This window comes from Podarcis muralis, chromosome 1 (assembly GCF_964188315.1).
Source record: "Podarcis muralis chromosome 1, rPodMur119.hap1.1, whole genome shotgun sequence".
Taxonomy (NCBI): Eukaryota; Metazoa; Chordata; class Lepidosauria; order Squamata; family Lacertidae; genus Podarcis; species Podarcis muralis.
This window is the reverse complement of record NC_135655.1, coordinates 51,172,178-51,442,964: the sequence shown is the minus strand read 5'-3', so window position 1 is coordinate 51,442,964 and position 270,787 is coordinate 51,172,178. Positions and strand designations below refer to the sequence as shown.

At 45.1% G+C, this 270,787-nt stretch overlaps 6 protein-coding genes and 1 long non-coding RNA gene across 23 annotated transcripts; 5 read left to right on the top strand and 2 right to left on the bottom strand.

Annotated features, from left to right (window-relative positions):
* Positions 1 to 74,451: 74,451 nt before the first annotated feature.
* On the top strand, positions 74,452 to 87,380 carry LOC144327811 (uncharacterized). The gene is made up of 3 exons (XR_013392950.1): positions 74,452 to 74,771; positions 75,053 to 75,232; positions 86,841 to 87,380. It is a non-coding gene; the product is annotated as an uncharacterized LOC144327811 (long non-coding RNA).
* A 4,314-nt stretch (positions 87,381 to 91,694) lies between these two features.
* On the top strand, positions 91,695 to 97,763 carry SLC35C1 (solute carrier family 35 member C1). Of its 3 annotated transcripts, none has more exons than XM_077928865.1 (3): positions 91,695 to 91,748; positions 93,149 to 93,702; positions 96,034 to 97,763. In XM_077928865.1, exons 2-3 carry the CDS (start codon positions 93,180 to 93,182, stop codon positions 96,591 to 96,593), a joined length of 1,083 nt encoding a protein of 360 aa, XP_077784991.1. In that variant the 5' UTR covers positions 91,695 to 91,748; positions 93,149 to 93,179; the 3' UTR covers positions 96,594 to 97,763. The 3 variants fall into 3 exon arrangements, with proteins under 3 accessions (XP_077784991.1, XP_028583169.2, XP_028583197.2); XM_028727364.2 differs by lacking the exon at positions 91,695 to 91,748 and adding an exon at positions 92,738 to 92,924; XM_028727336.2 differs by lacking the exon at positions 91,695 to 91,748 and having other exon boundaries at positions 92,736 to 93,702.
* A 4,636-nt stretch (positions 97,764 to 102,399) lies between these two features.
* CRY2 (cryptochrome circadian regulator 2) lies at positions 102,400 to 128,683 on the top strand. 3 transcript variants are annotated; one of them, XM_028727309.2, is made up of 12 exons: positions 102,400 to 102,717; positions 109,851 to 109,959; positions 113,434 to 113,576; positions 119,538 to 119,722; positions 120,566 to 120,654; positions 121,410 to 121,550; positions 122,481 to 122,792; positions 124,457 to 124,608; positions 125,067 to 125,269; positions 125,826 to 125,909; positions 126,391 to 126,530; positions 127,671 to 128,683. In XM_028727309.2, the coding sequence occupies exons 1-12, from the start codon at positions 102,497 to 102,499 to the stop codon at positions 127,686 to 127,688; spliced, it is 1,797 nt and encodes a 598-aa protein (XP_028583142.1). In that variant the 5' UTR covers positions 102,400 to 102,496; the 3' UTR covers positions 127,689 to 128,683. The 3 variants fall into 3 exon arrangements, with proteins under 3 accessions (XP_028583142.1, XP_028583151.1, XP_077784980.1); XM_028727318.2 differs by having other exon boundaries at positions 102,401 to 102,717; positions 125,826 to 125,897; XM_077928854.1 differs by lacking the exon at positions 102,400 to 102,717 and adding an exon at positions 102,891 to 102,909.
* A 5,640-nt stretch (positions 128,684 to 134,323) lies between these two features.
* On the top strand, positions 134,324 to 196,190 carry MAPK8IP1 (mitogen-activated protein kinase 8 interacting protein 1). 4 transcript variants are annotated; one of them, XM_028727296.2, is made up of 12 exons: positions 134,324 to 134,343; positions 159,307 to 159,412; positions 170,514 to 170,747; positions 180,938 to 181,019; positions 183,058 to 183,933; positions 185,272 to 185,347; positions 186,854 to 187,026; positions 187,377 to 187,486; positions 190,297 to 190,416; positions 193,184 to 193,254; positions 193,885 to 193,983; positions 194,992 to 196,190. In XM_028727296.2, exons 3-12 carry the CDS (start codon positions 170,586 to 170,588, stop codon positions 195,062 to 195,064), a joined length of 1,842 nt encoding a protein of 613 aa, XP_028583129.1. In that variant the 5' UTR covers positions 134,324 to 134,343; positions 159,307 to 159,412; positions 170,514 to 170,585; the 3' UTR covers positions 195,065 to 196,190. The 4 variants fall into 4 exon arrangements, with proteins under 4 accessions (XP_028583129.1, XP_028583110.1, XP_028583119.2 ...); XM_028727277.2 differs by lacking the exon at positions 134,324 to 134,343 and adding an exon at positions 134,762 to 135,098; XM_028727286.2 differs by lacking the exon at positions 134,324 to 134,343 and adding an exon at positions 152,228 to 152,339.
* A 1,052-nt stretch (positions 196,191 to 197,242) lies between these two features.
* Positions 197,243 to 203,395, bottom strand: FREY1 (Frey regulator of sperm-oocyte fusion 1). The gene is made up of 3 exons (XM_077919782.1): positions 203,367 to 203,395; positions 199,895 to 199,968; positions 197,243 to 197,929 (listed from the first exon to the last, which is right to left on the bottom strand). Exons 1-3 carry the CDS (start codon positions 203,393 to 203,395, stop codon positions 197,793 to 197,795), a joined length of 240 nt encoding a protein of 79 aa, XP_077775908.1. The 3' UTR covers positions 197,243 to 197,792.
* An 830-nt stretch (positions 203,396 to 204,225) lies between these two features.
* On the bottom strand, positions 204,226 to 215,320 carry PEX16 (peroxisomal biogenesis factor 16). The gene is made up of 11 exons (XM_028727264.2): positions 215,068 to 215,320; positions 212,879 to 212,914; positions 211,119 to 211,195; positions 209,354 to 209,487; positions 208,487 to 208,587; positions 207,815 to 207,895; positions 207,133 to 207,285; positions 206,770 to 206,842; positions 206,018 to 206,137; positions 205,722 to 205,786; positions 204,226 to 204,685 (listed from the first exon to the last, which is right to left on the bottom strand). Exons 1-11 carry the CDS (start codon positions 215,201 to 215,203, stop codon positions 204,627 to 204,629), a joined length of 1,035 nt encoding a protein of 344 aa, XP_028583097.2. The 5' UTR covers positions 215,204 to 215,320; the 3' UTR covers positions 204,226 to 204,626.
* Positions 215,321 to 215,536: 216 nt separating this feature from the next.
* Positions 215,537 to 269,924, top strand: LARGE2 (LARGE xylosyl- and glucuronyltransferase 2). Of its 10 annotated transcripts, none has more exons than XM_028727115.2 (17): positions 215,537 to 215,805; positions 233,989 to 234,142; positions 237,940 to 238,113; positions 255,973 to 256,130; positions 257,527 to 257,786; positions 258,454 to 258,536; positions 258,884 to 259,007; positions 260,884 to 261,055; positions 261,480 to 261,584; positions 263,091 to 263,203; positions 263,405 to 263,530; positions 263,708 to 263,863; positions 264,768 to 264,931; positions 265,678 to 265,956; positions 266,148 to 266,294; positions 267,002 to 267,197; positions 267,321 to 269,924. In XM_028727115.2, exons 4-17 carry the CDS (start codon positions 256,013 to 256,015, stop codon positions 267,516 to 267,518), a joined length of 2,241 nt encoding a protein of 746 aa, XP_028582948.2. In that variant the 5' UTR covers positions 215,537 to 215,805; positions 233,989 to 234,142; positions 237,940 to 238,113; positions 255,973 to 256,012; the 3' UTR covers positions 267,519 to 269,924. The 10 variants fall into 10 exon arrangements, with proteins under 10 accessions (XP_028582948.2, XP_028582940.2, XP_028582957.2 ...); XM_028727107.2 differs by having other exon boundaries at positions 233,989 to 234,157; XM_028727124.2 differs by lacking the exon at positions 237,940 to 238,113.
* The last annotated feature ends 863 nt before the right edge of the window (positions 269,925 to 270,787 follow it).

The following is a 270,787-nucleotide window of genomic DNA, read 5'->3' as shown; positions in this document are numbered from 1 at the left end:
TCCAAGCTGCTTTAAGGCAGACTGGATTTTCCTGCTATAACAGTTAAACAAACCGTCTTGTAAAAAGTAAAGATAGCATTTACTTGTTGAATTGTGACACATACAGCAGCTTTGTTCAGGCAGGCTTAAAATGGTAATTCAGTTATTAATTCATTAATATATATGCTGATTAAAAATTACTAACTTACACATACTGAGGTAGATTTTCCTTTTAAAAATCAAAAACATGGAAGGCAAACAACATGACTTGCCAGGCGGCAACACTAGAAGCTGCTGGCAATTTGCATCCGGAGATTCATATGATTCGTTACTGTTGTATTTGTATCAAAATATTCTCATTTGTAAAACTGTCTTCGGGTGTCAAAAAATATCTTACACTTTGACAAATAATGAGCTTTATCTCACTCACCTCCTTCTTTCTATTTCTCTAGCTTTTCCAAACTCGTCTGAGAAACCATAAACAAAAAGGTATTAAAATAATGAAAGTTAGGTTGGAAGTTCTCAGGAGTCACATACACCAGCCAACTGAACTCTCAACTGGGAGGTTTGTCATTAGGCCTAATTATATTTCCCAGCTCCATTTGGTTTTCCTGGTTTCCTGGCGACCTCCCTGGTTGTTGAGTTGTTCACCCCTGGTTCCCCCCCACCCCCGATCGCAGTGGTGGGGGAGGCGGTGTTGACGGCATGGGGATCAGCCAGGCAGTGCTGGTGGTGCTGGTGGTCCTCAGGAGCTCTGTGCAGCCATGGTGATCGCCATCTTGCCTCACTGGAAGTCCCTCTTCTGGATAATCTTCTGAGGGGTTTTGTTTTGTTTTATCCCCCAGGACCTGGACCATACCAGAAGTGGTGAGACTTGTCTTCCCTGAATGTAAGTACTGCACAGGAAGACACCTCTGAAAATAGGATGCTGGATAAACAAGAGCAAGGATGTGAGAGATTAGGTTTACTGAACAAATATTTGGGGGCAAGGTTGTTTCAGACAGTCTCATGGGCTTCTTCATTAAATAGACTCCACAGTGACGATCAAGGGGTCAGGGAGCTTGTAGCTGCAACAGAAATTGGATTGTGTGGAGCCAAATTGACTGAAGATAATCTTCTGCCTAGAGGCTGTCACCCTGGGCCAGGTCAATGTGCTTGTTAAAATCCAGCTGCCATCAGAGGACATCCCTCACTACAATCCTGGTAGCTAGGATGTTCTTGCCTACAGACAGAAAGGGGAATGTGCAAGAGATGGAGGATGAATGAAGCTGAAATGATGGTGTTGAAATCAATAAGGTGCAGTGATTATCCCTTATAGTGCCATGCCAGGAAGATCTCAGTTGTCCTAATAGGTATTCACTCTGACACTGCCCAGCCCTTTCCCCAGACCAACAAATTGGCCACAATCTTCTCCTCTTGAGATGGTGAATAAAATGCGTCCCTCCCTAACATAACCATTCACCCACGTGTCTGCTTGCTGCTAGGCACCTAGAGGCAGAGAGAAATGGGTTGGATGCTGCCACCTCTTCAGAGAGCTGTAAAATAAAATGCTCTTCTGGACATTTGCTGGTGACAAGTTTTAAAGGAGTTCTGTGAGCTCATGTTTTAAATCTGCAGTCTTAGGTCACCTCCAGACTATGAGTATTTTGTAGGAGAGACTCAAGCACATGCTGGGCATTTAGGTGTGCAAAACTAAAATGGATTAAGGTAACCTGCTGCCTTGGCACAACAAAAACACTTCTCTCTCTCTCTCTCTCTTTTTGAAGCTGGACTTTTTGCTGTTAGGAAAGTGGCAGGAAAATGCTATGAAAAAAGTGTGGGTAGAACAAATGATTAACAGGAATGCAAATAACCATTACACAACCAAATCTAGACGAATTCAGGCTGTGCCATCAGAATTCATGCTCAATAACGACTGGGCATAGCCTAACCTCTACATGGGTTTTGTGCAAGGAAATAAGAATGAATGCTCAATGAAAAGGTCACCTGGAGGAGCCCTTATTTTATCTTGTTATATTTTAATTGTTTTGATGCTTTTATTGTACAAATGGTTTTTTAAAATGAAGGGCTGGATAGAAATGCATTTAATAAATTAATAAAATGTGGTTTCTCCCAGACACTTCATTGACTTCTTCTCCCCATAGGCCTACTTCATTCACCACAGACTTCTGAGTGCAGGGGAAGAGAGAGAAAACCTGCTCAGCGAATTTAGGAAGATTATCCCATCAATATTTTCATCATAATTGTTGAGGGGAGGGGGACAAAGAGCAAAAGGAGCCAGGAGACATTCTAAATGGGGCAGAGTCTTAATCCCAAATGGGACTGCCGTCACCTTTCTCTTGGCACCATTAGAGTGATGAGCTCCCCAGTGTGACTTATCAATCCTTCCGTGTTAATAGACTCCTCGTCAGTTCAGCACCTCTGTGAACTTCCTCCTGCTCATTGCCTTCCCTGCCGTGCCAACAAGTGCAATAAACCCAATGTAATAGCATCTCGGGCCATACACTTTATATCACACCTAATCAAATCATTCGCTTGGTTTCCCCACTCTGTCTTTCATTCCCGTTTGCTGACAGAAAATGTGTGAAACTGTTTCACACAGTAGCTTCTGTGACCCCCAGCTTAGCACTGTGTAGCCTTGGGATCCAGCTGGATTCTAACCTAAGATTCTCCTTCTCGAAACGACACCCTAGAACAAGACACAACTTGGTGTGAGACATCATAAATCTTATTTTCTCAGCGCACGCACCCCGAGGCCCGTCTGTGTCACAAGGATGCAGGCAAAGGCGATGAATGTGTGTTTCATTTTGAAAGAACAGATTTGGCAAAACTCTGGACTGGAAGCAATGGGAGCTCCCCCCAACCCCCCGCTAAGCCTAACTGCATCAAAAAGAGAGGAGCAGTTTTCATGAGGAAGGTGGGGTGGGGGCAGAGTAGACTTCCCAGTGAAAATTGTACCCAGAAGTAAATGTTTAAAACATCCCTTGCTGCTAGCTACCCCATTCATGTTACATGAATAGTTTGACCACAAATATGTGCATTGATAACTATTACTATTTTTAACATGGTTTATCATTTGCCTTTCCACCAGGAAAAAAAAAATTCAATGTAACGTATAAAAATATGCAACTAAATACAATAAGGACAGGGTAGCTCCATTGTTACATCAAGGGAAGTAAATAGAATGCATTGAAGAAGCTCTGTGGGATATTTCCTAAGGGGGGCTTGATTAGATTGGCAGGATGTGGTGTAAATATTGGTACCAGAACTGGAGATTCAGCCTTACCTTTCAGTTGGAATGGCACTGGACTGATGATAAAGAGGTGATGAAAGCCATGTGAGACCAGAGTGTACACACACACCCTCCTGATACCATAATCAGATCTTTATTACAATGAATTCCTATTGAATTCACGAGAGCTCAACACTTCAGCAAAGAGCTGTCATCTGCCAAGTGTCCAATTTGTTCTCGTGGCTGTAGAATCTCTCATCCTAATGAAATGATTAGTATTTGCCACTTCATCCTGTAACAGGTAAAGCCTTTCATTCACTTTGGGGCTCAGCCACACTTCCGCTTGTCGCACAGGTCTGAGTGGTCTTTCCCCTGGAAAATCTACTCTTTGGCGCTAAATCGGAATGAATAGCAGTCCACAGAAAACCCTATTGCCATTAGTTCTGATTCAGTGCTAAACTGCAGGTTTTCCTAGGCAGAATTGGCAGGGCAAACAAAAGTGTGGATGAGCCCTTGGATTGGTTTATTGGTACAGACCATTGACCCCGTGGCTATCCATTCACTGGAGAGGTAGAGTCCATACAGCTGCTGGATCTCAGTAGCCAACCATGTATTGAAGGTCTGTTGCAAAAATGGATAAGAATATTCCTTCATGGCTTCAAAGGTTCTCAAAGAGTATTACTACCACAATGAAAACAGATCAGGCTGATGAGAAAATAACAGAATAAGGGTGCTTCACTAGTTTCTTCACTTAGTGGGATGAGATCTCAAATCATGCAGAATAAGTTTTTGAAACTATTCTGCTTAATGGTACTGTTGTTTCCCACATCTACCCTGGCATTTTGCTGTGGTGTAGAGCTATTAGTGATGCACAATAAAGGAGAAAGAGGTCACGATTGGGCTTCCTCCCCTTCCCTCTCCTCTGCTGAGGACTGCCCCCTCTCGGTTTACTTGCCTTGTAGCTCATCCTTTGTGGAGGAGCATTGTAGCCTCACAGTACTCTTGCATTGGCATCCATCTGTCTCAGGAGCTTTTGAAGGAGTGTGGCTTTGTGGGTGAAGTCAGATTGTTGGAAGGCACCTGCTATGGCTGTAGAGACCAATACAAGAGACATGTTTTGTTGCAGCTGAGGCAGATGAAGGAGTCCAGTTCTGTGGCTGCACATGCACCATGGCGTTTCTTCTCTCCTACTCTTGTGCAGGGATGAATGAATCTGTCAGTTCCAATTTCTCTTATTTTTCCAGTCTTAAATTCAGATCTCCACATTTCTGCATCAGTTTGCAATATTGTGAAAGTTTAACAGTCTTCTAATTGTGTTTCAGTTCGTGTGTTGTTTCAGAAAGTGCAGATTAGGAGGTTTCGTATTAAAATGTTGACCAAAATAATTTTCTCCCTCGTCCTTGCTCTTTTGAAAGAGATGAAGCTGGAAGCCCAGAGCAAAACTTTACAGCTGGGCTTTACAGCTCAGAAGGCATTTGGACCTGGGTTTCCCATGCATTGTACATTCTAAGTACAAAAGCACACTGGCCCTCAGTTTTGCTGCAATGGATTTTGAGCAATCACTCTGATGCAATTTTCAAAAGACAGCTATACAGAATAAAAGCAAGTGAAGGCACATGCAGGAGTGAGAGTAGGGATGGGGTAGGGGGTGGGTAGCATAATTGTTTCACACTTGATATAGCTTTATTCCTGCTTCAAATATTTATAAGAACCCTTCATCTAGTATTTATAACACCCTGATTATTCTGATCATAAATTACTGACAAACCTAACAGGGTGGCCTTCCCACTGAGTTGAAGTGATGATGTTTGTGGGCTGCTGGAATCTTCCTTCAGATCTAAATAAGGAGGAGATGTTGCATGCAGTTCTTGACCCATTAATAGACCTGGAATGAATGGGCCACAAAGGGAAGAACTCATCTCACTTATTTCTTCTTCGTGTATTAGCAGCAGCAGCAGAAGCAGCAGTGTTAATTTGATTTCCTACCCACCCTTCGCCATAATATTTCAGGGCTGCTTAAAATAAATTACAGTCACAAGAACAGGGTGGGTCCTAACAATATATACATCTCAGGGGTCAAAGGCCAGGATAAAGAGGTTGACCTATAGAGCGTCTCAGCCTTGATTCCCTCTTCTACTGTATTTGTAACTTAGCTACCAGGATGCCTTTCAATGTCTTCTAGGGCCACTTCTTCACATGTACTCGTAGAGATGGAGATGATGGAGGAGGAGGAAGAGGAGGAGGAGGAGGAAGAGGAGGAGGAAGAGGAAAAGGAAAAGGAGTTTGGATTTGATATCCCGCCTTTCACTCCCTTTAAGGAGTCTCAAAGCAGCTAACAATCTCCTTTCCCTTCCTCCGCCACAACAAACACTCTGTGAGGTGAGTGGGGCTGAGAGACTTCAGAGAAGTGTGTCTAGCCCAAGGTCACCCAGCAGCTGCATGTGGAGGAGCAGGGACTCGAACCCAGTTCACCAGATTACGAGTCTACCGCTCTCAACCACTACGCCACACTGGCTCTCACCATTCACCAAATGAATCTCTACAAAATATTTGTAGAAGCCACAGAAAGCTGGTGCAGCATACACCCAACCTGCACATTATGTGCTGCTTCACACATGATGAAAAAGCCAATCTGGGTTTGCCAAGTGCGCACTCAAGAGGGGGTTTCAGCCCTTCACAACTTCTTGGTGAGCGTACCCATATAATACTTTGAGTAAAGGTGAGTAAGAAGTGACAAGAAGTGCTTGAAGTTTATAAAAGTATGCCTGGTACAGAGAAAGTGAACAGAGAAAAGCTTTTCTCCCTTTCTCATAATACTAGAACTCCTAGACCTCCCCCCCCCCCAATGAAACAGAAAGTTGGAAGATTCAGGACAGTTTAAAAATTACTTCTTTACACAATGCATAATTAAACTATGGAACTCCCTCCCACAGAAGGCAATGATAGCCACCAACTTGGGTGCCTTTGAAAGAGGATTAGACAATGTCACGGTCCGGTCTACTGGCGATCAAAGTCCTGGCTGCGGACATCGGGACCAGGGGCAAGATGGCAGGGTGGGAGCAGGAACGAGAGTCCTGAAGCCAGGGGTCCGAGGATCAGGAAGCAGGGAGTCAAGAAGCCGATGTCTGAGGATCAGGAAGCAAGAAGCCAAACGCAGCAAGGCAGGAAACGTGTTGCTGTGGCAAAGAGCCAAAGGGAAATGCTGACCTTATATCCCTTCCCGGCTCCTGCCACCAGGTGCTGTGAATTACCAATTGGCCTTACCTGTGGGGCCACGCCTTGACTCTTCAGAACAAACTTAGGAAGGCCCCAGTCCTGCGAAGCCCTACTGGTCACAGGGCCTGGCTCCTGCACGCATTCCTGACAGACAAATTCGCGGAGGAGAGGGCCACAATGGCTATGCTCTGCCTCCACAGTTGGAAGCAACAATGCTTCTGAATGCCAGTTGCTGGAAACCACAGGAGGGGAGAGTGTCCTTGTGCTCAAATCCTGCTTGCTGGTTTACCACAGGCATCTGACTAGCCACTGTGAGAGCAGGATGCTGGACTAGAGGAGCCACTGGCCTCTTCCTCCAGCGATGCTTCTTACGTTCTTACCCATGTTTGCAAACTCATGTGTGACACACACACATCACACCTTGAGTCGTACATCTAGGTGAATCCCTATAATACAATGCGTGGTGTTTTCACATGTACTCATAGAGTGCCCCTGTATCACTGGTTTTTCTTTTCCGATATTGCTATCCTCCTATGCACTTACTTATCTCCCCCTCATTCTTTCCCACTTCGTGGCCCAATGAAGTAGGGTTTCGTCAACAAAGGCTCACAGAAATGCGTAATCTGAGGTGCTACAGGTGTCATTGCCTCTTTCCCCCTTCATCCGACAGCTTGTACATCGTTCCAGGTGGAGCCACAGCACCACCTGCTGGAGTGGGAGACTGAACTATGCAACTGGAAGCTCTCTCTTCCAGAGCCCTCTGTTCTCCAAACAAAGCTTTTTGATGGGCTAGAAGTTGTCAATGAACGGATTACTTCCACCAAACGAATCTTCTCACTAATGACTTTTCCCCTCAAGACCACCAATCCTCTTTCCATCAGCTTTCCATCTATGAACATAAGAAGAACCCTACTGGATTGGATCAAAGGCCCATCCAGTCTGATATCCTGTTTTCACAGTAGCCAACCAGGTACCTATGGGAAGCCTGCAGCACTCTCTGCACTCTCTGCACTTGAGGTTCCCAGTATCCGGTATTCAGAGGCATACTACATCCAACCATGGACACAGAACATAGTCATTGTGGCTAGTCACCGTTGACCACGTTATGCTCCATGACTTTGTCCAATCCACTTCAAAAGCCAAAGCTGGTGGCCATCACTACAAAGCTGTGGGAAAAAATTCCATAGTGCATCCACACTGTCAGAAGTACAGTGGTACCTCAGGTTACAAACGCTTCAGGTTACAGACGCTTCAGGTTACAGACTCCACTAACCCAGAAATAGTACCTCAGGTTAAGAACTTTGCTTCAAGATGAGAACAGAAATTGCACGATGGCAGCAGGTGGCCCCATTAGCTAAAGTGTTACCTCAGGTTAAGTACGGACCGCCAGAATGAATTAAGTTCTTAACCCGAGGTACCACTGAACTTCCTTTTGCCTGTCCTGAATCTCCCAACATTCAGCACCACTGGAAAGCCCAAGGGTCTAGTATTAAGAGAGAGACTTCTTCCTATCCGCTTTTCTCCACACCGCGAATAATTTTATATGCTTCTGTCATGGTCCCCCATTATTCACATTTCCCCCCCAACTTAAAACATCTATTTGGCTCCCTGCACAGAAATGTTGTAAACTGGTTCTGATTCTGGAATGCTAGTTGAAAACATTCTTTCAAGCAAACCATGTTCTAGATTGGGGTGAGGAACCAGTTCCCATCCAGATGTTGCTACTGCAACTCCCACCATGCCTTGCCATTGGCCATGATGGCTGGGACTAACAAAGTCAAACAACCCTGTGGAGGGCTACAGGTTCCCCACCCCAGTTCTGGAGGCCTTTTTGAGAGATGAAACAGCTGTGAGTGGGTTCTTTGAAGAACAGGAACCGGCTAGAGTCACACAACCATAGAATTTAACCTTTTTTACCTAGAAAGTTTAGTTAATTTTAACCTGTTTTGGTATCTTAACTTTTGTATGGTTGTGTATTCCACCCCCACCCCCACCCCCAGTTTTATTGCTTTATCGTTTTGTAAATCACTCTAAGGTGTTGTGGGTTTTTGTGGTTGTTTTTTTTACAATCAAGCAACGTTTACATTTTTATGAAATAAATAAATAATAGACACCACCATGAAATCATAAAAGAGTTACCACAAGGGTCATTCAGTCGCTCTCCCCTACAATGGAAGGATTCCATATATTTAAGCCCGCAGATAAGGCTTATAAAAACATTGCCTCCTCTAGAGATAAGCTGAGGAAGAGAGGAGGCTGCTTACTAAAACAGGGTCAATTGCAAAATGGCCTAAATACGGTTTGGAAACTCAAATGATCGATGGCAATGATTCTTCTAATGGTTTCTTTCATAATAAGGGCAAAGAGCTCAACCTGTGAACTTGAAAAAAAAGGACACTGCCTCTTTATTTAAAAGAAGAAGGAACACCAGAGAACAGCAGGAGAGGAAAATACAATTAGCAAAGTTGTCAGAAGGCAACCTTTCCCCTTACTTGCTGAATATGGAAGCAAGGAAGGAGAAACTGCTGCCACCACTTCCCTGCTGTCTTTTTGTCACCAAGTGGGACCCAGGTTTAAAGTGCCATCAAATTTTATTCATAATATGATTTTACATATATTTATATATGCTCTCTGAATATTGTCCCTGGGCAGTGATGTAATGAAGAGGGAACGTAAGAGACAGCAACTCTAGGACTTTTTCCAGCGTAGGAATGAGGATGTCATCTGCCAGAACACCCAAGTAATTGACTACTTCCCCTTGCTCTTGCAAGTGAAGGAGGTGATAACAAGGCTTTCAAGTTTTGTTATGGTTTGTGGACATATTAGCATAAAGGAAGTCAGAGAAAGTGGCCAGTTTACCATTCTGTGACAGCCTTCTGGGTTTATATAATAGACACCCTTATATAATAGAACAACACTGCTACCTGCATTTAAAAAAAATCTTTAGTGTGTGGATATTGCGGGGAGTCATTATGATGTACTGCACAACTGGCCTTGGGGAAGACTTCTTCCCCAAAATGCTTTGGACATTTTGTATTACAGTATATGAATATATCAACTTGGCGGGGGGGGGGAGCTACCAGTCTCGGGGTAGTCTTATTTCTTATTTCTCAGGACTACAGCTATGCCACATGGTGGAGGGGAGAGTGGTGATAAGACCCTGGAGGGGAAGAAGAAAATGGACAGGCAAAGGCACGCAAATTCCAATTCAGTCACAGATTTAAAAGAGGGTGGGGAGAGACACAATTTCCAGGTTGCCATCTGGCACTCCTAACAGATAAAAGCAGAAGAAATATGTTCGTATAGGAAAGGAGATCCCAGCTGGGAGCGAAATCTCCAAAAAGAAAAACTGAGTGTGCTTTTTAAGTCTCATACAAACATTTTTTTTTCCTGGATGTACCGAGGCAAAGAATAGCTCAGGTTTACCTTACTAAATTATCATGCATGCTGCAGCTGCTTTTGGATCTCTGATATAATTATTGCATATCCTTGTTCCAGTCATTGTTAGCTGAAGTGTGAAAACAGAGGGCAATCGCACTTAATCCTCAGTATGGGTATAAGGCTGTATACATATTATCGTTTACTCTGGCTTCCACGCACTGCCACAATTGACGTTTGAAGCTGTGCACGCACGTTAGTCACAATCTATATCTACACTGTCTGAGGCATTTCCCCCCAAACCAGCTTCCATCCAATTGAAAACTTAAGCCACATTCGCTTCACAGGTAAGCTGAGGTGTGTACATTTGAGACAGCCACTGCACATGTGCAGATGACAGCCCATGCGGGGTTGACAGCTTCATGGATAGGAATTCAAAAAGGGGTGCAGGCATCGGGAATTCAAACATGTAATGCATATTGGGTGAAGACATCCCCTTCCTAGCAATAGATTTAGGGCAGTGCAGGCAGTTCCCTCACTCAGGGTGCTGAGCCAAGGGGGTGCAAAATATTAACAATTATGTGGGATGTAATCCACTGGGAGCAGTCAAGTACAACATTACCTGTTTTGCTAGAGTGGTCATGCAGGGGATGTTGGTCCAGTCAGTTGAACTTCCTGTTACACCTGGCTGGAGCATCCCTCCTTGCATGTGACTAGTAGGTGGGTGTGACCTTTCCAGACCTGGTAAAAGGCCAAGTCACACCGCCACCTCCCTCTCTTCTATTGTCTTTTTTCGTCCTGCAAACTTCTTGATTCACTTGGACTGGACTGCTGGCTGGCAACCAGCAGTCCCCCAGGTTATCTCTCATATGGGGTAAACTTGTTTGTACATGGTTGTAACTTTAAGCCTAAAGCCTACCTTCAGGGATCACACTGTGCTCTACCTGATCGTGAGTAAAACTACTTTTTGTTACTTATGCATAAGACTGTGGTGTCTTTGTTCTTTTAGGAGGGATCAAAAGGGTCTTGCCAGGAATAATAGAACATATCTCAATCTGGGCAAGCCAGGTTGAATTGTTTATTGCCTTAAGGGGCTCACATGAGTCTGCAACCAGTTTTTTGCTGCGTAAAGGGGGAATGCACTCTAAGTGAAGAAACTTGCTAGCGCAAGTTAGGAAGGATATAAATAATCAATATATCCTCTCCAGCCACCCTCAACATTCCCACAAATAATAATACCCAGAGAAATGCAGTCAATATGCAAGAGTCAATTGTACATGAAGACCCTTGAGAATGATCCTCTATTTATTTTTATTTTATTTTTATTTTTATAAAATTTTGTACACAAAGGAGTAGAATGGATAGGCATAACAGAACTTAAGGAACTTGATCCTTGATGCATGGAATGCGTTGTCAACAAACAGAGAGCACAACTGTACAATTTGCGCTTCCCTTGGTTTAATCCCCCAGCTCATTAAAATAGCTCCAGTTCTGCCGCTGCTGACAGCAGGAGCCGAGTAGGATCATTGGCAGGATGTTTTGTAAATGGACTACAAACACTGGTTACAGAACTCTTTCCCATTTTGTTCTCCCCAGGCCTTTCGGTACCTGGACTGGATGCTGGTCCAAGCATTGAGAAAACAGGTTTAAAAAATAAATCTGAGGCACCCTGTGGCTTCTCTTTACTCTGCCTAAGAAATCAGTGATAAGAACAAGAGTAACTAATAGAGCAGGGCTTGGAAACCTTAGGCCTGCAGGTGGGTGGGGGTGGGGGGGTATAGAGCTATGCAGCCCCCCAAGCCACTGTATCTGGCTGTTGAAACACTCCCTGGGTCACACTGCGTCTGCTTTTCCCTTTTCGTTTTTTCAGCAGGCTGGAATGTATCCCTGATGTCTGATCATGCCTCTTGTTTGCCTGGAAGGAGGATATAGAGTGAGAGGTTTAAAGACTGTCTCAAAGCAAATCTACAAAAATGTAGTATAAACACTGACAACTGGGAAACACTGGCCTGCGAGCGCTCCAGTTGGAGAACAGCCTTTACCAAAGGTATTATGGGCTTTGAAGACACTCAAACTCAGGGTGCAAGGGAGAAACGTGCTAGGAGGAAGGCACGCCTGGCAAATCCACACCGTGATCAACTCCCACCTGGAAACCAATGTCCCCACTGTGGAAGGATGTGTGGATCCAGAACTGGCCTCCACAGTCACTTATGGACTCATTGTTAAAACCATGTTTATGGAAGACAATCTTACTCGACTACGAGTGATTGCCAAAGAAGAAGAAGGAAATTAGCCTACAAACGGCAAAATTTACATGTGTTGCTCCACCCACTTTTGCTTCTGGCTCTACCATCACTGGCCTAGAATGTGCCTAGAACCAATTGCAGCTCTAGAGCTGAAAAAGGTTGCCCAGTTCTGTGTTACCTGAACTGAGTCCTTTGACATTATTGGGAGAGGGGGGGAGCGCTGTCATAATTCCAGCAGGGAACCAGTGGTGTATCGTAATGGCCTTTTGGAAGGTGGGGGAGGTACATGGACTGAAAGCAGCTCTGCTAAAGAACAGGCTGCATGAGTCCCAGTCCTTTTCTTCCACACCTGAAATGCATCCTCTTCATTTCTCCCTCCCATTAGATGCATAAGCCCCATGTCTGGAGGCACTTGAATAGTTCCATCTCTGTGAATTCTCATACAAAAATGAACTGATCTGCACCTCCCGGACTAATGTGTTAAACAGAACATCCATGTTGCACTTTTCCTAATGTGGCACAGTTCTCAGCTAAAACAAAACTGTATCAAATGCATTTTTATAATGAGTATTTGAGATAATGTTTAAATGCAACTTTTTGTATGGATTAAAAAACTCAGATTAATGCAGAATCAGGACAGAACAGAGTTATGAATGGACACAGGTGAAAGTGACATGGACCCCAAGTAGACTGACCCCTCCACCACTACCACAACAGGATTTTGCATTCTGAGCCTGTTTCTTGACAACAAAAACACTTATGAACCACCTCTGACTCGGTCTGGCCAAGCTCTACAACAGATTTTTCGTACTAGCCTGAAGAATGTCATGATTGCAGCACTGGTCATCTGCTGGGGCAGGAGCCTCAGACCCTACCATTCTCCTTCTGACTCAGGGAAAATTCACACAAATTGCTGAGAGACAAAGTCACCAAAAGCTGATGTCAAAACCTTGCCATAGTTTCCTTAACTCACTAACATTTCAAACGCCTTCTGGCATCTTGACCAGAGAGAGCAGTCCACTGTCTCGGACAGAAGAGAGACTAATTAACTCAGAAATGCTGAATACAACTCTTTTTTTTGTCTTAGCAAAGCCAATTTTAGGCCCAGAGGTTTCCAGAGAAGGAAGTCCATCAGGTGAGCTGAGAGCTGGAGGCTATCTAGCAACCTTCGAAAATGTGGACACTGCTGGTGGATTTGAGCCAGACACTAATTAATAGAGTCTTCCTCTACGATCAAGCCTGGAGGCAGAACTCAGAATAGCTTTCCAAGCCTCTCCTTTTACTGCCTTGCTTTCAGCACCAGACAGTAACAAAATCCTGTTGGCAGAATCCCTCCACCTCACCCCTGCAAATCTTGAACTTCACATTTTCTTTCGAAACCCAGCTGGCCTCAAGCCTAAAAGGACATCAGGAGGAATGGAGCAAGCACAGGTCATTACTTCCTCATCCTTTCTTTTTCTAAAATAAAATGCTGGACATTGGAAGATGATCTGGATAGACGATGTTGGTCAGAGGCAGAAATAATGAGAGAGAGGAAGAGGGTGTTGCATTAGATCGCACGACTGGATTAGGTAAAGGTAAAGGGACCCCTGACCATTAGGTCCAGTCGTGACCAACTCTGGGGTTGCGGTGCTCATCTCGCTTTTTTGGCCGAGGGAGCTGGCATACAGCTTCCGGGTCATGTGGCCAGCATGACTAAGCCGCTTCTGGCGAACCAGAGCAGTGCACGGAAACGCCGTTTACCTTCCCGCTGGAGCGGTACCTATTTATCTACTTGCACTTTGACGTGCTTTCGAACTGCTAGGTTGGCAGGAGCAGAGACCGAGCAACGGGAGCTCACCCCGTCGCGGGGATTCGAACCGTCGACCTTCTGATCGGCAAGTCCTAGGCTCTGTGGTTTAACCCACAGCACCACCCACATCCCTACCACTGGATTAGTTTCCTTCTAATCTTCATTCTGCTCTGCTGGTAGGAAGCCAACATTTTTGCTCCTGTTGTTTTCATGATGCCAGGCTTGCTGGGTCCTTTGCCACATGATCAGGCTCTCCTGGTAGCCTGTAGATCAGGGGAAGATAATATTTTTCAGCCTGTGGGCCACATTCTCTCATGAACAACATTCCGGGGGCCACATGCCACAGGTGTGCAGGACCAGAGAGAGGAGGTGGGTGGGGCAAGATGCAAAAATGAGTGGAGCCATTGACGTGGCTTTTGCCTTTGTACAATAGGCTACCTACCAGCCGCACAAAAGACAGAAGGTTCTGCACCACCACCCCAAAGCTTAATCTGAGCCAGATCACACTTGGGTGCAAATATAGACTTATTTTGAGTGCCAAGGTATTAACTGCATCCCCTCCCACTGAGCCACCATCATAGCCAATGCTAACACAACTGGGATTAGGAAGGAGGAGTCCCATTCAAGCAGAGTTGGGATCCTTATATTAGTTCAGCAAAAGGGCAGGTTCAGAAAGTCCTGTGAATAGTCACCTTGTTGAAGCTAAGCAGGTCTTGACCTGGTCAGTACTTGGATGGGAGGCTTCCTGGAAACTCCTTGTTAAGGTATCTTGAATTCTGTGATGGAAGAGAGACAAGATATAAATTTGCTAAATAAATACATTTAGCAAACCAAATTTTGAACCACAAGTTTTTCTTTTTATCTCTTTAATGAGAGATATTTGATGGGACATGCTGCTAAATATTTATAGAAGTGGCTTTCTCACTTGGCTTCTTCACAATGTGAATTCCCTGGTTACTTAATGTTTCAAAAATGGACCTGTTTTCCAGCCTCATACATTGGGAGGTATGAAAGGTGCTGGTAGCTGGAGAGCAGTTTGCCTGCCATGCGCCAGCTAGACCTGCTCGCAGCAGGGCTCAACAACCTTTCCCTGAGGCTTTTCTGGTTAATTTGTTCTCTCCTTTAAGCCCCTTCCCAGGCCCAAGGAGGCAGCGAAGTAACAAATGGACCAGCCAAAAGCAATTTCAGCTTTTTAAAAGGAACAACTGGCTCGTAACAGCAGCAGGAAATTGTGCAATTAGCACAACAGGGCAATGTCAACAAGCTCTTAACGCCTGTTGTTATGGCAACGCTGGGGGTGTCAGAATGGGGGAAATCAAGAGACAGTAAATTTGTATGTGTGAAAGGAAACAATATCAGCAAAATAGACCATTTTGGATTCCAGTTTTTTATAAAAAGAAGATCCTGCCCAAAGATGCACCACTTTATAGTGCTGTGCGCAGACTCAGCGTGACCTTAGGCAGACTTGCCTAAAACAGAAAGTTACTGAAATGAGCAAATATTAAAAGACAGCTTTGTCACCCAGAGCTATGCCATCTGCAGCCAATATGGGACCACGGAGGCCAAAGCAGCAGTGATCCAGGGTACCATCATATGGAGCTCATCATATGTTGGCCATTCCCTTGAGTAGAGCGGGCAGCTCTGGGTTTGCACCTCAAGAGGTGTTACCATCCTGGAACTATCACCCCCGCTCCTTGTTCAGCCCGGACACTGAGGTCCTCCTCCGAGGGCTACAGGGAACCAGGCAGAGGGCCTTCTTGGTAGTGGTGCCTGCCCTGTGGAACACGCTCCCATCAGATGTCAAGGAAATAAACAACTACCAGGCTTTTAGAAAACATCTGAAGGCAGCCCTGTTTAGAAAAGTTTTTAATGTTTAATATTTTATCGCTTTTTTATGAAAAATAATATTATTTTGGGAGCCACGCAGAGTGGCTGGGGAAACCCAACCAGACGGGCGGGGTATAAATAAATTGTTCTTCTTCTTGTTGTTGTTAAACTGCGCGGAGGGAACCTTTGCAAGCAGGGTCAACTGCTGGTGACATATGGGGCCCTTCATGAATTTTACAATAGTAGGGTGGACCCTCTTTGAGGGGCACTGCAACTTGCATGCTTTCCTTCTTTTAGCTTCCTTGCCTCTAGATCCATGTTGTTCCTATTTTGGGGGAGCGGTGGTCTGTTCCTCACCCTTGAACTATGTTTCATTGGACTGAATATTTTACCAGTACTGTACTGTGGGGTTGGGCAGCAGCTGCCGTTGCATAGAAACTGCTCTGCCACCTTTAAATTCCTGTCAGATGTACTTTTTTACCCCACCTTTTATTTCCCAGTCTGCACACATAAGAGGGATAGCTGAGATCCTGGGGGTATATTTCAGCTCCATGAGAAAGAGAAGAACTTAGGGAGCTCAAGGCCAGGGCCGTGAATTACTGTTTGCGGCTCAGTGGCTCCACAATTTGTTTGCCTCTCTCATATGAGTACTTAACAATAATGAGAATGTGTTCCTATCTGAAAAGGAGAAAATGGTTATCGAGTAAAGTAGCTAGGTGTCATGGACTGGCTAGGGGTAGGGGGAGGCACCAGCTAGGGAACCCCCAGAGGAAGAAGGCTCAGAACCAGGGGATTAGCAGTGGGATGGCGATGAGTGGTCAAAGGGAGAAGGAGCACACTGGGAGGAGCAGAAGAGGCAACAGAGTTTAGTGAGCAGGAAGAGGCTGTGGCAGAGAGCAGTGCAGACTCAGAGGCTGGAGAGGAGGGAGGGTCAAGAGGCTGCATATAGGCAGGCTCTTCCACGACCTGCTGTTCTCCCCCTTGTTCTCCCAGAACACAAAGAGAAATGAAGAGGGGGTGGGCAATGAGCAGCAAGAAGGTGAAGCCTTAGGCTACTGGGGAGGGAACTAAGATAGGAGCCTTAGGGAGCTGAGGGAAGGTGGGGACCTTCAGTCCTTGCAGCTGCTTCCTTGGAGTAAGCCCTCATGAAAAGAGATGCTGAAACCACTAGGCATAAGCTGTGGCTTGTTTCCTTATATAAAGGGTTAACTTCATTGGCCTAAGTGATTGACACTGAGTGGCAACCAAGAAAGAGGACATAGATGTGCATAACAGATCATAAGACAGGGCTGTGGAAACTTCGGCCCTCTTGATATTGCTAAATTACAACTCCCATTAACCCAAACAATGGCCATGCTGGATGTGGCTGCTGGGATTTGAAGTCCAACAACAACTGGAAGGCCAAAGCTTCATCAATTCTGCCATAACAAACGCAATCATTGACTGAGACCAGTGAAGAGGTAAAGGCCAGTGATGTGTTATTCCTGAATGGAACTGAGGTTTCATTGGTGGTTGTGGGGACTATTATTCTGACTTGATGCATCCCACCACAACCTACCTCACAAAGTTCAAAAACAACAACATGACACTTGATCATCACCAGGGCTGTTATTTGAAATGCCAGTGACCTCATCTAGCCCAGGCTCAAGGATGAGGAAATTATTGCTGCCTATTTTCTGGCACAGCCATCTAATTTTTTATTTATTGGGGGTGGGAAAGATGACCAGATGTTTGGGCTCAAGGCTAGTAATCCCAGGAACAGCTTGAGAAGGCGGCATTTCTTTCCTCCAGGCTCCTCAGTAATTGGCATCCACACATCAGCAGGTAACAAGGAGCTTTGATCAGCTGAGTTCACAATACAACAAACCTGCAAGAAACATCTGGAGGCCTGTGATATGGCCTTCTCCCAGCCCAGCTGCCTGACTCATTATGGGAGAACAGTGTGAACTTGCATGCATGGCAGACAGAGCCCCAAGCTAACATCCTGCCTGAGACCATGAATATTCTCTAGGGAAGGAATACTTTCAGTCCTTGAAAGGGTTGTTGGAGATTAAATGAATGTGGTTTAAGGCTGCAAACCTAAAACTTGGAAATAAGCACAGTGAAACTTACTTCCAAGTAACTGTGTCTATAATTAAGACGCCAGTCTTTCTCCACTTTTCTTCATGTATTTGTCCAACTACTCCAAGCTATTCCTTTCCTTTCCTTTCCTTTCCTTTCCTTTCCTTTTCTCTTATTCATATTATTTACTTTTAAATTAATATTCCCACCATGTGAAAACTGAATATTTGAAATCTCACATTGTACTATCAGAGGACATTCACAATGGGTTAGAGTCTCAGTCAGGGGCTGCCAAACATTTGGGGCCAATGAGCACATTTTGAGAAAATGCTATGAGCCAGAGTCACAACATAGCTGCCACGGGATAAGTGGCATAACACAAAATGGCTGCCACATGTAAAAGAAAAGAAAAGAAAAGAAAAGAAAAGAGAAAAGGAGATAGGACCACAAAATGTCTCAGGCATGCCCCCCCCCCATCACTCACACCATCACACTCAGAGCTCTTTGCACCTCTCACCTGTTCAGAATGGAACAGAGGGTGGATGTCCATCCTGACATCCAATGAAATGAGGGCATGTTCAGTGCAGCAGAAGTTGAGCCAGTGCAAGCAGGAAGCCTGCTGGGCACTGTGGATTTTTAAGTGGGCACTTCCTGAAACCTGAATAAAATATGGGGAGGCGAGGCAAGCCCCATCCCACATAATCAATCACATAATGCGGTGCCCACCAACCCTTCATGCAGCCCCAGGCACTAGCAAGCCATGCTATGCCACTGAGATAAATGAATCAATAGCACAAACCAGTATTCCATACTAAAACAAGCACAATATTTGCACTTGCTGTGGCAAGAATAGCCATTTCCCAGAAACTGCATTTACCCGTAGCCATTTGAGAGCAGGAATCAGGGACTGGACTGCAACAGAAATGCTCACTGAGGTGTCATAATCTGGGTGGGTTAGTGACAGCCATGTAATCCTCCAGGGAAAACCGCTGTGCTTGGGAAAGACTCTGGTTGCTCTGCAGCGATGCAGCTTCCTTAACACCTTCTTTGATTTCTGCAGGGCAAACCTTAGCTGACAGCGGTGTTCATGAGTCTCCCATGCATTTTGGACTGTAGATATCCCTGAGGATAACTCAGCTTTCAAACAGCCAAAAGAGATGAAAATCACCCTTCTGAGATGGATAAGCAGAGCCACCTTTCTTTCTTTTGTATGAGGCTATCAAAATATAAGTGCAAATCTGCAAAGATGAAACCTCTCTCTTCATTTCTGGAGCTCCTGGGTAAACGGGATGAACTTTTGCCTGGCTCTCAAATTCATAAAGGGGGGGAGAGAAGGGGAGAAGAGAAAGATAAATATCAGGGGGAAATAGATAAGGGAATAAACTAGCTTCCATCTCTTCCAAGCGGTTAGCCCACTCAGAGCTGGAGGAGGTGATCAAAAGATGCCTGTCTGCCAAAGAGACTAGCACTGGCTCTCAAAAGCACAGCTAGCAGATACAAACAGTAGCACAAAGGACAAGGCTGTGGAGATGCTGGTGGAGATGGAAGATAAAGCAACCCACTAGGTGCCTTTTCAGATGCACTCACTCTGAAGTAGGAAGTATGGGACTCTGTCAGTAGAAACAGGAAGGGGCATGTTAACAGTTATAGCCAGATGGGACTAACAGGCCACTTTGGCTTTGTCTAGCTATCAACAGGAGCAGGGAAGATGTGTGACCTTCTGGCCAAGCTAAAAATGGTTGTGACGTGAACATATGTCGGTTCTCCCAGTTCATGGTCAATTTAAAAGGACCGAATGCAGGCAGATCCATTGGAGGTAAACACAGCTCTGCCAGCCAGCCTATCTCAGCATCCTGTGACCCATCGCCAGGCAGCAGCCTTCACAATGCTGTTAATTTGCCGCAGTCCTTTTGCTGCTGTGATCCTGGAGGCTTGGGAAACCTTTGCAAGTCTCCTTCTAACAACCCACCTTCCCAATGCTGCCTGCCAGGTGGGCATCCAGATATGGAGAAGCGGTGAAGTACATGGACCAATACTGATGTAGATAAAACTTATTTACACCCATGTAACCATACACAGGTGACACTGTGGTCTAAACCACTGAGCCTAGGGCTTCCCAATCAGAAGGTCGGCGGTTCGAATCCCCGCGACGGGGTGAGCTCCCGTTGCTCGGTCCCAGCTCCTGCCAACCTAGCAGTTCGAAAGCATGCCAAAAAGTGCAAGTAGATAAATAGGTACCACTCTGGCAGGAAGGTAAACGGCGTTTCCATGCGCTGCTCTGGTTTCGGTGTTCCGTTGCACCAGAAGCGGCTTAGTCATGCTGGCCACATGACCCGGAAAAACTATCTGCGGACAAACACTGGCTCCCTCAGCCTGTAAAGCAAGATGAGCGCCACAACACCAGAGTTGTCTGCGACTGGACTTAAATGTCAGGGGTCCTTTACCTTTTTTTTTTTTAACCATACGATAGTTCAAACACTTGAAGTAAACTACCCAGCAATGAATTCTTAAAATACTAGAAGCTTGCATATAGGAAATGTGGTTTGCGTGGAGAAATATATACTATCAGACATATGCGTGCATGAGCACACACTGCTTTTTCCACTAAATGAGCATTCCAAGCAGTTTGGAGAAGATAATTGCAGTACATTCTCTATCTAGGTAAGGTTGCCAGACACTCAAAAACCCTCATCTCCTTGCTCTGTTCTAATATGAGATTCCACTTAATAGCAGGCAAAGGCAGGGCTGTGAGTGGCAGGTGGGTCCTTAAAGTCTTCTTGAACAATGAGCTAATGAGAAGAACCGTGTACAAGCTTCTCCTCTCACTTGCCATCATTGGGTGCATATTCATCCCACTGCCCATGGATGCCAGCAGCTCCTGTAATGGCAAAATGTGCTATCACCTGCCTCATTAAAGGGCTGCTGTTCTCCAGAGTGCCTGAGCATTTTGCTTAGCTCACTTTCACTCTTTCAGAGTTATTTCTTCCCTGCAGAGTAATTCACTTTTGTCCAGGCACCTGGAGCCCGCTGTGAGAAGCTACGTTGTCATGGAGCTTCTATCAGCACGTAGATGGCTCACCATGATGAGAAGTACCTTCATAATTATAAGGTAAGATGAGCTCTGCTGGATCCGTCCCATGGCTTATCTAGCCCAGCATCCTGTTCTTACAGTGGCCAACAAGATGTCTATGGGAAGTCCATAACAGGACCTGAGTGCAACAGTACGGTCCTCACTTGTCATTCTCTGCAACTGGTACTCAAGGGCTTATTACCTCTAAAATTCTGTGGCACTTCATTTTGTCAGTCCTGAATCTCTTAACTTTCTGCTTCATTGGATGACCCCTGGCTAGAATATGATGAGAAAAGAAGAAAAACATCAATCCTCGTTCTCCATAACATGCATAATTTTGTATACCTCTATCATGTCCCTCCTTGCTCACTTGTTTAATGCTTTGCTATGTTTTTATATATGCTGAAAGCAGCCTGGAGTGGCTGGGGAAACCTGGGCAATAATAAATGATATTATATAATTTATTTATAAAACAAATAAAAAAAATATTTATAAATCAAATGAAATAATAATAATTGCATCTTTGGTGAGAAGACATCAACTTCACATTTCAGTTCTTTAAGAAGAACAAAAACTTCAGATAAGCAGTGTGTCCTCACAAGGTTTATTTAGCAGATCAGATGCCTTTAGTTGGTATATCTGGCCCAAAAAAATGTCATGTGCTGGGGGCTTCACCAAAGACCAGTCCAGTCCCCCAGCCAGCAGATGGCTAGGAGAATAGCACTGTAGGGGGGAATGCAGGTATTCTGTTGTGCCTAAAATTGCTTGTGCTCTTGGCATGAGAGCTCTTCCCCTCAAAACCTGTGATATTAGCTGCTACCTCAGATTGGTTTTCTTTATAGGTTACCTCAGTGATTACTTGGCCAGGCTAGACAAATCTGTGCCTCACCATGAGTGTTACCTTTCTCATCAGTGACTTATTCAATGACTGCCAGTGAAAGCTAACATCCCCGACCACTTGACAGGGCTTCTTGCACCATGGAGAGTGCTGCAGTCTAAAGCAAGCCAGCACAACAACAGCACATCCCCAGCACGTGGGTGCATTGCTGTGCCAGCTGCTTGGCGCATCAGTGTTGCTAAATGAGAAGACATTTAAACATGTTGATTAATGCCCTGACTCTGGATAAGTAATTAGAATTAATGTGGGATATCAAATCAGGAAATCAGGCATTATTAGGGGGAATTAGCAATTTATTTTCATTTTACGCCTGATTCATCCCAGCTCCAAATAGCGACAAGAATTTGGCAAGATACAAAGATTTTCTATGGGAGATAAGAGGGAGAGAGATAAAAACAGAAAACTTGAGGGAAAGCAACATAATAAGACGAAGACCCCATCTTGAAACTCACGGGATGCAACAGTGAAATCCTATGCATGTTTCTTCAAAAGAAACTCCTGCTGAGTTCAATCGGACTGAGCCTCTGTTAAGCGCGTAAATGATTGCAACCTAAGTCTGTTGCAAATGCCTTACCTGGGGGAAATTACAGGATATGGATGTGGAGATGCTTCAGAACATAGCAAAGGTGTTTGGGTCCCGTTGTGGTTGGGAGCTGTGAGCTGTGAGTCCCTCACTTCAAATCTTATCTCAGGCTTAAACATATTACGTGGTTTTTCGGAGGCCATAATATGGGGCAGGACAATGGAGGCCTGTGGAAAAGGCACAAGGAAAATGCTTTGCATCATTATTTGTAAAATTGGCACTCACACAGTTTTCATACAGAGAGTCATAGAACTGCAGAGTTAGAAGGGACCCCGAGGATCATCTTGTCCAACCCCCCTGCAATGCAAGAATCACAACTAAAGAATCCCTGACAGATGACCATCCAACCTGTTTAAAAACATCCAGTGCAGGAGAGCACCACCTTCAGAGGGAGTCCGTTCCACTGTCAAACAGCAATGTGCTCTACACAGGGCTACCTTTGAAGGTGACCCAGAAACTACAACTAATCCAGAATGCGGCAGCTAGATTGGTGACTGGGAGTGGCCGCCGAGACCATATAACGCCAGTCCTGAAAGACCTACATTGGCTCCCAGTTCATTTCCGAGCACAATTCAAAGTGTTGGTGCTGACCTTTAAAGCCCTAAACAGCCTTGGCCCAGTATACCTGAAGGAGCGTCTCCACGCCCATCATTCAGCCCAGACACTGAGGTCCAGCGCCAAAGGCCTTCTGGCGGTTCTCTCATTGCAAGAAGTGAGGTTACAGGGAACCAGGCAAAGGGTCTTCTCGACAGTGTCACCCGCTCTGTGGAACGGCCTACTATCAGATGTCAAGGAAATAAACAATTATCTGACTTTCAGAAGACATCTGAAGGCAGCCCTGTTTAGGGAAGTTTTTTATGTTTGGTGTATTTATCGTGTTTTTAATATTCTATTGGGAGCAGCCCAGAGTGACTGTGGAAACCCAATCAGATGGGCGGGGTATAAAAAAGTTGTTGTTGTCGTCGTCATTGTCGTCAGAAAGTTCTTCCCAATATTTACTTGAAATCTCCTTTCATGTTATGTGAATCCATTCGTTTTGGTCTTACCCTCTGGAGCAGCAGAAAACAAGCTTGCTTCATCTTCAGATATTTGAAGATGGCTGTCCTATCACTGCTCAGTCTTCTCTTCTCCAGGCTAAACATATCCAGCCCCCTCAACTGTTCCTCTTAAGGCTTGGTTTCCAGACCCTTGATCATACATGATGTCCTACATCTTTTCCTACATGTTGTGATGTTCTTCAGATCTGAGGGATCAAAGCCAGCAACTCAAATACCCATTAATTGCAGCAAAGGATCTGAAACAACACTCCTATAGGCAACTCTACCTGGGAGGAGGCTCTGCTGATTCTAATGGGACTGACTTCTGAGTTGGCTAGACATGCACAGCATTGAGATGTGAGCCCCTCTTCAAAATAAAAAGATAATCAATCATCAGAATGCCTCCCAGAAGCACAGACTATGCCAAACGAGGTAATATCTGCTTGTTTGTAAGCAATTTCTTGGGAGAACAGATAATTTGTAGAGGTCTCCCATCCCTCACATCCTTCGGCTGATTGGCAGCAGTGCCTCTAAAACTCTAAAGAGGAGAAACTTAAGGGACATGTTGGTCCTGAGAAAAGAATTATGGGTAAGGAGAAACCATAGCCCAGCTGCCTCACTTGTAGGTGCACCCTGTAGGAATAGCATCAGATAGGAGGGCACAGCCTTCCTGGTTAAGGAAAGAGAGTGCATAACTGGCCCCTTCAGAGGAACAAGTGTGGTATGAGCCCTCCCTGATGGAAGTGGCTCTTCAATCACGCACACACACAAAGTGGTCATTCGCTGCAGCTCATTGATCATGTCTGAGAATGAATCTTAATTGTTCAGCTCCAGCTCAATAAATCATAGGTGCAATTAAAAGTTTCGTTTACACTGACTAATTGCTCCTAAGCCTGGAAATGTGTTACGGGTTTAATCTGTTCTGTGCTGGCATGAAGTGTACGTGCTGGATCTCTAAAATGGGATATGCTCACACACAAAAAAGGAAACAGGACTACAGTGGTGTTCTTACCTTATATTTATCATGTTGTCTAGTAGTATATTTTGTGCATTCTGTTGAACAAATTTATGCAGGTGAAAGTTTAAGATGTGGAAAGGCAAGGACAGAAATCATTTGCAGGGTGGAGATGGGACAGAAAAACTTGTTATGAAAGCTAGAAGAGGGCTTTGAAATATTATTATTTATTATTATAAAATTATAATTCCAGTATTTATATACTACTTTTCAATAGGAGAGTTTGCAACAGCAACAACAACCTAGATAATACTTTTTTTGTAATAATGCATGTTGTAAATCAACATACCAGAACAGCCAAGAGCTTAATTAATTCTATACAATTAATGAGTTTTATACAGAAAGAAAGAAAGAAAGAAAGAAAGAAAGAAAGAAAGAAAGAAAGAAAGAAAGAAAGAAAGAAAGAAAGAAAGAAAGAAAGAAGTGGGAGCTGCCAGAAAACATTGCACGTGGAGGGCTCCTGTTCAGCCACACCTTCTTCTAGGATATTTCCCTGTTGGCTCTCAGGCACCCAAGTTCACGCATACCGGTACATGTGCACACACACACACACACACACACACACACACTGCACATGGGCAGGGGAAGAGAGTGATAGTAAGTGGCTTCTCTTCTCTTATCCCTGGTTCCAATTCTTATTTGTATTCACTGCTACTTAAAATTTTTAAAAAATAAATCAGTCGAAGAGGGTAAAGTCACAGTTGACTGAATGAGTAATGTCCAGCCCGACATTGCTCGGAAACTTTGGAGATGATGGAATGGTTGGTCTGAAATAATTAGGCCAAGGAGCTTCATTAGCCCATCTCTTTGCTGAGTGTATTCCGTGCCCCAGCTCCTTACTTCCCTCTTCTGAGCCCAGCTGGCTTCTGGTTACAGACATTGCGTCTCATTAACATGCAGTGTTCCTCTGTATACTTTGGAGGAAAGTGCTGCCGTACCATTCTGATCACCTCACGAACACAGACTTTGGGCCAGTCTCTACAGTCACAACAGTCAATGGCAGAGCTTTTCCTGAACTGTGTCACTTTAGAGTGTGTGTTACATCACATGCCCAAAAACTTGCCATAAGGGAAAGGGCCATCCTTGCACAAAAGAAAGTTCAGGTTAGGCTTCTCCATGACATGCCTCTTTTCTGTGCACAGGGTAAGCTTCCCCCGCCCCCATAGGGATTTCAACTATGCAACCTTGCACCTTACAATCCAAAGTAGTGCTATCTGGGGAGAACTTTGCTGCATGTGTCTGCTCTTTGTGTAAACCAGCCCCATGAGTCTGGTCTGGAAGTTTTCCTGGGGAGGCCTCTCCCCTTTCGCAGACTAACCTTATGGTTGGGCTCCATCCTGGCTGCTCCTTGGGAGTGCATGGTGTTGTTCCTCGTTCTCCTGAGGCCTATCACCAAGTTCCTGTGGGAAAGAGAAGCTTGGGAAAAGGCGTTCACATTTTTTTATTCTTGTGGGTGAACTTTGCTCAAAGAGTGCTGAGAATGCCCGGTGTTTGTGCAGGCAGGGGTGTCGCAAGGGGGGTGCCGTTCACCCCGGATGTCATGCCTAGGGGGTGACAAAATCCCTCTGGGTGGATCGGTGTGGCGGTGCTCACACCCCCTGCGGGCGGATTTTCATGATTGGCGCAATCGTCGTTGTGAAAATCCACCCGCTGGTCGCGCAAATATGCCCGGCAATCAGCCTGGCACCCCCCTGGCGGATGGCGTTCGCACCCCCAGCGGGCATCCTGGTGGGTGGTTTTACGTGATTTGCAGTCAGATTTTTGCGATTGGCGGGCAGTGCTGGCCTGCCGGGGGTGCGAGCGCCGCCTGCCAATTGCGAAAATCTGCCCACCGGTCTGATTTGCGTGATCTGTGGGCATATCTGTTTCATGGCCAACCCTTCCTAATAATAGGTCAACAACTTTGGGATACCTTCCCTTAAAAAAAGATCAACAACTCTGGGCAACGTTCCCAAAAATTGCAATGTGAGGGGGGTGACAAAAAAAAATTTGCACCGGATACCGCCTGACCTTGCTACACCTCTGTGTGCAGGATGCTCCCCACAGTTCAAAGTGGCATTCACCATGCTGCCCTGAGCTTTCTCTCCTGAATGCATGAGTTGCTCATGTGGTAGCATGCTACATTGCAAGAGGAAGCATGTAAAGCGAGGTTGGTAGATGCATAGTTTCTAGCGCTCTGACTAGTTGGTGTTTACGCTGCATCCGGAGAATGGCATTGGGCTGCTGTGGGTGTGGCTGGAAGGCAAGTTTCTGGCATGGGGCCCATTCCATTGACATCTATGGAGCTTTGTAAGTTGCATCACCCCTTTTGGCTGGTGTAACGACTGCCCACTTATTGGGGTGGGGTTTTGAATTGAGTGGGACTTGGATGTGGCATAGCCCAACCCTCCCCATGTCTCACCCCTTTCTTGCCCCCAGCACACTCCTCTTTGCTGGGTTGATGCTGGTCAAATCTCTGAGCTGCATGCCGGCTGACGTGGAGGTTTAGACCAGAAGGATGGGACTGCTGGCATAGAGAATTTAAGGTGGCATTGTCCCAGCTCAGCAGAGGGAGTGGGTCCAGATGCACCCATCTTAACTTTTCCCACCCCAATCCAAGGTAGTGCTGTCTGGGGAGAACTTTCCTGCTTGTGTCTGGCCCCTTGTAAGTGATTCACAAATTTGGTTGCCCAATGTGCTTCTGGTGGAGAGCAAGGCCTCTACCGTAAGGGTTGTATCCAAGTAAATCATAAGCAAGCACACCCATAGAACTTAAGTTAAGTCCATTGGTTTCAATGGGTCTACTCTTGAGTATGACTCACAAAGTTATCCAAACTATAGGAAAGGGGTGTAAATTACACCCGGTGGAGAAATGTATATCAGGGTTTTGTATTACACCATGAGTTGGTTACAACCCATTGTACTTTCCCCACTCCATCTGGGCAGAAGATGGAGAGGCCAGCAAGGACCCTGGTTGCATTCCTCTCCTGAATGCTTGTTTGTAGATGAAGCTGGAAGAATCCAACGCTGCCAATGATTCAGACATATCAAAGGATACAGAGCCACTGCTGATTAGCAGCATTAGGCACCAATGAGAGTAACAAAAGAGCAGAAGGGATATGCCTCAAGGATAATTGTCAAGCCCCACCAGTATTTTTGGACTCCAAACCCAGCGAAAATAGATTCATTTCCTAACCCAGCCCCTGCAACCCAAGCTCTGCTGGACAGCTCTCTGCTGGTCCAGGCCACCTGTCCAAGTCTGCTGCTCTTGTTGTCAAGATACTTAGCTGAACATCTTTCCAACTTGTCTAGGCCTCCTGCCAGCATTTGCTCCTGTACTCCCACGCTGCTCAGATTTGCCCAAAATGATCAGATTTATAACAGATCTCATCCTCCTCTTCAACACCTCCAGCACGAAAGGAGACTCTAACCTCCCTATCTGCCCACACACACAGTAAGGAAGATATTAAGATCTCTGGCCTGTTACTATAAAGATCACCCATAACTTGTCATCCAAGGTAATCCTCCTCCACTTGCCCCTTCAGTTTGGAAGATATTTGACTAAGGCAATCTCTTAGATAGTTGAAAGCTTCTCTGTAATGTGTTTCCCTTTCTACCTTATTTTCTCTAGCCTCTCCATCTGTTTTGGCCATGTGTTCCAGTAATAGCAGTTTGACTGGGCGGTATTCAATACTAATCCCACTCAAAGGAGACCCACTGATGTTAATGGAGATGGCTAAGTTACATTCTTTAATTTCAGTGAGTCTGTTCTGAGTAGGACTTAGCTGGATGCAACCTATAATAATTATTATTTTTAAAAATAACACATAAGCCCCAGGGAATATAGACAACATTTACATAGGCCTGAACTCATAATATTAATCCACACTTAACTTCAGAATTTTACACTACAAATTAACTGCAGAACTATTTTGATATCTACACACAAACAAAAATGACTATCCCTATATCTCTTATATTGACACGGGATCCTAACACTACTCACAATTAAAAAGTCCTTTTAGGTTGTTTTTCATCTTCTGTAACATCACTGCCCCTTCCAGTAAACACTTAACATAGTTAAGTGTTTGGTTACTAAACCAAACCATAGTTTGGTTACTAAAAACATGAAAAAACACATTTTATTTTATTTTTAAAAAAGGAAGCCCACCTGTAACCAATTAATTTGTGCTGTAAGACTGAAGTAATAGATTTTTTTACTGCCTCCTCTTATGAAGATCCGATAGGAATTGAACACAAGAGTTGAGTGTATAATTTGACTGCGTCCCCTCCCCGCCCCCCGCCCCAACATTTGTTGTATTATTATTTCTAAATGAGAGAGGTGGGAAGCAGCAGCACCAAATACAAAAGAGAGAAAAAAAACCCACACACACAAAAGAGATAAGCCTCAAATGTAGGGGAAATCGGAAATGTAGAGAACTTTAGTACAATGGTCAGTCGCATAAAGCATTCCCATAATTCAAACCACCAGACAGAGAGACGTGGTCCAAGCCGTTAGTGCAATTTCACCAATTTTTCCAAATTACACCAACAGGAGGCTCATCTAGTCCAACCCCCTGCAATGCAGGAATCTAAGCTAAAAGCATCCATGACAACCTCTGCTTAAAAACCTCCAATGAAGGCGAGTCCATCACCTTCCAAATTTGATTAATGTATTGCTTATTGCTTATTTTTTAAAAACCATCATCGTACAGTTTTATCAATACTTCAGACGTGTATTTGAAACAGAGTATCCAAGTCAAATTATGAATTCACGAGCCACTTTTTAGATTCCTCTTGCATTCTTGTACCCTTTTTAAAAGTCAGAGCTGCCGAATGCCCCTGACTTTAAGCGAATATTCTCTAATTCAGATCATAGCCATCCCATTTCAAAACCGTCCACAGAAGAGGGACTGCAACTATCAGCCTACCTTTTATTTTCAAACTTTTGATTTAACGACTGCAGCAGCAGCTCATCCAGGCTTTCACACTGTCTAAAGCACCTGCAAAAAGCCTTTCCAGAGCAAAATTACAGTGATAAATTGCACATTATTAGCCATTAATATGATTTATTTCACTAGGGATAATACTCCGTGTCTCTTGTTCTAAAAGGCAGAGTCTTTCCTTTTAAAAATGAAGCTCTCCAGGTAACTGATGAAAACTGAAGGCTTCCGGAATGCTCAGGGGATCTTCTGATGGAGAAAGCGGGTGACCCTGTTGAGGCCCTGGTTTCACGATGGAATAGCGAGATGAAACGAGCGGTTGACACAAGCACTCCCAAGAGTCCTCTCTGGTATCTTTTGGGAGAGGAGGATGGGGAGAAGACCAGAATAAGTGGATTCTGATTCCAGTGACCCTCTCTTTGGCTCCACCTCCTAGCAGCTGCCCTGCCCACCACCCAGGTCCAGCTCTCACCAGCCACCACTGACAGTCAGTAGTAGTAGACTGGTGGCAGGTCCCCTGGCCCATATACATGCATACTACAGGCAAGGCAGAGAGGCACTGTGGGTGGGGCTCTGTTGCTCTCCCAGCTTCCCAACTCCGTTATTTCCCAACACTTTGCTGCTGCTTCTGGGATGTGTTCTGTTCGCCATGAATCTGGGTCCATAGAATCTTCATCTTCCTCCTGCCCAGACGCCTCTCCAGGTGGAGGTCTCCACCACTCCTCCTCATCTGCCCAGACAGTGACAGGGAGGGACAAGGCGTGAGGAGCCCAGTTTGCCTCAGCATGTGGGGACAACATACCCTCCAACATTCCTCAGGTAAAAATAGGGACATTTCTGACTCTCCCCCCCACCCCACCCGCTGCAACTGACCCATTCAAGGCCCCATTCCCCCGCCCCTTGCAGAGAATTTCATTTCATTCTTTGGTACATCTATAAAAAAGAAAAGCACACACCAATAAATAAATTAGAGAAAGGGACAAGATTAGAGGCAGAGGCACAAAACATTTTATAATTTAAAAAATCAAGAGTAATTGAGCTCCACGCCACTTCGCCTTTCTTCCCGCCCAGGGCAGCCCGCCCTCTGCCTGCACCTCAGAGCCAGAGCCTTACACTTGGCTGGGCCTTGGTAGCAGCAGCCTCTCCTCCTCCTCACCCGCTCGCCACTGGCCACCACAAGCTGCCCAAGGGAGGCGGCCAGCAGTGGAGGCCATGGAGAGGCAGCTGGATGCTCCCTAGCAGCCACCACTGCTGCCGCCGCCACCGCTTGGGACATACGCCAGCTCATCCTCCACCCTGAGCTCAGTGCTAGAGATGCTGGCAAGAGAAATGGGGGCCTTCAGGGATCAAATCAGAAGCCAGGGTGGCTTCCGTAATTCTGGAACTGTCCGTGGAAAATTCGTACACTTGGAGGGTATGCGACAGGGACATCACATTGGCTCTGCCACCTTGCACTGCATTACGCTGAGCTCCCGGTGCCTCACCCTCCTCCCTCTCGGTAAGCAACCTGCCTGACTGGCTGCCACTGCTTCAGGGAATTCTTCCCACCGTGATGAAAAGGCTTAGGCTAGCTAGATAGAAAAGGACTTGCCCTTCCTTCCTTCCTCTGGGCTGTGGCCTATGTGCCAGTGTTATGTCTGCCAAGGGGTGCTGTGTTTCCATGTACAGAGGTACCTCGGGTACCAAACGCTTCGGGTTACAGACTCCGCTAACCCAGAAGTAGTACCTCGGGTTAAGAACTTTACCTCAGGATGAGAACAGAAATCACACGCAGTGACAGCGGGAGGCCCCATTAGCTAAAGTGGTACCTCATGTTAAGAACAGTTTCAGGTTAAGAACGGACCTCCAGAACGAATTAAGTTCGTAACCCGAGGTACCAATGTAATACTTTTTGAATCTCTTGAACCCAAACATGATGGTCAGGTTTTCACTCAGGGTGCTGCCGTTTTCCTCACTGCCAGGTTCCCAGCTGAATGGCGGGGATAAATTCAGCAGCCGAAGCGTTTACCTGCATGGAAAGGCAGTGATGGGAGGAAGCGGCTGTTTATCGTTCAGCTGCTTATCATGGACTCACAGTCGTGAGCAGTGTGGCCAGATGCCAGGGTTTCAGGACAGAAGGCCGGGGTGCCAACAGCAGGGGAAGCCAGAGCCAACGAGAGGCAGAGCCCAGGGAATTCTCCTTTTGCCCCACCCACAACTTGGACTGCTGGTTGTAAATAAAAGGCGCTGGCAAAGGCAAAATAGAAGAAGGCTCCTTTACCTTTGAAGGTTGTGTAGAAGAAGAATGGCAACTTAAGCTGACAGAATATGTGCAGCTTGCAGGCTTAACATACAGAATAAGAGAACCAGAAGAACATACGTTTAGAGAAGATTGGAAAGCGTTTATTGAATATATGGGGGAAAATTGTGTACACTTGGAAACGTTGGCAGCATTAAGATAAATTCAACAGTGTAAATAAGTTTTGATCGATGTAATAATGGAATACTGAACAGTTTAGTTTTTGTAAAATATGCAGGGATTTATGATATGCAGAATGAACCATGGAAAGAGAAGAAGGGAAGTCACTGATATTTTAAGGATGTTTAAATGAGTATTTTAAATTGTAAAACAGAAAATTTAATAATAATTATATATATAAAAAATAAAGGTTGTGTAGAAGAGTGACTTTAATTCCCTCTTCTACATACTGAGAAGGATGTATTGAAGAGATGCCTGCTCTATTTTGCATGTAGCCACCTGTTGGGGTCCGCTAATCGGGCCCAAGCTGCTTTCATCACTGAAAAGCCAATAAATGCCATAGACAGAGGAGATTCCCATAATCACTCATCTATTCAGCTGAGTAAAACAGAGCAGGTTAGCCACACTCACCAGTGTGATGGTGCAGCCATGCCAAAGAGCCTTTGTTCATACATTATATAGGCATCCCCCACTTCCCCCTTTCGAGGTTCCTTGCCCTGATCAAAACAGGACATCCTGCCTGGAGACCTCGAAGGGGAGAGCTGCCTAGCAGAGGGAGGTTTTCCTGAAAATCACCTAGCCACGTTATCTGGTCTGCACATATTTGTGGCTCACCCTCCTAAATTCTAAAGCAGGCAGGTTTTTACAGAAGCAAAAAGGCATCAGTTAGGCTAACCAAAAAACAGGACAAGAACAGGCCTCTGTGGCTTTTCCTGAGACCCCACACACCCTAGTTATTGATTGATTGATTGATTGATTGATTGATTGATTGACTGATTGAATCTGCTGATGGGACTCCTTAGTTGAATCCCACCCTAGAACTTTACAAAATCAGGGTGTTTCCAATTTCAACCACATACCTGCAAATTCAGGCTGGGGGGTGGCTACTAATAAGCATGATTAGGGTGGCAGCACCCCAAGCCTTCTCTAGAATCCTGACTCGCCCAAGAGGAAGGAGGGGGGGTGATGGCACTGTGGGCAACGCAATGTAGCAAATGATAGCATGGTGTCAGGTCTATGGCAGGCTTACTTAAGCATGAAATCCAAATAGAATATTTATGAGCTGATTTAAATACTAAGGAGCCCCTAGCTAGAGCAAGAGCCGAGAAGTTGCTATTTCACTCCCAGTGAAACACCATGGAAACCTCGGAAAAAAAGAAAACAACACAAGCTTTGTTGATGGCAAATATCATCTCCGTCCGTGTGGATGCAAAACAGCCTATTCTGGGGTCTCTTGGGTGTTTGTTGTTCCTTCCATGGATGGCCTGATGCAAAAGAGGACAAGCCTCTTATTATGCTAACAGCTGAATGCAAGTAGGATAGTGTTTGTATCTGTAGATATAGCTTTTTGTGCAAGAGGCAGAAAAGAGGCACCTACTGAAATTGCCTCCTCTACACAACTCTCTCAAATCTGGGAGCCCTGCCGTCCTCTCTGTCTGATACTCCTTTTACTAGGAGCAATCCTGAAAGACTTCAGCGTTCGAAACAGTCAAAGGGTCATCTGACCAGTGAAGGCTGCAATTCCTACATACCCTTCCCTGGGAGCAAGCTTCATTGAGCTCAGTGGTACTTATGGCCCCTCAGGACATCCCATTTATTTATTTAATGGAATTTGCATGCAGCTTAACTGTAAATAAAAGCTCTAAGTGGTTTTTAAAGAATATAACATATATGTTAAAGTTGCCCGTCAAAGTTAAAGTTTAGGAGTTTTTAAAAAATGAGAATATAAATAAAATGAACAGTTAAAACTGCACTGCAAGCTAAAATTCCCAATTAAACTTTACATGTCTCAGTAGGGTTGTCTGAACAAGAATGTTTTTAGCAGGTGCCAGAAGGAGTACAACAAAAGTGGTCCTTTTTCTTGTGTGTTCATGATGTTACTGGAGCAATTATGTACACACACACACCCTGCCATTCTGTACTGTTCGTGCCTGCAAAAGTTTCAGGCTTTCATTTCCAATCAATAAATGAAATCTTGTCACTGTTTGTACCCCAAAGTCCCAATTTATTTTCTGACCCACTTTCACTGCACCATCGTGCAAGAGGCAAGTGCCTCTCCAGGTAGCAGTAATGTGATAACATTGGATAAGTTTTGCAGAATCACTAGTAAAACAGAATGATGTGTGGATGGTCCAGACTAAGTCAATTACTAATGCACTCTTATTGTGTCCGTCACATTTTGCAGAACATACCCAAATAACAACAACAGTTTGGAGGGGCCCATACTTGTTATTATAGAATCCTGCTGCACGTCAGTTTATTTATATCCCAATTTAGCAGAAATGAAAGTAATGCTGATATTTCCTTTAAACAATTGTTATACTTCAGAGTCAGCAAGCAACTTGATAGATTCACTGCTGTTGCAAATGCATGGCTTGGCAACATTCCTCTTACACCCAGACCTCAGTCAAACCTTATGTTGTAAGCAACTTTGTATATTTTCACCCCTCTTCTATGAATGACAAATTCCTTATTTTTGGACCAGAGGTTTGAATTTGAATTCATATATATATATATATATATATATATGCAGGTTTTGGTGTCCTCGGGTGTCTTCCCGTGTAAAAGTTGGGGTGTCTAGGCGACGTTTCGACGAGGTCTCACTCGTCATCTTCAGGCTGGTGCTTTCGGCTTCTTGTTACTGGAACAGAGCAGGATCTCAGTGTTTGAGTTCCTATAAATACTGTTGAGGGGTGTGGTGTATAGCCTCCAATGTTCTGGGCCGAGAGGAAGTTCCCAGGCTAGTGTGCCTTTTCTTCTTTTGTTCCTTAGTTGCTTGAGGGATATCTTGAGTGATTTCTTGAGTGATATCCTGAGTACCACTTAGGTGGGTCATTAGGTGTGGATTAGTTGCTAAAGCCTTTGTGTCTTGACCTCTTGAACTTTGTGAAGAGCAAAATCCTCCATAAACACAATATCAAAACAGCCTTTTGCGCCAACCAAAAGATAGCCAATATCCTCAGAAACCCCAATGATAAAATCCAGTTGGAAAACCAAGGGGTCTATGAAATACCCTGCAAAGTCTGCCCAGCCACGTACATTGGACAAACAAACAGACGAATAAATGCACGTATCGCAGAACACAAGAATGCCGTCAAAAAAGAAGAAAAAACTTCCTCTCTTTTCCAACACATGAAAGAAACAGGACACGAAATTAATTTTGCAGATTCCAAATTGCTCTCTAACATGGAACATCACCACAAGAGAATAATCATGGAAGCCATCGAGATAGAGAAACACCCTCACAACATGAACAAGCGTGACGACACATCCCGCTTGCCAGACATCTGGAAATTAGCCCTCCCCACAAAAACTGACACCAGATCCAGAGGCACACAGAACGCCATCACCAATCAACCACACCAGACCCAAACCCAGACCCTCTCCACAGATAAATTACAGACACCATCCAGTAGCCAAACCATGATGGCACCTCCGGATGCTGCACCCCCCTGCAATCCCTACACAGATCTGGCTGGCACAGGCCACAAAACCACAGCTCGCCCCTATACACGAAGCCAAGCCAGAGCACAACTACAGCCATCTTCTCAGAAAAACTCTTCACAAAGTTCAAGAGGTCAAGACACAAAGGCTTTAGCAACTAATCCACACCTAATGACCCACCTAAGTGGTACTCAGGATATCACTCAAGAAATCACTCAAGATATCCCTCAAGCAACTAAGGAACAAAAGAAGAAAAGGCACACTAGCCTGGGAACTTCCTCTCGGCCCAGAACATTGGAGGCTATACACCACACCCCTCAACAGTATTTATAGGAACTCAAACACTGAGATCCTGCTCTGTTCCAGTAACAAGAAGCCGAAAGCACCAGCCTGAAGATGACGAGTGAGACCTCGTCGAAACGTCGCCTAGACACCCCAACTTTTACACGGGAAGACACCCGAGGACACCAAAACCTGCATACCTATATCCGTGAAAATCTACGAAAGCAAATATATATATATATATATATATATATATATATATATATATATATATGATTACAATACAGCACAGCATAACTTTAAATCCATTTTGTATATTGCAGTGTTTAGAGTTGCAGTACCTTTGGTGCCCAGGAGCATTCTACAGAATCTTAGCAGGCATTTTAATTATATTATTGATTGTGGTTTCATATTGCACATTCCAGTATTTCCGTGATTCCCACCCCCACCCTGCATCGTATGTTGCAAAGATTTACAGGGATGATGCTTTTGAGAAAGAAAGAAAGAAAGAAAGAAAGAAAGAAAGAAAGAAAGAAAGAAAGATAGATCTAGGAAGAAGCATTGACGCGATGCTGGGGTTAATGGCTGCCACCTGTGCATATTATCCCATTGGTGGCTTGAAGTAGTATGAAATGAGGTGCCATCTTAAAGATCTTATTTGCAGATCCGTATTGTTGTTTGCATCATGGCCTTGGCTTGTAATGCTTGTAGTTCTCTGTATTCTTCTACTACTTTATCCATGGTTATAGCAGTATTACTTTCATTTTTGCTAAATTGTGTTCCTGTGATTTTGTCTTTTTGTTACCTACAGGGCAGGGGGCTCGTTTGCTGCAATTTATTTATATCTCACAATTTTCCCAGCCTGGAACTCAAGGCATCGGAATCGGGCTTTCTCTTATCCAGGTCAGAGATGGATCATGCCTTGTCAGACGAAGGCCCTGGGGTAGTGAGTTCCTGTGATCACTCTCCTGCTTTTTATTAATCTAATGTAAACTCAATATAGCAAATTCAATCTTAGAGTCAGAGAATGCAGAGAAGAAAAGTGCATTAAAGTGCCATCTTCTGCATGTTTCGTCAGAAGTCAGTCATTCCCACTGTATTCAAATGCAAATACTCCCAAGTGAGAGCATTTAGGACTGCAACCTTCCTCTCAATTTGTTCATCCTGTTCACTTGAAGAACCCAACCCAGGATGTGCCTTTCTTCATTTTTAAGCATTGCTTGATCTAGGACACCCACCTTGCAGGATAATTCCACAACTTCTGTCCTAGGGAGTTCCCTTCCCCCACTCCCCTGCAGCTTCTTACTCTTAAAACAATCACATTCCTCTTAGTTAGCATTCCTGGAGCTTTCTTAATAACCCCTTCAGTCCCTTATTGAGTTTATTCAGATATTCATCCTCACATTTACTGTCCTTAAACAATTGCTTAGGTAAACATGTTCTCACAATTAAATGACCTCGGGGCACTCTCCTTATTGTTAATTTCCCCCAGGCAATCTACCTAGATGCACAATGTTCAGAATGCATTTTGTTATTTGGGCCAATGTATCCCTGGAGTGCTGGATCATAACATGCGCACCATGTAAACATCTGAGCCAGTCGCCCACATCCACACAGAGAGCAACAGCAGCAGCCGCTAGATGATAGATTTGTCACACAGTTTGCCCTGGTGGGCAAGGTTTTTATTGAAGGAAAAAACTGGTACACATATGAGCCAGGCTGGAATAAGGGGGTGGGGTTGAGTCCTCTGTCCCTGTCATGATTCCCAATCTGGTAAACCCCCTCCCCCATGTATGCTATTAGAAATCAGAGGACTGGTGTCTATGGACTGCAGACAAAGCCCCCACCCCATGCCACAATCTGGATATGATGTGGAGCTGCCATATGCCATGTCTAAGTTTGATCCAGGCATTGAAATTAAGTTCCAGGCTCAGGTTCAAATTCTGATGATGACTATGATGGTGAGGGGTTGTTGTTTTTTTTGGGGGGGGGTGTTTCCAGTCTGATTGATGCTCTGCATCCCTTCCCATTCTTGGAGTCCTGTGCCCATTGAGGATTAGAATCTAATAGAGGAGGTTGATGAACTGGTTCATCAAGTGTTTTTGTGAGACAGTGACCTTAGCTGGCCACTTAAGTGTCCTCATTAGCATCCCAAAAGAATGAACCAGGCTGCAAGAGCTACAACTAAGTGATGGTGCCCTCCAAGCTAGCGGGTGAGCCTTTCCTTCAGCCCGCTCACCTAGCTGAGCTGGAAGCAGACTGGAAGCTGGGCACACAGAAACATGCCTGATCTTCTCTAGATCCAAAGCTGTGACAAATTGATAAGCAAGATCTGTTGGAGTGTTAATGCTGCGAGCCCCTCCATCTTATGCTCAGGTTGTATATATGTGTAAACAAAACCATATATCCTAAAGGCACCCTGGACTTTGCTGACTTTCATTCCAAGGAAGCCAAACCTTGGTAAGCGCCCGGAACCCCTGGATTCTCTCATCACTTGGAGATTGGGGTGTTGTGTAACATTACTGTAGTTGTTGTTGTGCTATTGACACCTGCATATTACCATTCCTCCACTCTGCTTAGATGATAGCTCAGAGGTAGAGCACATGCCTTGCAAAAGGTCTCCAGTTCAACCCACAGCATCTCCAGGTAAGAGATGCTCTCTGAGAAGCTACTGTGAGTCAGCAGAGACAATTCTGTGCTAAATAGACCACAGTGTGACTCAGCAGAAGACAGCTCCCTGCATTCCTGTATAGGTTCCATTCCTTTTGTGAGCTTCTAGATTTTATTACAGTATTCATTAACAGATGCTTTACCAATTACACACTATTACCAGCTTGGCTGCAGTTTTAAAAAAAGTAATGGCTATTTGTTTGTTGTGTTTACTTGGTATAGTGTCTTTAAATAATCCTGAAAATAATGAGCAATGGATTTTCCAGGGCTTCTATTAAGAAGAGCTGCCCAATTCCATAGAGAGCCGTCTAAAGCGAAAGTTACCTTTTCTTCGCACGGCATCAAAGATAGATCGTAATAGGGCAATGTCTGCTGTCTGATTAAAATCTCCGGTTTTCCCTCTGAAAAGGCTATGAAACAAACCATTATGCAGGTTTTCATTGACAGGGGCTGTAAGGATAACAACAGGAAATGTGAGCAGCAAAAGGCTATTGGGACAACAAAAGTTATCAGTGGCAGAAGTAAAGTGAAGGGTAGGTTGCGGCAAGCAGGAACAATGGTTAGTGAATGGGTTGTAAGGGGTGCGACGCACAATTGCTGAAAAAGTAGGTCCCTGAATTGCTACTGTAGCTCAATTCTTCTTTTTAATATTCTTTGAAGAGAGTGTGTCTGAAAACATTAGGCAGAGTTATGCCAGAGATATGTCATTGGCCGAGGCTTCTCCTGGGCGCATATTTTCAAGCACATAAACGCCCTTTAGATGTTCCAGAGAAGAAGTGATGAAGCAACACAGGGTGCCAGCTTTTGCTGTAACACGCAAAGGAACAACCTGTCAGGGAGTGAAGTGGGAAGAGCACTGCCTTTATTTTGTCACACACAGTGCTCCTGAGAGAGTTTCTTTACACTTGCTGCTGTAATCCTCTTGGTTGTGGCTACACCAGGGCTTGTGAACATTCAGAGGATATCAGGGGTGCCAACTTGAATAAAATATTGGGGGGGTGGCAAGGTAAGCCCTGCCCCACATAACTGATCACATGAAACGGTGTACACACACCATTTGAATGGCAATTCCCATCAACCTTTGGGGGGGACCCCTCAAATATTTTAGGGGGGGCAAAGACCCTTTAGCCCCTAGGAGTTGGCTCCTATAGAGGACATGCATTGGAGAGCTTCCTGCAGCCAGGGGGACTCCCAGGATAATGTTACTTGACTAGCTTTTCAAAGTCTTCAGAGGCAAGGCACATATTGCAGAAACCTAGCCTACACATTGCCAGAGCATGAATAATTGTGGCAAGGCTATATCTGCTGGGTGGGGGAAGGTTTTGTGGTTGGTTCACCAACCTAAATTTGTGAAAGCTGTTTTGTGCCACAGATGCTATCTGAGCACCCAAAGTAAGGGTTGGTTATCTAACAGCACCCCAAAACTGTGTACTTGATCCTTAACAGGAAGGAGGGTCCCATCCAGAACACATTGAATGCCACCTCCCTAGTCACACGAACAACCCTCCCCAAACAGCACCTCCATCTTATCTGAATGAAGCTCTGCTCATTAGCCCTCAGCCAGCACACTCCAGTATGTACACTCCAGTACCATGCAAGGAGGCAAAAGGGAGCTCAGAATGGGAAGAAGAAGGACCAAAAACACCAGGAGAGGGTTAAGTCCTGGAAGACAGAGGCTGGAGATCTCCGTCACCATTAAGTTTATTGACTCAGGTTGCCGATATTTACCCACAAGGCGCAATAAATTGTGCAACTGACTGGAAACACGCATCCTGCTGTGGCTCATCACATAAATCCCATTGCAGATATTAATTAGAATGGAGATTTATTTGTTTAATTACAAGTAATGGTGGGACGGATTGGGATAAAATTGCATTGGGGAGTTTGGGGCTCGTGGAAGTGGCGGCGGCGGCAGCATCTGGTTTGCTGGGTGCAGCAACTGAATTGCGCTCAGACTCCTCAGCCAAGCAGTGCTCCAGTGCAAAGGAAAGCAGCGACAGCCTCGTGCCCCCCTTTATAGCTCCTGCAAAGGCAAAGTCAATGGGTTTCAGATTTGCTTTCCTTGCAAAGACATCAGCTCTTTGCCACTTCAAGAGCCAGCAAGCTAAACAAGACTGGAACACGTCAGAATGAAAGGTGGAGGTCCTTTCCACACTAGGGCTCTTAAGCACTGCTGAGGCCTTGCTCTTCTGCCATCAGCTAGAAGCAGAATTAAAACCATGGCTCCTTGTGGCACTATATAACTGCTATATTCCTCACCGCTAGCCACAATGTATGTTCCCACAGCAAATGCAAAAGAAGATGGTGTGTGGATGGTCCAGGATTGCAGCCTTCCAGCAGGATCCTATGTATGTTGGCTCAGATGTAAGTCTAGGGGCACCTTCCAGACAGCCAGTATTTTGTGGGAGGGATTTAAGGGCATCCTGGGAAATGCGGGTTTATGCAATTCAATCAGATTAAAGCGCTCTCCAGAAAAGGAAACAAGATTTGTTGCTGTTAGGAAAGTGATGGGGAAATGCATTAAAAAGTGTGGAATGAAGGAAAAGTGGGAAGACATACAAATGCTCCACAAGCAAATCGGGATGAATGCAGGATAAAATGCTCATTGTTGTATAACCTCCACACAAACGAAGTGGAATGAGCACTCAGTCAAGACCAGATATAATCTAACATTCACGTAAGCTTTGTGCAAGCAAATTGGAATGAATGGCCAATAAATATGTCATCTGAAGGAGCCCTGAGCTCTTACTGCACTGATGGAGCCAGGAATAGCATGACAAGATGAAACCTGAGCCAAAGCAGTTTATTTTAAATTATGGTTTAAAATCCTGTGCAAACCAAGCCACTCAGAGTGCATGTCTTCTCAGATGTCAGTCCTATTGAATTCAACAGGTCTTACTCCCGGTTAATTGTATATGATTTCAGTCTCACAATCCAATACAAATTACACAAAAATGCATAGAGCCTAATGCGTACACATTTGCTACAGTTTTAAACAATGTGAGAACCATCACTATATACAAGCTCACGGGATCAACTCTGCAGAATATTTCACATTCTGGAGACATGCTCTGGCCCAGCGCCTAGGATTTCCCTGTGAAATTCAAAGAGGGAATTAAACACACAAACATGCCACAGAATGTGCATCTCAATTCAGCTACACAGACTCGAAAGCTGGCACATCAGTTCACGCTTAAGTTCACCTGCTGATTAAAAACCATCACTTTTGCCAACCTGAGGTCTTCCCACAACCACCACCCCATCAGGCCCATCCACCTTCAGCTGCTCTGTGAAGCCAAGCATCTATTCCAAAAGAGAAGCGAACAGAAGGCATTAAGCAATGGCCAGTGGTCAGGAATGGTGGGAGCTGTAGCCCATCAGCATTTAGAAGGCCACAGGTTCCTTACCCCTCATTTAAGGAGGCCTCTTATCACAGGTTTCATGTGTCAGGCACAATAATTCAGTGAGTGCATCTGGCACCAGCAAGGAGCACTGGGATTCATAGTATCCTTGAATTGTAGAGTTGGAAGGGACCCCAAGGGTCAATTCGTCCAACCCCCTGCAATGCAGGAATTCAGCCCACACCACAGCTGTCCCTGTGTGGGCTTGAACCACCAACCTTCTGGTTAACAGCCAGACACATTGGCCCATTGCACTACAGGAGACACACAGTTTGTGATCCAAACAGACCAGCCACAAGTAGTATACCCACCAACATCTTCAGCCCCCAAACCAGGACACAAAGTCTTCCCGCCTGTTAAGTTGTGGGTGAACATATCAGACGACACAGCGATTCTTCAAACAGCTCCTGTTTATTCACAGGACAGGAGAGAACTGAACTGAAGGGCTCAGTCAGCCTGCTTATATAGAGCTCCAGTACCACGTTACTGTAACAACTTTCTAAAACTATCCAATCACTGAACGTCACTTTCGATCCTTCATTTGCATAACTATCTACAGTATCCCCCTGCTGGCCCAGGGTGAGAACTTCAGTACATAACACCGCCCATGCTCCCACGTGAGTCTCATGACCGGTGCGAGATCACAGAGCCCCAAAGGCACACTGGTGGGGAGGCTGCCATGCCTTGCACGAGAAAATGGGATGTCCTGTTTTTACCCAGCATACTTGCAGGGTATGAAGTAGGATCAAAACAGCCCAAAAGAATGACTGCTGTGGGGTTGGGAGGAAGCATATGGATTTGTACATCTTCCTTGAAGTACCTTTTCTCCAACTGTAATGAGCTTTGTGTGGGGCTGCCCTTGAAACTGGTTTGGAAGCTGCAACTTGTGCAACTGCAGCACCCATTCTGAAAAGATTGCAGTGGTTTCCAAGCCCAATTCTGAATTTTCTGATTCACAAATGCAGACTCATAAAGCCCTATACAACTCTGGACCTGGTTACTTGAAGGACCACCTGTTGCCATACAAACCTCCCTGCACCTTAAAATATGTTGGGAAGGCCCTTCTGGTGGTGCAGCGGCCATCTGAAATATACTACGAGATACGTGCGAACGGTTTCTCAGCCATGGCACCTCAAGTATTGAATTCCCTGTCTTCTAACATATGGCTGGCACTCATTCTTATGTGGTGAAGATCCACTTACTTGCTCAATCATTAGTTGGATAAGGATTCCTGTCTGGTGTCATTATTTAATTTTTTTGTGGTTTGGGAGTGATGTGATATATCTATTCCTCTTCTCTTCTTAATATATTTGTTGTCTTTTAATTTTTTATGTAACCCACTCTGGGATTGCTATTCACAATGAAGTTAAATAACTGCTTTAAATAAAGAGGTAAACTCCCAGCTCAGTGACCTTTCATGCCAAATTTCTGTTCAAGATGGAGGGAGACTGCCAGGGAAGCATTTATTTTTTAAAAGCAGATTGATAGGAAACTAATCAGAAGAATCTGGGACTGGTAAGGCAAAAGGTAAAGGACCCCTGGACGGTTAAGTCCAGTCAAAGGGCACCGAAAGCCTGAGGTGGCTGCCTCAGTCTGTTCAATGGCAGGGCCGGCAACCCAAGGTAGGATACTCTGGGCCGCAAATCCTAACTGATAGAACTGCATCCAAGATAAGGTAGTGGGAGTCTTCTGCAGAAGTAGGTTCTAGGCCAGCCTGCTTCTCAGCAGGCAGAAAGACAGCACCAAGCTCTACTTCAGAAGAGTGATGAGCGTCTGGCGGAAAATGTCCTGCTGATAGCCCAAGAACAAAACACAAACAGGAAGAAATGACAGCTGCTCCTGTAGCTTTTCCATCATCTCTGTCAATAGCAGCCAACAGAGCCTGCAGTCCCAGGATTGATGTTTCTCCAGGGACTCTCCACTGCTTGGAAGGCACAATCAGGAAGGATAAAAGAATTGCTTGTGAAACCCAAAGGAGGCTTCAGATCCTTATCAAGAACAAGAAGGATATCAATCTGGTGCCAGCGCCAGTTTGTCAGACACAACCTGCCTACTCAGCAGTCTGCCCAAGGAGCAGGCCAAGGGACATTCCCAAGCTTGTAAGGATCTCTACTTTTCATAGCACTGCTGCCATAGCTGGTAGCTCTTTCAAGTGAAACAGTAGGATTACCCCCCCCCCTCCCGCTTAGTGTTCTCCCACTCATCCATTGACTTAGACCAGGGGTGGAGAATTCTGACCCCCATTGCCCAGCCGTCAATCACCTGACGATACTATTACATCAGGTGACATGTTTTCTTTTACTCACCAGCCTGAAATCAAATACTTTTTGTTACAACAGGCTATTGGGAACTGACTGTTTTTAATGAAAGGGCTGGTGCCATGCTGTTTTTATTGTGATTATTTGATAAGATTTCATAGATTTTATACAGTGGTACCTCAGGTTATATACGCTTCAGGTTACATACGCTTCAGGTTACACACTCTGCTAACCCAGAAATAGTGCTTCAGGTTAAGAACTTTGCTTCAGGATAAGAACAGAAATTGGGCTTTGGCGTGCGGCGGCAGCAGAAGGCCCCATTAGCTAAAGTGGTGCTTCAGGTTAAGAACAGTTTCAGGTTAAGAACAGACCTCCGGAACGTATTAAGTACTTAACCCGAGGTACCACTGTATATGTATAGCGTTTTAATTCTATCGATGGTAATTTTTTCCCCCTAGTCATTTTCTCTGTTTTTAGCAGTTCTTATTTTTATCAGTAAGCCGCCTTGAGTCCTGTCAGGGAAAAAGACAGATTATGAATAAATAAATTATAATAAGTATAATAAACTGAAATTGCATCCCTGTGTTTAGCATCAGGGCAGCAGTAGTAAATTCAGTTTTACTTCCGTAGTGTAGATGGTTCTGCAGTGGAACATGAGGGGGTGGACTGGTCTTACCTTGCAGAAGCCATGATTGTTCTTCTTCAGCGAGACTTGTCCTTCTATATGCTTGGTAATTATATCTTTAATAATGCTGCCCACCAGTTTTCTGGTACACATCCTTGGGTTATAAGATGACAACAGGATTCAATCTCCAACCATCTCCGGATAAAAAGTTCAACGGTTTGGTATCAAGAGCAACCATGATGCCAATGGTGGGACAGGACTGGTGACTGCTTGAAGGACACTGTGCTAGACTGATGGGACCAATAGCTTGATATTTCCAGTGAAATTCCTGTCGAGCCTGAAATTCCTTCCCTCTTTCCAATTTATCACACTATATTTCTTGTAAAAATCATCTGCTTCTAGAATGATTTGCCTCCCTGTCCTTTTTAGCATGGGCATGGAATTACGGCTCTTACAAGTATCAGGAGATCTTTCTAGGTTCCAAAAATCATCAGGAAGTTTGAGTAATAGAAACAGCTGGCTGAGCCAATGGAAAAACCACCTCCTTCTGAACCCCTGAACCCCCTTGCTTTGCCGCACCACCTGGAATTCTTTCAACATCTTTCATTCGTGAAAGAAATCCCTAAACTAGCACAGTTGGTGAGTCAGGCGCAAAGGCATCTGGTGGGCTGACAAAAATCGGCCCAGATGCTTCTGATCGTTGCTCTTCCTTCTGCAACTCTGCCATCGCAGAGACAGGCAAACAAGGTGTCTCTTGTTTTGCCATGTGCTCACCAGTTTCATAGACACAAAATTCTGCCAGGATTGCCCTGCAGACTGCGAGGTGAGGCTCCTTCCCTGAGGAGATGACAGATGCAGCCGTCTAAAGTGATGTTATACACCACAAGGCTTTGTCGCCGCTGGAAATGTAAGCAGCATGCTTCGGAATGGAACGAAAGAGTGCTTATTTCTCCATAAAGTATGCAACTGGAGAGGCTACTTGATCCAGAGCTGTTGCTAGAGGTGCAGGCAGCAGCTTCACCTTCCTCTGTCCCTGCTCCAGAAAAATATCCTGCAAATGCCCCTGATACCAGTCCCATTATCTTTGTATTTATTTGGAGAGGAAAAAAGCAGCTGTGGAAGAGAAGGTCTTGACATATGCATGGGGAATAAAGGGTTAAACAGCCCCCCATCCTCCCCTCACTAGTGCTTTGAACGGGAACTGCAGCTGCTTTCCCTGATGAAAGAGACCCCTTAAGGAAAAGAATCATGGGACTTTTCGGGGGGGGGGAGTATATCATAGCATATAGTTCCACCTTTACATGCAACCAGCACTGGTTAGCAGGGCATAAATTTAGCCCTACCCCTAAGGGAGTATGTTCTAAGGGATTATATTCTTGTTCTGTGTTAATGCTTGGAAATGCCTAGGACTTTCACTAGAGGGCATGTAGGTCATTCAGAACCAATATTGTTGGCCTGCCAAGTGATTATTTTCCCTTCTGGGGTGTGATTTTTCCAGTGCAGCAAGGAGAACTTATCATCTGTTGTTTAATTACGCTAATATTTGATTAGTGCTATCATCTGCCTATGACCTATTCAATGCACAAACCAGGCACTTACATCAATATTGTTCTCACCCTTTGCAGATGCCGCACGTGTCGCTGGAAAATTGATATGACTGCAGAACAAATGTGTTTTAGCACATTTTCTATATAGAGCCCCCTGCCTCATTTCTGGGTCTAGGCCTCCTGCTTCCAGACACAGCCAATTTTTGTGGGGGTCAGACACAGTACGGCCACAGGGGACAACTTCACGTGGCAGTGCTTTTTTTCTTAAAAAAATGTTTAGGGCTACTCTCATTTTGACTCAAGAAAATCACCATTTTATAGTTCAAATCAGGGAAAATAAATGCAACAAATGGACAAAAGTACAAAGATTCACAAAATGTTGAGAGGTATGCGTCCCCCTGCATCCCCCCAGGAAAAAAGCACTGCACGAGGCTGTCTGTTATATGCTGTTTGTGCCTGGCTCTTCATTTACAAAATGCAGCCATGGAGACTACAATCTAAAGCACAAGATCTGGGTGGAATGAAGTGTTGATGACTTGTGGAAGCGGTTGGTAGTTCACCGCACCTAAACCAGAGTGATGTATCGACAGAGTAAGCGGAGCCCCAGCAGAGTCTTCAGAGATTTCCTGCTCCCAGCAAAACAGCTTCTTCCAGAGTTCCCAGTTAAGGGGGGAAATTCCTCTCCCACATAGTTCAAAGTAACAAAGAGCTTATTGTCTCCAGACACAAGACAGTGCTAAACACTACTATCTACAACAGCAGTTCCTAATTACAGTAGCTAAGTACTGTGGACCACCTGTTTTCCAAAAGCCAAGCCACGGACCCTCTACTTTTGAATACACACACACACACACACACACACACACACATAGTAGTTTTTGTTATGCAAATGGTACCATTTGCAGACCCCACAGGAGCACCAGTTGGGAACCACTGATTTACTATATGCAGTTCTTCTGGTCTTTGAAGTAAAGATACATATGTACAGAAAGACCAACTATCACAATGCTAGCTAATGTTGATGTTTAAAACCCGCAGCCTCTTCCCCTAACTTACACAGATTCAAAGTCAGAGCCTGACAGCAAACAGTACATGCAACAGGAGAGGACCTAATGAAAGGAAATGCCCCAGAGAACTGTCAGGGACTGGCTGAACGAAGAGGAGAGGTGGCTGAGGAACCCCCAAGGGAAACCCCAGAGGAGGGAGGCTCAGGGCCAGGGTTTTGGTGGTGGGAGAAGACTGCAAGGAGGGGCTGGCTGCTGAAGGAGGACACCAGGACTGACAAGACTATTATACCTATCTCCACATGTAGGCCTATTTCCTGAACCAATGAGAGGCTGAATGACTCAGCAAGTCATACACTCAACCTCGCTGGTGTTGCTATGGTAACCCAAGCACCTGGCACCCTTATCTCAGAACATCCATATGTGAGGGATATGCTCCTCAAGACATGAGACCAAGCACCGTGCAATTTAACTCATTGTTCACATTACGCTAACATGGAAGAGGAACGTCTTAACCCTTTCCTCTTTCAGTGGGGCACAGTTTCCACTAAAAACTTCTCACACCCCCATGCTGTCTCTCCCCACTTTTGTCTTTCTCCACCTTCATATGTGAGAAATGATACCAGGCCCTATGTGGGAAAAGGGCTTCTTAGTGAGAAAACATCTGGAGAAGATATTGTTAAGAAGCCACTCTATCGTCTTGGATCTTCTCATTTAGACTGTGACCTCTTTACAAGGCAAGGGCAGACTTGTGGGATCTACTTTGTTTCTTAGTAGAATCCAGAGAGCCAGGAACCACAGTTAGGTGCAGGAGACAGAAACTTAGAATTACCGGTAAACAATTCTGAAAGTGCCCAAACTGAATGGAGCTCACAGAAATCCATTCCTGGTGACACCGCTTGAAAAGACACAAACAACACCTTCTCCATGCAAGAAGTGTAATGGGAGGGGGGGCATTTAATTGTTGTCATCCTTCAATATTTAGGACTCTGAAATTTTTGCCGCTCTACTTCAAATCACCCAGAGATCTATGGTAAATCCCAATCCAACTTTTGGTCACCTCAAAGTCTACAGCGGTATTTTTTTTTTTAAAGAACAGAGCACATTCTGCATTCAACTAAGCGCCATTTATAGTATGCCCCTTTTACTCAGTCCGGATCATACAGCCCCAGTTTTGACATGTTAAAGGAAACTTGTTTAAATCCAAAGCAGCCTCAGGCAGGCTTGTCTGAACAGAAAAACGCATGAGGGAATGCTACATGGCTTCTTTTTTCTTTTTTTCTTTTTTGCCCCCTCTTGTCATTTCCCTGCTCAAAATCACCCTCCTAAACTTATTTTTCACTTCCAGAGACAAAGAAATGGGGACCCCATATCCTTTTCCCTTGCATGTGAAAAAAACAGCTTGGGGAGGGTGATTTTTGACCTGGAAAAGGACTGAAGGGGAATGGGTTAAGCAATCTCTGTGCTAAGAAATCAGAGTGAACATGTCCTATATTTGCTTCTTCTGGTCAGAGGCAGCCTGTTTCAGCCTATTTGTGTTTATTTTTTATTTTTTTTAAAAAAAAAACCCATACAGAAAAGAATTGGAGTACTTTAGTTTATGTGTCATTTGAGCCTCTGCAGAAATCCTCGGCCATATCAAAGCAGCTTTCAGTATATGCAGGAGAATATCTGCTTCTCTAAAAGGCAAAAACGTGGAGCATGTTGCTGTAATTTTGCGGGGCTGCATGTACTGTGTGGTTACCTCAGGCATGTGCAGTCTGGAAAAGAGCTTTCTCCAGATCAACACGGTGCCACAGACAGTTGCCTCAGAGGATTGGTTGTTAGTCAAACTCCTCAGCCTGCCTGTTTAAAACTCTGCCAGCTGATCTCCATCTGGATGCGGGCTGTGAGCCATCGGCAGGTAATTGCTAAAGCAAGCAGGGCTGTGTTAATTGGAACTGCTGCAGCCAAGGATGCGATCTCAGTTAGTCTTGGCTCCATGGCAGCTAGTATGGGAGAAACGAATCCATAGGGATTCAGATTCAATTTTCCACTGTCTTGCTGCTCCAGAAATAAAGCCAAGCAGGACCAGTAGGATTCTAGGAAGAGACAAAGCTCTACAGAGATACTGCAGCTGGGGGGATGCTGGGGTTTTCTGTGTGCTACTATCGCCTGCAGATGACAGTGGCGGTAAGGAACAAACTAACACACCAGCCACCCTTCAATTGTCTCTTTCCAACCATCCAGCAGCAGTCATGCTGTAAACGGATCGACTTATTTTGCATTTTGCGAGTAAGCAGCACTGGACAGGGGCTGAGACATTCAATGCTCTGGCTAAGGAGATCTCAAAGGGCATCTCAACTTTCTCTTATCACTGTGCATTTTGGCAACCATCTATTCTGAAGCAAAGCCAAAAGCGGCTGGAGGAGTGATTTGGCCAGGTTTCCAAATATCTCCCTGGAGAAGAACAATCTGATAACCTTCAAAGATTACTCGAGTTGTCTCATCCTGTAGACACCCTGCCCACCTGAAATTGTAGCTGAGATCATAATCACCACCATGATCCCTGTACTGCACACACACACACAAAGTAAGGGAGCCCCAGCTGCAGATCATAGTAGTGGCTGAGCAGACCATCGCAGCATTGCAGTGGGATGGAGAAGAGGCACTTGCAGAAGCGGACAGAACAAAAATAATCTTTCTTCTCACTGATGCTCTTAAAGGTGCAAGAGCTCCACCTGGTGAAGAAAAGAAATCTGTAAACCTTTGCTTTGGTTTTTTTCCTCCTCCTCCTGCTGCTGCTGTTCCCAGGTTTACTGCCCCAGTCGGTACACCCCATGCTGGAGAATTCAAAGCACAAGCAGAGCTGCTCCAGCTGCTGGGGAGGAACCCAGAGCTATGACTGCAGCAGCATGTTGGCCGAAAACCAAATCGGTAGAAATGAACTGGGTTTGCTGCTCCATTTCTAAATGCATGCAAATACTCACACATGTACAATAATCAAACGTCTCCATGCAAAGTGCAAAACTTTTTAGACCAGGGATGGTGAACTTGTGGCCCTCTAGGCATCATGGAATTCTGACTCCCATTAGTCCCTATTTCTGTTTTACAAGGGACATGGGGGGTGCTGTGGTCTAAACCATAGAGCCTAGGGCTTGCCGGTCAGAAAGCTGACAGTTTGAATCGACAGGGTGAGCTCCCGTTGCTCGGTCCCTGCTCCTGCCAACCTAGCAGTTCAAAAGCACATCAAAGTGCAAGTAGATAAATAGGTACTGCTCCGGTGGAAAGGTAAACGGCGTTTCCGTGCGCTGCTCTGGTTCGCCAGAAGTGGCTTAGTCATGCTGGCCACATGACTCGGAAGCTGTCTGCGGACAAACGCCAGCTCCTTCGGCCAATAAAGCGAGATGAGTGCCGCAACCCCAGAGTCGTCCGTGACTGGACTTAACAGTCAGGGGTCCCTTTACCATTTATGCAAATACACAAGAATTCTGGGTTGTTCAGTGCAGCACTAACTTGGGTAGCACAGGAGAAAGTACCAGAGTTGCCATCAGTGGGAGAAGATGCAGAAAGGCTGGAGAGATTACATGGCCCTTTCAGTTTACTGCTGTTTTTACATCAGTCCGGACAGCAGGGGTTTGCTGAGCAAAGAAGAGTTCAAGTACCCCATCACCACCCACCACAACTGCTGGCCATGTGTCCTATTTTACAGGGAGCAGTCCTCTATTTGAAGGGTTGTCTGGTCCAGGCTTGGTTTAAATAAAAAGAGCCAGAGGAAGGGAAGGTGAAACTGCTTATCAGCCAATAGCCCCTGGACCACAAACTGAGCAGGCATCCAGGTCAACTGGTCACAGGTCTTCCACACTATGGCCAAGAGTTCCATTTAAATTAAATGTTTATTTGTTTGAAAGCATTTCTAAACTGCTTGATATTTGAAAAAATCTCTGAAGGGTTGTTAAAAAAGACACCAGCAATAAAAGAGTATCGTTAAAATACAACATAAAAACCAGCAAAGCGCTATTCGATTAAAAACAGGAATACAGTCATAACAGGGTCCAGTCTTCTGGGTCAGGGAAAGCCTGGGCAAAAAAGAAACTTCCTTTACAAGACATCTGAATCAACTGATGGATGATGCTTCATGTATGGCAAAAGGAAGGGCATTCCATGATGCAGGGGCAATGGCAGAATATGCCCATTCTTGGGTCATTGTTGTAATATGAGAGATATATAAATGTTACATCACAGGGCAGTGGGATCTCAAATTTTCACCTCTACATATAACTTAGCACATCCAAATGCTATGCAGATCTGTGACCCACATTTTCCAAAACAAAGAAATGCAGGAGGTCAGTCTATAAGTGCCCAAACCTTTACCGCAGCAGCAGCAGCAGCAGCAGCTCCTCATTCTGGGGGCAAGGGGCTTCCTTCCCATTTTCCTCCTCAGTTTGTCCAATGGGATTATGGGCTTCTTCCATCCACTGGCAACTGCTGGTGGTGGAAGCAAGGAGGGCAGATGACCATAAAGATTACTGTGGGGAGTGGTGGGGAAGTAAAGAGCAGAAGAAGCAGGAATCCTTCATCCCTTAAAATAGATTAAGGGGTTAAACCAGGTTACAATATTTATACCGCTGGCACCGACCCATATGTGTTTTAGGCATCAGCTGAAGGGGCACCGGTTCCTTCCTGAATTTGCTGGATATTAATGCCCGACTGCGGTTGTTGCTTTCATTTTTATGGAGAATGATGTGATATATAATAAAACAGAAGGGAGAAATATATGCTGCATTTTAACTTTTGATATAACCCTCTCTGGGTCTGTTCTTAGGGAAAAAGAGCGGGCAATAAATATTTTAAATAAATGAAGTGCTGCTCCCAGGCACTTTCCTGAGGTGAAGTGTATTGTGGGGCTTCTCTCAGAGAAAAACGGCAGCTCTGTATCAGGTAGTTTTTAATGTCTAATATGTTATTATGTTTTTATATGCCCTGGAAGCCACCTAGAGTGGGTGGGGTATAAATAATAAAATTATTATTATTATTATTATTATTATTATTATTATTATTATTGGGTGGGAGGGAGGTTTTTGCAGTTGAAACCTAAGGATTCACATACAAGTTAACCACAAGCTGTATTAAAGGTAAAGGGACCCCTGGCAGTTAAGTCCAGTCACAGATGACTCTGGGGTTGTGGCGCTCATCTCGCTTTACAGGCCGAGGGAGCCAACATTTGTCTGCTTCCGCAGATGATCAAATAAAACCATTAAAAGTAGTTTTTAAAAAATACAATTACCTCCAAAAATGCAATCACAAAATATAGATTGGGTTCAGACATAACGCTAAGACATGATTTCATAAAGCACGTTTTAGAAGTATTTATCAACAAGGCCAAAGACTGCAAAGTGACAATCTGGCAATGCTGACAATATTAGTGGGGCTTTTATGAGACCAAAAGGCACATGTCCCCAGCTTGCAGTCAACCAGAAAGCATCAAACAGCTTTCTGTCCTAAGGAGATAGTATTTGTGCCTGTTTTCCCTGCCTGAGACACTCCAAGCTCAGGACTTCTTTTGAAAGGACACAGGGCTTTGGCCATCTGTGGCGCCTTGTGAAAGGCTGATCACAGCTGGCTGGAGGAGACCAAAGAGACGAAGGAGACGTTGCATACAGAAACTCCTTTGAGCTCTTCCCAGAAGCTGTTCAATGAACTGTAGAGAAATTGCTTAATTGAGGCATTTACAATAAGTGTTGCAGAAAAATGCCTACTGTTACTATTATGGGGCATGGGGACAAAGAGGTGAGCTTGGGCATAAGCTGCAAGGGGGCATGAAATCTCTGGGCTCTCAGTGAAAGCACACAGTTTCATATATAATACTTATCACCAGCTCTTACATGGATTTCTCAGTGATGGGTGAACTCCCCTCAGCTTGCCTCCAATAATCCCTTCTTTTCTCTCTTCGCTTTCCTGGAAAAGGCTTTAAAACTTCGTTTTTTTCATGGCAGGTTTTTTTTTTAAAAGAAAGCTTTTGGAAGGGAGGAAATTGGTAAAACCCAAATGGGGAAAGGAGGTGCCCATCCTCTGCCACTGTACCTGAGGACTTTCTAACCATGCTGTGAGCATGTGTTAATGGAGAAGTATGGTAAATATAAACAAACCTTTTTTTAATGTAATAAGGCCCAATTTAGAGAGCACAAGAAGGTTCTGTCTTTGCTACCACCTTTTGTTTTAGTTGCCATCCAATTATAGGCGCACTAAAATCCCAGATTTATCCATTGATTTCTATGAACACCTCTCACCTGCCAATGGAGGAGGGGGAGGGGGGAATACTGACACCAGAAATAATCGTACATCATGCGTAAAGGGGAATAGTAGTTAATTTACTGATATTGATCATACTTATATACACCTGAATAGGAAATGCTCTCAGACTTTTCAGGGGGTTTTAAATGTGAAACTGGTATTTTCGTCATCTTTTCTTTTAACATATTTGTCCGCTGGTGCTTTTAATAATTGGAGTGATATACAAATATTTCACACTCTGAGTAAACCTATCAAAATAAATTTAAGTTACTAAGACTATTGATGCAATAGGTCTACTCTGAATTCAACTAATGTTGGATATAGCACTTGGGTTTTTATGACAGGAGTGGGAAACCCACAGCCCACAAGTCAAGTGGGACCCACCAGACTCACCAGCTGTACTCCGAAAATGGGTAATTATAGCTTTTATACATTTGTATTACACACATGTTCTAATTATGAAATCCATATTTCTTATTTAAGGTAAAGGTACCCCTGCCCGTACGGGCCAGTCTTGACAGACTCTAGGGTTGTGCGCCCATCTCACTCAAGAGGCCAAGGGCCAGCGCTGTCCAGAGACACTTCCAGGTCACGTGGCCAGCGTGACATCGCTACTCTAGCGAGCCAGAGCCGCACACGGAAACGTCGTTTACCTTCCCGCTAGTAAGCGGTCCCTATTTATCTACTTGCACCCGGGGGTGCTTTCGAACTGCTAGGTTGGCAGGCACTGGGACCGAACAACGGGAGCGCACCCCGCCGCGGGGATTCGAACCGCCGACTTTTCGATCGGCAAGCCCTAGGCGCTGAGGCTTTTACCCACAGCGCCACCCGCGTCTCTATTTCTTATTTAGGTGGTCTATAAATATTTCTAATAATAAACAAGGACCCAAAGGTATATGGCGGTATATAAATTCAATAAATAAATAACTCACTCACTTACTCACTGCTGAGGGGCAACCACAACTGTGAGGTCTGACAAGCTTGTGATGCTTCTTCAGCTATTGCTATTGCCATTGCCTACAGTCTACCTGTGCCATCACAAAAGTGCATGGCAGCTGGGTGGATATAAAGGGGTGCCTTTTCATCTTCCCCAACAAAGCACAGTGGGCAACACCTGTGACATTCTGCATTGCCCTGTCTACTTCTACTTGGAGGCGGTGAATTGGCAGACAGACAGAGCCCATCATCTGGCTGTGGGTTGCTTTGGAGCAATAATAAGGCAACTTTACTTGCTGACAGGGATCACAGCTTGGTTGGAAATTGGCTAATGTCTAGTCATGGACCTGGCAAAAGGTGGCAGGTGTTGGTAGGTGGAAACCGGTGGAATTCGCTTCCAGAAGCCAGTGGATACGGGAAGGCTAAAAGCAGGCTGATATTTGTGGATGTAAGCTGGTTGGGATTCACCTTCAGAAGCTGCTCAACAGAAACCGGTGGATATTTGTGGGTTGGAGCCAGGGTATGAATGCAAACGAATGGCAAGTGAAAGATAAGTCCATTGGCATCCTTCACAGAGGTCAGCTGGAATATGCTTTTGCGTGTGAATGAGAGGTTGTGATGTGCTCACGCTGAATGATGTGTGCATGTGCCTGAATGTGAGGTGTGAAAGACAACTAGTGGATACTCATGAACAGATGAAACCCGTGGAAGCTGGAAAGCTGAAGTTAGTGAGTGAAGTTGCCAGGCAGAAGACAGTGAAGCTGCCTGGATGATGCTATTGGATGGTAGCCATCTCCTTCATTGTCTCTGTGCTTTTTTCCGTCCAGGGATGTCTGAAGTCGGTGGAGTTTTTGAAAGATCACACATTCAAGCAGTGAAGAGGACTGTAAGGCTGTCTGAAGTGGGTGAGGCTTTTTCAAGACCCTTCACCCCCTGTGAAAGCAATGAAGAGAACTGTAGAATTTAAGTTCAAGTCAGCTTGTATTTCTAAATGTATGTTTTTCTGAATACACCTATCTTTAGTATCCGGTCTATCTTCTTCTTCAATGGCAGGTAAAATACCTGAGTTTATGGTGTGACCCTCATATCAATACACAGGAAAACATTTTTAATAACAAAAAAAATGTTACTGATGTGCCCCATAATTGTCAGAACAAGGTTGTGCTGATGCCTCCTCAGCTGTTGCCATTAGCTACAGACTGTTATAGATAGTGGTTTAATTTCCTGAAATGGGAACGTTTGCTTATGTTGAATTGCTGTGTATTTTTAACAAGGGGTCTTTCCTTTGGCAGTGGCCAATCTCATGTGATTGGCTGACTGTGAGTTACATGAGACAGGCATTCCATTCTGTTGTGACTGTTATACAAGTAACTGTTGTTTTTAACTGTTTTCTGTTATTTTGTGTGTGTGTGTGTGAGTGAGAGAGAGAGAGAGAGAGAGAGAGAGAGTGAATGGCTGCTGAGAGAGGTTTCTCTGAATGCTGCTGAGGACGGTGCGTGCTGATGTGGCCTGTCTGGGGTGAAGCAGACAGCAGAAGATCCCTAAATGTTAACAGGGAGGAAACAGGTGCTCTCTATAACGAACAAAGTGAATAAGCATGAGACTGCAGATATGGTCTTCTCGGTTATATGCTTATGAAAGCTGCCAATGCTATGCTCAGGCGGAAAAACTAGCTCAGTATTGCCACAGTGGCAGAGCAAGCCGATCAGGTGCCTGGGCCGGCATGCATGCCCTGCGCACAGGGGCAGGGCCAGCCATCTGAGGAGCGAGGCCAGCCATGGCAGGATGCTCCACAGGGCCTCCGAGGTGTCTGCCTACCTCCTCCCACTCAGGTGAGGGAGAGGCAGTGGGCGGACCATTTGGGGCAGCGCGAAGCCTGCAGGCACCCAAGCCACTGCGTCACTCCCAGGAGACACACATGGCTCAGGAACGCCACAGGCCCCGTGGTGAGTGCTGCCCGGCATTTTGTCACCACCACCCCCCAGTGGTGACACCCGGGGCGACGCGTCCCCACCGCACCCCCTTCCTCTGCCCCTGTATTGCCAACACGTGCTTTTGCCAACATGGCACCTGCAGCTGAGCCATCTCCTTCCAGCCGTCCCACTTCATAGACCCATCGGCCTCTGCTCCGACGAAAATCAGTGACCGGGGCTTCAAAGCCAGGGCACACTATCAGCAGAGAGAACTGCACACACAGAATAGGCATGAGGCTTATGGAAGCATACTACAACTACAGATTTATTAATCATAAATCAGGACAAAGAAACATGTCTCTCTCTCTTCGTCTTCTCAGAGAGAACAGAAAAGAAAAAGCTATACAGTGGTGCCCCGCAAGACGAATGCCTCGCAAGACGAAAAACCCGCTAGACGAAAGCGTTTTCCATTTTTGAGTTGCTTCGCAAGACGATTTTCCCTATGGGCTTGCTTCGCAAGACGAAAACGTCTTGCGAGTCTTGCGGTTTTTTTCGCTCCTCCCCCCTTTTTCTAAGCCGCTAAGCCTTTAATAGCCTTTTAGCCGCTAAGCCGCTAAGCCTTTAATAGCCGCTAAACCGCTAATCCGCTAAGCCGCTAATAGGGTTGCTTCGCAAGACAAAAAAAACGCTAGACGAAGAGAATCGCGGAACGGATTATTTTCGTCTTGCGAGGCACCACTGTACACACAACGGAAGTTCCCAGCAAACTGTGCTAGAATGTAAACAGACATGTGACATGCAACAGTTCCACACGTCTGCTCCTTAAGGTGGAATGGAAATCTCAACAAGGCCCCCCTCCCCCCAGTTGAAGTCTAAGCTTGAAGAAACTGCCTCATTTATTAGGTTGTATGTGTACAGTACTGAAAAATACTTAGTTTGTTGAAGTGTAATATTATATAGAATGAGAGGTGGGGAGAGATAGGAATGAAGGCGGTAGTTTGCTTTTGGTTAAAAATGTTTACATAGATGACCCTCAGGTTCCCTTCCAACTCTACAGTTCTATGAATCTAACATTAAAATATTTTATCAACCATAATGGCCTTTGAAGAACACCCTAGAGAATAGCCTGTGGGTTGTTCCCATTAGCATAGGTGCTCTACCTACATCTCAGCACCACTTTACTCCTGCTGGAACCAAGCGGTGTATAAAAGCTTGTGTATAAATATTCTTTGACATTTGCTAAATTACAGTGACTGACGTAGTTTCATACAGTGCTCAGGATAATAGCATGCTAACCCCATGAGAAAATCTGAATATACAGGAATAGGTATCTATGGGTGCCTCCAGACTGCTACAGGACAGCTTCAAGTGCGTACCAGAAATTTAGGTATGCACAATTAAAGTGGGTTAAATTACTCTGTCATCCCAGGACAACAAATCCACTTTAAAGAAAAGAAACAGGCTTTTTGCAGTTAGGAAAGTGACGGGAGATGCACTGAAAAGTGTGGAATGAACAAATGATTAATGGGCACATGTGTTGACACCGTACAAGCAAATCAGGATGAATGTTCATTGTCACACAACCTCTCCACAAACAAATCAGATTGAATGTTCAATAAAGAGCAGATATAAACTAATCTCCACATAAGCTTTGTGCAAGCAGATCGGGATGAATGCTCAATAAACAGGTCACCTAGAGGAGCCCTGAACTAGATGATAGTCCTGTCAGATTAAATCCTAATGTTATTAGAGCAAGAAATGTTCTTTTCAGGAGACAGCGGCCTTAAGGTTCATGGGGGAAGAGGCTGTGGAGCTATCTGTTTTTTGAGATGCCACCACCACTACTCAGATCTCTGATGCTCTTCTCAGAAAGTCACAGGGCCCTTGATTTGGGGGCTGCAGCCCAACACAGAACCCAAGCCAAGGTTTGAGAGGGGCCTGGTTGTTATGGTAACAAGAACTCTCAACATCAAGCAAGGAAAGAAGTGCCTCTTTAAAGAAGCAGGTTGCCATGGCAACTAGCATCTTCAAAGACCAGTTTATTTTTTTGGAGAAAAAATATTCCCAAAGGTTTCTCTGATAAAGGAAAACCCAATACATGAAAGAGTGCTGAGCCACTATGAGATTTGAGAAAACCACTGTCCAGGCCAGCAGGTTAGATCTGGAAGCTGAAAGTGACATACCAAAGGAAGGAAAGAAGACCAAAGGTTCGTTAAGAATAAAACAGGAAGGCTGTTGCACAATATGCTCTTAAATAAATGATGAAGAGGCAGTGCAGTCTGCATTGCTTTCCATGAACTTTTGATCACAAGGGGGGCTGTCACCACCACCACATGACCGCTCTTTAGCACTGCTACAGCTTGGCTACTTGCACCTGAAATATGGTAAGAAGATGTAATGTAGCTGTGCAATTTTGGGTTGATGGCCTGATTCCCCCCTTATACCCAAAGTGCTTGGCTGCCAAACATACCATCTGTCTCTGCTACATTCTGCTGCAAGTGAATTCAGAGGCAGGACACAGAGAAGTTAATTCTGGCATAACAGAATTAACACCTTAACATTTAGAAAAGAGAGCTGCACCAATTTCTTTTGTGATCCAGAAGGAAGAGGAGAAAGAAGGAAGGAGCTACATAAATTGCTGCCACTGTGGCGGGCCTGTCAAGAGCTTGTCTGAGGCCCAGGGTGGGAGTCTGGTTAGAATAAAGTTTCAAACTTAAACAAAAAAGCAGCCGGTCCCTGGCAGGGAACCCCAGCCAGCTTAGCTCTCTGGGGCCCAGGACAACTGTACCCGGTTCCCCCCTCTCTGCACAGGCCTGCACTGTGGCATTGCTAAGTTGCTTGAAACCGAATTATGTGGCATTCTCTGTGTGTTGTGAGAGTGCGTACAGTCCCAAGGGCAATGCTAAAGAGTAGTCAGTCCAAGTGATCAAATAGTGGTCCAGGTCCAACACAATGAGCAAGGTCCAAGGTCAATCCATAAGATCAGGTTCCCACCTCTGCAGAAGATCCAGGACTGGATACCTGGAGCCAATCCTAAAGTCACCACCCAGTAGACTTCCCAAAGCAGTCAAGCCGTGGTCCATCAATGGAGAAAGCTGAGCAGACTTGCTTCCCTTTTATCCTTCCCAATCCTGATTGGTGCACCCGAGTTTGCTCCAGCTGAGCAGCTGTGCCTCTCCACTTGACGAAACATGTGATCCTCAGCTGGCCTGAGCCTAATCCAACTGAGTAACCACATCCTCCTCGCCAGTGTTATTTTTCTAGAAAAGGAGGTGCCAGAACTCACCATGAACGACTCCCTTGTTCTCTTATAATGGCAATTGCGCCCACCTGAGACGTGCCAGAACTGAGTTTGGCTGAAAAAAAGGCCTGCTTGTCCTGGTATATACCAATTGCAGCTGCACCCCTCGCTGGGATCTTCCTCCCCTTCCTCTGTGTCATGCCAGTTCATGACATTGCAGGAAGCAGTTTCTCATTGGTTTGACCACCATCTTGCTGTTGGCATCCATGCATCTTGGGAGACAATGGAGGGGTGTGCCTCTGGGGGTGAAGTCAACCTGTTTGAAGGTTACAGCGCCTACTGTGGCTGTAGGGACTGATATGGGAGAGACATGTTTTGTTGCAGCTGGGGCAGATGAAAGGTGTCCTGAAATTTTCTGTTTGTGGGAAGCAGCTTCTCATTGGTTTGGATACCATCTACACACAAAAACCCCCAACTTTGCAAGGATATACAGGCAGCTCTCAACTTATGCAGGAGTTATGTTCCAAAGATAACGCATAGAGGCAAAACCACATACTGTATAGTTAAAACACATTGGATTCATCGGTGGGTAGGATTGCTGGAATATTTTTCCCCAGATGCCTGCCCACTTTCTGCCTATATATATATATGCCAAGCGTGTAAAGCTGAGTGTGCACAAGTTAAATGTGTGTAAGTTGCGAGTTACCTGTAATTAAAACTGTCCAAACTGTGTGGGGAGCTACTTTGTGCTAGCAGCTTTTCTCTATGTAGCTGTTTCAAGTGGCTTCATCCACTGCAGAAATCATGTGAATCTGCTTTAGAATGGAGATGCTCCCCACCCACTGCCTCACCTGTTACTTTGTTCCAGAAATAAAACAAGATGAGTTGTTCTGGTGATTGGTATCAGATGTGTATATAACACATTCATCTTCCCCCTCTTCATTTATTTAGTCATTGCAAAGGAGGTGTTTTGAGTATTCGCGGAGTAATTCAGCATTGACATTGGGATGTACTTTGACAAGAAATTCAGTCCGTTCCTGGAACTGACAGAGGCCAAAACAAGGATGGCGTCCAAGTAGCAAATGGAACATCTGTGCCCACATCTGGGGTATAGTGGCATCTCCTCTTCTCCTTCAGAGAGATCAGCCTGATGCAATCTGGGCCAAGAAGATTTGGCCTAAGCTAATAAATCTCCAGCTGTCAGGAAATTCCAATCAAGTTCCCAGTGGCTTATTCCAGTTGGTAGGTATTACATTTATTCTAGGCATGGCACAAGCCAGATTGGTGGGAATGGAACAAAGGAGGACTTGGCTGCATGCTTTCATGGGCCTCAATGGGGAAAACTCTGGTATAATATTTACTACTGCAGCCTTGATGCCAAACTGAAGTGGGAAACAAGCAAATGTTAATGTCATGCAACTCTTATTACAATAGCACTCAGAATGGCTGCTGTGCTATGTGTTAATTTTCTGCTGGTGTTTCTCTGTCCATTTACTCACTCACAGAGCATTTTAGTTTCTACTATCATTATATATCCCCTTTATAGAAAACATTAGTTTCTATAACTAATAGGTTTTCTTCACATCGCCTCTTGATGTAATCACAGATATCTGTGGCCAACTTCAAAACACCCTCTGAAGTTTCATTGACATTTTCTACTGCAACAGCTTCATTTGTTCTGTTTTGACACCCCAGGCTGTTGTAAATACATCTGCATTCTCTGTTGTTTCATCCACTATTGGCTCACAACTCGGTTCTCTTTTGTTCTTCCCAGCTGCATCATCTGACTAAAGCATATCGGAATTTGCAGTCTCATATGTGCCTCAGTCATTTTTGCACTTTTACAGACTCGGGTTTTATGCAAATCATAGATTGCAGGGTTGTGGGGGACCCCAAGGGTCATCTAATCCAAAGTCCTGCAATGTGGGAATCACAGCTAAAAATCTTTGAGCCTTTGTCATAATTATTCTTCTGTGCCTGTATATGTTCTTTTACAAACTGAGGCTGTAGTAATAGTGCTGGGACAGAGAGTACAGTTCTCCAACATCTATCCTTTGAGTGCTGTGCAAGTTAATCCTGAATCTCCTATAAGTGCAGTTTGCAATCCATTAACTTGTGGATCAAGTAGTTGTGGATCCTTTAAGTTGCAGGTCCTATTCTTCTATACCCCAGGGAGCAGTGGGAGGTACACCATCACTTCAGGTGTGGCGTTGATACTATGGTGCCCTGAGCCAGGCCAAAATTTGGCGCCCTCTCACCCAGCCCTTGCGCTGTGCTAGGCTTTAGGAATGAGGCAAGGGGCTCTGGCAGGGTCCTAGAGCCCTCTCACCTCCTTCCCAAAGCTGGGCAAGTGCTAACTAGGCTTTAGGAAAGAGGAAGGACTCTAGGACCCTGTCAGAGCCCTCACACCCCGTTCCTGTAGCTGGGCAAATACTTATCTGGCACCTTCTCCACTCGGCGTCCAGTTGGGGGTAACAGTCACTCTGCCCTAAAACCACCTCTGATCACTTCCATGCTCAGCCTGAAAGGAGAGGGAGAAACATACCACTCAGAAAATCCCTGAATGGCTCTAAAATGACAGCTGCATTCCCCGTATCCCTGCTACCACTCCTGGGATGTGCTGCCAAAGACGCTCACATATGGTGGGAGCTGGTGAATTCAGGTTAATGGGATACTAGGGTAGTTGTGTGCCATAGGACAGTCCTCTGTTTCGAAGGTGTCCTCTGTTTGAAGGGCTATCTGGCCCAAGTCTAGTTTAAGAATAAAGAAATAGAAGAGGCCTTGGAACTGTCCAACAATCAGCACCTGGACAGCACACTGAGCAGGAACATCAATCACCTGATCATAGACTTCCTCACTACGGTGAGATGCATTGTACTTCTTTTTAAATTATAGCAGCTATTTCTAGATTAGCACCTATACTTACAAATTAGCCTATGCAAATCAGCATCCTCTTTTCAGGTGAAGGGTGTTCTCTTTTGGGGGACACGTTCCAAGTGCACCTCCCTGCATCACACCAGGCATAGGCAGCAACTACTATCAGTTCCCAGGCACTCCTCCAGGCAGGAGTTCAAGTCCTCTTATGCACATGCAGGCACCATTTTGGAGCATACCACATAAAGGGAAAGAGTGGATCTGGACCACAAGACCATGTTTCTTCCTACTTTGGAAGCACCCTTTGTCTGCCTTGTTCCTGGACTTTTTCTCCTTTCCCCAGAAGGTGGGTTGGCTATGACAGAATCTTGATTTGCTGGCTCTACTTCAACTGCCTGGATGAGAATGAGAATAGTTGTTGTTGCTCGCTCTTTGAGAAGATCCTATGCCCTGGCTTTAGCCTAGTGATATTCTCTTGGGGTTTGCATTTGAATGCTGAACAAAGTAAGGATGACTTAGGAGAGAAAGATCTCATTTATGAAAAGGCTTAAATTAAACTACACAAGCATAGATGTCTGCCTGAAGAAGTTGCCTCAGACGCCGAGATGCAGGCTAAAAGCACTGTGTCATCCAAACAACTTGCATGGCTAAGCTCCATGTTGGGCACTCCATCCCCCTCTGTGAGGACAAGTCGCCTGCTTCATTCCAGGGTTCTTACAAGAGATCAGTTCTCATGCAAACGTTCAATGAGTCACAGAGAAGCTCTGAAGTACAAAGAAGCGCTCTTGTCATAATCCAGAAGCAGACCTTATCTCTCTCTCTCTCTCTCTCTCTCTCTCTCTGAGGTTAGCGCAACAAAGGAAGAGAGAGAGAGATGGCCTGCAGTGAGGCAAAGCCTGCCTCCAACTCCCAAGGAGCCTCTGCAATGCTACTGCAAGGGCAGGAGGAATTACAGCAGCACTTTCCGCTCCCATTAACTCCCTTAAATGGCCTCATGTAATAACACCAGGGCAATCCATAAGATTCAATTATGTTTATCAGGCAATTAGACTCACAAAGGCCCTGTTAGTGCGGAATTAACACTTGGCGCCTTCGCACCAGGGGACACATAGGTTGGGACAAGAGAAGAGGCTGGGCAAGAGAAGGATGCCTCCGGTGGAATGAGGGGCCTCTCTGCTGCAGTTGGAGACAAACACCAAAGGATAACTTAACTAAAAATAAGTTTTAGACCATGGACATAGCCAGGATTTTTGTTGTGGGGGGAGGCCTTTTGTTAGGGGGGACAGAACCTCAGTTATGTATTTTTATTGATTTGGGGAACAGCTGCCCCTCCTTGCCCCTCCCTTGGCTATGCCCATGTTTCAGACAGAGACCTCCCATACTTGGGATTCTGAATGCTTCCCATTTCCCTCAACAACACATACAGGTTGTTTGCTTGCTTGCTTGTTGCAGCATTTGTATGCTGTCTTTCAGGGCTAACTTTCCTAAGGTAGTTTGCATCATAGTAAAATACAAACAACCCTCTATAATTATTAATAATATCACATAAGTCATAGTCCATATCAGTACTTTTTTCTAAAAAAAAATGTTTAGGGGTACTCTCATTTTCCTACTCATATTGAAATAAAAAGGTAAAGGTAAAGGTACCCCTGCCCGTACGGGCCAGTCTTGACAGACTCTGGGGTTGTGCGCCCATCTCACTTAAGAGGCCAGGGGCCAGCGCTGTCCACAGACACTTCCGGGTCACGTGGCCAGCGTGACAAAGCTGCATCTGGCGAGCCAGTGCAGCACACGGAACGCCATTTACCTTCCCGCTGGTAAGCGGTCCCTATTTATCTACTTGCACCCGGGGGTGCTTTCGAACTGCTAGGTTGGCAGGCGCTGGGACCGAGCAGCGGGAGCGCACCCCGCCGCGGGGATTCGAACCACCGACCTTTCAATCGGCAAGCCCTAGGCGCTGAGGCTTTTACCCACAGCGCCACCCGCGTCCCTTCATATTGAAATACTGCCCCTCAATGAGGCCAAATTTAGATTCACAAAATGTTTAGGGGTATGTGTACCCCTGCATTTCCCCACCCAGTAAAAAAGCACAGGTCCATACTGAAGTTAGTGCTGTGCCACAATTTGTCCTCCAGTTTCTTGAAAGTTTTCTTCCCCTGAAAACGTGGCTTCTGCTTTTCAGCCTTTCTCTCAAAGCACTTCAGAGTTTGTGGGTGGCTGAAGGGTCTTGGGGTTACCTTATCATTGCAAGGTGGCCACCACTGTGTGTCCAAGAGAGGGTTTTTCATAAGAACATAGGAAGCGCCTGCTGGATCAGGCTGATGGCCCATCTAGTCCAGCATCCTGTTCTCACAGTGGCCAGCCAGATGCCTGTGGGAAGCCTGCATGCAGAACCTTTCCTAGAAATGTCCTGCAGCCTCCCAGGCTGCCCACACTTTCTGGTCTGAAAGAAGCTTCATGGAAGGAGTTTGCCTGGGCTTTAGGTGAAGCATGTGCACCCAGGAAGGCCACCGAGTGCAAGTCCTGGTGAAAGGACTTGTAGATGGACTGATTAGATGATTTATTGAATGAAAGGAAGGGCTCTTACAAATACCCCTCGAAAGTAAAGTAAGCATGACAAAAACTCTGCACACCACCCATGAGAATTCCACCAGTTTTTTCCTGTCCACTTGGATAATTTGCAAATGCAATTTATTTTCTGGCACAGCACTAACCAAAACATTAAAACATTGACACAGCAGCAGTTTATAACAATACAGGTCATTGTGTATGTTCATTAAAAGCAGATTAAAATAGAGCATTAGAACAGCAGTAGTTGAAAAACAATGCAGAACACTCCAAAGGTAAGCTAAAAGCATCTGCAATAAACCAACATGGGGTAGAAAGAAGAGAGGTTGTGCATCCCTACACCCCACTAACTACTTCATGGGCTGCTATATGTCACTGGCTGAGCTCTTCTGATCTTGCAGACCTGAGTGAGCAAAAAACCTTAAGGGAAAGAGGACTGGCTATGCAGCGTCCTGAGAAACTAGCCAGTCAAGGGCAGCAGGGGGACCTAGGAAAAGAAGAATGGCTATAGAAAGTGGCCCATAAGAACAAAGGGATGAGGGGAAGTTCAGAAGGACAGATGGCCCCAAGATGCTACTAACCTACGACTAGCTACATAGAGTGTTTTTCTTCAGTCCAAAAACTAATCTCCCCCAGCTTGCGATCCACTCTGCCCATCAAGGAAGGAGGACTTGATCTCTTATCCATTTCCTTACCTACAGACACTTTACAATGTCTGCCTCCACCCTGACTACTTCTTTGTGGTCTTGCCATCTACCTTGCTTTGTCTCTTTCTCAGGATGCCTGGGCTTTTTAATTCCCCCATATAATGATGCGGTTAATATTCTGGGCGCAAGGCTGCTCAGCGTCACTCCAACGACAGCCAGAGATTAAAAAGTACAAATATAATTAGGGTGATAATGCCCCTGTGCAGTCGGCTGGAATGGTAGGAGAAGGGAGGTGAGCTCATTGGCATGCTCTCAGCAGCTTCACCCCCCCCCCCCCCGGGCTCAGCCCCCACAGTGCCTGCCTCCTTTAGACAGCATCACTGCTCTTGCAGCCGTTGGCATAACACACCAGGGAACAGATCTTTATTCCCCCAGGGGAGATATTTTCTCAATCTTATCGGAAGAATCTTGGGGGGTGCAATGCCTTATGGTATATGCATAGACACCCACACACACCCATGCTACTGGGGTACAACAGTTTGGGCATTCTTCCTCAAGCACCTGAGCTTCTGCCTCTAACGTGAAAGCATTTGATAGTAGTTAAGACCATGTGAACTCTGTGCAAATCATGGGCTATATCCTGAAACAAGACCCTTGTATTCTTCAGTGTTCAGCTCAATGAAAGTAAAGTACAGAGCAGCTCTGGCTAAAATGAAAATAAAAGAACAAATGGATTGATGGTGCCAATTATATATTTAATTCATTTGCCCAATTTTGATTCCCTCCCTCCCCCCCGCCCCCAGTCGGCTGCAAGATTTTATATTCAGAGAGCACCAGACTGTCAAGGGACATGACTGCTAAGAAATCTTGAAAAGGCTTGCTCACTTGGAGAAGAGAAAGCTGTTGTTGCTTGTGTGTTTAAAATGGTTAGCAGCAAGGCACCTTGCAAGGCTAGGTACCTATCAAGGCTCTCTCATTAGGTTTCAGAGTTAACACCTAACTGTGATGGTGAAGTGTTTATCCAAATAGCCCTGCTTTCCTCTGTTGCTACTTCTCTCCATTCACGTAATTACTTAATGTGTGAATGGCATCTCATCAAGTCTGAGTCAGCCATGTGCTCTGTCCAGTCTGAAGCTCTATCCAGTGACTCGGCTTACAAACAGTCTCATTTTGAAAGATCTGGGAGACAGCCACAACCATACTTTAAGTAGGCCATCAGAGAGAACCAAATTGTGGCACAACACCAATTCCCAAGATTTTCTAAATTTACTACTAGACAGGCACAGCACCTTGCTTTCCCTACAATATTTACTCTGAATATACAGTAGTGGGACTAACCAACCAGCTATGTCTATGTGGCTTGAATAAATCCTCAGCTTGCATAGGAACTGGTTATCCCACCTTTGCTAGCATGTACCAAGGGAAGATAATGGCATCAAGCAAAGTCTTTTTTATTAACTCAGACATTTCTAGTACTGCTTCTCATCCGTCACCTACTATTTTTATTTGTGGTTGGTTTTAGTATGTTGCATTGAAAATACTGGGTTTTTATCCCTTGCACTGTAGCAGACTACCCTAGAATCAGCTTGATGAAGGACAGTATAGAGCTGTTTAAAATAAATTTAATCAATAATGCTGTACTTTGAAATTTTACAAAACAACAACAAAACACTTCATTTGTATTTCAAGAGGAAAACACTAAGTGCAATGTTTAATCTGAGATATGGCAAGCGATGGGGATAGAGAAATTTGATCCAACTCACATTTAAAGGTGAACCTACAGTAACTAATTCACAGTTTCTGAAACAATACAGAAACCAAAACACAACCACCCTTCAAAATTTTATGAACCTTTTCCAACTCTAGGGTAAAGTGTGCATAAAAATACACGTATCAGAGAAGGTAACATACAAAAATGCAATAAATCAGGGGAAATAGCCTTGCAAAAATGTGTATATTAGACAAAATTGCATATAAGTATTTGCATATTAGGAAAGGTTCACACTAAATTGCTGGTGAATTTTCATGAGTACGTTACAAAAAATTCCAGGCTGATGTGGAAATGTGGAGGACTAAACCTAAGATCAGAAAAATGAGAAATTGACAGATTTGCCCATCTCTAACTATCCATCACCTCAATATAGCCCCAGAAGGTGAGCATGTGCAGTAATAGGGGGAAGAATTCAACATTGCGCTAAAACAAATGCTTGCAGGGCTTTCTGGCAGACAGGCCGGCTGGAACTCAAAACCCTACCCCACAAAGCCCTGGCCATTCCGCCACATTCTCAATGTGCATCTTTCTGTCAGGCAAACACCTTCCCAAATCCCCACCTCTTTGAGAATGTGGGGCGATAGGGAGGGAGAGTTGGAAAAGAAGGAACAAACCATCCCTTTTCTCACCCTCTCCCACATTTCTCACCACCACTGTTCAGCTGGGAGCTGCAATCACACACTGTTGGCTCTGGAAACACAAAGCCATCAATCCCTGTTAGGCAGCGTTGAGCCTTGTCACACAGTTCAAAACACAGGCTGAATGCTAAACCTGGAGAAGTTTGGAGTGAATCCCCTATGAATCAGACCTTTTCTAGACCTGATTCTTAAACCACATAGTGGTACACGTAGGAACTCTCTCGTTCTGTGGGGCTCATTTGTGCCATAAATTATATAATGAACATCTGATGCAGACTCTGGATCACCTGCAGACTTCACCTCTGGGTCTGGTGGTGCTGTTGCCAAATACCACATCAGTCCAGAATAAGACCATGCTCATTCACGACTTGATAGCGGATGAATGGGCTATCTTGGCATTACTTGAATGGGTGAGTTGGGTTGACCTGACGTAAGTCAGCTGTGCCCATCTAGGTACTAGGCTAATCAGGGGTGGGGGTACAATGTGGGTTACTATTGCCCATAGAAAACCATCTCCTTTACAGAAAAACTCATAATCCTGGGATAGGATTTGTACCTGATTTTGGGCCACAGAGACAGATTGGGAAAGCTGCTGGTGTATGAACAGCCCTGTTGCCCAGTAGCATCCGTGATCGAACTGACTGAGGTGGTCTCTAGTAAGGTGTTGGAGGACTCTGGTTGCTACTTCAGTGTGACTTCAACATCCATGTGGAGACTGGACCAGCACAGGACTTCATGATAACCATAGCAGGTGTCTCAGATGCTCACTGGTCCAACACACTAAGCAGGCATATGCTTGATGTCGTCTTTACCCCCAAGTGATATGAGGGATGAACTAAAGGTAGGGGTGTGCAAAACACTCCCTTGTCATAATTGGACCATTACCTGAAGTTTATACTAGTACCAGCAATTCCCTCTTGCAAGGTCTGTTCAGATAGCCCGCCCTCAGAGACTGTGGAACCTGATGGTTCAAAGTGCATACAAAAATGTATTAATTAGGAGAATTTCACACTAAAACGATGATGAATTTTTAGGTTGTTGTTTTTTTTAAAGCAGATTGCTATAGAAATGTGGGCAACTGAATTTAAGACTGGAAAAATGATAAACTGAGAGAACCAAAACTGACTGATCCATCCCTCCTGAGGGGTAAACTACAGTTCCCAGGATACTTTGCAGGAAGCAATGTGCTTTAAATGTTCAGTGTGTACACAGCCTATATCTCTAATAGTTGAGTTGTGACTACTCAGAGTTCATGATTGCTTTGTTGTCCATTTCCAAAGAGGAGAGTCCTGCAGTCATGAAAGCAGGCGCTAAGGAGTAGGTCAAAACTTATCCTGGAGATCATAGGCATATAAACTTTAGTTCCTTATAAAGTTGATAGATTGAGCTCCGTGCTTTGAACTTTCATGCAAATAAGGAACTGGGAACTTCCAACATCATAATTGTATTCAAGTTGAGTGGAATCAATTCCAATCTGTTACCTCCGAGGATGTGGACAGGCTGCTTGGACGAGTGAAACCAACCACCTGTCTCCTGGATCCTTGCCCATCCTGGCTTATAAAAGCTAGCCAGGAAGGACTGGGCGATGGGCTTCGTGGGGTGGTGAATGCTTCCCTCCGTGAGGGAGCCTTCCCAGACCCGCTGAAAGAGGCGGTTATTAAACCGCTTCTTAAAAAACCATCTTTAGATGCGGCCACGATGGCCAATTATCGCCCAGTCTCAAATCTTCCATTCCTGGGCAAGGTGATTGAGCGAGCGGTTGCCGAACAACTCCAGGCACGCCTGGAAGAAGCGGACCATTTGGATCCCTTCCAGTCGGGATTCAGGCCTCATCATGGGACTGAAACTGCCTTGGTCGCACTGGTTGATGATCTCCGGCGGGCTAGGGACAAAGGTGAGAGCTGTTTCCTAGTTCTGCTAGATCTCTCAGCGGCGTTTGATACCATCGACCATAACATCCTTCTGGACCGTCTTGAGGGGCTGGGAGCTGGGGGCACTGTCATACAGTGGTTCCGCTCCTTCCTCCTGGGCCGTGTTCAGAAAGTGGTGGTGGGGGATGAGTGTTCAGACCCCTGGGCTCTCACTTGTGGGGTGCCTCAGGGTTCTGTCCTCTCCCCCATGCTTTTCAACATTTACATGCAGCCGCTGGGAGAGATCATCAGGAGGTTTGGGCTGGGTGTTCATCAGTATGCCGATGATACCCAGCTCTACCTCTCTTTTAAATCAGAACCAGTGAAGGCGGTGAAGGTCCTGCGTGAGTGTCTGGAGGCGGTTGGAGGATGGATGGCGGCTAACAGATTGAGATTGAATCCTGACAAGACAGAAGTACTGTTTTTGGGGGACAGGAGGCGGGCAGGTGTGGAGGATTCCCTGGTCCTGAATGGGGTAACTGTGCCCCTGAAGGACCAGGTGCGCAGCCTGGGAGTCATTTTGGACTCACAGCTGTCCATGGAGGCACAGGTCAAATCTGTGTCCAGGGCAGCTGTTTACCAGCTCCATCTGGTACGTAGGCTGAGACCCTATCTGCCTGCGGACTGTCTCGCCAGAGTGGTGCATGCTCTGGTTATCTCCCGCTTGGACTACTGCAATGCACTCTACGTGGGGCTACCTTTGAAGGTGACTCGGAAACTACAATTAATCCAGAATGCGGCAGCTAGACTGGTGACTGGGGGCGGCCGCCGAGACCATATAACACCGGTCTTGAAAGACCTGCATTGGCTCCCAGTACGTTTCCGAGCACAATTCAAAGTGTTGGTGCTGACCTTTAAAGCCCTAAACGGCCTCGGTTCAGTATACCTGAAGGAGCGTCTCCACCCCCATCATTCTGCCCGGACGCTGAGGTCCAGCGCCGAGGGCCTTCTGGCGGTTCCCTCATTGCGAGAAGCAAAGCTACAGGGAACCAGGCAGAGGGCCTTCTCAGTAGTGGCGCCCGCCCTGTGGAACGCCCTTCCAGCAGATGTCAAAGCGATAAACAACTACCTAACATTCAGAAGACATCTTAAGGCAGCCCTGTTCAGGGAAGTTTTTAACATGTGATTTTACTGTATTTTTGGTTTTTATGTAAGCCGCCCAGAGTGGCTGGGGAGACCCAGCCAGATGGGCGGGGTATAAATAATAAATTATTATTATTATTATTATTATTATTCCTGTTTTTCAGAGAAAATATTTGGAAAAGTATTCTGTATGTATTCTGTATGTTAATTACCCAGGCTATTAGGAGTCAACAAGTTCTGTTGCCTGAAGTGGAATGTCATCTTGAATGCTTCCCATAACAGCATAGGCTCAGTCTGTACCTGTTTAATAAATGTGGTACGTATTTCCTAGTGTGTGAACTAGGTGCTGCTAAGTGCTTAATTTGTTCTTAATACTAGTTCATACCTTCAGATACAGACATTTGGGAGGTAAAACACCAGCTTTCAAAAGATCTTACAGTCTTCCTAAAAGCATGAGGAGTAAAAATGTCATTATTGAGGCAGCCAAGTTTAAATCTCCCGAACCATCATGATCCTGTTAGAAAACCTGTCCTTGCCCAGCCAAAATGAGAATTGCTCCATCTGCATCACAAGCTCTTGTCTGAGCATTATAACCCTTATCAGCGCCCAGAAAAGCCCACATCATCATACTAGAGATATGGTAAAAGTCATAGTGGTGAGGTTGGGGAAACCCTTCGAGCACTGTTGGTGCCACCTAGAGGAGAGAAAAAATAGTGACCTAAATCAATTTTAATGGCCCAACCAGACACTATATATCAGGGGTCAGCAATCTTTTTCAGCAGGGGGCCAGTCCACTGTCCCTCAGACCTTGTGGGGGCCGGACTATATTTTGAAGAAAAAAATGAACGCATTCCTATGCCCTGCAAATAACCCAGAGATGCATTTTAAATAAAAGAACACATTCTACCCATGTAAAAACACGCTGATTCCCAGACCATCTGTGGGCCAGATTTAGAAGGCGATTGGGCCGGATCTGGCCCCCAGGCCTTAGTTTGCCTACCTATGCTATGTACTTTTGGATTATTCACGCCTTTTGAATGCCCTAAGTGGGGAAGCGAAGCGTTAGCAATTCTGGTCCATGTATTTTATAAATACCCAGTATCTGCAAAGGTAAATATCTCTGCAAACAGATGCTGTTGGGAAGATCTGCAGGAAGGGAAGGGTTGCTAAAGACTCTTCCTACCCACCAGAAATGCAGCCTATACAGCAGGAAACTGAAGCAGCTTTATTAAATAGGAACCCCAAAATTTGGACTCCCCTCCAAACCGATGGGGATCCCAAATTTTGGGGTTCCTATTTAATAAAGCTAACTGCAGCAGCAAGGCAAGGAGAAGACCTCATAACCTCCAAACCCTGCTCAGCTATTAAGCACACTGTGGAGCCAAAAGTTCAACCTTTCAGATTATGATGGCCACTTGCACCCTACTCATGGTGCCCCACAGCCTGTGACAAACAGGGCATCTGACCATTCACCACAAGCCATTTTATACGCCTCAGCTCCACTTCAGGCGATTTTTGGTGTTCAGCAGCAGGTGTAGCCACCCAACAACTGCAAAGCAGCCTGGGAAGGAAGTGATGTGTCGGGTGCTTAAGAGGCTAGAGCAGCTGGTGGAGTGTGGACACATAAACAGCATCCTGACAGAAGCCCCACTGCCGCTGGCCAGAGTGGGGCACAACAGCAGCAAAGTCAGGGTGCTGCAGGTGTACCAGTGGGAATGCCACCCTGACCTCGTCCTGGCCTTCTGAGCTCAGCAGCATCCCAATAAGCAGCAGCTCTGCCAACGGCTCCTAAGACCAAAAAAGCTTCCCATACGTTACCACAGTAAATCACTACAGCTGCCATGTTACAGTAGGCCTATGTTATCATCACTAAGTTACATATCACTGGGAGGGACAGTAAACAGGGCTTACCCAAGATACTTTGCTCCCCGAAGCAAAGGACAAAATGGTACCCATTTCCACTCCAGGTACAGAAGCTGACTGGGCTGGCAGTTGAAAATTATTTTAACACTGGTGCCAGGATGGCATCCGCTACCACACCTGAGGTTAGCAGGCTGGCCACTCCCCAGCCCTCAGCATCTGCTTCTTGAGGCAGCCTGACTTCTTTATTTTATTTCACAGTATTTTATATACCACTTGACTGCAAAAAACCAACAACCACCCACCTCGAAACAGTTTACTAATAGTAGGGCCAGCGCTGATGCTGGCACCCAGAGATGGTGACTTCCTTAAGCCCATGGTCAGATAAAGTTTGAACAAAGAACTTCTCCTCTTAACCACTGTGTTAACACCCAATTCTGAATGCTTCAAAGCAAGAGAAGTTGCCCCTTCCACACACACAGTTTCTCCAGATGACCAAGTCTTAAAAACTCATTTTGAAGGCTGCATTAAGGAAGAGGGATATCATATATCAGGAGTGACAGATCCAATCTATAAATTAACATGCTCAGCCTGAGGAGAGTGGAGGCAAAGATCTATCAATTTCCATCTAGGAGGCTGGCTTTTGTGCACAAATGTGGCCAATTCCACAGGGAGAGTCTAGAAGGTCTGAAGTGGAAGTGTTCTGAGGTCATAACAAGTGCCAGAAAAATTAAAGAAACGAGTCCCAAAAAGTATCTCACTTTTCACAGGTTGCTATCATAGGCAAGAAGAAGTCCATTGAAGCCTCACTCCAGGTTAGGCTGTTTTCTCAGGCTCTCCCATTACAGGCAAGTTAACCCTTACCATGCCGTGGACTGCAAAAACAACTTACGGTATTTTCTTCCTCCCGCCACCATCTGACAAAACTGATGTTGCTGGTTTTTGAAGCGCCATGAAAACATGCAAACCCTGCTTTTCACCAAAACCAGTTATGGTGCAGATCCAAACCACACATTTAAAGCGCATCCAACACACATTTAAAGCATATGACTTCCCTCAAAGAAGGGAACTGAAATTTTCCCCTCACAGAGCTGTAATTCCCAGCACCCTTAACAAACTACAGTTTCTGAAGACTTTTGAGCTGAGAACTTTCCCAGTCTCCATCTGTACTGGAATGTTTAAGACGCTTTATTACTTGTTGTCTGCCTCCCAGGGCTCATTTGGAAGGAGGGGTGGGATATAGATTTAATAAATATCTAAGTAAGTAAATAATAAAATAGAACAAGTGGGACCTGCAGTCCAGGCAAGGGATTTTTCCTTGTCTTCTCAAATCCCCCTCCCTTCCAGGATATTTTCTATAGACTGCTAGGGGTTTGGAGCAGGCAAATTCTAGTTTTTTTCCCTCGCCCCCATCTCCTATCCTGAAGTGACACCAACATTTTCTGTGCAAAATTGGCAGGCCCTTGTGAGGAGGCCATTTGGTGCTTTGTTTTAAAATCCTTTTAATTTACAAATATGCATACTTAGGACACACCCCCACTGCCAAAGTTTTTAAAGAACCACTACCTTTGGGGGGGTGTCCTCCATTTTGCTTCCAAACTGATGGGCAATCACCCTCCCAAGTTTGCTATTTAGAAGGAACGACAGGGGAAAGAGCAGGCGCTCCTGAGCCTCCCTAATCTAATCTAGGCAGGAGGCAAAACATTTATTCCCATTGCCGCTGATAGTAAAGGATTGCCAGGTAACCACAAGTCTCCGTTCTAAACACACTCCAAGTGTGTTTGTGGCACTCTAAGTGACTCTGTGCCGGCGCTTGCAGCAAATCACTTTGCTCAGCCTCTTGCCGGCTCCGCATACCCTTTATGCTACCCTGCCTCCGAAAACTCTCAGAGCCGCAGAGGCTGTGGGGAATCATTTCATCTGAGGGAAACTGAAATGAAATCATCAGGGGACACTGATAGTGGAGCCAGGAAGCCTGTTATAGGCCTCATAAATAAAAGCCGGTAGAGGCTGCAGGCACTGTAAGGCTTTATAGGCCCATAAAGCACCCCAGGCTGCCACTGAGGCTGGAGGGGAGGGGTGGGAAATCTAATTTCACAGGATTTAAAGCAGGTGAGAGAGATATAAATGTGTGTTTTTAATAGTAATTAATGCCACTATTCAGGAACACTTAGGCCCCGGGTTTTCGAGAGCTTCCAAGGGCTCGGGTGATAAATCATGAGGCAGCAACCTGCCCACAGAACTCGAACTCGGGGTTTTTTTGCTTGCTGTCTTGCTTGGCATAGAACTGCACTTCCTTTGGGATGGTTCTCAGCATGATTCTGGGTTTAATGGGAGGCAGGACCAGTCACCTCTCATATTGGCTGTCTCTCCTCTTTTTTTTATCATCGTAGGAATACCTGCTGGTCACTTTTGCTGCAGCCTCTTGTACAGCAAAGGAAATTAAGTGGCAAAGAAAATGTCTCCCGGGTGAAAGATTGCAAGGTTCCCTAAACAAAGCCTATTATTACCTTCTCTTCCATCTCAGCTTTCCTGGGACTACTCCTGTCTGTGCCAGCAAAGGGGTGGACAAGGTAAGAAGAGACTTGCAGACAGAAACAACACAGCAGCAGCTTATACAAATATGTTTTCCATTTATCTTGTTTTGTGTTTGGGTCATCATATCTGATGATTTGTGCAACTAAGAAACTGGCCATTCCCAAATAGCCATTGATCAATCTGATTTTACCAAAACTAATTCACATGGCCCTTTGAGTCTGTAGTGGTAACTTTAGTTTTTGCCATCCTATTAGTGACTCTGTGCTCCCTGCCTCTGGCAGAGCTGGGGGTGGTGAATCTTCTAGCCCTTTTATCCTAAACTTCCCTGTTCTATTCCTATCATGATCTACCCCAGGGCCGGCCCACCCATGAGGCAAAGAGAAGGGACTGCCTGGGGCGACAGGGTTCTGGTGTCAATCTTCCTTTCCCCACCTTGCTCCTGATGCTCTCCTCTCAGACGTTCTTCCCTGGCAGGGAGGGGGGCACCATCTTGAGGTCCACCTTAGGGGTCAAACTTTCTTGGATCGGCCCTGATCTACCCCCATCTCATCTTCCTTCTAATTACTCTGTTCCCTTCTCTGTTCTCCAAACCTGGTTTCACTCATTTCCATCCCTATCCTGGCTATGGATTACTGATTATTCTGAAGAGTAAAAAGCAGCATCTCTGCCAGTGATATTGAAAGCAGAATAGGTGGGTGGTAATGGAAAGTAGTTCAAATTAAACAGTGACACGGAACAAAACATGGCAGTGTGGAGTGCTCCTGTTCAGGGGCCCAGACAGCTTCTAACATGCTGTTTTCCCAAGATATTCCATTCCAATCACCTCCCAGTCTCTTAGGGATGGGCAATTTCAGTTTCTCATTTTCCCAGTCTTAAATTCAGTCTGCAATAAATAAATAAAAAGTCCTTGTGAAAACTCATCAGCATTTTAATGCGACATTCTGCCAATGTGCCACGTTTTTGTATGCAGTTGTGCCTAATACACCCATTTTTGCAAAACAATGTTACCTAATATAACACTTTTGTATGCTGTCTTCGCTAATATGGACATTTATAGGCAAACTTTAGTACAGTGGTACCTCGGGTTAAGTACTTAATTCGTTCCTGAGGTCTGTTCTTAACCTGAAACTGTTCTTAACCTGAAGCACCACTTTAGCTAATGGGGCCTCCTGCTGCTGCTGCGCCGCCGGAGCACGATTTCTGTTCTCATCCTGAAGCAAAGTTCTTAACCTGAGGTACTATTTCTGGGTTAGCTGAAGTGTATATAACCCAACGTACCACTGCATATGCATTTTTGTACACAAAATTGGGAGAAGTGCAAATTTTACAGGATGGTGCTTCAGTTCATGTATTTTTTTCATAAAGTGTAGATTAGGAAAATTCACTTTTTAAATCTGAAGTGAACAAGAATTCTACCTCATCCCTGCTATTGTCCTCTTTGACAACCTGATCCATGCCTGTCTCTGTACAGTATCTCTCAGGGGTGTTGTTTTTCATCACTAAAGCATGGCTCCCCCTCTAGAATTTGTTTCCTGAAGCCAGACCTCCTTCAAATTTGTGCAACTTGTATGCAGACTTGTATCAGTTTTCAGATGTGCCACATAAACTACCAGGTACATTTGCTTAAAATCAGCAATGAATCCCTGTAAGCTCCTGACATAATCTGGCCCGTGTCCTACCAGATTGAAAATGAGTTCGTTTCCCATGCATAGAATGCTGCAAAAGGGGGCTTTGATAGCTCAGGTTCAACCTCAATAATCGCCATGATTAGAAATATGAAAATACAATAGGAGCAGATGCAATCACAGTTTTCAGGGCATGATTGTATTTTCCCCCTTTTATCATTATTTAAATTTCACATAATAGTGTTTATTCAGCCACAATGCTCTTCATGATGAGAAATAAAATACTCAAAAGCTGGAAGAATGCATAATTGGACAACTGTGACTGAGTGAGTGAGTAACTGTTTGTGTTTTAAACAAGGAAAGCAGACATGGAGGAGGATGGTGGAAACTAGGAGCCATAGCCATGCACAAGAGTAGCCCAACCATCTTGCAGAGGCAAGGGAATGATTTGAATACTGGAACATTATTAGGGAGCTAGTGTCTTGATATGTTATATGGTGCTAAATAAAGTGGCATAGGTTGGCTCCATAGCAAATTAAAGTGAGCATGTGCTGTGTGGACATGCCTTCTGGTTCAAATTCCTACACAGCTGGGGACTTTGACATCTCACTGTCCCACCCTAAATTCCTCAGCAATAATAACCTATATTTTAAGGTTATTATGAGGCCATGAGATTATTATGAACAAAAAGGAGATCAAATTAATGAAGTGCACCCAATGATAGCTTCCACCTCTGATATTAATCTGGAGGGCTGAATCCCGTACCTCCTACTGCATAGTTCTTGCAGTGCTCATATACTGATTTTTGTAGTTGTTATATTCTTATTCTTATTCTTCGTTCCATGAGTATTATACAGACAGCCCATATTGATATTTGCGGGTCACCTGTTTTGATGATAAAATAATGAACCTCAGTAAGTAAATAAATAATAATGTCAGTGGTACACAGTGCTCTCAAATAGGAGAAACACCACAAGGGATGGAACACACTGAATCCAGATCTCTGACAAATCTATATCACCAGCTACACATTGTGCCCAAGAGGATGTAGACTGAAACTATAGAGGCCCACATCTGTCACAGGATCTGTTGCGACTGGGTCAGTGACATCTGTGACACAGGATGTAGATCTCCTTCAGAAATTATACATCTACTGAACTGTGTAATGGCCGTTTGTTAGCAATGGCTCGTTGGTGGTTATGCCCCCTGCCCACAAGTGCATATGTTGATGGCAACAACACAGTGCCATAAGAATGGGGTTTGGCTGGATGTCCTCTTGGCATCCCTTTGAGCCCTATGATTTTATAGCAGGATCTGTTACAGTACTAATGCTGTGACCTCTCCATCTTATGCTCAGCCTGTCTATATGTGTGAATAAACCTTATATCACAGACAATGCCTCCATTTCCAAGCATTGCCATTTCAAGAAAACTATACCCAAGGTATGTGCTGACATCCCTGAAATCTCTCACTGCTCAATGACTGAGGTGCATGTAGGTAACAGTATATTTATCCCCAGCAGCACTTCCTATTAGTAATATTTAGAAACCCTCCGCTGTACAGGCTGCTTCCTCCTACAGTTGTGGTCTTAGCAGCTTCACCAAGATCCTTGAGAAATTAGAACTGTATAAGAAAACTTTTAATTCTTTATATTCTTCATTCTTCATTACACTTCTGAAATGTTTGAGCTGATTCCCTGCCTCTAACAGTACCTTTTTATGGGGGGGGGGGTTATATCCGTATGATGATCTAGGTGTATACCTTAAAAATGTAAAACCATTCATCAAGGAGACAGAACTGGCTATGGTTCCCTTTTGAGAGTTCTTTTGGTTACAAACTGAGGTTTGTTGCTGCATAAATGTATGAAATGGTCATTGGATCAATGAGAAGCTTCGGCTTGTACACCTGCTATGTAGTTTTCCGATAGCAGGCACTTTGGTGCCCTCCAGTGTCACTATCTGACTATAGCAGCATGTTTTGTTTTCCAAAAATCACAACACAGGACTGAATGTTTATTTATCAGCTGTATATAGTACTTTTATTGCAAGAAGTGCATAATGAATATCATCATGTCAGTCAGTATTCTACATGTTGTTGGTCCTAGCTGGCAGAACCTAAAAGTGAAACCTAAAAGGCTTATTTCAGTGGTCACCAAGGTGACACCTATGGGTGCCATTGTTCCCACCAGTACCTCTTATGGCGCCCATGAAAGGTCTCACTCGCCACCATGGGCTCCTTCTGGAGGAAGGGTGGTATACAAATTCAATAAATAAATATATCCTGAAAAATCTATGGTGCACATGAGACAGTTTGCGCTTCCCTGCTGAGTTCCTTCTTGCACTGGCTTGGCCTCTTATGTTGAAAATGGCCTGTCAGACATGCCCAAGTTTTGCTGGATGCCAGGACTGAAGCTCACCCTCATTTCCATTCAGAAAAAAGCATCTCTTTGTGAATGAGCATAGTGGTGGCTAAAATAGGTGCCTTTTCCCCCACTGATGGGAGACTGAGGAGCAGAAGGCCCACACCTTTCAGTGGTACTACCTGTGTTTCTGCTCTGTTACATGTGGCACCCATTTTGTGCTATGCTACACCAGCCATAGGGGATGCGGGTGGCGCTGTGGGTTAAAGCCTCAGCGCCTAGGACTTGCCGATCGAAAGGTCGGCGGTTCGAATCCCCGCGGCGGGGTGCGCTCCCGTTGCTCGGTCCCAGCGCCTGCCAACCTAGCAGTTCGAAAGCACCCCCGGGTGCAAGTAGATAAATAGGGACCGCTTACTAGTGGGAAGGTAAACGGCGTTCCGTGTGCTGCACTGGCTCGCCAGATGCAGCTTGTCACGCTGGCCACGTGACCCGGAAGTGTCTTCGGACAGCGCTGGCCCCCGGCCTATAGAGTGAGATGGGCGCACAACCCTAGAGTCTGTCAAGACTGGCCCGTACGGGCAGGGGTACCTTTACCTTTACCTTTACACCAGCCATGGCAGCCATACTGTGACCCTTGCCTGTGGCCCTTTCTCAAAACTCCAAATGTGTCCACTGACCCCAAAAGGTTGGCAAATCCTAATTTATACACTCTATACTAGATGGGAGTGGAGGGAGATGCTGGAGATTGTCAAATGGGTGCTGAGAAAGGCATAGGGAAGAGACAGCAATGGAGGTACAGCCACGCGGCTCCAGAAATGCTTTCATGAAGAGCTGGGTTTGAAGACAAAAATGGAGTTAGCTTGGTGAATGGAGAAGAGAAGGCTGCTGTCATTGTATATGTGGCAAACTGATTCTGAAAGGCAGCAGTCAAGGCCTTCTATCCAATGTATGGTTGGATGGCCATGGGTCAGGGTACTTTAGTTGAGATTTAGTTGACTCCCTCGGGGTCCCTTCCAACTCTACAATTCTATGATTCTACTTTTGTTACCTTGTGGTTATGTGTTTTTTTCATGCTCCTGTTCTTACTAGAGGAGCAGTTCCTCCCTAGAGCTCTTGTAAAAATTTGACAACAGCTGCCTTCCTGGGACTAATGTCAGATCACCTTGGCCACAACATTACCGGGCTAGTGTGATTTCTTCAGCTTGATGGCTCACAGCTTGTGTAGGTCTGCACCAGAGCCTTCTCGAGAGTGGCACCCTCCCTGTGGAAGGCCCTCCCTTCAGATGTCAAGGGGACAAAGAATTACACAACTTTTAGAAGACATCTTAAGGCTGCCCTTTATTGGGAGGTTTTTAACACTTGATGTTTTATTAATTTTTTTAGATATGCTGTAAGCTGCCCAGAGTGGCAGGGGAAACCCAGCCAGATGGGCAGGGTGTAAATAAAATAATAATAATAATTATTATTATTATTATTATTATTATTATTATTATTATTATTATTTATTACACAAATCCCAGCTGTTCCAACAACAAGGTCCTGCAGGAAGGCGACACCCTCACTAACAAGCTTAGCCACAATATCTAACTTAGCATCTACACACATCTAGTTCTTTTATTGATATAGAATGTAGAGGTAATGGGAAAATACACTATTCAATAGGGAAACATTTTAGATATGTAGATAAAGATAGGCATTCTCAGCAGGCTTCAACAATGTTTTCATTGTTCTGCCTTGAATTTCAGCCTGCATTAGGCAATCGGTTGTTCATATCAGGGCTGTTTATCGCAATTGCTCTTAAATATCGGACAAAATGTACTATGAAATGAATGTCCTCCAACACTTTTGATAAATTGATCATGGATGCACAAGTATTGCAAACCGGGGATTGGCTGGCACCCTAAACTTCTTTTAAAAGTTTCTCGCTAGCTGCTGTAACAAATTAAAATAAAGCAAACAATACTATACAAGAAAGAGGTTTGAGTTCCATTCCACATTTTTAGGGGCAATTGACACAGGCCATTTTCCTGATGCACAGCTCAGTCCTGCTCGTTTCTACACCAAAGTAAATGTGCAGAGACACTGGGCCAAGAATGCAAGTTGCATGGATCCATGCAAAATTCAGCGTACGGTAGCCAGTGTGTGCCCAGCAAAGTTCACCTATATTAGGAGTTCCCAAACTGGTCCACAAACTTCAGTCAGGTGGTTTGTGGCATGTCTGTGGATTTGCAGTTGAAAACGGGAAGCTGTACATCCACTGTATTAAATAGTCATCTTTATTTTTAATTGTGTGTCAGTTGGTTCTTTTATTTCTTATACTGTATTTTATTGTATTATGATTTGAATAAGAAATAAAAGAAATCAATACGAAATACAATTAAAAACCATACTGCATCTACCTCAGTGCATTACAATTGCTATAACCAGCATTAAAATCAATTAAGTGGTCTGCCAAGACCCACAACGATTTTCAAGTGGTCAGTGCGGGAAAGTGTTTGGGATCAACTGACCTATACTACACTGCTGCAGTATAGATACAGTCTTAGTGCGCAGTGTATCTTTAAAGCACATTCAAAGCACATTCTTTCCCTCAGAGAATACTGGGCACTGCAGCTTGTTAAGGTCTTCTTGGAATTCCAACTCTGCAAGGGGTAAATTACAGTGCCTACAATCCTTTGAAGGAAAGAATGAGCTTTGAATGGGCTATAAAGTTATAATGTGTACGCAACCCTGTCTTTTTGGCAGTATAAATGCACAGATATAGTAAAAGTGGGCTAACGTTCAAGCTAGAGAATGGTGAAATAACCCACTACTAGGTGCTGCGTCATAGATTCCCCACTCCCCCCCCCAAAAAAAAATCCACATTTGTGACAAAACAGTTTACTTATAGTACGTGACCTTAAGCTTGCTGAAGAAAAGGAAATAAATGTTATAAGATGGACAGAGTATAGTATGCCAGGCAGAGTTGTGGTACCCAATGGGACAGGGACATGTGTCATCATCACCTAGTTTGAAACATAAAACCAGAGGTTCTTGCATGTTTTAAATTCCCATGCTTGTGTACCTTCTCATGTTTTCTTTGATTTATGGATAGCTCGCTTCTGCCAAAGTGCAAGGCACTTTATATACCTGGTTAAGGCACCATAAGCATACAAAACTGAACGTGGTAAACATCCCTCCCACTTACCTGGCCACTTCTCTGAAAGAAATCTTGGCAAGACTGTAGCAGAGAATTGTGCAGGAAACAAGCTGTCGGGGTGGGGTGCGGGGAACAGAGAAGATTAAAATACAATGGGACTTTGCATTCTCTAACCGCTGCACTTACATTATGCTAATGAAGGAAAAGGACAATGAAGGGAATTAAATGAAAGATGTGAAAGCTATATCCAACTAGAATGCTATTGTAAGGAGCATAGTATTTCTATGAAAGAGAGAAGGCTAGAATGCACTGTTAAAATGCAAACAGATTCACGCCTCCCACCCACCCACCCGTCCTAAGCATTTGTTCCAGAGGATCTGTTTGTGAAATTAACGTAACATGTTTCTACCAGCATACTGTTGGAATGAGAGACTACAGTGGTTAAGAGGGTGAGGTATAAGCAGGTCCCAAACATTAAGGGGGGGGGGGTGGAGAAACGTTTCATGGACCTGTAGGTCCAATAAGAAGTAGACCAGACCAGCAAGCCCCAAAATGCATTTTTATGTAAGTTAATTTCCCTGTCTAGGTCTTAGAATCATAGAATTGTAGAGTGGGAAAAGAACCTAAGGGTCATCTAGTTCAGCCTCCTGTAATGCAGGTATCTCAACCAAAGCATCAGCGGCAGATGGCCATCCAACCTCTGCTTAAAACCCTTCAATGAAGGAGAGTCCACCACCTTCCAAGGGAGTCAGTTCCACTGTCAAACAGGAAGTTCTTTGGGGCCTCCCCTCCGGAGCAGGAGGAAACAAGCTTGCTCCACCTTCCACGTGACACTGCTCTTTAGATATTGGAAGATGGCTATCCTATCTCCCCTCAGTCTCCTCTTATTCAGGCTAAACATACCCAACGCCCTCAAGCATTCCCCATAAGGCTTGGTTTCCAGATCCTTGATCATCTTGGTTGCCCTTCTCTGCACATGTTCCAGCTTGTTAGGTGGGCAAGTGACACAGCACAGCATGGCCCCATGAACCCTCTGTGCCTGTCTGCCTGGCACTCCCAGCGGCGTGGGTTGGGCTGGCGCAGTGGGTTTTGTTTACTCTCCATGCCCAGCCCCTGGTCCCACCTGGTGCATGTGAGCCCACACACACAGTGGGTGCCAGTGAAGGACACAATGCTACTGAGCATTGAGAAGAGTCAATAATGCAGCAGTATAGGAGAGCATTTCTGAAGCAAGAGGAGAAGATGTCCCAGAACAAAACCGCTAATAATACTGTACACATGGAATGTGTATACGCTTGTTGCTGAATACAGCCACTGTAAAAGACCAGTCTGGAGGGTGGTCTCATTCTAGATAGGTACACAGAAGGAGTAAAGTGGAGCGACACTACTGGCATTTAAACAACAACAACATACGGTTCAGAAACTAGGATGTGTATGAGGCAGGGATGTGGTCCTTCAGAGCTACGAAAGAGTTTCCATCTCAATAGCAAGAACAGATCTGAGCCAAAGAGGGAGCTGTTTGGCATTATGGAATGCATATTGTTTTATAACATATATTTGCAAGCTGTGCTGCTTTGTTATTACAGATGGTGACACCAGTCTGGAGCAGCATAACACATTACATATGCATTGTTTTCTTTTGTGCTGCTAAAAGTCTCTGCTCCTGTTATGCTTGCCTGCCCTGCTGATTTCATGTAAATGGATGATCTTTGGTTAAGAGACTAGATGGCTCTGCCTGGATTAATCCATAATACTCTGCCTACTGTGGTGTATGGAATTGTTCTGTTATAATAAAAGGGTTGGTGCAAGATGATTGCAAAATCCTGGATATGTGTACTGAAGCAAGTCAAAATCTCCAGGCCTGATTCCCTATAAGCATTCTTCAGTCTGTTTGGGGGTTTTGGCTTTTGCAATTCTATTTGCTTTTGTGTCTAAATAAGGTTACTATTAGTAGACCATTTCCCAGCCTGGTATGCTAAATATGATTTAGACTCCAACTCCCATCAGCCATGCTGGTTGGGACTGGTGGGAGTTGTAGTCCAAAGCATCTGCAGGGCTTCAGGTTAGGAAAGGCTGCATTAGTGCAAGACATATGACGTCTGCTGTATGAGCCTTACACGTTCCTCTTCCCTAGTCAAGCACTTTCATGCCCCTAGTCGAGATACAGCAGCACCAACCACACAGAGTTAAAGCCCTTTTACTTACACTGTTTAACCAGGTATGTGCCTGAACGGAGTGCAGCTCAGGTGAAAAACTCTGCCCTCTTGGTGAACTTGTGACCTGGTTATATGTATAAGCAGCAGACTTGTAGGTCCTGTATATTTTTGAGCAGGCTATTTGGTGTTGCTGGGAATGATCTCTACAGCTAATACCTGCAGCACCACTGAATAGACAAGGCCCTTATTGATTTGCAATGCCACATGCAGAACACGAAGTTGCTGGAACGGCACCATGTGGTGCCAGAAGTTATGTCTCCTCCAGCATCAATTACCATCTTGTGACCTCTGTAATTGAGAAGGAAACTGTTCCATGTCAGGATGACCTCTCGTGCTATATTCACTAACCACCGTGCTCCATAGTAAATTATGCTGTTAATTTACTCTCAAGTCCATCCAACTGTTGTGTGCATGTCAAACACTGTGACTTCCTCACAAGAGATATCAATATGTGGCATAATCGAAACTTCCGTTTAAAAATGATATTTTTGTAGTTATCATAGGGAACAGAAAACTGTCCGTGTGTGTGTGTGTGTATGTGTGTGTTGCCTGATTCTGGAAGAAAAAGAAAAGGAGACTAAAAAAGATAAGAAGCAAAAGGGAGAATCATCACCTCCTCCTTAGAAGAAAAGGTGATATATGTATAATATATAAAATAAAACAAAATGAATGCACTGTGCAAGAGATCACGCCCAATCTGTCCCACCACCTTTGCTGCCATTAGCTCTGCTGCCAATCATCAAGGTCCCGGAGGCAAGGGATTTGAACTGCAAGCTAAATTGGATATAAAGAACATGAAGCCCTCCAGATGTCTCTGCTCCATCATCCCTGACCATTGGCCATGCTGCCTGGGGCTGATGCGAGTCTCACCACATCTGGAGGGCTACAGGTTTTGCCATCCATGCTATAAATTACAACAGAGGTCCTTGCTATCCCCGCTTATTATATATCTTGGGAGGGGGATGCTATTTGTAAGCAAACAGAGGTATATTTTGAATAGAAAGGGATCTAGATAAGTAGAAGGGACATGTGTTCATAATAATAAATAATAATAAATGGAATTCATTACAGAGGTACCTCAGGTTACATACGCTTCAGGTTACAGACTCCACTAACCCAGAAATAGTGCTTCAGGTTAAGAACTTTGCTCCAAGATGAGAACAGAAATCGTGCTCCGGCAGTGCAGCAGCAGCAGGAGGCCCCATTAGCTAAAGTGGTGCTTCAGGTTAAGAACAGTTTCAGGTCAAGAACGGACCTCCGGAACGAATTAAGTACTTAACCCGAGGTACCACTGTACTACCAGATGTGGTGATACTGTTGATTTGTTGCTGCTGTTTTTCTTTTTTAAAAAGTTTAGACAAATATATGAAGAAGTGCTTCAAGAGCCATCAGGAACTATAGATAAGTGGAACCTCCAAACTCAGAGATTTGATGTGGAGGAAAAAATAAACAAATAGGAAGTGGCCTCCTATCTTTACATCCTACCCTACTTGCAAGCTTCCCAGAGGAATCCGGCTTTCCACGGCTGGAAGCAGAATGCTGGGCTAGGCAAGGTGGGGAACCCCAGGTCCCAGAGCCTCTGTCCAGCCTTTGGGACTCTTCCCAGGCCACGCCCCTCTCTGGTCCAGATCCACATCCTTGCTTAGTTGGTTTTTTGCTAATGTGTCACTGCACTGTGATCATGCCCCTTGTTTGTCTGAGTAGAGAAATGTGTGTGGGAAGGTGGCACGTCTGGAATGCAGCCTGCTGCAGGAGTCACATCTATTGCTCCATCCACTTTTTGCCTCTGGCCCTGGCCTCTGGATTGTGGCCCATGAGGGAATGTCGCCCTGGGGCCAAAAAAGATTCCTCATCCCACCCCGAGTGAGGTGGACCCGTGGCATAATGCAGAAGGGCTAAAATCCGTAAGACAATGGTATATCAGAAATTCCAGCCCTGCAAATAAGAGCTCAGTTTACACTCTGTTGCACTCGTGATCCTACTTTCCTTGACTCAAGCTGCAATCCTGTGCTCATTTTTCTTGGAATAAGGAATGCAGTGGTGTTACCTCCAAGTGAGTGCATGCAGAACCAGGCTGCCATTCTTCTGAAACTTTCCCCCACCTCCTCTCCCTCCCATCCTCAAATCTGGCACCTACATCCTTTTCTGCGTAGGACACTGAAGATATAGAAGGAGAAGGGGAAATATTTCAGTTGGCTGAACTGTGTCAATGCGTGTCCCTTGCTGGGGAAGGTCATTAGGAATTTGGAGTTTGGTGCCATCCACAGGCAGATGATACCCAGCTCCTTTCCATCTTTTTCTAAGGTAGCTGTGGAGGTCCTGAACTGATGCCTAGAGATGGCAATCGACTGGATGTGGGCAAACAAAATGAAGTACAATCCAGACAAGACAAAGATGCTCAATGTCAGTAGAGCGTCAGCCTAATTCTCCATGAACTGATCTTTTAAAGCCATCCAAGTTGGCAGCCATCGCTGCCTTCTGTGAGGATTAACCAGTGCATACTTGGGAGTTCATCTGGATTCGACCTTGACACTAAATGCCCAGGAGTTGACTGCGACCAAGAGTGCCTTTGCTCAATGGAGACCAGTGTGCCAACCGTACCATTCCTGGAGAACGCATACCTGGCCATGGTGACATGTACCAAGCCAGAGTCACATCATGTCTGGAGTATTGCAATGCATTCTACACAGGCATGCCTTTGACAAGTACCCAGAGATTACAGTTGGCCCAGAATGTGTTGGCCAGATTTTTAAGGGGTTGCATATGGGGAGCATATGGTTCTCTTACTGAAATAGCTGCACTGCCTTCCCATTTATTTCTTGGCACACTTCAAAGTGCTGGCGATGACCTATAAAAGCCCTAAATGATTAGGACTGCCTTCGCCCTGTTGAGACTGCCTGGCTATTGAGATCATATTTTTAAGTTTTTGCATTACTACTGTGTTTCTGGATTTTGATCATGTAAGCCGCCTTGAGAGCTGCACTCAGAAAGACAGTCAATAAATATTTTAACTAAATAAAATTTTCCGAGGCCCTTCTATGTGTCTCCATCTTCCCTGCGATATGCTTGGTTGGAACCAGGGAGGCCCGGTCCTCTTCAACCAGGCCTTTGGCTGATTAATATTCTATGGCCATTTAAAGGTGCTTGTGGGAGGTGAGGTTATTGTTTTGGTTCTAACTATTTATTTGTGCTTTTATCTTGTATTTTTATCTTGTGAACCACCCTGATATCGTCAGATGAAGGGCGGGATATAATTTTTTTAAAAAAAGAAAATACTGAGAAGCAACTCCCAGTGAATTTAGCGAGATTTATATCCAAACAGGTGTCCTTAGAATTGTAGCCTTAGGCTAACTTTCGACAGGAGAAAAGAAAACATAATAAATAAATGTGTGTGTGCTTTCCACCAGCAGGGGGCAGCATGTGGCAAGCAGCACAACTGCAGGCAGCTCTAAAATACCTTTGTCAATGGCAGATATTTATTTGAATTCTGAAGTTAATAGCCCATCTGAAACCCATGAACCCATGGTGGTAGTGCAGTATATCTTAAGGTTATAGATAACCAAAGGTTCAACTAGTCCATGAAAGACATGATCAGAATATATTGTAAAAGTCGATACAGTGGTGCCTCGCAAGACGAAATTAATTCGTTCCGCGAGTTTTTTCGTCTTGCGATTTTTTCGTCTTGCGAAGCACGGTTTCGGAAAAGTTTTGGAAAAGCTTCAAAAATCACCAAAGTCTTCAAAAACCTCAAAAAAAGGCTACCACACCGCGTGCTATGAGTTGCTCCTCGAAGTCAAGTCGCAACTGTATTAACGCTTTTAAGAAAAAGGAAACAAACTTGCAAGACGTTTCCGTCTTGCGAAGCAAGCCCATAGGGAAAATCGTCTTGCAAAGCAACTCAAAAAACCAAAAACCCTTTCGTCTTGCGAGTTTTCTGTCTTGCGAGGCATTTGTCTTGCGAGGTACCACTGTAATGTATTTAAAAGCATGCAAGGGATTAGATGGATAAATAAATGAATGGCTAGGAAGATGCAGCCATGGTGTGCATGTATCCAACTAGTAATCTGAATGGACTTGCCAAGTAATAAGGAAGTAAGTAGTAAGCTTCCGGTTTGCCACTGCTTACTCACTTGCCAGTTTGCTCACTTACTGTCACGTGCAATCTATCCTGTTTAAGGGTTGCAAATGGGGACTATGACTGTGAACACAGAATTGTGGCAACATTGCTATACAGTGGTACCTCTGGTTATGAACTTAATTCATTCCGGAGGTTTGTTCTTAACCCGAAACCGTTCTTAACCTGAGGTACCACTTTAGCTAATGGGGCCTCCCACTGCTGCTGTGCCACTGCCACGCGATTTCTGTTCTCATCCTGGGGCAAAGTTATTACCATAATAAGGGACAAAAGTAGTAAGGACCTAACAGAAGCAGAAGACATCAAGAAGAGGTGGCAAGAATACACAGAGGAATTATACCAGAAAGATATGGATGTCTCGTACACCCCAGGTAGTGTGGTTGCTGACCTTGAGCCAAATATCCTGGAGAGTGAAGTCAAATGGGCCTTAGAAAGCACTGCAAATATGCTTTGTTATCATGTTTGGATTGTAAGTTTGACTTGGCAAAATCTCCCCTGGAAAGACTGATTTATGGTGCAACTGGTCTGTGAAAATTAATGAGCAGACACTTAGATTTTATTTCATCGGAACTGACAAAAATGGTGCCTGCCACCCGAGCAGGACTTTTGGATCAGTGTGTGATGATTTACTGCAAACAAAAGACTTACCAGCTTTTAAAAAAGGGGGGAGAGCCTTACACAGAAACATAATAATGCTTGCCTTAACTCACTTGTGGAAACAACTCAGAGGTTATTAAGAAGAAAAACGATAACAACAAGATCGAAAGATGGGACTTGTGAATCTAAAAGCAGCAGAAATATGAGATGATCGGACCCTTACTGAACTCGAAGCATGGGAACCCCCAACAAAAATTTAAAATTTGGCAAAATATTTGGACTTTTTGATATGTATTGGTATAATTTGGAATAACTAATGTGATATGATTGGATTGTTAAATGGAAAACTTAATAAAAAATATTTTAAAAAAGAAGAAAGCACTGCAAATAACAAGGCCAGTGGAAGTGATGATATTCCAGCTGAACTATTTTAAATTTTAAAAGATGATGCTGTTATGGTGCTACACTCAATATGCCAGCAAGTTTGGAAAACTCAACAGTGGCCAGAGGATTGGAGAAGATCAGTCTACATCCCAATCCCAAAGAAGGGCAGTGCCAAACAATGCTCCAACTACTGCACAATTGCACTCATTTCACACGCTAGCAAGGTTATGTTTCAAATTCTACAAGGCAGGCTTAAGCAGTATGTGGACCGAGAACTCCCAGAAGTGCAAGCTGGATTTCGAAGGGGCAGAGGAACCAGAGACCAAATTGCAAACATGCTCTGGATTATGGAGAAAGCTAGAGAGTTCCAGAAAGACATCTACTTCTGCTTCATTGACTATGCAAAAGCCTTTGACTGTGTCAACCACAGCAAACTATGGCAAGTTCTTAAAGCAATGGGAGTGCCTGATCACCTCATCTGTCTCCTGAGAAATCTCTATGTGCTACAGTTAGAACTGGATATGGAACAACTGATTGGTTCAAAATTGGGAAAGGAGTACGGCAAGGCTGTATATTGTCTCCCTGCTTATTTAACTTATATGCAGAATTCATCATGCGAAAGGCTGGGCTGGATGAATCCCAAGCCAGAATTAAGATTGCCGGAAGAAATATCAACAACCTCAGATATGCAGATGACACAACCTTGATGGCAGAAAGTGAGGAGGAATTAAAGAACCTTTTAATGAGGGTGAAAGAGGAGAGCACAAAATATGGTCTGAAGCTCAACATCAAAAAAACGAAGATCATGTCCACTGGTCCCATCACCTCCTAGCAAACAGAAGGGGAAGAAATGGAGGCAGTGAGAGATTTTACTTTCCTCGGCTCCATGATCACTGCAGATGGTGACAGCAGTCACGAAATTAAGAGACGCCTGCTTCTTGGGAGAAAAGCAATGACAAACCTAGACAGCATCTTAAAAAGCAGATACATCACCTTGCCAACAAAGGCCTGTATAGTTAAAGCTATGGTTTTTCCAGTAGTGATGTATGGAAGTGAGAGCTGGACCATAAAGAAGGCTGATCGCCGAAGAATTGATGCTTTTGAATTATGGTGCTGGAGGAGACTCTTGAGAGTCCCCTGGACTGCAAGAAGATTAAATGTATACATTCTTAAGGAAATCAGCCCTGAATGCTCACTGGAAGGACAGATCCTGAAGCTAAGGCTCCAATACTTTGACTACCTCATGAGAAGAGAAGACTCCCTGGAAAAGACCCCGATGTTGGGAAATATTGAGGGCACAAGGAGAAGGGGACGACAGAGGACAAGATGGTTGGACAGTGTTCTCGAAGCTACCAGCATGAGTTTGACCAAACTGTGGGAGGCACTGGAAGACAGAAGTGCCTGGCGTGCTCTAGTCCATGGAGTCACGAAGAGTCGGACACGAAGAGTCCATGGAGTCACGAAGAGTCGGACAACAACAACAACAACACTACTTCCGGGTTAGCGGAGTTTATAACCCAAAGTGTTTGTAACCTAAGGTACCATTGTGGTATGCTGGAGGCTGAGATGTTGGTTGACTGTTACACTGGTCTACAGGGGTGCCAACTTGAATAAAATATTGGGGGGGGGGGCAGGTAAGCCCCACCCTGCATAATTGATCACGTCACAGAGCATGCACACCATTTGAATGGCAATGTCCATTAACTTTGGTATTTTATTGGGAGGGGGTAAAGGGATGAAAGGTGGGCTATAACTGTACTAAATGAAAATTAATTGAATTAAACAAGAGCAGCTGAAAGGGAGAGGGGAGAAGCAAGGTTACAAAACATAATTTCTAGCAGAGTTCATGCTGTCTTTGAAGGCTGCTAGAGAAATTCAGCATGTGGACCCTTTCCAGGTGGGGTTGCAGTGATGGAAAAAGCTGTAGCTGCTGGTTTTCCTGCCTGTATAGCCAAAAAATTGTAGGTGCCACATGAGCATTTTTCATTGATGGGTGGTACTAAAAAGTAGATAAGGAAACAAGCAAACATCCGATCCAGGAAGTACAGGTTGTTGTTGCAAGAAGGCAGAAGAGCTGCTTGCTGCTTAAGTGAGAGGTGAGTGAAGGGCTGTCTGGGGAGTGGGTGTTTAATAGCTGCTGTGCCCTCCCTCCCTCCCCTCCATACACACAGTCTCCCCTCCTTGTCAGAGGGAGGTGGCAGAGGTGCCACTTACCCACCTAACAAAGCAGGGAAGCAAGTGCTAGTTGCAAGGAGCAGCAATCAGCTGTGATTCCTACATCGCAAGCGGGCTAGACGACCGTCAGGGTCACTTCCAATTCTACAATTGTATGATGTTGGACACAGGCCATTGGATGCAATTCTCACGGCTGCATCACTCGAGACAGCACAAGTGGAACGTCCTAGCTGCAGCACCGCCCAGGAAGACAGAGAGAAGAGGGAAATGAGAGGGTCAAGAGGAGCAAATAGGCATGGAGGCTGTGGTAGCCGCGCACATAGGAAGATACCCAGACCATTACTCTGTATGGTCCACACCAGGGTGGGGAACCTGTGGCCTTCACGACGTTGCATGATCCCTGAACACTGGCCATAGTGGCTGGGGCTAATGGGAATTATAGTTCAGCAACACCGGGTGGGCCACCGGTTCTCCACCGGGAGATGCAACTGAGTGCCCTTCTGCACTCGGGGCAACTGGTCCAAGAGCTGCGGCTCTTCTCAAACTCCCTCCTCTGTCCGTTTGCCATGCGGAAGCCTCGGCCGTAGCACCGTCCGAAGGGGATCCTAACCGCTGTCGACCGGGAGGCAGCGAGTCGAGGCGGCCTTGGGCAGGCGAGCAGCGGCGAAGTTGCAAGGAGCTGCTTGCCCGCTGGCCCGAGCTCTCGCTCCCTGGGTGACCCCGTGCTTGGGATCGGGGAAGGCGTATCAAAGGCACGTTGGCCCGCGCAGAAGGCGCCACCGACTTCGCTCGGGTGTTTCCTGATCTTGCGACAGGCGCCATCGCGACACGTCAGCTGCCTCGGCAAATCCGGAGCGCTCGGCTCCTTTAAGCCGGGGCCGGCCCCTCGCAGGCGGAGCCGAGCTCGGGGACTGGTGGGCTCCCGCAGAGAGGAAGTGAGCGAACGGGCGTCCCCTTCCCTGCTCCGGGGTTGAGCGCAACCTTTACCTAGCAAGGCCGGAGCTCTGCGCGGACCTGGCTCCCGTTCCCCGAGCCAAACACGTTTCTTGGAGGCGCGACCCACTGATCGATTGCAATGGGTCCTCCTTGCAAGTAAAGTACGCTGCGTGCCTTGCCTTTTCTCGCCGGCGCCGCCAGATCCTTTCAGCGATCCCCGAGATTGCCCCGCGGCTTGCTGCTCTCGGCGCGGGGATCCCGTCCATGAACCTGCCGGCGCTGCCCTTTGCTGGCTGCGGGGCCGTCGGGGCGCGAGTGGCCGCGGGCACCTCCTCCTCGTTCCTCCCTTGAGCTTCTTCCTCTGCTTCTTTTCCGCCATGAACAGGGTGCAGCTGAAGCGCTCGGCGATCCTCAAGATGGCCCTCAGCGGATCCTCGGACCCGCTGCTCCAGCAGCAGCACCTGGAAGGGGAGGACGGCGGCGGCGGCAAGCAGCCTCCGTTCGTAATCCGGGCGCTGCGCATCGCCACGGTGGTCTCCCTCTACTGGTTCATCTCCATCACCATGGTGTTCCTCAACAAGTACCTGTTGGGCAGCCCTTCGCTGCGCTTCGAAGCGCCGCTCTTCGTCACCTTCTACCAGTGCCTTGTCACCGTCCTCATCTGCAAGGTCCTGAGCCTCGTGGCCTCCTGCTGCCCGGCCGGCGTCGTGGACTTCCCCTCCATCCGCATGGACCTCAAGGTGTCCCGCAGCGTCCTGCCCCTCTCCGTGGTCTTCATCGGCATGATCACCTTCAACAACCTGTGCCTCAAGTTCGTCGACGTGGCCTTCTACAACGTGGGGCGCTCCCTCACCACCGTCTTCAATGTGCTGCTCTCCTACCTGCTCCTGAAGCAGACCACTTCTCTGTACGCCCTGCTGGCCTGCGGGGTCATCATAGGTGAGTAGGGTCTAGTGGTATGGCAGAGAAGCACCTTGGGGTGGTATGTTCTAGTATGGTAGAATTTGCAAATGGAGAAGTGGGGGAAATGGAACAATTTTGGAGTGGGGGGAACTGGTTTCTTCCCCACCCACAAAGTGGAAGAAACCCCAGGGTTCCCCCGTTTTTCCCAAACCACCAGGGAAAAAATGGGTTCGTGTTCCTAACGTCTCCCATTCCTGCCCCGCCCCCCCGAGCCTTTACTTCTCTACAAATAATTGTGTCCAGTGCCTTTTGAGCCTATGCACTCTCACTTAGAAGCCCCCTTGAATCCCACTGGGATTTAATCCAGGAAAACATGCCTAGAATTGCAGCCTTAGGGCAAGGATGGACAGAAGAGTCTATGGATGATTTGCAGTATGGTTTCTAACTTTCAGTTGTTTGTCAATAGTCTTGGAAGCCTTGGAAGTTTCGCTGCCTGAAAGACAACATGCCCCCCCCCCATTCCCTTCTCGGTCAGACCACATGCAGAAGTTTAATGGACTGGTAGTTGAATCTCATTTCAATACTGGGATAGCATTCTCCACCACTCCTCTCGGCAGCAGTCTAGTGTAGGGCTGCAGAGCAGGTGGTGTGGCGTGCACAGCTGCCCTCAAGCAGAGGGGAATGGCTCAGGAGAAATAACTGGAATTGCTGCCATTACTTTCCCCCAAGCAACTGTTGCCTGAGGCAGCTGCTTCACTCTACCTAATGATAGAGCCAGCTCTATTGGTAACAACTGAAAGGCCGTTCCCCTGCTGAATTAGACTGTTAGCCTCACGGATCTGTAGCTTGTATAAAATGTGAAAGTTGTATTCTTGTCCTCTATAACACACACGCAGAGAGAAATTTTTAAAATATCTTTAGGACTAACTTTTTTGGAGCTTTTTTTTTTAAAAAAATAAAGCTTTCATAAGTGACAATCTAATTTGTCAGGTGCTGTCTTAGAACTGGGGAAGGTAAGGCAGAAAAGTCTGCTGAAAGTTGACCAGAAGGAAATATTCTGTAGTTCTTAAAGGAACAGTAATGAAGATCAATTCTTCATGGCGTGCAAAGGAACCATAGCCTTTGTTAAGACTGTGAAGTTTCCGAATGAACTCCTGTTCGTCCCTGTTGCATTCCATGATCACTCATGGGTCCCTTAGTGCTTTGTTCTTTATCTGATTTGTTACTGTGCCTAAAAAGGATAGGCCCTTTTGTCCAATGCAAACTGCTGTTGGACAATGTGACATTAAGTACATCACAGGTGTAAGTGCCATGGGTATGATGGATGGTACCATTGGTTTCACTCACAGTATTACTTGTAAGGATTAGAGGGAACACTTGATGTTTAGGTCTGTTACAAGCTGAGAGATGCTTGCCTATTCTAAACTGGTAGATAGTTATAGCATGTAAATTTCTAATCTCCATTAGTCATGGGGGTGATCATACAGTACTTATGATAGCACATGGAAGATACATGCTTACGTTTCACATGGGAGAAAAATCCAGTGGCTTGCACATAAACTTTTATTTTTCCACATAAAAGTTTTAAGCTCTTATATTTATACAGAAAAACTTAGCAACATATGGTCACCATCTGTGGAAAGAATTGGTAAGAAGTTGACTTGAGCTGGGTGAGGGAATACTGAGCAAAGATGTTGGTGTCAAAGCTAGAAGCTTGAGCAGCTTTCAGAGCTTAGTATTTCTCTACAATTACCATTTCTTGCCCCACAAGTCCATCTCCTCTTCCTTCCACAAAGGTATTTATTTGTTCAAAAATATTATATGTCTTAATATAATAAAAATATCTAAGTGGCTTACATAAAAACACAACAACACTCAATAACATTTCCTAGAAACAAAATAAAAACAAAACACAATTGCCTCTCCCAAATAAAACTGAAGAGTTTAGAAAACAGAGAATTAAAAATCAAGAGGCAGAGCCCAATAAGAATCAGAATTTCAGTAAGGGAGGGCAGCTGATTGAGCCAGCCCTAAAGATATTTAGCAGCAAAACGCTTACTCAAATGCAATATTGTGTTGAAATTTTGGACTCTACATTAAAGTTTTAGAAACAAAAACACATTTCCTTGTAATCAGTGCTCTGCGGGAGTTCCCAGTTCTCCTTTTCAATGATCCCCAGAAGAATCAGGACAGTCTTGATGAGCGTCCACAAATCTCCAAAGATAAACAACACTAAGGGAGTAGAAACTGCTCTCCCCTCCTGAGTTGTCAAAGTCTCGCATTTTAAGGATTAAGTTGCTAATTCTGAGGCTCCTCTTGTGCTTTTCTTGCCTGGCCAGTAGGTCACCAGTCTTCTTTGCTTTGCAGGCGGCTTCTGGCTCGGTATAGACCAGGAGGGAGCTGAAGGCACGTTGTCCTGGGCTGGCATAGTTTTCGGAATCCTGGCCAGCCTCTGCGTCTCACTCAATGCCATCTACACTAAAAAAGTGCTGCCTGCTGTGGATAGCAGCATCTGGCGCCTGACGTTCTATAACAACATCAATGCCTGTATCTTGTTCCTGCCGCTCATGTTGTTCTCTGGTGAGTTCCATACACTCTACTACTTTGATAAACTGGGGAGCCTCAACTTCTGGGGCATGATGACTCTGAGCGGGGTGTTCGGCTTCGCTATCGGCTATGTGACAGGACTTCAGATCAAATTTACCAGCCCGCTCACTCACAATGTCTCCGGGACCGCGAAAGCATGTGCTCAGACCGTGCTAGCTGTCGGCTATTACGAAGAAACCAAGAGCTTCCTATGGTGGACTAGTAACATGATGGTTCTCGGGGGCTCCTTTGCTTACACCTGGGTGAAAGGGCTGGAGATGAAGAAGGTGCAGGAGGAACCTATTCCCAAAGCAAATGAGAAAAATGAGACTGGTGTCTAAACTTGCCCCAGGCTGGACCTTCACTGTCTGCACTTGCAGCCTGCGTGCATAGATGCAGTGGAGCTTGGCTGAGGAGAGAGCCAGGGCTTGGAGTCCGCAAAGCCGGGAAATCCTGTGGCTGCAAATATGCGAGCCAGATTCCTCCACAGATACAGTTTGCTGTGGTAATCGTGGTCAAGGGGGTATTTTCACAATTGGTTTTCTGTCACGGAGGTGACGAGGGTTGGTGGTGGGGCTGGGGAGCTCAGATAAGGGACTTGTGGTCAGTCAAGTCGCTCCTGAAAAAATGGCTGCTATCACTACCAGCTACTTGCCTTTGTGCGCCTTGCTTTTCCCTTGGTAAAAGGAAGGTGTGTGTGTTCTGTTAAAGGACCAATGGAAGGAGACTTGAAAGAAATAAGAGTAGAGGGATTCTGCCTATGTTTGTCCCAAGGGGAGTGGGCTTTCTGTGAAGGTGCATCTCTACATTGTCTTCCCACACACTGCAATCTGGTGTGCTTGCTGAAGGACTAACCTCTTGGACATTAACCCCTTTTGCCCCCGTGGGGCAAATCTGTACCAAGAAATATGAGGGCACCGCCTTCCAACGGTGAGTGGAAATACCCCCAGGGACACCAAAGAATATGCATTTGGGTTTAGTGAGGGTTGTGGAGGATTTCGAACAGCGCCATTTGTTCATCAAGTTCATTTCTAAGTGGAGTGTCATTGGGCCTCAGGGCTGACTCACGGGAAAAGGAGTTGGGCCTGAGGAGTTTTGAAAAGTGGTGGTCTGGCCTTCCCACAATTCCTTGAGAAATTCCAGCTCTTAACTGAGTAGCGGTCATGCTAGGCCCGACTCTTCTCCCCAGGATCACTGATAAAAGAAAGTATGTCAGTGGCCGGCCTGACCTGCATTTAATGGGCCCTGAAGAAACAAAAATGGCAGCATGCCCACTGCTCTTCAGAGAGATAGGATTTAATGATACATATGCACTCCTTTACTGAGTGACCCTCCCATGGGCTCCAAGAGCCCACGTCTCATTGGAATGTTTCACACATTTGCCTTGTTGCCTTTTTCTCATGTCTGTGCCCCCCCCCCCAAATCTTCTATGATTTTGTATTGGGAAACGAATCTTCCACTGTGGAACTTTGATTGTTACATTTATTTACTAAAAGTATGGTTCACCATTATTACTATTTTGAGTGGCTTGACTGCTTGCTGGACAATGGTAAGGTGAATGGGATAAAAAGTGAAAGGAGGCCACGGATGGCTCCAAGCAGAGGATTTCATGTAAACTAAACCCTAGGCTTTTTTCTTTTTAAAGCCTTAACTCGCTTCTAGCCTACTGGTGTTAGCATATGTTATCTCAAGGATCGTGAAAGTGACCCCTTGCTGCTGGCACCAGTTTCTCCTGTGTAAATATCTTGCCAAAAATCTGCAATGCAGAAGAGACTGTTTGCTCTTCCTGTTCAGCTCCTGTTTGAACCAGCACTGCCTCTGCTATACTGAACACACATCCTTTAAACATGCCCATATTTCATTGGATGCCAGTGAATCAACACAAAGAGCTTCTCTCAGTGCCCAAGTGTGGTGGTGGCTGAATTAATTGGAGGAGGGGAAATGGCTGCACTTGTTTTTGGTCGGGGGTTGGCCCTGTCTTTTTTCCTGCTCTTTTGAATGTAGCAGTCATTTTGTGCCATATCGTGCACTTCCTCAAAATTCCAAATGCTGGTGATCCCCGTTTAACATGTGTACCTACTAGGGCATTGAGTCCTGCCAGTGGAAGCCATGCACGAGAACTTCTGAGCCGCATGTTGATAGACCAGTACCACACCTGAGTCAGAACAAGGCCACTGACACTTCTGGAAGAGTCACATGAGTCCAACTCCCTAAAATCATAGCTCAAAAAAGCTCACGACATTTTGAACTTCTAATCAAATGACAGTAGGGATTCTTGAAGTAGACATCCAGGGAAGTGAGATGTTGGAAGATGTTGAGATGTTGGTTACCTACAGGCGTCTGGGAGAACAGGATGCTGCACCAGATGTGCCATTTGGCCTGATCCAACAGGCTCTTCTTATGTTCCTAAATCTTTCTTGTAGGTCTTAGAAACAACGTTCAAGAGACCTGTCATAAATTGGCAAACACTGTTCACTGGCCAGCATCACTTGAGACAGCATTTTTCCACAGAAGGAATTAATGCAGATCAAATCTTTACACAGGCTGTGCCTTTATACTATCCCACCCCACTTTCAAGCCCATCATTAAATAAGCATATAGCCATTATTTATTAGTTATTTACTTAAATCAACTTGCTTACATTTGCATATTGCCAAAACTCAATGTAAGTTCCTTTTTGAGTGTAGGGAGAATTTACAATATCATGGCAGACATTCATACAAGGAAAAAGCATCTTTAATATTTTTAACAGTAACACCAAAATCACCTTAAAAGCGGATGAAGTAATGAATGCAAATTTTATCTTGGAACAGTAGACACACACCTCTAGCCTCTAGCCAGGCAAGCAAGAGGCATGTTCAGACTTTAAGGAAACATCCCAGATGGGTAAAAACACTCAAGGTGTGAAGCAGGGTGTGATCTGGGTAGCGTTTTGAGTGCCAAGAGGGGCACTTTCATTCCCCATGCCTAAGGAAGGAGCCACTGAGTAACCTCTGTAGCAGAACACATACTTCTCTCTGTGCTCCTTTGCTGCCCTGACTTATTGGATGTTCCCTTTGCACAGGGTTGAATCCAGCACATATAATGCATGGGGAGGGGGTCTCATTAGTATTTTTAACCTGAAGGTTGGGATTGTCACTGTCTTGGACTCCTTGCAGGCAATGGATATGTGCCCTTTTGTTGCTGGCAAAGCTCAAGTCGAAGCTGTTAAAAGAAGATGATTGCAGGAAGAGGACACACTATTGCTCTTGGCCTTGCCAGAAGACAGCATTTATAGGAGGCCTCAGCTGAGCAAACACTCATTTATGGTGAACAATAAAGTTTCTACTGTATGTAAACCCACAGCGCCACTGAGAGCACAAAGAAATGTGGAGCCAAGAAAGGAAGGCAGCAAGAAGGGTACAGTTGAAAGTGCAAGCAGTGTTGATCCAAGACTTAATCCTGATCAAACCCACCATGTGGCAGCAGATGAGGTGGCCGCCTTCCGGCCATTCTCTGGAATTCCCTTACAGCCCCCCATTAATCATTCCCATCCTCCTGAGTCTGGTCATGGCAATGCTCGCTTGTGTTGCTTGCCTGGGCTGCCTTCTCTAAATATGATGGTGTCGTTGAACAAGGCCCTTGACCAAGTGAGCAGGCAGAGGGGCAACCAGCCCAGCTCACATACTCTGCCAGGCACCGTGAACGTTACGTTTGCTGTTCTGCGCATGGGATGGGTGCAGGTGCCACTGCTGCTGTGTTGCACCATTTGTCAGAGAGGGAACTAGGAGCCGCCCAGCAGACTGATGAGCAAGTGGCAGCAAGGTATTAAACGACAGAGCCCTGTGCCCCGTAAGCTAGTCTGTGTGTCAGTGTTCAGGTGAGGCTCAGTTGCTGGTGGGCTTCTGTGAATGGAGAGTGGGTGACAGCCTGTCCTTTGCCTCTGGCAGCAAAATGGTTTTTGGCTGGCTCTGGGTGCAACTATGTATATCACCTGGGTGTATCTCATGTATGATGTGTTCCTTGACATCAGGAATAAGGCTGGCAATTTTTGGAGTGGAGGCTGGAAGAGATCCTGCACCTTTAAGAAGGATGGGTCAATCTGGCAGGTGATTACCTCACTACAGCTTGTTGTGCAGCAGTTAAAGGTCCCACCCTACATTAGGAAGGGAATCCCTTTAGTTCCCACAGCTCAGACACTGCCTTGAATAGAACTCCTTTGCAATGACTCCTTGTTTTGCTGGAAGGAGAAGGTGCTACTCCCTGTTTTAAATGAGCCTGTATCACCATAGGAACAGATTACAGGTTACCAAACCAAAGGCTTAGGTAACCTATAACTCTGCTGGCAAATCACTGAAAGCCACTGGGTCCAGCCTCCAATCCTGAGGCAGGATCTTCCTTGGATTAGTTCCTGCATGGACTAGCACATATAACTCACACATGTGCCAAATCATCCAGGTGTTCACTAAACTAGTTTTCCTAACTTTTCAGACTGTCACTGCTTTTACTGTTTTTAAAAGCAGCTGGATGGACAGATATCAATAGGCAATAATGTTCCTCTCCATGCTGTGAAAAACTTCACCAGCTGATTCTGCACACAGAGTTCCTGTTGAAGTCACAAGAGCAAGCCAGGCAATTTGTTTTTGCTTTTTTCCCCTCTGGTCAGTCAGCAACCCAACATAAAGTAAAGTAAACAGTTGCCTTAATTAAGCACATTAAGCTACTGGAGAAGACGAAAACCAGACTCTGTTGAAAGACACTACAAAGTTTAAAGGCTTAAAATTGCAACCTAACAGTGTCAACCTACACTTGTATATTCAGAAATAAGATGTGTTGATTTAAATGAGACTTATTCCCAGTGAAGTAGATATAGGATGGCGATCACAACAAACACACGTCAGACCAAAAGGAGGGTATTTTTATATTTTCGTATTCACCATTAATATTTAGTTTGAAGTAAATTTCACTGGGATCAACTCCCCAAAAAGTGTATACGACAGGAAGACAGCCTTGCTGTTAATGTGAAAAATGCCCTTAATATTCCAATCTAATTATAAGCAAGTTTATCTGGAAGTAAAAAAAATTGTTTCATTAACTTTCAAAGAATTATGCATAGATCTCAGATATAACTATTTTCTTATGCCTTTCCTAGATACTGTTCTCTCTCCCCCCCCCCCCCCTGCACCCTTCCCTGTCCACATAAGGTACTGCACTGATCACAGGAGTGCTACAGGATGTTGTGATGACCTTATAACCAGCGTTTAAAGATTGCATAAATGCACGGACAGACCTGCTGCAGGCAACGAGCCAATGCTAATAGCTGGGAACATAACCTCCATGTGTCAACAGTGTGCCTTTGAAGACCAGATGCCGGAGACAAACAGCAGTTAGACTGCTTTGCTTGTGTGCCGTTCCCCAGTTTTAGACTGTACACATGCAGACAGGGTTAGGCGCGCCCGCTTTAAGCACACCTCAAAACAGAAAGGAACTGAAGGGAGAAATGAATCAGCGAGGCACTTTTGTGGGTTGCCTCATTTGCGAAAAACACGCCGGTCTGTTGTTGAATCATAGAACTTTAGAGTTGGAAGGTACCCCAGGGGTCATCTAGTCCAACCCCCTGCAATGGCTAACACGGGGCTCGAATCCACGACCCTGAGATTAAGCGTCTTATGCTCTACCGACTGAACTATCCCGTAGGATGGATATTAGTCCGGGGCACGTTTTCACACACAAAACCGGCCAGATTTTCAGCCCATAGCTGTCAACCTTCCCTTTTTTTGCGGGAAATTCCCTTATTCCAGCCCCGTTTCCCGCTGCTATCCCGGATTCTTAGATATCCCGTAGACTGTCCCCGGGACAGGTGAGGCTACTGATCCCTTATTTTCAAATCTGAAAGTTGACAGCTATGTTTCAACCAGCGCTTCAGCTCGAAATGCATGTACGGTTCGGGATCTCGGAGGGGCTGCCCCGCCTGCCTGCCCCGCCTGCTCTTTGGTGAGGTTCTCCCTTGTGCGGCGCGGCCTCCGCCCCCGGCAGCTACACGCCGCAGAAACGTGCGGCGCCGCATCCCTGGAACGTGTAGGGGGGGCCTGGCCGTGTTATGTTGCACGGGCAGCCAATGGGCTTCGCGGGGCGGAGCTTCTGCGCGCGAGCTAGGATCGGGAGGGGCCACGCCAAGTGTGGCGGTTGGGAACCGGGCAGGGCACAGCGCGCCTGACAGACACGGGCGGCGGTTGTGCTTCTGGCGGCTGCGTTGCTTGACGGAATGGCGACTGCTTTCCCAATGGGCCCAGGCTCTCGGTCCTCGGGCGGCCGCGACGCCCGCACCACCGGCGGCTGCTCCGTGCACTGGTTCCGCCGCGGCTTGCGGCTCCACGACAACCCCGCGCTGCAGGCGGCCATCCGAGAGGGCGGCCCCGTGCGCTGCATCTACATCTTGGACCCCTGGTTCGCGGCATCCTCGGCTGTGGGCATCAACCGCTGGCGGTGAGCGAGCGAGGGGAGGGGGAGGCATCGCGAGTGGGCGCGCGGGGTTCGCGGGGCGGGGGAGTTGGGGGTGGAGAATTGGCGCGAGCTGGGGCGCGAGGAGGAGAGGCTGCCTCTCACCCCCGTGCCCCGACGTGCCCAAGGGGGTGTAAAGTTTTGAGAAACAGGAGAGCGGGCTCAAGAAAAGAAAAGGTGAAGCTCCGCCCGTCAGTGGCCTAAAATACAGTGGTACCTCAGGTTAAGTACTTAATTCGTTCCGGAGGTTCGTACTTAACCTGAAACTGTTCTTAACCTGAAGCACCACTTTAGCTAATGGGGCTTCCTGATGCCGCCGCGCCGCTGCTGCTGCTGCTGCACGATTTCTGTTCTCATCCTGAAGCAAAGTTCTTAACCCGAGGTAATATTTCTGCGTTAGCGGAGTCTGTAACCTGAAGCGTATGTAACCTGAGGTACCACTGTAAAACGCCCCAGACTTAGCTGGACTATAAGGCCCCCCTGCAGGTTAACTCGGTCGCCTTGCTGACGTGGAGCCCGTGGGAGTAATTGATAACTTAAGCGGCGCGAGAACTGCGCGGCAGGGCGCAGAGAATCGATGGGGGGCGCCTTGTGTGGGGGGGGGGGGGTTAAGCCCAGTGGGGACGAGGCTTGAGCTTGGGACTTCCAGACGCAGCTCTCTTCGGCTGCGGGTTCGGCTCCGGCCTGCTGGTGTTAGGAGCCGCGTAGGAGGCTCGCAGCGATGCCTGGGCGAAGCCTTTCACCCGGTTAAATAACAGGCGCGCGGAGTGTGTCGCTGCAGGCGGGCGCGGGAAAGACGTCTGAAATACCGGAGGAAGGGAAGAAGGAGCAGAAAATGAGGGGAAACCAAAAGGAGTGTCAGCGCTGCATATATTTTTATGCGTCTGTTACGTGTGTCTACGGACGGGGGGGGGGGAGAGACGCGGGTGGCTCAGTGGTTTAGATTGGGCCTGCCAGTAGGAAGGTCGGCGGTTCGTATCCCCGCGACAGGATGAGCTCGCGTTGCTCTGTCCCAGCTCCTGCCAGCCTAGCAGTTCGAAAGCACGCCAGTGCTAGTAGATGTTGCGCCAGAAGCGGGTTAGTCATGCTGGCCACATGACCCGGAGAGCTGTCTGTGTACAAACTTCGGCTCCCTCAGCCTGAAAGCAAGACGAGTGCTGCAACCCCCTAGTTGCCTTTGGCTGAACTTATCCGTCAGGGGCGGGGCGGGGGGGGAGTGGTGTTGTTGTAAAGATGACATCACAAGTACAGTATCCAATAGGATTTTCTGGTGTTTACACTTCAGATTTCTTGCATCATGTTCTTTTCTGGATTTCAACAAGTAAATTGGAGCATCCAAGGATTCTGTTCTTTTGCCATAGAGTACGGTGGTACCTCAGGTTACATACACTTCAGGTTACATACGCTTCAGGTTACAGACTCCGCTAACCCAGAAATAGTACCTTGGGTTAAGAACTTTGCTTCAGGATGAGGACAGAAATCGTGCTCCGGCAGCAGCGGAAGGCCCCATTAGCTAAAGTGGTGTTTCAGGTTAAGAACAGTTTCAGGTTAAGAACGGACCTCTGGAACGAATTAAGTACTTAACCCGAAGTACCACTGTATACTGTTTATTTCCAAAGTTAATATGCCTTGTGTCTGTTAAGGAAGGCCATGTATGGCCTCACTGCCCAAAGACTGTAGTCAGGTTAATGGAGCATGCTTGAAAATAAGCTCACGAAAGTTACTTGCAGGTTTAAAAAAATTACTGGCCATTTTGTGGGATTGGCAGCAGGGAAAGATGGAGCTGCATTGCTGTGTTGGGCCTGGGGAAGAGGACTTTCCTTGTCCAGCAGCCTGCTTTGTTTTTGTCCAGGACATGGATGAAGGATAAAGTGCTCTTGTCCTCTGCCAGCCCACTCACCTGCATGGAATTTGAAGCACTCATCTGCATGGAATTTCTAGTTGCCTGTAGCTACTAGGCTAGTGCCTAAATATAAGGCTGTTATTGAACAAATACTATTTCACTGATGCTGCCTAAAGAGAAGCCCGCCCCATCCCGCCCCCCACAATTATGGAAACCAACTAAGGGAAGCACCTTACTTGCCCCTTCGATTGCCACTACCCTAAGGACAATGATGTCTCTCCTCCCCACAACTGAATCATCTCTGGCATCCTTTCTGACTGCCTAAATACATCAAAAAACATTTGAAGCAATATTTAAGCAACCATGGAGGCTATTAATCTTTTTATAACATATGACAGCAACAAAACAAGTTGAAACTAGGCGTGGGATTCACCTAATGATCCCCTTTAACAGAAACCCTGTCTTGTGCAAGGACTTCCCCTTGAGCTCCAGGGCACCCCCCTTCTCCCCCCCTCCCCAGCATCCTCCAAAATTGGATCAGAGTAAGGAGAACACCCGGGACGCGGGTGGCGCTGTGGTTAAAAGCCTCAGCGCCTAGGGCTTGCCGATCGCAAGGTCGGCGGTTCGAATCCCCGTGGCGGGGTGCGCTCCCGTCGTTCGGTCCCAGCGCCTGCCAACCTAGCAGTTCGAAAGCACCCCTAAGTGCAAGTAGATAAATAGGGACCGCTTACAAGCGGGAAGGTAAACGGCGTTTCCGTGTGCGGCTCTGGCTCGCCAGAGCAGCGATGTCACGCTGGCCACGTGACCCGGAAGTGTCTCCGGACAGCGCTGGCCCCCGGCCTCTTGAGTGAGATGGGCGCACAACCCTAGAGTCTGTTAAGACTGGCCCGTACGGGCAGGGGTACCTTTACCTTTTTAAGGAGAACACCCAGAACAGCACATGAGGGGAAGGGGGGTTGTTCCATTTGGCAAGCTGAAATGCTTGCAGGGGTGGGAAGTTTGTAATAGTACAACAATGAATCCCACCCTTGATACTTTTATTTTGCTTGTGCTTTTAAGGGAAAGCAAATATTATCATCTAAAAATGCCTTTTCACTGTACTAGCTGCTATGTTGCGTGGCTTTGTTTAAATTTCTTTTAATCTTTAAAACAGGGAGCTTGTTAGGGTCACAATACACAAAACACTGCTCTGGAATAAATGGAATAAATGGAACATAAACTAATTCTCTCCATACGTGCTGTAAGTTCAGTAGGCCATACCCATGTAAGATAATTTAGGCTGTTTGTAATTTGAGAGTAGTTTTGTGAGTAATTCCTGTGTTACGTTTGTGTCCCCCTCTGTACTTCTAACAGAATAATACACTTTGAAAACCACCACTTAGCTGTGAATATGTTCACCCTCTAAAAAAATATGGAAAAAATGAGATGTGCTGGAGCAGCTGTAAAAGGGAGTAAATCTGTTGGTGGTAGCTGGCATAGCTGCTGGAATGATGCTGTCATTTGAGGATAGGCTGCACCTTGTCTAATAGGACATTCTTGTTCTACTAGTTTGGAAATACCTGCAGTGTATACTTAATGTGGTTTCAACATACAGAATCCTAGGTGAAGAAGCTGGGAAAGCCCTGTTATGGCATGCTTAGTTTGGCTCAGGATTATTCTATGTTTAAGCCAGAGAAATACCTTATGAGACTTGAGATGTAATTTGGCTACTACTTTAAGAGAGTTCATTTGGAGCAGAAGAATATCACTTGCAACAGATACATAGCTAACATTTTGGACATACTCTTTTACATGTACATCATTAATACAGAAAGAGGCTTAACTGTCTTCCAGAGTTTTTTGCATAGTTTTTGAAGGCACAGTTTTTCCTTCAGATTTATTTTTTAACTAACAAGATTTATATACTGTGCTGCAAAATAAATTTTAAAACTCTCTAAGAAGATTAAATAATATAAAATAGTCATAGGAAAATACCCATAAAATCAAACTGAAAAACAAGTATACATAATAAAATATAGCTAAAGTCAAGTCACAACAAATGTACAGTGGTATCTCTAGATATGAACAGGATCCATTCCGGAGCCCTGTTCACATCTAGAAGCAAACGTAACTAGCGACGGCATGTCTGTGCATGCACGCGTCGCTTTTCGACGCTTCTGCGCGTGACATAATTTTGAGCAACTGCGTATGCGCAAGTGGCGAAACCCGGAAGTAATGCGCTCCGTTACTTCCAGGTTGCTGCGGAGCGCAACTCGAACACGCTCAACCCAAAGCGCTTTCAACCTGAGGTATGACTGTATATAATAAAAATACATGTTTTCATTTGATTGTGTGAGCAGAACTTTAGCAGCCATTAAGAAAGGTGCAATGAATGGGCCTTCCTAATATTAAAAGTTCCAGAGAGCACGTTCTTCACACTAAAGGATATATTCCTCAAAAGGCAAAATGAGTATTATGTGGTACTTATAAAAGCACTAGTTCCGTAGATTAAAATGGTCAAGTGATTGGGCAAGGTGATCCTTCAAGTAAACCGATCCCAAGTTTTTGACGACTTTATAACCTAACACCTTGAATTTGGCCCAGTAACAAATGGGAAGCTAGTGCAGGTCTCACTCCTGTTAGCTATTTGGTTCAGCATTCTGTGCTAACTGCAGGTTTTGGACCAACCAGAGGGGAAGCCAGTGCCTGGACTATTGTAGTCAAACTGTCTTTGTCCAGGAAGGACCGTGGCTTATGTATGAGTCGAAGCTGATAAAAGGTGCTCCTAGTTACTGGGGCCACCTCCAATGACAAAGCTGGATTCAGAAGCCATCCCAAAATGCATACCTGCTCCTTCAGGTGGATGTAAACTGACCGATTTCTTGGACACAGGAACCATTTACTCACCGTGTCTTTGTCTTGTCATGATTCAAGCTCAGTTAATTTCCTTCATTCCTCTCACCACTGTATCCAGGCACTGTGTTATCCAGAGCCTTCATGGCCTATTCTGATTCACATGTTACAATGAAATAGAGTGTAATCAGCATACTAATGCCCCAAATCTCCTGGTGTCTGCTCCCAACATTGGGGATAAAATAATGCCCTGTAGCACCTCTATAGCATAACTGCCAGAGGGTCAGAAAGCACTCTCTCAATGCTACTCTTTGAATTGTGCCACTGCGACACAGTTCCCCCAATTCTTATCCCATTAAGCCAGGCCAAGGGGATACCATGGTTGATGATAGTGAAAACGATAGAAAGATCAAGAAGCAGGAGCAAGGTTGTAATCCCCTTGTCGCCCGCTGTCAACACTGGCCATCCTTCAATGCAACCAAGGGCAGATTTGTCCCATGGCCAGGTCTGAGCCCAGATTGGAATGGGTGTAGATTTCATCCAAGAATGCCTGCAGTTGCCTTGCCATAACCATCTCTACTTTCCAGAATGGGGAATATTTGTAGTTGATCCAAAACATCAGCTTCAAGGAGTGGCCATACCACCACCTTTTTCAAGGTGTATGCAACAACTGGTTACACAGTGAATTCTTACTCGTGATTCAGATGCAGTCATGCTAGCTTGGGACAGGGAACAAGAAGACATATGGTCTGGTGTAGCCCTGCAAACAGCTTGTCAACATCATTATTAATATTTTTTATTTATTGAATGTGTATACTGCCTTTCATCCAAAGATCACAGGGCAGTTCACAAAACGAGAACATAAAATACATAATAAAACAAAATCAAACCAATAACCCCCCTACAAACATGATGCCCTGTTAGGAGACACTCTGTCCTAACTAGCACTGTCATTTTTAGAGGCAGCCCCACAAAATCTAGCTCTTGCCAAGATAATCTGCAGTTTATTTTTATCCTCAAAGTGCACACCCAGTTGATCACAACAAGGTCCTTAAGATTGGTATTGGTTTGGGGACATTTTACTACTCTAATAGCCATTGGAATATAGGTTGGTAGAAAATAATATTTTGGTTAAGATTTTTTTAGGCCTGGGTTAGTGTTAATGGCTTTATCAGTGCTTCAAGCAGCAATCATGTGGATCTGACTGACCTTGCTTCTGCAAGTCTGTGAGGCAGAAAATCAGTTAAGCATAATATCCAGTTAAAACACCTTCCCAAGATCTTGCTTTTGGCATAATGTTATATATTCTAGCATTTGCAAGACCAGTTACCACCTGGGCTGCTGCCTTCTACTTTATTTAAATGTTTTACAATTTTATTTTAAGCTAAGAGGTGCATCTTTCAACCTTTTAATTGCATGTGTTTATCTAGGATTAAAGTCTGCTGAATTTCTTCTATGTCTTTTAGCCCTATGTGCATGTACACACCATTGTTTTCTTCTATGATCTGATTGTTTTACGGAGAAAAGCCTAAATTAATAACGGTAGTTTGACTTTTCCACTTGAATGCAACAAGGAAGATATGTGATGTGATTCTGAAATTCAGTGCTTTTGTATAGAGTTAGAACATGCACGCTAGCAACAAGTCTTGCATTTCTACATTTTGTAATGTAAAATGTCAAAAATTAAACTGTTTATATTCTCTGTTTTGTTTTTAAGTGGAAAAATTCACCTTTACAGTGATAGATGTATGCAAAAGTGGCAGTTCGTGTGTGTGTGTGTGTGTGTGTGTGTGTGTGTGTGTGTACACACTTCATTCCTGATTTGGGTATGCAAGGATTGATAGTAAATTGTCACATGAATCATTTTTTAGATGTAGCAATGGGAAAGAAGAATTTATTTGGAAGACAAATCGACTAAGAAAATTAAATGCATGGAAATGAAAAGTATGATTTGTATGAAAAGTATGATTTGTGCACATATTTGTGCGGAATCTAGTGTTATGTGAGAGGATTTACTCTAGTGCAATTAAATGTCTCTTTTCTCTTCACACACCTCCAAACATTCCTCCCACAATCCTTATATATCCTTCAGAGGGTGCCCAAAGGTAGCTTTGCCTAGCTTGATTCCAACCTGGTATCCTGGCTCAAAGACAAAAATGTAGAGGAAGAGTTCATCAAGGATGATGGAAGAGCTCATGCAATTGAATTATTCTCTAGCATAAACATAAACTTTTGATTCCACAACCTGGTATTTTTTCTGATTTGTATTTCTGCCATATGGTTTTTTTCTTCTTAAGGAGAAGAAAATATAAAATATAAGTGTTGGCAAAGGACTGCCAAGCACTGATAGATAAGAAACTGAATTCTTTGCTTTGGAGTTTGAGGACCCTTAACTACTTGACCCAACAGCTGCTGATGCCATCTCATTTCTTCTTCTCCATAGGTTTTTACTCCAGTCCCTGGAAGATTTGGATAACAGTTTACGAAAACTCAACTCTCGCTTGTTTGTAGTAAGAGGGCAGCCTACTGATGTTTTCCCAAGACTCTTTAAGGTAAGAAAATGTCTCTGTGTGAAAAGCTTTTAAAGCAGGCTTCCTCAAACTCGGCCCTCCAGATGTTTTTTTGGCCTACAACTCCCATGATCCCTAGCTAGCAGGACCAGTGGTCAGGGATGATGGGAATTGTAGTCTCAAAACATCTGGCGGGCCGAGTTTGAGGAAGCCTGTTTTAAAGGAAAGTGAATTTTTCTGTAAATTAGGTTTGTATTCAGTGTAGCACTAAGGTGAGTGTTATGTTGACACATGGATTTCTCCTTGTGTGACAGAATGTTCTCCTACACACTCCCTAAATCTGTTCTGGGGGTACCACCAACTCTCCAGAGCAAAGCTGGGGGGGAGGGAGGGAATCTGCTTGCACTACTGTTAATCCAGGAGCTACCTCAAAAAGTTGAATACCACCCTAAAATCCCATGCCTCATTCAGCTGCTTCTGACTAACATTGATATTTACATTGATTGTAGCCAGACAAAAACATTTAAGGAGGGTTGAAATCAGGGCTTATGAGGGGTGTGCCCTAGGGAGAGCCTTGGGGGCCAGATAGAAGGGCCTGGAGGGCCACTTTGGCCCCTGGATGATGTATAAATGTTTGGAGGTGATGGGAGAGCATGCAGCTGCTGTGCCTTCCATTCCTCCACTGATCACATCTCTGCTGCCTATTTTAGCAAGCAGGGTTCTAGTTTTGCCACATAAGAAACTAGACAGGGTGGGGGAACGGCACAACATCTGCATCTTTTGCTTTCTCAGTACTTTTCAAATTGTCAGTTGGAAATCTGCATCAAAACTACAACTATTTCTACCCTGATTGTGGCTGCTTAAACTAGTTCATTGATATCTTAACATCTTATCCCTAAGGGCTTATTCAAGGAACTGAAGTAACTTTTTTGAGGGCTTATGCCATTTCTGTGGTTGGAAATTTTATGTGGAGCAGAAAGTATCCATCTTTTGTCTACTGGTCATGCTGAAATTCAGTGTAGTGTACCATTCTGTGCTTAAGTTGTATATGTATATAGCAGCATAGCATGATGAATGGGAAAGATCATGCAGAATTTTGCGTGAAGAATAGAGAAACCTTGCTTTTTTCAAGTTGAGGATTTACATGATAACTTTTATCTCAAATGGTTGTGTAAAGCAAATACGTGTTGGACTCAATTCCAAATAGTCTGTGCACCTGTTTGCCAAAGTTTCCACCTTATGCTTTTATCTTGATTGTACCTAGATCTTGATTTGTGTGAAGCAGAGTTTTCTGCATCATACACACTTCCCTTTGTCATATTTTTAGGATGCTTGCTGTGGCAACCAATTACATCTAACACATTTTGACAGAGAAAATAGGCCATGTTTTTGAAGAGCAAGATGCTGCAAAAAGCTGTAGCTAAGGTTCTAAAGATGCTTGAATTCTTTATATTGTCCTTTCCAGTGCATTGACCATTCAGCTTACGATTTATTCATGATCTATCTAGTAACATTCAACTTTCATGTTTAAAAAACTGGTCTTATGAATAGACTGAAGGGGCTGCACCACACTGGGTAGAAATTCTTGTACTTCTGTCTGTTCTGGGATGTTTGCTGGGTGCTTCTTCCAGTAATTTTCTAGGTTGTCTGTATATTTGCAGGGCCATGGGTCATATCCAGTGCTGCAGCTCCTTTTGCACAACAGCTTCCTCTTCCTTTTCCTCCCCACTCCAGCTCACACTTTCCCTTAAAAGGAGGGAAGAAAGGGAACAGAAGTCTTGTTACACTAGCTGAACTACACATGCAGAGCATTAGATGCAACACAAGCTTCTCAAGAACTTAATCTGTCCGGCTGGGGACCTACAATATCAGAATGGGGGCTCTTGTAGCCTCTTGATCCTTCTTTTATCTCTAAATTGTAGTGTGGCCACTGTAATTAGATGTAAAACTTTACATAACTTGTAGGCATTTCCCCCCCCCCCCAAATGATGGTGACTTTAATTTGGCTGAATAGAATGGGGGTTGCCAACCCAGCACATGCGAACACTTTCATTGGTGCCCCTGGCAGGTTCCTCAGGCTCTGAGTTTTCATTTTAAAAATAAGTCAGTCTCTGGCTCTCCTAGAAAGAAAGGCATGGGGCATGTGAAATGAAAGTGAGTGTGATGTGACTACCTTGCATATTTTTCCTGGTACTGAGGGGTACTCCCTTTTGTTGTTGTTAGACAGCAACACCATCAGCGTGTATCTGTGTGTATATATAATCAGTATTGTGTGATTTCCACAATCAGTACATAGCTGACTTCCTATGGTAAGCATAAGGTTGTCAGGGGTGGTTATCTCTCAAATTTTGTGTTATGCCACACTTTCCATGGAAGCCATTTTGTGACTGGCACCCCAGCACTCTCCCAAAAATTGGTATATGAAAATTTTAAAACGTGAGATCCTCAATTTCTTGTTAGATTCTGTGAAGCTGTCATTATATCCTCTGACTAGTTTTTGTTGGCCTGAAACCTGTTCTCCTTTTCACTGGTGGAATCTTTTGCATGCGAAGCATAGGCTTTCCCTTGTGGTGTTTTCTATGGTTGATGTAAGGTCCTATATTGTGTTACTAGATTGGTCATAGATGGCGTTCAATATGCAAGTACAGTTGTACCTTGGTTATCGAACGGAATTCGTTCCAGAAGTTCCAGAACTTCCGAAAACATTTGACAACCAAGGCGCGGCTTCTGATTGGCTGCAGGAGCTTCCTGCACAAAAGCTGAAGCCGCAGAAGCCACGTCGGACGTTCAGCTTCCAAAGAACACTCACTTCCGGGTTTGCGGTATTCGGGAGCCAAAACGTTTGAGTCTCAAGGTGTTCGGGAGCCAAGGTACGACTGTACTGTGGTTTCACAATTTAATACATAATACATATTGTTAACATGAACATGCAACTGGGAGCTGCAACCATGTTGCAGTGTTTCATTATCCCATAAAGGGAGTGTTCTGGTTCAGGTGTCTAGTTATCCTAGAACAGGTGGCTTATAGTGCTGTTTGGGATACACAGAGGCAGACTGGAATTATTTAAATAACTATTTGAACTGGCAAGAAAAAAGGTCAATTTAATCAAGTTTCTCGTTACTATGATTGTAATTAAACAATGTTGTGTGTCCTGACGTTTATATATACATATACAGAGAAGCGCACAAACACACACTCGCACACCAAAAAGTCAGCAGCAAACCAAAGAGTTCCTATTTTTGATATTCAGTGAGGATAGGAAGGGAAGTGACCTGAGACACTAAGAAACTACTCTTAAAAAGCAAAGTTTTTTTAATGCATTGTGAGAACAGCTGTTGTTAGTGGATTATCTTTTGTTTGTATGTGTTAATGCTTATTGTTTAAAATGGGATCCTTTCCCTAATTCTGTCTTTGGATTTCAGCCTACCTTTAAAGTGTTAGTTCTCAGACTTCTATGGTGAGCTAAGAGTGGCATTTCATATTTGTAGTGGGGTAATATTGTGTGGTTTCTTGCAGGAATGGGGAGTGACACGTCTTACCTTTGAATATGACTCTGAGCCCTTTGGAAAAGAGAGAGATGCAGCTATAGTGAAGCTGGCTAAAGAAGCTGGAGTATCAGTGATAATGGAGAACTCGCATACCCTTTATGATCTGGACAGGTAAGATATAGATCTGCTTAAGGAGATGCTAAGGTATTATGATATCTGAGGAAAAATAAAACACATGAGGTGGGAGAGAATATTTAGGGTTTCTTAACTGATCAGAGTTTCAATTCATCCTATTGTGGTACTACTATAGGATTAAAAGATCTCAAGTTTCATACTGAATTCCATCTTTCGGTGTGGGAATTGGGAAAAGAAGCAGCTGATCCAGAGTTTATAAATTATGAGCTAATTATATTGCTACTACTGCAAAGTGCTATGGAATAAGATCATTATTGCTGCAGGTTTGCAATCTACTGAAGACAAAACATTAGGGAACAGATTCAGCTAACAAGTCCCACTAGCAGAAGCGAGGGCTTATGCTAGCACAACAGGGTTTTTCTCCCCTTGCCTCCCCACAATTGGTGGTGGTGGGGTTTCCAGAAGAACCCATAGAACAGTACATGGAGGGGATTGTTCCACCTGGCAAGCTGAAATGCTTTCAGTGATGGAATGATTGCCATAGCACAACTTTGAATTCTTCCCTAAGGAAGGAGCTGAAGGAGACTGGGAGAAGATGTATGCATTCTGTCGCAGGGACAATAGGACAAAGAGACTGTGAAACTGGTTGTATGAGACTGTTCAGTCCTTCATTCACTATTGCTCTCTGTTTGTTCTTAAACGAAACATGATTCATTCTCTCACACACCTGTATTCTCGTGGCAAGGCAGCAGCACTTAACATAAATATTGTGGTCACAGTTGTACAGGTTTGTATATAGGTGTTAAGCTGCATTGTATTGTTTAAGTGTGCAAATATGTTAAGTTAGTAATTGCAAATTTAAATTAAAACAGAAGTATCTTTGGTGTGGCACATCCTGTCTTATTATGATGGCAACTTAAATCCTGACATGCCCTTTACCCAGTCAGGTTCTGTTTTGTCAGTGTCTTTCAGAGTCTGTCCAGCTTTGTAATTCTTGAGAGGGGAAGCTATTCATTCTGCAGATGGAATTTTATGCAGTGCTTGCCCATTAATCATTATGCACAATCTACATGTGGAATTCCATACCCTGTTCTTCCAACTGTTCCAGCCGTGCAAACATTGCAGCTTACCAGAAGGGACACTCCCTTTCTCTCATGTGCTATTGTGGAGGTTGTTCTAGCTCCCCAATTGGGGATAGGGAGAGGAATGAGGAAAGCCCTGTTGCATGAGTGGAAGTCCATGTACAAGACCTCTGATAGGGCTGGTTTTATTTAAAGGTTTTGTACATGTTGCAGAAAATGCTTTTTTCTGGCCCTGCCTGTACACTGCTACCATTTCTGAGCATTTTAATTTTAAAAATTATTTAGAAATTTTATATTCTCCTTTGTGTCATGCCTGTACTTATCTACTTACTGTATTTTTAAGTGCAAAACAGCAGCAGAGCTCTACCATATTGGTGCTTTGACATTAGGTGTCTTTTAGAGGCTATGTTGGAGGCCCATCTCTAGCCACTGCATTTTAAAAGGAAGCCGCATGTGTTTCTCAGGAAGCCGCATTTGCTCTCTCCTCCTTCACAACCCCTCCCCCAGCTTAGAAGCATGCTAGGCATACTGCTACTTGGGATCTATATAGTCAGAGCACTCCCCTCCCCACAATCTTGTGGCTGATGGACTGCCTGGTATTAGAAAAATCTGAAAAGCTGGGGCAGTAGCTAATTACCATATTAGCAAATGTGCTAGTTTTCCTGGTTTTATGTTATTTCATTCAGAGTGGCTGGGTTTGGATATAATGATAAGCTGGCTTTTATTATAAAGGAAATGGGACTAGGCAAGCCTTGGGCTTGCATTTCCTTGCAACCACACCAGAGTGGTAGTGTTGGAAGGGACATGTTAAGACCAAAGCTCACCAAGATTCTTTCCAATGCTGAAAAATTATGGTTATTGTTATGCCCCTCCCCCAACACTTGGTATTTCCCCCTCCCATCCAGCATTAGTTCAGTGTTATGTTTCAGGCAGTAAACATTTTACATCAACTCAGTGTTAGGTAATTTCAGTTCAGTTTTTTAGGAATTAAATTTTAGTGTGGATATGTGTGTATTTGCAGTATTGTTATTAGACTTTAAATATAAGTATGCTATATGCCTATGATGTGTATGAATTGGACAGTGGCTTGAACTGTTTTGTAGCTTGAATTGTTTGTGGAGAAAGTAGCCAAAATAATTCCGCAATCACAGGATGTTTACATTTTTAAAGTATTTAAACTGCTTCCTAGTTTACTGCTGTTAGGAAGAGCCTCTTTCCTTTAGAATCTAGACATTTTATTCTTGGTAGACTGAAGGGTCTGAAGTATAGGGCTGACTGAGATGCCCTCAGCAAATTCTGCAACCTGGTGTATTACTCAGAATTGTAACGTCTAGTCATTACTAAACATTCAGATACAATCAGGGAACTTCCTGTAATTAATGAGGATGAGTGATCTTATTTCATCTGTTGCTGAAAAGCTGCTTAAAATGCTTATAAAAGGGAGTAAAAAATAATTTCCCCCACTATTTAAATGCAGAATTTCTATTGATGGGGAAATAATTGCTTATAAGGGCAAAAAGCTAATGGTGGAGGAAGAAGAACATTTATATGAACTACAGAGTTTGACCGTTTTGGAAAGGGGGAAATCGTATGTTGTTGTATGGCCCTCACTTTCTGTCTTTTAATGCTAAAAAGGTCAAATTTCCCTAACTATTTCTTCTCTAAAGAGCATATTTAATTTTAGAGCTCTATTTCAATTTGAAACTTATTTGCTGTTCTTGACTCATTCATCCTCACACAACATGTGAAAATAAGACATTCACATCTCTATAGTTAAGCTGGGGGAACTTGAGCTGGAGAGTTATGCCCAAGTTCTGCTATTGAGCATGGCTGAGCCAGGGGGGTTGACCTTCTGTGTTCCTCCTGACAGCTGGACTATGCTCACTCAGTATTCGATTCTGTTGCACTGACCCAGTCAATTTTTGGAACCCTCACACTTACTCATCACTCTTGGCTTTCTAGTTCACACAGTTTCATTTGCACAGTTCCTTTTGCTTCAATACATAAGAGGGGATTAGTTTGTTGCTTGGATTCAATAGGTAGAGATATCATAAGGCAAGGAGCTGCCTTCCGTTTTGCGGCTGTTGTGCATTGTTGGGAAGCTAGGTCACGGAGCCATGCATGTGAGTGTAGCTCTGTAAAAGCCTGGATGGCGTGGAGCTCCTCCCCTTTCCACGTGCAGATGCCAGGGGAAAGGCAGGCACATGGCTTATGCTGAAACATTAGACTGAAAGCCCAACCCTTTTGCGTAAGTTGTTGACTGGGAGGACGTGGCTGCTGCTCTTGTAACTCCTAGTACACAAGCTGAGCAGGAAGCTGATTTGGCTTTATATATAAGCTAGCAACTTGGCTCTCTCACTGCATCTTTAACTCTTCCCATTCTGGCTTTTGAGAGTCTTTAGTTATTTCTGTTCTGGAGGCTTTGTTTCACCAGAGAAAAGATCTGTTGCTTCAGGATCTTCTTAGCTAGGTGTTAACTTCTTTAATACAGAGGGTTCCCTTTTAGAATTGTACAGTATAAAGCAACTAAATGAATGCAGATCACTTCTGTGTTCAAGCATAGCCTGAATCACTGGTGGGTGCCTGCATCTGAGTCTGTCTGAACAGCATGCTCTCTGTGTTGTATGACTTTCAGGAAACCATTCTGTTTTTCTGGGAAACTTAAAGCATCTTCATCTGCATTTCACACCCTGCAGAGGCATTTTGGGTTCATCTTTAAGTTACATTGGTGGCATGACTGACACTGAGAGCATAAACAATGTGGACTCCTAACCCACATATGAAATCATTATTTTAGTGGTGGTGATCTCTGCACAGTGTTTAGGCATTCTTAACCACACCAGTAAACTTCTTTTTAAGGCAGTTTTGCAGCTGTGATTGAAACTACCTAAGCATGAAACTTTCACAAAAAATAAGTTCTTGACAACAACCAAACCACAAGTTTGTGTTTCTCAGCCTCAGTTGGAACTAGAAAAGTGTCACCAGTATGCTGATGACACTTGACTCTGTCTCTCTTAAACAGCTGAATCAGGAATGGCTGTGCAAGGCCTGGATTCGTGTCAGGACATGCAAGTGGACTGAATGGGGCCAGTAAGCTGAATCCTAACAAGACATACATACCGTATGCAAGTGATTTCAGTGTCTGGGAGATAGGTCAATTACCTGGCAGGATTGTGCTCACTTTGAAGAAGCAGGTTCATAGTCTGGGGATATTCCTGGATCCATCATCATCACTTGAAACCCAGGTGTCCTCAGCGACCAACTTTGCCTTGTTAAACAGATGCAACTGTTCTAGGGGCAGAATAACTTGACCAAAGTCAGTCTTGTGTTGGTAACCTCAAGCCTTGATTACTGTCTGGGTCTGCATTATGGCTTGGTCCAGAAGTTGCAGTTGGTGCAGAGAATGACACCTAGCCTGTTAACTGGAGTGACCTATTGGCAATACAATAGCACCTGTGCACTGGGATCTGCAATGCCTGTCAATATGTTACTGGAACAGATTCAATGTTTTAGTTTTCTTTTTTAAATCCTTTAACAACTTTTGACCAAGATACCTGAGAAGTCTCCTTACCCCCCGAATACTAGTGCAGTCATCAGGGACTGCTTCTTGTAGGGTTGCACATTCCCAAGGTCTGTTTTCTGGTGACATGGAGCAGGGTTTTTAGCGTAGCAGCCCCATGGTTGGGTATTGAGCTGCTGCTGATCCTTTTGGGATTTTGGCACCTGTTAAGGCATTTTTTATTCCACCAGACTTGCCCAGAAGGATAATTCTAGTCTGCCAACTGTTAATTTAGGAGCAGTATGATTTTTATAGATTATTATTAATGTATATATTTTGGTCTGGTACATTGCTCTTGTAGTGGGGTGGGGCTTCCAGGCCATAGATGTCATGAAGAAGAGTACTGAGGAATACTTAGAATCATAGAATTGTAGAGTTACAAAGTACCCTGAGGGTCATCTAGTCCAACTCCCTGCAATGCAGGATTCTCAACTAAAGCAATCATGATAGATGGCCATCCAACCTCTGCTTAAAAACCTCCAGTGAGCCCACAATCTCTGGAGTTCGTTCCACTGTCGAGCGGCTATTACTGTCAGAAAGTTTTTTTGAATGTTTAGTCGGAATCTTCTTTCTTGTAACTTGAAGCCATTGGCTTGTGTTCTATCTTCCAGAGCAGGAGAAAACAAGCTTACTCCCTCTTCAATGTGACTATCCTTTAGATATGGGAAGATGGCTCTCATATCTCCTCTCAGTCTTCTCTTATCCCGGCTAAACATACCCAACTTCCTCAAGCATTCCCAATAAAGCTTGGTTTCCAGACCCTTCAGCTTCTTGGTCGCCCCCCTCTGCACACATTCCAACTTGTCAGTACCCTTCTTAGATTCTGGTGCCCAGATGTGGACACAGTACTCCAGGTGTGGCCTGACCAAGGTCAACTAGAGTGATATTATTACTTCCTTGGACCCTGGACACTAGACTTCTGTTGCTGGAGCCTAGAATAGCATTAGCTTTTTTTGCTGCTGCATCACACTGTTGACTCATGTTAAGCTTATGGTCTACTAAGACCCCTAGATCCTTTTCACATGTTTCCCATCTTATATTTGTGCAGCTAGTTCTGCCTGCCTAAGTGTAGAACCTTACATTTGCCCCTATTGAAATTCATTTTGTTAGTTTTGGCCCAGTTCTCCAATCTCTTAAGGTCATCCCAATTCTGTCTTCTGTGGCATTAGCTACTTGTTAGTGGCTAAAGTTGGAAATGTGAGAGAATAGGATTGCAGTGTCTGTTTTGTGAGTTTTGGTCCTCCCACAAAAAATCTGAAGGAGTGACTGATCCTAAATGTATTGAGGGAAATGCTACTTCCCTACACAACTTATGGCAGTGAAAGTTTTTAAACTACTTCTTTCTCCAATCTGCAGGATAATTGAATTGAATGGGCATAAACCTCCTCTGACGTACAAGCGTTTCCAAGCCATCATTAGTCGCATGGACCTGCCCAAGAAGCCAGTTGCCACAGTTACAAATCAACAGATGGAGATATGCAGGACTGAGATCCAAGAAAATCATGATGAAACTTATGGCGTTCCATCCCTGGAGGAGCTGGGTACGTTGCAGAACTGCAGGACAGCTACACCAGCTTTCAATGGGCTTGGAACAGATGGACTGTAGTACTCTTCTTGCCTGGCCTGTTCTGGTTCTGTCTTTAGAAACAAATTTGAGATTATCAGTGCACCTTGGGAAAATCAGTGGATTAGCTGTGGGTACTATGGGTACTATACCTTGTGTTGGGTCATTATGATTATTTTTTACTGTAAGAAATTACTAATTACGGGCTGGTAATTGAAATAATTTATATATTGAAAATTGTGTGTCTAGAAAATAGAACATAGTCTTTCTTCTGTCCATGCTTTGTACCTTGGTTCCATACTAGTCCCCTAACCCAATATTGTTCCTAACCCAACTATGTCAGTCATTTCTTTATGAGCAGGCAGAAATCAGATTGTTAATCTTTAACATGCTAGATTGGACTGAAAATTTTGTCGCTAAGCAGGTTGTTTAAATTTAGAAATGAGCAAGTGGAAACGACTCCTCCATTATATCAACTCTCTGGAAGTGCTCCAGGCTACATGGCTGTTGTTTTATTGAATTTTCTACACTCTCTCTTCCCACCCGCCTCCATTTCAGTTTGAGGGTTGGTTTTCAAAGGTTATAATCAATAGTTTTGCCGAAAAATAAGTACTTATGTTTTCCTAGGTTTTATAGCATATGCTGCAGGGGTGTGTACCTTATGAAAACCTTTATTCAAAGGTGCCCTCTGCTGGTTGTCAGTGGTCATTTCATGCTGTATAGTGCAGAACACATTTAGTTAATACGCTGCACAAGATTGAATTAAAGCCATATCTGTTGACTGAGTTCTATATTAACACCCTCTTCCATTCTCTTTCAGGCTTCCCCACTGAGGGTCTTGCTCCAGCTGTTTGGCAAGGAGGAGAGACTGAAGCATTAACTCGTCTGGATAAGCACCTGGAAAGAAAGGTAACCTTATAATCTGTATTGCAAAATAATGCATCAGGGAAGGAAGGGTACCCTTTGCTGTGCTATTACCAGTGTATTAGGCGAATCTAGAAAAAACAATCTCTTTGCTGCTCTGGTGTCTGAGACGTGTTGCAAGCCAAAGGTTGTCTTAGTTTCTAATGCTTTCACCCTGCTGAAACTAATAATGAAATACCAAATCATTTCATACTTTCTTGCCTTAATCTAGATCTTACATGTTCTTTTCTTACTCTTGTAAATGCATGCACATTTTATATCCCAGTTTTGTTGTCTGGTGTGCACCAATGAACTGTGATTGAAATAAAGTCAAGTTTGTGTACAGTCCACTTACGTTTTCCTTTTTTTAATATTAGCCTATTATATACTTCAATTTCTGACACAGTGGTGTGGTGTCTGGTATATTGACCTATATCCCTTGCTTTCTTTGGTAGTGATTAATTGTACTGGAAGAAAGCCAGCCTTAATGGACACTCTTAGTGGTGAATTTCCTTAACTAGTAACAGTTGAAGTCAAGAGTTCGAAAGTTAGGGAAATAAAGTGTGGTACACATGACACTGGCAAGTTATGACAAGATGTGCCTCCCTGTTCTCCCCATGAAAAGAAAAAAACAATTTGAAGGTCCTTGCAACTGGTAGATTGTTAGTAGCATCAAATAACACTTGTTTATAGAATTTCACAGAAGGGTGTTTTAAGGTCCATTTCTGTTTTCTTTTCTCCCTTTACCTGAATCCTTCAAGGCATGGGTTGCGAATTACGAGAGGCCAAGGATGAACGCCAATTCACTGTTGGCCAGCCCCACAGGGCTCAGCCCCTACCTTCGGTTTGGGTGCTTATCTTGCCGCTTATTCTACTACCGGCTCTGGGAACTATACAGAAAGGTAAGAATCAGAAAGAATCTTCCTTCAACAAGATATCTTAGTCCTGGAATCAAAATGAATCTGAGCATTTAGTGAGATGTTAATTCTCTTCATGTCTCTAGTAGACCTTATATCTGTGATCATTTCCAATATCTTGGCGTAGTCATTGAAATGTATTAATTTGCACTCCAACCTTCTAGGTGTCTGCACTTCCCTGGGAATATTGGAATATTATAAGTTTGTTTATACTGCCTTTCATGCATATTCCAAAGGCATCTTACAAAGGAATAGACAAAATTATAAAAACAGCATAGGTCAGGAGATTAAAATTGCATCTAAAAAGGTGTTTGCTTGGTGGCAAAAGGACAATCAAGTGCGTGCCAGCTGAATCTTTCTGTAGAGAGAAAGCCACAATCAAAATGATAAGGTGATGGAGCAACTCCCCTGTGAGGAAAGATTACAGCATTTGGAGGAAGAGGTTGCTGGATTAGATAGCCGTTGGCCAGGTCCAACAGGCTCTTCTTATAAGAGTATTCCACAGCTTGGATGCCATCTCTAAGAAAACCTCTCTGCTGTTTTATAGCCGGGACTGATTACAAAGGAATAACACATTGCTTGAGTTACGTTTTTCTGAACATATTTTCTGTGGATACTTGTTCTCAGAGGGTTCCCTCACACCGGTGGTTATAAGGCTGCCTTAATTTTGCCCTTTTAAGGCCTTTCTGTGGATTTTGTATACAAGCCAAGTTTAAAGCAAATATTCTGACCTTAGGTAATTATTTTTAGTAAAGGTATGCTTGGGAACAGGTGTTTTAAAAGCTTACTGCCTTGATCTCGTAGTAGAAGTTTTCTGAAGATACCACCCTAATTACAGTGCAGAATCTATTGATATATCAAAAAGCTATGATACTATCTTATTGGTATATGCCTCTTTCTTCCTGTCATCTCTAGGTAAAGCGGAATAGCACTCCACCATTGTCGTTATATGGCCAGTTACTCTGGAGAGAATTTTTTTATACAGCTGCCACAAACAATCCCCAATTTGACCGTATGGAGGGGAACCCAATTTGTATTCAGATCCCATGGGACAGGAATCCTGAAGCCTTGGCAAAGTGGGCAGAAGGCAAGACAGGCTTCCCCTGGATTGATGCTATCATGACGCAATTGAGACAGGAGGGTTGGATTCATCACCTTGCCCGGCATGCTGTAGCCTGCTTTCTGACCAGAGGAGACCTTTGGATCAGCTGGGAGTCAGGCGTAAGGGTGAGTAAAGAAGAAAAGAGACAGAAAGTACCGTATTTTTCGCTCTATAACACGCACCTGACCATAACACGCACATCGTTTTTAGAGGAGGAAAACAAGGGGAAAAATTCTGAATGAAACAGTGGATGTATCATTTTTGTGCTTCATGCTGTGGCCACAGACATGTGATCTGATGGTGAATTTGGGGTAGCTCAATGCAAAAATCCTGAGGATCCATGTGGATCCATGCTTTTTAACCACATTTTTGCACCATTGCAGCCCCAGGCAACAGTGGGTGTGTGATTTTTGGGGGGCAGGCTGCTATGTGATCTGATGGTGAATTTGGGGTGGCCCAATGCAAAGATCCTGAGGATCCATGTGGATCCATGCTTTTTAACCACGTTTTTGCACCATTGCAGCCCCAGGCAACAGTGGGTGTGTGATTTTTGGGGGGCAGGCTGCTATGTGATCTGATGGTGAATTTGGGGTGGCCCAATGCAAAGATCCTGAGGAACCATGTGGATCCATGCTTTGTAACTACATTTTAAGTGGGGAGTGAAGGAAAAACACAGGGACAAGAGAGCGGTGTGCAGAGAAGCAGCTGGCTAAGAAAGCAGGAGAGGGATTTTACGGGAGGGAAGAAAGAAAGGCAAAAGTTTCCACAAACCGAAGCCAGCTTTCTCTCTCCTCCTGCATGTTTTCTGGCTGCCTGCGAGGAGCACGGAGAGGAATTAGAAGGAAAGACCTCTGCTTTCCCCTCTGCTTGCCTGGAGGGGAGGGGATTTGCCTGCTCTTTGTTCCGTTTGAGCAAACACAGCAACGAAACAGAGGAGGGTGGGCAGTAAGACCCTGAGGCAGAATGCAGGAAAGCAACCACTTCCTCTTTTCAGGTTTCCCTCTCGGACACAAGGCACGATTGATTTTTGCTGATTTTTGTTCCTGCGCTCCCCTAATCGGCTCCAGGGACCCCCCACATTCGCTCCATAACACGCACAGACATTTCCCCTTCCTTTTTAGGAGAAAAAATCTGCGTGTAATAGAGAGAAAAATACGGTATACGTTGGAAGTAAAGAGCTGTGAAACAGCTCTACAGGCAGCACAGCACTACCATAGCTTACTGAAATGAGCCTCCCATTCTAAGGAACCTCTTGAAATGTAATATATGTTAAGCACATTCGATTCTTAGGATCTGTTGGAAAGTCCCTGAAATGCATTTTTTATTATTATTATTATTATTATTATTATTATTATTATTATTATTATTACCCCACCCATCTGACTGGGTTCCCCCAGCCAGTACTATATTAACGTGGTAGTAGTCCTGTTCCATAAGAGCAAATACTGGAAACTTAAGTGACAATATCCCAGAAATCAAATTCAACTGGACTACCTGACAGTAGCATAGCTTTGTTTTTTGTTGCCATTGTGCATGGAGAACATAGCAGTGGCAACTTCATATAGAAAAAAATGTGCTTTTCCTGTCTGAGCAGGCAGGTTTCCACAAACACTATCTTGCTAGCTTGTTTCTCTTATTTGTTTCATTCTCCCATGGTCTGGGTTCACTGGATATTACAAAATGATCAATGAGGTTGCAGGTGATGGTTGGCTTCACATCATCCCTGCCCCCTGTCACTGAGACTTTACTGACGGACTGTCCTCACTGAGTTCACCCCTCTTTATTCCAGGTGTTTGATGAGCTGTTGCTAGATGCAGATTTCAGTGTGAATTCAGGCAGCTGGATGTGGCTTTCGTGCAGTGCTTTTTTCCAACAGTTCTTCCACTGCTACTGCCCTGTTGGCTTTGGACGTCGAACAGATCCCAGTGGTGACTTCATCAGGTGAGCAAAGTGTCCCGTTATGTCACTGGAGCTTATCAGTTCAGTCAAGCTGCAGCTGAGGGAGAGATGGAAACAAAATCATTCCACTAGCTCTTCTGAGAGACTGGATACACTGGTGTTTCCATTGTGGCTTGTCATTAGAATCATAGCACTGTAGAGTTGGAAGGGATCCCAAGGGTCATCTATCCAACCCCCTGCAATGCAGAACTATTACATTTTTGTTTTTAGCTTGATGGTTTTCCTCTTCCCTCCTCATCCCCTTTTTGTGTGCTGTCTTTTAGTGATTATCTTGTTTTTATTAATCTTATGTAAGTTGCTCTCAGAGCCCTTTTGGCTGAAGAGTGAGGACAATGCTGAAAGTAAGATGCAGACCTCCCTCCTTTTGTGATGGGGCAGTTGATGGCATGTATAAATTGTTTACAGTACTAAGTGAAGGTCTCACTCAATTTATGCTGCAGGCGATATCTTCCCAAGTTGAAAGGTTTTCCCTCACGCTACATCTATGAGCCATGGAATGCTCCTGAGTCAGTGCAGAAGGCAGCAAAATGTATCATTGGGGTAGACTATCCCAAACCCATGGTGAACCATGCAGAGGCCAGCCGAATGAACATAGAGCGCATGAAACAGATCTACCAGCAGCTCTCACGCTACAGAGGCCTTTGTAAGTACTGAGTACCACATAATACATTTGGGTTTTACTAAACCATCTAAGCTGATCAAATGTCATCCAGCCTTTACAAGGAAGAAATGGCTTCTACTGTGTTTGTGCTCCTAGCAGACCATGAATCACTCTGTAAGTAGTGATTCCCTGGGAATGGCTTAGAGTTGCTGTCTGTTGGCCCCCTGCGCCTTCAGATGTATATACAGACATGTTAAAAGAAGTTACATTCAGGAATCAACATTGCAGCACATGTAGATTCCCTGACGCTTTATAGTAGTCTTCCTTCTTCCCTCAGTATCTTGGAACCCTGTTGCCTTTGCAATCAGACAAGCGTCCATAATCTTAATATTTCTCCACCTGCTGAAAACATTTCTAGACAATTAATTTGATTCTGTGTTGGTTACTTGTTTTGTATTTCATGATGTTTTAATGCTTATATTGTATATCACCATGATGCCTTTTACAGAAGTTGGCATTTTAGGAGTACTGTACTAGTATAAATAAGTAAGTAATGAAAAGTTGCCTCTTCTTTAATGGAACCATTAACTTTTTGCAGGTTTATTGGCCTCTGTCCCTTCCAGCATGGAAGACCTCAGTGCCCCCGTCACAGACCCTTCTGCAAGCCAAGGTAGCTGCACAAGTGAGCAGACATTATTTGCTTATTTTATGAACCTTTTAATAGGAACTTGGGAAATCATAAATAACTGTAAGATTACTTCCACAAGGGATGTAGCTGGTGGAGTCTAGTTTAGAAGTCTTGTTTAAGAGTTGATGTCTCTCGCCTAGAATTTTTGTAAGACTGAAGTGAATCAGCAAACATATTCTATTCTGAACCTGAAGCCTGCCTGAGCATGAGATGGCTTGAAAGAAAAGCTGGAATGAACAACTGACAAGAATCTTCTATCCTTACTCTGGTCTGAAGGAGAAAATATCAGTACTGTGCCGAAATATGAATTGAAATCATGAAGGGAGTCTTTGCAATATAATAAAGGGTCTTTAGCCATTTTCCCTCTCAGCTGCTGCCTGTATTTTCCATCCAGTGTTGCAGATAGTTTGATAGTCAATAATATTTGAGTTTCTTGAGAGAAGTGTCCTAGTAATTCTTCTTTAACATTTTGTAGTGCCAAGGCAGTCACACTATGGCCAGACATCTCCAAAACGGAAGCTTAATGTTGTAGAAGAACACAATGAAGAGCTGTACAAACGGGCCAAGGTGATGCCCGCGCAAATGCCAAAGAACCTACGACAAGAAATTGTACATGTGAGTAGCTAGCATATACTTGAAACATGAGCCCTTTAAGTAACCTACATTTTTGCTCCATGAATGCTATTCAGCCATCACTACACCTGTCAGTTCAGGACAGGCATCAGCACCTAGCACCTGGCATCCACAGCCAGCTGCTGAGGACCCAAGACCTCAGCAGGGCCCACCACTGATGCCTGCCCTTGGCCTTCCTTTAAGACAATGTGTTTTTTTCTGGCCTAGCACTCCAAACAGCACCAGGCAGCTGAATTTAGCCTCGCATTTTAATTTCTCATAGCTACCAGATGTAGTTCTGCTTAAGAGTATTGCTGTAGTACCCACCACTGCAGTTCCTTGGTGATCTGTCTTAGGTCACCTTCCATTTATTTTCAGTCCTAATTAACCCTTCTCTGCCCAAAACCTCTATGCTGCTGCTTCTGGTGTAGCTACATATTGTAATTTCACTAGATAGCTTTCTGCTACCTTCTCCTAAAAATGAGCTACTTGTCTGTTGTCTTTTTCTGTCTGTACCTTTTTTTCCTTTTCTCTCCCTCTGGGGAATGCTTTGTTCTTCATTTTTCCCTGGGTACAGAACCTTGAAATCCTTGCAGCTCTCCTGGCCTTTCTTTTATTTGACCTGCTATAAAAAACTTGATGTTTCCAATCTTTAAAAATGGCTACAACTTTGCATTTTTATCTCTTGATATTGCAAAGACATGACTTATTCTTATTGGTATCCATTTTTCACCTGCTCCTTTTTTAACTTTGCTGTTCATTCAGTGGTGGTAGTTTTTCTCTCTCTACCTTGTTTTGCCCCCATTCCTCATTACACTTCCTTCATTGACTTCTTTCTTCTTATTGGATCCAGTTTATTACTACTATTGATTTTCAATCTCTTCACCATTTGTATCCTTATCTACCTTGTCTGTCCTCTATTTCCTTTTTCATCTCTAGTCTGCCAATACTCTCAGACTGCAGCTCACTGCCTTCCAATACCTGTACTTTGTTCTTCTTGCAATAGTTTAAGCTATGCCTTAAAACATTTCTCACAAACCTCTTTCTTTCCCAGCAGTCTTGCCTTGTTTAGATTGTATATCTGCAAATGGGCTTGTTTCTGAGGGAGAAAACTAACCTGTGGGCTCTTTTATTTCTTTACAGCCTGAAATGAGAAACTGACAAGGCAAAAGTCAGGTTCTGGAATAGGCACTTCAGTAGCAGAGAAGGATTTTTGCCAGAAGGATCAGAACGTTGACCAACGTTGACCTGTGCAGGATGCAGTGAGCAAGCTTCATCAATAACCAAAAGCCCTGGAGAACAAATCTCTGGCTTTCCTGAGATACAGTTGGAGACTGCTAAGAAACGACATTGAATAAGACTTGCTCATTCCTAAATATATACCTGTTACTTCAGGTGGGATCCATTTGTTGCTCAATTTAGAGCACCCCTTAGTGTTCACTCATCACTTACTAGCAGGTTACCGAGGTGAACCATGCAAAATATTTAATGGTGCTTACCATAGTTCCAGGAGCTGCATCTATTAAACACTCCAAATACTGTCTCTGCTATTCAAACTAGAGTAACACCGTGCACCCAGGTGTGCACACCAACAAAAATACGTAGACTGCCAAAATGGTGGCATGTATTATTACAAAAGAGAACAGTGCAGTAACAGCAATGACCAGTTTGACTTAGGACAGCAATAGGAAGTAAGATGGATGGCCAGAATGGCAATAACTATTCAGTTAGGTGTGAAAATCCACTATGGCTCTCCCAACACATAGTTGTTCATGTTTGCATTCATTGATGCTGAAAAGAGGTATCTTAGACTGGAATACAGTTCTGCAAGAGTGCAGAATATAATACTGGCCACAGAACTTTGCTTCGATTAAAAAATGCTGATTTCAGTTTTTACAAAAGCAAGTTTCTAGTCCTTATGGTTGCAAAGACATGCTTGGAGCGTGTGCATATTGTTCCTGCTGACCTCTCAGAAGCTTGATGAACTGCTGAGTGAGATTTCCTGTGGTCAGAAGGTATAGCTTCTTGCCTCTCTCCACAATTAGCAGAAGTGGAGTAAATCAGGCAAAATAAAAGACCAAATGTACTTCATTTGCATAATTTACACAGTTCAGAAAGCTGAGTTTCTCAGCAAAATCAGATTACTATAGCATATTTTTTAAAAAATACTATAACAGTCCTGCTTGTGTGAACTTGCTTTTTTGAGTACCTCAGAAGCCGTGCCAGTTTTGAATGAGTTTTCTGACATTGCCGAAAACTCATTCAGTTTCTCCTTTTACTGCAATCAGTTCATGGAATGGATTGAATCATGTCTATTGTGACTTATGTGGAGTTAATGTGGCACTGGGAGTAAGAGAGACGGAAAATACCTCTTTTGTGTGGATTTTCCTAGCAATCTCCTTCCAATGTAGTTGGTCCCTTTTCCCCCAGCTGTAGGTTGCAGTGCATTTGCATCACTTTTGTTGAAGTACTCCTCAGTCTCAGATCAGTGGGAAATACTGAGTTTGTGATCTTGAGAAGAGATTGTTTTATATAGCAGGTCTCATATAGTAACGTGAGCTGTTCTGAGTAATATTTTTTCCTGTGTGAAGCACTTCAATCCTGTTAGAAGTTAGTCTAAGAAGCTTATCGCAGATGGATTCTCAGCAGTATATGAAGCTATATAATGCCCTAATGGTTTACTCTCTTTTTACAACATTAACTCTGTCAAAATGGGTGACCTAGACTTTTTGAATTTTGAGACAGTGAAGGACAGCCTTGATGACACCTTGAAGACATGGGAAACCATCATTCTAATTGGGGAGCATGTGAAAACTACTTTCAGGAACACTTCTCTGAAAGCTTATCCACTACACTTGTTCATTGAAACTCTTGGACACACTTCACAAACAAACTAGATTACTTATTCAGGCCTCTTGTTAGATGTCCTTACTTCCTAAGCCATCATTTCTGGCTCCTCCCTAGCAGAAAGACAAGTATAATCCATATTATCTGGTGTTCTGTCTCCAGAATACTTAGTGGAACTGAAAGTAGCGACGAAGGAGTGAGCCCTATTTCCTACTTCAGAGGAAAGAAATGCACTTTCTTAATTTCAAATTCAAACTGTGACTTCAGTTCCTTAAAATGTATTCCTGCTTTTACAGTTGTGTTGTAACTATTAACTTGTTTTATAAATGTCTTTATCCCCGAATTTCTTGTCTTGATTAATTTGAATTGTTAATAAATCCAGCAAATCCTGGACTGGTTGCCTTGTATTTGATGTCTGGAAATGGAGTGCTCAATTCTGGAACAACATATAGTGCTTCTGTTCTTCCCCTTTACCAGGAGTGGCTAATGTGTTGCCCTCCAGATGTTGTTGAAGCACAACTTCCATCATTCCTGACAATTGGCCATGCTGACCGGGGCTGATGGAGGGACCTATGGTTTAAATATTGGCGGCAAAACGTGCCCAGGAACATTCCTGGTGCATTCTCCAAAAAAGTTCAGATTTTGCTTTTAAATAAAAATGCATGGAAAATAGTTTTGGAAGGCTTAAGACAAAAGGGGTTTGCCTTCCATGAGGCAAAGGTCAATAACAGAAAAACCATGCTAGTAACATAGATCAGTTATTAAAAGTGCCAACGGTGCTTTACCAAATACAAGTGAACAAATCTGCCCAAGGTGTTTACAACCTAAAATATAGCACACAGGAAGTGAATGCAGGGACAAACAGAAGGATTGTGGTGGTTTGAGTAAACTACTACAAAATGGACGTGTGCTGTAGCCCTGAGGTACAAGAATCAGCTTTCATTTACACTTGTGCAGCTCCTGTAGTGCAAGAAGATTGAAAATCTGCAGAGGTTGGTTCTTAATTAAACTGAATCAAAGAGAGCTCTATGTTGTACTATATACAGTTCAGTTCCTGTCCAGGCCCTGTAGTCTCAGCCCAGTTCTCTTCTTCAATATTTACTGCTTTCAGATTTCTCAACAGTAATCACAAATTATTTAAGCAGACCATACTTTCAAGTTGAAAAATCAATTTCTTCTCCATGTTATTTATGGATTTTGTTGCATGCTCTAATAATATTCTCCCCGCTATCCTGAAAGAGGTTGAAATTCAAACATGGAAATAATGAATGCCCCTTAAATTCATTCAAACATGCAGATCACTTCCTTAGTTGCCCACAGCCTGCATACTGATTGCTGTTAATATTAATCCTTATAAGAAATTCTGGGAGCTATTCAGTTCTATTCAAGACATTGGATTTTTGTCACTTACCTTGGAGGCTGCAAATTGTATTTTCAAAGGATGACGTGCTTGTGCTGGGGATACAGAAGCAACAAGTAGCAACCTGTGAGCATCAAAAAATTGTGCCGCAGTGTTAACTGGCTGCTCAGCTGTGGGTAGAAAGAAAACAATAACACTTGCTGCTGTTAATTAGTCCCTTACCATGGGGTAACCGTTATATCAACAGTGATATTTAATCTTTCTGAAATGCACTGCAAATCAATAGTTACCCAGTATTGCAAATAAGACAACGCTACTGAACTTGCACAACTACTATCTCTTCTAGGTCATTCTGAAGTAGCAAATTGATTAGTTATATGCAACACAGCTGCTGCGTGGCAGATGAAAGGGTTTTTGGATGGGTTGTTTTTAAGGGTTTAGCCTGTTTTTTCAAAAATCCATCAGGGTTCAAAGAAACAGTCTTGAGAAAATCCTTGGATAAATAGTTCTTACAGAAGAAGACCAGGGTACTTTTTAATCATCTGTAAGATAAGTTGAGCAGAGGATATTGATAAATCAATGCTGAAGGGAAAGCAAAAACACTAGCTGAAATCAAATAAATGCATATATTTTCTGCATGTAGAGCAGAAAATCAGAATGGCTGTGGACGTTTCAGCTGAAATTAGGCAAGTCCCTTCCTTGATTAACTTCAGGCACATGGCCATGACTTTGCTGTTCTAGCCCCCCCCCCCCCCATTTTCTGTCAATTGTTTTAATGTACACTACTTAGAAATATTAATATTTAAGTGGTGTATAAACGGCTTAGATAAAATAACAGAATGAGTATTTAGAGGAGAAAGCAGGCAGATGGGGGGAATTATACTGAACCTTATATTCATCGAAGAAGATAAACTTGCTTGTTTTCTCCCTTCTGGGCAGCTATTAAAATTGTCAAAGAGCCCTTCACAGCTAGAACTATTGGCCAACTTACAGAGTGAGTATGAAGCAAGTATGGGAATGCAAAATACTTCACAACCTACACTTGTTATTATATAAACTGGAGGTGGTAGGACAATATCTGTGCTGTCAAGGACCACATTCGATCAGGAGTAAAGGGTGGGGTGTTGCTTACTAGTGGACCAAAGTCATTGGTGGGTTGGGGCACCCTTTTCTCTCCTTTTTCCTCTCTGCGCACAAGGTTGCCTGGAGAGGACAGGTTGCTCTTGCTAGATATCTGAAGGGATTGACTTCGGTCCTACCACCCTCACCAGTACACTCGGTAGTGCTATGGGAGAGGGCCTTCTTGGTGGCTGCTCCCAGACAATGGAAATCCCTAGAGAAGCTGGACTGGAGTTCTCATTTTCCTTCTTTTGGCAAGTGAAGACTTTCTTATTCCAAGTCTTTTGGGAAATGACTGCTTCTAATGGAAGAGCTGGTGCTGTGCTGTTCTGTTTCGTCATCATTAGCATGGTTTTAATAGATTCTATATATACATATAGTTTCAATTCTGTCAATGTTTAATTGGTTTTTTAATGATTTTTCCCTATGTTTTTAGTGGCTCTTTTATCTGTAAGCTGCCCTGAAGTCCTGCCAGGGAAAAGGGGATAGATAGATAGATAGATAGATAGATAACATCCTGAAGCAAAGTTCTTAACCCAAGGTACTATTTCTGGGTTAGCAGAGTCTGTAACCTGAAGTGTATATAACCTGAAGTGTATGTAACCCGAGGTACCACTGTAATAATAATTGCTTGCCAGAGGCAAGCGTTGTGAGATTCTAGGAGTTCCAGGCACATACCCAGGGTTCATATTTCTTTCGCAATGAAGTACAGCAGAGACTGTTGTGTATTTATGATATATGGTTTATTTACACATACATACAACCTGAATTTACAACGGAGGGATTCACAGCATTAACACTCCAAACAGTCATTGCTTATCCCAGCATTGAATTCAAACAGAAATCAATCACGGCTCTCTCTCTCTCTCTGGTTCCCAGACTGCAGCTTTTCTTCCAATGTCTAGCTTCCAGGTCACATAACTTTCAGCTCTTGCCTTTGGATATGTAACTACCAGCCGCTTGAGGGAGGGGGCCCCTCATTTGCCATCTAGCACAAAGCCACTCCATTGAATGGTCTAGGCCAGAGCTTTCCAAACTGTGTTGCAACACATTAGTGTGTCGGCTGCAATGTGTAGGTGTGTTGTGTCAATGCTGCCCATGCTCCTCCCAGGGCTGGAAAGGAGTACGTTTAACCTCCGGTTTGCTAGTAAAACACAATTACTGTGTCGCGAAATGATGCATGTCTAAAAAGTGTGTCACCAACATGAAAAGTTTTGAAAGCTCTGGTCTAGGCTATCGCCTCACCATGAATTTGAATCCTTGCTTATATTTTAACACTTGCTGGATCCAGGGATTAGAACAGTCTTGGCCTATAGCCTACTCCTAACAATATAAATTCAATGAAAGAGAAGGGTCCCACAAAAAACACCTTAACTGTCCAACATTGCCAGCATATAGTGAAAGCTGTACAATTAAGTTGCTAAATGCACCTGTTTGGAGGGAGTTCCACAAATGAGGGGCTGTCACAGCCCTCTCCTGGGCCACCGAGTGTACTACCTCTGCAGATCTTAAGAAAGACAGCCATGTTCAGCAGTCTTCCAACTATTTGGGGCCTAAGTCATTTGGGGCTTCAAACACTAACATGAGCACCTTGAATTGAACCTGAAAATGAAATGTCAACCAGTGTAGCTGTTTTAAAATGGGAGTTATATGAGCTCTAAGGGGACCCTGGTCAGTAATCCAATAGCTGCATTTTTGATCCACTGACATTTCTAAATGCTCTTCATTGCAACAAATACATGCTCCTTTTCAGTGAAAACTGTGACCTAATTACTGTGGGCACCTCCAGACTGATGGGCTTTTGCTGCAGGTGTATTCTGTAGATTTATACAGGACCATCTACATCCCATTCTACTTTATTAGCTGTTCCGTGATGCTTCCCCAATGTTACCGCATTATTACCACCTGGAAGGGGCTAAATGTCAACAAAAGTGGGACAAAACAACAACAACACCCAGCAAAACATTTGTGGTATGAAAAGTTACGGGAAGGCAGCAGGAAGTTATGGGATGCGCACTGATGGGAAGTGAAGCAGTATGTCTGCCCCAAACCTTTTTGCCCTGCAGATTTAATAGTATTGAAATTGCGATAGTGTATAACCACCCACCCCATTCTGTCATGAGCACCAATGGTCATGGGAGCACAATAAGGAGATCGTCTGGAAGGGCTGCGTGCCTCCTCAAATGAGACCTAAATGCCAGTTGATTTCCTCACATTCCTGCCTGGTTGTTCGCGTTTCCGCACGTCTGCCGCCCTCCTGCCCTGTCCGAATTTAGACTGTAAGCTCTGTGGGGGCAGAGACTGGTCTCTGCAATGAACGTGCAATGAATGTACGTGCGCTGGTGGCGCTGTACTTACGGGATTTCCGAGCGAAACTTACAGGCCGCCCTTTACCACAAAGAAAACGCCACGCAGTCAAGGGGGGATTCTCTTTGCACACATAAAGCACGCGTACACGAATATGCACGCATAGATCTAGAGCAGCTTCAGGTACAGCTCCCAGGCCCGGCTTCTTCTACGCGCAGCGCGCAACCGCCTCTTTGGCTCGGGCGACTCCTCTCCCGCTCCCACCTGCTTCCCAGCCACTCCCGGCGAGCTCCTCCTCCGGCTTCCCCTCCCTGCAAACCCCACCCCGGAGGCCCGAGGCCCGCCTTTGCGCCGCTTGCTTTTCCTCAGGCGCCTTTTGGCTCTGCCGCCGCGCAGGCCGCCCGCCTGTGCCTGGTGGGGGCGGCCCGCTTCACCTGCTGCTGCTGCTGCTGCTGCTGCAGCTCCCCCTGGCAAGAGGAGGCGGGAAGCGGGTGGTGGTGGGTGGGCTTGGCCGGCCTGCTGCATCCAGCCGTGGGGTGGGGTGGCGACGACATCTGCCTTGCAGCTGCCGCCGCCGCCACAGAGGTGGGAACCTGCTTGGGCTCGGAGGAGCATCAGCGGCAGCGCCTCTTCGCGCTCACGCGCTTCTACCCCCACCGGCTTCCTCCCGCTGATCCTTCCGCACCTCGCTCACCCCCTTCCCCGCCACCCACCCGCCGCCGCCGTCGCCCTCCTCGCCGGTAAATAATCGCTGTCTGGTTGCCCCGCTGAGCCCTCCCTCCGCCGTGCCTGCCTGCCTGCCAGCCTCGGCATCCCCCTCCCCCTCGCCTCCCGCCTGCATGGAGAGGGAGAATGGCGGAGAGAGAGAAAGGAGCCACGTCCCCGACCGGATCCTCCCCGTTCTTGGGGCTGCACCTCGCCTCGCCCCCCAATTTCAGGTACCGGAGCTCCCCCCGCCCCCATCTCGACCGCCCTTTGCAACGGGAGATGCTTCGCCGCCAGGGGAGGTTGGGGGGCAATAGGCACTGCTCTACCCTACCCTGCCACCCCACCACCCCTTGCCCACCGCCTGCGTTTCATTTCAAGGGCCCCTCAACACCCCCCATGGCCCTTCTCCCTCCCCTTCTGTGTGGGGTGGCTGCCTAAAGAGCGAGGCTCTCGTCATCCTCCGTTGTATCCGCCAGCTATTACATCCTAAGGATCTGGGTAAACAGATCCTTCCTATCCCCCAGCACAGAAGGTGAATTGGGTGTGTGGAGGGGGTGTTGAGTAGGTGAGGAAGATAATAGAGAAAATGGGAGATCCTTCCCCATCTACCCCACTTCGTGCCCATCCATAAAGAGGCAGCGGACAGATATTTGGGGGGGGGGGCTTTATTTTTTGCTCCTCAAGACTGTGACATGGCAAGTCGTGGACCAGCAGGTGGGTGCCAATAGCGTGTCTCCCTCCCGCTGCTCCTTCTTCTGGAACAGGTGGGGTACCTGCCTATGGCTAGCGCATGACTCTTGGAAGGGGGAAAGGGAGGCAAGCTGCCTTTGGAACACCAGCCGCTCACGCAGAAAGGAGGACAAGGTGTTTTTTTCCTGCTGGGGAAAAGCCTGCTGGCTTCCTCTTTCCACTTCCCTGAATATGATTGATAATGGGATCTGCACAGATTCCTACCCCGGTAAGCTACAGATTGCACCATCTCCCTCTGGCACTGTCTCCTTCCCACAGCATGACACACATGCACTCCCCACAATATACACACAACCCCAACTAAAGCTTCTCACGCTGTTCCCGACCTTCCATTTGCACAAATTTCCCTCACGCTGTTCCACATACAGCTTCCCTACTCCTGAAAGATCAATACTTCCTTCCTACGCAAATCTCCTTAGAGAAAAATGTTGTCTTAAATATGGACACCTACAAAACTGCCATTCTCCCACTGTATCAGAACCACCCATCGCAGAAGGTTTGGGGAAGATTTGTAGCTGGCTAATGAGAGGGTTTAGGTATCTGCGAGACCATTTTGGGTTTGAATTGTGAGGTGAAATACCATGCCTATAAGGTATGAGCAACAATTGAAAAGGCAGTTGGGGAAACCTTGAACCACCTGTCTATGATTACATAGACTGGTTATGATGCCTCCTTGGCATCTACAGCCCTGCTCTTGAAGGTGTTTGGTGCAGCTAGGTAATTGGTCAGTTCCTCCATATTTGTTAATACAATTGTTTGTATCTGGCTTTGTATTGGTTTTTGGTTTTTTTAAGGATTTGTGGGGCTGGTTTCATTGCTGTTATGAGCTGGTTTCTAATAATTAGATCAGCCGGTTTCTAATAATTAGCTCCATTTCCTGATTGGTATGCATTGCAGAGTGAAATGCTTTCTGACCTGGAAGGGAAGCCAAAATCTGTGATATATTCTTCATGTTGCAAGATTTCATAGTGTCTTTTGATATGAACTGCTTGCGAAAAAATGTTTGATCAGGGGCTCATAATGGAGGGAAATCAACTCTGATGTAGCTTCTTTTATGAGATGTTTTGGACACTGTAAAGGTCAGGTTTTCTGTGTTACTTACACATTCTGTTTTGTGTATAACTTTTGTGTGCCTGTTTTATTGAAATGTTAGAGCTAGAAGGGGCCAGAAAAATTATAATGTTGTCCTTGGGACAGGATTCTTCGTGTATAAACCACCCCCTCTCTTGCTGTAAACAGCAAGAGGTAAGCAAGCTTCCTTCAAATTAAAATCATGAATCTGGCAGTAATGATGCTAGTGGATGAAGTATGTAACAGCATAGGGATTTCATATTTCTTATTTATTACTTTGAGGTTTCCAAAGACAAGTATTTAAGGACAGCTTTTTACAAGTGGTCATAAACTTTGTCTTACGTACAGCTTTCCAAATGAAAAAAAAAAGGATGCTTTTGCATTCTAGTTCAGATCCAGTACTGGCAGAGCAACATCTACTGCCCCACACAGTAGCCAGTCTGTGTGTGTCACTTAAAAAAATATAGAGGGGGAGGCATCTAGATCTGCATAGGAAAGAGACCATCTTGAACACAATTTAGAGAAACAAAATGAGGAGGGAAAGGTCACAAATTGCCATAATGTCTTCACCGGGCTGAGCCTCAGACCTTTCATCAAGAACTAAACAGCAGCCCTGCTTGGATGAAGCCAAAGGTCCATCTAGTCTGGTGCCATAACTCGTAACAGTAGCCAGCCATATATTTCTGGATTGACGAAGTCCTTATTTTTATCTGTTGTGAAACGGATCAATTCCATTGGGTTATCCTGAGTTCTGGTATTACATGAAAGGGAAAGGGGAAAAAACCATATATATCCCTTTCTGCACACCTCTCAGAACTTTATAAAGGTCACTCATGCCTTGCCTGCCCCACAAGGTGTGTGTGTGTATGACAGTGAAAAAGCCTAAATTAATTTTAGCCTTTCCCCATAGGTCAAGAAGCTCCAGGTCTTAAGTAGTAGCTACACTGATTTTTTTTTTAAAAAAAGAGATTGTGCTACTGACCTTTGAATTATCCATCACTTTCTGAATTAGCCTGAACTGACAGTTTGTCTTTTTAAAAAATACTGCTGAATATTATTTTTCAATGAGTTATTCAGCATGAATGGCCCCATTTCCTCTTGGAAAGGCATAATCTGTTCAAACCCCCCTCATTGCTTTTAACAGAGTGTGCATCACTTTGTACTTACTCACACTGCATCTCGCTTGCCATCTTACTGCCCAATCATCCACTTTGGAGAGATTTATTTGGGGCTACTTGAAGTCTGCTTGGATTTGCATCATCCCAAATAATTTTGTGTTTATCTGCAAATGTGACTGCCTTGATGCTCGCTCTGTCGTCTGCTCGTTTATAAATGAATTAAATAGCATTACAGCTCTTGAGGTAACCCCACTTCTTAATTCCCTCTATTTTTAAAGGCTACCCGAATGTTCCTGTATTCAGCAAAGTCCAGATTTTTAAAAAAGATGTTCCAAGCATATTTAAGCACCTTGAAGCTCCATTGACTTCTGTGGGACAGTTCAGCATGTGCTCTAATTTCCACAGTTAAAATCAATGGAACTTCACAAAGTGCTTAACTGTGTAGCTCGGCACTGCCCAGTAGTGAGCAAAATGGCAGATCCCTCGGAAACCTGCTGTGAAAAGGTTTGCAAAGCACTTTGAAGGCAAAGCTGCTTGCATCTGCTCTGAACTTGAGGGCACAGCTGCTGGTGGTCATTCTGAAGCACCCAGAGCATTTTGGAGATGAGTTGGCTGGGATCAGTTTCAGTTGTTGCAGCATGAGGGAGCGGACAGGTCTTGCAGGGGTCTGGCCAACCACATGCCCTCTTGAGCCTTGTTTGCCATGTCTTACAAGATGGATGGGTCCAGCAGGTTGTTAATACCTTGCTCTGAGGGGGTGTAATGCTTGCTGCCATGAAGGAGGTGACCTGGCCCTTAAAACGCCCTCCCAGGACCTAGAGGTTTTAGACAACTACTACCCTGTCACTGATGTCCCCTCCTTTGGCAAGGTGATGAAAGTGATGGTGGTGGCTGGCCAGCTTCAAATGTGCCTAAAGGAAAATGATTTTCTAGACCTACTTCAATCAAGCTTCCAGCCAAGCTTTGGCACTGAAATCACTTGGACCACCCTGATTGATGACTTACATTGGGAAAACATAAGTCATTTTGCAGCCCTGTTGCAAAATGTAAATCAGGAATGCAGCCCTGTTGATCTTCCTTGATCTTTCAGCAGTTTTCAATATCATTGACTACTACAATATCATCCTGGAGGGGTTCTGCAGTTTAGAAGCTGCGTGCACCATTTTATGGCTGTTCCAGTGCTACTTGCAGAATTGCAACCAGAGAGTAGCATTAGGAGGCTTCTGCTTGGCCCCTTTGCTTTGGGGCTGTAGGGATCTGCAGGGCTCCATATGAAGCCACTGGGAGAAGCCTTCCAGGGATTTGGAGTATAGAGTCATCAGTATGTGATTGACACACAACTCTGTAATGTGAATCAGGAGAGGCTGTTCAGTTGCTGGAGGCAGTAATGAGCTTGACCAATGAACTTTGGCAAAAGAAATGCAAGCAGGCAAACAGGTTATATATTATATATGAATGAATGAAATCCAGGAGCACATTGTAGAAAATATAAAGACCAACAACAACAAAATTAGAAACAGGAAACTGGACAGGGATGCGGTTGGACCTTTGAATGACGTAGTCACAGGTGTGCTATAAGAATAAAATAGCATTTCAAGCTGAATTCTTTGAATCCATTAACACAGCTGAAGATGCAGGGCAGGTTATTGTGCCTGAAATAACTTTTTCAGGAGGTGATTCTGGGGAACTGAGGCAAAAAATGGGGATAAGAGATGAAGTTTGAGACCTCATTGACAAATTTAGAAAGAATAAATAAATCTCCAGATCCAGATGACATCCGCCTGAGGGCTTTTGAAGAACTCAAACGTAAAACTGTTGATATTGTAATAAAAATATGTAACCTGCTAGAAAAAGCTCAGAAAAGGACAACCAAATGATCAAGAGGCTGGAGCAATTCCCTTATGAGGAAAGGTTATGTTTTCCTTTACTCATTTAGGAAAAAATGATAGAGGTGTATAAAATTATGTATGGTGTATAGAAAGCGGCAGAGAATTTTTATGTCCTACCTCATAATGCCATAACTTCAGTCATCCAATGAAGCTGAACATTGGAAGATTTGGGTGAGGCAATGTATTCACACAGTGCATAGTTAAACTTTGGTCTTCTCATTGTTGAAAATGATGTTGGACTAGATGGGTCTTTGATTTGATGTATCAAGTCTCTTATGTTGTTATGAGTTGTACTCTCGCTGAAGGCTCATCAGGGCCAGCCCACACTTGAGGCAAGGTGAGGCAGTCACCTCAGCCTGCAGGATACACAGGAGCAGCAGATCTGGCCTCCAATGAATGTGTTGCTCGCTGCTGCTGCTGCATGATCCTTGGAGGCTGGATCTGCCACCTCCTGGACAGCTCTGCCTCCCAGTGCCACCTCTGCAGCAGCCTCTTGACAAATAGGAGGCGCTTCTCGTCTTCTCGTACCCCTTGATAGGAAATAGTGGGGGCTGTCTTCTGGGGTCTCTTGGGTTCTGCACCCACCTGGGTGATTCAGAGAGGGCCCCTTCCATCCTCCCATGGTGGAGGAGGTGCCATTTTGTGGCCTGCATCAGGTGCCAAAATGTCTTGGGCCAGCCCTGAAGTTCATGGCTGTTTGCTCTCCTAAGCAAGTTGGGTCTGCAACAAAATATGGCAGCATGGGATGCTCCCATCCATTATATTTCTCCCCCGCCCCAGTCATTCAGCATTTCGTCACTGCTTAGCACACTCAGTTCTCATTCAACTTTTTAGGTTTTTCTTCTTAGAGTTCTTTTTTAAAGAGATTTTTTGTACTTCTGCAAACCCCTGGTTTTCCCAGATCTACTGTTTTCTCCCTCCTGTGTATAGATAGTGCTTTTTTGGCTTTGTAAGCAATGACACTTATACCTGCAGATTCCATTTAGCTATTGATTTGCTCTCTGTAAATGTGTCCTAATTTAATTTTAACGCCATCTAAGCCGGTAGCCAACTTGGCATCCTGCAGCAGTGAATTCCATAAGTTAGGCCTCTGTTGCATGAAGCAGTACTTTTCTGTCTGGAGCGTGCAACTAATGAATTTAATTGGGTGAGACAGGGTTCTAGTATTATCAGTAAAGGAGTTTTTTAAAAAATAATTCCTCCTCCACACTGTAAAATTTTATATCCTTCTAGCACATCCCTGCTTAGTAATTTCTTTTCTAATTTAAATTGTGATAAGGAAGTGTATTTTCCCAGTGTCAAAATATTGGTATTTGAATGCCACGGGAAAGTGCAGCTTTCTTGAAAAAGGAATATTGCTTTTGAGGAAAGACATCTGAATGTCTTGGCCATTCATATATCATGATACGGTGAGTTCCAAAGATCAGTGGTGAATGTTGAAATTATTTATTTTCAACTTGATGCTTATGAATATCATCAGGTATTTTCTACTTCTGGAATGGACCAAGATAATAAGCATCATATAAGTCTGATATTCTCATATACAGCTTTATGTTCTTTGTGTTCTGGTGGGCCTAGTTATCACCCACCATGATTAAGAAACTTGCCTGAGAATGGACAGGGTGATTCTCACACTTGATACTTAAATTTGGCATTCTTTAAATCTACTCCTAATGCAGTTGTAAAACCATCATTGGCTAGAGTATGTTCTCCAGTTTTTCTTTGCTCTTACTTTAACAGCAAATTTGGTCTTACATTAAGAGCATTCTCACAGTACAACTGAGATTCACATGTACTTTGTGGCGTCATGTAGAAAGATACTAGTTCTTCGGTTATATAATATACAATGGTACCTTGGTTCTCAAACTTAATCTGTTCCAGAAATCCATTCCAAAACGAAAACATTCCACAACCAAGGCGCGCTTTCCCATGGAAAGTAATGCAAAATGGATTAATTTGTTCCAGACTTTTAAAAACAACCCCTAAAACAGCAATTTAACATGAATTTTACTATCTAACGATACCATTGATCCATAAAATGAAAGCAATAAACAATGTACTTGCAGTCACACAGTCAATAAATCAGTAGCTGAACCGGGTTCCACAGAGTGACAAAAACATAACAAAAAAGCCGCAAAAGCAAAACCACAAAATACGTAGCAAAAACAGACAGACCTCAGCATAACACCCAAAACAGAAGTGTGGCACTCAAAACGGAAGCGTAACACTCAAATTGGAAGCGTAACACTCAAAGCGGAGCATGTTCAGATTCCGAAAAAAGTTCGCAAACCAGAACACTTACTTCCAGGTTTACAGTGTTTGGGTTCCAAGTTGTTTGAGTACCAAGACGTTTGAGAACCAAGATGTTTGAGAACCAAGGTACTACTGTATGTCTTTAATTATGAGAAAGGGCACAATACTAAGGCTAGATCTACCAGGATGTGTGGTGTTAGGATCCAGCAGGTATCTGGCTCAACTTGGCTACACCAGTGAAAGTACCCAGCACTGACTCAGCTAGCTGATGTCACATCCTGACTCACTTGGGACCCAGCAGGGGGACTTAGCTTGGATCCTAAGCCAGTTCAGCATAGTCATGTGACCTGGAAACATAGTGTAAGTTAACCTAACAGAAAGGTGGTGTCACCCAAACTCCATTTTACAGGCTGGCTTTTTGTCTGCCAAGCTTTGTCCGGCTCAGCCAATAGCAGAAGTCCTCCTGAACGGAGTTTGGATCTGGCGTACTTTATGCCAGTTTAATTTAAGAAAGCATAATTTATGCTGGCTTCCCATACTTAACAATTGCTCCCTAATTAGCTAGCCCAAGGTCCATCATTCCCAGTGGGCATTCTGTTCTCGTGCTCTTAAAAATAATATTCAAAGAATGGCTTCATTTTTACAAGATCCTTATTAGGAGCCTTGAGAAAGTAAAGTACCAGTTACATACCAGTGGCTGGAAACCTTAGGAGGGACGAGTGATGTTTTGCTTCGCATAGGTACCTGGTTGACTGCTGTATGAATAGGAAGCTGGACTAGATAGGCAGATGATCCAGCAGGCTGTTTTTATGTTCTTTTGGGAGTCCCCCAAGGGCCAGCTAGAGAAGTCTGGAGGGCCACATTCAGGCCCTAGGGTCAGCAAACTTTTTCAGCAAGGGGCCAGTCCACTGTCCCTCAGACCTTGTGGGGGGCCGGACTGTATTTTGAAAAAAAAGAAAGAATGAATGAATTCCTATGCCCCACAAATAACCCAGAGATGCATTTTGAATAAAAGCACACATTCTACTCATGTAAAAACATGTTGATTCCCGGACCGTCTGCGGGCCAGATTTAGAAGGCAATTGAGCCAGCTCCGGCCCCCGGGCCTTAGTTTGACTACCCATGCCCTGGGGCTGCCATCCCTCACCCCTGCTCCAAAGTCTGATTTTAAAGGTCTGGCTTCATATGGATACTTGCAGCTCTGTAGTTGTTCCTTTGAACAACTGTGTAAGTTAAAAACAATCTGTTTCAATCTATTAGTGTTTTCTAAAAGCCTTTAAGTTTTTAGGGTTTGTCATAAACATGAATAAGGTGTGGGTTGATCTCTGCTCTTTTGTGAAGATTGATCTCTTTTCTAGCTCTAAAATTGTTTGCTGGATTTGTTGAAAATGATTTCAATGTGGCTGAAGTATGTTTTTAAAAACCTACTAACCAAGCAATTAATTATAGCTGGCCCAGAAGATTCAAATACTGGAGAAGTGGCTCAGTTAACAGAACTGGCTAACTCAAGACTAGTAGTAGAGATCATCCTAGTCCCATCATAGTCTGGCTATGAATTGTTGTCCTAGATACAGCATTTGTCTCCTGGGCTTCTTGTGTGTTAATGTAAACAGCAGCATCTAAAAATGGAAGAAGACTATCAGGCCCAGGTCTGTCAATGTAGAACTCCACTCAGACTTAATGATCCAGATAATAATAGATTTTGCTAGAACCGGGACTCAGCAGTTAACAGGAAGAATTCAGGAGACTCTCTAAGACAGGTGTAGGCAACCTAAGGCCCATGGGCTGGATGCGGCACAATCGCCTCATCAATCCGGCCTGCAGACAGTCCGGGAATCAGCGTGTTTTTACATAAGCAGAATGTGTGCTTTTATTTAAAATGCATCTCTGGGTTATTTGTGGGGCATAGGAATTCGTTCATTCCCCCCCCCAAAAAAAATATAGTCCAGCCCCCCCCCCCCATGGTCTGAGGGATGGTGGACTGGCCCATGGCTGAAAAAGGTTGCTGACCCCTGCTCTAAGATCTAGGTCAAATAGAAATAAGTTCCATTTGCTGAAATATGGGAATCCTCAGATCCGTGAGGATTAAGAGAAACTTTGCAGGCTGTGAGAGGGCATTCAAAGATCACCCCTTAAACAAAAGCAACTGAGTGCCTTGTGGCACTCTAAAGACTTAACAATGTTATTGTGGCACAGGCGGTTGCTGGCCAGCAGAGGCGGAGCTACCCGCCCTGGCACCCGTAGCGTCGGGAGGGGCGCTGCTAGCCATCTGCGGCAGCTTCGTCCCTAGTGGTCCGCCGCCCATGCAGCGAGCATCCGGGGGCTCTGCCTGCACAGTGTGTGTGTGTGTGTGTGGTGAGACAATGTCACCTGCCCACACGGCTTACACCCGGTGCACACCGCACCCGCCTTCCTCTGCCAGTACTGGCCAGAACATACATCTGATGAGGCAGCTTTGCCTACCAAAGCTCATGCTGCGAATTATTTAATCTCTCGGGTCCCCAAGACTTCTACAGTGTTTCTCAAACTTGGGTCTCCAGCTGTTGTTGGCCTACAACTTCCATCATACCTGACCACTGGTCCTGCTAGCTAGGGATGATGGGAGTTGTAGTCCAACAGCAGCTGGAGACCCAGGTTTGAGAAACACTTCCCTTGGGTTTGTTGCAACAGGGTTAGCATGCTGCTTAAATGTTTTCCATTTTTTGAAAGACGTTCAGATCTGAAATATCTGAAAATTGTGCCACTGAAGGATTCAGCCCCATTAGCCAACTATCCTTATATACTGAGCTGCACTTCAGCATCTGTTAGCAAAAGGGGCTGCCCTTTTCTCAGGGTTTCTGTTGTTCTAGGCTGTAAAGCAAGCAGAAATTTCTGTCAGCCCTTTTTACAATGACCTAGTTTCAGTTCACTCCGTGCTCCCATCACAAGGTGAAGCCTGAGCAACTGTGCTTTGATGTTAAGTGGCATCTAAGCAGAGGTGACACATGTGCAATGGTGCAAGTCTGATCTGACTAGGACTTGGAGAACAAAAAGTTGTTTGGGTACAGGATGGAGTTTGCCTTTCTTGAAGGTGAATTTTCCTCCTTGCTGCTTTTTTGTTCATGGGGCACTGCATTTCTCTACTGACCTTTGAAGACTTCGTGGCCCATAATGATTTGATGACTGGCTGAAAAATAAAACAGTCCTTCATCTAACGCATGCGCCTCCTTCTTTTCTGTGGGGACTTCACCCAGAGCCCACTGAGTGGGGAGTCAATTCCTTTCAGTCTACAAACCATTGTTCAGCATTTGTACTCTTGACTACAAGGGGTCCCACAGCTATGGCTTCCTGCATCTGAATCATGGTTATCAGAGCCCTTGGAACATGCACCAGCTCAACCAGCCTTCCTTAGGTTGTAAAGAATCCTGAAATGAGAAAGAAAAGTCTTTGCTTTGTGCCGAAAAATGGTAAAAGCAGGCCCCAGGCAGGCTTCCTTGGATAAAGTGTTAGTCTTTGGCAAAAGTTGAATCTTTGGCCGTGTCTTATCTTAGTGCTGCTCAAAATAACTTATCTCCAGATAAACAATAGAGCATGTGTGACTTGGAACCTGATAAGAGACACAACCATGCCTCATTTCCTTCGCAATCAATCTCTGCAGTTGACTGCTGTCACAAGTTCAGACAAATATTATTTTAAAACAAAAAATATGACAATACAGTAGGCCTGCATGGCATCACACGATGGAGGGTAGAACTTTCGCCAGCTTGCGTAGGTCTTGTCTCATTACGTATATTTAAACAGAGTTTTGAAATTCGACTGGCTGTTCTAGATTAAAACAGCGTCTCCTGGTGGGTGCAGTTCTCTGATACTACCTGTCACATGGGAAGTTGCTTCCTGCTAGGTGAGATTATTTGTCCACCTAACCCATTTTTACTACTATGACTTGCAGTAACTTTTGGGTCTCATTAGATATATTTCCTGACATCTGTTAGCTAAATGACCCTTATAACTGAAGATGTCTGGGATTGAATCTGGTACCCCCTGCACGCAGAGCACATGCTCTCTCGCTGAGCTATGGTCCATGCCCTGAGTTGATATATGCAACACTGGAAATGAACTGGAAAGGTCCAGAAAACGAGAGAGGATCAGGTGGCTTGGGAACCTGCCTCTTTCCTGTAGTTGGGCATTAATGTCTAGGCAGCCATTCCTTATTCTTTTATAGTTATCTTGAGAAATCTTGGAAATACCATGATTCTGAATCCAAATAGGAATGTAGGACATCTAACAAATCCCAGAACACTTCGTGTACTGCACTATACAGGATTCAAAATCTTTTTTTCAGTCTTGCCCCTAGTTTGGGGCACAGTCACATTCACAATCTTCCAAATCTATCTTTGCAGTCTGTCTCTATTCTTGCAATGCTTCCACTTTCATTTCTGGAAGAGAGCCAGTAAAACCTTTCTCTCCTCTCGTCCCTCCCCGGCAATATTTATCCTGCTAATATAGATATGCAGGAAGGAGAAAGGGAATTATATACATCTCGGTGCAATTAACACCCCTGCAGCTAGGCAAATGAACAGAGGTCAGGAATTCTGGAAGGTTTAATGCAATGAAACCAGTACAGCATAATTATTTTTTTAAGCATCTGAATTTGTCACCCTCCTTTGGTGGACAAGGTGGCAGCTGGAGATGGGGCATTGAATGGGATAGTTCAGTGCTAAGGAGAACTTTCTCCGAAAAGAGACTTGACTGGAGGGACCTGCCTGCATATTGTGTGTCTGCCTGGTTTATGAAAGCATTTTTATCCAGTTCACAAAAGAAGCAAGAAGCTAAAACTCAAGATTCCTCTTGCTTGCCTGAAGTACAGGAATAGACCTCAAAATCTTAAAGGGTGAGCTTTTGCATCCCTGAGGATTTGTGTCCTGAGAACTACAAACATTGGAGCAATTTGTATCAGACCATAGTCTGAAATGAAACTGAAATCAAAATGCCAGCTCCTTGGGACAATTTGTGTTCATTGAGCACACCTACATACTTTTACCTAGGAGGTCTCATAAGAATGGTCTCATGAGAAGCCACTAGGTTTCACTTTGCACCAGGTGCTACTATTCCCCCCAAAAATTGAATTCAGAACTCCTGAAACAAAAATAGGAACAAAATATCAAATGATAATGTGCACATGTGAACAAGCCGTTACAGATCTAATACCAAAAGTCAGAGCTCCTATATCAACTGGCATCTCCTTAGTTAAAACACTTTTCATTGGAGGCCATTCACCTGCGAATCATTGAGTGATGAAGTCATTTACTAATGAGATATTGAGTGGTCAACATGCTTGTACAGCCTCTATTCTCTCATACTCTTAACTCAGGAAGATACGCTGATCAAACACCTTCTTCAGTGAGGAATGTGTGAACTACTTTCAAATACATCAAAATGGCTAATAGAGTAAGAAGGTGGAATAGATCAAGGAGAAAGTAAAACAACTATGAATGGCTATAAGCTGTCCATCAGATTCAGTTGAGCAACCAGAAAAGCAAGATTTCTAACAACTTAAACCAGATTCTGGAATATGTGCTATGCATCGTGTGTTGCAGCAAATAATGTCTTTTAAAGCAGAGGAGGTAAAATTCATGGATATATATGTAATAGCAGAAATTCAAGGCTGTAGGGGCAGGGTACAGTACAGATCCTGCGGGTTAGAAGCACGTTGGACTACAACCACAGAGAAGACAGACATGGTCTGCTTTGCTTATTATAGAGATTGGCCAAATAAGTGTGGGACTTAGGTTGTTGAGGTGTTCAATAAGTTCGCCTGCTGAGTGAGGCGTGACAAGACAGTTCTGATTGACCCATGTGAGGACAGGATGCTGGACTAGATGGAACATGGGCCTGATCCAGGAGTTTTTATGTACTGTTTTCAGTAGTGGCACCCTGTTTGTACATTGCTATTCCCAATATGCTTTCTTTGTACCTGCTTTGAGGTCTCCTCGGTGCCTTTTTATTCTGCAAGCTTTAATTAATTTATTTATTTTAAAAAAACTTCCAGTAATTTAAAATTATTTGTGTTTTTTAGAAATGTTCCAAAATATTAAAGGGCTGTTTCAGTATCATTTGTGCTGTTGGGAGCCCTGCTGTTCTGGTTTTAATACTTCCTGCTGAGTTTTTATGCTGCATTGTATATTTTGGTTTCGTGGTTTCGACTGTATTTTATTATTTTGTTGCTGGGCAGTGTGTGTGTGTGTGTGTGTGTGTGTGTGTTTGTCAATAGCAATAAATAATCATGCATTCAATGTTGTCACCTTGGATCTGAGGCTCACCCTACTTCCAGCAAGGCACTTGAAGCTTGGAAGTTGCTGCTGCTGCTGCTAAAATGCAGAGCCACTAGCAACAAGCCTGAAGGTAATGAGCTGGTTTTTCCAACCCACGGGAGCCCATGCATTTGCAGGAAGGGGCCTTCCTGGCTGCTTGTTGCTCACGCAACATGCAGTCTTCGTCTACGGAAAGGGTCTGTGTATCCCTGGAGACTTCTAATAGCTTTTTCTGAGCCTGTGTAAATCCCCATAGGAACTGAAGAAGCGGAGGAAGGGGTGGTTAGTTTTTCAGCCGTTGAGCACCATGGACAGGGATTTGCTTTAGAAAATGCTGTGGCAGAATGGAGAGAGAATTAGCATGCTAATCTGCTTGTGATGATATTAATTTTAGACAAAGACTGTTTCAATGCCTGCAGTTAGCCCGAATAATCATAAAAAACAGCCCATGGAATTCTAAGCATCACCCACAACCACTTGGGCAAGCACAGGAAGGAAAGAGCCCACTTCAGTGTAATAAATAGCTGCATGCATATAACACAGTCTTGGTGAGGATGCCGCTGACAATCTCTGCAAATGCATTGTCACAATCAATAACAAGGAGAAAATATGGTTAATGAACACAGAGCTAAACTGAGGAAGCAGAAGCAAGGAGAGAAGGGCAGGCAATGATGAATGCTTCTTTGTGAAAGCAATGGGGCTGTTGAGACTGCATGGATAGCAGTGGCACAGTGACATGGGGAAGGGGACTGTGTCCCTAACAGAAGGATTCTCCCTGCATGTGCTTGAGTAGAACCACATAATGGAGTTCAGTAATGTGCTCTAGTCATGGGCCATTGCAAGTCCATATGGAGCATCCCTGTGTAACATCTGCCAGGGTTGGTTTCTGTCTCCCCTGCTTTAGCTATTGCCCAAATGCCGGTGTACCTTCCTATATAATGGCAGTTTCAAGTTATTGATTATAGGGCATACTTAGCAATGGAGAGAAGCTGTTACTATTTTATCCAATGCCCAGGAAGCTCAGATTTCATGAAATGGCTGCTGCTAAGGTGCCAAATGATATTCTTCTGGTCCCAGACTGTTAGGTTTGGGAATCTATGTTGCTTGACCTAATCCAGGTTCAGAAATAATGACAAGGCACACCTTCAGTTGTGGATCAAAATCAGGTGCTTGGGATTGTGGTGGTCTGAGTGTTTGTTTGTGTCAATCCCAAATGCAGGCTTAGTGCATAACCTTTTGTACAGCGCGGGGATTTCTCGATTGCTCTGGCTGCAACTGGCATGGTGGAGATAGCTATCCCATTCTGCCCCATTCAAGAGTTTGGCATCTTCCTCTGAGCAACCTGAGCTTGGGCTGATGTCAGAGAGAGGATATTGAGCTAGATGGTCCATGGACCTAATTCAGTTTGGCAGCCCCGATGGGAAAAAGCAAGGCTGAAAATGAAAGACGGTCAGGAAAGAGAAAAAGGTGATGTAGCAAAAATGGTAAGAAGGAAGCAGCACAAGACAGCATGCACCAGGTTCTGTGAAAGCAAATATAATGACATCAGAGGTGGGGGTAGAGGCAAAAAAATCAAAGAGAGATAAAATGTTGAACAAATGCATTTTGGTTAGGTGGAGCTCAAGTAATTAAAATGGTATTAACATTAACAAGAAATGCAATGACGTTGAAGGCAGTGCCCATTAAAATTGAATTTCTCATCTCCCTCTCTTGTAAAATCATGGGAGTTGCGTTTTGGGGACACAGCAGTACGCATCATGCTTCTATGAGCTGGCAGTCCTTTGTCTAACTCATTTGGAGGAACATTATGATAGCCCAGCGACTGTTCTCCTTGTGTAACGTTAGCATGAATTACCTGGACTGATGCTCAGGGGTTCTCTCTGTGTCTCTAGGATTGCCTCCCCCCAGTTGTTGCCCTGCAGATGCCATTGAACTACAAATTCCCTAATCCTTGACTGTTGGCTACACTGACTGGGAGTGATGGGCCTTGCAGTCCAAAATATCTGGAAGGCCCCAGCCTGGGGAAGGCTGCTGTCTAGAGGCTTTGCTGTTGTGGTGTTTTAAAAGCATAATGCTACTTACAGTCTGATCCTCGGAGTGCTGTGCTGCTGGAGGTCCCAGTGAAGTGAATGAGGCAGGCATGTACCTTTATAGAATATTTTGGAAGAGCAGACTGTCTGTCTTCTGGGCCAGCTCCTTAATGGGGTGGCTCCAGCTGGCTTCTGTGGTTTAAATTAAGCTCCAGCCAGAATCCCTTAATGAACATGCAGTTGCTGCTGTTGACCTAACTCCCTCTCCGCAAATGTTCTTAAAAGCTTTCAATCCACCTGGGTTTTGGAATTGTCCCCAGCAGAGATCCCTGGGCAACTTGCATAGCAGCCTCTGTGTGCCTGAGAGCCAATCTGGATGCGAAGGGTTGCTCAGGGAGCTCTAGGGTTAAGTGCTTTGCACCTGCTGTTCCGCTCTCTTCTCCATGTCATTCAAAATAGACTTAGTGCTCCTCTCATATATATTCTCCCAGCCCAGACCAAGGGGGATGTGTGAGCCCCTAATGTAGAGTTCGCTTGTTTATCACCCCCCAGCAGGTGATAGAGATGGTGATATTCTTTCAGATGCTGTGGAGCAACTGGAAGTGTGCAGTTCGCACATCTTGCTCTGCATCCCTTCCACATCGGAAGCTGCTCCGTGTTCCTCCTTCCTAGTAATAAGACTAATAGTGCTTCACTGCCCTTGAGGGTGATGGTGGTAAACACTATAATAAAGACTGGGAATCACTTAAGACTGTGATAAAGGACCCTTCACATAAATTGGCTGCCACATGGAGGCCATTTGAAATGGTGCCTGCATGGCAACTTCTCCAGGGAGCAAGCTGCTTAGGGACAGTGGCTCACCTGTGACAGTGGACTGCAGGCCTGCCGAAAAAGGAGAAAGGTGGCATTGCAGCGCCTTGTCCAAAGCCAGCTGGAGGTTTAGACCCTGAGGTCCCATTTTAAAATTAAATGCAGTAAGTCTGCAGCTTTCACGCATTTAACTTGTGTACATTCAGCTTTATGTGTGTGGCAAAAATGAAAATGAAAATAAATGGAAAGGGGGTGGGGCTCGGGGGGGGGATGACTTGAACCCAATGTGTTTTGGCTATACACTATTTGGGCTTTAGCCGCTATCCCCAGATCATAACCCCAGCATAAGTTGAGTGTATGGTACACGAAGGATGGGGAACCTGTAGCTCTCCAGAAGTTGAAAGACTCCAACTCCTATCAGCCTCAGCCACCATGGTCAATAATCAGAGATGGTGGGAGTTGTAGTCCAGCGACATTGGGCAGCCACAGGTCGCCATTGCTGCAGACTACAATAGGCTTGCTGTCCCACCAGAGTAAACACTGGCCTGTGAATCACCCAGGTGAGTTAACAAGGGGAGGTAGATGAACAACCCTGGGGATACTTACTTTGGTAAGTACCTGGAAGGTATAAGCAAGCTCTGCCTCTGCCCTGTGCTAGCCATTTTAGATTCCTTGTGTAACAATATTCCTCTGCCTGAATAATGGAGATGGCTGGGTCATCCTCTGGCACTTGGGGACTCTGGTCCCATGCAGCCTTGTTGGGGCAGAGGCACTGCAAGGTCAAGGGGAAGGATGGCTTGGCAGAGCTTAGTGCCACTGATGTGGTAACTCGATTCCCCACTTTTCCCCTTGACTGCAGCTGATGGGGAGGGGAGCAGAGATGCGACTTGATCAGAAGCCTGCCTGGCTGAGGGAAGCAGCAGACCAGGCAGAGTGCAGGGCTTGGCACCATCTCAGCCCAGAGGGTTATTTCCCCCCACCCACCCCAGACAGCTGAGTCCATTTATTTTTAATGAGCTCCCTTAGAATGCGCAGTGAGAAGGAGAGAGCAGCGCGAGCGGCAGATTCTCCCCAGCCGGGACAGGCAGAGGAGACGGCACATACACTAACTCTCCTTTTTCTTAAGGGGGGAGGCCTCCCTTCAACTGCGGCCGCTGCTCCTCTCCCCCTGAGGCGGGGATCCTCTTAAATGAAGCTTGAACTTAAAATGCAGTCGAGCACAGAGGAGGAGAGCTGGCTTGAGGATCAGTGGGAGAAATGGTATGTCTGGGGGCAGGAGGGGGCCTGTGGGGGGGGGACACAGAGCTGGTCTTGTGCACCTGTACAGCGTTTTTACATTTTTTTAAAAAAAAAGCATTTCCGTTTGGCTTTATACCAGCCTATTTATTTAACCGGTGAAGTCTGACTTGCTAAAAACCCTGTTTGAGCAAGGTGTCTGCATAGCAGCTGCGGCCTCTGTGTGCAGACTTGGTTGCAAACTTTTATCTGCTGCGAAATGGGATTGAAAGGCAGTCGGGGCAGGGCAAGGAAACCAGACCATTTGGGTAGAGTTCTGCTAGTCTCTCTCTGGCATGGCTGGCTTTGAGCCCAAATGGGACTCCTTAGTTGCCAAAAGGAAAATATTGGTCTGTCAAGAGAGTTTTCTTTCTTGGTGCTAAGAAGCCATCTGCAGGAGACCTTTGCTGTAGGGGAGGTCAGGATCATGTAGACATTGTGGTGAATAAGTGGTGTGGGGAGGGCAGGAGTAGATCTCCCAGCGCCCTGGCATGAGCCTGTAAGTTGCCACTTGCTGTCACTGATGGATCAAACACACAGCACACCCCAGAACTGAATATGTGGGGCTCACTGCAGGGAAAATCCCCCAGTCTATCATACAATTGGTGCTGTCTTCAGTTCCACTTTCAATGAGAAAGTATGGCAGTCCCTTTATGTCAGACAGGAGCAGATTCAATACTGCTGTTAGCTGGGAGTGACAAACCAAAGGCTTTGCAGGGCTCTTCTGAGTGGGTATAGGTAATTGGGGAAAATGCTCCTGCTGGGCTATTGTGGTAATTGCCCATTCGTTAGCCTCCCAGTAGCAGGGACAGATATTTGCATGCAATAGAACAAGTATTAACAGAAGAGATTTCCTGACCCCTGTGACCTCTCTGGAACAGGAGAGGGAATCAATTAATGCTTTGGCAGCCCATCATATAGACTCTCCACCCCTCTCCTAATATTCCTCTCTTCTTTCTTCCCTTCCTGTGTGCAGCCCCTCAGAGACGTACAGGTTTCATGTCAAATGCCCCACCCCCTTGTTAATCCAGATGGGCAATTCAATTACAGCCCTGCTACGAATCCCTTCCCTAACTCCAGCTCCATGCAACTTTCTCTGTGGCTCTGGAAATCCCTGGTCACGATATCACTGTGCCAATGCAGGGGAGAACAGAAGACAAGGCACCACGCTCCTTGATGGGTATCTTTTGCCTCCTTTGCAGTGTAAAGTGCAAGCCAGAGAGTTGCAGTTCAAAATGGTATAATAATTTATAATAGTAATAATTTATTATTTATACCCCGCCCATCTGGATGGTAACCTCTTAGATGTGCTATGCCTCCCAGTGTGACTGGTAATGCCCAGTGGGGAGGGCGGGGAGTTTCCTCCCTCCGTGAGTAATAAAGCTAAGCAAAGGATTCAGCTGGGAGCTGCTGGGAGAGCGATGGCTTCTCTGCTTAACCCTGCTATGTGCAGCAGGCTGCGCTTCAACCAGCAACAAATTTCTCTGTGCAAAGACTTGCCCTTGGCAAAATGTCCCCAAATGTTCCCTGCTGTTCTCCTGTGAATTGATCTCAAGCAAAAGCCATTGACTGCATATTGGAGGGGCTGCAGAAAGCACTTTGGCAGGGTTTCAAAGGAATTAGAATCTATATTGATAAGATGCATTGAGATGATCTGTGGATTATTCATTATTTCCTTTCTTGATGTCTCCCTTACTGCCTTTTTCTTACCTCCAAGGGGAGCAGATAGGCTGACGTGTCTACTCTGGTTCTTAAGGCTAAATGCAGTCTCTTCTCTTGAGGATATTGTCAGTGTTGGGGAAGGGCATTTCCTCTTCTGTGGGGAAAGGACACCTGGCGGGGGGGAGAACATAAAAGGCTCTTTCCGCCTCTTGGTAGATCCCTGGATATTAGGGAGCAACTGAGGTTTTCATTTGGAGGAAGCTGATTGGGCAAAGGCCAGCAGTAAATTGCTAGATATTGTCTATGTTTCTGCTCATACAGTTTTGTTTCAGAGTTGATTTATAAAACTATTGGATTGAATTTTTGTGTATTTTATACTTGGATATCTGTGCTGTAAACTGCTTTGGAACACAACTGATGAAGGGCAGTTTAGAAATTAATTAAATAAATGCACTTCAAAGGATTAAAGAAGGGAGAGTCCTGTTGTTGCCAAGTGTTCTTGGTAGGTTTTCTCACTCTTTCTGTCTGAACTGCCTGGAAGCCTGGACAGCTTCCATAAAGTACCAAGGTGGTGTACAACAATATAAACAGGTACGATAAAACAGAAGATGCCACAAAACAATACAAAATAACTGGTTCATCTTGGGGGGTGGGGGGGAATTAAGCAACTGAATAGACTTGTTAGCACAAAAGTGTGAAGAGTTATAAACTGAATCGTCTTTAGTCAAAAGCCTGCTTTTCTCATGCTCTGTCCCCACTTCTTAGTTTCCTTTTCATATTGATGGTTTCTTTATGATGAGACGTACATATGGCGCAACACAATTGGGTCAATTCTGCAGGTGTTCTTGAATAATTCAGGCCAGACAGAGCATTTGGGTTGAATCCGGACAGTTCTAGGATCCTAACATTTTAAGACCAAGTTCAGCCTAAAAAGGAGTTGACAGCGAGCTAGAAAGGTGTCCATTGGTTCTTCCAGATGTTGCTGTAGTGTACAGTATTATGTTGACAAGGTTAATTTTTCACTATTAAAATGCTGTTTTGAGATATCTGGCTTCATCTTCCATTTTCATAATGCATATTTTCTGAAGAAGTCAAAACATTCGGAGTTGGGAAAGAGGTTAGATGAGGGATGAGAACTCAAGTTACTTACGGATTGTAACTATCTTGCTGGAGTGATTCAAATTTAGGTTTGTGCAGTTGAAGTGGTTTTACCTAGGAATTGTGAGATAGCAATTAATCAACAGGAAGCTGTTATAATATCTGTGCAAACAGTTCAGGATTAATGTTTAATAAATAGCCATGGGGGAATGTGAGTATAAGGTCTGTTGGCTAATTTGGCTAAAATCTATGCAAAGTGGTAAGGAAAGTGAAATTGAGTGGAACTGTTTATCAGTGGAGACTTCAGCATTAGGGGTTAAAGGTAGAGCCCTCCCAATCAAAAGGGACATTATTAAAGACAACTAAACCATCTCGACAGGTTGAGATTTTGCATCCTGACCCCCTGCTCTGTCTTATGAAACTGAGCAGCCAGAACCCACAGCGCCACTCTGGGTGACCACTTGTACAGTGCATCACCAAAAATGAAAAAAGAACAGATTTGCATTTATAAATGCAAATTCAGAAATCGAAAATTAAGGAATGTTAGAATGATGTTGGATTGAAGTTAAGCGGTTTTTAGTAGCAATGTTATAAAGGAATATATAAAATGGTTTGTTAACAGGTGATGATATAAAGCTATAATATATTAAGATAAAAGATTAAGATAAAATCAAAAAGGGAAAGGATTTGCTGAACTAACTAATTGAACTGGAATACAAAAAAGGGAGGCGTGAGGAGGTCAGGGAAACAAGCAAATGAAAGATAAGATTTGGAAAAACTGATTTGTTTTTAACTGTTTTTACTTTGTTTTTTCTTTTCTTTTCTTTCTTTCTTTTTTGTAAAATGTTGAAACTTTAATAAATATCTTTTTTTAAAAAAGAAATCATTGCAATAATTTAATCAGAAGAACATCTCAGCGTAGAGTAGGGAGACTGTACCCTGCGAGCCTGCTCTGTCTCTTTGCTAGGCAGTTTTTGAGGACTATCCTCTACAAAGTAGGACTCTTGGCCACCCTGCTGTCACCTGGGATGAAATAGATTATCGTTCATCTTTATTGTTTAAATTGGTCTTTTGGAGGAGGGGGGTATTGGGTGGGGGCAAGCAAGACGCTGACTTTGCAGCTTGCTGTGCATTGTCTGTTTTTCACATAAGCATGTTTGCCAGTGAAATTTGGCAATGAAAAGATTTGGATCTCAAGGCGGCTTGGATGTTGCAGTGATTGACAGAAAAAATGGAGATGTGGTACCAAAAGAAATAATCCAAAATCCAGGGGCAGGAGTGATGCAAAGCCTCACAAAGATGCTTAAATGTGTTTGTTTTAAAAGCCATACAAATATAGTATGCCTACTATGTTTTGCTGCCTTCAGGGGCAGAAATATTCCTAAAAGCTTTAAACCACAGGTGTGCAATGTAGGGAATGCTTGCAGCCCCAACAACACCTGAAACTGCCTAATTCCTTCCACCCTCTTAGAGTTTCTTCCGTCCCCATTGTTTCCTCTCCATCCCACTAGTTTTTAAAATTATTTCCCCCTCTTTCTTCATAGTTTCAGAGGAACTGATTTTAAAAATGGTAGATTTCTGCTACATATATGTATATTGCACATTAAAGTCAGGAATTACTTTCACTTGTTTTCCAGAACAGTAGCAGTACAGTATTGGTCTGATTGTATTAAAAACACCCTTTGTATTTGAGAACAACCCCATTAAACTCAATGGGGTTTACTTTTATTCTGAGTCAACCTGCATAGATTTGAGGTTTCTTATCTGAGTAGCCATAATAAAAATTGAAAGCACAGCAGTGTTTATACAACATTAGCTATTTTTTATTTACATATTTTCTTACATTTACTACTCCTACTCTTCTTCCATCATGGAACCCAAAGCAACATACATATGATTTCCTGGAGGTCTCCCAATCCAGGCACTGACCAGCCCTAGTCCTGCTTAACTTCAGTAAGATGATGACCTCAAGTGCCTTCAGACCATACTCTGAGACCATTCTCAAACACTTTCATCTCTGGCCCATCATTGGCTTTGGCTTCCATAACTGTCAACATGCAGCCCCTCAGAGAATTTTTTTCCTCTTGACAGGGGGGGGGGGAGTTTGTCCCCTTGTGGTTTTAAGTGAACTATATCAATGAGATATTTTTGCCCCTAAAGAAAACAACACAGCAAAGCACATTGGGTAGAATTATTATTATTACTATTATTATTATTATTATTATTATTATTATTATTATTATTATTATTATTATACCCTGCCCATCCGGCTGGGTTTTTGCGGCCATTCTGGGTGGCTTACAACATATCTAAAAATGTAATAAAAGCATCAATCCTTAAAAACTTCAGATGTATTCTAAAAGTCAGATAGTTGTTTATTTCCTTGACATCTGAAGGGAGGGTGTTCCACAGGGTGGGCGCCACTACCGAGAAGGCCCTCTGCCTGTTTCCCTGTAACTTCGCTTCTCACAGTGAGGGAACCAGCAGAAGACCCTCGGAGGAGGACCTCGGTGTCAGGGGTTTAAAGGTCAGCACCAACACTTTGAATTGTGCTTGGAAACGTACTGGATCCAAATGATCTGCATCCTCCGGGCATGCCTGGAGTTGTTCAGCAACCATCCACTCAAACACCTTGCCCAAGAATGGAAGATTTGAGACTGGGCGATAGTTGGCCATCGTGGCCGCATCTAAAGATGGCTTTTTAAGAAGTGGTTTAATAACCACCTCTTTCAGCGGGTCTAGGAAGGCTCCCTCACAGAGGGAAGCGTTCACCAGCCCACGGAGCCCATCACCTAGTTCTTCCTGCTTTTATAAGCCAGGATGGGCAAGGATCAAGGAGACAGGTGGTCAGTTTCACTCGTCCAAGCAGCCTGTCCACATCCTCGAAGGTAACAGATTGGAATTGATCCCATACAATATGACCAGACAGAACCCTAGCACTCTTCTACCGTGGCCCTGCTCCCACAGTGGAGTCTACATCTTTCCGATTCTGAGCGACTTTATCTGCAACATCATTGCGGGAGATCTTGGGGTCATCACCAGGCCCCAATGGGGGAGGTGGTTCTGTTAGATATATAATATATATCATATTTTTTAAAAATCAAGCTTCATTTTGAAGTTTTACCTCATCCTTTTTTCTTTTGCACCAACACTCTATTCCTACCCTGCCAGCACCTGGAAGGTGGTCTCCCTAACCCCAGATATATGGGACTTAGTTGCGATTACCCAGTAGTGAGGAGCCCTCTCTGCATGACCAGAGGTTATTTCTTCACATTTTCAAGTCATGCTGCTGAAAATAGCTTCCCATTCTGTGTTGCAGTGGGCTGCATCTCAAATTAAACCATTAACATTGGCCTTGTGGGCTGAAACAACTTTAAACCCCTTTTTTTCCTATACTCATATAACATTTATATAAAAAAAGAATGCCTTTAAATATGTTCTTTCAATTTTAGCAAATGTAGCGGTTTGGTTTGAGAGGGTTTAAAAATAAAAAGCTTCATGGAGCTAAAGGCAAGTGTGTTACGGGACACTGTAATCACTTTGATTATTTTGGTTGGTTAGCAACAGGTATGTATGTTGTAGGTAGAGAGAGAGAGAGAGAGATAGCTTATGCCTTTCCACACTCCCCTCCCATAGGGAAAGGCTGGGGAATCTCTGGCTCCCCAAATGTTATTGGACTCCCAACTCCTATCAGCCCCAGTGAGCATGGTTCATGGTCAGGGATGATGGGAGCTGGATGCCAGTGCGCAGGTTCCTATCCCTGGTATAGGGAGTAATTGATGTTTCTGCACATCTTTGAGAACATTATTTCCTTTTGTACGCCCTAGTGTTGGGAAAGGAGGGGCTCAAAATAGTGCCTCCCCCAACTCTCTCACCAGCTACCACCACGTGAGACCAGCCTCTGTGTTCAGGGCTGCAGGGAATGTTGAAAATACCGCAGCACAAAGAACAGAAGAATCAGGGAAACTCAGATAACCAGCACAGTAGAAGGTAAAATTCCTTTGGAGTCTCTGCTCAGTGGATTATCTAATATAGTAATTGTTAATTTAGCTTGGCAGGCAATTAACCTCTTCTCTCTTTTGGATCCAGGCCTGGGGTTATAACCTTGCCCCAAGCATCACTGTGTGTGTTGTATTTCCTTTTTGGCTAGCTTTCCTTGATGGATAACCTCACACTCTTTGCCTTAACTTAGGCTCACCCATGACATCAGCCTGGAGGAATTTGAGGATGAAGATCTCTCTGAAATCACGGACGAGTGTGGAATCAGCCTGCACTGCAAGGACAGTTTGGCCTCACGGGTAAGGAAATCAGTGCTTCCTTAATTACTGCTAACGAAACACCCATTCCCACCCAATAGGCAGGTAAGGGATGCAGTAATTGTTTCTTGGCAGGTCAAGCCACAGCCATTACATACACACACACACACACACACACAGAGAGAGAGAGAGAGAGAGAGAGAGAGAGAGAGAGAGATGTACTTTCTCAATATGAACCCCCTTCTATCTCCACCCTTTGGATCTGCTTAAGCCTTACTCATTCTCCCCAGTACAAGAAGAGGACTTGTTTGGTTCTTACCGTAGGGGACCAGACATTTTTATGATTCTTTTCTGGACGTCCTTAGACCAGCCTTCCCCAATCTGGTGCATCACTGTGCTGGTTGGGGCTGATGGGTGTTGTCCTTTAAAATACCCAAAGAGTAGCTGGTTGGGGGAAGCTGGCAGGCAGTAATGGTTCACCTGTCTCTCTGTGGTTTGTATTTAAGTGTTCAGTTCTCTTTATGCTGTGTCCTGGGTCTGGGTCACCCTGAGGCAACGTCACTGCAATGCACTGTGTCTTGACTGCACCTGGAGGAGCACCCAGGCCTGAAGCAAATGCAGGTGCCACTGCTATTGTGTGCTTATTAAGCAATCCTTCTTGCGTGAGGCTCTAGACTGGGACTCATTCCCAGCTGCAGATCAGCGGGGGTTGGACTTGATCTATGAAGTATTAACTCTTCTCAGCCTTCGAGAAACTTTCCTCAGCATTTATGAAATCTGAGGGCACTTAAATGAAGGACATCTTGTGTGGAGAGTTTTGCTAAGCGAATGGGAATTGGCATCATCCTTAGATATCCTTCAATAATCTCAACTTTTGACTGGCAGAGCCTTCAGTCTATATTGTACTGAAGGTTCATTTCCTTTTATGAGGCTTCATTTTAAAAGCTCCTCCCTTTATTCCAGAGCATTTTGCATGTCTTTTTATGCCCACATCTCACACTCCCATAGCACATGAGGGATGGTTCTTATTTCCTGTTTGGGGAATTGTTTAATGTTTGATGTTTTATTGTGTTTTTAATAATCTGTTGGGATCCACCCAGAGTGGCTGGGGAAACGAATCAATCAATCAATCAATCAATCAATCAAATTATTATTCTCATAGCTAATTGCTAACACTAGAGCTGCTGAGGTTCAAGCCTCAATGACAGCCAAATCCTTTTGTATAGAAGCCTTTCTCCCTAATCCCAGATATATGCAAAGTGGTTATGGTTAATTGGTGATTAGGAAAGGAGCTCAGCACATGCTTGGAGGCATTCTTCTCTATGTTTACATCACACAGACCTGAGCATCGAAGCTGATGTCTGGAAAGAACTTGTGATTCTATCCAAAGTCTGGTTTTGTAGATGAGACCTTCTGTTTGGATTCAGGTTTTTTCCCATGGAAACATTTCCTCATGTGAAACTTAAGGAGATATAATGGCCATGTGAGATTTGTACCACCACAGTGTGTTAGGCACCACCTTAGATCTGAATCTGCTGAAATGAAGAAGAAGAGGAGGAGTTTGGATTTGATATCCTACTTTATCACTACCCTAAGGAGTCTCAAAGTGGCTAAATTCTCCTTTCCCTTCCTCCCCCACAACAAACACTCTGTGAGGTGAGTGGGGCTGAGAGACTTCAGAGAAGTGTGACTAGCCCAAGGTCACCCAGCAGCTGCGTGTGGAGGAGCGGAGACGGTTCCCCAGATTACAAGACTACCACTACACCACACTGGCTCCCTGCACTTTAAATGAGCCCACAAGGGTTGCAGGGTGACTTGGTAGTGGCTCTAGCAGTACTATGTCACTAGCACTGCGGTGCTGATGGAAAGCAAATGCAACCAAATAATCCAGCACTGTATCATGTACCTCAGCAAGGGAGGGGCATGATAGCCCATTGGGTACAAAAGTAATTCCTGCTCCAAGATCCCAACCAGCCTTCCTGGCTTTGCTGGCCCCAGAACATTCTATCTGCCAGAACATGAATGGGACCTACCATGGGGAAGGGCCATAGCTCAGATCCGCTTTGCATGCAGAGGATGCCAGGTTCAGTCTCTGGCATCTCCAGGTCAAGCTAGGAGAGACCCCTGCCTGAGACCCTGGGGAGATGCTGCCAATCAGTGTAGACAGTATTGAGCTAGAGGGACTAATGGTCTGACTCAGTATAAGGCAGTTTCTATGCTCCTAATAGTAGTAAGGCAGGCATGGCCAAACTTGGCCCTCCAGATGTTTTGGGACTACTGTTCCCATCATCCCTGACTACTTGTCCTGTTAACTAGGGATGATGGGAGTTGTAGTCCCAAAAACATCTGGAGGGCCAAGTTTGGCCATGCCTGTAGTAAGGGAAACAGATGAAATAAAATTGCTTTTCTACCCCTTTCTGGGACCCCTCCCTTGACTAAAGCACATCTTTCCCACCAGCCTTGAAGGTTGCATGTTGAAGAAGTCGGGAAAGATTCAGATGGCAATTTGAGCTGTCTGTGAAAGCCACAGGAGATTGTAAAATGGTGGAGTTTCAAAACTGCATGCTTTTCTGACAACAGAGGCAGAAGTGTGATGCATTTATTATGTATGCCATGCTAGAGGGAAGAAAGCTGCGGAGATGTAAAGAAAAGCTGAGAGGGTTCTCTGTCGCCAGAGGAAGTGCGTTCTCTACAAATGAGATACAGAACATTTCAGGCTCCGGGGGGAAAGGACTTAATGGGCAACTTCCAATTAACCACTCTGAACTTCAACGCTTGGAACATGCTGGCTGTGACTGAGCCACATAGTTTTGAGATGAAGCTCAAGAAGGTGCTTGAAGAAGAATAAAGTGATAGAAAACCTAGAAGAGATTTTTTTCTTTTCTTTCTTTTTGTAAATGAGAAGTAATTTTTAAAGAATAAACTCCGGTTATGTTACAGCTGGGCAGAGTACATGGACACTGATCAAAACAAATACGTTGTGTATCCAGGCACTTTGCAGAGACACACTGAGAAAGGAGCTAAAAGGAGAGAGAGTGATCACAGCCAGAAAAAAAAAATGCCTAAGACACAAAATTCTGAAAGAAGCTAAAATATGACTTAATGGTTTACATGGAACTGACAAAAAATTCCCCCAAGGGGCATCACTTATGGTGGGGGGGGGGGAGAGAGAGAGAGATTGAATACCCTGAGCTGAGGTTTCTACATACCGTATTTTTCCATGTATAAGACTAGGTTTTTCTCCTAAAAAGTAATGTCCAAAATTTGGGGGTGTCTTATACACGGATAGATCTTCCCCCATTTTCTTAAATTGGAGTACCCCCCAAATTGGGGCATCTTATACATGTAGGGGTCTTATAGACAGAAAAATACAGTAATTGTTTGAAATCAGTTTTGATTGTGCAGATTGTAGTCATTCAAAATCAGAGCACCATTTGCAGAAAATACTGGGGGCTTGCTCATAAACTCAGGAGGGTGTTGGGTTTTCTATCTCCTTACAGTTGTGTCACTGGACTGGGTACTGCATAACGTTTCCGTTTACAAGGGCATCTGCTGTAGATTCTTCTGGTGCTTCTTCCACCACAAATGTTGCAGTAAAGAAGCCTTATTATGACTATTCCTTTTCCAGCATAGCAGGAAGGAATGCAGTTCCATGCCCTCCCATTCCACCTGTCCAAATACCTGCCCTCCTCCCATATCTTCTCTGGGATACAGACTAAAGCCTGTTTGCTGCTGCTGCTGCCAGTGAGGAGGATGGGCAAAGTTGCCACTTCAGCAGGAGCCACAGCAATTAGTTCTGTTGCTTCAAAGAAAATGCATGTTCTCTGGACTAACAGGTGGCAACTGCAGAGGGGAAAGCTATATAGAAGAAGGATCATTTGCTGTAACAAAGCCTGTGCCCTGTTCCATCGTCTACCAATTAAGAGTAACTTTATGGAGCATGGCATCACCCATTTTTGTCTGATGGAATTTAGTTCTGCTGCACTTCTATTGCATGGGGTAGAAGATGGCATTTTGAAACATCTTGCCTTATGTATGGGAAGTGTCTCTTTCACTCTAAAGCGCTGGTAGTTTCTCAAATAAGATGTGCTGGGGGGTTCTGGTCAACCTGACAGCCCTGTTCTCTGAAAGCACGGGGTTAATACTGAGAAGGAAGCTCTCCACACATGCTCAGTGGTACTGTTCATATTTATGTCACAAGGCCCAAGGCTGAGTGCTTGCATATGATTCTGGGGCCAGTCTCTGGTTTGCTCCTACTCAAATTAAGCTGCATGTAAATGGATCATGAGTAGCTCATAGAAAAGGGCATCTTGCACTGCTTCAGAGTGAAATAGACATCAGATAGGAAGAAACTGGACATGGGCTGCATTTTTTTAAAAAATTGTAAGAGTGCTGCATTGCAGGGGGTTGGACTTGATGACCATACCAACTCCACAATTCTACAATTCCATGAGTGCAAATAACAGATGTCAGCAGCCTCAAACCCTGCCTGGAAATTCATGAACTAAAGACTTTAAAGCAACGCATTTCAGCAAGAACTGAAGGCTAGAAAAGCACATCCGAGCAAGTTCATGCAAGGTAAAATTAAGATATTGTATTTGTTCACCAAGAAGAGCACCCAAGCTTAAACACACACATATACACAGCCGCAGTCATAGCTGCTTTAATCAGAAGTTTGCATGCCAGAGAGCGCGTGGAAGAATGCAAACAAAACAGTTCTGCTCTGAGGTAGGACTTGAAAAAAGTGCTCCAGGGAAAGTATAGATGCTGTTCTGCAAAGTGTGGGTTTTGTTGCATGTAGCCAACATGTGTGGTCCAGAACCCTCAGGGCCCATGCTAGGAAGACACATCCATCTGTCCATCTCTTTGACTAAAGCTGTCTGACAGTGGAACAGGCTGCCACAGAAGATGGTGGACTCTTTTCATTAGAAGCTTTGAAGCAGAGGCCAGAAAGCCACCTCTGAGGGATGTTGTCGTGGTGCCGTTCCTGCATTGGTAGCGGGTTAGACTGGATGACCACTGGGTTCCTTTCCAGGACTGATCCTCTGGTTGCGCACACACTAACCTGCTTGTAGCACAACTATGTTTTTCTCAATCTGGAATCGTTCATGTTTGCTCTCAACATGCTGTTTTCAATCTAGGTTGATTCTAGATACTACCATCTTACTAGAGTGGCTGTGGTTACTTGATATTAAAACCCTCTCCCTGATTACATCATCCATGCTTTTCCTTTCTACACATGCTCCAGGTGAATGAAGAAGGAAATGGTGATTGCCACCTTACTGCAATGAACTTTTATTTTCAGAATGACAGTTTTCCAATGAGCACTTTTCAGGAGCAAAATATATACGCGATATATCTGGTTTGTGTGCGGACTGTGTCGGGAAAACAACCCAGTCTATTTAAGGAAAACCATGTAGGGAAAACAATTCGGTCTCCATTGATTCTAGAATAAAATTTTGGTTGTATACAGCCTAAGATTCTTACATGTCATCATCTTGCCAAAGAAAAACCCTTTGCTAAAATGCCCAGTAAGCCTGAATGCCAGAATGTGACAGCTGATGGATTAGTTTCAACACACACTGACATCTGCACCACAGCCACATTGCTTTGACACCCTTTCAGAGTTCAAGCCCACTACAGATGTTCTGAAGGAGACTTGGGACAGAATGGCTGTCTGAAACATATGCTAACAGAATTGGGACAGACGGTGTCAGGCAGACAAAGGGATGGTAGGTTTTCAAATGGTTGACTAGAAATTTATGACCTTCTGCAGTTGCAGTAGCAGAGCTGAAAGGGATGGCTAGCACCAGTACGCTTTTGTCTACTTTCAACAGTGTGCTTTGCTCTGTATAAATGTGTGTTCTTAAAAATCCACATGAAACAAGTTGAGGCTTAGGAATGTGTGTTAGGAAAAATGGGCTTTAAAAGAGGGGAGCAATGGAGAGAGGTATCTCAGAGGTTCCCCACTGCTGCTATAGCTGGATGTATAGATAAATAATCCTGAGCACTGCCCATATCAAGCTATACAGTTGCCAATTTTTAGGACCTTGTTTTGTCTAACATTGTTTTATTCCCTCTCACAATGGAAGCTAGTTTGTGAAGTTGTGGAGCAACTCTGTTATACTGCAGCGCAAAGTAAGTTTGAATAGTTTGCCATGCTAGTGAAAAGAAGTGAAATGCTGGGGTGTTAATCATTGTGCCACATTTTAAACCTTCAATTTTGTTTATACCAGTTAATCGGGAAGGACCACAAAATAATTACAATGCAGTTTTGAAAGCGATTCATTATTGCATATAGCCTGTTCTCCTCTCTTGGCACACACACTCCTTTCCAGGCCTCCAACATTTCTGGATAATGGATCTCTCCAGACAGGAACTTGATGCTGCTCTGTCTATTACTTCATAGTGCACCTGCCATTCTTAAGTGCACCATGTAAAGTAGACAGCTTGATGATCCCCAGCCCAGCTCCCCAGAGGCAAGCGGTGACTGCTCATGCATATGAATGCTCTAAAGATGTGTGCTGTATCATCAGGAATAAATAGTGGTTTGGAAGAGGAGGAAGAACTGAGAATGGAACTCAGATCTACTTATGTAGAGGAAAGACTGAACTTTTCCACTGATATGATTCCAACATAGTATCAGGAACTCAGGCAAAAATAAGGAGATTTTCTCAGTGAAAAATACTCAGAATTGTATTCTGATTAAAGATAAATGGTGCTATGGAAAGATGGTGAAGCTAGAGTGATAGGGCTAAGCACACACAAAAAAGTTCGCGAAGAACCTTGAGTTGTAGTATTTCGTTGGCCTTGCTGTGCCATTAAACCCCAGGGAGGAGAAGAAAAAGAAAAGTCTGAATGATCTGTTGTCCATGGAAATCATGATGCAGCAATTCTTAGTGCAGCTTCAGTGAGCTGCATATTATTAAATCTATACTTACGAAGAACATAAATCTAGAAAATGGATCACAAATCAAGGCCGGGCAATTGAGAGAAAAGTGCAGCTCTCATCATAAGGCAAACTGGGAATGGCACAAAAGCAAGCATTTATAATAGGGATGGAGAACCTGTGTGCCTCCGGATGTTGGGCTCCACCTTCCATCAGCCTCAGCTAGCAAAGTAGCCAGGGAATGTTGGGAGTTGGAGTCCAACAACATCTGGAAGGCACACAGATTTCCCTTCTGTAATTTGAGAGATTATGTAGTATATAGTATGCCTGCATCTTACACACATTTAACATGTGCAATTTCACCTATACACAGGCAGGGTGGAGTTTCTCCCACAAGAGCTTGTGGGATGTCCTGCAAGATTTTGTGAGAGCTTCCCTATCATTCCCAGAGCCAGAGTGGGCCTTGCTGAGAAGGAAGGCCAAGAGCTTAAAATCTCTTTTTGCATGGGGAACCCCAAGCATACCAAGAGCTTTTAAGTTGTCAGCCTTGCTTCCTAAGAGTGTTTGGGGGACACAAATCATGAGTCTGTGAATTAACTCAGGATAACGCAGGAGGAGGAGGAGGATCAGGGGAGAAGTGAAGCAGCCAGGCTTTTCTTTCTAGGTACCTGCACATTTTCTTGTGCTCTCTAAAACCATGGTTTGGTTGAGCACTATATGCAAATGAAGCCATTGTGTGGCTATAGCTTTGCAGTGCAGCAAGTGGTCTTTAGGAATATGTGGCGGATAGCTTTGACTCATTTCTTAGCTAGTAAACATATTGATGATAGAAAGAAATTTCCCTCAAGATCAGTGTGGCTATTGACCCAGAAGGAGCAGGATTGTCTTCCAGCATATTATGGGGCTTGGCTCACTTGCTTGAATTACCTGGATCTATGTGTTCTGCAAAGACTTTTCTGTGGAGCACATGCTCCCTTCATCTGCCACCTTATGTGTTCTGAACAGTGTCAGGAGATGAAGTGTACGGGTGGTAGTCTGGGTATGTTTGGCACCAAGGAGTTAAAATCAGTGTATCTTTGTCTCCTTTCAGCTCTTTGGTTTTAAGACACTCTGGGGCTTTTAAAAAATGGTTGTACAGCTGTACAAATGGTTTCTTTCTTTTTAACTTAAAGCTCTTGTTACCTTAAAGACTTAAAGATTCCTTATTTACCACAGAAAGGCATTGAGAAAGCTATTTCCTGTGTCATAGAGCGACCCAGAGCATAATATTTACATTTTCAGAATGATCCATAGGCACTTCAGTGGAGTCACTTTGGGGATTTGGTTTTGCTTACCACTGAATTCCTAATAATAATAATAATAATAATAATAATAATAATTTATTATTTATACCCCGCCCATCTGGCTGGGCCTCCCCAGCCACTCTGGGCGGCTTCCATAAAAACCAAAAATACAATAAAGTATCACATGTTAAAAACTTCCCTGAACAGAGCTGCCTTAAGATGTCTCTTGAATGTCAGGTAGTTATTTATCACTTTGACATCTGCTGGAAGGGCGTTCCACAGGGTGGGCGCCACTACCGAGAAGGCCCTCTGCCTGGTTCCCTGTAGCTTTGCTTCTCGCAATGAGGGAACCGCCAGAAGGCCCTCGGCGCTGGACCTCAGCGTCCGGGCAGAATGATGGGGGTGGAGACGCTCCTTCAGGTATACTGGACCGAGGCCGTTTAGGGCTTTAAAGGTCAGCACCAACACTTTGAATTGTGCTCGGAAACGTACTGGGAGCCAATGCAAGTCTTTCAAGACCGGTGTTATATGGTCTCGGCGGCCGCTCCCAGTCACCAGTCTAGCTGCCGCATTCTGGATTAGTTGTAGTTTCCGAGTCACCTTCAAAGGTAGCCCCACGTAGAGTGCATTGCAGTAGTCCAAGCGGGAGATAACCAGAGCATGTACCACTCTGGCGAGACAGTCCGCAGGCAGATAGGGTCTCAGCCTACGTACCAGATGGAGCTGGTAAACAGCTGCCCTGGACACGGATTTGATCTGTGCCTCCATGGACAGCTGTGAGTCGAAAATGACTCCCAGGCTGCGCACCTGGTCCTTCAGGGGCACAGTTACCCCATTCAGGACCAGGGAATCCTCCACACCTGCCCGCCTCCTGTCCCCCAAAGACAGTACTTCTGTCTTGTCAGGATTCAACCTCAATCTGTTAGCCGCCATCCATCCTCCAACCGCCTCCAGACACTCACACAGGACCTTCACCGCCTTCACTGGTTCTGATTTAAAAGAGAGGTAGAGCTGGGTATCATCCGCATACTGATGAGTTCTAACAAGAGTTAGGAAAAATTGCCATGCCCAAATTGCCTTGGCGTTACTTCCTTAAGCTATTTGTATTCATTAGATTACTGCAACGTGTTGGGTTGCCTCTGAAGACTGTTCATAAACTTCAGCTGGTGAAGAATTTGGCAGCCAGGTTTCTCATTGGGGCAAGACAGTTTGAGCATATTACGCCAATCCTGGCCCGACTGCACTGGCTGCCAATTAGTTTCCAGGCCCAATTCAAAGTGATGTTTTTTGCTTATAAAGCCTTAAAGAGCTTAGGACCGCAATACCTCAAGGACCGCCTTTCCCCATGTGAACTGATTTGGATCCCGTACTCATCATCTGAGGCCCTTCTTCGTGTGCCTGCTCCATGAAAGTTCCAGATGGTGGCAACACGAGAACGGGCCTTTTCTGCGTTTCTGGAATGCTCACCCCGGGAGGCTCACCTGGCATCTTCATTACATATCATTAGTCGCCAAGCGAAAGCGTTTCTCTATAACCAGGCCTTTGGCTGATTAACATTCTGTGGCCCTTTAAATGTGTTTGTGGGAGGAGGAATTATTGGTTTCTCTTCGTTTTATTATGTATTCGGTGTTCTTATTTTGTATTTTTATGTTGCAAACTGCCCTGTGATTGCCAGATGAAGGACAGTATAGAAAATTAATACAGTCGTACCTTGGATTCCGAATGCCTTGTGTCTCGAACGTTTTGGCTCCCAAACGCCACAAACTCGGAAGTGAGTGTTCCGGCTTGCGAACGTTCTTTGGAACCCGAACATCCGACGGGGCTTCCACGGCTTCTGATTGGCTGCAGGAGCTTCCTGCAGCCAATCAGACGCTGTGCTTTGGTTTCCAAACATTTTGGAAGTTGAATGGACTTCTGGAACGGATTCCGTTTGACTTCCAAGGTACGACTGTACATTGATTGATTAAAAATGTAACTACTAGGAACTCTCCAGTAGGTGGCAGCTGAGGTCAGGATCAGTTTTTTGTTTTTCTAGAACTTGCCCTCTGCACCAGGGGTAGGGAATCTATGACCCTCCAAATGTTTCTGGCTTACAGCTCCCATCATCCTTGATGGGAGTTGGAGCATCTAGAAGGTTACAGTTTTCCCCTTCCAAAACCCAAGTTTGGATTGCTTAGTTGCTAGAATTGTGACAGAATAGCAAGAGCATCTGTAGCTAAATTTTGGAAAACTTTTTGTTTGGGCATCCTAGGTTATCGGTAAGTCAGAAGTCTGGCAAGTAGCCTCAGTTTAAAAGATTTCACATGAGCAAGGAGGTTCCTGGTCGAATGACTCCCTCATTGTATACAGTATGCACTTTAAATTTGTGAACATTCTGCTGTATTTGCTTGGCAATTTTATTTTTAAAAATTAAAAAGGGGGTGGAAAGGGGGCAAGTGTCCAGGAAAAAAAGACTTTGGCGATTGCACCCAATCTCTGCATACAGAAAACCAAGCAGAGGACTGAGAAGGCTACGTCAGAACCCTTTCCCCAATATCTAGTTTTCTTTACTCAGGGGTTCTTTGGATGAAGAAGCAGTCTCATCACGTGAGCCTCCACCTGCATCCCAAAGTGCAGGCGCAGGTTTACCAGCTGAGATTTTTTATCTGTATTTCCCCCCAACTTTGTCCTGCAGAAATTATCTGTTACACAGTAAACAGAGGGGGTGGGAGTACGGTGTCCCAATTATTTGTTAGGGCTGCTGTGAGGGGTGGTTTGTAAGAGCCTTTGATACGGTGACAAGTCGACAGCTTCTCTTCTAGGTGGCTTTGATTTGGAGCTTTGATGCCCTTTCACAAGGAGACGGTTGCTGCTGATGAATTGCGACTGCCTGACCCACCCTCCTCCGCTTCCTAGCCTTATTACTGCTCTCATTCTTTCTCTCCCTCCCTCTCTCTCTCCCTCCCTCCGTCCCTGTTTTATATCCTGGCAGAGCCATGTGAATCTGCAGACCAGTGGCGTTCTGGGAGTGGGTGGAGGGGAGGCCAGCCGGCTCCAGGCAGAGATGCTTCAGCTAGACCTGATTGATGCTACTGGGGACACCCCAGGCGACGAAGGGACGGCTCCTGAGCCGATCAAGAAGGAGCCCCCGCCAGTGACCATGGACACCTACAGACCCAAGCGGCCCACAACACTCAATCTCTTCCCACAGGTGCCTCGGACGCAGGTGAGTCCCTCGAGCGAGAAAGGGGGTGAGGTGGGTAGGGATCTGCAGGAGAGGGCAGGGCAGGAATAAGACAAGCGCTGTGTCTTAGATCTGAATAGACGTGTTTTGGATTGCTCTGTGATCGTTCCCAGTCACTGTCAAGCAGAAGAGGAGAGCTGATAGTTTCCCCCTGCAGAAATAAGTCAGTGTCTGCAAAGCAAAGAAAGCATGTTCACCTCCCTGAACTCAAACCTCACATTCCCCCCCCCCCCATAGTTGTGTTGCTTATGGGCAAGAATGTGCTCTAATTGGTGAGGAGAGCCTTTGGGGTGTCTTGGAGCTCTGCATGCTTTATCTTTGCATGAAGATTGTGAGAGTCAGTGGTAGATCCTGGAATTAAAGGGCGGCAGGGGTGGGGAGACTGGGTTTCAGTGCTTGATTTCTGAATTGAGATGTTCTGGGGCTCAAACCACTGTAGACATTATAGTCTTTAAGTAGGAAATGCTGCTGTACAATCCCAAGATTGTGTGGTGTGTGCACATGTGGGGGGGGGGAGCCTGTTAGCTGTGAGAGGAATGTACTCTGAACATGCTCAGAGTTTAACATTATTTCTGTTCAAAATATGTTCTGAGTCTGACAGCCGACAAACTGTGGATTAGAATAAGTTTTAGTGAGTTAAGAAGGCAGGGAATCCATTTTGGAATGGACACTGTTTTGGGGAAGCGAGAATTACCTCCCCAGAAATGAGACCATAGGGATAACATCCTAGAAGTGATTAATCCCTTTACCGGGAGACGTTTGGCTGGGATAACAGCTCTGCTGATGAAGGGAGGCTGTGTGCAGTGTTTGTGTGTGCAAGAGGGTGTGGGTGGAAAGAAAGGAACAGCTCATTCTCCTGCATGCTCAGTGGGGCTTACCCTCAGGTGAGGAAGTTAACACTTCCGTATCCTTTTGCCTGGGAAATATCAAACCGTTCCACAGCATCTCTTCTGTGCATTCCCGTCCTCAAATGAGTCACGCAGATAATAAATGCCAAGTTTCCTCTAGAAATTCTTGGCATGTATACTGGTGCCTTGTTGTTTAATTTATCCTGCGTCGAAATGGTTTATAATGCATTCAGTCCATGGTGACCTTCTCTTCTGTTGAATGGCTATAGAATTGTGCATTGTTTTGTGCCTAAGGAATGAAGCTCTAAAAAGCACCAAGATTCTGGACTTGGCCCAGAGAATTGTGAGGCCATCTTTGGCCACGCCAGAGTTGTCTGTAACCTGTTGCACCCTAGGAACCATTGTCAGGAAAGATATACCCCCTGGACAAGATTAAACACCTACCTGGGGATACTGGTCAGAATAACTTAGTAGTAGTTCAAAGGGGATTTGCTCAGAAAAGAACAATGTGGGCACAGAAGAACCAAAATTACAGAGGGGCAGCCATGTTAGTCTGTTAAAGTAAACACAAAGAATCCTGCAGCACCTTAAGGACTAATGGAATTATAGTAGCATTAGCAGACTGTACCACACTTCATTACATTAAAGGAAACAAAATATTCCAGTTAGCTCTGATGGCTAGATCATGGTGCTGATAATGCCAAGGTTGTGGGTTTGATCCCCATAAAGGCCACCTGCATGTTTCTGCATTGTAGAGGGTTGGACTAGATGGCCCTTGGGGTCCCTTCCAACCCCTTGATTTGATGGTGGTGTAAGGAAGAGCACTTATGATGGGAAGCAATTTTACCAGGAAGTGGGAAGAGAACTTGCTGAAAGTATTCAAAAGGGAGCATTTATTAGAAGTAACAGGAAATGTGTGAGCAGTCCATTTTGGCTGTGTTGCATGATACTGAAAAGAGTTTTTAACTTCCCTATATCTGCAGCATCCCTCCTCCATCCGAGAGCAGGAGTGTAGATTTCAGCGCTCCGTGCTGTAACTGTTCGCAGGCTAGCCACCTGCAAACTCTTTATCTGCCTCTCTGTTGTTTAGTCTATAGAGCAAGTAGGGTTCCACATGCAACAAGAGGCTATTTTTAATCGTATGCTGTTCTGGGATATTGGCTCCGCTTACTATATAAGAAGATTTTCCCAGTGACGTTAGCAATGGAAAGTGCACCGAAAGGCAGGTGCTGCTCTGTGCAGCAGATGGTGAAGACTGCATGTCTCTCTCTCTCCCTCTCTCTGTGTGTAGGTGGGGGCTGGGAATTGGTACCATTATGCAATTGACAATAGAGGCTATTAAAGCTCCAGCTGAAGAGCTGAATGGCTTGGGCTGGAGAAAAAGGGGACAAGGATAGAGCCCTCTTCTCCAGCTTTTGCCAACCTGGTGTAACTCCCAGCTTGGCCATACTGGCTGGGGCTGATGGGACTTGTAGTCCAGAATACCTGGAGTGTACCAGGTGGGCCAAAGCCACTCTCATCACAGCTGCGCCTCCAACTTCCATAGGAGAGTGAAATTGGAAAACACCTACTGTCATAGTCTCATGCACCCTGTAACGTTCCCTCTGACACCGAGGATTAGGCTGTACCCTGAAATTTCCGCAAGAGATACCCCACTTGTTGGCTTTAGAGCTCAATGCCAGCAGTTTTGAGCTCTGTCTTAGAACCAAACAAGTTGAGATAGAAGAATAGCCGTGTTTGAATTTTCACAGCAGATGCACCTGCAGAGACAGCCATTATGATGAGGACCACAATGCTGGGTGAAAGATTAATCCTTGAGCAGGACCTACTGGGAAAGGTGCCCTAACAAGTATTGATAGTATACAGGCACCCAGTGCAATTCCCAAAGAATAGTTGTAATACGTTTCACTTTGGGATCCCATACAGCAGCTGAGCTGTTGCATTTTGCACTATCTGCAGCTTCCGGACACTCTTAGAGGGCAGCCCCGCAAAGCCAGGACCCCACAAAGTTCTGTGGTGACACGCATGCACACCATGGGGCATGCTTGCATCATGCACACAAGCCACGGGGTGCCCGTACCTTGGGGCATGCGTGAGTGACACCAGCACACCACAAGGCGTGTGTGCACACTGCGAGCATGCTGTGGAGCATGCTGATGTCACAGGGCCCTGGGGGGTCCCTCAATTATGGGGGCAAGGTGGCAGCCCTGGCTGGGCATGTGCACACCTTGCCTTCCTGGACATCCAGTCTCGACTTAGAATCAAGGAGCACTGCCTGCTCCATATCAGTGAGTGTGAATCCCTCTAGAACAGGTTGCTTACCCTGTTCCTGGGCATAGGAACCACCTCCCATCTTGTCAGGATTCAGCTCCAGTTTATTGGTTCTCATCCAGCCCTTGACGGCTGCCAGACTTTGGGCTTCACCTGACTCAGGTGGTATAAACAAATAGAGCTGGGTGCCATCCACAAATGCCTGGATCTTCTCACCCAGCAGTTTCATATGTGTTTAAAAAGCGTGGGGGAACAAGGTAGGTGCTTGATGATGAGCCAAAAATTACTCTGCAGATAGCAGAACCATCACAGTACAGTGCTCCCAATTCTCAGTTTGCAGGGCTGCTCCAGGAAGGTACCATGGTCTCTGGTATCTAAAGCTGCTGAGAGATCCAGGAGAACCAACAGGGATCCACCTCCCCTGGTATAGGGGCTGATGAAGGGACTAATCTGACTGATCCCTTCATGATGGATGAAGGAGCTGATCTGGCTTGCTTTACCAAGATGTGGGTGAATGAGCTGGGTGGGCCTGTCTGGGTACTTGGTACAGCACCAGACTGAGGCGAGTGTGTTGTTGTTGTCCACAAAAGTACAATCTCCTTTTCCAGAAACCTCTTGATCTTGGGATGGGGTTCAAAGGTCTGCCGCTGGTATTGGGCCAGAGAGACAGTATGTTTAAAGGAGACAAAAATACTATTCTTGCAGTCTGTGCATGCATGCTATCCCTCAAACACATACTGATGTATTATATTTATTTCTTTTCAATAGAGGGGAGGTGGGATTTCCAGTCCAAGATGCTGAATCACCAGAGTAATGTTAATACAAGCTTACTGCGGCAGGAGAATGAGAGTGGTCTTGGGGAGCAAAAACAGCAGGGTGATGAGGGTTATGATGCTGCTCACTGAGAGTGTGTGAGAAAAGGGGTTTTTTTTAGGCCAAGGCAGGCCAAAAACATAATGCAGTCCTCTAAGGTGAGTCTCCCACTCTCCTACTAGGTAAGAAATGCTTTCTGATTCCAACTCTTCCCTTGAAGAAGGAGTTTCAAGTTTGGGCGCAGGAAGAGGGTTGTGTGGGCAGGGCAGTCCTCACAGGTGTGAGTGTGATGAGTGATTTTGACTTGTCCGTGTTTCGCTTCTGCATGTGGGAGTGGATAGGTAGAAGAATTCACAGAAGGCTACGTATGGCAGGTACAAGCAGCCATAGGTGTTGGGGGAGTAATGAAAATTAAATAGCTGTAGGGGTGTTTATGAACTAGGTGAGTAATATTCATAGAAGTTAAATATGGCCTGGAGTAAGTGGTGATCTCACTTGCTCCCCTCCCCCCATACACCTAGTGCCAGGAAGAGCCAACAGAAATGAGTAATTTCCCAGATAATAAAGGTGGCAATTTACGTCATGGGCTCTTCCTCAGCCAGGCTGTCCTGAGCAGGCTCTGTGGGTGCCTTGACTTGCTGTTTTAATGTACTTTTCCCTGAGAGGGAAAGCTGAATATGTCTCCAGACTGACTTAAACTCTCCTTTTATCCTGTTGGTTTTGCCTGTTCAGGAGCAACAATAATGGCAAAATCTGGATGCTAAGATTGTCCGTTTCCAAAGGAACAGGCAGGAGTTTCCAGGGCACTTAGCTATGTCAGCAGCAGACCTCTCTCCAAGCTATTTCTGCTGCTCTGTCAGTCCAGCTATATATCTGATTTTTTTTGGGGGGGGGGGGGCAAAGGCTGGCACTGAGAGCTGGAGTCTGCAAGTAACCCTTTCAGGCCTGGAATTTCCTGAAAAGGCCTATTAAGAGCTGTAACCCAGATCACAAGATCTTATTCTTATCTGGGCAGAGTCTCACTTTGCCAGCTACCGTTTTCTTCTTCACACATGGGTTGGAGGAAAATGACATTAATTTCGGCAAGGAGACAGAGAAACAGCCATGGTCCAAACTGTGGCTTTTCAAAGCTAGTTCCAGTGCAATGCTCTGCATTCATGAGACTTCCCCAGATCTGGCTTCCGGACATAGCATCATCAGTCAGCAATATGTATGACTGATCTGTTCAGACAAAATACTTTCAGGCACACAAATGCATGGCAGTCGGTGCCAGAATAATCCTGTGGAGAGAAATCCTAGTTCCAATTTCATTTATTTATTTAGATCTATCCTTTAACCTTGTTTACACACTTTATGGGCCAATATTGCTAATATGCTTATCGTCCCAGCATCCAATAAAAAGGAATGTGTTCTTAACACATTTATATCTTTGCTGTCTTCTGTACTGTACCTGCACCTGTTTAGTGCATTTTTAGAATTAACAATAATTTCCCCGATTCCATGGCACCAGTCAGATTGGTTCTGCTATAAGAAAGCATGTTTTATTTTATTAAGTTATAGCATTTAGAAACGGCTTAATATTTTTAAAATCTCAAAGCAGTACGCAACTTAAAAACAACATCATTAAAACAAAAATACAGCATATTTGTTCTGTGAACCTCCCTAAGACCTCCAGGTAAAGGGCAGTATATAAATAAAATAAATAATAATTAGTAATAATAATAATAATAATACCAGTGAAACTGTAGTATAAAATGAAGAATTAAGGCTAATGAAGACAGGGTCAAATAAGTTTGAGAAAGCCTGGAAAAAGGTCCACCTTTGTCTGAAGCGAATGATGGTTGCTGCTTCACATATGGCAGAGAGAAGAAGCCCTAAGGAAACATCAGATGAAAGATGTGTTCATACAGAGGTTTCTTTCTCAGTCGGCTAGAATTGCTCATTCTCATTACAGTCCCCTTTTCACATTAATAATAATCATATGTTCACCTCCTACATTACAATTCTTGGATGCTGCATTTGTCTCCTCCAAAGTCCCTTTCAAGTAATCTAATAAATCGGAAAGATCACAACAGATATCTTTGTTTTCTAATGTATGTGCAAAGTTTTATCTCCAGCGTTCCCTGTGTGGTGTTTCATAGACTTTATCTCATGTCAGCTACCATTGATAATTGTACCATTAAATCCAAATCTCTCTCCCTGCTAGAGACACTCAGTTGCTCCAAAGGAGTATGCTTGCTGGGCAGTGTGTCAAAATGTCCTGGTGCAGTAAGGATCTTTTGACACTGCATCAGAAGCATCCCTGTGTTGCAGTGCAGAGCGACTGGATTGTCAAAAGGGCATAAGGATAAGCGTCCAGCTTCCAGCTCATCCCTTTCCCTCAGACTTTACAGCACTGCTCTTGCACTAAATGTGATTCCCCTCTTAGTAATTTCCTGTCATGAAACCAGACCCCGTGTCTTCTTCCAGCAACTCTTGGCCAATGTTGCTATCTCCAAACACACCCAACAAGCTGCAGCAGAAATTGCAGAGTCAGCAAGGGCAGGCTGAGTGAAGGACCTTGTACCACTAGTGTCAAGTATCATGGGTGGAGGAATAACTATGTTACAAGCTCTTCAGGAACAGGGAGCCCTACCCTTCTCCAGTTCATGAGAGCTTCGAATCTTTTGTCTGTGGCACATCATGCAGAATGCCCTCAATCACCATATTGAGATGGTTGCATAATGCCTCCAAAGAACTCTGTTGATTCCTGTCACAAGTGTATGATCTCATAATCCCATTCTCTGGTCATCTGAAGTGTGTGTGTGTGTGTGTGTGTGTGTGTGTGTGTTGGGGGAGAAGCTGCTTCCTTTTCTGCTAGCCCCTCCTCTGGACATGCATTGGCAGAAATGGTTGCTGTTCAGGCAGCTTGAAGCCTGTGCAGTTGCCACTGGGAGCCACGCAGAGGCAAATGGGGACATGGGCTCCTTTGCCCCAGCACAAGAGCAGCTTTCAAAGCTACATTGGCAGCTAGTGGCAGCCTCTCTCTTTCATTGGCTGCAGAGAGGACAATCTCTTGGGACAGTACATCCCACTGCCCTCCCTTCTCTTCCTGCCTCTATTTACTGCTTCATGCAGGTCCCGGGGCTTTCCTTTCATACTGCAATCCAGCAGCACGCCAGGCAAACAAAGTGGCTAGGAAACAGTGCTTTAAGTCTCCAAGGCCTAGGAAGCTTCTAGCTGCAGGTTTAGTTTTATTTTGGGGGCATATTGGGAGGAGCAAGTGAAGGATTCCAAAGGGCTGCAGAGGGAAGTTAGGCTTGGGCAAATGCAGCTGAGAAAAATAATAATAAAAATAATAATTTTAACATAGAAAAACAATAATTTAATTTCAGCAAATTCAGCAAAATGGGAACTGGGAGCAGCAAATGAACAAGGGGACACATGAAATGGCTTTCAGAGAAATTTGGGGGTGTTGTTCTGGAGTCCCATCAGAAGTTTGTTTTTACATTCATTGTTTTTGTTCAGAAAGTATGCATGCCTTTTGTTAACCATCGGTGTAAGTATGTTTCCTTGCCCCTGCCTCTCCCATTGTACATATGGTACAGTGGTGCCTCGCAAGACGAAATTAATTCGTTCCGCAAATTAATACGGCCCTAAACGGCCTCGGCCCAGTATACCTGAAGGAGCGTCTCCTCCCCCATCGTTCTGCCCGGACACTGAGGTCCAGCTCCGAGGGCCTTCTGGCGGTTCCCTCATTGCGAGAAGCCAAGTTACAGGGAACCAGGCAGAGGGCCTTCTCGGTAGTGGCGCCCGCCCTGTGGAACGCCCTCCCATCAGATGTCAAAGCGATAAATAACTACCTGACATTCAGAAGGCATCTTAAGGCAGCCCTGTTCAGGGAAGTTTTTAATCTGTGATATTTTACTGTATCTTTGGTTTTTATGGATGCCGCCCAGAGTGGCTGGGGAAACCCAGCCAGATGGGCGGGGTACAAATAATAAATTATTATTATTATTATATTATAAGTTTTGTCACCTTGCGATTTTTTTCGTCTTGTGAAGCACGGTGTCGGAAAAGTTTTGGAAAAGCTTCAAAAATCACCAAAGTCTTCAAAAACCTCAAAAAAGGCTACCACACCGCGTGCTATGAGTTGCTCCTCGAAGTCAAGTTGCAACTGTATTAACGGTGTTAAGAAAAAGGAAACAAACTTGCAAGACTTTTCCGTCTTACGAAGCAAGCCCATAGGGAAAATCGTCTTGTGAAGCAGCTCAAAAAACAAAAAACCCTTTAGTCTTGCGAGTTTTCCGTCTTGCGAGGCATTCGTCTTGCGAGGTACCACTGTAGTTTTCTTACTTGAATCCATTTAGAAATGTTATATGCTGCCTTTCTACAAGCTTAGCGTTCAAGGTGCGCCTTCCTTCTGCTTGGCCTGTGAGGACTGAGTGGCCCTGAGGGCCTGTTTAAGATACCCTTTTGCAGGAGACAGTGCTTTTTAACTCAGCAGCAGAGGAAGAGCCTTCTCTGAAGCTGCTTCCTGGAACATTCTCCTCCACTTCTGCCCTGGGAAAGCAAGGACCTCCCTGGTAGAGAGATGGGCAGAGAGTCTGGTGGTACCAGGGCTGAAGCACGAGTGGGTGAGCCAAAGCAGCCTCTGGGAGTAGCTCCCTGAGAGACACAAAAGGGACTGAGGCAGCTAGAGATGGGTTAGGGGAGAGACCCTGCTTGCCTCTGACACAGCACATGGCAGCGTCACTGGGCACAGGCTTTCCAGAATCCTTTAATTCATGATAGCCAAGGAATTATGATAGTCATATTCAAATATCTGAAGGGCTGTCACGTGGATGATGGAGCAAAATGGTTTTCTACTGATACCAGGGGGACTCAAACTGATGGATTCAGATTACAAGAAAGGCAATTTCAACTAAACATAAGGAGAAACTTTCTCACAGTAAGAGCTGCCTCAACATGTGGACTCTCCTTCATTGGAGATTTGTAAACAGAGGTTGGGTGGCCTCTGTCAGGGATTCTTTAGCTGTGATTCCTGCATTGCAGGGAGTTGGACAACATGGCCCTTGGCTCCTTTCCAACTCTACAATTATAGGATTTTATGCTTCATAGGCTGTGCACCTTTAAAAAGCATACGCCCTTCTCATAAAAGTGTGCTTTAATGTCTGGTACTTCAGTGAATGTCTTGCTCCATGGCCTTATCCAATAAATAATATTATTTTTGATAGGGTCTCTTTATGAAATACAATGGATACATGGTTACTGCCAACCTGTGTCTCTCCTCCCACCCAAAAACTGAATCTCCCTGGTAAAGTTTGGGAAGACAGAAGCACACTGGGATGTCATTGTGTTGAATGTTTCCCCACCCCATCCTGATTAATTGGCTACCGTATTGATAGCGAAAATGGTGCCTTCCAGATGTTGTTGGGACTCCCAAGTCTCATCATTCAACTAACTTGGCTAAGCGATAAGAGATAATAGGAGTTGTCATCCAGCAACCTCTGCAGAGCACCACCTTGACTCACTCTGGGCTGCTGCTTTGGAGGGGATGGAGAAATGCCAGGAGCTACGCTGTAAAATGCAGCTCAGCCCACTGTGGCAGCAGTGTGTTAGAATGCCTGAAATGCTTTGACTAATGGGAACAATGGCTCATCCACATTTACGTTTGCCCTCCCACTTCCCCCTGGGAAAACCTGTGATTCAGCGCTGAATTGGAACAAACAGCAGTCAGGTTTTCTGCAGAGTGCTGTTTGCTCTGATTTAGCACTAAAGAGAGAGTTTTCCAGGGCAAAGGCAAAACTGCTTGGAAACAGGATGAACAGTAGTGTGGATGAGCCCCTGAGAGAAAGAGAGAGCATTTGTGTGATTCAGTCTCCCTGCAGCAGCGAAGCACAAGTGGATGGTACCCGGAAATGTGACAATTTGCTTCTTTCTGATGAAGGCTTGGGGGGGGGTACTTCCCCCCCCCCCAACCCCAGTCCCCATGCCTCGCTCCATCTCCTCTCCTTTTTCCCCTTTGCTTCCATGTGGACCTGGCCTACAGTGGTTCTGGCATCTGCGGCTGCAGCAGCAACAGATGGATTTAGCTGTTGAATCCTTATGAATGCACACACACAATAGCCGGCTGGGGGAGGGGGGAGGGGGAAGCAGCAGGGCCATAGGCTGGAGTTTGGGGGGGGGGTGATGGGGCCCCCTTTGTGCCATGCGCCGTTTACCCTTGCAGCTACAAGGCCGCTTTGTTCTTTTGCTCAGGACACTCTGAATAACAACTCTCTGGGGAAAAAGCACAGTTGGCAGGAGCGAGTGTCCCGGTCGTCATCCCCTCTGAAAACTGGTGAGTTCATCTCTGTACAGCGACTGGTTCTCTTTCTATCTTTTTCCTCCCCCCTTTTGCATGATGGTACGTTCTCTGGCGCTTGGACCTTCTCACTACATCCTTCTAATGTGTTTTCACTTTGGCATGCATCTTGAAACGGATGCTATAGTTTTATTAATTGACTGGTGGCACACAAGCCATGGGGGGTTGGGTTTGACTTTTCCTGCCTGCTCTCCTTCAGAACAGGCTTATTCTAAAAATCCAAGGCCAACTCACAATGTGGCTCGTTACATCAGCTCAAGACAATCTGTGGCAGAAGATCTAGTGTGCTAAGGTGCTGGAATTGGGTTCAAAAAGCCCCGTCAGACAAGGCACTCAATAGATGGTCTGAGAACTTAACTCCCTCAGTCCAACTTTCCTCACAGGGTTGTGAAGTGAAAACAACATGAACAGCATTCTGGGGTCCTTGAAGTAAGGGGAGATATCAAATTAATAGCAACACTTGGGGAGGAATCCAGTGTCCTGCTAAAACTAAGTTCTGTCAACGAGAGCATTTCTGCTTGCCCAGTGGAATGATCTGCCCCCTCATCTTCCTCTATTCTGTTCTGCTTGATGGACATACCAATCTCTCCTCTGCTTCTGCTGAATGCTGTTCTGAGGGTTCTCCCAATCCTCCTGAGCAGATTTAGGGAACATGGGGAGGAGAGTTCTGTTGCACTAGCGGGACACATTGTGCTGGCTTCTGCTTGCACAATAATTTAGTTGAATCCAGCCCTGAGGGAAAGATTTAACTAATGAGCCCTGTGAGCAGAAACCTGGGCAAGGACTTCCACTAGTGCAACGGAGCTTCCCTCCCTTCCCCACTCCCACAAAATTGGCTGTGTGGAAGTCAGGATAAAACCTCTGGAAACAGAGGCGTAGGAAGGTCAGGTGGTACCAGGTACGGAAAGATTCTCGTCACCCCCCACCTTTGATTTTTTTTTTTTTTTACCTGCAAAAATGGTTTTACGTTATTTCATATTTTCTTACAAAGGAATAATAATAATAAGTAGTAATAATAATAATAATAATAATAATAATAATAATAATAATAATAATAAAAAACAACTTTTATTTATGTCCTGCCCTCCCCGGCCAAAGTCAGGCTCAGGGTGGCTAATATCAGATACATAACATTGGTATAAAATCAAACAATAATTAAATCACCTCCTAAAAACATGTCAAAATCTAATTAAAGTCTAATGAGATGGCTTTTCAGGGTTAGGGTTGGGAACAGTAAGTGCTCCACTAAACTGAAATTTCAGCCTTCACGACATAGGAAAATAGCCAAGTAAACAGCTATTTTCGTGGAGGAGGGTCAAGATATTAACTGATATGCATGAAATTTCATATACAGTATAGCTATATAATCCCTAGTGTAGTAAGATAAGACCTTTGGAGCAGGCATTTTCAAAAAAAAAGTTTTTAATGAACCACCCTAGTATGGTAGTAGTTGCTCCTTGATAATTTGTCACACCCCCTCCATGATGGAACCTGGGCAGCCCCCCCCCCCTTCCTACGCCCCTGTCTGGAACAGGACATGGGAGGAGGAGAATGCAGATCTTCCATCAGGCAAGCAGAAAGGCTTGTGCTGACAGAGCAATCTGCCTAGTGTGCTACATTTAATTCCTTCCTCTCATAATATCCTTGTGGTCCCTGGAAACTAGTTCCTTTGCTATTCGTTCCAGTTTTGAACTTACTAATTCCAAAGATTGGCCATTCCAGTTAGAAGGTTTTATAACAACTTTGGGATGTGAATGCTAATACTTAGGACTTGGTATACCAACTCTGCTTATGATTGTCCCTGACTATTGCAATGTCCCACAGGCCCCACCAAGTGAAACAGCTCCTCTCAGCTCCTCTCAGCTCCTTAGATTCAGTCCCTTGGGTGACTGGACTTCACAACAGCTGCTTTTGCCACCATTCTGAATTAACTGTGTTGAGATGTAGCCAGACACTGTTGCTCCCATTCCATTGGCTGACATAAGTTCTCTAACCCCACCTTACCCACCCTTAGGTGAGCAGACCCCTCCCCATGACCACGTTTGCCTGAGTGATGAGGTCACTCACCAAAACAGCACAACCTCCACCAAAGATCGGGGCACATCCACGGAGAGCCCGTGCCGGCGTACGGCTGCCACACAGATTGCTCCAGCCTGTGTTGCCTCGTCCCGGGCACCGGAGAAACAGCAGGTTGCCAACCGCCCCCCACCACAGAACCCCACCGTTGTAGTAGTGACACGGGGGCCAGAAGCCTATCGGGACCGCATTCGCTACCAGACAGATGTGAGGCTGGAGGCTACTGAGGAGATTTACCTCACACCAGTGCAAAAGAATTCTGACCCTCTGGAGTCTGAGAAGCCATTCATGTCACAGTCCAGTGATAACCGGATGTCCATCAGCTCTGACATAGACACTTCCAGCTACCCACAACTGGCAGGAAAACCTAACACCTCAATCAGCGAGGAGGATGAAGTGCTGGACTACCTGTCCTCACCTGACAAAATGAACGCACCAAGGACTGTGTATGGCAGCAGCAGCAATGGCGGCTACCGGCCCTGCCATAGCCGTCAGAGGGCATCTGTGAGCTCTGACACCAGTGCCCTCTCCTACGATTCGGTCAAATACACTCTTGTGGTAGATGAGGACGTGCAGCTGGAACTCGTAAGCCTGAAACAGTGTTACTCGGGTTACAGCGACGAGAGCGATTCAGCCACTGTCTACGACAACTGTGTCTCCTCACCCTATGAGTCAGCCATTGGGGAGGAGTATGAGGAGGATGCCCTGAAACGTGACTCTGTCTGTCTCTCTGAGGACTCCACCCCTGAGGCAGACATCCATTTCTCTAAGAAGTTCCTCAACGTCTTCATGAGCGGACGGTCACGCTCCTCCAGTGAGTGCTGGGGCAAATTCCTGTATGAGCATTGGTATTGGAGCGGGGGGGACGGGACCTGAAATTTCACAGCATATCATAGCAGATTTCACTTGCTCAGGCATTAAAACCCAATGTCTTGGGGCGGGGGGGGGGTGGATACAAGGAAGTTGCTGGTCAATACAAGAGACAGTTCCATGAAAAATAATCTTGTTAAGACCAAAGGTGACCTCAGAAGACCTTAGAGCAACTTGGATGTGTAGTTCAAGAAAATGTCAAATATGTTTAAGAGCAGCTTTTGCCAACTGGGTTTCCCTCCAGACACTTTAAACTATGACTTGGTTGTGATAGCTTGGGGTGATGGGAGCTGTAGTCCAAAACATCTGGAGGGAACTGGATTGGTGAAGTTTGGTTTACAGTCTCATGCTGGCATCTGAATGGGTTGAGGAACAAAATCTCCCTAAACATAAGTGTATGGCCATGGCATAATACTTTCTCAGAACTCAATAAATCAATATTGTTAGAGGCAATTTATTGAAAGGAATATGACATGGGTATCGTTGCCACACGTGTTTCTTTTGTCCCACTATCACCTCTGGCCAGCAGGGTTTTAGAAACACTTCAGCGCCCCAAAAAACCTGTTTACCAGAGATGACAGTGAGAGGAGTATACACACTATGGGGAACAATCCATTCCTCATATCACCTCCAACACTGAAGGAAAAGAAGTATGTCTCCAGTCCTTTTATCTGCTCCATAAGAAGCTACCAGCTCAGTCAATTGGTTGTTTTCATGTAGATGCCCATTAAGAGGCCAAAATATGCTACACCTTTTTGACTGGCTTTTTCTCTAGTGGATTCCTGCAGGAAATCCTTGGGCTACTGTCACATGTTGTTGCCTCCATTTTATCTTACGTTATATTGAATTGAGGCTTACATTATGTTGAGTTTTGGAACCCATCAATTTCTGCCACATTTGCAGGAAGTGTGGTGAGGCTGCAGGGTAAAGCTTTGGCTACCTTTATTGAGAGCACAACACCATTGTTCTCCCAACTGGATATGCTGTGAAATAGTGGCTCCTGTCAGAACTTACAACAATGAAACACACCCACCCAGAATGTTATCATTGGTCAGGTTATACCTCTCTGTATCGCATTGTCCCATTGAGGGTACCTACACAAGAGTAGCTACTCATGCATAGAATTCCCACTCCTCACAGAGAATCTTAGGAAGCTGTGCAGTTAAGATGATTGTTGGGCACTTCTGATTTGGCAAAACAGGTTCCAGAAAACAGTTGACTTCATTGCTTGAAAATGAGAGTTATTGGGTGGCTATAGTATTTTCCCCCACTTCATTTCCAGGTGCTGAATCATTTGGTCTCTTCTCTTGTATTATCAATGGGGAGGAGCAAGAGCAGACACACCGAGCAGTCTTCAGGTGAGTGCAGATAAAATCTTTTGCCCCAGAATCCTCCCATCCACCCAAACAGTGGTGTTTTCCAACCTGTGACCACCTGAATTGCAGAGACATCATCTAAGGCATAAGGTGTCTTCAGTGGCCTTGATCTATGGATCTCAGTTTGTGGTACAGATAGAAAAACATGCTTGGAACTGGGTTCTCACCCATGGAAGGTTTTCAATTCAACATTCAGGGTTGCCTATATTGGATGTTGGTTGTGAGGATTTGTTAAGCCAGGGGAGAAATTGTTTTTAGAGCTTATGTATGCAAATAACATATCCCTGTTAGCTTGATTTATAGGGTGCAAAAGAGTTGCCAAAAGCACACAAAACTCCATTCGTAATGTTAGGCTTTGAAAGTTACTGGACCAATACCCAAAATCCATTATGCCTGGTTGAGTCACAAATAAGTCTTCCTCACCGTGACCCTCACCATTGCAAAGCTGAATCCAGAGAATAAACACAGCTCCTCTAACATTCATCCCCTTGATTATATCAAAGGATTGATTATTCCTTAGATTTATTGAGCCTTCCTCACCAATAGCTCCAACCAGGCATAAATCAAAAGAAAAGTTTGACAATTCTTGAAATATTCTAGGTAGGTACAGTGGTGCCTCGCAAGACGAAAAGAATCCGTTCCGCGAGTCTCTTCGTCTTGCGGTTTTTTCGTCTTGCGAAGCAAGCCCATTAGCAGATTAGCGCTATTAGCGGCTTAGCGGTCTTAGCAGATCAGCTGTTAAGCGGCTTAGCGGATCAGCTGTTAAGCGGCTTAGCGGATCAGCTGATAAGTGGCTTAGCGGCTTGGGGAAAAGGGGGGGGGAGGAAAAAAACCCTGCAGGAACTCGCAAGACATTTTCGTCTTGCGAAGCAAGCCCATAGGAAATTCGTTTTGCGAAGCACCTCCAAAACGGAAAACCCTTTCGTCTAGCGGGTTTTCCGTCTTGCGAGGCATTCGTCTTGCGGGGCACCACTGTAGTTTGTAACAACCCTTGCCTTAACCTGTGGTTCTTGGCATGGGCTACTTTTTCCAGAAACATGGCCTGTATATCAAGCTTTCACATACATGAGGTAGCTGCTTAGCAACAAGATGGAGTTCTAACCTTGTTCTGCACCCTAGGATTGTGTGGCTAGCTTAGGATACGGCCAGCTAACATTGCACATTCATCATGGCGTCTTCAGTGGGGTAGCAGCTGAGGAACAGCATATGGCAGTTTGAAGTAGCTACTTTTGTGGGGGGAGGGAGTTAACTATGGAGAATTAGCCCCTTCAGTCTTCCATAAGCATCTCCTCTGAGGTGGCACCACTCATGTGAGAAGTTATTTGCTAAGCCAAGCCTAGAGAAATAACATCTGTGCCAACATGCAGGCACTTTTCGTCTAGTTTTGACCCCAATACATAATTTTTTGCAGGTCTCTTTCTTGAACCTTACGATGGGCTTGTATCTTCAGAGCTTTAGTTAGAAATGTGCCCATGGTTTTCTCCTCAGGTTTGTGCCTCGTCATGAAGATGAACTGGAATTGGAGGTCGATGACCCTCTGCTGGTGGAGGTTCAGGCAGAAGACTATTGGTATGAGGCTTACAATATGAGGACAGGGGACCGAGGCATCTTCCCTGCTTACTACGCAATTGAGGTCACCAAGGATGCAGATCATATGACAGGTACTCAACCCATCAATGGCTCTGCTACCCATATCTGGCCACTTGTACCCATTCCTGCTCTGTGCTCATGCACTTCAAGTCCTGGCTCAGAGCTGTCTTGTAAACCAGGACTTTTCCTGAGAAATTGCTGACATTTCAGACATTCTTCAAAGTGGAAGGGGAAAAGACAAAGCTGGTGTACAAATTATCACTCTTATGAAGGAGTGTAGATGTTCACGGCTTGTGTGAACTACCGTCAGCTATGTCAGTAGTTAGAGCAACCAGAAGTCTGTTCCCTCCTAACTTTATGCCATGTAGGATATCTATGTGAATCAGATTCTTCTCACCTACCTTGAACTTTTGATTTTCAGATTCAAGCAAGAGTAGCGATTGGGTGGACCAGTACCGGGTGAAGTTTCTCGGCTCAGTCCAGGTTCCATATCATAAAGGCAATGATGTGCTGTGCGCAGCTATGCAGAAGGTACTGTCCCTGCCCATCCCTGTTAAGCCATGGTTTTCTCATGGGACATTTTCTTTGGTGGGAGGGAAAATGTGATGTTATTTTATTTAGAAAATGTATATTGTGCCTTTCAATGCAACTATTGAAAATACAACTATTCTCAAAGCAGAGAAGATCAAACCAACATACGATTAAAATGCCAAGAAAACTATCAGAAGGAGGTGTGTGGGTGTGTTAAGTTACCAAATTGGCACAGAGAGCCAGTGTGGTGTAGTGGTTAAGAGCGGTAGTCTCGTAATCTGGGGAACCGGGTTCGCGTCTCCGCTCCTCCACATGCAGCTGCTGGGTGACCTTGGGCCAGTCACACTTCTTTGAAGTCTCTCAGCCCCACTCACCTCACAGAGTGTTTGTTGTGGGGGAGGAAGGGAAAGGAGAATGTTAGCCGCTTTGAGACTCCTGAAGGGGAGTGAAAGGCGGGATATCAAATCCAAACTCTTCTTCACATTAACCATAAAAAGCTTCTTGGGTAAATAAACTTGCTTTTAGTGCCTACTTAAAAAGGCAAAGTCCTGAATCTGGAAGATCTCTGTAGGCAATTGGTTCTGCAGTCTCTGGGCCTCCAGCCAGAAAGCACTTTTGTGGTGGCTACCAATTCAATAGAAAATAGAACCACCAGGAGATTAGCTGCGCTGTATCTTTAGGGAGGAGAATATACATGTGCAGATGGTCCCCATAGATATTCCAGACCCAGGCTGTGAGTGACATTAAGATGTCCATACCAGCATCTTGGCCTGGAACCAACTGGCAGCCATTGGAGCTCACATAGGATTGGTGTTATCTGCTCCCCGTGGCTGTTGGTAGAAATCAGTCTGGTGTTTGCATTCTAGACCAGTTGCAGCTTCTGAATAACCTTCAGGAACAGCCACGTTGAGAGTATGTTGCAGCTGTCTAGGTGGGAGGGTACCAGGGCATGGCACCACAGTGACCAGATCTCTGTCTTCTAGGAAGGGGTGCAGTTGGCAGATTGGTGGCAGCTGATAAAACATACACTTAGCCACTGCTTTGGACATAGAGTCCAGGAGGAGGCCTAGATTGAAGAGGCACACACTCCACTTTGCAAACCTGCTCTTTCTGGGGTAACCTCATTCTGAATAGGCTTTTCGTCTTTCTGGGGTAACTTCATTCTGAATAGGCTTTTTGTCACTCTGCTGGCATTTACGCTGCCCACTATATGCAAGTCCATCCTGAATGGATAAAGTTTCCATTGGTTCACCCTTATCCTGTACATTAGCAACATCTGAAAGTTATGTGTGCTTTCTGGAATCTTTCATCAAGATTCCTTGGTAACGCCATACCTAGTTCAGATGGAAGTGGTGGATCGAGAGCTAAAACATAGAAGGAATTAAGCAGTGGGCTTAAGGAGCCCAGAGCAGCTTGCAATAATAAAACCACATCATAAAACAACAGAATCAGTGTAAAATAATGCATCAATTAAAAAAATTGAAATACCGAACACCATACCTAATGCAGCAGAGAAGATTAATGAGTCATCCATACCCTCTTCACCCTTCACCAAAGGCATGAATAAGCCAGTGTGCTTCTAACTGTGGGAGAAAGGATGTCAGTGTTGGGGACAAGCGCAATAACTTGATTGAGTGGGAATTCCAGAACTGAGGTGCAGCCACAGAGAAGGTCCTGCTCATTTCATAGCCAGCCAAGCCATGCTCATTGGCAGAACCATGAGCAGGGCCTCCTCCACAACACTTAAAGCACTATCCAGGTGGTTTCGGGGAACACACTCCTGCACTCCACCAAAAGCTATCATGGGTTATAAATATTAATACACTTAGTATAGTATGGTGTAGTGGTTAAGAGCGATAGACTCGTAATCTGGTGAACCAGGTTCGCGTCTCCGCTCCTCCACATGCAGCTGCTGGGTGACCTTGGGCCAGTCACACTTCTTTGAAAGTCTCTCAGCCCCACTCACCTCACAGAGTGTTTGTTGTGGGGGAGGAAGGGAAAGGAGAATGTTAGCTACTTTGAGACACCTTCGGGTAGTGATAAAGCGGGATATCAAATCCAAACTCTTCTTCTTCTTCTTTTTCTTCTTCATGTTTCCCAGATAAGCTTCAAAAAAGCAGTTCTCTTGGTATTTAGTGTGGGAAAGATACCTGTGGAGGTTGCTTATTGACCAATGCCAGTGATATCACCGATGCCCCTCCTTATTCGCCGTCCATATAGCAGTTCTGCAACTGTTAATACTTCGCAATTTTTAAATAATGTGAAGAATGAAATTAACATATATGAATGTGGAGTGTGGGTGTGTATGTACAGTGGTACCTCAGGTTAAGTACTTAATTCGTTCCGGAGGTCCGTTCTTAACCTGAAACTGTTCTTAACCTGAAGCACCACTTTAGCTAATGGGGCCCCCCGCTGCCAGAGCACAATTTCTGTTCTCATCCTGAAGCAACGTTCTTAACCTGAAGCACTATTTCTGGGTTAGCGGAGTCTGTAACCTGAAGTGTATGTAACCTGAAGCGTATGTAACCCGAGGTACCACTGTATATGTATGCCAATTTATACAGCAATCTTGGGACATTATGTCTATCTTCAACCCTTGTCTCCTCCCACTCCCAAAACAGATCACCCATCTTCTGGTTTCAGGTACTTTGAAGTCAACGTTTCTTGAAACTGCCAACCTGGGAGGAGGAATGGGGACCCTAGTTTTATATTAAATGGGGGGGGCAATATTTTCCGTGAGAAGAGCAGTGTCACCAGAAACTCCAGATAGTTTGTGTGACAGCTGGTGCAAATTTTCTGTTTTGGCACAGATTGCCACTACTCGCCGCCTCACCGTGCACTTTAACCCGCCCTCCAGCTGTGTCCTGGAGATCAGCATGAGAGGAGTCAAGATTGCTGTGAAAGGCGATGACTCTAAGGATCCCAGCAAGGTAGGCTTGACCACATGTGTAGCTCTGCTGCCAGCACTGTTCCTGGGTTCTGTGCTCTCTGTGCCTCATTATTATTACATCTTCCAGCAGCTCAGTGCTACCCCTTGGCCAATAAACAAAAGTGAGCATGCAAATGAGAGCGATTTGCATATGTCCTGGCTGGCAGTGCCTCATGTCTTTTCCTGAAGGAGTCTATTGGGGATTGGATAACAGGGCAGAGTCACATTCGTGCCCTGAAGTCCAGATGCAAAAGTACATGCTCCCAAGCTGTAGGTATATTAATGCACTGGAAGGTCTGTTTGCTAAGCTGCTCCGATAATCTACGAAGCATTGCTAAACCCGTCTGCTACTATTTTAACCGGTGTCCTGTGGATCTGTGCAGTAAAGCCTCTCTGCATAAGTAGCTCACATGGAGCTTTCAAGAGGAAGGAGCAAAGCCATTCAGAAAGTGCATTCTGTTCACAATGGAAATGCCCTACTAGAGTCAATCAAGGGCAGTGGACCTGAAAGCAGAAAGACTGGGAGAAATATATATGATAGCGTGTTAATTAATTATCTGAGCTTGGGCTGTGTTTAATCAACACAGCTGGCTTCAATTTATTTTGCTTGAACAAAACATTTGTTTGAATGTATTACTATTTTTCAAATGTGTGTAGCCAACTGTCCCATTATTATATCATGTTTCGTACACTAACGCTAAAGTAGAATCCATTCAATTCTACCTCATGAAATGATTGTAACAGTACCAAGACCTTTTATTTATTGAAGGTTAAATGACACACTGTAAAGGCTGGGACGTTTTGTAGCTGGTACAAGAATATTGCTTGACTCTGATACTGCTGCAGCCTTCCTATAATCCTGAACCTGAAATCCCCGCTTTCGTATTCCTGCATAAGACCCTTTAGGAGAGAGTAAGAAGCTTATGATCTGGAACTAGTGATGCCAACAGGGTTTTCTGGACCCAGGACACTTGTATGTGGATTAGACCCTCTGCCCCACTCACAAAAGAGGATACAGATTTGCATATGCTTTGTGTCATACGGAAATTTATATAATCTTTTGTGAGTGGGATGAAGAGCCCAAAAATAGATAAGGAGCTGCACATCAGTAATATTATGTCTGAGAGGCAGAATGCCAGCAGGGGAAGCATGCTCTGTATTTATGTTTCCATACTAGAAAAGGTTTAACCTGTTAAATATCTGCCTGCCACACAGCTGTTAAAGGCACAAGGGCATTGCTCTCCTCCAGTACCAACCCTAAACCATGCAAAGAACTCCTGTTCCCTGAGTTGTTAACCTGCTACGTTACGCTTCATCAATTGATCTTAGGTTGGCATTACTATATTCATTTCAAGACCAGACACTATATTTCAGATGGTAGGGGAGGGTGTGTACCAAAAGTGGCATAAGAAATACAGTGACTGAGGTTTAAATGCTCATGGCTGGATGAAGTCAAGATTGAATGCAGTGTATTCTAGCAACATTTGCTGTGGTTAGTTATTATTTTTATTCCTTAACAACTAGAACTGTGTTATTAGCACAGGACAAACAGACACCCTTTTCTTTTTCTTGACCAACAGTAAGCAACTGTTGATTATCATACTGGGAACAACAAGCTGCTTCCAATAATTCTCCCCCACCCTTTGGTTGAAAAAGCAATTAATTCAGTTGACAGTCCACTTAACAACACCCTCAACTGCATTTCCCTAAGAAGAAACCAACACACCTAGAGGCTATTCAGCCCTTCCCTAGCAGGCCTGAATATAGCAAGCTAGGGCTACTTTGCAGGGTTGATGTAACCCACATAGCTCTCTCAGTTGCAGTACCCCTCTGTGATATGTATTTTGCATTAGCAGGATTTTTTAAAAAATAAAATCACATAATATTGGAAAAAGCTCTTTTCTTGCATGAAATTAATTCTGAGTTAGAAAGAGCAGGAATTACTTACTGTCCTAGCTGCTAATTTTGCTTTTAGGTAGACATGCTACTGCCCAATTACAGCTACACTAAAATCCTGGATTTTTCAGTTATTGTTTCTGGTCAACAATCCCATTTCTACCAGGGAAAGCCAAAGGAAGAGAAAAGCCTTTAAATGAACCTGGAAGATCCTTCAGAATGAATCAGGCAGTTCTTTCTCCATCTAGAAAAAAGTCACACATAGAGCAAGGAAGACAGTAAAATGGCTTCAAACTGAACCCGGCTGATGTTTTTCTCAAGTGTTTGGAGAAGGGACTTCCTTGGTAATTTTGGAGCTGTTTTTGGGTCTCCTCTGATGTGTGTGTGTAACATAGCACCTGTCAATCACAGCTGCGACTTCACTCATTGACTAAAATTGCTAAAAGATGGGAATAGGCTCATATCACACAAAATAGTCTATGCACATTTTCCTTCCTAACTTTCGTTCTACAAGGGCTAAGATCTAAGTAATTTAAAATGGACAAATCAGGAGTCTGGGGGCCCTACTCTGAGGCCAGTATAGCAAGACTCCCGTGACTTGATTTTCCTTCTCATCAGCCCTTCCTGGAATTTTCCCTGTACTTCCTACCATACAAGCTTTTGCAGTGCACAGATAAACTGTTGCAAGTTATACAATGGGATATCCTTTCCCCAAAACACAGCATGAGGTCCTTTTAATTTGTGACTTGGATCTCCCAAGTGTGAGGGATCCAAACACATTTTACTTTCCCTTTCCTTCAATAAATGGCTCTGGTTCCTCAACTGTCCTAACTCTTACCCAAGCCTAACATCTTGTTCTCTCCATCCTGCAGGGGAATAAATGTAGCCACTTTTTCCAGTTGAAGAACATTTCATTCTGTGGATACCACCCAAAGAACAACAAGTAAGACCCGGCGGATGGGCAAAATGAGTTCATGGCAAAGGAGACACACAGCTCTTCCTCCTTGCACTATCCTTCAGTGTACCCTAGGCAGTTTGGGGCTTTGAAGTGTAACTTGTAGAGGAAGTTCCCGTGTAGCAATCTTCTTAATCCCTACTAAACAATATGCTTGATAAAGGTGGGATGGGCATATAACAGCATTGTGATCTTGTTAATCAGACTGTATCACCTACACTTATCCTCCACTTGGTACCAACATAGATAGACAGAAGCCAGAAGACAGCTGTGAATTTTGCGGGGTGTGTGCCCATCATTTGTTGGGGGTGGGGCGTTGGCTTCTCAATCAAGCTTTATTTTTAGAGATCCAGGTGAGCTCTGTTGTCTCGGCTGCCGTTTACCAGCTTTGTCTGGTACACAAATTGCACAGGAAGAAATGTATTCGTCCCACTTCCTGCTTTTGCCCACACATGCAAAGCAAAACCAACGGCTTTCTCTTCAGGGAGGTATATTTTGTACCTGCAGGAAGAATGGAACCAATGGGTCTTGTTTCTTTGTTAGAGAATTCATTCCTAGCCTAGGATACCAGAAACCCAACCTTTAGCCCAAGCTCATGTATTGTGTTTTCTCTTTCAGGTATTTTGGGTTCATCACCAAGCACCCAGCTGACCACAGATTTGCGTGCCATGTCTTTGTTGCAGAGGAGTCCACCAAACCACTTGCAGAGTCTGTAGGGTGAGTTTCAGGCTACATCCTGAAAATTCCTGCTATTTACAAAGATCCTAGTCTACCTGGATCTAAGAGAGGGGTGTGTCGGTTGCAAGTGGGTACTGGAGATGCCAGCAGAAGCATTAGTGGCCAGGGATCAGCCACTTTTCACCCAGCTCCCAACCCCCCTAGACAGTTCAGAAGGATACCGTGGTCAACAGTATCAAAAGTTGCTGAGAGATCCAGCAGAACCAGGAAACAGCTTTGACCTCTGTCTCTAGCCCACCAGAGGTCATCAACCAGTGCAACCAAGGTGGTTTCAGTCTCATGATGGGGCCTGAATCCCAACTGAAAGGGATCCAAATGGTACGCGTCCTCCAGATGTTCCTGGAATTGTTCAATGACCACCCGCTCAATCACCTTGCCCAGGAATGGAAGATCTGAGACTGGGCGATAATTGGCCATAATGGCCGGGTCCATAGATGTGTTTAAAGGAGTGGTTTAATAACAGCTTCTTTAAGGGGGTCCAGGAAGACTCTCTCACTGAGAGAAGCATTCACCACCCCACATAACTCATTGCCCAGCCCTGCCCAGCTCACTTTGATGAGCCAGGATAGGCCAGGATCAAGGAGACAGGAGGTAGGTTTCACTCACCCAAGCAGCCTGTCCACATCATCGGCAGTAACAGATTGGAATTGATCCCATACAACCTGACTAGGCAGAGCTTTGGCACTTGCCCATCCCAGCCCTGTTCCCATGATGGAATCTACCTCTGTCTGAATCTGAGCGATTTTATCTGCAAAAAGCTTTGCAAAATTGTTGCAGGAGATATTGGAGTCTTTATCAGACCCCAATGGCAAAGGTGGTTCTGTTAGACTACAAACCACCTGAAAGAGTCTCCTAGTACTGTTTTCTGCAGATGCAGTAGAGGCAGCGAATAAGGCTCAGTGTTGAGCTCTATCTTGTTGCTTTGCCTGTTCTGTGGAAGAATCCCAGCTCCCAATTGACGTTCCATTTCATGTTTTCTTTTTGCAGGAGAGCCTTCCATCAGTTCTACAAGGAATGTGTGGAATATACGTGCCCCACAGAGGACATCTACCTAGAGTAGGGGCCGGGGCAGCCCCCGCCCTCCTGTACAGACAAGGGCCATTCCCCCCATTGTGCATGGACAAGCTGCTTTGAGATGGAAGGAGGAGTGGGCGTGGGAACAGTGTTCCTCAGTGCGCAGAGCCCCACCTCTTTCAGTGCACCTCCTCTTTCCTTGGGCTGGGGGTTTGGGATGGGTGGGGTGGGTGGACAAAAAAAAAAGGGTTTATTATCAGAAGAAGAAATATGCTTTTCCGTTCGTTTGTTTATCTGAAATAAAGCACCACCAGTGGAAGCAGGTGTTGCTGCCGCTGGTACAGGAGGAGAGTGGGCATGGGCACTGGGAGTGCCCACTTGAATGGGCTGCCTTGGTGCTACTGCGGGAGAGAGGGCTCCACGAGTTCTGCTCGAGTCTGTTTGGGGCCTGCTCTAGTTCTAGCTGCCGTGTTCAGCCCTTCACATTGGGAGTTTAGTAAGATGGGGATGCTGCTCTTCCACTGCAGAAGAAGGAATAGCTAATAAGCTTGGGGATGGTTGCAAGTAGTGAGCCCAGTCCCTGGGTGGGAATGGTGGGGTTGGGGAATAGTGGAGGAGGAGACAGAGAATGGGGGTGGTGGCCATTTGTCCCGCCAGTTCCCAAGACATAGCATCCAAGTCTCTTATCCTGTGCCTGCAAAAAATCCGGGAACCACTGGAGGAACACTGGTGCCTGTCCTAGCCCCTCCCAGTTTGAAGGCATGTAGACAGCCAGGGAGGGCCCATGCCCTGGGAATCTGCTGATGGAAAGAGCTCCTCCACCCCGGCCCTTGCTCTAAATCTCCCTTCCCTCCATACCCGCTCTCCAGCTGCAGGTTCTGCATTCACGGAGGGAATCTGGACCCTGCACAGAACACGAGAGCCAGGGTTCATCTGATTCATCTGCATCAAGGGGCTTGAGAGGAGCTCCAGCCATAAGCACAAAATTGATTCAGGAAGGGCTTGGTCCCACGGAGAAGAAGCAAAGCTGGGAGAATAGCATGAGTGACTAGGGGCTAATAAGAGCTGCAGAAAGGTGTGCCTTTGCCCTTCTCCCCCCTCCCCCCCCAAAAAGCAGGGGGCTCTGTGCTTCTGCTCTAATGACAACAATGATTAAACGTTGATGTTTCAAAGAGACTGCGTTGCTGTTGTTTTGTTGCCCAAGGAGACTCAGGCCTCTAAGCAAATTGCTGTTTTTCTGGGAATGGCAGGAGCAAAATTTGACATTCTGCTAGCCTTCCTTGCGGAGCCACACACAGCTGCAGCATAGCAACATTCCAGGTTCTGCAACCCCCATTTTGAAAGCAAATTATAGTACATCAGATTTCCAGGGAAATGTCACACATCTTCAGTTTTCAAAAGTACAGGTATAAACCTTGCATAGGCTTATAAAAGTGTGGAAAGGTCCCACTGAATCCAATAGTGTTGAATGACTATGTTGGGTGTTATGAAACAACTCTCTCTTGTAGATCTCGTTCTTCTCGGAATAGCTTGGCTTTCAGACGAGGTGGAGAGCATTGCACTCCTCCATTGTCTCCCAAGACTGATGGATGCCAGCTCCCTCCCATTTCCATTGAGGTCCTGTCTCCATATATTTGTGAACCTTGGTGGTGTGTGTGTGTGTGTGTGTGTGTGTGTGTGTGTGTTGTTTGTTTTTTGTTGTTGTTTTTTGCTTTCAGATACAATGGGAAGGGGGGTTAATTTGTTAGTTATTGACAATGATTAAGAAGTCTTGCTAGAGTTTACCCAGCTGTTGGCCCCCTGCAACCACCAGAATTGTGTCACATTCCCCTATTCTGGTTAAGGGCTTTGAGATGTCAGAATCCCAGGACCTCAATGGACTCTGCCACAAAATCTTCTAATCTACTAGCCTCTTCTCTAGCTAAATATAGATTGTATGTTGGCAGCTCTGTTGTTGCCAGTTAAGGAAAGTAGCCAATTATTAAGCGGCATTCAAAGGGTTTTGGGTCTGCATTTCTACCAGATGTTGGGGAGACCCTAAAGTAGGGATGGGGACCCTGTTGCCCTTCAGATGCTGTTGGACACTAATAAACGTTGATTATGGGAATTGTCGTCCAGTATCTGGAGAGCTATTGAGGCACTTAACTTCTGCTTTTCTCAAAACAAAAACACTTAATTATACACCAAAAAAGCCCTAAATGAAATCAGTTTTGTCAAATATGGAACTGTATATATATTTACATTATACAATTCAACTCATAGTAGTCAGCTTTCATAGAATCTGGAATTTTATTGTGCGGCGGGAGCAAAGAATAGAAGAATTGGCAAGAGGGAAAGTAATATTGGACTCACAATAAGAAGAGTCATGACAGGGGTGGCGAGGGAGAGAAGACAACGGCAACAGAAAGCTGTGGCCAACTCAGTCCCAGCCTCTGCAGCAAAAAACACCCCCACCCATCTCTGGCCCTCATCAAATGTTTTCAAGCTTTGCTCAACACCCATAAGACTTAAAACATGAGATGTGAGCCAAGACCTTGCAACTGCCCTGCTGAGTGCCAAGTGCCATGCCTGTAGGATGGATGCATAGAGCAGACAGAACTGGGGGGATGGGGAAGAGGCATGCAAGTGTGAAAGAGCAAAGGAAGGGGAAGATCTCGCTTCTTACATTACTAGGTGATTTGGGTTTGAGGGGCTTTTGCTGCCTGTGACAGATCAATTAGTTGGTGCAAGTACACTTCAGAGGTGGCACCTCTATTTGCATTTCCCTAAGAGACTCAAAGGAGGTCGTCGTAATAATACTCCTCAAAATTTGGCTCATCCCGCTTGCTTTTGTGTGCTTTTTGCAGCTTTTCCGATTCCTTCCGCTGTATCCGTCTCCGGAAGTTGGGCATCTTTGGTTTAATGCCATAATCTGTGAAGACAGGAGCTAGTAAGAGAAGTGTGTGGCAATGGCAGGGCAGGAAGAGAAAAAAATCACATAGGAGGATGTGGAAGCGAAGGCTCACATGGCCCTAAGAGGGGCATATTATGGGATCCTCAAGGCAGTTAACTAGAAGGCAGGGTTAGGGAAACTGGAGGAGGGATTCACCTACTGAGCGCTGCCAGCAGAATCTCTGTGCAAAAACTTCTGCCTGCACAATAGGGCTTTCCCCTCTCCTCCCGCATAAGAACCTCGTAAGAACCTCATGCAAGCTGAGGAGAGGGAGGGTGGTTCAACTGGCACACCAAAATGCTTGCAGTGATAAGAGCAGCACATGGGGTTCCTCCAATGTTGTTGGACTCCAGCTCCCATAAGCCTCAGCCAGCATGGCCAGTGGTCAGGGATGATAGGTGCTGTGGTCTGTCACCATTTCAAGGGCACCAGGTTGCCCACCGGTGCTCTAAGGATTGACTTATTTGAACCAACAGGGCATCCTAGGGTGCTTAAGGCACATGGTTGTCATGTTTGCTAGTGAGTTTAGACTTCTTGGCTTAATAAGCAACAGTGGTGGCATTCAGAGGCGTTGTGTCAAAAGTCAATCAAGAGTCTTGCCTTATCCACTTCCGCCCACCTCTCCCTACCACATTCAAATTGCTTCCATTCCATACAGACTCAAATGAGGGGCTGAAATTGATAGGGGGGGCTTTAATCCAGAAAATAGATGGTGCAGCTGGTCATGGAAGAAAACTCAAATGATCTGATACAGCTGAGTTTTGTTGTGGGCGATGATTATTATATGATATGGTAACAATAATACTTATTAGTTGCTCTCTCTTTTACAAAAAGTCAACTCCAAATTTTGTTTTTATTTATTAAATTTGTATACCACCCTTCATCTGTAGATCTCAAGGAGGTTCATAGCATAAAAATACAAGATAAAAATACATAATAAAAAGAAACAAAGCAATAAAAAGCCCTCCCACAAACACATTTAAAAGAATGTTGATCAGCCAAAGGCCTGGTTGAAGAGTAACGTTTTTGCCTGGTGCCTAAAGGTGTATAATGAGCCTCCCTGTATAATGAGCATTCCACAAATAGGGAGCCACTGCAGAAAAGGCCCCTTCTCATGTTGCCACCCTCCGGACTTCTCGTGGAGGAGACACACGAAGAAGGGCTTCAGATTATGATCGTAAGCTCTAGGTAGGTTCGTATCCCATGCACTAAAGGAGGGAACAGTATCTAAAACTCTCCAAGTTAAAGGCCTAGCTGAATGGCAATGTTTTTGCCTGGTTCCTAAAAATAGCCAGTGGCAGTACTAGGCAGAGCTTTCCATAAGCAGGGAGCCACCGCTGAAAATGACCATTCTTGTGTTGCCACCCACCTCACTTTCCTTGGAGAGGGCACACAAGAGGACAACCTCAAACCACATGCATGATCCAGGTTGGTTCATGTTGGGGAGAAGCAGTCCTTCAGCTGCATAAGGCTTTATAGGTCAAAACCAGCCCTTTGAATTAAGTTCGGAAACTTGGTATCCGGAACAGTGACGCCATAATAGGTTTGAAATGCCCAGACCAGCTTGCAATGGTCAGAAATGCCTCTGCTGCAGCTTTCCCTACCAACAGATCCCCAAGATGTTGGATTATGACTTCCACCAATCCCCTATGATTACTTTTGCTAGCCAGGAATAACTGGGCTGTAGTCCAATGACATCTGGGGACCAAAAATTGGGAAAGGTTTCTCTTCTAATAACCTGGAAGGGACTTTTTTTTCCAACTTGTGCCTATATATTGACGATCCCTTTGCCCAGAGGTAAGGACTACAACTCCCATCAGCCCCAGCGAGCATAGGCAAGGGTCAGGGGTGGTGGGAACTGTAGTCCATCAACATCTGAAGGGCAACACATTGGCTCTCCTTGCCCTATGCTGTTGCGTAGTAGGAACTGGAAGGAATACATGCCATCCACCAGGCCAAAGTGCTGCTGCTGGAGCTCCAGGGGTGCAGAGAATTCCTCTGGGACAGACGGACTGAGCCTGCTGCAGAAGAGGACAAGGTCAGGAACTGCGATGGTTGCTGCCTAAAGCCCTGATCTTATGGACTATTAGTGCGGAGGGAGTTCCCCACGTGGCTATTTCAAAACACCTTCCCAGCCAAATAATAATTTATAAAACAAAGCACAGAGCACTAGCCCAAATGTGCAATTAAAACAAGTGCAAGTGCCTATAATAAATCCTCCATAGTTAAAAAACTTTCCTCCAAACCGTAACATATCCTCTTGATCAAGGAATTATAGATGTAATCAAATCACATTTTGAAAATGCAGCTATTTAAAACCTTATTAACTAATTAATTTTATCTGTTTATTACATCACTTTCCATTTATAATGTCTTGTTTGAAAAGCATGTACAGACCCGAAAGATGGTGGATAACTGTGCAGTATTTACTGAAGATCTTATTTTCGTATCGCCTGTGGCCCCATTTCTGCCGCCCCCCACCCACCCACTTCTGCATCTTTCTTCAGAACATCCAGCAATGCAGTGATTTCAAGCATTTATCATAATCAAGGGGTTTGCATGAAAATCTAAATTCTCCAAAGAAATGAGACTTGATACATCTTTAAAGTGGTTCACTATACCAAAGCAGTGATGGCCATTACACTAAAATGCAACATGAAAATCATGCTCTGATTCAGCCCAGTGCTGTTTGGTGGTTACGACTTTTAACCCTGGTGAAATTCTGTCTAATGATACTCTTTGAGGCCTCCCTTCCTTTCTTTAGTCCCCCAACACACCCTGAAGAAGAATGAGCATAAGCCACATATTGCGGTTTTCTTTTCTTAGTGCCAGCAGGAGCAAAGTATCCCTAAAATGTGCCTGCTGACAATTTCAATAGGAATTAGGGCATGTGAGATGGGTTTATCTACCCAGATGTTGAGCCTTTGGAATATAATCCTACTGCTAGCTGTTGTTTTATATTTGGCACAAGTTTCCTTTGAGAAGGGGTCATGCACTGAGACTTAATGGCTATCTCTGATTTAACCTGCTGCCATGATTCCTTAATAAAGTGTGCCTGATTCCTAAAGAAAGACAGACAAGTGGCTTTCATTTCAAATGACCCACTTTTCTTCACCCTCATTCCTTGCCACATCTGGGTGGCAAGAGTCAGGTATACAATTCGTTGTACACATTTATTTTCCCCTAATGGAGAGTGCAGGACCACCAAGCAGTGTTTTACCTTTGAAGACTTGGCATGGACAGCCCTCTCTCTGTGAGGAGAAGCAACAGAAGCAGGAATCCCATCCGGCCAGTCAAATGGGTTCCTACCCTTATCGGCTTTCAGCAATGGAATTTAAGACAGCTCCCAGTGCCTACAATGCCATCACAAAGGGTAAAGAACACACAGCCTTCTGACTCCTAGGTAATGGGCCTGCCCAATGAGGGCCAGCCTAAGAATGCAACTTGTGCAGCCCCTTCGGAAAAAGTGAGCCAGTGTGGTGTAGTGGTTAAGAGCGGTAGTCTCGTAATCTGGGGAATCTGGGGAACCGGGTTCGCGTCTCCGCTCCTCCACATGCAGCTGCTGGGTGACCTTGGGCCAGTCACACTTCTGTGAAGTCTCTCAGCCCCACTCACCTCACAGAGTGTTTGTTGTGGGGGAGGAAGGGAAAAGGAGATTTTTAGCCGCTTTGAGACTCCTTAAAGGGAGTGAAAGGCGGGATATCAAATCCAAACTCCTCTTCTTCTTCTTCTTCTTCTTCTTCAGAAAAAGTGTCCTCTCGGACAAAGCTGCATCCTTCTACAACTCTTCTAGCTGAGCCCCATTTCAGAGAAACAAGTTTCATCCCACATGATGTACTTTCTCATCAGGCATAGCTGATCCTATGCCCACTTTCTTCCCATGAAGTCACATTCTCTAGGAACAAGAGGAGAGCCCCAGCTTATGCGTCAGCCAGGCTTCAGTAACACAGCATCAAAGTAACTAGTGCACGCATAGGCAAACTTGGCCCTCCAGATGTTTTGGGACTACAACTCCCATCACCCCTAGCTAACAGGACCAGGGGTGATGGGAATTGTAGTCTCAAAACATCTGGAGGGCCGAGTTTGCCTATGCCTGAACTAGTGAGTTAGGCAGCTGTGTGAGTTCAACAGTAGAGCGAGGAGACTGAGGTATACTGCACTCCCCCCTCTCACCATTTCTTTTTACCTAACAAAGACCAAACTCCAAAGTGTATTAATAAACAACTGGTATAAATTCTAGCACATATGAGGGGGCTATCAAAGGTGCTGTTCTGTATAATAGATGTGTGACTATCTGCCTGCTGAACATTATGTCCTTGGTACACTGAGCTTGTGGCTCGCAGGGGACAAATTTTTTCTCTTGAGAATCAGAGAAGTTGGTGGATGAAGCCTTCAGGGACATAATAGGATAATCCCACTCTCTCCAGCTTTCACAGAGAAGGGGGATCTGTCAGTTGCTTGCATTAAGGTGTCACAACAGGCATACAGTGTATGTTTGGTCCTGTTTTAAACTGCCCTGAACCATGTGGTTCAACTTATAGGGCCAGTCTTCATCATATGGAGACTAGAAACCCGATTGTAACTTTTCTCTCTCACCTACCCTTTCTTTAAATTCAAATTCTCCATCTCTCTCACTTTAGTTTTTATTTATGCTTTATTTTGAAGATTGGTGAGCTAGTGAAAATGGGCTTCCAATCAGTCTAGCTACTGGTCACTGCTACAAAACTGTGGAGTAGGAAAGAAGGGGAAATTAAACAAAGGCCTCTTGCCAGTAGTGACTGCAGTAGTCTATCGTTTCACCCATAAATCCCTCCAAGGACCCTCCATAAGGAGGTGATGGCACCTACCAATTACAGGGAGAAGGTAGGAAGATGGGGACGAAACCCCAACTTCCAACAAACTTGAGAAGTTTGTGTGCCATCTGAAAACAGGACAGATTTTCCTTTATCAGCAAGCTTGCTGAAATGACTGATAGTCCTCCTTTACTAAACAAATTGTTCTAGTACATAGATCCTTTCCCTGGGATTGAGAACATTTATTTCCTGTGGGTTTGGTTTTCGTTTTGCAGGAAAATTGTACTACACAGCAGAAAATGGAGGGCAGTTTCCCCCACCTGTCTGTTGCAAGGAGGCTATTGCTAGCTTTGGAAAAAGAAATCTACAAGCTGAGCACTCTCCATACTGCCTTCTGAACCTGGTGGGCCCTGATTCATGGCAAGCCCTTCCAAGTATTCAGCCTACCACTGCAGAAACAGACTGAAGATGCTGGGAAGTGGCCTATCAGTAAATGCAGCCTTAGCAAGAAGGAAAAACAGACCGTGCCAGTAAGTAACCGAGGAGGTAGGCAGCACAAGCACTTTGTGCTCCATCTGCTGCTTTATGGGTGGAGAGAGTTGATGAAGCACTCGATTACTTACTTCTTGGACGCCTTGCATAGGGCAACCATTCTGATTTATTTGACCCAGGCATCGGCTCAGGCCTTTATGTTTCATTTGCTGGGAACTCAGTTCTGCAGACACCAACCAATTTGCCGAGGCCTTTGGCCCTGCTTGCCAGCACCTCCGCAACTGGCAGTTTGTTCAGCGAAGCCCTGCAGCACACACTAGCTGTTATCCAGGCAGTCTGCAAGCTGTGGAGCTGCATATCCTCAAGGGCAGGGCAGGAAATTAAGCAGGCTGGCAGAGAAGACCAGCAGCCACAGCCCCTGGCAGACCAGGCTCCAGCCGAGCAGCATATGGACCACTGGAAATAAGCCAAGGAAAAAAGCATCCCCAAGAGCATTCCTGGCTTGCTGCCTGAGCTGGCCCAAGGGGTGCTCAGTTCCCTGCCAACCACAGCACCAAACTGCATATGTTTTTACTGTGAAAGACGAGGTGGGGTGGGGAATAAGCCTGGCTGTATAGCCAGAAAAGGGTAATAGGTTTGTGTAAAGAGCAGCAATATCTTATTGTGAGTCTGGAAGCAGCCTTTCAGTGATGACTCTGGATTATGTGCCAGATAATAACATTAAGAAAATGGTTTGGAGCACATATCCTCACAGGGTTAATTCCAATGATCCAATCCCACCCTTTGCATCTGAGAATGGTGTGCATGTGTGCGTGTGCACAAGGGGAAACATTTCCAGGCTGGTTTGAATGCTAATTTTTGTCTCACCTCAGAAACAAAGCACTGGCAGCGTCTGCAAAACTCTCTGCCTTCCATCCCAGCTGGCCAGAAAGCAAGAGCCCTTACTCCTCCTGCGGTGCACGTCCCCAATATTCAAGAGAACAGACCAAATTAGCCCAAAAGCACTGCCGACTCCCGGCTTTATTCATTCATAGCCATAGAAAATACATACCAAAAAAAAGGGTCCCCCTCCATAAGCCCCATGAGATCCAAAACCATATATCAGAATGGAGAGAGGAGTAGCATAGGAACCTTAAGACCTACTCTTTGTAGCATTCTTAGTTCACAGGGAGATACATAAAAAAAAAAAAAGATGTCAGAAGAGTCCTTACTCTTCTCTCGGTAATCATTAGCATAAGCCATAGAAAGACACATGTTGTGTTGCTGCTGCTGCTGCTGCTGTTCTTTAAAGTCTCAAGGTTGCCTCCCACTGTATAAAGTCATCCACCACCACAAGCTTCTGCTTTTAGCCTGAGCGCCCTCTGGTTGCAATAACCTGAGCTGAGGCCAAATCAACCCCAGTTGTAGAAATAAATTTTCTGCCAGGCTGGCAAGTAGTCCATCAGTGGCCCTGAAATGAAGAAGGGAGAAAAATGTGAAAATGAACTGGAAGACCTTAAAGCAACATGTGAGAAATTAACTTGCCAACATTTGCTTCCACAACTGCCCCTTCCCAGCCAACATCCTGAGTTCTGAAATCACAGGTGGGGCATATGAAAGAAAGGATGTGGAGGGCTATTCATAGGGCAAGAAGAGAGATCTAATATATCTAAAGGAAGGACTGATATGAAATATATCTCAGGAAGGGGTCCCTTGCATAGACCCCCTTTGTCTTGACAGAAAAGATGTTTTGGAGAAGGAAAACCGACCAATAATAATAACAACTGCTATTCCTGTGTTGCTCAACAGTCTGGATTCTGCACAGAATCGTCATTGTCAACTCCTAAAAGTTGCTATTTATTCAGACAATTTGTAAGCCATGCCTTCATCCAAAACATGTACATTTTTTAAAAGCAAGTATCAAAACAGTGAGCAGCATTCAATGTAGCACTGAGATGCTTTGGTCAGGCAAGCAGAATTGCTTGCACTGAAGGAACAATCTCGTCTTCCTCCCGCCACATGCTGCTCTGATGGTTCCCTGACTGCCCCACCACCACCACTGTACTAATACTAGGAGGAGATTTTAATGAAATATTAGATCCCAAGCTAGATATAAACAGGGAAGGAAACAATCACCAAATATATGGAAGATTGATGTATCCTACTAAAAGAGAAGATACATTTTATTCAAATGTGCACCAGCATATTTTTAGGCTGTGGAGATACGTATGTGACAATAGCAGACAACGGCAGCAAAGCATTTTTAGTAGCCACACCTAAAGTCTTTGAAGAGACATTTAAGCTTCACAGATCCTAGTGCCAACTTTTCAAATGTGGAGATCTTCTAGCCCTGCTGCTATCCTTGAATACCCCTCATCTAAGCACATGCCGAGTAGAAAGCCCCTTGAACTGGTTATCCCAAAACCAATGGAGGATTCTCCCCTACAGTCTCCTTAACCTTTATCAGCTTCCTTTAAAAAGACCAATCACAGCAGTCAGCTACTTACGAGTGACTAAGCCAACTCCAGGGACGTAATCTGCCAGCAGGCGCAGCAGAAAGAGGATCCTGCCCCTGAAGGAACACAGAGAGAGAGAGAAAGAGAAAAAACACATCTCAGATGAGCCCATGAGAATGGCTTCCTTCCCAATGGGAAAGGGACTCTTGGAATGGAGCTTACAGACAAAACCCGTTTGGGTGCTGAATGCTCACAAGCCACGGGTTTCTCTTTTAGAAATCCAGAGGTCTCCTTATGGGGGTGGGGGTTTTAATACGGTTGAAAAAAAGCCAGCCAGGCAGCCTTACTCAGAGTATCTATCATAGAAAGGAGATCTCAGCAGGTAGTACAGCAGCAGGAGAGTCCGACGCCTCAGCTCCACACGCTCGCGCTTGTTGAGATCTTTCATGTCACTCAGTAAACTCAAACTGCAGAAGGGAAAGCAGAGAAATCACAAGGGGCTGGGTGTGTGTGTGTGTGGAGTGCCAAGCTATTCTCCCAATCTTTTTTTTAATGATTCTCCTAATCATTTTTTAAAAAACAGGAGTGCAACTAGGCCTCAAGCCTGCTTGAGAGTAATACTTGTTGACCTGAACAATATTCCTCCTAATCTAAGTGGTGAGGAATTTGACAAACACACACTCCCTCCCTCTGTTTCTCACTCTCCCCTTCCCACTTTTATGTTCCAAAGCTGAGTCCTGCTGCTGAAAATGAGTTCCAGAGGTGCACCCTGGTTCAAAGGAAGCCTGGTACCATCTCTCAGAGAGCAGGGCCTGTAAGACAGAGTTGTTCCACCTGGCCTTTGGCTTGGAATCAGCCTGATCCCCTCCCCCTCTTTCCTTTTCCTTCTGTGATGGAACCCCTAATTGGGGACTTCTCTGGCTTTTTGCTTTTTTCTGGCCCACGTAGGACCAGTCTGGATAGCGGGGCTGCTTCTCCCCCTGAAGCTGCAGAGAGGCACACCACTAGTGGAGTAAAAACAGGTAATCAACATTTTACAAAAAATTTAAGGTGAAAGGAAATGGATCCAGGATGATGAAATGCTTTTATCCCAACTGACCTTGAGATATCCAAGATTGCTGAAAGGAGCCAGGGTCTCCAAGATCTCTGTCCCCATAAGCCTACGCTCACCACTATGTGCAAGAGTTAAGGAACTGAACAGACAACAGGCAAAAAACTATAGAAGCAGAAACACTTCCCAGCCATCTCATGAGCCCAAGGGGGCTACAGTAGCAAAAATTAAAGCAGGATCAGAATAACAGGGGACGTTAATTGGGGCAGATCTTCAGGCCCACTGACTGAAGCAAAGCCTCCAAGAGTTTGCCCAGGAGTCAAGACCCGCTCAGCATTAAGGGCCATGATGCTCCACACTGGGGCTGCAGCTCTCTCTGGTGGCGTACAGGATACACTGCAGGGAGGATACAGTGGAGCAACGGGCGGGTAATGTAGATGGACTCAGCAACTGTTTCCTGGGCGCTCAAAGGGGTTGGCAGCTGGTCTGTCTCCATTGCTCTTCGGTTCTGCTTCTCCTCCCTTTGCTGAGGTGCTCCCCAATGTCTGGAGTGCAGGGATGGGGCTAAAATTAAAAAGGAAGAAAGAAAAAGACTCAGCTTTTCATGGGTATCATACTTTGGATGAGTAATAACAACAACAACAACAATTTATTATTTATACCCTGCCCATCTGGCTGGGTTTCCCCAGCCACTCTGGGCAGCTTCCAACGAAATATTAAAATACAATGGTCTGTTAAACATTACAAGCTTCCCTAAACAGGGCTGCCTTCAGCCATCAGCAGAATGTCTGCATTCTCTGTACTTGTGCATCAACTTATTTAATTTCTATCCTAACCTTCCTCCCAAAGACCCCAGGGCAGCCAGCTATCAATCTGTTAAAACAATACAATTTAAAATAAAATAAAATAATTTAAACTATCTAAACCCTTTTTGTACTGGTATGTCGAAAACTGCTGCCGTTTATGGAGATGCCCTTGTGTGTCTGAGTACATGTATACATGTGCACACTTTACATTTGCGACCTGGCAACACATGCAGAAACCTAGTTCTACCGTAGGTGTAACATGGGAGACAAACGAGAAAGATACTCACTGCTATCGAGAGATCTCACAACACGGCTACAGCGCTTCCCCACATATATCCGCTCCTTCCCTATTGAGTTTACCTCCATATCTGTCAGGAGACAGGTAAATAAGACCACAGTAAGGGGCAGGGGGAAAGCCCTCCTCCACTCCAGTTCATGATCTGTTCAGGTTAGCACATTCATTGAAACAGAACAGCAGACTCACAGGCATGAGGATACATTAAGCCTGAGGAGAAATGTGACCCTCTGCAGACTGCTGACACTAAAGAAAAGCCTGGACAGGGCACCAGAAAATGCTCTTCAAACTTTCTAACAGGGAGGAAGACTGCAAGTCCCAGGCACATCATGCCACAAGCTAAAGCCTAAAAGCAGGGATAGCCAATGAGATGCCCTCTAGATGTTTTTGGGCTATAATCTCTCATCATCCCTGACCAATGGGCTATGCTGGCTGGGGCTGATGTGAGTCCAGCAACAGCTAAAGGGCCATAGGGAGTTCAACAGTCTGCGAAAGAGTCTGCAAAAACCGAGATGAACATGTGGTGAAATGACAAAGATTTTCTGCTGCTCAGGTTACACAAAGCCTTCCTTTTCTCAAACCTAGTCAATCAGTTGGCCGGCATTTGGAACTTCCTTCCTGACTAAAGCCAAAGTGGTTGCAATCCACCATGCACCTGACTCACCTTTCTGCTGCAATGACTGCCTTCTGTCTAGAGGCACAATAGGAGGAGATGTCTGGATGCCAGTTTTGTACCACAGCAAGAGCAGGAGGCGCAAGATGGCCCTGTGGGTTAGAGCAAATCAAGGGCTATAAATGCCAGGCGCACACTAGACGCTTCACTGCCAAGGCGGTAGAAAGATACAGCTCTCCAATTTGCCATCACAGGACCATTCATGCAACCTTGCATTTGCAACCCTGTTCAGTGATATGTGTACAGTGAGGTTCCTGTCAGGTTGCTGCTGTTACCAGAAGTTCCAGCTACAATCACTGGAGGAGAAGGAAGAGTTAAGACAGCAATCAAGTGAGGGATGCAGCTGGGGAACTGTAACTGAAGGAATCCCAAAGGCATACAGCTCCTTGGGCAGGCCCAGTTGGAACAAGGTGCTATCTGAGTACAATGACCCAATCCAGTCCCATGATGGAACACTGCAACTAGGGAACATTGTAAAACTAGAACACTGCTCTCAGTGTCATGCAGGAAGTGCCCAACCTAGAGTACAGTGGTACCTCTGGTTACAAACTTAATTCGTTCCAGAGGTCCATTCTTATCCTGAGGCGCACTTTCGCTAATGGGGCCTCCCCGCTGTCCATGCGCCAAAGGTGCATGATCTCTGTTTACATCCTGGGGCAAAGTTCACAACCAGGAGCAGCTACTTCTGGGTTAGCGGAGCTCGTAACCTGAAGCGTTCGTAACCAGAGGTACCACTTTATTGTGGCACATTAACCCTAACAATCAAGGTTCCAACAAGGGTCTCTTTCCCCCGCCTCCCACCAAAGGATTCACATTTTCACCCTTGGGTGCAATAGTTCCTCTCCGTTGAACACTCACTTGGCCAGCTGGATGAGGACAATGATGGCCCACCGGCCAGTCTCGCCCCACACCTTGGCTGCCCCCATCTCGGCAAAGACCTCCACGCATTCGATGACACTCAGCCATGTCAACAGTTTCTGCTGGGGAAGTGCCTACAAAGCAAGAGGCAAGTGAGAGACAACATGATGCGACCTGCTTCAAGGCATAACCAAAGCTGTAGCAAGGTGACTCTGCGGGGGCTGAGAGGAGGAATGGATCAAGAGTCCCTCATACAAAGGAAAGTAAGGGAACCAGCTGGATTCCAGTGGCCCTACCAGCTTTAAATACCCTCGCACAGGCTCATCAATCACCCAACAACAGAGATCTGTGTGCCAGAATAGTGTTTGCCTGCAGAGAGAGAGGTTAGCCGAACTCAAGCTTTCCTGACAAATAAGTTAGCAAAAAGTCTCTTGGGACACATGGTGGGGGTAAGTAACAGAGGATGGCTACCTTTCTCATTCCCTGCTTACAGATCTCTGCTGGGAAGTCACTGTTTTACAACATTGGATCAAATCAGCCTTTACCAATCTGGGGCATGTCATGTGCTGACTAGGGCTGGTGCAAAACATCTGGTCCAAAACATCTGGAGAGCCTCAGCTTGGCAAAGGCTGAATTAGCTGGATCTTTAATCAGCAACCTCTTTCTCATGACCATAAGAAGTGGAACAGTAAGAGCCATTTATGTTGGGAGAAGAGTTCTGCATTCAGTGTTAATAATGCCTTTCTGCAAACTGCCTACATTTACTTAGGCCGCAATCTTAAAGCAGACCATGGAGTAAGCTCTCTTGAACACAGCAGAACCTGTGATGTGGGTTTTTCAGAAAATTTCAAGATGGGAAAAACATATACAAATTAATGTAATTTGCATAAAAAATAGTTGGCACTGGAAAATTTTCTCATGCCCTAGAGAGTGATCTAATTTAGCGTGTTTATTCTACTTGTGCTTAGTAAACAGAACACATTGAAACTGCCAAGTTTGCCTTATACTATATTTGTAATTGGCATCCATTTAATCATTAATAATGAGCTTATGAAAATAGAAAGCTTTCCACAGAAAAATGAAGGACTGGAAAAAAATTCCATCCCACAATACTGAGTGGGACTGCTTGGTGAGTCAAAATGCCAGGACTGCACAACTGAGCTACACAAATTCTTATAATCACAGGGGTATAAATAATAAAATTATTAATTATCATCATCATCATTTATTTTGTCAGTCCCCTGATGGCTGAACAACCTGCTCCCTTTGTCCCCAAACCTTCAATGCTACCCCATGTCCTCAAACTTTCCTTTAAACTCAGCAGGGCCTGATGCCTTCTGTTCTACCACCACAACTGAAATGGAAGAAGATCCTAAAGAATATATTGATTTCAGTGAAAGATCAATTGGGCTCCTTCGCCTGCATCCCCACCCCAATCCTCAAAGGGAATTACATAGAGGCCAGAGTTCATGTGGTGCTCACCAGGTAAAGAAAGAGTTGGATTTTGAATGGCTCAAGAAACTGGTGTCACTCACAGTATAAGCCAGCAGTATTCCTGGAGGCCACTGTAACTTTCATCAACCTTCCAGAATGTTGTGGCGCAAGCAGACAAGGGCTGGCAGATGCCCAAGATTCAACCAGATAGCAGCAGCTTCAGAATCTATTGCCAACAGGATAAAATCCAGGAGCGACATTCTAGTCCTTGGCATGGGAGACAGGGATTGTACCCCACCTGCCTCTTCTCTTGCATAGAAAAGATTCTTACCACAGAAAGAGGGGGCTGCAGCTCTTTCCGAAGGATCCAGTCATTCAACAGCACCAGCAAATTGGAGGCAGAATAAACTGAGAAAGGAAAAGGTAGAAAAGGCACAGGAAGAATTACTGCTTATAACCAGGAAAAGAAAAAGGCCACTGATTAGAAGAGGATACTGATTTAATCAAACAACCTTTTTTTTTTTTTTTTTTGAAGGAGAGGCAACATGAAGGTAAAGTGGGCAGGTCTTCACAATTATGCAACTTTCTCAGTTGCACATAGGTAGCCAAGTGCCTTGGCCCTCTTCCATAATCTGGTGCAATGGGTGTATGTGGTAAACAGATCCATTCTTGCCCTTAGCATGATGCTATCAGATGGTATATCTTTATCACCATACATGCTATTTCAGAATGGATGTTTGCTTACAGTCTTCAGAATACCTTTGAGCTAGGCTGCTAGCACCTGGCAAATATTCTGGCCTTATTGAAGTAGGATGGCTGTTGCAAGAAAGAATGAGCAGAAGCAAATCAGATACAAAACAGACAGTAATTTGCTTGTTGTTTTTAATTAGATATAAATGACTTAGACATACAGGATCTGAACATCAACTTAATGGAGTGAAACTAGCCATTTGCTGGCAGTTGCCTAGGGCATCAGAAAACATTCACCATTACCATTTATTTATTTAATGTATTTATACACTGACTTGAGAGTGAACTGAAACCCAACAAGATGAAAGCACTGTTGGTAGGCAGTTATTGTGTCTGGGAGTTGCAGAGAAAGCCTCTTCTAGATGAAGTCACAGAGATGATTGGTAGTTTGTGAGTACTCCTTGTTCCAACTGCTTGAGCCCCAGAGTTCTGGATGAGTCACCAAGTGTCCCCCTTCCTGGATTAGGATAGCTTGGGCACAGTGAACTCAAGAACAAATTGTTGTAATGCACTCTACTTGGGGGTCCCATTGAAAATGGCCTGAAAATTGCAGCGTGTGCAGAATGCCACCACTGGATTATTGAACATTACAGCAAGGTGAGATCATATTATACCTAGCCTTCAGGAACTATGCTGGCTGCCTCTGGTACAACACACAATTTGTAATGTTAGCCTGAAAGGCCCTAGATGACTTAAGACCAAAATACTTAAAGGACCACCTCCTTTTTTTGAGTTTAGAGGTTCTACTATATTGTACACTGTCCTGAAATCCTTCTGGATGAAGGGCAGTCTAGAAAAAACTATTAACTAACTCTTTCAAGATGGCTTACATTAAAACACAAAATTACAATAAAATAAGGATGAATTACTGGGAAACTAGTAACTAATAAATGTCCACCGAGCACTACAAAAATGTCATCAAAACCAACAGCAAGAACCGTATGATAATTTTTTAAACCCTCAAGTGAAAAAAGTGAGCCTTCAGTTCATTCTGAAAGGTCTATAGTGTGACAGTCTAATGGAGCAATGAATTTTAAACCCTGGGGTGGCTACAGTGAACACCCTCTGCCTCATAACTGTGTGTGTGCCTCCCTGCCCACATTATTATCATTTCCCTTTGGGTCAATAGGCCTTCATAAGAAAAAGGGCTTTTTTCCAGTCCAAGCTCATTTACTCTGCACCAAAACTTTCAGCAACCACGGAGAAATCTTGGCTATGCATTAAATCTTTCTCCTTAAGAAAAGGCCTCCTTCAGGTCATCTTCTCCCGACAAAGCATGGCATTATTTGCAAAACATAGCATAGGTCTGGGACCCCACAGCCAATCTCCAGCTCTACTTACCCAGCTCAGACAGTTCATGAGAGTCAGAAAACCGACCTGGAAAATAAGCATAAGGAAGACATGAGCCAATATTCCACACTCTTTTGAAAACAGTCCAAACAGGTCTTCTGAGGGAAAGGCTTTGATGCAATTCTTACACAAATATGCTACCCTGTTGCTTAATCAGCCTGGAGGTTAAAATTTCCCACAGAAGCCTAAAACTACTCTGCATCTTCTTAACCAATACAGAGCTGCACTGCAGTTTCATCAACAAGAAGAGACACGTCCTATAGGTAAATGACAGCTGACAATTCTCCAATCTGAGTCTTTTTGCCATGGCATTGTAGGAATGTAATCCCAGATTTGCCTTTATATTTGACAGACACTGGGGCCACTGTAAATTATGGTTTAAACAATATAGTCATAATTAGGTTAAAAATACTGTTTTTTCTGATAAACAATGAGCAAATTATTTTATTTTTGTTTCAGATGGTCTCTTGACCAGGTATACTGCAACTTATAGTCAGGTGATGGTTATCATTTGGTTCCATCACCCCCCTAACTGATAAAATATGGAAGGACTGGTCCACTTGTGGAGTGGGAAATGGTGCAAGAATGGGAAGCAGATGGTACGAACAACAGTTATCACAACAGAAACAATAGTGAGGCTCTCCAAGCATCTGAACTGGAATAAGTATTGGGAACTTTAACTTATTTATATATTATCCAATGAGGCAGCCAAGTTTGCAGATGATAGCAAATTATTCAAGTGCGGTGAAAAGTCAAACAGACCATGAAAAACTCCAAAATGATTTGTCCACAACAAAAAACAAAATGGCAAAGGAAATGCAGCGCAAATAGTTATAAAGTGATAGAAACTGAGGCAATATGGGATCTAAGCTGCCTATGTCTACCTAACAAGGGTACCTTGGGATTTTGCTACAATGTCAACATAAGTGAAAAATTAAGATTTTTTGTTTTTGTTTGGGGTTAATAGGTTTAACAGAAAATGTTAAGGTTTTATAACAACTTTATACAAACAAATAGTGCTTTCACTTCAGGAACACTGTTCTTTGTATCCAGACTTAAGAAGGGCATGGCAGAGGGGCAACCAAAAATATTAAAGTGTTGGAATACCTTCCCTTCAAGTATAAGTCAAAGTATTTGAAGTTTTTAGTCTAGAAAAAAGGCAACTAAAGCTTATCAAATGATAAATAGTACACAGAGAGTAGATACTTCCCCACCCCATCTCATAATGCAAGGAGGTAGAGGTCAGGCAGTGAAACTGATTGGTAGTAAATTCAGAGCAAAGGAGAGTACTTTTTCCACACGATACACTATTAACTAATGAAATTTACTTTCCCAAGATGTGGTGATAAGCCACTGGCTGATCAGTTATTGATTTAAAGCACTTTCACTGTACTCTTTGACCAAAAGAGATAAATAACATGCAAGACAACTCCTGCCTGCAAGCTTGCAACAGAAAAGGCAGGACACAAAAGGGGGGGGGAGGAGTGGGCGTGAAGGGCTTCCTTCCAGGGAATGAATTTGCCTGGTCACCACTGGAAACAAAATAATGGATCAGATGGACTCTGGGCTTGATCTAGCAGAGCTCTTACGGATTGGAAAGTAACTGTCTTGCAGCTACCCAAGGTTGCAACAGAAGTCACCAACAAGGGTGAGAGATCAGAGCTATCTTGGAGCATCGAGTGTGACCTGGGCGCTTTCAAACAGGAGGTTATCAAACCGGTGATTGAAACCGGCAGGTCACCCAAACGGGAAGTGGCAGAGGGCTGCCTGAAGAACACAATTTTAAAAATTAGGGTACAGTACTCTTAACAAGATGCAAAGTAAAGGGATTCATTCGAGCAGATCTCCCTCCAAATCCGAGTCCAAAGGTCTGGAGGATTTGGAGAAGGGACACACACACACCCCAGTCATTTACGTATTTCCTCTCTCGCTTGGGGCTGCCACCTTCCGACCTGGCACAACTCCCGCTCCTCTAACAGCTGCTGGGGAAAACTTCACCTGCCGGACTTCTGCCGGCCGCGCAGCTCTGAAGCCGCGCCCACACCATCTTCTGCCGGGGGGGGGGGAGGTCAATGGCAAACCTTTCCCCGCGGCGACTCTGCGTTGGAGAAAGGGAGCTGGGATTCCTCAACGCCCCCCCCCCCGCCGGCTTCGGTCTCCCCGGCTCGCCCCCCGCCTACCTGGCAACAGGTAAGAGAGGCCGCGCACGGTGCTCTCCAGCTGAGCTGTGGCCGCCGGGTGTCGCTTCACGTAGTCCTGGTAGCGGCCGCACAGGTGCCGCAACCTCCCGAGCGGCCCCTGCGCGGATCCTTCCATGGCGGATCCAGAGACGGGTGCGCGCCTGCGTGCGTGCCCCCGCAGCACAGCTGCCCCCCACTCCCCGCCTTTCCCCGCAGCAGCCGGCGACCCACGAACCCGCTCCGAGTACGCCTGACCAAGCACGCATGCGCGCGCGCTTCCGGGTCGGACTTTGCTTTTTTGGAGACACGCCTCCTCCGTCTCCCGACTCTCTGCTCTTTTATTTCTCCCCCCGCCCCCCACACTTGCTCCGCGCCTGCGCAGCTCCTGACCCTGCGATGGAGTGAAACGAACCAATCGAGCGCCGAGCGAAAGAACCGGGGTGGTGGGGAGGCGAGTGAGTCGAGCGAGGAGCGGCTCGGAGGAGCAGGTGCCGGCTTGGAGGAGGAGGAGAGTTGGAAGGAAGGGTTGGACTGGAGAGCGAGGCGAGGAGGGCGCGAGCGCGGCTCGGTCAGGCTGCGCGCATCTTGCGTGGTGGAGAAGCGGGCGCGCATTACCTCCCAAGGCGCAGAGGGTTGAGGAGGCTTCCCTTCAGGGAGAGACCCCTCGCGAGCAGCTCAGCGCCGGCAGGTGCTCGGCGCTCCCTTGCCAGGAGAGGCTGCCTTGGCTGCGCCTTGCAGGTGCGTCGTGAAGACGGTGCCCGCCGTCAGCGGGTCCCTCTTTTGGGGGAATATGAGTTGTGTGGGAAAACTGCATGAATCTGGGCAAGGGGACGACGAGCTGCTGCTGGCGGTGGCAAGTGCGTTGCCCGCCCGGCGCCTCCCCTTTGTCCCGCTTTATTGCTTGGCGGAGGCAACGGCAGCAGGTGGCCGACGGCACAGCACCTGGGATGTGGGGCAGCAGCCTTCGGGGCGCGCGGTCTGAACGGGGAGCTGGGAAAGTGAGAAGGCTGGGGAAAGAACAGCCCTTTCCCCCTCCGGAGGCACCCTCCTCTCCCTGAAATACACGGCCCGTCACCGCCACCGTAATAATTTTTAAAGCTCCCAAAGGGGCGCCTTCCGTTTCCTCGAGTTATTTTAGCGCCCTAGAGCGCTCGGCTCGCCTTTTGGCCGCCGCATGTGTGAAATCAGAAGTAATAATAACTCGAGCTGTAGTAAGAGTTCTTTGCTAGCAGTAGTAAAAGTTCCTTTCCTTGTTGGTCCTTCTGCAGAACTGCTAAGCCTGAAATTATCTCCCTTCTGCTAATTACCCCGTCTTCATCATTTAGCGATAGATGTGCGGGGCTGCGATCCGAAGCATGCTTTCTTCCAAGTAAATGTGATGGTCTTGCTCCCAAGTTAATACGACCCGGGCCAAACTATATCGAGTCTTTCCCTGCAGTGGTAAATTTCTAATTCGAGATGTGTGAGAGCTCTGACCTGTTTGGAAGCTCTGCTGCCTAATTAATATTTGGGTGAATATGTGGTTAATTGGTGGCAATGAAGGAAATGTATTCTCCATATCCTCAGAAAAGGTCATCTTCATATATTTTTATAGCTCACCTATTCAGAGGCTAAGCGGCCCCATGAGCCTGAGAGGCCATGATTCTAGGGAGCTTTTGTAATTGACATGAAATTTGAACCTATGAGCCCTATGCATGCTTTGGGTGGAAAAGGGGCATGATCCTCCAAAGAATGCATAGGGGAAATGGCCTTAAGATACTCCTGTGTCTTCTTGGAACTTTTGGTAGGTTAGGGTAATTCTTTTCAATGGGACCTATCTCTCATTTTATTCCTACAGCAATGTCTAGATTTGTGAGATAGTGGATGGACTAAGATGATCCAGGGAGTTTCATGGTTTCTCTGGTTCTAGTGTGGCACTCTAATCACTGCACCATATTGCCACTTCGGTCATAATATACAATGTTTAATATATTGGCTAACCATGGATAGGGGCAAATCATATCTGAGAGATATATATATAGCAAGCATGAGCTTTCTGAGCAAAAACCTCTGTCATGCAGCTAGTGAACTATTGTTAATCTCTTTTTTACATTCTGTGCTGCCATTTGGCCCTCAATAGTTTCCCAAGGTCCTCAACAATGCGATACAAATTGCAGTTAAAACACTAAAACAGCAGCATAAGAACAATTAACCCCCTCTTCAGATTTTTTTTTTTAGTGGTTGTCAAGCCAACAAGTAGGTTCTTGACTTTGAAAGCTAATATTACAATAAATGGGAAGATTTTAAGTCTTTGTCTTGTTGCAGCTTGGTATTTGTGTATTTTATTTACTTTTATGCTGCCAATAAGCCTTTGTTTCCCCTTCATACATGGAGAGTGTCTGGTGTAAGTACTTGTGCAGCCCAGTGCTGTGCCTGTAAGCCCTTTTGGGTTCAGTGAGACTCCCAATTACATAGGCATGGGATTGTGTTAGGCTTAATGTTCAAGTGCCTTAGAACTATTATCTTTATAAATCAAGCTGATGGTTTAAGCATTTCAGTCATAACACATACATTGGTTGCAGGGATGATTGTATGGGAGCGGGTGGTGCTGTGGTCTAAACCACTGAGCCTCTTGGGTTTGCTGATCAGAAGGTTAGCGGTTCAAATCCCTGCGACAGGGTGAGCTCCCATTGCTCTGTCCCAGGTTCTGCCAACTTAGCAGTTTGAAAGCACACCAGTGCAAGTACCGTAGATAAATAGGTACCACTGCGGCAGGAAGGTAAATGGTGTTTCCGTGTGCTCTGGTTTCCGTCATGGCGTTCCATTGTGCCAGAAGTGGTTTAGTCATGCTGGCCATCTGTCTGTGGACAAACGCTGGCTCCCTCGGCCTGAAAGCGAGATGAGCACCACAACCCCATAGTTGCCTTTGACTGGCCTTAAGCATCCAGGGATCCTTTACCTTTACGTGATGCATGATTCAGTAAATAAAGTAAAAAACACAAGGCACCTTTACTCATAATCTTGAAAGCCTACCATATTGTCATGAACATAGTTTTGACAGAAATTTGCTGTGGCAATTTCAGAAGTACCTACTCGTTTCCTGTTTGGGTTGGACAGCCCTGTGAGCCCAGATGGTTATTCCCAATTTACAGATAGACAACTTTTCCAAAGCCATCTAGTGAGCCTATATACTGAAGTAGAAACAGATTCTTATTCCCTTGCTAATTCTGGTAGCAATCATAAGTTGGTGGAGGTTGGGAAAGAAAATCTGCTTGATGCTTCCAATAGAGGTAGCCTTGGTGTGAATCAATCCTATCTACTGCTGTTTAGCATCCTGAGGGAATTGAGCTGGTATGTGGCATTGTCTGGTGGGAGTGTATTCACATACTGCTTATTGTCATGGTGCTTTGATTCCATCCTTTTGTCAACTGCAGCAGGGGGCCAATACAGTAAATATATGAATAACTGGACTCCAGATCCCTTTCTTTTTCTTTCTCTTTCTCTTTCTCCAAAGGGTGCCTTTGCAGGGCAGACAGAAAAGGTTGGTTGGCTGGTTAGTAACGTTCTTTGCACTTGGGGAGGGGGATGCAGTATTACTGTTGTTGACACTTGCCAGATGTTCTCCTCAAATCCTGGCAAAAGGCTTTAGGCTGCAAACCCAGGCATACTTACCTGGGAAGAAGCTCCTCTGATTATAATAGGATTGTATTTGGTTTTTAAGGGTTGAGTGAAGGATGGGGTAGGCATATAAGCCTTACTGCCAGCTCTGCCTATTCCCATTAGCAAATGATTCAGAAGAGCTTTGTTTTCCAGTACAGTTGATGTTCCAGTAGCGCTAAACATACTTATGGAAAGTTTAGGAGTGCAGCTCACCCACCACCACCCACAACTGTGTCCCAGTTTCTTAATGCTGGAGTAAGGTAATGCAAAGTAGGAGCTAGTAGATGCAGGCAAGCTTATGTGTGCATGAAAGTTTAATTAGTTGAACATACTTCTGCTGGGGGGGGGGCAAGAGGTGTGGGGAAGGGAAAAAATATGCTGTTTGCTAGGAGGGAAAGAAGCTGAAGGGAGTGATTGGGCGGGGGGGGGACGGGACTGGAGGCCCGAAGGGGTATGCAGTTGAACACAGATAATTAATGGCAAAGGTCAGCAGGGAGTTTGGCCACCTGACCTCCACATGGCATAACCAGTTGCCCAGAGAAGGGAGAGAAGAAGCTAAATGTGAGTCATGTTGGGATTTGCTGGCAGAGTTTGAAATATTGCTCCTTGAGTTTTGTTGCTGTGCTTAGTGACAGAGTGGAGGGAGAGTGAAGGACTTTTGCACTTGAGCTGCTATAGTTCAAAAAGTGAAAATTCAAACAGAAAAGTTGTTGAACTCCCCCCCCCAAAAAAAATCTCAAAGAAATGAGCTATTTCTGAGGGAAACTGGCAAAAACAACACTGCTGACACTGGACACTGCTTGCGGCTGCAGTATTCCGGATATGTCCTGGAAATTCCGGACGTATGGCAACCCTAATTCACAGTCCTCTGCCATGTGCATATACCTACAAGCCATCTTTTCAATACCAAAGCTACAATCATTCCACTTAGTAAAATATAAAGCCTAAGTATCAGCATTGGCTTGGGTATCACTTTTTTTTTTTTTTTTTTGCTTTCATATCCTACGAATATTATCCATTCAGGTTGCAAATATGGTGCGAGTCCCAGAGTGATTTAAAAAACGCATGCAGCACCTCCCAATTTTTATAATATATTTAACAGGATTTATATACCGCTTAATTGTAGGAAAACCTCTAAGCAATTTACAGAAATACATACTAAAACCTGATCTCTGTGGCTCAGTGCGTCTGCCTGTGTCAATCAGAAGGTTGGTGGTTCAAACCCACCCTGAGATGGTTGTGGGCAGGATTCCTGCACTGAAGGGGATTGACCCCTGGGGTCACTTCCAACACTACAGTTCTATGATGACATCTTAAAATTATTGATTAAAAACAGTTAAAAAGAGGTATCTTAAGATCATTAAAGTAAATGCTGCCACACTAAAATACTGATTTCTTATAAGTGAGTATTATGTAGTACCAGTTTCACAAACTGAAGTGGTTGAGTGGGGTAAGGCAAGTAAAAAGGTCCAAACTACTAAGTGTTTTCCAGATCAAGCACAAGGGAAGCCCCACATAGAGTGCACTGCAGTAATCCAAACTTGAAGTCACCAGTGCCTGAACTACTGTGGTCAAGTTCTCTGGTCCAGGAATGAATGTGGCTGTCACAAGGTTACAACTGGTAAAAGGGGCTTCTAGCCACTGAGGCTACCCTGGGCCTCCAGTGACGGAGCTGGATCAAGAAACACCCCCAAACTGAAAACTGTTCCTTCAGGGACAGTGCAAAACTGTCCAGGGCAAGCAGTTGACCAATTTCTTGGATGCAGGAGCCACTCACCCATAGTGCCTCTGTCTTGCCAGAATTCAAGCTAAGCTTATTTTCCTTCCTCCATCTCACCACTCCACCTAGGCCACCAGCCCAGGGCCCACACAGCTTCATTCAGATGTTACGGAGAAATGAAACTGAGTGTAGTTAGCATTCTGATAGCATCTTGCTCCCAATGATCACCCCCAGAGGCTTCGTGTAGCATTAAATAGCTCTGGAGATAGAATAGTGCTCTGCAGCACCCCATAGCGTAACCACCAGGGGGCTGAAAAGCACTCTTCCAGTGCTGTACCCTCTTGATTCAGTCTCTTGGCTTGCGAGATCAAGAAACAGGAACAAGGTTGCGCTCTCCTTGTTCCTCTCTCTGTGAAGGTCATCCATCATGTCAGCCGTGGTCAGCTCAGTCCCATGGCCTGGCCTGAATGCAGATTGGAGTGGAACTAAATAATCTGTGATAATGAGGGCATTGAGTGTGGATGAATATGGAAAATGCATTCAGTGCTGCTGATCCCTATGAACCACATTTCTGCTCTTGCACTTTAAGTTTAATGAATGAACAGAATGAACAGTGTCCCTGACTTCAGTTACACTCTGTTCTTCCATTAATTTTTTTCCTCTATCGCCATTTTGTTTGATGGAAACATAGGACTTAAAGCCAGTATAACCTTAAAATGTTATCTGAACTTGGCAGAAGATGAAAGGCATAAGGCGCAGCTTTTTAGAGACTCTCTTTGTTTGCTGGAGCTGGAAAATATTCCAGCGGGGCCTACAGAGAACTCTAAAAGCAGAGAGCAGAGGAAGTAGAGAAGCAGCCTCCTTACTAGTCTTATTAGTGCTTTAATTTAAATATGTTCTTGGGAGTGTTGAGGCTGCAAAGGACTGTAAATTCCGGTCTCTTTGCTTTTGGCACCTGTTCTGAGGTATATTTTCTTAGCATTTGGAGTTAAATGCCAGCAGAATCTGAACTGAAGCAGAATCCTTGTTGGAGGAGCACACTTTCCCTGGATGTAATCACGTGGAGACTCTGGGTTTAAGAAAACAAAGTGAATATTTATTACTGGAAATACATGTCGATAGCCAAATAGAATGGGAATCTTTCCTACGGTTGAGATGTGATGAGCCATGCTTGCTCTTGCGTCTCAAGAGAAGAGAGATCCAAAATATGTCTGCTGGGAAGATATGTCAAGAGGAAAGCATGAAGAAGAAAAGAAGGGAATAAGAAGTAAGGTCAGCAGCTGACTAGGGTTGCCATGTGTCCTCTTTTTCCAGGACATGTCCTCCTTTTCAGAGGAAAAAATGCTGTCCGGGTGGATTTTTTAAATTTGCCAAGATGTCTCTGGCTATACTTTCTGGATGAGATACAGATATAGCTGGTGGTTAAAGACTTGCTTTCCTCTTCTCTTCTCCTGCCCCCCTCAGCAATATATCACAGCTTCTATAGCCTACATACTGTAGGGGTATTTAAAATGAGAGTCATCATTGTGTCTTCTTTTTTGCTCTTCAAAATATGGCAACCCTACCTAAGAGTATCCATCTAGCCCTGAAGGAAGATGAACACAAGGGCAGTCTAGGAAGTTTGGAGGTTCCTCTCCCTCTACCCTTTCTCATGCAGATACACCAGCCCACAGTGCAAGCTGAGTTGCACCTCGACACTCCCAGCATATTCCATACCACTCTAAGCTACTCATCCAGGTGTGTTACTGTTCATGTTGGGCCTGGTAATGAAAGCTGAAAGTCCTTGGAAAGCCTTTTGCCAGTCTTCAAGAATTGCCTGAAGAGTGGTCTCAGTGCAGGGGACCTGAGATTCTGCATTCATCTTTGCATCCCAGAAGGCACCCCAAGGCCAGGAGGGGCTCTGCAGCTCCCATTAATTTTCTACACTTCAGTACAGCTTGCTTTACTGCTAGCAACTTGTGTTTCAGCTGGAGTTATCTCTTTCTGAATGGGGCTGTTACAAGGGACTTATTTGAGGGCTTGATCTGAGGGTTGCATTTCCTTTTACAGTACTTGTAATGTTTGGTCCATTGTGCAGAGCTGTTTAAATTAAGCATCCGCTCCTCTTTATTTCGAAAAAGGTCAACCCCACTGCAAATGCTGATGGTATAACAAAGGATTTCTCTAAGCTCTTGAAATAAGTATTTTCCCCTAGAGGCAGAACCTTCACAAAAGCCTCTTCCCAGCCCCTTATTTGCCAAGGCAATCCCCCAACTGGGTTGAGAGGTGGGCTTGTAGCAGAGAAGGGAGGACGGTAGTGCTTAACCCTGCCTTCCCTAACCTGGTGTCCTTCAGCCATTTTGGACTGCAACTCCCATTGATCCCCAGCCAGCACAGCTTCGGAGGCTGGGGCTGATGGGAGTTATAGTCCATGGCGAAGGCACCAGGCTGGGGAAGGCTGGGTTAATAATTTCCATGCTGACCGATTCTCCTCATAAATGCTATTCTCCTTGCTGAGGGGAAAGGAGTAAAACCCCGGAAGATGTTTTCAAGGGAGAGTTGGCAGCCATGAGTTGGGTTAAGCACGCCCTTCCACCTACCTGCCCCCTCCTGCAAATGTGCCTTCTAACATTAGCATTTTGAGGCAGCCTCAAATGCAGCTTCAAGTGAAACTGCTTGTTCAAGCTGTCTGATTTTTGTCTCCTCTGGGGTGAGCAGGGGAATGAAAATTCTCTTTGTCAACTTCCTTTCATTCAGGGGTCTCAGGATCCATGCCCATATATCTGTGATAGATTATATTATCACTAATAATGCATTGGCAATTGTTGATCTAGGCTCCTTGCAAAAGATAAAACAGGTCCTAGAACCTTGCAAGCTTGAAATTCAAGGAACAGACAGTGCAAGAATTGTGGAAGAATTGTACTAGCCCTAGCCTTCTCGGCTTGAGTTTGGTGAGAGACTCATTTGCAGTAACTATTAGGGAATTTGCTGAAGGACAGTGCTTGCCAATTCGGCTGTGACTCATGCTTCATGGCAACCTAAGCCAGTTGGCATTATTGCAAGGTTCTCAGAATAGAAAGTGTTATCACTAGTGATCTACCAAAAAAAAGCAGTGTAGACCCTGGATTTTCATTTAGGCTAAATCTAATTCTTATGGCTTGGCAACAGTGGCGTAGCGTGGGTTGTCAGCACCCGGGGCAAGGCAAGTAATTTGCGCCCCCTAACCCGGTAGGGGCAGAGAGCTGCGAGTGCGAGCGCCCCCCCCCCCCCGATGTTGCTGTTAGAGGACATTCGGCACAGAAACATGTGTGTATACCTTTAAGAAGTTTCTGGGATTAATTGGCTGCAGGTGACCATTGCTATAAAGGAAAAAGGCTGAGTTTTGTTGCTTGCCTGCAGGAATAACATCCACCAGAGTTTGTGTTTATTTGCTTAGTAATAAAGTCTTCGGTTTAGTTTGGGTTTTTACACCTATGTCTCCTGGAGTCACTCTGTTCTCTGCCACCGGCTGGAAATCCCCCTCCAACAGGTTATGAGCCCAGTCCCCAGTCCTGAGTGGGCAGAGACAGAGCGTGAAAAGAACCCAGAGACTGGAAGCAACTCAGCGTTTCTCAAGCAGCTGGCTGTGTGAAGGCATCGGCAGGGAGTGTCTGTTTGGGACCAGGAGCCGAACTTTTCTTCAAGCCACGTGTGAGTAAGAACTGAGTGGAAAGCTGAAAGCTGGGTGGCGCCATGGCTGGACTTGGAGCTGGAGCTCAAGGGGGAGCTTCCTATTTTCCAGTAGAGAAACTGGGAGAGTCCAATTATATGTCATGGAGTTTACAGATGCAGGCGTTTTTAAAGAAAGAACAATGTTGGACTGTTATTGTTAACCCTCCTGTAAAAGAGGAGGATGAAGAAGTAGATGAAGCAGACCAAAGGCTGGAGGACAAAGCCTATGCCAATTTAATTTTGAGTTTAGAGAAGTCTCAGTTATCTCATGTGCGAGACCTTGAAACAGCAAGTGAGATTTGGCAAGCACTGAGAGCAATACATATTAGAGACACTGCTGGCAGCAAAATTACTCTAATGAGAGCTCTGTACCGAGCCAGACTAAGTGAGGGTGAATGTGTTTCAACACACCTTCAAAGAATGCGTGATTTATTTTCACAGTTAAATCAACTTGGGGAACATTTTTCTGAACAGAGAAAGGTTTATATTGTGCTGTCTTCACTTCCTGAGTCATGGGACAATTTAGTGATGACTCTGGAAGCAATCCCAGAAAGCCAATTAACAATGCATTTCTTAACTGGGCGTTTGCTTGATGAGGAGGAAAGACGCCATGAGAGGAAGGCCACAACCCCTCACTGTAACTCCAGAAATGGGAGGCAGTCCAGTAAAAGATATGCAACTGATGAGGAGCGGCAACCTAAAGAGGTTGTAGACCACAGAGAGGAAGCAGCGTTCACAGTCAGAAGATGCTATCGTTGTGGGTCAACCAAGCATTTAGTACGACAGTGCACTGTGTCTGTGGGAGAAAATACAAGACAAGGGCGGCCTGCGTTTGCTGGGAAGCGAGGAAACAGGAAGAGTCGAGTCCAGTATGTTTCTGCAGCAGTTCGAGGCACCAGTCACGACGTTGGACAAGACTGGATTTTAGACTCAGCAGCGACAAACATTTTTGTTAAGTCTGCACAAACCCTTGTAGAAAAGCAGCCTTGTAAATCTGTAAATGTAGTACTAGCTGATGGAACAGTGCATGAGTCAGCTGGAAAGGGTAGTGTGAATATCAACTGTTTAAGTACCAAGTTTACCAATGTTTTATGTGTACCAAGTTTAGAAAATAATTTGCTTTCAGTTACAAGTCTTGTTAAGCAGGGATTTAAAGTAACCTTTTCTGGTTCAGGCTGTAGAATAGAGAAAGCTGGAAAAGTGGTTACAGCGTCACTACAAAATGGTTTGTTTGTTTTGAAAGACCAGCTAGTAAGTGAGTCTGGGGCATGTGTTAAAGCCTGTAATAGAGCCTTGCATGATGAGTGCCAGCATCTGTGGCATCGTCGTTTGGGGCATGCCAATTTCCGCAGTATTGCAAAAATGCCAGAATTAAGCAAGGGAATTAAAATGAAAAAATGTTCAGTTTTTCTAGACTGCAATACCTGCAAGGAGTCTAAAAGTAAGCGAGGGTCTTATCCTGAAAGTACTAGAATTAGCAAGAGGCCATTTGCTTTAGTACATTCAGACCTTTGTGGGCCATTTGCAGAGTCTGAAGGAGGAGCAAAGTTTTTTTTGGTTCTTGTGGATGATTATAGCCGGTATACTTGGGTATATTTGTTAAAACACAAAAGTGAAACTGGTCAACTGATTAAGAATTGGATCAACTATATAGAAAGGCAGTTTCCCTACAAAGTTACCCAGTTGCAAAGTGACCGTGGAGGCGAGTTCATGTCTGAAGCCCTCCAAGTTTGGTTGAAAAAGCGTGGTATTAGTCACCGTAAATCATGTCCTTTTTCGCCTGAAGAAAATTCAGTTGCAGAACGCAAGATAAGATCTTTACAAACAATGCTAGATTCAATGCTAAGTGATTCTGGCCTATCCAGGAAGTATTGGGGGGAAGGAATTCTGTGTGCTAACTACATACAGAACAGATTGTTTCATTCTACCATAAACAACACCCCTCATTTTTTGCTTTATGGAAAAAAACCCTTTTTGGACCATGTTAAAACTTTTGGTTGCTGGGCTTGGGTTCACATCCCAAAAGGACAGAGAAGGAAAGGAGAGCCCAAGGCAAAGAAACTTAGGTTTGTTGGCTATCAAACTTGGTCAAAGGGGTATTGTTTTGCACTAGGGCGTGGCAGAGTTGTAATATCAAGACATGCAGAGTTTTGTGAGCAAGATGGTTGGGTTCGTTTACATGGAAATTCAGAGGTTGTGTTATCTTCTGATGATACAGATAAATTTGTGAAATCTGAGGAAGAAAAGCCACAAATTAAAGAAAGTTCTGAAAGTGACAGTGATGAGGATTCAGGGGATGAGGATCCCAGTACAGTACACAATCTCCTAAAGCTGAACCAATTTCTCCTGAGCAGGGTGAATCAGAAGGGGAAGATAGTTCAGAGGGGGAGAGTGTTCAAGTTAGAAGGTCACAAAGAAGCAATAAGGGGGTACCTCCAGAAAGGTTTACTATACAAGAAGTTAAAACTGGTGATGTGAAAAAGGAACCTCGTGATTATGAGGAAGTTTTAAAGTTACCACACCAGGAAATAGTAAGGTGGAAAAATGCAATGAAAGCAGAAATGAAATCTTTAGCAGAACACAATGTCTTTACCATTGAGCCATTGCCAGAAGGAAAAAAGGCAGTGGGCTGTAGATGGGTGTATAAAATAAAACACTTGGCAGATGGTGATGTTAAGTACAAAGCCAGGCTGGTAGCACGAGGCTTTACTCAAAGAAAAGGTGAAAGCTTTGATGAAACCTTTTCTCCTACTGCAAGGAGTGAAAGTGTACGTTTATTGCTAGCTCTTGCAGCACAACGTGGGTTTAAGGTAAACCATTTTGATATTGAAACAGCTTATCTTAACGCAAATCTGCAAGAAGAAATTTTTATGAATCAAGCGCCAGGTTTTAAGGCAGGAGAACAGAATTCTGTATATAGGCTGAACAAAGCAATTTATGGGCTCAAACAGTCAGCTAGAAATTGGAACGAGTGTCTTGATAATGCTTTAAAAAATCTTGGCTTTAAAAGAAGCTTAGCTGATAACTGCTTGTACACTAAAGGAAAGGGTGATAAACAAGAATTGTGTTTGTGTTATGTTGATGATTTGCTTTACTCTACAAAAAGTGACAAGCAAGTGGAAAAATTTGCAGAACAACTAAGAAAGGTATTTAAAGTAAGAGATTTGGGTCCAGTAAAAAATTATCTCTGTTTAGAAATTCAAAGAACAGACGATGGAAGTTTTTTGTTGAGTCAAAAAGACAAAATAATGGAGTTACTTGAAAGAAACAATATGCAAAACTGCAAGGGAGTAAAAACCCCAATGGAAATAGGTTTTTTCAAAAATGAAAGAGAATGCACAGAACCTGTAAATCCTGAAATGTACCATTCAATAATTGGAAGTTTATTATACATTTCATTGTGGAGCAGACCAGATTTGAGTTATGCAGTTGGAATACTAAGCAGACTAGTAAGCTGTCCTACAGAAAATGCCTGGAAAGGTTTAAAACGTATTTTCCGGTATCTAAAGCAAACACTTGATTATTGTTTAAGATTACCATCTTCAGGTTCCACCAAATTGCAGTGTTACGTTGACAGCGATTGGGCCAACCTGCCTGATAAAAAATCAATTTCTGGAATGGTATTTCAATTTGGAGATTCTTTAATAGGTTGGAAATCCAAAAAACAAAGTATAGTGGCCACATCATCAACTGAGGCCGAATACTGTGCATTGTCGGAGTTATGTAATGAAATAAAATTTTATGTTCAGATCCTCAAGGATATAAACGTACAGTGTGATTATCCCGTTCAAATTATGGAAGATAATCAAGCCGTAATAACCTTGTCTGGATCTGACCTGTTTAGAAACAAATCAAAGCATTTGGAAATTAAATATCAAAATGTAGCTGAAAATGTAAAACAGAACCAGATAATGCTGAAGTATTGTGAAAGTACACAAAATGTGGCGGATGTATTTACAAAAGCGTTAACCTTTGAAAAACATGCACGACTGGTAGCAAAGTTGGGAGTTGCTGTGTGTGATATGTAAATATGTTCTGTTCTGTTTAAAATACTATTGTTTCTGTTTGAATGAGAGGGGGTGTTAGAGGACATTCGGCACAGAAACATGTGTGTATACCTTTAAGAAGTTTCTGGGATTAATTGGCTGCAGGTGACCGTTGCTATAAAGGAAAAAGGCTGAGTTTTGTTGCTTGCCTGCAGGAATAACATCCACCAGAGTTTGTGTTTATTTGCTTAGTAATAAAGTCTTCGGTTTAGTTTGGGTTTTTACACCTATGTCTCCTGGAGTCACTCTGTTCTCTGCCACCGGCTGGAAATCCCCCTCCAACAGTTGCGCCCGGTGCGACCGCCCCCCCCCGCCCCCCCACGCTACGCCACTGCTTGGCAACATTATTTTATGTTCTGTTGATTCCAGCTGATAATGGCTAAGATCAGACAATTATAATGTGAGTCCAGTAAAGATAGCAAAACATATGTGTAAATTCTAAACTACCTGTATTGTATTTTGCCGCAACAATTGGGCTACCGTAAGAAGAAAAATATTGTAAGTTGCTGTGTTTAGATCAATGCAAAAAGGCTTCTCCTGCCTCCCCTATTCCTAGTTGTCAGGCTGACTTCATTATAGGGTGGGGAGGGGGGAATCACACCAGGCACTTCAGGCCATCCTCACATGGTTCCTCAAAGAGGCCCCATCTGGTTGCAGAGACCTCTTTCAGAGCTCTGAAAGAAGTGGTCTCCATCTTGATCTAGACAGGAAGTGACAAAATTGATTGTTGGAGAAGGATTACTAAGTAACAAGAATCCCTCTAGGGGGGATTCTGAGGCATTACAATGGCTGCAGATGGAAAACTACAGGCCGAGTTGGAAAAAAATGTTCTTTCTCGTGGGAAAACTTCAAGACCAGAGCACAGGTATGGCTACAATGATTGTGACCTTGAATTCTAAAGTAAGCAATCCTGTTGCCTGTGTTAAGGATTTGACAAAGGAAAACTCTGCAGCTGAACCAGAAGAGATATTTTCAGAGTCAGAGGAGAGGGAAGGAGGAGCGGAAATACTCCAGGAGGAAAGGGCCAACCAAAAGCCTACAAATGGGGAATACAAAGAAAACAAGACATGGATAATGAGAATCTGGTTGAAAATCAAGAATGAAGAAGAGAGAGATCCCCTAATGGGGAGATTGAAAGAACTATGGATTACAAATTTGTGCAAGATGAAAGAGGGAGCCTTTGGGACATTCGGATTATTTGGACTTAAAAGAAGCAAGAAATATGATTGGGGCTCCGCTTTTGAATATGGAGGGCTGGTTGGAAGAAACACTGATCTTACTGGGATAGATCTCCTTCAAGACCTGATGGCCAACATAAAAGATTACCAACAAAACCGACGGAGAGGGACTGATAGAGATTTGAAGGCCTCGGACGTGAGAAATCCAGGCTAAGAACTGATATTGTGGACACCTCTTTGGGGGATCGAAACCTGGAAGGGGGGGGGTGAGAGTTTTTCTTTTTTTGAATCCAAAAGCAATATAAGTTTATGATTTTTATGTTTAGTTATTATGTTCAGTAATTAATATGATAATTGGGAAATTGGTGGAAGGGAACCTAGGTCGACCTTTGGAAAGGATGTAATGATTATAATTGATCTGTATAAGTTAAATTTGGTTAATTAAGAAGAACTAAGTTAAAAAAAATGATATTAATATTGTAAAGATAAGAGATAAGAACTTGCTGAACTAACTATTGGAATTAGGATGCATGAAGGGGAGGTGCGGGGAAGTCAGAGAATGTGGTTATGAAAGTAAGAATTTGAAATTGTACATGTTTGTCTGTGTCTTTGTGTGTTTGTTATGTTTATATAAAATGTGAAAACTCAATAAAATTTTTATAAAAAAAAAATAGACAGGAAGTGACAAGACACTGTCAGGCATGATGCCCCATACCAATAACTTCCAATGTATTAAAAATCATAAGGAATTGAGGTGTGTGCTTTGGACCTCAGGTCAGCGACCCACAGGGCAAGCATAGAATTGTGTACAGTATGTTGGCTTGGGCACAACATACTGTAAAGCACACCTTATTTCCTAATTCATTTTTACCCATATTGGTTCCTATTGGCCTGAGGCACCTTGCTTCAGCACGACTTGAACCCAAACAAAGTGCTGTGCTAGGTGTGACTATGTGATAGCAGGTTATGATAATGACTATTAAACAACAACATACTGTACAGTTGTACCTTGTGACTCGAATGTTTTGGCTCCCGAATGCCACAAACCCAGAAGTGAGTGTTCCAGTTGGCAAACGTTCTTTGGAACCCGAACTACTGACGCTGCTCCTGTGGCTTCCGATTGAATGCGGGAAGCTCCTGCGGCCAATCAAAAGCCACACCTTGGTTTTCGAACATTTTCAGAAGTCAAATGGACTTCCAGCACGGATTCTGTTCAAGAACCAAGGTACGACTGTATGTCAATGCTGGTATAGTGAAGGAAATTTACAATACGTATTTGTATTAGAGAGGTTTTTCTTCATGAGTGTTGTACTAAAGGTACAAATGCTCCTGTTAAATATTTTAAAATCATTTCCTCCTTTAGGAAGAAGAGAAGATATGTAATAAAAATAAATCAAATAAGGTGACCCATTTGACCCTATAGAAACTAAGATACTGCAGCCTCAGTGCCTGTTAGTTTTCAACTGTTTCTGTTTTCAGGCACTTCCAGTAGCAACTTGTGACAGAGAATAGCCTCATTTTGCATCAAACTGGACATTGCAGCTATTAGTATGTTGCTACTTCTGCTAGCTTAAATGTTATCCTAAAAATGATTTATTTTATCTCAGCCTTATTTTTACTAGACTATATTGGATGCTGTGTGTTGTGAAATGCCTCTGTAAAATTTGTGTTCCACTGATTCCTTTAACACTTTTATTGTGTGATACTGCTTCCAGTACTTCCCAAAGGCATCACCTTTTATATTGGGTTTCTTTCCTGTACTGCTGCTGAGCTTGCATTCCGACTTGAGCAATCCAGCTATGGGGTTAGAGCTTTTCTAAACCTAAAATGCCAAAACACACAGGTTTACTGTAAGGTTTTGCTGTTCCTGCAGTTTCCAGGTGAATGGTGCAATTGTTTGATTTTTCCAAAGAGCACACTTAGTTGTTGAAGCCCTGGCAGGTTGTGTCATCTTCTCTTACACAGCAGCCTAAGAGGAAAGTGGCTATTTCGTCAGGCTGTGGGTTTTTCTGCATGTAATAGCTAAAATGCTACACAAATGGTTCATAGAGTCCAAGAAACTGATGTGAAGAATTCCGTTTTTAAATCCTACATCCATGTTTTTAGAAGGATAATTATTGGGGTGGTATTAAACATACTCAATGGTAATCCTCCCACTGGAAGCTTTCTAGCTAGAATACGACTGTGTATTAAAAGTAATTGTCATGGTGGAAATGAGTAAATGCAATGCTCCTCACAAAATGTCTGTTCCCTGTTCTTCTGTGTCTTACCCAGCTTGGACTGACTGTGATGCCTTAGCAAGTAAATTCCTGTTGGTATTGGCAGCATTTGCAGCAAATGTTATAATTTGAGGTTGTATAAATGCTTAATAACTTCTGCAAGTGGGAATATGCACTGTGCTTGACAAACCTGTTCTGAGAACAAGAATTAAATCTTCCTGCTAGGCAGAGATTTTAGCTTGAAGACAAAGAATTCTCTGGTAATGCTGTGCATGTGGAAGCTGACGAAGAAGGATGGCTTACTAACATACTGTTTTGTGCCTCTTGTAAATATTTTCTCTTCATTATTTTCCTTTGCATTTACCGTGCCTCAGCAAAACGCAGAGTGTTTTAGAGCAGCCATTTCCCACAGTGCTGCTGGGTGCATCTGTGGACATAGAACCATAGAATTGTAGAGTTGGAAGGGACCCTGAGAATCATCTAATGCAATCCCCTGCCATGCAGGAATACGCAGCTGTCCCATATGGGGATCGAACCTGCAACCTTGACCTTATCAGCACCATGCGTATGGGGCTAGAAACATTTGGTTTGTTTTTATTTTAAGCAGCTTCTGGCAGCCTAAAAATGTGTGTGCGGTGGCATTAATCACACTTCTTTTCATGTTCCGCCTGGTTGTCTCAGTACTATTTATTTTAATCCTGTACATTTCTTGCCACATTTGCTATCACACATAACAAAGTTAAACACCGAAGCAATGAGTAAGGCTGTTCACAAAAGGGCACACTTACCTGCCACTTGAAACGATAACAGCGGGACACTTATTAGCAAGCACATTTGAGAGAGAGAGAGTGCACTGGCTTTCCAATTCAAAGTATAATCTTGCAATGGCAATAACGTTCCTTGTGAGCTCTTGTCAAGACATTTCAGAAACGTTGCAGAACTTGTGCTATATTAATGTAGTACAGAAGCTTAGAAGAAGAGCCTTCAGGTGACTACCAAGAAAGGTTTAGAGATACCGGATTTCTATTATAATGACAAAATAGCATATGACCTACAAGCCTACCTGAGAGTTGCCACCCTTTCTATATGACAATTCAGAAAAATACAAATTACCCAAGGTGTGTAAGCTGCTGGGTCAAAGGAAGAATGCCTTTCAGAGCCTGACCTTGGAATTCTAAAATTCATAATAGCATGAATTCTTTTCAAACTGCATTCAAAACTAATTCCCACTAAGAAATAAAAGATGATACCTTTTCCTGTTAAAATTATCTCTAATGAGCCCAGGGCTCAGGTTTGATGGTTAAATTTCACATATCTCCTACTGGGCAAGATACTTGCAGCATATCCTATCCTATACAATACATTAGAAATACAATTCTGTTGTGTTCAGTGGGCCTTTGGCTGGGATCTCATACACACTTCCCTGGGTGTAAGGCCCATTCAGCACAATGAGACTCACTTCTGAGTAGAAATAGGATTGCACTGTTATGCTGACAAGTCTCCCATTGATATTCACTCCCTTGGCAGCTGGCTCTTCAAGGGGGAAAACAAAAATATGGGCATCCTATCCCATTCTGTTGGTAGTGTAATTTTACAGTGTACAGTGGTACCTCGGGTTAAGAACTTAATTCATTCTGGAGGTCTGTTCTTAACCTGAAACTGTTCTTAACCTGAGGTACCACTTTAGCTAATGGGGCCTCCCACTGCCACCGTGCGATTTCTGTTCTCATCCTGAAGCAAAGTTCTTAACCTGAGGTACTATTTCTGGGTTAGCACAGTCTGTAACCTGAAGCATCTGCAACCTGAAGTGTCTATAACCCAAGGTACCACTGTAGTTGTAAAACCAGTGTGAGCCATCACAGCAATGTTCATTTTCTGTCATAGCACCAACCTCTTTTAATGGGCTGCAAGTTTGATTATTTTCTCTCTGAAACGTAACAGAATATGGGCTGAATGGGGGCCTTGTGCTACCCTTCTTCTTACAGTGAGGTTACTAAAACCTCTGTTACCCATAAGAGCAATATTTTCGGTCAACATTTCCACCTGCTGGAAAGCTGGGGCTCCCCTGTACCAAAATTAACACAATTCCCTAGATATACTGAGTAAATGGGGTCATGTGAATCAATCCTGAGGAGCAAATGTTTTATTTATTTTTCTGATGGCAGCTTGAGCTTCCTATTGTGATAAAACATTGCATTCTTTTTAATTGTCTTTTTATTATGAGCACCGTCCTGCTTTATGGTATGGCATTATAGAAATAGTATAAATACAACTGAGGTGCAGTTCTGGGTACCAAATAATTTGAATGTAGGCAATCTTCTACACTGAAGTAACAGGTAGCCCCTTAAGGGGCTGGGAGAAGGTAAAAAGGGGAGGTATATGTATCACCTGTACTTTGACCCTTGTTCAGCCTCTCTGTGCTGTTTCAGGTGCTCTTGAACAATGGACATTGACTCTTCATCTGGAGCTCATTTATCCTGGTGACTGTGGGACCATGTCTACTCTCCACTATCTGTAGATGGACAAGAACCCACGCAGCAGTTCATCCACTTTGTTGGTCTCCTTTGCACCCCAGCCACTGTGGTGTGTATTGTCAAGGTTGGTTTTTCATTCTCATACAGGATAAAAAAAGGTTACAGTGGTACCTTGGAAGTCGAAGGGAATCCGTTCCAGAAGTCTGTTTGACTTCCAAAACGTTCGGAAACCAAGATGTGGCTTCCAATTGGCTGAAGGAAGCTCCTGCAGCCAATTGGAAGCCCCGTCAGACGTTTGGTTTCCAAAGAACGTTCACAAACCAGAACACTCACTTCTGGGTTTGTGGTGCTCGGGAGCCAAAACGTTCAACTTGCAAGGCGTTCAGGATCCAAAGTACAACTGTATTTGGTGTTATGCTATAGAGATGGGATGGGGATGAGCTTTTTCACTGCTTGCTGGAGCTCTCAGTTCTAGGAACACGTATTCTTTTTGCTTGAATAATACTAGAGGCCTGCTGTGATCAGTGATCAGATTGAATATGCATGATAACATATGTGCCATTTTAGAAAGAATGGCAACTACAGGCTGTTCCTTTCTTTTTTGCCCTCTGAGGCTGTGGTGATCAAAGAGTTAACTCTGACCCTCCCCTGTACTGGCCTGGCTATTGTGCATCCCTTGCACAAAAGCCTTTCAGCTGCAAATTCCATTCTTGACTGGATGCAGCTGTTGGCCTCTGGGCTGCCTCTCTTGGGATGCAAGATGTAGAAGCCCTGGTCAAGCATGGGGACCTGCAAGGATCTGGTGCTTGTCCCTTTTAGGTGTGGAAAGTGTGTGATTTGTGCAGCTGTCCACTGCATGCAATGTGAATAATTCATTTCTCCTTCTCTTTGCTGTTGCCTGTTCTTCTTAGGTGCCTCCTTACCTCTCATTAGTGCAGGGCCTGGTATGTCAGCTGGAGGCAGGCTTGGTTTTTCCTGAGCCTTGATGGGATTTGTCAAGACCCTTTCCCTTTTCTTCCTGTTTATTGAACTTTGAAATAAAAGGGATGGCAAGAAGAAAGGAGCGTAAGAGCTGGATTGACCCTGGGAGAGAGAGATGTTGAAGACATTCTGATCCCCCCTATTATTCCACAAGAGCTGAAGTGGGGGAAGTGGTCAAAATTGGTGGCAAAACCCTTTCCTTTAAGAAGGCAAGGCCTCTGCTCTGGAACTGGGTGACATGGGTGGTTTTTTTAAGGTTTCCGCCTGGATTTTCTGTAATGCCTGTGAACACTGCTGAGTGATGTTCTGATTCTGACCTTGTGGACTCAAAGTTGTCTTGAGGCACAGACTACTGTAATTATTTCTGGCAAGAGCTAGAAATGTGGAGTACTAAGAGCAGTGGTTTTTTTTTTACTGACGGGGGAAAGGGAACAAAGTGCAAAGCCCCTAATGGATTTTGAATTGCCACTATTTTCATTACTTCATTTGAATGGGTGTTGGTGCCCTTTCTTGCCTGTAACATAAAAGCCCTCCTGTCCTTTTCAGCTAGGCACAGAGTCCTTATGTCTGCCACTGAGGATTATTCTACACAGAACTCAGTAAGAGATCTCTTCCCCTCACCAACAATTTGCCTTCTGTGCAGCACACCTTCACCTCAGGAACCTCACTTGGTTAGCACAGCAGTGCAGGTGAATTGTTATCACAGAAGGCAACTTGGCTTACACACAAAGCAGAGCCTGGGGGACTCTGCAGACCTCTCTCTAGTGCTGTCTGATCAGATCTTTCCCCCATTCTAATTCAGCCCCACCTTTCATTCCAAACATATTCTGCATGGGAAATGGGGGTCGAGGAAGGCAGTGTTAAAGGGGAGTTTTTAAATGGCAGTTGGTGAGCTTTTTATTTTTATTCTCTGCTAGGGAACATTAGGAAACCATAACAGCATATTTAGAAGTAGGATGACCTGTCCAAAATCTTTTCAGCACCTCCACTAAAATAATTGGCATTTTAAGTGTGTCACACTGTACTTCTTGTGTTTCCTAGTCATTTGATTCCACTGTCCACTGTATTTTTCTCTGCATGGGCTATCTGAGGATAACACTTCATGTGTCAGATAGACTTTACACCATGAAAGGTGTTTTTTTTTGGGGGGGGGGGATCACCATGAATCTGCTAGTCTTTAAGGTGCCACAAGACTTTGTAATGGTTTAATTTACAGAGCTTTTAAAAGTGCTTAATGAGCATTTATGCTTTTAGTGCCCTATTTGGACCTCCGTATTCTCCTATTCTTGGAGAGCAGACTACTCATGTGTCCAGGGCAAAATAGATGCAAAAAGAGAGCCAGTGTGGTGTAGTGGTTAAGAGCGGTAGTCACGTAATCTGGGTAACCGGGTTCGCGTCTCCGCTCCTCCACATGCAGCTGCTGGGTGACCTTGGGCCAGTCACACTTCTTTGAAGTCTCTCAGCCCCACTCACCTCACAGAGTGTTTGTTGTGGGGGAGGAAGGGAAAGGAGATTGTTAGCCGCTTTGAGACTCCTGAAGGGGAGTGAAAGGCGGGATATCAAAGCCAAACTCTTCTTCTTCTTCTTCTTCTTCTTCTTCTTCTTCTTCTTCTTCTTCTTCTTCTTCTTTAACTAGCCTTGAAAGATCCGTCTCCACTTAATCCTTTCCAAGCACCTAGTTCTCCAAATATTAGAAATCTAATGTCAACCATGCTATCAAAGGTTTTAATAGAGCTATTCAAAATGCACATTCCTGGCTGGGGCTAAAGGATTTTTGTGTGGAAGTATTAGGAACCTTCTGCTCTTATGGAAGTTAAATATTTCCCAACAGGTAGAATGAAAAAATGGGACCATCTTGGATGAAAGAATAGTAAATGCTTTTGCTTGTTAAACAGATGAATCTAGTGTGTTATAATAGTGGTGTGTTATATTACTAGTCCAGACCCTGCATGTCATAGTCCCAGTATTGAAGGCAAATATAAGCAAGCCCATTGTGGTGCTCATTTCCCAATTTTTTGTGCATTTGGTGTAGATAAAAAGCAAGAAGAATGCTGACCTCTCACTCTGCATAAGTGCGTGTTCTCCCTATCAAAAGAAACTGCTAGAAAGAATGCACACAGATTGAGGAAGTGTGTCTTAAATGAACCTGCAGAGGATGACTGTTTACTAAGCAATTTCTATATCACCCATCCCACACTCAGGGCATCTAACAGCAATGACAATAGCAGAACGTTTATATGCAACAGAACAAACTCTTACAAAATGCCGTTTCACCTAATAAAATGCAGCAAAGAATAAGAGCTTGCTGACAAAACAACAACCCAAGCTGTAATCTCATTTATTTGGACTTCTTTTTTTATGATTCATCCTTTAGAGCACAAGGGCAATTCACTTACCGTTCACAAGTCTCCATTTCAGTAAAGAATCTCTCTTCATGGAGAACCTTGCATTAGTTGACCACACAGAGGGACGCCCGTTTACTAGTTTGCAGTTCAGTCCTTTTATGCATTTAGAAGTGCTGTGTTCAATGGGACTCGTGCCTAGGAAACTCTGTGTGGGATTGCACCCTTGATCATGTGAGACCTATGCAGTTACAGGCCAGATAAGGCCCACGCAGACCTTGGGGCTATTGATCAGTATGAGGGGGCACTGGAGCGCTTTCCTTTTTATAGAGAGCTTTCCGTTTCAAATCTCATTGAAGGAAGAAGAGATTCTCTTCCTCACCATGGGTTTGTTTCCCCATTTGTTTCACAGCCTAACCTCTGGGCTTGACAGTCCTGTCCGGAATAAATCAGCTCAGCAGGTTGTAAAATGCATAGGCCACTCAGTTGTGGTTTGTGATTCCATCAACACTTCATTTGGATTTATGATCTTCTTTGCTTTCTGCTATTAATTCCCCACTCCTCCATTCTATTTCTTGTTCAGCAACATGCCCCTGTGGTTGTCTGTGAGGACTGTCCAGCGTCAGGGAATGAGCTCTTCGTGCTGCAAGCAGGGATAAATGGGAAGAGTTTCTTTCTGGCATACTAGCTCCCCCATGCGCAAAGACCTCCATTACACCGTACTACAAAAATTTCAATTCCACGCATGTGGATTATGGTATGTGTAACTGGGAGATACCGGAGAATCTTGTATTTTCCTCCCAGCTCTAATTGGGCTTGTGTAGATATAAGTAGAAATAGGAAAGAATAGAATGCAAAAGGATTGCAATGTAAAGCAACAGAGTCTGACTGTGTACACACCATACATTCAAAGCACATTTCCCCACTGCAAAGAATCCTGGGAACTGTAGCTTACTCCCTCACAGAGCTACAGTTCCCAGAATCCTTAAGCTACAGTTCCCAGGATTCTTTGGGGTAGAGTTTTTTACATGTGCCTTAAATTTATGGTGTTTGGATTGCCTTTGGGTTGTTAAATTCCTCCTTTCCCTTGTGGATTGGGGTCATATTGCCCTAATCATATGCATCTGCTGCCCCCAACTTGCACACACCGCTCTAACACTGTCATTAACACCCCCCCATCAACTTTTGCAAAAACTCTGAGAACAATGCAATAGAATGAGGAAGCCTGTGAAAAATTGTAACATTTTTATTATGAATATTATGAATATGGAGTGAGTCTTAGTCCACTTGTGGACTTGTCACTGTAAGCTATTCTTATTATTCTTTTAAATTCATATTCTGCTTTGACAAAAGTCCTCCAGGTGGCTTACAATTAAAAAATCTAATCAACCATCCATGGATGCATTCAAATGTAAGTACGGTAAGCAAACAATAAACAATGAAATTCATTAATGTAATACTTTATTTTAAATACATTAAAATAAATATATTTTTAATCAGTCGATGTCATAACCTGTTATAATCTAGTTGCTCTTCCTTTCTAACTAACCAGACACTGCAGAACTCAGTGGGTTCTTTTAAAAAAGGTTGTAGATTCTCAGTTTCAATACTTGTCACTGTTTGTCCCGTGCACTAAGATAATTCTTCATCTGATACTTCGCTGTATCTTGCTTCTAGCAGGAAATGTGATTATTAGTGGCTCTTTTGTCAGAGCTACAGATCTCTTTTGGATAGAGGTGCAATAGAAATACAACTCTGCTTCTCCAGACACATATTTAAAATATGATGTTGTATAACTCCGTCTCAGCTACAACTGTACTAAGCATTTTCATTGTGAATCTCTTTATCACTGATTCCAGGGATGTTTCTTATGGTAGGATTAACTTGTCTAATCCAAAGCTGGGGAGCCTTTTTCAGGCTGTGGGCTACCTGGGCAGCCTTCTGAAGGCGACCTGCCAATAGTGGGTGGAGCCAGAGCAAAAAGTGGGCAAAACAAATCTGCAGACGTTACCTTTGTGCAGTAGGCTAGTGTCTATGTACACTCTCTGTCTTTCATCTAGGCAAGTAAGAGGCATTAGCAGCGTTCAGTGACAATTCTAGCTGGGCAGAAACACCCAATAACTTCATGAGGGCCAGGTGTAGCCTGATATGGAGTTCTGGAGAGCCACATTTGGTTCCTAGCCTGAGGTTTCCCATCCTGGCCTAATCCCCTCAAGCACAATTTATTTTTATTTCATAAAAATTTTATACCAGTTGATTGGGAGCAGGGAGGAAAACCCCTGCGCCTCTTTCTCAATATACTGTTGAGAGAGTGGATCTCATGGTGCTACTATAAAGAGTGCATACCTCTGTTCAGGATCAGGAATTTTGAAGCTTAAAATTTTAAACCACACCTCCTGCAACCCAGTCTCTACCAAGCACTTCTGCTCTTTGTTCCAGTCTTCTGCCGTGGAAGCCACGCTTGGTCTAGCAGGACCCAGGCTTTGCAAATCCTCTCCCCTGCTCACTTAGAGGCTTGCAGTGCCTACCCCTATATATAGTGTGCATATCTGTCACTGTCGGTGAAACAGCCAATGGTCTTGGCCAGCAAAGTACTGGAGAGCTATGCAGATAGCTTTAACCACCTTTCCTCATGCCCAATCATAGAGATTTCCCTATTTTTAGTGTGGTTGCTTCTCCTTAGGCAGACAGGAGACTTGTGTGTTGCTACTGTTACTACAGTGCCAGAAATAACTCCGCCTAAAGAGGACACTGGGTGGGCAGCTGGCATTGTGTATTCATGCCAGTCCATTTGCAAATATGTGAACGCCAACTGTGGCTGTTATCCATCTTTTGTCTCACGTATCATGATGTCAGTTATATCTTTTAACAATTTGGGATTCTGTGGGCAAGTTAAATTCCAAGGTGATTTCCAGTATTATATTTTCGGGAGCAGTCACCAGTTCTGGTTGTCATGAACCATCGTTTGTGCCCTTCAAACCACAGCACTAAATGTGTGCATAATTTCCACCCGGAGTGGCGTTTTGGAATGTTGTTGGTGTGCTGCGTAATTGCAAGGCACAAAGTTAGCCTCTGCATATTCTGAGCTATTTGAAGTCATGAGCATGCATATTCTAGGTGCTCTCCCCCTGCCCCCCCTCCCCGCCCAAATGCAGGAAGAATGATTATGGTGTGAGTAAGCACGGAAGCTGAATGTAGGAGGAGTCATTTATTGAGGAGGTCTACATGACCAAAAGCATTTTAGAGACAGGGGTGCAAGTTCCAAGTAGACTTGCAAAATCTCAGTACTGATTGTTCTTTTCATTCCCTAAGAGTACGGAAGTAGAAGGAACTGCCCTTGTGGAACGTATCCCATTACAGCACTGCAAATTAATGGGAGGAACTGCAATCCTCTCCAGGCAGCACAAGGTAAAATGGCATGGGAACCCAGCCAGCCATGATGTCCCAAGATGAATGTGGGAAGGGAAATGATAGACCTTCAAGCAGAGTTGGGGGCAAGCCTAGGTATAGAAAAATGGGAGCATCCTGTTGAAAAGCTAAAGTCTACATCTCCTTTCCTTAGACAACTTTTCTTTAGACCCAGTGTGGTTCACATGTGATTATTTACAATAAGTGGTTTCTAGATGTCATGACTGTAGTCTAAGCATTCCTTGTGCCCTGCAAATATGTCTAAGAAGCTAAGGTTGCTTGGTGCTCAAAGCAGAAATTATGCCTGTCTCTTTAAGGGAGGCTCTAAAAGAGAAAGCAGCTGCTGTGCCTCCCTCCCCCTGTTTTTTCCACTAGTTACTCACTTGGCCAACCTTCTTCCCTTGCCTTGGAGGGATGAAGGTGAAGGGAACTGGTAGGCTGCCTGCCTCCACCTACTGCTTCTAGTTGAGAAGCTGGCACCTGTAGATGTCAGTAGCAATTGTCCTGCTATTTTAAGCTTACAAAAAATACAGGAGTCAAAATTAGTCAAAATGTGTTGCTTTTAACTACTCTGCTGTTTATGGAGAATAAGGCTATCAATAGTTACCAGGCATAATGACTATATATCAGCTCCAATGTCAGAGGCAGTATGTCTCTGATTACCAGTTGTTGGGGAACATGAGCGGGAGAGGAGTAGTACTCTCATGTCCTGCTTGCAAGCGTTAAAAAGGTAAAGGGACCCCTGACTATTAGGTCCAGTCGCGGACGACTCTGGGGTTGCGTCGCTCATCTTGCTTTATTGGCCGAGGGAGCCGGCGTACAGCTTCTGGGTCATGTGGCCAGCATGACTAAGCCACTTCTGGCAAACCAGAGCAGCGCATGGAAACACCGTTTACCTTCCCGCCGGAGCAGTCCCACAGGCATTGGTTGACCACTATGACAACAGAATGCTGGACTAGATAGGCCTTTGCTCTGATCCAGCAGGGCTCATCTTGTATTCTTAGCTTTAGCGCAATAGACTTGAACTGTAAAAGCAAATTCCCCCAATTGATGGAATACTTCAATTTTTGGTACTTGCAGTGGTGTGAATTTAGGCATGAGATATGTGCCCTAATCCTGTTAGTTTATGGGGAAGGTTTTCTGGATGGTGTTGTGCTGCTGCATGATTTCAGTGCCTCAGTTTTCCAATAAGCGTTCACTTTGTATAGTATTGAACAGGGAAGAGCAAAAGGCAGCCTCCCAAGACATGTCTTGCTCTGTAATTTGGTGTGGATGAACAAAACACTTTCAGAATATGAAAAAAAAAGTGCTCCAAAACTGATCTGTGGGGTGTGTGTTTCTGTGTGTACACACGCACACACGCACACCCCCCCCCACCTAAGCAGCATAATATCAATAACAAATAGAGATTTGAGGTGTTTTTTTTAAGGCTCCCTGCCTTTTGTGGCTGCATGCTATAAAGAGCCCATGAAGTGAAGTGAGGGGCTGTTGGCTGTAGGGCAGCAAAAACAGCCACATGCTGTGAACAGTTTCATCTACATCCTTCTAATAGTAAGTTGGTAACAAAGAATGCCATTATTGGGAAGCTCCTCATCCTGTTGCTGCCAATGTTTGCCCAGTGCAAGCAAGAAGCTGCTGAGGAAGGATAGATTCCAGCCAGGAATAACAAAAGGAGCCAATTAATATGGTGAGGTTTGAGAAGGATTTTCTCTTGGGACAAAAGGATTCCTTAGAACTGAAGGTGCAGGAGTTGGGAGACCTCTGGTCCCTTGATTTCCCTCTTCCTTGTGTGATTTATGCCAGCCTACTATTTTGTCTGGCACAAGAGAGGATCATAGGGGAAGTAAAAAATCTAACCCGTCACAGAAAGGTCTTGTCTTACATTTCCTAAGGGTTGTTTCTGCCTTTGAGTTGACTTAGCACAGGCCCTGACATAGACAGCAACATTCCAAAACGTGGTGGTAATGGATAGGAGCAAAAGTACTTGTTAATGTGCAGAAGCTCTGTGTGCGCGTGCATATGTGGTGCTTTGCTTCACTTTGCAAGTATACATGGGAGAGCATATTTCTGTGTCCTAAAAAAGTTGGCCAAGGGGTTTTCGTCTGTCAGTCATATTCATGATTTTGCAGCTACTGCACTAAATTATGTGCCTATGGATGCATGTGTAAACCATCATATTACTATGCCTGTGTGTGTGCGTGCGCGCGCACATGCTTACGGGTGTCTTCAGATCTCTAATGTGTGGCTCCAGCAGAGCTGCACACTTAATGACCTTTCCCTAAAAGCATTCTCCACCCTCTCGCTCTTGCTGCGTTTCTTGGAGAGGGAAAACTCAGAAATGGCCTGTCCTGTAGAAGTCATGCATTCCACAAAAGAAACTTTGTCCATCTTCTCCCCACCTCTACCCACAACATACAAAAACTGTTTGACTAGAAGATACATTTCACTGCTTGTAATATCTTCCCTCTGCTCTCCTCTGATTGTTCACACCCTCGGCTAGGGCCAGATCTGTACCCTTCTTCTATGAATGTTTGTTGGGAATGTGAGAACTGGAAAGGAGTTACAGTATTAGTTTCTTTGTACAATGAACACCCCACCTCCCTTTAGACCCGTTAAAGGTGGGTCTGCAAACTAGCTGGAAAAACTCCCCGAGAGCTTCGTTGTCGTTGCAGTTTTGTAATGGAAATAAATGGTAGCCTGGGGGCAGACATCTCTGCGTCTCGCTGGTACGAAGGCCCAGACGGCCCGCGAGTGCAGGCGGGTCTGCACTTGCTTGTACCGGGGCGTGAAGGGAGGCGGTGAAGCTGGTTTCCCTCTCCGCCCCAGGTATGGTTTTTCTCGGGCGCTGCTCGTTTCTTCGCGGATGCTGGAGGAGAATCTCTCTCTCTCTCTCTCTCTTCCTCCCCGTGCGGCCCTGGGGGCCACCAGCAAGGGAGCAGCTGCAGGTACAGGCAGCCTCCGCATAGTTGGCATTCCTGCAGGCTCGTCGCCCGGGCTCCTTCCAGGTCCTCGGCATGGCGCGCGCTGCCTCCGAGTCTCCCGGCCGGAGGCTCCTAGATAAGAAGAACGCGCTTCCTTCTTTAGCCGCTCCTGTTTCTTCGAGACCTTTTCGGGTGGATGGGGCTTTGATGAATCCCCCGGACGCTTTTATTTTCAAGCAGGACAGAAAAAAGGTGACCGGAGCTGATTATTTTTGGAGAAGCCTCTCCAACCTCGCCTGCGAGCAAACAGACACACTCGATGCATCTCTCTCATTGCACGGCCATAGATCTTGGTGTATCGTAATAACAGAAGAGCCGGTGGCCCAGCTTAGTCCAGCATCTGGTTCTCATAGTGGCTAACTAGATGCTTGTGGGAAACCCGCGATACAAGAGTTCCGTCTTTCTTTATTGAAAAAGATAAAGCTCACTCCTAGCTATCTTTCCTCAAAAGTTGCCTGGCGTGCTCTGGTCCATGGGGTCACGACAAAACAACAACAACAAAGGCTTGATCCCAGTGAGATTTATTCCTAGTAAATACAGGGAAGTAAGCCCCATTGAATGCAGCGGGACTTACCTCTGTGTACACATGCACGAGTGTGTGTGTTGTAAAAACAGTAAGAGGAAACTAGATGGGCATGAGCAGGTGCCATTCAAGCAGTGCAGCGAGCATGTCATTCTAGGGCAGGGACCCGCCGTGTTAATTCTTTATAGGACGAACTAACCCGAGAGTTGGGTTTTCAGGTCAGGCTCGGCTGACTATCGGATTCAGGTCCCGGGGGCTTCCCACCCCTCCCCCCGCAAGCAGCAGGATTCCCACATCCGGGCTCGACCCTGCTGCTGCTGCTGCTGCTGCTGCTGCTGCAAGGCGTCCTGAGTTGGGGTCAGCCCCGGCGCCTGCGGAGTTAATTGCCGCCACTTTCGCTCGCCTCCTCCTCCCAGCCGAGGCTCTTTTCTCGGAGCTCCCGGGACGCCGCGCCGCTTCTCACGTGGGCAGCGGTGACCCTCTGTGTTTACTTTATTTTTGGCACTTCTAGCAGTGGCGGCGCTTTTCTCGAGCCCTCCGGTGGCGATGCGAGTTTTTTCTTGCCTCAACTTACCGGAGGGGAGGAAGGGGCAGCTCGGCTGAGTCAAGGTAACGGGGGGGGGGGGGCGAGGGGAGGCGGAGCAGGCGGCTTCCCCTTTGCCCTGGGCGACTTAGCGATGGCTGAGCAGAAAGTTAATGTAACCTTTTTCTTTTTTTCCTTTTGTGGGCTTTCTTTTGTTCTTCGCCTTCCGGGGAGGGGAGGGGAGGCCCCGGCTCCGGGAATTAACAAAAGAGGGGAGAGGAAAGTGACTGATCCCAAAGGGAGGCGTGTGCAAGCAAGGAAAAGAGGGCAGAGGAAGCGTAGAAAAGGGCGCTGCTGTCTGTGGGCTGCGCGCAAAGCTCAGGGCCGGGGGGGAGGCGGCGGACGGAGGACAAGAGCCAGGTAAGGACACCTGGGCTTGCTGGGAGCGCCTGCAGCAGGTGGGAAGGAAAGTGGAGGAGGGGAGAGGACCGTCGGGCCAGATGCAGAGGCTCGGAGGTCCCTGTGAATCAACACCGGTGGCGCCTCCCACCAACTTCCCCGTCGGCGAGAGATCGCGCTGCGTCCTTGCTTGTTACCTCGCGCGTAATCAGGGTTGCGGAAGGCATTGCCCCGGGGCGCAGAGCGCACGGCACCGCGGTGGGGTTGTTTGGGGTGGGGGCGGTGTGCGCAGTTACGGAGGTGTGCAGAATTCTACCCACAGCCACACACTCGCCCCCCCCCCCGCCCCGCATCCCAGCATCCAGTGAAAGTGCGCTCTTTTTTGAGCTGGTTTCCAGGACCCTTGAAACTCCCTTAATCTCTCTAGCATGAAGCTGCCCCAGCAGCGGCATTCGTTCCCCCGATAGCTCACTCGCTCCTCTTTCCCAGCAGCTCAGTTTACTGGCCCGTGAAGGGCACGTCGCGCCCGCGCGGCTCTGGCGACCCGCTCACTCACAAGCCGCGGCGGAAGGTGGGCGGCGCAGGTTAGGTCTTCGCTCTTTTCCTAAACCCCTTTTGTGAATGAGTGTGTGTGCGTGTGTGGCGGGTTTCGAACAGGACTGAACACAAAAGGGACCCACCAGCAGGGCTGTACACCTCCTGGGAACCTCTTAATGTTTGGTTACCTCAAAGAGACCAGCTGTCTGGCGCCTCCTCTCCCTCCCTTTCTCATTCAAGCTGATCGGAAGAATTTGTAACTTCGCTGCTGCCAGACCTTGCTTGCCTCTTCCCAACCTCATTGTGTCACATCTTTTAGATTAGAACGGGCAGGGGTTGCCTTGTTATTGGTAACATCCAAGGCGCTGTTTCCACTCAATAGCTAGGTAACGTGCTTTTAATAAATAGAACTTGATATTGGGACGTGTGTGCATAACAGCGAAGGGTGGTTCATGGAAGACTGGCCATTGGTGCCTCTGTTCAGGGGTGCCCACATTAATTGGCACTGCCTCTGCCCGGCATCACCCTGAGCTGGTGGTTCAAATGATTAAATGGACAGGGAAGGGGTTACATGCAAAGTGTGTGATCTGCTACTGATCTACTATAGCCTTTCCTAAGAATTAGGAATATCCTCCAGTCGTCTTCATAATTAGCCAGTTTTGTATGATCCTGTAGCCGTTTGGTGTAAGGCAGCGTCTCCTAGAACAGAGGTCAGTCCTCAAACTTTCCAACTCTAAAGCCCACTTGAGACGGCTGAAAATTACTGAGGCCCACCAGCTACAAAATGGTGGTGCAGGGAGGGTGGACAGAACCAGGCTTAATCTGCTGGCAATTACTGGCATCGTTTTCTACTGAGATCTAAGCCTTATTTGGAAGTTCTTTGCTTGAGCTTTTACCTTGTGGCAGAGGTGTCTCATCACTTCACTTTTCTCAAGCTAAGTACAAACATTGGTTCTGGAAGTTGTAATGTCCTCCCCATTTGCTGATGAAAGCTTTTACTTTTGTTTCCTCTACATGCTTCTCCAGTGAATATATATATTACCTATCTTCTGTAATTTCTTCTCTTATTTTCCTTGTACCTTATATCCTTCCCCCAAACTATCGCTTTCTTTCATCCCCCTTCCTCTAGGCCGAGATCTGCATAGACATGGTGAAGGGTGCACAACCCCTGAGTCTTCTCCTGACACAGATATTTCTATTGCATCTAGCTGGCACAGTGGTTTTATTGGAAAGATCAAGGAAGCAGGGTTTCAGCAGTTGGTGTGCCCTCCAGCAATGATGATGTCAGCAGGAGAAGGGATTATGAAACTGGGTGTCATGCTGGCACTTGCTGCTTTCTAGAGCTTCTACCCCAGCTCAGTGCACCTGACCTATATCCAGACAGCCTCACTTAAAAGGCTCCTCAAAGTTGCTTGTCTTGTTTCTAGGATGTGTGAGGACATGGGGGCCTCTGCATCTGGGCACTGCGGGGGTCCACCATAGGAAGGGGTTGCAGTTGTGTCACAGTGAATCAATGCCCTGCTGTGTGATGGGCTTCATTATTTGTTTGAACAGCAACGCTGCATGTCCCTTTCATTGAGCAATCCTTACAAAGGATATGGAGAGCAGTTCCTTTGCCTACAGAACTTACACACCTTCTCTTCCCTCCTCCAACTCTAAAGACTCATCAAAAGTTCCGTACATCAATAGGCACAAGAGCTCTGAATGGATGACGGACTAGTAATCCAGGCCTTTATTTTTTTTTAGTCCTATGACTAAAGAAAGGTTCCTGCACAACCTCCAGCTGTTGTTAATGCAAATCTCAGGCATGGAGTCATTATTCTGTCACTTGCCCAGGAGCTATATGAATAATTAATATTAGCACACAAGTGGCTTTATGGCCTTTTTGCAACTCTTTTTCCTAAATGTTTAAATAATAATAATAATAATAATAATAATAATAATAATAATAATAATTTATTTATATCCCGCCCTCCCCAGCCGAAGCTGGGCTCAGGGCGGCTAACAACAATCAAATAATCAGTCAAATAATCACACATTCTAAAAATATTTCATTATAAAAATTAATTAAAATCAAATTGATGGCAACCGATTAGGCAAAGTTCTGTGCAGGTTGCCAGAGGAGGGAGTCAGGCTGCACCCTGACCAAAGGCCTGGTGGAACAACTCTGTCTTGCAGGCCCTGCGGAAAGATGTCAGGTCCCGCAGAGCCCTAGTCTCTTGTGACAGAGCATTCCACCAGATTGGAGCCGCAGCTGAGAAGGCCCTGGCTCTAGTTGAGGCCAGCCTAACCTCTCTGAGGCCTGGGACCTTGAGGATGTTATTATTTGCAGACCGTAGGTTTCTCTGTGGGGCATACCAGGAGAGGCGGTCCCGTAGGTACGAGGGTCCTAGGCTGTATAGGGCTTTAAAGGTTAAAACCAGCCATGACCATTTGCCTTCCTTTTGTGGACATGTGTTATAAATAAAAACAACGTGAATCTGCACTGTGTTCAGCAAAGTGAGTGGATGCATGCACCAGTAATGTTCATCTGACGTGCGCACTAATAGGCTTCTTGAGAAAGGCAGCCCTTTTGCAGGAGATTCCAGTGTATGGGGGTGGAAAGGCAATACAGTGGTACTTTGGGTTAAGAACTTAATTCCTTCCGGAGGTCCGTTCTTAACCTGAAGCACCACTTTAGCTAATGGGGCCTCCTGCTGCCGTCGTGCCGCCAGAGCACAATTTCTGTTCTCATCCTGAAACAAAGTTCTTAACCCGAGGTACTATTTCTGGGTTAGCGGAGTCTGTAACCGGAAGCATCTGTAACCTGAAGCGTCTGTAACCTGAGGTACCACTGTATGTGAATGCTTTTCACTGTTCTTATCTAGGATGTTAGGTTGTGGGGCAGTGATCAAGCTATGGGGCATTGCCTTTCTCCTGGAACAAAGTTATGGGATTAGAACCTGACAGAGGGGCCTCGCCAGCATGTCCATACACATCCTGGGAATCTGGCATTTTGGATACCTAAACCAGTGTTTCCCAACCTTTTTTGGGCAAAGGCACACTTGTTTGATGAAAAAAATCTCGAGGCACACCACCATTACAGCCCCGTGACGTCAGCGCGCAGCGTCACGCCGGGAGGGACGCACGAAAGTGTAACTTTCAATTTTTTCCCCTCCCCCTTGCCGGGGAACCTCCAAGCTTTAGGGGTGGGGGGGGGGGGGAGGAGGCAGCAAAGCGAGGGACTGAGGGACTCCTCCAACGACAAGGGTTGGGGAAGAAGAGAAAGTTATAGTTGTTTTTTAAAAAGTGATAATTTCATTGTTCTGTTTTTTTGTAAACCGCTTTGAAGGGTTCCTTCTCGGCACGCCCCCCCCCACCCGACAATCAAGCAGCGTATCAATTCCATGAAGCACCAAATGCAGGCGCGTCTCAACTCACGTCTCGGAAGTGGGCGAGGCCGCGCTCGCCCAGGGCGCTGAGGCACTCGTAGGCCGAGCCCGCCTGGAGGAAGAGCTGCGCCAGGCACATCGCCTCGCTGCGGAAGAGGGAGCCCATGGCGGAGGGCGCCCAGGCCGGGCCTGAGGAGGCGCAGCGGCGGGAGCGGCAGAGGCGGCGTCACCGCTCTCCTCGGCGCCGCCTCCGCTCCGCCGTCGCCGCTGCTGCCGTCCCGCTGCGGAGGCGGCTCCAGGGACTGGCGGGTCCCCCGCTGCCCGGTGCCATGGAGAGGAGGCAGGCGAGGGAGACTGAGACCCGAGTGGCCCCGAGTCCCGCGGCTTCCGGCTTCTCCTCGCAAGTCCAGGCGCCGCCGAGAGAGAAGGGGCGGGGAAAGCCTAGAGCGGCCAACCGCACGCTCACCTCGGAAGTTCCGGTCAATAAGACAGCGCCATTGGCCCGGGCGCTCTGCCCCTCGGCACCTCTATGGCTGGCCCGAATACCGAGCGAGAAGCGGTTTCGTCTCTGTGGTAGGGAGGAGCAAAGAAGGGCCCAGCCAGGCGGGCCGAACGAAAGCGAGCCCAGAGTTCCTGTGCTTCCCTGGTGGGGCCGGCCATTGCCTTTCCCTTGGGCAGGGCGAGGGAATTCCCAGGCTGCAGCCTCTCGCGCTGGTTCCTCAAAGGCCTTTCCCTTTCCCGTGTCACATGTGGAAAAGGGGGCTGGATCCAGTGATGCAACTTGGAAAACTGTTAGGGAAGCCAGAGCAGGAAAGTGAGTGGGAGGCGGCGGCGCCGCTTTAACCCATGTTTCCTTTTTGAAAGAGAAACCAGTGTTTCCCAACCTTTTTTGGACTCGCTCGCGGCACACAAGGCAACATCTCGCGGCACACTAGTGTGCCGCGGAACACCGGTTGGGAAACACTGACCTAAACACTAACAATATGCATCTCCCGGCAGTGAGAGATTAAGCTTTGTAGCATGAAGTAGAGGTGTGGGAAGCTCTACTCATTTGCCTTGGAATCCACAGCTTACTGGGCAAACTAATAAGGCTACAAAAGTTCAACCTGATCCCTTGGAGTTTGCAGCCTGAATAAAATTGGGAGTTATTCACACACGCTGCATTCCTTCAGCTTGTAGCATAACTCCCCTTGCTTTAGCATAGTTATCGCTGATAGTATGTGGTTGTGTTTACACAGTCAAATACCACTGCAAAGCTCATTTGCAGGCAGAATCTCAACTGTTATTTTATAAAAGGCAAAACCCTTTTCCCCAAGAGAGACACCCTTCCCCACCAAGAGTCACCCGCTTTATAATTAACTGCTCTTACTTTTCTAAAAACCTCTTTTAGAACTTTGGAACTGAAGTCAGCCCTGTCCCAAGAGTTGGGGCAGGTAACCGTCTTGTACAGTACAGCTTAGGAGTGGGGTTCCTGTCTCCAAAGTCCTTGCCATGGAAGTTGCATAGTCCACAGGATATGGCCCCAAGGCACCGCATGAGACCACCACTTGGCTGAAGGTCTGGCTCTGGGCAGTGCCTGGACGGAAGAAAGGTGGGATATAAACGTAATAAAATCAAAAAGAGCGACAAAACAGGGAGAATGCAGGGCAAGATGGGAGTGACTGGGTTTTAAACTCAACCTTAGAATGGTGGTTTGTAAACTTCCTATATTCAGGGCTTTCACATCACTACAGATGTACGTCACAGCAAAAGATTGTCTGTGATGGGAAATCCTGTCTTTCTTTCCCGATCTTCTTGCTGAGGAGCCCTTTTCAAGGAAGCACAAGCTTTTCCAGATCACAGTGTGAACGCAGCTGCCTTTGATATGGCCACCTTGTTCCGAGAGGCTGCTGCTGATGAGGGCTATGCGGCTTGGGTGGTGTGGCTTATAACTCTACCCTTGGGGGCGGGGAGTGAAGTGCTAGGAAATCATAACCTGGTCCACAAACCCAGTTGCACGACTTGTATAATAGAAAATAAACTCTACAGTTCTGTTCAAATAGGGGCCCTCAAAGAATATGCACCACAATAGCATGTTAGGCTGTGGGAATCGTTGCTTGTGAATATGGTAGACTCCACCCATGCACCCTCTCTTCTTCTCTCCACATATCAGACCAAGGCTTATGTTCTTTACAACAAAATCTGGGCTCCCCCACCCACCCTTTGAAGCAATGCTGGGTAAAAGATCTGTGGTGCTTGGAGTTGGTTCTGTAAAAGTTTTAAGGAGGCAAACACACAGCAATGTCTTCTCCTCCCCTTAATGCACTGATTATAGCAGGTGCTTTCCCTGTTCCTTTGCAAAATAAATGAATAAATAACTAATTTGTGCCTTGTTGCCTGTGTTGTCTCACTCTCTTCCATAACAGGCAAATGGCAAAGGCTGTCTGGTCTTCTTGCATTTTACATATATGCAAGTAAGACATGGAACCCATGAGAGACTGTCTGGGCTAGGGTTTTTTGTTTGTTTGTTTTAGACACACGGTGTTAATGGGAAGGTACAGATGTTGATGCCTTTGCACTCCAGTGAGCAGGGAAATGAGGAAGATCAGGGAACAGTCATGAATGCATTTTCCACTTGGTTTAGCCAGTGACCCTTCAACCTAAATGGAGCCTCTGTCTGGTTGGTAATTGCCTCATGGGTCTCTGAGGAATGCAGCAGGCGCATTGGAGACTGGAGGGCTTAAGGATTAGCTTTGTGAACAGCAGGATGCTAAGCTGGAAAAAAATCACATGAGAAACTCTTGCTTCCCTTTAATGCTTGCCAGTCACTGGAGAAAGAGACTGGATTCAGCCACTTATGGGCATGGGGAAAGATGCCTCCAAGTCTAGATAATGGAATTTCTATGTTACCGTTCTTTTTGGAGATTTCTGACAGCTCTGTACATGTACCCATTTTCTGATGACTGGAAACTACTAATTCCACAGCATTTACCCATTTAAATCCAGGGGCTTTGCTCACGGTTGGGTTGTTCACCAAATTAAAAGAATTATTAGTTGATTGATCATCTGTCTGTTGACCCAAGGTCACCCAAGGCATATGAGCCCACAACCTTGCTGAAGTTAAACAAGCCTGATTCTGCTCAGTGCCTGGATGGGTCCCTCCTGCCAGACTGCATGTATGCTGCCTTGGGTTCCATAATAGAAGAAAAGTGAGGTATACATGTAAGAAATTAAATATAAATAAAATAAAATAAATAAATAAATAAATAAATAGGCGTATTACCCAAAGCCAAATCTAGGTTCATTAATGAGATAGTGAAGTTAAGTGTAAGGTGTGTGTGTGTGTGTGTGTGTGTGTGTGTGTGTGTGTGTGTGTAAAGCTAGTTACACATTAGCCAAATGAATGGCATGCCAACATTGCCCCAAAGTTCTATTCCCTTAACTCACAGTCCCACCTGTTTAAAATGTTCATAGATTTAAAATTGGTTTCTGTTGGCCAGCTAATTTTTTTCCGATGCTCTGCCAATTAAAAGGTGCAGCCCAAGTGCAGCATCTGTTCATCGCCTGATGGTTTTTACTGATGGGCCCACTTAACGTGAGATCTGCAAGACAGCTTTGCCAGGGACTATATCAGATCAGGGCTTCCCTAAGACATGTTGGTGCCTGGGGGCCAAAGGCCCAAATTCCATGGGTAAAGATGGGGAACCAGCAGCCAGGATGTTTTCTTTCACTCTCTCCATTGATATGGTCTCATTTCAGTGAGGCTTATGCAGGAGAGAATTAATTGTGCCTCTTGGGTTAAAACTGTCTGTCTCCCATTCCTTAATGCAAGGGTAGCTGACCCTGTTTCTCCAGTTGTTGCTGGACTACAACTCCCCATCATCTCTTACTAGTGGCCATTCGAGCTGGGACTGATGGGAACTGAACATCATCTGGAGGGCCACAGGTTACCTGTTTTTCCTCTTCCATTAAAATATTATTTATTTAGATATTTACATCCTGCTGCTTTTCAGTATGGCTTACATGGTCAAGGAATTTAAAAACCCCCAGCTAAAATTCATAAAATAATAGCATATACATATTATCAACAAAAATAAGTGAAGGCAGTATAAAATCACATGGCAGAGATGAAACTTTGAAGCTAAAAGGCCCTGCTTGCTTTGTGTGTGTCCCCCCTCCTTCAATCATTTCCTCTTGCCTTTCCCCATCTTGTCTGACATTCCCTTTATTCTGTTGGATTTTAATACCTGTTGTGTTTGTTTTAGAAAACTTGAATGTGGTAGTAAATGGAAATAAGCTTAAATGTGGCTTCCATATAGCTGACTCTGCAGACTGTCAAATAGAACAGCCGAGGTATACACACAGCTTGCCTCACATCACTGAAGGGAGCTGCTGATTCTGGAACATTTGCAATTGCATTGCCAGCATCAAAGGCTGTGTGTGTGTGTGTGTGCGCGTGCGTGCGTGCGCATTGTCTGAAGCACCAAGGTGGCAGGAGTGCTCTCAAACTGGGAACAGCGCAGTGCGCTCTGACTCAACACTGATATCGCTCCTGCCGCCAGAACACCAAGTTCTGTGTCAGCCGTGAGGTTCAGATGTCATCAGCTCAGTTATGCATCAGCACCCATACAACCAACCTGGGGCACAGTGAAGACTGCAGGACTGCACACTAGGGCGCACCTGAAGCATAAGCAACCTGGCGTTGGTTTGTGGCGGTCCAGCCATTTATGCACCACCACTATTGCCTTTCTCTCCGCTACTGATTCAGGCAGGAAGGCGCAGAACAACTTCTTTGCACTCTTGATTTTGAGTTCCTTTCTCTTGGTTTGCATCACAGTTCCGATAGCATCTCCACATTGCCGTTCTTCTGTGCTCTCATTTTGATGCTGCAGAGTAAAACTTTGGGACCATAGAAGGTATCCAGGGGAAAGAGAAGTGCCTATTCTCTGGTACACTGTTAAGCTCATTGTTCAGAGTCACCCATGTAGGTTGCACAGCTTTGTGCCTGCCCAGTCAGTCCTGTTGCCAAGCAAATGACCAGCACAAGCGGGAGTGTCTGTCTTGCCTGTTTTGTACTGCAGAGAGCTTGTGAATGGAAAATATGCATCTGACCCCTGACCACCAGGAGGTGCCCAAAATCTGATGACATGAGAGAAGCCCATTGCACAGAATCATAGGATTGTAGAGTTGGAAGTGACCCTGAGGATCAGATAGCCATCCGACCTCTGCATAGAAACCTCAGAGGAAAGAGAGTCCACCACCTTCTGAGGAAGTCCGTTCCATTGTCGAACAGCTCTTCCCATCAGAAATTCTTCCTTATGTTTAGTCGGAATCTCCTTTCTTGCATAAGAGTAGTCATTTCTCAGTTTTCTGTCTTTGCTTTGAACATCAATTTATATCTTCTTCTCTGGAAAGTCCCAGCTCCTAATCTTCCTGCCCTGCTCTCGGTTTGTAACTCTGAGGAAGTTGTTCTATGCGTTCTTGCAGAAATTTTATTTTATTTTAACTCACTGCAGAGCCGGGCCCTAACTTTGAAAACAGGGTTTGAGCCATGCACACACTGGCAAATCTGTCTTTCATCAGACCAGGGTTTAGTAGCGCAAGGTTGCTCTGGTCAAGCTGTTAAATAGAAATGTAGGTATTAATTTTATCGCTTCTGTAGCCCTTTTCAGCATAATAAAGTGCTTTTGAATTCTTGTCCCCACAAAAATTCCATGAATTGAGGTAGTTTGAGAGATAATGTTTTACGAGAGGCCACTCAGTGAGCTTCATGGCTGAGCAAGGACATCTACCTTATCTCCAAACTAAACACTGTTTCCAATGACCTGCATAGGCTGTTGTTCATACTCTGGGCTGCAAGTTTCTCTTGGGAAGAAAGTACAGTGGTACCTCGGGTTAAGTACTTAATTCATTCCAGAGGTCTGTTCTTAACCTGAAACTGTTCTTAAGCTGAAGCACCACTTTAGCTAATGGGGCCTCCTGCTGTCGCTGTGCTGCCGGAGCACGATTTCTGTTCTTATCTTGAAGCCAAGTTCTTAACCTGAAGCACTATTTCTGGGTTAGCGAAGTGTGTAACCTGAAGCGTATGTAACCCGAGGTACCACTGTATTAGTGAATTGCCTCTGCTGAACAAAGGGGTGCTGGGTTAAGTGGCAAGAGCTGTGAGTTTGGAGGACCTCTTGATACCAGGGGCTTTTCTTGAAGATGTGCATGGCACATCTCCTCTATGGGGGTTAAGTCTTCTCTGTGTGCATCATTTTCAGCAATATATGTTAAAACAAGGGACCTTCATGTTACCCTTTGCTGTGCGTCTCTAGAACTGGGTTCAGCTTGGATGACTCAGGTGCTGATTAGGGTGGAATGAAGCACACAGCTGAGAGTTCAAGGAGTTTTGTTTGGCAAGTTCCTACTGGGAAATTATCTACTGCTAAGCCAAGGGAGTTGAAAGAGTAGGATCCTTTTTGCTTTTCCAAATCCTGGCTGGTGGGACTCAGAGAGGACTCCTTGGCTTCCTCAGATGTGATTGTCAGCTTGCTGTCAGTGCCCACGAATGCTATTAGAAGTCCTGGTGACACCTTTTGCAGTTCCAGCATGGTTCAAAAAACCCTTGGCCATTTTGGAGAATGAATGAGGCCCCCGCTACTGGGGAGGCTTCATGGGAGAGGAGGATGTTGACCTCAAATCAGGAGACCTTGCTGGTGCAAAATGCATAGGCTGTGGACTCACATCAGAACAAAGCCCATTTTACCCAAAGGTAGGGGCTAATGTTTCAGCTGCTTGCTGCTGCTGTTGCTGGTTCTGGATAGCCAAGTCTAGCAAAGTCCTCCGATTCCATTTTGAGGATCAATTCCACTGGTTAACATTTTTGGTCCACTCTTTTGTTCTTCTCTTGCAGGGTGTAGGATGCTGGCTCCGGTGCGGCTAGGCCTGCCCACATGACCTTTGCCACCATCATGCTGTGCCCCTGGCGTGGGAAGCTGAAGCTGCTGCTTGCCACAGTGACCCTGGTCTTCCTCATCTCATGGCTCTACCTCTTTATGGGTAATCTGGAGTGTGAGTGAGGGCAAGGATGGCCCATGGACAACGGAAGGGTGGTGGTGTGATGAAAGCATGTGCCACAGATTTGCCCTGTGGCAGCTGTACACATGGGTGGGAGTTGGGACTCCAGAGTGGAATTGCAACTATACTGCCAACTCACTTTGAGACCTTTGGGCAAAGGGTGGCCTCTGTTTCCTCCTGCGTAATAGGACTAGGAAAGCTTTCCTAGAATTGTAGAGTTGGAAGGAACCCCAAGGGTCATGTAGTCCAACTCCCTGCAATGCAGGAATTACAGCTAAAGAATCCCCGACAGATGGCCATCCAACCTCTGTTTAAAAGCCTTCCATGAAAGAGAGTCCACCACTGTCAGACATTAAGGTGACAGAAGGATGGTTCCACTGCCTTGCTTGGATGCATGTGAATTTCTCATAGCTCAAACACATAGGAACTGATCCCTCTCATATATGATGAAGAATGGGCCAGATTTCTAATTTGGGAAATTTAAAAACCATCACCAAATAGCATATTTAGTTCCCAGCTTCTCAGCATTCAAGGCAGCTTGTAAACCTCTGGATCTTCTACACTAGAACTTTGTACCTGGTGGCCTCTCTTCGCAGAGGGCCAGTATTCTGAGCAAGCCCTCCTTGGATCAATCCAGGCTTGGAGCTGGTAATAATGTTCAGCTTGGGGGTGCTGGGGCTCCATCCGTTGTGTGGTTCTTCTCCCTGGCATTTGCCTTTATGGCCGTTAGAGAGCCTTCGCTGGAGAGGGCTTGAGGGTGTTGCCTCCTTCCCCCTCCCTTGCTGATGTCAGTGGCAGATCTCTCCAGAAAATACATTACAGAGAGAATAAGTGCTGGGTTTTCAGAATGTTGTTTTCTTAGGTTGCATTGACACAGTACTACTCTCTGGCCGCAAAGTTATGAATGGAGAAGCTAGAGGCAGAGCTATGCCCCTTCTTGTTATGCCACTCTCTTCTTTCTTGCCCATCTCATTCATGGTGTGGGGTGATACTGTACATTCACTCTTGAGTGTACAGATTCAAATTCACTCACTTGAGGAGCAGCATTCAGCTTCATATTGAATAGTCTTAAAGTAATATTAAGTCCATTTGACTGCAGAGAAAGATAGCCGATGGAATTAATATAATTGAATCTAAAAAGGGAAATTGTAGACTATGCAAAGAGATAGGGGGAATATTTTATAGTGCTGGAACTTTGCAACCTTGCTATATGAATTCAAGAAACCTGCATAGAATATTTGTTCCCGCTCTCATCCTTCTTCCCACTTGTCCCTCTTGTTTCATTGAAGTATGTGCAAAAGGCTCAGTGACTATGCATCCTCCTCCTCCTCCTCTCACCACTCCCCTATTTATGTTTTCTTTTCCTGGGGGGTGGGGATCCCCTCTATAGATGGATGCTCCTTCCTGCTCCCGCCTTGCTTTGGGGAACAGTCAAGCCGATACCTTAACCACGAGGCCTTGGTGTCCCAAGTTCAGAAAGTGGAAGAGGAAAACCAGCTGTTGAGGCTGCAACTCAGCCAGTCTCAGATGCAGGACGAGGCTGTGGATGGGACGGACAGCAGCCAGCAGGGAGCGCAGTTCATAGAGGACCAGGATGGAAGGGACAACAGCACCGGCTGCCTCAAGCAGAGAATGGTTCAGAAGTGTGAGGTAAAGGCGACGTCCCAACTGGCTGCCAAGGCACCTTGCAGGCAAACAGCTATGGCAAAACTGTGGAAGGGTCGCACAGCAAGAGGCGTGTTGTTGTTCAGGCTCCTCAACCTGTTCTGTTCCCTGAGATGGGGGTAGCCAACATGGTGCCCTCCAGAGGTTTTGGACTACATATCCCATCATCCCCAGCCAGCTTAGAATGGTTGGGAGTGGTGGGAGGTGTAGTTCCCAACCTCTGGAGGCTGTGACGTTGGCTGCCCTTGCCCAAAGATAATAGGTGTAGCCATATAATTCCCACTCTTGCCGCTTCCTGCTGTAGGTAGCGTGATATTTATTTTGCAATGTAATACTTTTCTGAACCCTAAGATACGTGTTGGTATGATGATCCCCTGAGGGCAAGGAGGCAGTCCTCACTTGTGCCTGGTTTCTATGTCCATCAACGTTTTGTATTATCCATTTTGCTCTGAGAAAAGTGAACTCTCTGCGCACCCTTTTTTACTGACTTGGGTGAAGAAGAAAGGGCCCTGGCAGGACAGGTGGATTTTGCATGTATTGTGGGAAGCGGCTTCTGAAAGCTCCACTTGGAGGGGAAGGGGGGAGAGGATCTCTTGCAGTGAATTGTGGTTGGGGGGGCCAGGCCTGATGGCATCTTTGTGTTTCTGGACAGCTTCTCCATGTTGCAATTGTCTGTGCTGGATACAATGCAAGTCGGGATGTCGTCACCCTGGTGAAATCCATCCTCTTCCACAGGTAACCTTGGAGGGGGTGGGGAAGGCTGCTCTTCTTTTGAGCAGGTAGCGGAGACTTCTGAGTTTCCCAGGACTTGAACACGGGGTTAAAATAGGATGCCTTTCTGCACTTTTGCTTCCAAGCTGCAGTTCTGGATGTGCTGGGGGGAAATAGAACAACTGAAGACTAGTTAGGGTCCTCTGACCCCATCCTTTTTCACTTAAATGCAGCTGCCAGGGTTCTGTATGTGGCATAGCAAGGCATCAGCTGCTGCATGGGGGGGGGGGGGGCGCAAAATGAGGGAGTTGGATGTATTCCGCATCTTGCTTTCAACTATTGCAAGCATTAACTGTTTCCTTCCTTGGCAGGAAGAACCCTCTTCACTTCCATCTCATCACTGACTCTGTGGCCCAAAAGATCCTGCAGATGTTGTTCGAGTCCTGGATGGTGCCCTCTGTTCATGTTAGCTTCTACAATGCTGATGACCTGAAGGCAAGGGAGATCAAGCCAGGCTCGTTCTCTCTTTCTCCATTTGTTCCCTCTCCCTCTCTTCCCTTCCCTCTCCACACCCTCTTCCCATGAAGTGAGCAGCCCTGTAGGGAAGGCCCTATCGTAGGAATGGCTTGCTTGGAGATGAGAGACGCAAACCCTTTCCATTGTTTTCTGTGCTCTCATCTGCTACTACTGTCATTTCGTTTGTAGAGTGGGAAGACCTGTTGACAGGATCTGAATGATTTAGAAATATATAAAGTTAACCTTCTCATTTCAGCAGGAGTCTCTAAGTGGTTTACATATTTGGGGAGGTGGGAGAAGTGTGTTTGTGTGTGTGCTTTTCTGTGTGTTCACGTAAGCATAAAATACAAATTCCACATTAAAAACGAAACAATGCTACTACTACTAAAAGAATAATACTATTTTAAATAACGTAATTAAGAAACAATAAATACAATATACTTAAACACATTTTTCCTTGGAATTGAGCCCCCTGATGGATAGTGGCTGGATCCAAGCTTGTGAATGGATCCAAAAGGTCATGAATCATCCTTAAGGTCACCTAGAACTTTGCAACAGAACAGAAGCCAAAATCTGCAATTGAAATGATTGTATGATGCACTTTAATGATTCTGATGTCCAAGAATGCTAATATTTCAGCAAAGTGACAGAAGGGCAGAACGATTAAGGCAGGGAGCCCTGAAGCAGCACCTGGAGTTTTCCAAGGCCACATAAGTATTCCTAATGAACAGTGGGCACTGTGCCAGACAGTCTCCTCTCGCTCTTGCCAAAACTTTATGTGCAAGTTGTTGTCCATAATAAAATAGGAAGGGATAGAAACATAATTTATTTGTTTTTGAAATTTGAAAGTAGCCAGATTCCAGGAGTATGCATTTGTACTCTTTGATTCAATTGGTTTGGGATTAAAGCTCTTAGATTTTAAACAATGGAGTTGCCTTATTTATTCTGCTGTGAATCAGAAAGTCACTCTCCATTGTTTCTGGCTGAATTGGATGAAGAAAGGTGAAATTAGATCTGGGGTGGGAGAACATGCATTTTTCTGCCATGTCTAAAACAATTGGCAGTGCCCAGATATATGTTTGGCATCCAAAACTTTCTAGACAGGTAAGGTTCACCCAACCAAGCTTAGTTAAATGATTCACACTCCATTCCCCCCCCCCCTTACAGGAAAGTGGGTTGTGGTTGAACAGACCATGTGCTTTCACTGAAGATGGGGTGGGAATTTTTAGGGGGGGGGAAATGCAGGTCTCTTACTCAGGGGCCATGAAATCTAGAGCAGAATTGGGAGTCCATAGATGCCTTTGAAGTCTTGCCGCACTATATTATTATTTAAATTTCTATACCACCCTTCATCCAAAGATCCACAGGGCGGTTTACAATATAAAAACACAAAAATATCAGTAGAATAACCCATTTGAAAATGTTAATAATGACCAGGTTGATGAAGTTCGCTAGTCCCCAGATACCTTCTTACAGACTTGCAGGCCTGTTTCATAGGTATGGCAAGGGACATGGAGGCTGCTTGGAATTGCATTTCCATGGAGGTTTCCATTTGTGTGTAAGCTTTGTCTCCACTGCCCTCCAAAACAAGAGTGCCATGTGGAAGCACCATCTTTGCAGTTGAAAGCATTCCTACATCACTTTGTTTGTGTGAAGCGCTTCTAAATCTCACCAAAGACATACAGACTAGTTTAGAGTCGTGGCCTCATTTTCAGTATTGTCTTGTTGCTCAAGCCTTAGAAACAAGAGCAATTTTAGGCTTCTTGGCTATAGACCAGACATGTGATGCTGATGCTGGCCTGCCTGTTCTCTTTTTCTGAAATGTTTCCCTCCCCCCCTCTTTTTTTTTTTGCAGCCGGACATCTCTTGGATCCCCAACAAGCACTACTCTGGAATCTATGGGCTGATGAAATTGACGCTCACAAAGGCTCTTCCCTCTGATCTCTCCAAGGTCATTGTCCTGGACACAGACATCACCTTTGCTACTGACATTGCTGAACTGTGGGCCATCTTTGGGAAGTTCTCGGGTAAGTGATGACCACTGGGAGAATAGGGATCCTTTAGACCAGGGACAGAGAATCTGTGACCCTCCAAGATGCTTTGAGGACTCCAACTCTCTCATCATCAGCCCCAGCCAGCATGACCAGATACTCAAGGATAATGAGAGTTATAGTCCAGCAACATTTGGAGGGCCACAAGTTCCCTGCCCCAGCCGTTGACCATCTTTGAGCACCTCTCCAGAGGCAGTGGCTCATGGTATAGGACAGCTCTGGTGGCCCTAGATACTGAAAGGGTTTCTTTTCTTACTCGGTGGTCTTTCCATCTACTCTGCTCCTTTGAAAATTATACAGCAGGGATGATCCTTAGTGAGTGAGTTCCAGAGTACCGATCTTGTTGACAAGCAAAGTCTGTTAGCTGTCTTTGGCCTCATTTTCTTATCTCTTAATCTAGACAAACAGGTGATTGGGCTGGTGGAAAACCAAAGTGACTGGTACCTAGGGAATCTCTGGAAGAACCATAAACCATGGCCAGCACTGGGACGTGGCTTCAACACAGGTGCGCTCCAGAGGGCTGTGGGAACATGACAGGATGATGTCTGTGCAGTCCTCTGTTCCCGTGGCTGGGTTTGTATGTGACGATATCTAGGTTCAGATATCCTGGTTCAACTGTGAAGTTGACTAGGTGGTCTTGAGCAAATCCCAATGAGCACAAGGAAAACTAGTCCTATGAGGAAAGAAGAGGTAGCTTCCTTTCCATACCCATGGCAGATTTGGATTTTTGAGCGAATGCTGTGGGTGCCACCCCCTCTGATCATTTCTTACTCTTCTCCCCAGATCAGCACCCCTACCTCCTGAGAGGCATAGTGCACACACACTCTGGCTTCCCATGGAATCTGGGTAAAAGCTGGATCCTATAAAGTTAATCCAACGCTTCATAAGCAAAGAGAGCCGAAAAAGGAAGTGAGAAAGAGCAGTGCTTTCCCCACAATCCTCTCTTGGTTCTTTGTACCTTTCACCCCTCTCACTAGCTCATGACAGGGGAGCCAATGGAGGACTGCAAAAGTATCACAGTGCCCATGGATTAAAGGGACTGGTTTGCAGAGCCTGAAGAAAAGGAGGAGAGGAGCAGGGTAGTATGCTTCAAATGCCCAAAAGGCTGTCCCATGGAAGACTGCATAGACTTGTTCCCTGCTGCCTCAAGGGGCAGAACTGGCTCCATTGGGATTGGATAACAGAAGCTGAACATTAGGAAAACCTAAGAATAAAAAGAGTTCAGTAATGAGACCAGTTAATGGAAGCAGGATAGATGGCTGTCTCTTAGGTGTTCTCTCTCTGGATTTTCTGCATTGAGCAGGTGCCTGGACTAGGTGGCCTCCAAGTCTACCGTTAGCAGTTTTTGTAGGGCATGCTTATTTGGTTTTATGCCAGTGTTGACTGTCATTGCCCCCCCCCCCCCACACACACCTTGGAGTTGTAGTTCAGTGAAGTTGTAAACTATTCTGCTGCTGGTATTTCAGAGTGTGAGTAACCAGCGATGGAGCTGGGTCGAATGGCGTGGCAATAGACATGCACACCAGCTCCTCTTGATAGACAGTGACTCCAGAAACAAGCTTTCTATCATGGATAGCTGCTTGGCAGGTCTGTAGGATATCTTGGCACCACCTGGTGGTTGTCCAGAGAACTGTTTCTCCATGCAAGGCAGGCACCCCTAGTGGGGAGGCAGGAAAGAGTTCATGGCTGCTGCAACAGCAGCAGCAGCAGCAGCAATAGGAAAAGACTCATTCTCCATGCTTGTCAGCTTGGTTGTCAACACTAAAGAGCAGCCACTCCTCCTGTTGCAAGGATTTTAAAATAGCATTTTTATTGATTAAGATGTTTGCAAACTCTTTCACCAAAGGGATCTTAAGAACACAAGGTTTCCTGGGGATCCAGGAAAACAGAGCCATCTTCCACTTCTAAAAAGATGCACATTGTGGAAGTACATTGTTAAGAGTTGAGTTGAGGGATGCCCTGGTTGCTTCTGTCCAATCGTTGTGGTGCTCATGGTTTCCTCTTCTCCTAGGAGTGATCCTCTTGCTGCTGGAGCGCCTACGCCGAATCGGCTGGGAGCAGATGTGGCGCCTGACAGCCGAGCGGGAGCTCATGAGCATGCTGTCCACCTCGCTGGCCGACCAGGCAAGTGCTCTGAGCTCTGCACGCCTCGCTGTCCTCCAGCCTGGGCCCCCGGACACACCTTTTGTCTCCTGCAGACATTGCGGGTTGTAGCGGGATAAAGACCTATTTATTTCTTCCTCGTTTGGCTTCACACTTGGTTTTACTCTGGGCCTTTCTCCTCTTCCAGAGTGCCCAGTGTGCAAACTGCAATCTCTCTTTTAGGACATTTTTAATGCAGTGATCAAACAGAGCCCAACGCTGGTATACCAACTCCCTTGCTTCTGGAACGTGCAGCTCTCTGATCACACCCGCGCAGAGCAGTGCTACACAGAGGTGTCTGATCTTAAGGTGGGCATTTCCTCCCTGGCTGAGTCTTCCCTGAATTCCTTTTGCAATGGTGACCCTTGGCTGAGCCTTCCAGGCATTGCCAGTCTAGGACAATGTTAGTTCTGCAGGGGCTTGACTGAAGATGTGGAGTGGATTGGCATCTGTAACCAGCCTTATATTTTAGCTGTCTGTTCTCAGGTGATCCACTGGAACTCTCCCAAGAAGCTGCGGGTGAAGAATAAGCACGTGGAGTTCTTCCGGAACCTCTACTTGACCTTCCTCGAGTATGATGGCAACCTGCTGCGCAGGGAGCTTTTTGGCTGTGCCAGCCTCCCCAGCTTGCCCAGTGGCCAGGTGGGAGCCTAATTTTCTGTCCTCCCTTCTTCTCATGCCTGAAATGGAAAATCCCTCCAGACTTCCCATTTATTTAGCTGCTCTCTTAAATGGAGGGGGTGTGTAGCTCAATAAACTATGTGCATGCCTTACTATGCAACCTGGCCTCTTTAAAACCCTGATTGTCTCGGCCTCCTTTTCTAAGTGAGGCATCTTCATTCCAGCTAAGTTGCCTGGTGATGGTGATTTTTAGTCGTTGTTCTACTTGCACCCATGATATTTTGCTTGGGTTTCATTGTTCTCTTCTAGTTTTTATTCCTAATAAAATGTAATGGCAAACCTAAAGAAATCTGGCACGTTTTCACCACACTCAGAACAACGCGCTCGCATTATTTCAGTTAGGATTAGTGGACTGATGAGGTTATGTTCTGCTTAGTACAAAACTCAAGACCATGGTTAGGCAAACTGAGGCCTGGGGTCTTAGATTGGGCCTGGGATCAGGCCCAATCGCCTTCTCAATCCGGCCCGCGGATGGTCCGGGAATCAGTGTGTTTTTACATGAGTAGAATGTGTCCTTTTATTTAAGATACATCTCTGGGTTATTTGTGTGGCTGCCTGGTGTTTTTACATGAGTAGAATGTGTCCTTTTATTTAAAATGCATCTCTGGGTTATTTGTGGGGCATAGGAATTCGTTCATTCCCCCCCCCCCATATAGTCTGGCCCCCCACAGGACCTGAGGGACAATGGATCGGCCCCCTGCTGAAAAAGTTTGCTGACCCCTGCTCAAAAGTCTCCCAGCAGTATCTCAGGCTCTAGAAACTCTGCCTTTTAAAGCTGCTTTGTGACTGTGCTTCACTCTAGGTCAACTTGCCAACTTAGCCTTATCTCTCTCTCCTTGTCCTCTCACCCCTGCGTAAAACTTAGCTCCAGCAGGCCCTAGAGGAGCTGGATGAAGATGATCCTTGCTATGATTTTCGGAGACAGAGCCTTATTCAGCACCGGGTGCATCTCTTCTTCCTGCAGTACGATTTCCCGATCTTGGCTGATGCAATTGATGTCACTCTTGTAGCTCAGCTCTCCATGGACAGGTACCAGATGGGAAAGGAAGAGGGGGAGATGTTGTGCCTTCCAGCATAAATTCTTCTGCTTGGGAGCTAAACGTCCAGCCAGCTTGTGGCTCTTTTATATGAATTTATTGGTCCTGGAGGCCTCTGTGCCCAAGCTGAGTTAATCAAACTGGAAATCTCTATGGCAATATTCTCACTGCCCAGCTGCGAAGGTGACAATCCTTTCCAGAGAATTCTGCTTTTGTTTATTTTTTAGAATGGGTTTCTATCACCCAGAGTTGCTGGGAAATATTTAGCAAAAGATGACTAGTATCCCTTGAATACTAGAATAGAAGAAATATGGCAGTGAAATGTGAAAGGAACAAAACCTAGCTGCATGAGTCAGAAAATGGGTGCAATGGTGCAAGCCAGCCATTAAAAGAATGGTTCTGATGGTGGCAGAAGGATTGGACAATAGTTAGGAAGAGGATCAACACAAAACCAATACTGTCCAGATCAGTTGCACCAAGTTTTGTAAGCTTATATTTTAAGAAGCCAAGGAATTGTGTGCAAATGGTGGCAGCTTCCAGGACGTAGTGTAGACAGCCTCCTCTGATACAATTATCAACAGAAGCTTGCACACACAAGAAACCAGGAAGGAAAAACTCACTGCAGGACTGGATGCAGATTCTCCTGTTCCTTCAGGCCTGGGTGGCTCAGCCTTGTGGCTTTTTGTTGTTGCCAACTGAGGGTGTCTTGCACTCTTGACTTGTCCCATTGATTTGCAGGTTACAGATGCTGGAGGCCATATGTAAACACTGGACAGGCCCCATTAGTCTGGCGTTATATATGTCAGATGCAGAGGCCCAGCAATTCCTGCGCTATGCCCAGGCCTCGGAAGTGCTGAGTAACCGCAGGAACGTTGCCTATCACATTGTGTACAAGGAAGGGCAGTTTTACCCTGTCAACTTCTTGCGCAACGTAGCATTGAAGAATGCACAGACATCTTACGTTTTCCTGACGGACATTGACTTCCTGCCTATGTATGGCCTCTATGATTATCTCAGGTGGGTGCTTTGCCCTTTCCCAGCCTGTGTGAAGCAGTAGACACTTCCATACTGGGAGAGGATGGCTCCACCAGTATGTGTCGGTCCCATGCCAGCACTGAACATTTTTCATGGGGAAGGGATACAGGATGCTTGGACTCCTCCGTTTAGCAACAGACCAACAGCATTTCCCCCTCCCCTTTGTGCCTCAGGACCTCCATTTTGCAGCTTGAGCTGCCCCAAAGGAAGGCAGCCCTCATTGTGCCTGCATTTGAGACTCTGCATTACCGCCTCACCTTTCCCAAATCCAAAGCGGAGCTGCTCTCCATGCTGGACATGGGCTCCCTCTATACCTTCAGGTAGGTGTTGGGACCAAAAAACCCCTCGCTAGCAGCTGAAATGTTGGCTCAACCAATTGCTGGACTGCCCTCTGAAACCAGATAACAGGCATGACCAGCCCCAGCACTTAACCCTTCTTAGTGGTGGCTTGCAGTCTAAAATTTGACTGGCCATTTTTAACTGGCATATGTGCATTCATTCTTCTGTTGGGATGTAGGGGCACAATTTGCCCCCTCTTTATTTTCATTCCATGTTGTCCCCTCTCCCTGCTTTGGAGCCCCGTGCCAAGCATGGTACAAATATTTTAAATAAATAGTCCCTTTCCTCATTTCCACCCCCCCCCCAACTCTTCGTTGGATCCTATGATTCTTCTGCTTTTCCTCATGCCCCTTTCCTTAGTCCTGGGCTCATCCAGTTCCCAGCCACCGGTTAGGGCACAGCTGTGCACTCGTAGGGGCATATTTGCATCATTGCCATTTTACAGGTGGGGAGTTGAGACCAAGGTGACTTTGCCCTGGCCATGCTGTGGGTCTGTGGCAAATCTAAGACATGAAGCCCAATCTCCCTCATCCAAGCCCAACTCTGCCCTGCTGACTAAAGAGGTTCAGAATGGCTCTAAGAGGCTGGCTACCCCAGCCAGTGTGGTGCAGTGGTCGGAGTGTCAGACTAGGAGACGAGGAGTCCAAGGTGCAGACTTTTCTCAGCTCCCTTGTGTATCTGTGTGCAGGTACCATGTGTGGCCTCAGGGCCATGCCCCAACGGACTATGCCAAGTGGCGGACAGCCACGGTGCCCTATCGCGTGGAGTGGCAGCTGCACTTTGAGCCTTACGTTGTAGTGAGGCGCGACTGCCCCCTGTACGACCAGAGATTTGTCGGTTTCGGCTGGAACAAGGTGTCTCACATCATGGAGCTTGACGCCCAGGTGAGTGTGCTGCTTAATGTCTCCCGCAAGGTTGCCTCTTTATGCGTTCCCAGAAATCCAGGGCTGGGGGGGTGTGGCTTCCAAGGGAGCCGGCCTTTCTAGCAACTTCATGCCTTTTTGTAGGAGAATGAGCTGCTGGTCTTGCCCAATGCCTTCATGATCCATATGCCTCACGCACCCAGTTTTGACATCTCCAAGTTCCGCCTGAGCTCCACTTACCGCGACTGCCTGGAGACCCTGCGGGAGGAGTTCCACCAGGACCTGTCGCGCAAGTATGGCGCCGCTGCACTCAAATACCTCACTGCCGAGAGAAGCCTGTGAACGGCAAGACACACACCAAAGGACAGTCCGTGCAAGGCAACTCCTGCCCTGCAGAGGAGGGACAGCGGACCACGCTCTTGTCCTGGAGCAGTTCAGACCTACGGCAGAGCCACTCTCCCAATGGTAGCCGGGTGCTACACACTTTGTCTAAGTTGTGGGTACAATTGCAGCCGGTTGGGGTGGGGCAGGTGGCATATCATTCAGGGCTATGGAGCCAATCAAAACAATGCTCCCAATCTAAATCAGGCAAGTTACATACATTTGTGTACATCTGTTTCCAAATTGAGGGGGGAAGCATGGGAATGAAGAGGAGGGAAGGTGTGCTCCTGAGCTGACATCCTGGAGAGCCATTTCCTGTTGGTGTAGACAGTAATGAGGACAGACCAGTAGCCTGACTCTAAAGCAACTTCCTCTGTTGCTGTTTTGAAGGTGGGCCTTTCCCACCCCACGAGCCTGATGCCTTAATTCAGCTACAGTCACCTGTTTCCTGTGGTAGAAAGGTAGACTAGACGTGGGAATTGAGACTTCTACTAATGTGTTGTGTCCCTCTATCAGTGTAGTAGCCCCATCTTATTTCCAGCTCTTTCATTTGTCCCCTCTAAGCCAAAACCGAAATAGGACAATTATGACTAAATCATATAAAGTGAGCATCTAGAAAATCTTATGTGAGCTATTCCTATATATGTGGCAAGAGGGACTGCATGCATATACAGGCAACTCAATTTGTGCATGGGTTGTATGTCAGGGTACTGTGCATATTGGTGGAGCATGCATAAGCCCACCCGACCCTGTAACACCATCTTGCAGGTCCAAAACCAGCGTATGTGTGCACAGTTGCACATTCTTTCAACCCATGCAAAATAGGAGTTGCCTGTACCCTTTTACAAATCTGCATAGCCTTCCTGTTGGTCATGGATCAGGGCTTTACTGATGGGAAAAGGATGATGTGGGACCTACTGTGAAAGTTTAAAGTGGGGAACCTGACGCCTAAGGGCTGCATGTGACCCTGCTTATCTCTATGGGTGCAGCCTTTCCTTTCCTTTTTATAATGTGTGTGTAGAGAAGCCCTGCACTGGAATAGAAAATATTTTAGCACAGGGTTTCTCATAACACACACACAACTACACAAGGCAGAAGAGTCACAACTGTTGCTTCACCCACATTCTGCCTTCGGTGCTATTGTCCACCACCACATGGCTTCTGGGAAATTGCCCACCAAGAAATGTGGCTGTCAGGGGTAGTGGTAAGGAACCTTCTCTTCAATCTGCCTTGTGCCTACTTCATGGATAACTTTACTATCTAGAAAAAAGCCTAGTGTAAGGAAAGCCTGGTCCTTGTTACAGGGGCTATATAGCGCACATGCTTTGCTGTGAGTACATGGCTGAAACCAAGATCCCTTTAGTCCAAACGAACTTCTTTCCAACAGGATTCAGGCGAGAGTCCTTGAAAATGTGTAAGCAGGGCATTTTGGAAAAAGCCCAAACCCTGCTTGCCTATTCGCCCCCACCCCACCCCCACATCTAAAATGCGGGTGTAGTTCATCTCACCGGAGCTAAATAGAACCTCTTATCATGGCTACTACTCAGTAAATCTTGTTTAGCTTGATGTTGCACATCATTGCCAAACATACTTTCCCCCTCCCATGGAGGAACGCAAGTCTTGCCCTTCCTATATCTGCTGGACTATGGCCTTGATCAGCTGCTTTCCTGAGTAATATCAGCTCAAACTGTGTGTTTGTATGATCAGGACCAAGGACTGCACAATTGGGCCTTGTGAAGGGGTCCATAATGGAATCGGATTGTCTTCAGTTAAGTGTCACAGCTGATTACAGATTAAGTCTGTGCAACCATGGAAGTAGGCAAGTCATTGCATGCAGGCTTCCGTCCTGATAGCTGCTTGGTGAACCTGATGCTCGAAGGGACTAACTCCACTTCTTGAAGAAAGGAACACATGAGCATATTGCTGTATCTGCAACTGACGTAGGGTCTGTTAATGTATGCTGTAGCTGAATGTCTGTGCTGGGAGCAGCTTCAGCCCAGCCATGGTCCACAATTATCAAACACTGGAGCACAAGGATGGAGATGTAATGGGAAAACTCTTTCCTTGCTGTTTATATAATTTAAGGTGATTTCTCACAAGCTGTAAATGATTTGGGTGTCATAGATTTTCTGGTAGTTTCTCTCTTTGGTTCTGGAGTCTGTCTAGGGTCTTCTGCTGCTGGACTCTTTGATTTTTCCTTTGATTTCATGGAATTCAAGAGCTTCCAAAGTGCTGGGATTAAAGTTTTCCATCCCTCTAGACAGGCTGATGTAAACGCTGAAACTGTCCCACACTGAGCACTGTACAGCATGGGCACAAGTATTCCTTTTTAAAAAACATTAAAGTTTTGAGGAAAATCCTTTTCAAGCTGCTGTGAGAGTTGTTTGGTTATTATGTCCACATAGTATTAATGCGTTCCTCATTTCTACTAGTCATGAAAATGAGGAACAGGGGAGAGAACAAACCAGAGAAACAATTCCTTCAGGGAACTCTTGGCTACAACCCACAAATCTGCCAGGGACAGGAAAGTATTCTGCATGGTATCCAACTTTCTTTTACTCGAAGTAGATCCACTGAAATTAGTGGGCCTTAGTCAAGTTAATTAGTCATTATTTTCAACAGGTCTACTTTCTGAGTAAAACGTAGTTACCACCCACTTAGCACAATCCATACAGGAAGCTATTCCCAGAAGTTGAAGCACACTTGACTTACTCTACAGCCCTTATAGGACCAAGCTGTCAGTGATTGCAGTAGACTTTGCCAAGTTCAGGTCATTGCCAACTCTCCTTGCAGGTCCAGGGAGCTTTAAATTCTGTAAAGAAGGGAAACTGAAGTCCAGACTCTTTTATCATTATAAATCTTTGTATTTTATTTTTCTACAGGCCAAGAAATAATAAGTATAGGAGAGGTTCAGCTTTGCAGGTGTGCTGTAAAGGTCCCCTACCTGCTTTTATGGCTGATCAGCTGTGATATCATAGATATTGCAAACCTCTAACTGCTCGGAAGAACAGCCTCAAAGTGTAGAATGAGGAGGACTGGAGGGAAGCATAAGGTCAGCACAGCTGGGAAAAGACCTCACTGCACTGAAGGATTTTGAAAATGGGAGAAAGGAGCTCAATATAGGATAGCAGAGCACTAAATGGACAAAAGACTCTTCCCTATACTATAAGCATGCGATGGTGAAGAAAACTGTTGCAATGGGGCCCCAGGGGAAAAGGCCAAGTGAGGAG

What these genes read in the sequence shown, in the direction of transcription:
- SLC35C1 (XM_028727336.2), top strand. Translation starts at nt 93,141, where the DNA reads ATGAACAGGGTGCAGCTGAAGCGCTCGGCGATCCTCAAGATGGCCCTC. An exon ending in GGCCTGCGGGGTCATCATAG is followed by an intron (nt 93,703 to 96,033) that starts GTGAGTAGGGTC and finishes TTTGCTTTGCAG; the next exon opens with GCGGCTTCTGGCTCGGTATA.
- CRY2 (XM_028727309.2), top strand. Translation starts at nt 102,497, where the DNA reads ATGGCGACTGCTTTCCCAATGGGCCCAGGCTCTCGGTCCTCGGGCGGC. An exon ending in ATAAGCACCTGGAAAGAAAG is followed by an intron (nt 120,655 to 121,409) that starts GTAACCTTATAA and finishes GAATCCTTCAAG; the next exon opens with GCATGGGTTGCGAATTACGA. An exon ending in GCTGGGAGTCAGGCGTAAGG is followed by an intron (nt 122,793 to 124,456) that starts GTGAGTAAAGAA and finishes TCTTTATTCCAG; the next exon opens with GTGTTTGATGAGCTGTTGCT.
- MAPK8IP1 (XM_028727277.2), top strand. Translation starts at nt 135,013, where the DNA reads ATGGCGGAGAGAGAGAAAGGAGCCACGTCCCCGACCGGATCCTCCCCG. An exon ending in AGGACAGTTTGGCCTCACGG is followed by an intron (nt 159,413 to 170,513) that starts GTAAGGAAATCA and finishes ATATCCTGGCAG; the next exon opens with AGCCATGTGAATCTGCAGAC. An exon ending in CACAGGTGCCTCGGACGCAG is followed by an intron (nt 170,748 to 180,937) that starts GTGAGTCCCTCG and finishes TCTTTTGCTCAG; the next exon opens with GACACTCTGAATAACAACTC.
- FREY1 (XM_077919782.1), bottom strand. Translation starts at nt 203,395, where the DNA reads ATGGTTGCCCTATGCAAGGCGTCCAAGAA. An exon ending in CTATGCAAGGCGTCCAAGAA is followed by an intron (nt 199,969 to 203,366) that starts GTAAGTAATCGA and finishes CTTCTGCAGCAG; the next exon opens with GCTCAGTCCGTCTGTCCCAG. An exon ending in GCACTTTGGCCTGGTGGATG is followed by an intron (nt 197,930 to 199,894) that starts GCATGTATTCCT and finishes CTGTCTTCACAG; the next exon opens with ATTATGGCATTAAACCAAAG.
- PEX16 (XM_028727264.2), bottom strand. Translation starts at nt 215,203, where the DNA reads ATGGAAGGATCCGCGCAGGGGCCGCTCGGGAGGTTGCGGCACCTGTGC. An exon ending in CCTCTCTTACCTGTTGCCAG is followed by an intron (nt 212,915 to 215,067) that starts GTAGGCGGGGGG and finishes CTTATTTTCCAG; the next exon opens with GTCGGTTTTCTGACTCTCAT. An exon ending in TCATGAACTGTCTGAGCTGG is followed by an intron (nt 211,196 to 212,878) that starts GTAAGTAGAGCT and finishes TTCCTTTCTCAG; the next exon opens with TTTATTCTGCCTCCAATTTG.
- LARGE2 (XM_028727149.2), top strand. Translation starts at nt 256,013, where the DNA reads ATGACCTTTGCCACCATCATGCTGTGCCCCTGGCGTGGGAAGCTGAAG. An exon ending in AAATCCATCCTCTTCCACAG is followed by an intron (nt 258,537 to 258,883) that starts GTAACCTTGGAG and finishes CTTCCTTGGCAG; the next exon opens with GAAGAACCCTCTTCACTTCC. An exon ending in CAGAGGTGTCTGATCTTAAG is followed by an intron (nt 263,531 to 263,707) that starts GTGGGCATTTCC and finishes GTCTGTTCTCAG; the next exon opens with GTGATCCACTGGAACTCTCC.